Source organism: Hermetia illucens, chromosome 2 (genome assembly GCF_905115235.1).
Source record: "Hermetia illucens chromosome 2, iHerIll2.2.curated.20191125, whole genome shotgun sequence".
NCBI lineage: Eukaryota > Metazoa > Arthropoda > Insecta > Diptera > Stratiomyidae > Hermetia > Hermetia illucens.
Genome location: NC_051850.1, coordinates 104,936,994 through 105,225,351, shown reverse-complemented (window position 1 = coordinate 105,225,351; position 288,358 = coordinate 104,936,994). Strand labels below are relative to the sequence as shown.

Here is a 288,358-nt window from a genome sequence, read left to right as displayed (position 1 = left end):
TTGTTAGGAAACCTGGTGAGAACGTGTGGTCTGTAGATCCCTTTACATACAGCAGTGGCGCCATTTTCTGTTTAAGGGAAGGGCTCCCCGTACATGCGAAAGGGTTCAAAATTGTTTTCTACAGATTATAGTCGGCCGTGGTATATCAAATGAAAAGACTCAATTAGTACTTTTTGAAACCGGCTTCAAATTTGATCTCAAGTCAAACATAGGGAAGTGAGGACTCAAAATATGACCATCAAAAAGTGTAAAAGGTCTCGTTTTCAGAACTTATCCAACCGAAAAACCTGAGATAAATCACAGTGGTGTATCCAAACGAAATCTACGCCTCAAAATACATTCTGTTCCGAAGTCTGCACAAGTAAAGTTAATAATAGTATATTAACATATTTTCGAAATTTAGCCAGAAATCCCCCTTAGCTTCATACTAGAAGCTCAAAGTTTGACAGTGGTATGAGGGATAACATAAGGTATAACTTTGGAAAGTTCGAATTATGCAGGGTGCGGCAGCATAACTTCCTTTTTTAAAATGCGCGCCACTCAGTTAGTTGATGTCATAGCGGAGCGCTAGTGGTCTCGTTCAAGAGGGGATACTGTAAAGTTTTGTCCCGACGAGGAGCGTGCCTTTGACGTTGAGGCTTACTTTTCAAGCGTATGTTCGGTTATTGTAACACAGCGTGCATTTCAGAATCGCTTTAATTTAGCCCCGTTGGCTCCCGTCCCAGACCGCAAATCAATTGTTACATGGGTCACTACATTCAGACAAACTGCAAGTGCGACAAAAGAAAGAACTGGAGTCCCTCGGCCCGTTAGATCACCTGAGAACATTGAAGCAGTGAGAGCGTCAATGTTGCGATCGCCACGGCGTTCTGCGCGCAAACACGCATCTGCCCTTGGACTATCCGATCGTTCTGTGAGAAGAATTCTTCGTGATGATCTTCATTTTCATCACTATAAGATGGCGATAGTGCAGAAACTTTCAGAAGGTGACTTCAATTCTCGGATGAACGCGTGTGAGCTTCTCCTTGATGTCGTTCCCGAGGGTGCTATTGTTTTTTTTAGCGATGAAGCCCATTTTCATTTATGTGGGTCGGTTAACAAGCAAAACATGCGCTACTGGGCTGACACCAACCCTCGAGAATTGCATCAAAAGCCTTTGCATTCACCCAAAGTCACAGTATGGTATGCAATTTCCTCAGCTGAGGAAAATGAGGTTACAGTGACCGTGAATTCGGACCGGTATGTAAACATGCTACAGAATTTTTTTCCCACAGCTAGAAAATGTGGATTTGGAGGGCACTTGGTTCCAACAAGACGGTGCAACAGCACACACTTCAAGAGCATCGATGGCTGTTTTGAGGGAACACTTTCCAGAGCGCCTTATCTCAATTAGAGGCGATTTGGAATGGCCGGCACGCTCTCCCGATCTGTCCTCTTGTGGTTTTTTTCTATGGGGTTTTTTGAAATCCCGTGTTTATGTGAACCATCCAAGAACCCTACAAGATTTGAAGACCAACATCCAAGAAGAAATTGCCAACATAACATCTGCTATGCTAACAAGAGTCATGACAAACGCCAGAAATCGGTTTACGCAATGTATGGAGAATGGGGGACGTCTCCTAACAGATTTGATCTTCAAAACAATGTAAATAAAAACTTTAGACATGTACCTACATTATAAAAAATAAATAAATATTTTCCGATGCATACAATAGTTTTTATTGAGTTTTGAAAAAAAGGAAGTTATGCTGCCGCACCCTGTAGTTATAGAATGTGACACTTTTACATTTTATGTAAATTTCATGCATTCTAAAACGCCAATCTTCTTCCTTTTCTTCAGCCTTTGTCCTGTTCACAAGCGGGGTCGTCTCGCCGTGATCGGTTTCGCCATTTGGCTCTATCAAATGACTGATCTGGATGAAATCTCGAGGCTTTTATATCCCCGTCCAGCGTATCAAGCCACCGTTGTTTCGGCCTGCCTTTTGGTCGTTTACCATCGACTTCAATGTTCAGACCAATCTTGGCAAGTGAATTCTCGTTAGCGCGAATTACGTGACCATACCATCGAAAACGCCTCTCTCGCAATTTTTGCAGGATCGGTGCAACCCCATAACGATTGCGGATATCCTCATTTCGGATATGATCAAAACGTGTCACGCCACTAGTCCAACGCAACATCTTCGTCTCCATTACCACAACACGCTGATCATTGTGTTTTATAGTCGGTCAACCTTCAGAACCATAGAAACCGGGAGGACGGACGATATTGCGATAAATTTTAGATTTGAGACGTTCTCAACGAACGTCATCACAAAGAACACCAGTTGTGGAACGCCACTTCATCCAGGTTGAGTTAATGCGTGAAGAAATTTCATAACACAGTTCTCCATTGGCTGATAGCGTTGACCCGAGGTAGTAACAGTGATGGTGCCTGTTTCAAGGGGATCGGTCGTCAAAAATTCAGTTTTGTTTAGATTCAATCTGAGACCGTGTTGCATGAGGCGATCATTTCATGTTTAGACATGTTGTTCGAGGTCATTTTTGCTATTAGATGCTAGGAAAACATCTGGATAAAGCAGTGTATAGGACGCTGGACGTTGGATGCCGCGTGTGGCGGTGTTCAGAACAAGAACAAAGAAGATTGGTGAGAGGGCGCTTTCTTGACGAAAACCAACAGAGACACAAAGTGGTTTTGATACACTCGCCATACGTCGAACTCTTCTTTTCGGATCGTGGTAGATCAATTGAACCAAGCGCACTAGTTCTTCGGCCACTAAGGGTTGTCGCGAAGCATACCAGTTGAGTTCATGTGGCACTCGGTCAAACGCTTTCTTTAGATCCAAAAATGCAATGTAAAGAGGGCGATGCTTCTCACGGTATTTCTCCATGAGTAACAGTTCAGCGTGTATTGCGTCAGTACTTCCGCATATTTGACAAATCCGGCTTGATTCACAGGTATTTCAACCATTTCGCGAATACGGTTGTCAAGAATGCGTTCAAAAATCTTCATGGTATGGGATCGTAACCGGATCGGACGGTAATTTGAAAATTCTGCTGGACTACCTTTCTTTTTCCGTATTGGAACAGTGGTACTGTCTTGCCAGTCAGATGGTGTTCTTCCTTCCTGAATAACCCGATTAAAGAATTCACTGATCCACAGTTTTGGGTTCCAGCTCTTCACTTTCCAGAGCTCGGATGCGATGTTGTCAGGGCCTGTGGCTTTCCCCGATTTCATTCGTCTTATTGCCTCCTCGACTTCAGTTGCGGTGGAACTGCTCCAAATGTCGGCAATGATTGTGTAAGTGGAGGATGAGCAACTTCTTCAATTGAAATTTGCTAGAAGTATTCTGACGATCTATCCGCTGTGACTCGACGGTTGGTAAGCAAAGCACTGTTCTTATCATTAAGGCAACAGAAGTGCTCGATATCCTGTGTGCGTTCGTTACGATTTTTGGCAAGTCGAAACAGACCTCTCTCGCCATCGGGAGTGTCCAGGTTATCGTAAAGTTTTTTGAAATGGTCCGCGATTACTTTCTTTGCTTCCCGGTTGGCATTCTTATATATTTGCCAATTGGTGTTTTGTTGTCGAGAAATTTGTGGTAGAAGCGTTTCTTTTCATGGACCTTCATTTCAACATCGTCATCCCAAAGCTAGGTTTCGCGGTTGATGTACCGCTTACCCAGCTTGGTGACCCCGAGGATTGCAGAGGCCGCTTTGTGGATCATGTCTTTCATTTGGTTCCACGATTCTTCCACATTCGTAATGGTTGGTAATCGCGTAAGTGAGATCATTTCTTCTTTCTTCTCACGAAATTGCCTCCGTTTAATGCGCGGCGAGCCAGTGCATTCCTCACGCTATTTTATTGGTGGCCTAATTCGCAGGACGGCAATCAACGGCATTTTTCGGATGCTTATGGCTCAATCCGATCATCTTGTTTGTAACGCAGGACCTGTCACCAAGAGTGTTCAGATAGAAGAAGTTTCAGAAGAAACCCTTGAAGCCTATCGTAAGTACGATATCAAAATCATACTTAGCGATTTTAACAGCAAAGTACGGACGGGGCCCGTATTCTGGCAATATGTTGGCTCCCATGGCCTATATAGGGATACCAATTATAACGCAATACAGATTATTCAGTTAGCAGTGTCACACGAAATGATTATTGGAAGCACCTTGTTTGACCGTGTGTTAACTGAACGCCGCCACCTTTCAGTTTTGATGAATGTCAGATCATATAGGGGACCATTATTCTCATTATTCCTTTGCATGGTGCTCAGAGGTCGAATAACAATACCGCCTAGAATACCCACTGACAATTAGTTGAGAGTTAATACTGAATCCAGTCAGCAGAGATGCTGAAGATAAAGCACCGAAAGATGATCTTCACAACCATCAGGTGAGGTGATGCCGCAATAACCGCAATAAGCAAAGAAGAAACAGTCCGTGCAATTCATCAGCTTAAAAATCGTAAGTCGCCAGGTGCCGGTGGAATAACAGCCGAGTTGGTTAAATATGGAGGTGACCAATTACACCAAGTGGTTCATCAACTAATGTGGGACAGCGAATCAATGCTTGACGACTGGCAACGAGATATTATCTGTTCCATACATAAAAAGGGAGATATCACGCAGTGCAGAAATTGTAGAGGAATCACGTTGCTGAGTACCATCTATAAGATATTCTCCGCTATCTTGCTAGGCCGGATAGACATACGCCCACAACATCATTGACCCATTCCGAAGAGGCCATATATGTTAAGTAGCTCGATTATAATTAGTACTTACCGTTTTTGAAAGATTTCGCATCACTAAAAAATCTCAAACATAGTATTTTAAGGTGCTATTCAATGCAATGTTTATTAGATTGAAATTTTCTCTGGTTATTTTTATAGGAAGCTGTTTAAGCCAAATAAAACCTAAAATAACAAAGGATAGGAGCGCTCCGAAGAAGGAGCAACCTAAAAAACTACTGTGCTACTGCTAAAGCAAGGGGTTCTTCACAGTGAATTATCCTTCAAGTTCGGAATATCTCTTAAGTTATTTGATTTTTCGAAAATTTATATCCAGACCAATTTGCAGTAAAATTAAGCATCAGCATGAACGCAAGTGGTGTCCGTGACTGGTAGCTTGAAATCTTTGTTGGAAGTTTCTTTAAAACATGTGGATTTACTTCCCTTAGTTCGCCTCCGCTGATGATTCTAGTCGTCGAAATTTTTATAAAAGTGACTAATCCTTGCAAGGGAAAAATATTATAAATATAGATTTAATCAATATTACTTAGTCATCTACGCTTACCTTTTTTGTGGGATCACGTATCGCTCCTAGGAAAATTAAGCGATGTTTTGTTGAAACCAAAGCAAATAAAAATGGATGGGAAACATTAATCGTTGGCGCCGGATCCATTGATCGAAATGGTATCATCTGTACGCCTGAAATATAGTTGTTTTCTTTAACTAACACACAATAACTTTTAAAGTTGAAGGTCATTAAAAATGTGTTGAATTTGACCCCGCTTTAAATCATTTCTGACTGAGTTCTGACAGGGCACTTTTTTGATAAAATTTTCAAATTGTCAAACAAAGATAGTTGGCCCTTTACGCATCCAATGTGCAAGCCTTTGAAAGTTTCGACCCTCAACAAAACTGTGGGCCATCCCTATGCGATGAAAGATATCCACAGGTAAATAATAACTTGGTGATATAAACCACTCAACTTCGGGCGAAAATTTTGCGTAACATATTTTCAAAATAGGATAGGATAGAGATACCACCCACATCACTTTTTAAAAAAACTGAAAAGTATGTGATGTATTACAGAACTACTCGGTAATATTTGATGGTCTTTTGTGTTTGATGATGATAATAATAATAATAATAATATTAATCGTTGCGCAACAATCCATATTGGATCAGGGCCTTGAAGTGTGTTAGAGCACTTCATTCAAGACCGTAACGGTACACTAGGAGGCAATGTGGTCAGCATTGCGCTCGCCCAAGATTATTACCCTGATTTGACTCAGGTACTCATTCACAGCTGAGTCGACTGGTATCCGACGTCAAATCACGATGCAAATTCCACTCCCACCAGTGAGATTTGAAGCGCGACCTTCCGTTTAATGATGATGCCATGAAAATTTCTTTGCCGGCATTGTGTGTAAGCAAAGAATCCCCATCCCCAAGAAGAACTCTGTGATATATCGAACGCTATATGCGAGTATTAACCGATGACATTTTGTGATGTGATATCCTGTCGGTACAGATACTACAAAATGTGACCTCGCCGATGCAGTGAAATTGAGTGATGTTGCGATGTTTTGTGATGTTGGAGTCGCGCTAGGTGATAGCAATATGATATCACGCTATAGAATGATACCACTTTTTTGATACATCACCGATCCACCCCTAGATCTAATTATATTACCTGCCGACATGGAATCAAATATAGAAGTTTACGCCACGATTTGTAAAAACAGAAGCACTGATTCTTCAAGATATGCTAAACACAGATAATGACCCGCATGCTGCCTGCGGTCGCAAAGCTAGTAAGATAATTTGCCAATCAGTGGCTGAACATCTAATCTCGGAATACAGTAAAATAAGGTTTGGAGTTTTAAGTCTTATTTAACGTGTTATTCATGGAGTTTATTATTGAACACAATAAAGTGAAAATTCATTGCAGTCATCTGAACAACATTTGATGCGCCAAAATCACAATCTTCTCCCTGTGGTGACTCCCGTTAACAACGGTAGTGAGTGTGAGAGGCAAATCTTTTTGGCATTGTCTTGTTTGCACGAAACCCGAAGATAAACTTCAGAGCGGATTAGGCCAACAGAAGCGACCACATGAAAGGGATATTAGATTATTCTCCTATATTCTGAAATATGCAGATAAGCGACGTAGTATAAATTGAATATAGTAGCCATCTAAAAAACTAAATTATTAGACACCGAAGAAATAAGAGAAGTTGAAGTGGCATTTATTCTTGCTGAAATCCACTTGCCATAGACTCGTCAACGTGCTTGTTTTCATCGAAGAATGAAATGAGGTAATTAAACAGTCACACACTAGTCTGGAATGATGCTAAAATATTGTTTTGGGATTTTAACGTCCATAACGTCCAATGGGAACGTGTACTGTGGAACAACGCAGGCTTCACTAGACCAATAACAGCAATGGACTTTGCTTCTAGTAGAGATATAATAGTCAGCTTACTAGTGTGTTCCTAACATAGGGGCATTACACAGCTCGGCGATTCAGGTGTGAAAGGTTCTGTTGATTTTTATGTAAGAATATTTGGGTGGACGATGGTTCCATTTATATATAGCTTGCAGTGTATATAATTGGAATATACTAGATATTCAATTCGACTTGGAACTGATATTTTATCTCCTAGGGAATAGTGGCAATTTTCACCTACTGTAACTTTGTTAATAATAATGGGATTCCCAGCAAACTCTCCAGCATAAAAATATAAAATACAGTAACATACTATTCCCAACTTTATTTGGACAGGTATTGTAGCGGAAGGACGGATCACCACAATTGTATGCAGAGTTTGTTGGGTAGGTTCTGAGAACAGGTCCTTGAAGTAATTAGCTGAGACTCCCTCACTCCTCCAATTTGCAGACCAATGTCAAAAGCAGTAGTACTACTTCCGAAAGTACTAAACGCGACCTTTTAGTCGATACCCACATGGCTATATTCGGTGAAACAACATTTTGGACACCTCTTTCCCCTGCCTTAAGTCCAACGTGCAGCAATTTAATTCACCGTCTATGTGAGTATTCCCACCTCCTACTTTCCGATCAAAGTTCGTGTGGATCGGTACTGACCGTAAATCGATTTTAATATGTGATTATCTAGATTTATTTTTTCTTAAGGGAAAGATTACGAGGTCATAAAAGGATAAACGGCAGCTAGAGACGATGCAAATGTTTACCGTGCGTTATTTTCATCGATTCGCTTTTGATCTGACTCCACTCCACTCAACGGATTGAAAAATCGATCCTTAAGTTAAGTGGAATCAGCCCGCAATCTGACCTACATCCAGCCGCATGCAAGGGACTCGCCTGCTCTTTGCTGTTGACTTGGCGTGTGATATTGTGTCGCCAGTAAAGGGATAGCGAACAGATTCAGTATGCTTATCTTATTCTTCCCCGAGACATGCGATTGCACCACCATCTTCACATGTGTCCAATCCGGATTCCATTCGAATATGACGGCTAAACATCTCTACTATTCACAACTGACTCCTTAGGTAATAATTAGTACCAGCGACTTGATGTCATCTAAGTACTATACATCAAATGTGCTAGTCCGCTCTTAGCACGTAGGCCATATTTGAATTCAAAACCATGACGTTTAGCGCTTAGTGAATTCCAGGTAAGTATTAACCCTTCCAACAATAACGAACATTATGAACTTGTAGAGGGGTGGTAAGCAAGCATTCGGGCCTTGCGACTGCGGAGCCCTGCACCCTTTCTACCAGAAATTCTGCAACCGATTAAGATCAGGACCCGTCCAGTTCTTCGAGCTGTTTATGGCTCATCAAACCTCCTCTACGGCTACATACACAAAATTGATGGCCGGCGTAGTGGCGTGGAGAATGCCTTCGACATTGATCTACTCAGCATGCCCAAGATGCTGGGCGTGTAACCCCGAAATTCCACGCCAATAGTCTCTTGCGGCCATTACCGAAAATTGTACTATCTGGCCGCTCTGTTGGGATTCGTTGATTGATGTGAAAAAAACTCCGCTGGTTCCTCGCGTACGTTGCATTCTGAACGTGTCGGAAGTGACTTTTGCCATGCCGTCGTAACCGCCTATATAGTTTTCACGATGACGGCCGTCATCGGTACCATGTTTCCTGTTGACGGCCAGGATTGTGTCACAGCGAGTAATAAAGTGGAACCCTGTCTGCGACCTGCTGCACAGTCACGTGCGCATATGGCGGGAAATGCTGCACTAATCTTTGGTGTAACAACGGGCGTTAAGATGTTTTACGTGCTCCCGCCATTGTGACTTCTTAGTTGAAGCGGGTGATAAATAAGTTCAGCTTTTCAGTTCAATTCATCCACTTCTACGCAAGCCAAAACGTCGAACCACGATTAGCGGTTTCAATGCCGTACTGTCCGTAAGTCAGCCAACAAATTATACAACTCCCGCCGTTTATCCGTACCGGACCTCAAGCTTTTCCTTCTCCTCATTAAATGGATTTGCAGTGAGTAATCTGCAAGACTACAAACTTTCTACCATTTCCTGACCTACCCCTGATATATTGCGGTGACCAGTTGCCATTCAAACTTAAGCTATCCAAATGTGTTTAAATTTTACCCTGATCCAGTCTTAAAAATATAGAACTTTTTTGGATACCTGTAGCAGCTGCTGCTTCCACTCCACCGGTATTAACATCGATGAAAGTTTTATGAACTACTTTGCTGATGTGCACGCCAAAGGAATCTTCAACAAGTTCCGAAAAATCTGCTTTGCCCTGATTGAACGCTGTTGGCATTCCGATCTGAAAGTATTCCAAATTGACAATAATATAATATTTCGGAATGCTGCACTTCTACGCTTCTAGCGAAGATGAGAGCTGATCAAATCTGCTCAATTGAATAAAATAAATAATAATTATTGATATTCATTTCAATAAATTATATGCAGCTTCTATTGTGTTCCATATTGGCAATGTTCTGTAAGAAATATAACTGTTCTTTATGTATAAAGATAGAAACTCGACTCTGAACTATACTCCAAATCCATATGCACCTTTAGTTTGCTCTGGAGAGTGCTGAATTAAGAAAAGTCTGTTAAATGCTTGTGAGTTGGGGCTTGCCGTAAGAATTGACTAAAAGGGGTGAAAATTTGTGGTCTAGCAATCTGCAAATTTTGAAACCTTACTGTTACCGAAACGTCAACAATGTCTCGGATGGGGACTGACCTCACGACCTCACACTTTTGACTATCGAAAATAGACTACGATTGGTTTTTAAGATGTGTGCACGCTCCTCGACATAAGATTAGCTGGGTTTTAACTGACCGACACCGTAAAAGCGTAATAAGTGCTGGTCAGGAAAGTGAAATATGCCACAGAATGCAATGATTTCAGAAGTTTATACCACCTCGCGAAGAACCTTCATTTGGTCGCAATTCTTTGGATAGTCCTGTAAAGGACATTCCTCATCCAAAATGATAAGCAGTTGATGCGGTAGAAAGAACCCTTCACCACGATTATTAACCGTATCACATCCGGTGAAGTGCCTTCTCTTGTGCATGAATTGTAACATGAAGGTATGGAATTTGCTTTCAAACTGAAGAGAAATCATTTCGGCCATCAGTGAACTCTGGAGGAATAAAGCTGCTGGGGGTGATCGGGGATGAAGGGGAACTGTTTTTAGTGTGACAATTGGAGCGGTATGTGCATGCTCCCTGTCGTCGTAAAGGTAATAGTTAAAATAACCTACGAATATATCAAGGAACATCTCGAAAGCTTGATTGACAGAGAGCAGACATCAACCCCCTACGGATCATTTTAGAACTGCGCGAGAATTTTAAATCTTCGCTTCATTTGCTCTGCATCGACCTCAGCAAAGCTTTCGATAGTGTGAACAGGGAGTGTATCTGGCGTGCTCCATGCAAGAAGAGCATTCCGGACAAATTAATAATTATTATCAGAGCAGCATCCGATGGCGCAAATGCTACGGGTCGCATCGAGGTAAAATCTCGGACGATTGTGAGGTCCAAAACGGAGTCCGAGAGATTATCATCTTGTCACCGATATTATTTCATGCTGCCCTGTTTGAAGGACGTGGAGGGCTTCAAACACCTCAACTACACTCTTTCAGGGCGTCATGGACCTTACCCAAATGCCCATGGATTTGGAAAGACAGGCAAGTAAAGTTGGACTGAAGATAAAAAATAGCAACACCAAGGTTCTCTATTAGAAGGGTTATTGAACTCTCCCTTACTGCATTAGTTCGTAGAGCATCGAAGGCGTTTATCAATACGCAAGATCCACTTTCGCTGCCCTGTCTAAAATCTGAAAATGCAGTTATCTCAATACCAAGAGCAGTGAAAACCAACCTCCCGAGATGGCCGATGAATGGGCCCTCCCATAAGTAATTGGGGAGGAGGGAGGAGTGTGGGTACCTATGGAAGTTCTAGAAGGGGGTAGGGGGGTTGAAGCCCATTCAGGAAACCGCGAGGGATGGCGGGTGTATACACCCCATCAAGAGGTAAATAGCAACCGTATAAAAGTTGTTATCCCCTAGCTTAACTGTTTTTAGCTGACCGGTAAAATATTATGCTGTTACTGGTTTTGTTTTTAGTAGTGCCATTGCTGCCATGAATTTCGTCATGTTCGCCACTTGCTCGATGTGGATGAAGGCAGTTTGTACATACATTTCAGTTTGCTTTTCTCATTATATCATTATAGCCAGCATAAACCAGCAGTCGAGTAGATATTGCGTCTGATATTTACATCAGTTTGAAAAAGTTCCGCGGTAAGTTGTTGATGGTGAAAGGTTTTGGTAGGGATCATACTACTTTTATTTTACCTTGTTCATTGATCACAGTCAGCCTAGCCAATCCCAATAATTTCGTCGAGATATCGAATTCTCTAGTGACGTTGCATAGTTTTATCGTGACTATGCTAGTTGAAGTTGCTGTCAAAGTGTGCTGACAACGGTCTTAATACACATATTATACGGACATTTTATTGATGTCGTAGGATGCAGAAAATGCCCACAGGAGGTTCAAGTGTACCGTGTTTCAATCTATCTTGGCAACCTACGAAAAGTGAAACTTATTTCCGAAATTGCTTATCAATAACGTTCATTTGATACTGCACACATGGCTATATTTGAAGAAAAAAATATACACTTTGAATTCATCAGAAACTAACCTCCTTGAACTCAACTCAATAGCATGTCATTCGCTGCTAGCATGGATCTTCATAGTTTGTATGTGTTCAAGAGCCTAATACCAACAGGAACTGGTATTTATACACATATGGTTGCCTCCTTTAAAAGGGGCACAATGTGTGAACCATATATACGAGCTGGAACTGCGGGTTGGATCAAACCTGTTCTTCATTCCAGACTGTGGCGGCAGAACGTTGTTGATGATGTAAAGGAGGCAAGTGTTAATCAATGCTTTCAGTTTTAAAGTAACAGTTACCACGTCCATTACTACAAACAGCGCTTCTATTATAGACAAATCGATCGATTTATTGAGTGCTTTGAACATTGATGCAAAAAGGAAGGTCTGACTGAGAACCTTAGTTTTGTTGGTGTTTATTATTACTCCGAGTGTCTTGCCTTCCTCTCCGTATCTAAACCCATTTGGCCAAGGTCTATATTTTGCTGAGAGAGCAAGTAGATGCCATTCACATATCATAAAACATTCCAAATACACTCGCTATCTTGTGTGGAGTTGACATAGGTCTAACGAGATGCGGGTGGAAAAGACGGGCTTCCCGGAATATAAGGGGGCTCGTATTATTTTAACTCAAGTTAAGTATAATTTTCACCCCAGGCTCCGTTTTTTCGCATAATTTTCACCATGGGCCCGAATTTTCTCCTTACGACTTTGCATGAGCATGCTTATTGTGGGAACAAAACGTGGCGTTAAATTGGGAACCATATGGAAATAACGGTAGTGCGAGAATACTGTACACAGGAGGAGCAAATCCAGTGACAAAGAGGCGCTGAATATCATCATATTTGTTTGGCCGTAAACAGCTGCGTAACGCTACATGCCCGCAGCCATAAGGTCGCAACCACAGTTAGATACTAGACAGCTACCATACTCCCCCTTGTCCCTCAAGGGGGGAAATCACTGCGAGTACACACGATTTCAAATTGTTTTGCCCTTGAGCATAAGCGAGATGTAACGAAAATCCGATCAGCTGTGTTTGACATACCGCCCGGACTTGCCAATGTATTGGTGAGATTGGCAAGTTTTTGCTTATGTATCATATAAGTGAATACGTGAAACAACTTTTTGCTATATGGGTGCACGCCGTAGTAGCAGAATGGCAAAAGCTCACCGATCTCTCTCTTACCAACACGTTTTGACAAAGATTATGCCTTTTCCTTGTTTAGCGTCTCTGATGTGTACAGATAAGCTTCTGCAAGCACATTCGCAAGTGGGGTCATTTTAGTAAGGGTACTGCCTATAGTAGATCTACCGTGGTCGCAACACACACACCAAAACCGCATTTACCGACAACGGTGGAATATGCGCAATGACTTTAGTTATTTACTGGTGGATTTAACCCAAGGTATAAACGAAATCCTTAGATTTCGGACCGATATTTTTAAAAAAAGTTTCCTTACATGCTATTGTTCACCAGACGGTATAAGGAATAATCATGGTGTCGAAAGTGAGACGATTAAAGGACAACAAGCATATATTGTGCGTTCTCAAGAATGCTAAATCCTGTTTAAGAAATGCAAAAATCAAGACGGCTCATCCAGAAGTGATAAAAGCGATATGTGAAATAACACTAAACACCCTCAATGGTAACCACCTTCCAAGCAGAAAAGTATTTAACCAACTCTGCAAGTATAAAAAGAATATGCGAAAGTTGGCTGATGCAAAACGCTCTGTTCGAAAACAACGGAAAGTGCTTATACAACGGGGTGGCTTTGTTCCCATATTATTAGATAGTCTACTTTCAAGTCCTATAGGAGCAGTTATTTAAAAGCAAATATGCAGAGAAACAATGTTCTTAACAAAATGCTTCTATTATCACCCGAGTTATACGAAAACCTCAAAGACGTTATTGAAGAATCGAACAATCAGACTTTGTTTGATAAGGCGATGAGTAAAATACTGAAGAATAAAAACCTTCCTGATATGAATAACTGGTATAGCTATAGAAATGAGCTAATAAAATTTATAAACACCAAACGACGAGGTAGACATGTTCCAGAGCTAAAAGGCGATTTTCCAGTAGCTAGTAGAGGTTTGAGCAAAAAAGAAAGTCTTCGAGACAATCAGACGCAGACAAGATTGAGTTTTAAAGAAGATTTATCAACCCAGACATCACCAGAAAGGGAACCGTTCTTGACGGGAGAGAAATACTTTGCGGCAAAGGCTGAAGAAATAACGCCATCCAGAAAATCCCTTTCACCTGCAGCTAAACGACGTTTATCAGCAAGTAGTATTGCCAAAAATCTTCAGCAACCGAAAATACAGAAAACTAGTACAAGTAGATCAGGCACGGATGATTATAGGATAATAACAGCTGATGATGGTATAACTCAATACACAGTTCCTATAGACATGAGTCCCGGTGAACTTGCCAAAGCTAAAGATGATGTGTTACTTGTGAACAAGAAAAATACCCATGCATATGCCTTGATTTATCCGGTGCAGTTTTATGATACGTATAAATAGTGCAAATTTCAAGTGGAAAATCCACAGAAATTTTGAAACGATCAGGAAGGAAGGTAGCATTGGGGTAAGAGTCTTTTGTAAATTTTTTTTCAACAATTATTAAGGTGCCTCTCGGAGAGGTGCAGAAAATTTCTAATTAATTTGTATTAATGTGCAAATTTCCTTTATTAACTCGTTCACTATCTCGGTACCTCTGTCTGATCTCAACGTTTTGAACAGCCTGTCTGTAACGCCACAAGGTGGATATGTGGAAAACACTCCATACGACAAATAATAATGTTTCCGTGAGTCGGTTTTGTTAGCAACTATGTTCCTTCTACTGCCGCAATGGAACAATATGAAGAAATATGCAATTTTGTATAGAGCGCTAGAGATCATAGCCTTAGAGTGATTACCAGCTTAGCAGTGGGGAAGCCAAGTAACGTGCACCATGGGCCATACCCCTATTGCAACTCCTATGGAACTAGACATCATACTAGCCAAAGTAGGACATGCCTCAGTTTCTTGCTGGCGGGAGGGTTAGTCTGGTCAATGGGTGACCACTAGCTCATCTATTTGGACAGTGAAGGCGGAGGCACGGTTAATTGACGAGGTGTCTTTCAACTTTTCTGAATATCCGGCTGCACCCAAGGATTTGGAGGACATTATGTTCCATAGGCCGAGATTCTCGAAAAAGCGAAGCCGGAAAACCATAAACTGCATGCAAATGCATATTTTCCCGCAGATACTACCTGTAAATTTCATATACATATATGTATGTATGCCTCGAGAGCTCAGTTTCAGTTTCATAGTATACAAATCCGAAACCGAAAGTTTGGCGATTCAGATATGATAGGTTTTGTTGATTTTTATGTAAAAATATTTCGGTGGACTATGGTTCTATTTATATATAGCTCGTAGTGAATGTTCTTTGAATATACAAGATACTCAATTCGACGAGGTACTGAATTTTATCTCCAAGGGAGTAGTAATTTGATGCGAAAAGGGCAATTTCGACCTACTATGACTTTGTTTAGTAACAATTTGATTTTCACCAAACTTTCCAGTATACTGCTTCATATTAAAACCTATATTATGATATTTTATTAACCTATGACGAACTTAAAAGGAGTTCACACCAAATTTTTGCAAATAAACTAACGTATTATTATTAACTTCATTTGATCAACTAACCTTCTTCCGAAAGTTTTAATCGAGACGGCGATGGCTATATTCTGTGAAACAAAATTTTGGATCCTTCCCGCATGTGTGGGGATTAACAATTCGTACCCCCCATGAAATTTCGTATGAATCGGTACTGAGGAAAGTGGGAGTGAGATAGAAAGAAGGCAGACAGACCCATTTGGCTCTCCATATATGCGGGCACATTATATCATATCAGTTTTGAATAATAATAGTACGCACTGTTGCTCCGAATTTAATGAGGCCTTCTCGAAAACAGATATTTATTAGAGACTTTTAGATAATAATAATAATAATAATCCTTGGTGCAACAATCCAATTGGATCAGGGCCTTGAAGTGTATTAGAGCACTTCATTCAAGACCGCAACGCTACACTACAGTATACTGCAGGAGGCAATGTGGTCAGCATTGCGCTCATCCGATATTATTACCCTGATTTGACTCAGGTACTCATTCACAGCTGAGTCGACTGACATCCGATGTCAAATCAGGATACAAATCCCACTGCCACCAATGAGATGTGAACCACTCAACTATCCGGACACACACAGACCTTTAGATAGTTTCATTATTAATATTCTTGAAGATTCCTTCTATGTAGAAAGAGGTTTCAAGGGAGGCCCTGAGAGTGAACGCAAAAAAGCTGAAAATAGCGGCAGTGTATAATCTTAGTGTTGATTCAATGCAGAGAATTGGGGACGGAGAACACATTACCCGTATATGGAGGCCCTAAACGCATGTTGCACGAAGAGAAGAAGGGGTTACTTAGTAGCCCGTCGTTAGCCTGAGCGACAAATAATATTATAGGTTTAAAGTTAAACGGAAAAGGAAAATTAGTTCGACCTATACTTTAGAGAGTACCAAACTGAACCATATGTTCAAGAATCTTTGCCACAGATTATACTGGTGAAACCGCTATATGGTGATCCGAACCATATGGTATTAGATGAAGCAGTTTTGTGTTAAATGTAAATTGCGACTTGTTTATGTACAGTTGCCACGCTTATCTAAACCTTTTTTTGGCAGAGTTCGAAGATATGCTTTAGCAATCTGAAGAAAACTTAAATGTAATTCCTGTGCCTTTTTCGCACTTGACCAAATCTTAATGTTTAATGGGGATAATCCTCAAAATTAAGCGATTGATTGCAACTAACGAGAGGGTCCCTGAAGGAAATGCACTAGTGTAAGGATATAAAAGAAGGAATGCTCTATACTCCACATAGGAGTGAACAGCAGGCATATGTATATTCCTACAAAACCAAATGCAATTCGATATCCCAGACACACTTTCCACCAAAAAATCATACTGAACAGGTGAAATAGTGATCTATCCGCCACTCGCTTAGGTCCCTTTTGAGTTGCCGAACGAACGATACATAAGACCACCAGGCATATAAAGAAGTCTAAAGATATCTGGATTTCGTGGTGTAAGGTCGTATGGGAAACACTTGACGAACTCTCTCTCTCTCTCTCTCTTCTCTAGGGGCCTACGATCGTCTCACTGCTACAAGGAAGATCACTTGCATTCATTTCATCGTCATTCAAGGATTATTCCTTTAGCAAGGTGGGAATCGAACGACTAGGCTAATAATATTCGCGGTGAATACGCCGAGATATGCGGAGCACTTTAGATGTAATTATCAGAGTAGGAGAAGCTTGCGCTGCTACCCAATCTGACTTGCTTCCATGCGAGTCTTTTACACCTTTTAAGCCGAATCGCGAAAGTATTGAATTGAGTAATAACGGTATATTTGTAGGAATTTCATGCCAGAGGCGAGGGACCAATTTCCTTCAGTCCCTTTCTAGGAGGCTCGAAATAGGCTAACGAAATGGCCAAATTTAAAGGTAAAATAAAGCAACCCGCATAACGGTAACCTTGGGTCCGGATTTTCATCCACGGCCCTGTGCTTGTTTGGTGGCGGAAAAAAGCATACAATCAAGAGGTGGCGGGAGCTACTTGATACTCGTAAGGGGATTGGTCGCCCAGGATGACCCAGAACATCCAGCTCTGCATAATTTAAAAGCATGGAGATGTTGCATGTCATCTGTTCATGCTGAACGTCCAAGAATAGAGAGCTACAGCATACGTCTTTTTTGGAAATTTATTAAGGAGAGCGACAACTTTAGCTGTTGTAAAGAACATTTATTTACGTGGAAATACTTATTTCATAGATATTAGAGCTTTAAAAGGAATAAGAAGCGGTAAAATGCAATATACAAAAAACGCGCTTAAAATGTCTACATAGATCTAAAACAGTAAACAAGGGTGAATAATCCACGAAATATCGATATACATATACATTTAATTAATTTTTTTTAGGGATTGGGGAGCCCTAAGTCTGCATCGAATTGTGCCGGACCGAACCAAATGGAGAGCAACTTGCTTCCACTCTTGATCGCCCACGGACTCCTCTTTTTAGGTTTGATACCCAAGTTTTCAAAATTAAAAGAAAGATGAAGATGGTTACGGTTTTTTACCAGGGTAGAGACTGCATCTGAAGAGTTGCTTCTGCCCTGGTAAGAAACCGTAGCCGTCTTCGTCCCTCTTTTAATTTTTAACATTTAAATAGATTAGCGAATACCAAAAAACCCCATATCACTATATATCTTGTTTAATTGCTGGAAATGCCACGAAAGTACATTAAGTTTTGAATGTAATAAGAAAATGAAAGAAAATCAGCTCGCTTCCGCAAACTATCTATGAAAGGCTTTCAAAATGGCCACACGGCTGCAGACAAGGGATCAAAGATCTTAATGGTAGGGTAACAAACAGGAACTTGCGAAAAGCAACTTGCGGTGGAATTCACGGAAATCAGAAAGTAGATGGCTTTCGCATTTACAACTGTTGTGCCCCCACAAGTGCGACAACGATATGATATAAGTAGGTACTACGCATCTTACGTGAAAAGTCAATATAATAAAAGCATAAGCAATGATTGACTCGTGGAATGAGGACATTCCCAACGGCATTCTCTCTATCTAAATATTCAGATAGATAGATAGATAGATCTTCAAGATGGCCAGGAGTGTCAGGGAGGCGGAGAGCTGCTTAAATTGAAGGAAGATTGATATTCTTTCTAGGCGGTATTCTGAATTATTGACACCAAGGGATGACATGAATACGAGGTTTTACTTCGATAAAAATGTTGAATCACATTGGAGTAACAGGGACAGCGTAACTATGATAAACGGCTTAAACAAGCAATTGATCCTGACGTATCCGTCACAGTAGAAGGAGCGAGCGCCGGGGTCATTAGTCCAAGGAAAATGCGCTTGGAACTTGTGGGAAAGCACACTAGCATATTCCAGGCAGATGTGCCTTCTTTTGCCTCCAAAGGAACTACTGAGGGAAAATATTAAAATTCTGACCGACGGCCAAGTGGCGATCAAGGCCATCGGTCCAACCAGGGGAACTTTAAACTGGTATGGGAATGCCTTGAGCGACTGAATATCTCGGCTCGTACAACAAGGTCTGGATACTCCGAGTTCCAGGCCATGTTGGGTTGGAAGGCAATGAAACAGCCGACAGACAGCAGAGAAGAGAGCAGGGACGAGCTAGAACCACTCTGTGGAATCGGAAACGGATTCATGGCTTGAATGAATGAATGAATGAAAAGGAACGCCTGACGGAACTATACTAGCCGAGCCTCCAGGAATGGGGGGTTAAGCGCCCAAGCGCACAAAGGACGGTTTAAACCGCTCCAAAAACAGCAATCGGATTATAGTGGGAAAACTAACCCCTAGGGGAGCTAAGGATATCTACGCCTATTGCCTGCAGCTACTGTACGGAGTGTGTCGAAATCTCGATGCACATTCTATGACAGTGCCTAGTACTTGTGTAAAGTACGTAAAGGCACCTTGGGGAATACTTATTACCAGATTCCAAGTTGAAATACTATATTAAAATTCCCGACGGTTATAAGCTTGCTTCATATACTATACTTAATAAGTACACTACAACCAGCAAGGGGGCATAGTAGTGCTTTAAGGAGGCAATGCAACTGACATTAACTGAATAATAAGATGGGTCGTGGAACGGTGCAGCTGTTTAATACTTTTGCAGAGCTAGATTGATATTTAATTAGAATGTATTTACGCCTGAAAATTGTTAATCTCGATAACTCATTGTCCGTTTACCTTTTCCAAAGCTCCTTTGAGGTCGGCTTGATAGGAAACTAGAAATTGCGGCATGTTCAACATAACATTTTTTGCCTTCAAACGGTGTCGATATGAAGGCAAATCTAACCCGGTTAACTTTGACTCCAGACTCTGAAGCCCATTTTTCGAATTAGGAAGTAATATTAACATGGAAAAATCCTCATCCTCAAATGACTTTTCAATAGCAATGCAGTCCAAGTCTTCCAATTCAGCATATTTCAGATTTTCCCGAACACCTTGCATCATGTCTACCTTCACAGAGTTTGCCTCATTCAACCAGAAATCATCCTTGACTAAATCACTCTGAAATGGCTGTTGCCATTTGCACTTAAAATAAAGTGCATTAATTACAATTACGACTGTATCCGGGTCGAGAGAATGCGGGTCGACAATGTCTTTGATTTTGTCTCCGGTTTGGCCTTCCACCCATTTATTGATAGTGACAGCTGCAGCGGCTGGTTCAGTGAAATCGATATTTTCCACTTTCGAGCTGAACAGCTTTTCCGCTGCCTTTATCATTCCAGGTTTGATTTTTCTGCCTTCATTCACATATATCTTGTTAGCGATCCGGATATTCTCGTTCTTGGCATATTTGCAAGTGAGATGAAAGAATGCCTTTCCTGACTCGATTTTGTCATCGTAAATACGCAGAGCATTTCGCATCTCTGCTTCAGTTTGTCCAGCAGCTCCCATATATGCCATCCCGAGAGCCAAACGAACAGACAGTGGTGAAACAATTATATTTGATGAAGGCTGCAAGGCGTGGTACATGTCCAAACCGAAAGCCATTCCTTTTTTCTTGAAATCAGTTTTCTGTGATATGGCTGCCATAGTTAAATATTAGTGGGTTGTTTTTAACTTACTAACCAAAAGATTGATCAATTTCTGACACTCTACTTTAGTAAATTATAAATAAAACATGAGAATTTGGAAATCGTATTTTAAAGAGCCCGGACAGAGTATGACAGAAGTGGGTATGGTGCCTGCTAGGTTTCTATCGTTTTCACGAAAATTACTTGTCTTAAAAACACTTAAATTATAGTCTTGAGGCTAGGACTGAATGCTCAATGGAATAATACCAACGAATCTGCTACCGAATCCTACTTCACCTCCCAAGGGTGGTAAACTAGTGAGCGTATTTGCATCCTAATGAGATCGCACGTCAGATTTTTCATAGAACCAGTAATGGAACTTCAGATTGAGCTGGAACAGCAGAAGCAGCGAGAGCAGCCAACATCTAATTTATTTTGCATGTAACAATAATATCTAGTTATAAGCCCGACTTGCATCCTACATTGACCCTCTCCATAAAAAAGCTAAGATATCACCAGATGGCGGTGCCTTTAATTAAACTGATCATGTGCTCATTCAATGATGCGGATACGGACTTTCCCACCAAGCGGCCATTAATGTACTCAAACGCTGTAAAGTCTTGGAATTTGACGGTCCGTCAGAGTTACTTAACGCCACATCTGCAGTTACTGGAGATTTATTACTTCCACTCGTATGGAAATCTTGGGAATGCAAGACCTTTTCCAGAGAGTGGAAGAAGGGGATGATCGAAAGACTCCAAAGAAGATCCGTTCTGAATATGATAATTGGAGGGCTATTTATGCGCTTCCTGTAGTCGCCAAGATAGTAACTAAAATAATCCTGGATCGCATCAGAGAACATATCGAAAGCTCGATCGACGGAGAATAGGCTGGATTCCGCTCCGGATCTTCCTGCATTGACCACACCAAGATCCTACGGAGCGTGTACCCTGCCCAATTCTGGAAATTAAAAAGGAGACAAGCAGAGTTGAACATGAACACTAACAAAATCAAAAATCCAAGTTTGACGGATCATCGCACTCTTCCTATCTCCACTAATAGGCAGAGCATAGAAGGCGTCCATCAATTATATTCTAGGAAGCGTGATTTCTGCCGACGGTAGCACCGAACTGGATGTCGTCCGACGCATTAGCACAGCTAGATTCCCTTTTGCTGTCTTATGTAAAATCTGGAAATTCAGTTATCTCAACACCAAAATCAGGTTGAAACGGTTATGCGCTAGTGTTCTTTCCGTGTTCCTATGTGAGAGTAGCAAAAAGAAAGTAAGCCCCACTGGCACTCAAATACTTCGTTCTACTATCCCGTTACGCTGACCTGATGCTATTTCAAAAGAAGAACTTGGTTGAAGTGCAGACCTGTGGCCTGTTCGTAGTGTCATTGGAAAGCGGATGTGGCAATCGATAGGCCACACATTAAGGAGAGGCGACAATTGCATTGCTGCCTACATCATATAGTGTGATTCATTCTCCCGAGATAGCCGACGAGTGCGTCACTCAAAGAGCACTTGGCGTAGAAGAGTAGGGGAGAGGTATACATCTCAGGACGTCCTAACGGAGGAGAGGAGGGGAGCTGAGGTGCATTTCAACGATTCTCGGACGATGACGAATAGGTGTGGTTGACGTGCTACACCCCACGAATGGCTAAATGGCAACCATTTGTATCATCCAGAGAAGATACAAAATAGCTCTGAATGGCGTCTATGGTAATTGGTTTTATCAGGGCCCTTGATGAGTCAACCAAATGGACAAAAAGGAAGAAAGTGGTTTAATGAAGAGACTTAGCTTATGGTAAAAAATTAGGGTGAGATGCAACTTCAAGTGGTCAGGCTTTTACTAGACTTATTGCACTACGGCCTTGTGGTACGGCCACTCGCAGACTTTCTTCATTCGGAGAACATCTTCCAGAGATAGAACGTAGATAAATTTCTCGCGGAAAAAAATGTTTCCGAACTATTCGGCCGGCTACTTTTCTTCCTCACAATGGCTACATATCGCTGAGACCGCCACCCCAATTTTATCAATGTAGTAGTCCCGTCAAAAGTCCGCTTTTCTTAAGGAATAATAAAAATACCTTTCTACCTTCTTCAGAGTAGATCTGGCAGCCTAATGTCAAATTCTGATCAGTGGTAAGCCTTTTTCTTTCTTATACGCCGGTTTCCGCGGTTTGGGAATAAATATCACCATTACATCACCACAGGTAATTGGAATATAAGCTTATGCCAACTATAGGTGGTATACATTCACAATATGTGGACACAGAGTAATTATGTTTTCTATTACTAATGCAGAAATGACATTTGGGTTAGCGTTTTTCCATTTATAGAACGAGGCTAGTATAGGCCCTAGTGGGAGACGTAAATTGGTGTCCATGAAGGCCACGCCTGTTGAACTAACACCAGCGGCTCTACTACAAAACCCTATTTCCACGCCCACATGATGATCGCTGAGAGTACTTTCTTAATGAAAACCTGCAGATGGAGGAGGCTGAAAGGGAGTCTTCCACGCTTGAAAGCGAGACAAATTCTACCAACTGGTTCTCCTGATTGAGGGTTGGATATGGCTGAGAACTCAATTCGGGAAACCGAAATTACGAAAGGTGCTTCGCAATGGACGGATTTCACAAAGACGATACCAATATTATAGTGACCTGCTGATATCGGCTTTAAAAACATAAGTGAATGGCTATGCACTCTACATTTGCGAGTCAAACTTTGAAATAAAAGCCTCGTTAATGGTGCCAATGAATGAAAGCTAGCGCGGTCACGGGCAGACTTATCACGAATTTCGTCGAGTAGAGAGGCCAGCCTGGGAGAACCAGCAAGTCTCTGAACTTCAAATATGCAGAGAGCATCCGTACCAGGCGTGGAAGTTTTACTAATAAGTCAGCATTATGAAGTCTTACATATCACCATGCTCACCTGCCTAGACAAAGAAGAAAATCTGATGAGTTCAGTATTTTGAAAAACTGCTTAACAACCAAAACAACGGCGATTTTGAGGAACGACTAACTGAACACGATGAACAAATGCTGCCGCTACAGTCCCTGCAATCTATTACAAATCGTCAGGAGTTGATGGAATTACAGCTGTACTGGCTAAATACGGAGATCAACTATATCAATCGGTTCATCAACTGATGCTCCAGGTGTGAAAGAGCGAATCATTGCATGACGATTGGCAGCCATGCATTATTCGCCGCATAAAAATAAAGGCACATATCATGTCCCATACATAAAAAGGGCGATATCAGACAGTGCAGCAATTATAGAGGTATCACGCTACTGATTAGCATCTATATTATAAAATGTTCTGCGCTATCTTGCTAGACCACATAGCCCCATATACCCAGAACATCATTGGCATACAGCAGAGAGGCTTCGCTGCAGGGAAACCTGCAATATATCATATTTCCTTTGTACGGTAAGCGAAGCAATACTGTTGGAATTTAGCCGTTCGATGCACCATTATCATTAACCGCGCAACAACAGGTACCCGGTCTAGGCCTGCCTTACTAAAGAACATCCCAAACGTCGTTATGCAGGTTACAGAATCGTCCATCCTCATGTAGGGAGCTAAAAATTCTTCGGAGGATTCTTCTCTCGAACGCGGCAAGAGTTCGAAATTCTTCTTGCTAAGAACCCAAGTCTCCGAGGAATACATGAGGACTGGCAAGATCATTGTCTTGTACAGTAAGAGCTTTAACCATATGGTGAGACGTTTCAAGCGCAACAGTTTTTGTAAGCTGAAATAGGTTCTGTTGGCTGACAACAACCGTGCGCGAACTTCACCATCGTAGCTGTTATCAGTTGTGATTTTCGACCCTAAATAGGAGAAATTATCAACGGTCTCAAAGTTGTAATCTCCCATTTTTATTCTTCCCGTTTGGTCAGTGCGATTTGATGTTCTTGGTTGGTTGGGTTTCGGTCCTGACATTGCCACCATATATTTTGTCTTGCCTTCATTGGTGTGCAGGCCACGATCTCGCGCCGCCTGCTCGATCTGGACGAAGGCACTTTGTACGTCTCGGGTCATTCTTCCCATGATGTTGATATCGTCAGCATAGGCTGTTTTAGTTGTTCAGTAGCTCATCATAGTACTTAACCCATCGCTCCAATATACCCAATCTGTCGAAAATCAGATTTCCCTCTTTGCCTCGGCAGGATGAGCATGGAGGTGTATAAGGCTTCATCATGCTAACTTGTTGGTAAAACTTCCGCGCCTGGTGCGGTTGCTCCCTATACTTTTCCAGTTCACGGACTTGGTAGTTCTCCCAGGCTTCATTTTTCCGTCTGTGAAGTCGCTTCTCCACTTGACGGAGTTCGTGATAAGTCTATGCTAGTGCCCGCGTTCTTTGAGAATGCAACTCGGTATGCAGCATTCTTCCGTTCCGTAGCTAGCTTACATTCATCGTCAAACCAGCCGTTCCGACTCCTTTTGCGGCTGGGGCCAAGTATGTCATGGTAATGATAACGTTCTTCAGGTGGTTGTGAAGATCATTTATTAATGCTCCATCTCCAGGATCTCTGTTGACTGCGGTTACTGTGGCATCCATTTCCCTCTTATAGGTGTCGCGGAGGGCTATGCTGTGGATGGCTTCAGTGGTAACTCTCACCTGATTGTCAGAGGAGATTGTAGGTGGTGTCGTAATTCGAGTTCGGAGCACTATGCCAACGAGATAGTGGTCCGAGTCTATATTGGCCACCCTATATGTTCTTCTATTCATCAAGGCTGAGAATTGGCGGCGTTCAATTAGCTCGTGGTGGAGAGGCCCACATATGTTTGTGGACCGCGTTCCGTGCAAACCAGGTACTTCCTACAACCATTTCGTGCAATACTGCTAACTGAATAATGCCCTGTTCGTTATCACTGATATCCCTGTGCATGCTATGGGAACCGACGTATCGCCTGAATACGGGCTTGAGTGTTGAAATCTCCAAGTATGATTTTAACATCATACTTGGGACAGGCTTCGAGGGTCCGCTCAACTGTCTCGTAGAAGTTATTCTTCTCCGATTTTGCAGGAGCGTGAACGTTTATGAGGCTTATATTTCTAAAGTTGCCTCGCAAACGCAGAGTGCATAGCCTTTCGCTTATATTTTCAAAGCCGATAACAGCAAGTTTCATTTTTGGTTGACTAAGAAACCTACTCCGAGCACATGGTTTACTAGATGACCGCTATAATATATGGTGTAACAGCTCTTCTTCACGAAACCGGTCCCTGTCCATCGCATCTATTGTAACGCTGTTACGCCAGCCTTATATTGGGACAGGGTATCGGCTAGCTGCTCAGCAGCATTCGGTCTCTACAGGGAGCGCACGTTCCATGAGAAAATGGGCAAAACATTAATCCGTTGTCGTTGCCGGGTTCGTCGTTGTAAAATCCATCCTGCCCGAGGCTCCTTTCGTGGCTTCGTAACATCGGTTTTCCGTGTAAGGTTGTCAGCCCTACCCAACCCCCAACCTGGAGGAGCAGTTGGTACATTTTGTCCCGTTTTTAGACGCGGGAGACTCGCCTTCATCCTTCTTCGGCTACAGTTTTTCATAAAGAAAGAACTCCCAGCGATCACCACGTGGAGATGGAGATAGGGTTTGGTAGTAGAGCTGTTGGTGTTGGTCCAGCAGGCGTTTCCCAGGTTTTTTGCTCCATCGTGGGTACCAATCCACGTTTCGCCCTGGGGCCTATATTACCCTTTGACCTATCATAGCCAGGGTAAAGCTATGCACGGTCAAGTGAGAATTTAGTCTCGTGATTAAATTGCTAAGTTGGCTTGGCTGACCTTAACCAATGTGGGGGGGGGGGCAAGATAAAAGCAGCTAGATCACTCTCGAGATAATTTAACACCAACAACGCTATAAGACAAGACTTGTAAAAACTAATCTGCGATGCTGATGTTGATGCAAGAAGCACCATCCTTTTCAAAGTCCACCCAACTACCCGACTACTGGCGAATGTTGTCGATATTGATGTTATAAGGAGAACTACCAGAGATGCACAGTCTACCTTTGTTCAAATCGGGCTGGCGGCGCAAGATCATGGGCAGGACATCAATAAAAGCAAGACGAAATGCATTGTGGCAACTTTAGCCCTAAAACCAAAGAAGCAACTGCATCAAATGGCGCTGGCCAATGAACTTGAAGATAGCAGACAACAATTTCGGCACCCTTGAGACGACGATGAAATCTGCGCATGATTGTTGGTGGCCAACACATCAACCAACCAGCCATTCCGACTTTTTTTGCGAAGATGTTTAGGCTGTACTAATGATAATGCTTCATCTCCGTTAGCTGCGTGCGGTATTGTGGTATCTATTCCCCTATAGAGGGGCCTCAGTGTTCACTCACCCCTGGATACGAAGTGGTGTTGTTATTCGACATTTGTTTACCATGTCAACGGGGTAGTGATCCGAATCTACATACTCTCCCCCTTAATTCTCCGACTTTTATTACATCTGGTAAAAAGCGACGTTCGGTTTGGTTGAAAGTGGTCTTGTCTGGGGGGACTCACATTTTTTGGGGATGATTTTTCAGGCATACTTGGTTCTTCCACTAACCATTTCGTCCAACACAGCCAGTAGTCCGTTATCATTGGTAATTTTATGCAAAGTATGGAAGTCGGTGTATCGTCTGAGCACGAGCTCTTTTCTGCTTGGCTGTTAAAATCTCCAAGTGTAATTTTCATACCATATTTGGGGCAGACTTCGAGGGTTGCTTCCACTGGTTCGCAAAAGGCCTCCTTCCATTATTCTATTAAGTTTCATTAAAAAAGAGCTGGTAGCGATCAGAATCAGGTAGGAAGTGGAGATGGGTTCGCTAGTAGCGCGATTGGTTTAGGTTTAACAGGTTTTATGATCTATCGTGGGTACCAACCCACGTTTTCGCCCTGTAGGCTATATAACTAAGAAATTTATGGGCGATATAGCGACCCTTTGATCATGGATAAAATGCTTCAGAATAGGCTGCGGTGGTTGGGTCTTCTAACCTGTTGGGGCTAAATCTACTTGAGTCCTGACCTTTGCCACACATCTACCATCATCATTTTATTCGTTGGAATCAAATTAATTAACAAATTAATTATCTTTTTGGGTATATTCATATGCGAAATCAGTATAAAACGTTAAAAAGGTATTTATTTTGGAATGAAAGAAATTTTGAAATACAAGCATAATTGGTAAAATATTAATATAAAATAAAATATTATTGATTGAACTGATCTGAAACATGGTATTCAATATGACGTTAGCGCTTTAAAATCTTTCGTATCGGTTCATAGTTTAATCTTGCAATCTACCCTGCAAAAGTAGTAGTTGATGTCGCAAATTAGAAATCCCTTGACCTGAGGAATCTCCTTTCCATTTACATTTATGGCCTTAATAAGATTCATTTGCAATTGTGGTTTAACTCCTCGAACTAAAGAAAAAAGAATGTTACCCAACCATGAACTGTTGATTGAATGCTACATCTGAAAAAAAATTCAACAAGATCGAAGGATTAGATAGACGATGTAATCAGCATTGAATATTAAAATATTCTCCTGTCTTGAATAGAATAGATTAATATTTTATTGCATTTACCTTATCTTGAGGGTTTCGTATGCTTCCAACGAAGAAAAGCCGATGTTTCTTTGAAAATAAAGCAAAGAGGAATGGATGGTCTACCAATATATCTTTTGGTAATTCAGGAGACGCTCTGGGGATTATTTCCACGGCTGAAACATTTTTTTTTTTGTGTTATTATTCTGTCGAACTTTATGTAGAAAAATCAGCTTCACTTATAATTGGTGATGAAAACTCAAGGTCAGATGTTAATACAAAAGGCACCATCCTATTTAGGTCCATCCAAATGCTGGCTTATGCTGACGACATTGACATTATGGAAAGGGCAACCCGAGATGTACAAACTGCCTTCATCCAGGATCGAGCAGACGGCGCGAGATCTACGGCTCCACATTAATGAAGGCAAGATTAGATGCATGGTGGCGGCGTCAGAACCAAACCACCGTTGATAATTTATTTTATCTAGGGTCTAAAATCACAACCGATAACCGTTATGACAACGAAATCCGCACACGGGGGACTACCAACTGAGTATACTTCAAGTTACAAAAATTTTCGGCTCGGAATGTCTCACCATAGTGGTCTCAGCAAGGAAAACTTTTGGCGGCGTTCGAAAGATGAATCCAGCGAAGATTTGTTGGCCCCGTACTTGAGGATGGACGATTCTGTAGCCTACATAACGACAAACTTAACGAGCGATACCACGACCACCTGGTTGTGGACAAAATCCGTCTGAATAGGCTGCGGTGAGCAGCAATATCTCCGGTAGAAAAAGAAGGCGTTGCAGACCCTGACTCAAATGAAGCGATGGCGTAGACCATGTACCGTATGTTATGTCGTTATTCATTATAAAGTTTCATCTCCTCAGCGTGCTTCACAACCCCTACACAGCCAGGTAATCTGCAAAACCAAACAATTTTGCTTCCTCGTTCATGCGAAGGACAAATACTCCACCTAACATTATATTCTACAGTAGGAGCCTTGGAGAGCACTTACTGTAATTACAGAAACTTTCTACCTATCATCCGGCAGGTAACCAAAGAGTCTCTCTGAGAGGTAACTCTCAATTATCGGAGCTAAGTGCCCAGTTTAGCCAGGGTGCGGTCTAACCCCAGTTGTCCAAGCGAAAGGCATTCTTGACATTCAGCGTCCCACGACCCATGCTCATTATATCCTGCTAGACCATCCCTCTCGTCAAGAAGGTACAGAGGCAAGTCAAATCTACGATCGAGCCTAACCCTCTGCCACGGAAAGTGGGCACGCATCCCACGTTGGCTACTACTTTGCCCGGCTCTGCGAAGGCTTCGTAGCGGCTGTAGATATAAAATGAAACCTGCTGTTATCCGCCTTGAAAATATTAGCGGAAGGCTATGCAAATTTACAAATGAAATCCTCATAAACGTTCACGCCTCTAGAGAGGAGACTGCAGATTCGGAGAAGAATACATTCTACGAGAAAGTTGACCGGACCCTCGAAGCCTGTCCCAAGTATGATATCAAGATCATACTTGGAGATTTCAACAGTCAAGTAGTGAGGGAGCCCGTATTCAGGCGATACGTCGGCTCCCATAGCTTACATATGGATATCAATGATAACGGACTGCGCATTATTCAGTTAGCAGTATCGCACGAAATAATTGTTCGAAGAACCTGGTTTGCGCAGAAAGCGGTCCACAAACATATGTGGGCCTCTCCAGACCGGACCTCTCAGCCTTGATGAAGGTCAGAACATATAGGGGGCCCAATATAGACTCGGACCGCTATCTCGTTGTCCTAGTGCTCCGAGCTCGAATTACAATCCCCTCTGACAATTAGGTGAGAGTGAGTACTGAAGCCATTCACAACACAGCCCTCCACAACATCTATAAAGGTGAAATGGGTGCCGCAATAACCGCAACCAACAGAGATCCGGGAGATGAAATATCAACAAATGATCTTCACAACCATCTGAAGAACGTTAACATTGATACGGCCACAAACATACTTGGCCCAGCCGCAAGAAAAGTCGGAACGTCTGGTTTCACGATGAATGTGAGCTAGCTACGAAACGGAAGAATGCCGCATATCGAGTGTTGCATTCTCAAAGAACGCGGACACGCACAGAGACTTGTCACGAACTTAGTCGAGCGGAGAAGCGACTTCACAGACAAAAAAGGAAGCCTGGGAGAATCAACAAGTGTGTGAACTAGAAAAGTACAGGGAGCAACCGCACAAGGCGCGGAAGTTTTACCAACAAGTCAGCAGGATGAAGCATTATACATCTCGATGCTCATCCTGCCGAGACAAAGAGGGAAATCTGATTTCCGACAGAATGGACAGAATGGACCTACTGAACAACCAAAACATCGGCGAGTTGGAGGTCCCGCCAACTGAAGACGACATATAAATACTGCCACCACCAATCATGAAAATCATTAGTCACCCAATTGGTTAAATATGGCGCGACCAAACACCAAGTAGTTCATCAACTTGTGCTCAAAGTGTGGGACAGCGAATCAATGCCTGACGACTGGCAAAGAGGCATTATCTGACGCATACTCTCATAAAAAGGGAGATATCACGCAGTGCAGCAATTATAGAGGTATCACGTTGCTGAGTACCATCTATAAGATATTCTCCGCTATCTTGCTAGGCCGGATAGCCCAATATGTTGAGAACATCATTGGCCCATGCCAAAGAGGCTTCACTACAGGCAAATCAGCAAAAGAATATGGATACCAGTTGCACCATCTATTCATCGACTTTAAAGCCGCCTATGATAGCATAGCCAGGGTAAAACTGTACACGGCCATGAGAGAATTCGGTATCCCGACGAATTAGACTGACTAGGCTGACCCTGATCAATGTGCGAGGCCAGATAAAAGCAGCAGGTTCGCTCTCAAGACTATTCGACATCAACAACGGTCTACGACAACGGGATTCCCTATCATACGTCCTCTTTAACCTGGCCCTGGAGAAAGTGATCCGTGATGCTGAGGTAAATGCGAGGGGTACGATCCTCTTTAAATCCACCCATCTACTGGCCTATGCTGACGATATCGACATCATGGGAAGAATGACCTGCCTTCATCCAGACCGAGCATTCGCGCGAGATCTTGGGCCGCACATCAACGAAGGCAAGACAAACTATGTGGGGGCAACGTGTACCGAGGCAGATGTCACTAAATGCACGAAACTTTTCCTGTTGCAACCAAACGAGCATACTGCAGTTTACCATGTGGAATACTGGGAAGATATGGAGAAGTATTGAATTCTCTAATTGTACAGCGAGAAAACGAGATCCACGAAACACTTTCTATGTGAATGACGCGGCAATGGGCGCATCATACTTTGGACTCTGATGTTGATGATATGCTCTGGTGCTGATGCGGTCCAACTGTAACGGGCAGGATCATATTCACACTATCGGGAATTCGGCAATACATTATTGTAGGAAGGGCGCATCAACTTCAATGGACTACTTCAGTGTGAGTGTTGGCGAGGCTCTCCTGTTCGTCACATACAACACAATGCACATATTGACTCGCTATTGCCAATGGCTTTTTCTGATGTGCCTAAACCCACTGAATCTACTGCTGATTGTGACGTAGTTAATCTAATTGGATGCTCTTCGCTGGTCGGATGGAAAGCATCTGACTGAGAGGGCTATACTTTTTCTATAGCCAAAGTTCATAGCCAATAACTCAGTTCATATTTCAGGTACAATTGGCGTTTTGGTAGCAGAATATATTCTAAACTAGCTGACCCGGCAGACTTCGTACTGCCTTCTGTAATTTTTAAAAATTTGTCGACTAATTATTTCCGATACATACATTTTAGTACATATTGAATATTATAAAAAAATATTCTGGTATATAATACCTTGAAAGTGGTCATGAAATTGTCCTGTATAATATGTGCAGCGCCAAATGATGTCATCTGGAAACAGCTGTTATATTTCTGAATGTTGGCCAAGAAGTGCTTAGAATCATTTCCAATCCCAGAAACTAAAGATCGTAAAGGATCTGGTGGTGGGAGCAATTGTGGCAATTTTACTTTGCCTCCAGCACAACATAATCCAGTAGATTCATGAGTGTATTTTAACGCCTTACAATATTTACAAATTATTTTCATTTCCCCAATTGTTACCGATTTGTCGGCACTATAATCAATTGCCGGATCATAGTGGAATGCAGCTCGTTCAAGAATCACAGGAGCATTCTGCGGATTCGATCAATTTCATTATGTCGAGGTTGCTGTTGTTGCGTTTAATGTGCAGGAACTCGTTGCATTCTAAGCCTATCTACTTGATTATCACTCACTAAATAACGCAATTCTGACATAGCAATACGACGTGAGGAAGCTCTGCGCACATTTGAATGACTGCGACGACCTAAGTCAGGTCGTCTTCTCCTTGGCATCGTAAATTGTAAATAATCAAAGTGAGAAAATTTTTCGCTCACTTAGCAGTAAAGTGTCACAATCGCAAAATATCAAAAAAAAGAGCACATTTCCTGGAATGTCACTATCACAAAGGATCGCCAAAGCAAAGAAAGTTCTCGCGCACTGATAGATATCGTAACACAATATATCGTAATACTTTTTTCCGTGTTCTAAAGTGCAACAGGATGGATTGACATATTAGTTGGTTGTCAAATCTAATATCAAATATTATCGTTGCGTTTAGAAATTTAATTTGTAACAAAACTTAATATCCAGTCTAGGTCTAAGTAGTCTAGTTTGGTCTTGAAATATTTATGGAAATTCAGAGAAGGTTTAAACGGTGAGAAACAAAAATACTAAAAACAGAAATTCTATTTTCCAATACATGTTCTGAGCTGTGAAACATTTGATGTCTTTTGTCTTTTTAGAAAGAAAAGATTGTCACTTGGTTGTAATATGAGGTCCGATGAACACAGTGAGTGATTGAACTTTCTTGAATATCAATAAAGTTCAAATTGACTCTGAATTTTATTTAGAAAAAAACGTTTATATGGGAAGAAGCAAAGTGCTGTTTTTAGGGTTTTAACGGCAATTATTCGAATTTTTCCCACCTTTTAAACCTTCCCTAGACCTCCACGGACATTTCAAAACCAAGATAAGATAAATCCGTCCAGCCGTTCTCGAGTTTTAGCGAGACTAACGAACAGCAATTGATTTTTATATATAAGATTTATGGCTGGCTAGCCCTCCAAATTTGAACTTTTTAAGGTTTTGTTGAAAGTCTGTCCGTCTGTCTGCCTGTCTGTCTGTCATGCACACTTTTCACAAAAATAATTACACCTACTATCATGAAATTCGGTAGAAAGGGTGGAACTGTAAATGTCCCCACATTTACTGGTTTATATTGTTCCACGTTGAGCTCAAGAGAGGGGAGGTTCCCCCATAAAAGCAAAAGATGGGTGCAATGCTTTTTTTCAATGAGTATAGTAATGTGAAGGTATCGATTAGTACTTTTCGAAGAAAATATTAAGTTAATTACTTTAAGGACATGTTTTCGGAAACTACTGAACTGAAAAAGTTGAAAAAAAATCTTGTGGTCCATACCCATGGCATGTAGGCTTCAAAATTTTCCGAATTGTTAGATTTTGAAAATTAACATCGAAGGAAGGGAGGGTTCCTTAAATTCATAATTCGTAAAATTTTGCAATAGTTTAGCTCTTAGTATTAAGTATCATTCTTCAACGCAATATTATTAAAAAAATTACAGTAGATCAAAGGTGTCTCTTTCACACCAAATTACTGCTCTCTAAGAAGTAAATCCCATTCGAATTGTGTATCGGGTACATTCAACGTATAAACCCTACCAACTATATATAAATGGAATCATCGTACACAAAAGATCGACAAAACCTTTCATACCTGAAGCGCCGAGCTTCGTATTCCCGATTTGCTTTCGTGATAAGTTCGGTTGTCGAATAGTCAGATCAAAAAACTATACCGATATTTGAGAAGACATAAGGACGACCAATCCGGAACTGCCCGTGAAAGCCATTTTTCAGAGAAGCGAATTAAGCTAGTGACAAGATAGTATATTGCTTACCGATCGACGACAAAAACGGAGAGGTGGCAGGAATGATTTAGTGGTGGATTGTTGTCGGAAATCCGGCTCAATAGGTTACGGTGGGCGGGTCACTTAATCCGTATGGATGAGGATGATCCAGCCCGGAAAGTCTATAAGGGCAATATCTATGGTACAAAAAGAAGACGAGGCAGACCCTGCCTAAGATGGAGCAATGGCGTAGGTCAGGACGCCAGACAGCTTTTAGGGATATCGAATTGGTGGACCTCGGCGCAAAACCGGGATATCTAGAGTTCCTTATTAAGGCAGGCCTAGACCGGATACCGGTTGTTGCGCCGTTGATAATAATGATGATGAATGTTGTCGGAGCTTTCCTTTGGCGACCTTATCCCTCCTCATCAAGACTTATATCCAGGTTATTTCATATTGTTTAATCATACACTCGTGTAGAGTTACACATCTGAATCACCATGTTGTGCAGCTATCTGTCATAGGACGAATGACGGTTTTTAGAAAAATCCAGGTCTTGAGCCTCCAGGTTTTATGCGCCACAATAACACCCATACATGTATCTAGATTAAATGCTAATGCTGTAAGTTTGGGTAGTGTGAACCATGTGTGGTTACTGTTGCAAGTAACTTTGTAAATTCGGGTAGATAAGGAAAAATGGATTTGTGTATGACGTCAAATTTACAGAAACGGAAGGGAAAGTCTCCGTTACCAATATGAGGAAATAAATTTTGTGAGCAAAAAACTGTGTAGGTTGTACTGGGGATCAGCGGTACTTCTCACTCATTTATGGTGAGAGTACGTTAACGCCGTACTGATCTCATTCGGGACCTTATCTCGTGCCTCTCGAGGGAGATTATGAAGGGTAGCTATCACTCTGTACACGTGCGGTGTGGACACAGCGTTAATTGGTTGAAACGCTGGTAATGGCTGGTAAGAGGTGGATATTGTGGGGAAGTGTGATGTTGATCTTGATCTATGTATGTATTTGGGTAAGTGGTGTTTAAGAAGAGGCGGAATAGGTTGGGGTGCGATATCCAGGGTTTAGAGACAAATTTTCTCTGCTGCCTATATCGTTGTTGATGAACAGGGAGAGGATATATACTCTATGTGGATATTTATGTACGCCATCCAGACAGTTGGAAGAAGTCTAATGTCTAATAGTTATGCATCTCAAATGGAAAATCTATCGCAGCGCTGCCCGCGCTGTCACTTTTCTATGGTTCTTAGTGTTGGCCGAATTTCAAAGACAATGAACGGCACTTCGGGGTAATAGAGGCGAAGATAGCGTTAGAACAGCCGCATAATACGCCATGATCATATCTGAAATGAAGACATCCGCAATTGAGATCAGGTTGTACAGATTTTGGAAAATTATAACTTCGCGCTCATGAGAACTCACTAGCCAAAATTAGATTGATAATGGCAGCTGTTGATAAATGGCCAAAAGGCTCACCGAAACAACGATGATTTGGTACCTTAGATATTGATTTGGGAACCCCTTGACTCTATCCAGATCAGGTTTATGACCGAGCAAAATGTAATAATAGTAATGGATCAAGACAAGCCCCCTTCGCTTCTGAGCCAGTCGTTTGTGTGTATGGTGGGGGAGAAGCTACAGCTTCTGAGCACTCAGGCGTGTTGGCCCATTGTACTCGCCTGAGCCAGTCAGTGGCGAAAAAAAATAAGATTTTTACTGAAAACCGACTACTCGTTTTGGAATTTGCAACATTGCGATATAAAACGTTTGATATAATACACAAAGCAAGTGATTCGTAATTGTCATTGCCACTCGAAGAATTCTATCTATCTATCTAGTTAAATGTATTCAATTTTTTTATGGTATCGAAGTTTCGATATTTATGAATCTCAGAAGCATATGAAGGAACTGTCAGGGCAAATGTTAGGTCGCTGTGGAAAGCCATTTAAATAAAACGAAATAGTTAAATAAGTGCTTTACTTGTGGCTGCTGCTGCTTCCACTCCTCCTGTGTTAACGTCAATGAATGTTTTATGAACAACTTTGCTTACGAAAAAGTTATCACCTCCATCTTCGATAAGTTCGGAGAAGTTGGCATCGTTTGTATTGAACATAGAGGCCAATCCCATCTGAAAAGAAAAATAAATATTATTTCTTTCATAGTTATGGAGTGAAGGATAATAATTTGTGTCCTGGAGGTCGCAGATTTGGCACTGCAGCTCGCGATAAAACTAATAAACTATATTCCCTCTTTAAATTTAACACCCCGCTCCGCTTTCGCTTGTTTGTACGAACGTCATTCGCAGATTTCTTTGCAATTCAGAGCCTTCTGCTACAGCTTCTAAGCTCAGCCCAGTCACAAGCAGGTTCCTGTTGTGAGTGCGATATTTGACCTTAATGGTTGTTATTGAACCGTGTCTGGAAATGAAGTGCTAAACACGCTCCAAAAATTAGGGTCAAACTGGAGCGCTGGCCCATCTGCCATAATTGTTATTACTAAGCAGGGGCTGATTAATACAGATTCTAACACCCCTATTATTTCCAGAATGAAATTTTCTGTGTTCATCTGAATGGTTTAGTGGTTGGGGCACTAGGCTGTCACACGAAAAGTTGTGGCTCAAACTTCACTACTGGTGGGGGGATTTGTATCGTAATTGGATGTCAGGTATCAGTCGACTCGGCTATGAATGAGTGTTTAAGTCAAAATCTGGGCAATAATTCCGGGTGAGCTGGCGACATTGCCTCCTACAACTGGGTAGTCGTACAGTATACCGTTACGATCTTAAATAAAGTACTCTGATACGTTTCAAGGTTAAGTTCTAACTGAATTGTTAAGCCAACGGTTCTTATTATTAACAGATAAAATCAATCTGTCAGAGGACTTCTTGCCACCTTTCATTTCATTGATTGAAAATATTGGGAATATCAACAACCAGGATCAGTTGATAATATGTTGTTACCTATGGTTGCCAGTCTTTCGTTGTCGATGTCAGTATTGTTGAAAAGCTCTTCATGCGGGGATGAAACCGACGCTAATATTGATAGTCGATGACAATAGAACCGACGTTTGTCAATCATCTTATGATGCCTTAATCTGCTTCTTTTTCTTCTTCAACTTGTGCTCCGTTCGGAAGCGGGGTCAGCTCATCTTAATCGGTTGCGCCAGTTTACTCAGTCCGCCCTCAAACCACCATCTAGTGTAATAAGTCATCCGTGTTTCGGCTGAGATTTTGGCCCTTTCCAATTAGATTCGATGTTCAGACTTATCTTGGCAATCTTGACAAGGACGAATCACATACCCAGACCAAGACCGTTCTCTCATAACTTCTCCATAATCGGTGCAATCGCATACCAATCGCAGGTCCGTCCCCCCCCCTGATCCAACACAACACCTTCATCTACATTTCTGCGAGACGCTGTCCACTGCCTTTTATAGTCGTCTGACATTCAGAACAATAGACGGCAATGGGGTGGACTACATTGTAGGAAATTTTTGATTTTGGGCGGACCCCGCACTCCACTCCTTTGTAACCAATGTCAAAGCTGATATCTGCTTCAAAAAGTGCTAATCCTTTCATTTGAAACCCCACATGGGCTTATTCGGTGAAAAAAATTCATTCACCAATCATTTGCGTGTATGAGACTTAACTTCAACGTATAGCATGTATGGGGATTCACAGCTTCCATCTTCCCACCAAATTTTGTGTCAATCGGTACAGTCGCTTCTGCGAAAAGTGCATGTGACACACTTATACACTTATATACACTTTGAGAAGTTGCCAGATCTCTCATCAGGTGTGACCCCAAGGGCGGATAGGGGCATACGTTTTGATATATAAATATGTGTTCATACACTTTTCTTTTCTGACTTTGGATGGGTTAATGTTTGTTCATCTCTGGTGCATGGACCAAAATGGCTATGAAAAAGACTTTGCACTGGCTCAGAACCCCAGTACCGGCGCCATTTGGGAGTGAGCAGTGCCTAAGTGGTGGACAACTTGACCACCGTGATTTACATTTGGAGAAAGAAGTGTTCATGCGAAACAAAACCGTGCAAGAATACCAATAACGAACGAACAAAATGGTGGGCTGAATGGAAATCGCTGGTCTACGAAGGCGGTTTCGACACCCAAGACCACTATTTGACCAAGAAGGGCCACCGCAGAAGACCCTTCAAGATCAAGGGGTTTACCCATTCAGATTTTCTATCAATGCCAAAAAGGCAAAAAGTTTGCAAAGTACATTAAAAGCTGAGGGTGATGGAGTATTTAAAAAGGTGATTCGATCAAGACTCATGAAGAGCAAACCGCCGACATGGAAGAACAATCCCTTATGCAGCTTGGAACAAAAATAGTTGAGCTAGTCGAGTTCATCAAGGACAAGCACAATGTAGAGCAAGCTATTAAAAACATGGTGTGAGTCATTAGAGTCCTCTATACGGATATCAGTCGACTCAGCTGTGAATGAGTACTTGAGTCAAATCAGGGTAATAATCTTTGATAGGCGTAATGCTGATCATATTGCCTCCTACAGTATACCGTAATGTTCCGTTGTGGTCATGAATGAGGTGCTCTAACACACTTGAAGGCCCTGGTCCAATTGAATTGTTGCGTCAACGATTATTATTATTAAAATAATTCGCAGGAGGAGAAAAGGGCGCCCAATAAAAACCTGAAAATTGTTGTTCAGACAGTGTGACAGGTGACGCAAGTAACACCTAACCGTAGTGTCATCGGCTTACAACCAAATAAAGGAGTGCGGGAGAAAGATTGTGATCCTTGAGGAAATCTGCATGTGCTTAAGGGGATGAAAGGCACACTAGTAGTTCCGAAGAGTGGAGCTAAAAGTACGGAAAGGAGGAGTGCGATCATCGGCGACCGAGGCGAAACATAATGGAACCGAAAATAATGGATGGACCAAGGTGACTCATAAAAAGGCGAAGAAAAAATCGAAGGTGTGAATTCCCCCAGAAGTTATGGTTACCTCCAGCAAGCGCAATCTGCCATACGAGGAGATACTAAAAAAGGTCAAAACTGACCCCAACATAAAAGATTTAGGCGGAAATGTCAGCAACATCCGCAGACCTCAGAAAGGCGATCTCATGTTTAAGCTGAAAAAATCTAGCTTGGGCAAAACTGATGGCTTTCGTAGCTAAGTTAGAAACTCACTTGGTGACAGTATCGATCGGTCCGATCGGTGCAGAAGGTGCACAGAGAAAAAATGCAATATGGACGACAAATGCCTATTGTGCGAAGAAAAGACGGGAAAGATAACCCGCATATTGCCGGAGGTACCAAATGAACGGAATTAATGAAGGCGTTGACTTCAATTATAGACCTGACCTTTATTAGCCATACACTGGCGCATGCACAGTGATCACTAGGCAATTATCTTCAAATTAAGGAGATAGCCACACGATAGGTAAATAACATACTCGAAGGCTGGTTCGTAAAAGTACTAGATGAGCAGACCTTTATGGAAGTGTGGCTCGCGGCCCCTCGGAAAAGCTCTGCATGTCACACAATGCTTCTTTATGGTATGTGACACGTCTACGCCTAGGAGATGCACATTCCCAATAGAAGACGAAACTACTCGTGGAATGGTGAGCTGCTGGCCTTTGAGCTGCCTGCCACCGAGCGAGAAGAACGGCCCAGACAGCGGTAGGTAGATCGATCAAGTGCAAAAAAACATGCATACAAGGAAGTCCAGGAAAAGTAATTTTTTAAGGAGTTCTGCTTTGAAGCAGAGGTAAACTCTTGGAAGAGTGCCTATAGCGTCTTGATTAGATGATTCAGAGGCTGGTCCTCTCCACAGATCACGTGTCCTACTCTCGCCTTGAAAATCATCAGAGAACCCTAGATGTGTGAGATCCACAGCAGAATAGATGAAAACAAAGCTCCGGCCCTGGATGGAATACCGAATAAGCCGTTAAGCTCGCCTTGAAATCTAGACCGGACATGTTTACCGAGTTGTTCAAAGCGTGCATGCCCGAGGGGGTATTCTCTACAGCATCGAAGTGGCAGACGTTGTAGTGCTGCCTAAGGCTGGCAAAGCTCTAGGTGAGACATCCTCCTATTGACTCATATCCCTTCTAGGCACTATGGGAGAAATGCTGGAGCGTTTAATCTATAATTGATTGCTCCCGGTCGTTGAGAGCCAACGAGGTCTCTCATATTAACGAACTGTCCCTCATTTTTGTTACTGTTTCACATTAATGTAGTTCAATAACTCTGAAAATCCGCGCCTGGAATCCGGAGTAGCGAGTTCAAGCTCACTCATAATGAGCTGGAAGGTCCACTCTTGAAAATAACCGCAAAAGCAACGGACATGGTAGAAAAGTTCAATTGGCTGGATGAACAAATTTTACCTATGGTTTCGCATATAGCTCGCTGGAAACCAACACCCTAACTTGCAACTACTACAACACATGTTAGAAGGAAGACTTTTAATTTTCTTACCTTTTTTAAAGCGTCGTTTAGGTTTTGTTCAAATTCAACTCGAAATAGCGGCATTGTAATCTTAACAGTCTCCTGCATCATTTGCTTTCTCCGCTGCGGTAAATCGAGGCCAACCAACTTTGCTTCTAGGGCATCCAGTCCAGTTTTGTTATTGGGCAAGAGAATAAGCATTGACAGATCTTCGTCCGCAAAGGGTAATTGCACTGCAATACTATCCAAGTCACCGAATTCTGCGTAACTGGCTTTCATGCTTCTTTGCTTCATCATTGTGACTTTCATAGATTCCCCGTCATTTAACCAGAAATGTCCCTCTTCCGTATTCATATCAAAGGGATGTTTCCAGTTGCACTTAAAGTACAGAGCATTTAATAAAATCAACACTGTATTGGGTTCGAAGGCATCCTGGTTAACTATGTCTGTTATTTTGCCGCCGGTTTTCTCTTTAATCCATTTGTTAACAGTTTCAGCGGCACTAGCCTGTTCGGAAAAGTCGACAGCTTCAATTTCCGATTTGAACCATTTTTTCGCTACCTGATTCATTTCTGCTTTGATCTCAAAGCCTTGCTGCACGTATAACTTGTTAGCAATTACAATATTGGGATTTTTTTGGTATTTGCAAAGAACACCATAAAACGACTTTCCAGTCAATGTTTTGTCATCTTCAAGCCGAAGGACCCGCTTCATCTCTCGCTGAGTTTCTCCGGAAGCACCCATATAGGTCAATCCTAGTGCCAAATGAATGGAAACAGGAGATAGGACAGTATTTGTCGGTTTGGAAATTGCACGAACATTTTTGTAGAGTTCCAAGCCAAAAGCAACTCCCTTTTTATTGAACTCAGATTTTCTGGGTTTCACTGACATTTTAGGAATAGGAATGCGCTATAAATTTTCACTGAGCTTTTGTTTGGAATTTACAACTTTTTTCTGTATTTTAAAATAAAAAACGTCATGTCTTGAATGCTATAAAATTAAAAGTGAGTAATCTTTAAAAAATCTCGTCAGTAATTTTCGCCTACTTCCTATGCTCGCAAAACAAGTAGCTCATGAATGTACAATATCGTAAAGGAATTAAAAGTATGGTTTTCTATTTTTGAATTTTAAAATATGGTATATGAAATCTAGGCCTCAAAATACATTTCATTTCGTGATCAGCAGCATTTCATGTACACTCTAAGACGTGCACGATGCCATCATGATATCAAGTGAACTAATAACACCGTCATCATCAACGGTGCAATAACCGGCATCCGGTCTAGGTCTGCCTTAGTAAGGAACTCCGGACATTCCGATTTTGCGCCGAGGTCCACCAATTCGATATCTCTAAAAGTTGTCTGGCGTCCTGGCCTACCCCATCGTTCCATCTGTGGCAGGGTCTGCCACGCTTGCTTCTTCTTTTCTGCAATAGATATTGGCTTTACAGACTTTCCGAGAATGATCATAATCACCCGTACTATTATAGAATCCATGTCCTCTCTATAGGTGTCATGGAAGGGTGTGTCGCAGTGTTAACTCTCAGTTGGTTGGCAGAGGGAGTGTAGGCGTTGCTGTAATTCGAACCCGCCGGGAAAAGGACCGGAAAGCGAGGCAATCTTCTGAAAAACTTAGCGAAACGTTCACAGCTCCGTTAATATTAAGAATTTCGAGAAAAAGAGTTTAACTCGTTTACCTCAGGGATCGTCAACGATCCTTCATGGGTCGTTTGCGATACGGGGAATGGCGTCCCCGAGGTGCCCGAGCAAGTAGTTCTGACCCCCTAGCTGGCATAATACTTGCGTCCTAGGTAGTAGCCTCGAGAAAGTTTCTCGGTGAAGAGCGAACTGCTAATGACCGATACACGCTGGGACACACTGGGAGCCCCCGGAGCCGTCGACAACTCCCTGTCAACGTCGATGGGGTGATGTGAGCCTAGCTCTGCCAAGGTGGTAGTTGTGGCGTGTATCAGGAGCCAGCCCCTTCGGGACCCTGGTCGGGTAGTGTGCATTGAACCGGTGTTAGTAGACCGCGTTGCCCCGAGCGAGCGATGATCCGTCCGTGAATTCCGGGATCAGCTAAGCGTAGGTTAGGCCTCAGGGAACTGGGGTAGGGGCTGTGCCCCCGAGGGTATACCCGGTCCTGACTATTGCGGCCCGCTCCCTTGCACACGATGCGCTGGTAAACAACTCAAATGGAGAATAAAAACGAACGAAACGAGACGATAGTGGAAATGGAGAGTGAGCTGGCTGCGTTTGTTCGCAGCACGAAAATGTGCCGTTCGCCCCAGCGCCCAGCGAAGGACGCAACAAGGGCTGAAATACCCAACGAGACATCGGGACGCGCAGACGGAGAGAAAGACTCGGAAAGTGATGCGGCACCTGCAACACAGAGAGGACAGACAGACCATACCGCACAGTGCTGTAATTGGGGAAAGAGGCACAGTGGAAACTGCCGAAACTAATAAAATGGTTTCGAATATAAGCCGAGTGGGAGGACTGTCGATTAATCTGGCGCAAGCGGAAGAGGAAAGACTTATTACAAAATGCACGGCAGTTGTGAAGCACATGCGATCTTCGACGTTCCTCCGGAAAAACGTCGGTAAGGGGGTGAAAAACGGGCTAATGGAACTGGAAGAGCTCCTGGACAGGATTTCATACTATAGGCGAACATGGAAAGTAAGACAAAATCCACAGGAAGCAGAAACAACCGCGCTTCCCGAGGAGAACACCACGAGTACCAAACGGATCGCTGACAGCCCATTGCAGAGCGAACTTGGTAAAAAACGAAAGGAGGAAGGGACATCTGAAGGAGACTTCACTCAGGTACTCTCCAGGGCTGAAAAGAAGAAGGCGAAGGGGATCAAAAGACAACAACACGTCGCGCCATCAGAAAAACCTCTGCCTAAAACTAAGGCGGACACGAAGGACGGAGTGCCAAAAGAAAAGGTGGGGAGACGAAGGAGGACTAGACCGCCAACTTTGCTTATTAAGCCGACGAAAGGCAAGACTTTTGCGAAAGTCCTCAGCGAAATCCGTTACAAAATCAAACCCGAAGACAACGAAGCGGAGGTGTCTTCCATACGTAAAACGAAGGGTGGTGGAGTCTTAGTCGAACTAGGCCCGAAGACTTTAAATAAAGTCACGTTCTGTGAAGCAGTCAAGGGGCTTCTAGGAGAAAAAGCTTTGGTTTCTAGCCTGGAACCCACGTGTGCTTTAGAAATCCGAGACCTTGACTGTCTCACGGAAAAGAACGAGGTAGAAGAGGCCATCAAACGCGAATGCCCGGAGGTAACTAATGTCCGGATTGGTATCACCTCCGCAAACTCCCGAGGCCAAAAACTCGCTGTGGTGGAAGTTGCCGAGCAATACGCGAGGAAGCTTCTAAACAGCGGGAAAATAAGAATTGGTTGGGTAGTGTGTAGGATACGAATTCGGGCCGCCCCAACCAAATGTTACAGATGTTTGGATTATGGGCACACATCTGCAAACTGTCGGGGACCTGACAGAAGGGCAACATGTCGTAAATGCGGTCAGGCAGGCCATAAAGCGAACAGCTGCAATGAAAAGGAAAGCTGCGTTCTATGCAGGGACCGTGGCGCGACTGATGAGAACATTGCGCACACTGCGGGATCGGGGCGGTGTCCAGTTTTCAGTGCAGAACTGGAAAGAGCTAGGATACGGTCAACATGATTCGCATCCTACAAATCAATATGCACCGGAGTGCAACCGCTCACGAGTTGCTAGCGCAGTTCGCTGCGGAGACCAATGCTGATTTAGTACTCATCAGTGAGCAGTACCGAAACAAGGGCCCAGTTTCATGGCACCCTCCTGGGGGTTCTTGCCCAAGGCCGAGGGGACGGCTTTGTCTGGATTCGGTGTTCAGGGATAACGTTTTTTAGTGTCTATTTTACGCCGAACGAGACGATGCCGGACTTTCGTCGGAGGCTTGATGCTTTGGAGGACGCTATCTTAAGCACGGATGGGCGGATCCTGGTCGGGGGTGACTTCAATGCCAGGGCACTTGAATGGGGCATGCCTCACACAGATTCCAGAGGGAAACGAATTCCGGAAATGGCGGCAAGAACAGGACTGGTAGTTCTAAATACCGGATCCACCCCAACGTTGCGGCGCCCGGGCTGTGAAGGAAGCATTCCAGACGTAACCTTCGCGTCGGAATCACTGGTGTCGCTGGTGGACGGGTGGCGAGTTCTGGAAGACTTTTCGGCAGGTGACCACCAATACATTGCTTTCGAAGTGGTGGACACAAACTCTCGGTGTGCGCCACCCCAGCGATCTTTCTGTGTATGGAACGTCGCGAAAGTGAACACCGGGAAGTTTGTCGAAACTCTGGGAACAGGTGGGGCCACGCTGAAGGGTACTCCTGGTGGCGGTGGCGCCGCGGCTGACACTGTCGTAAATTCAGTTATGAACCTGATAACGACGGTCTGCGGAGCCTCCATGCCCAGGAAGACATCGAGGCGCGGCAAACCTTCCATGTATTGGTGGACAGTGGAAATTGCAGAGCTCCGGAAGGAGTGTCACAGGCTCCGCCGCTTAACACAACGTCTAGGCGACCGGGAGGAGGCATGTACCATAATGATGGAGTAAAAATCAGCCAAAAGGAGACTCCGCAGCGCAATAAACAAGAGCAAAGTTTGCTGCTGGCAAGATCTGATCGACGAGGTGAATGGGGATCCGTGGGGACTCGGTTACAAACTTGTAACCCGAAAAATCGGGGCCCTGCGAAAACCCTGTTCACTTAAGCCCGAGCAGATGGACCGCATTGTGAGGGCACTCTTCCCTGCACACCCCGTATGGGATGGTGACGTCGGCGCAGAGAGCGCAGAGGACTGTCCACTTTTCTCTATAAAAGAGTTGGAACAGGCAGTCCTCTCTATGAAAAACAAGAAGGCGCCAGGACCCGATGGTATTCCAGCAGAGGTATGCAAACTGGTATTCCAACACCGGCCAGACCTACTGCTCGGCGCATTCAACGCTTGCCTGAAAGAGGGCATTTTCCCTGCACGTTGGAAAGTTGCGAGGCTTGCGCTGATCCCTAAAGGGAAAGGCAATCCCGAATTGCCATCTTTATACCGCCCACTATGTATGCTTGATACTGCTGGAAAAGTGCTCGAAAAGCTCATCAGAAGTAGACTCGCTGAAGCGATGCGCGCTGCCGGAGATTTATCTCCCCGGCAGTTTGGTTTTAGGGCAGGGAGATCGACAATTGATGCTGTCATGCAGGTCGTGGACGCCGTTCGCGAGCTGAACTCGACGGGTGGTGCTCCTCGTAATGCTTGACGTCAGAAACGCCTTCAATTCCGTAAGATGGAAAGACATTCTAGGCACACTAGACAATACCTTCAACGTGCCGAACTATCTCTTACGGATATTGAGAGACTATCTGAGGAACCGCTCCTTGCTCTATGAAACACTAGAGGGTCAAAGGTGGACGGAGGTCACGTCGGGGGTAGCGCAGGGATCCATCCTAGGGCCGGACCTCTAGAACGCTACCTATGACAGTCTGCTTAAACTCGACATGCCAGAAGAATCGCGCCTGGTCGGCAACGCAGATGATGTCGCAGCGCTTGTTGCTAGACGCACTGTCGAACAGGCGCAAAGCAGACTCGGCATATTGATGCGACGGGTAAGCTCATGGTTTCAACCATGCACTGGAAAAAAGCGAAGTAGTCATCCTGACTAAAAAGAGAATTCCAACCCTGCGTCCCATATCGTTCGGCGAGTCGATAATCGAGTCAAAATCAGCGATAAAGTACCTCGGGTTGGCTCTTGACTCAAAGATGAGCTTCTCTGAGCAAATCCAAGCAGCAGCGAACAAGGCTGCTACGGGTGGCGTCTGCGTACCGCACAGTCTCTGAACCGGCCGTGATGGTGATCGCGGGAGTTATCCCCGTTGCCCTTCTTGCTAGGGAGCGTCAGGCCATATACAAGCGCAAGGGAGATGAGCCAAGGGAGGTGTTGCTCGCGAAGAACGGCAACACACTCTAGACGAGTGGCAGCTCTCTTGGCAAAATGAAACTAGAGGCAGATGGACTGCGCGGCTCATCGGCAACTTAGGTACGTGGCTGAATCGGAAGCATGGTGAGACTGACTATTTCCTTACCCAATTTTTAAGTGGGCATGGAAGTTTTCAGTCTTACCCTGCACAAGATTGGAAAGGCACGTTCTCCGGATTGTGTGTTTTGCAATGGAGTTGTGGACGATGCCCACCACACTTTTTTTTCTTGTGGAATGTGGGATGGGGTTCGTCAGCAGCTCTATTTAAACAGCATTGTGGAAGAGATGCTGAGGACTGCTGACAGGTGGAACCGTGTTGCCCATTACATTCGGGCCCTTCTCGTTGCTAAGAGGATAGAACTCGACCAGTGGAGGAGCCGGACGGCAGGGGGCTCCTTGAACTGAAATTCCCTTCCTCCTCTCCCCTCCCGTTGGTGAAAGGAATTCCCTGATTTGAAGGCTTCGCAAGGCGGGAGAGTTCGGGGGCTGGCCCGAAGTAATGTAACAAACGGTTCCAGGCTAGCTCTCTGACGATGGGAAGGTGTTTAGTTGGTAGTCCGACGACGTACCGAATCGGGAGTCCAACACTGTGTGCGTAAATGCATTCACCTACCCTACCGCAAAAAAAAAAATTATAGAATCCATGTCCTCTCTATAGGTGTCATGGAGGGGTGTGTCGCAATGTTAACTCTCACTTGGTTGGCGGAGGGAGTGTAGGCGTTGTTGTAATTCGAACCCGCCGGGAAAAGGACCGGAAAGCGAGGCAATCTTCTGAAAAACTTAGCGAAACGTTCACAGCTCCGTTAATATTAAGAATTTCGAGAAAAAGAGTTTAACTCGTTTACCTCAGGGATCGTCAACGATCCTTCATGGGTCGTTTGCGATACGGGGAATGGCGTCCCCGAGGTGCCCGAGCAAGTAGTTCTGACCCCCTAGCTGGCATAATACTTGCGTCCTAGGTAGTAGCCTCGAGAAAGTTTCTCGGTGAAGAGCGAACTGCTAATGACCGATACACGCTGGGACACACTGGGAGCCCCCGGAGCCGTCGACAACTCCCTGTCAACGTCGATGGGGTGATGTGAGCCTAGCTCTGCCAAGGTGGTAGTTGTGGCGTGTATCAGGAGCCAGCCCCTTCGGGACCCTGGTCGGGTAGTGTGCATTGAACCGGTGTTAGTAGACCGCGTTGCCCCGAGCGAGCGATGATCCGTCCGTGAATTCCGGGATCAGCTAAGCGTAGGTTAGGCCTCAGGGAACTGGGGTAGGGGCTGTGCCCCCGAGGGTATACCCGGTCCTGACTATTGCGGCCCGCTCCCTTGCACACGATGCGCTGGTAAACAACTCAAATGGAGAATAAAAACGAACGAAACGAGACGATAGTGGAAATGGAGAGTGAGCTGGCTGCGTTTGTTCGCAGCACGAAAATGTGCCGTTCGCCCCAGCGCCCAGCGAAGGACGCAACAAGGGCTGAAATACCCAACGAGACATCGGGACGCGCAGACGGAGAGAAAGACTCGGAAAGTGATGCGGCACCTGCAACACAGAGAGGACAGACAGACCATACCGCACAGTGCTGTAATTGGGGAAAGAGGCACAGTGGAAACTGCCGAAACTAATAAAATGGTTTCGAATATAAGCCGAGTGGGAGGACTGTCGATTAATCTGGCGCAAGCGGAAGAGGAAAGACTTATTACAAAATGCACGGCAGTTGTGAAGCACATGCGATCTTCGACGTTCCTCCGGAAAAACGTCGGTAAGGGGGTGAAAAACGGGCTAATGGAACTGGAAGAGCTCCTGGACAGGATTTCATACTATAGGCGAACATGGAAAGTAAGACAAAATCCACAGGAAGCAGAAACAACCGCGCTTCCCGAGGAGAACACCACGAGTACCAAACGGATCGCTGACAGCCCATTGCAGAGCGAACTTGGTAAAAAACGAAAGGAGGAAGGGACATCTGAAGGAGACTTCACTCAGGTACTCTCCAGGGCTGAAAAGAAGAAGGCGAAGGGGATCAAAAGACAACAACACGTCGCGCCATCAGAAAAACCTCTGCCTAAAACTAAGGCGGACACGAAGGACGGAGTGCCAAAAGAAAAGGTGGGGAGACGAAGGAGGACTAGACCGCCAACTTTGCTTATTAAGCCGACGAAAGGCAAGACTTTTGCGAAAGTCCTCAGCGAAATCCGTTACAAAATCAAACCCGAAGACAACGAAGCGGAGGTGTCTTCCATACGTAAAACGAAGGGTGGTGGAGTCTTAGTCGAACTAGGCCCGAAGACTTTAAATAAAGTCACGTTCTGTGAAGCAGTCAAGGGGCTTCTAGGAGAAAAAGCTTTGGTTTCTAGCCTGGAACCCACGTGTGCTTTAGAAATCCGAGACCTTGACTGTCTCACGGAAAAGAACGAGGTAGAAGAGGCCATCAAACGCGAATGCCCGGAGGTAACTAATGTCCGGATTGGTATCACCTCCGCAAACTCCCGAGGCCAAAAACTCGCTGTGGTGGAAGTTGCCGAGCAATACGCGAGGAAGCTTCTAAACAGCGGGAAAATAAGAATTGGTTGGGTAGTGTGTAGGATACGAATTCGGGCCGCCCCAACCAAATGTTACAGATGTTTGGATTATGGGCACACATCTGCAAACTGTCGGGGACCTGACAGAAGGGCAACATGTCGTAAATGCGGTCAGGCAGGCCATAAAGCGAACAGCTGCAATGAAAAGGAAAGCTGCGTTCTATGCAGGGACCGTGGCGCGACTGATGAGAACATTGCGCACACTGCGGGATCGGGGCGGTGTCCAGTTTTCAGTGCAGAACTGGAAAGAGCTAGGATACGGTCAACATGATTCGCATCCTACAAATCAATATGCACCGGAGTGCAACCGCTCACGAGTTGCTAGCGCAGTTCGCTGCGGAGACCAATGCTGATTTAGTACTCATCAGTGAGCAGTACCGAAACAAGGGCCCAGTTTCATGGCACCCTCCTGGGGGTTCTTGCCCAAGGCCGAGGGGACGGCTTTGTCTGGATTCGGTGTTCAGGGATAACGTTTTTTAGTGTCTATTTTACGCCGAACGAGACGATGCCGGACTTTCGTCGGAGGCTTGATGCTTTGGAGGACGCTATCTTAAGCACGGATGGGCGGATCCTGGTCGGGGGTGACTTCAATGCCAGGGCACTTGAATGGGGCATGCCTCACACAGATTCCAGAGGGAAACGAATTCCGGAAATGGCGGCAAGAACAGGACTGGTAGTTCTAAATACCGGATCCACCCCAACGTTGCGGCGCCCGGGCTGTGAAGGAAGCATTCCAGACGTAACCTTCGCGTCGGAATCACTGGTGTCGCTGGTGGACGGGTGGCGAGTTCTGGAAGACTTTTCGGCAGGTGACCACCAATACATTGCTTTCGAAGTGGTGGACACAAACTCTCGGTGTGCGCCACCCCAGCGATCTTTCTGTGTATGGAACGTCGCGAAAGTGAACACCGGGAAGTTTGTCGAAACTCTGGGAACAGGTGGGGCCACGCTGAAGGGTACTCCTGGTGGCGGTGGCGCCGCGGCTGACACTGTCGTAAATTCAGTTATGAACCTGATAACGACGGTCTGCGGAGCCTCCATGCCCAGGAAGACATCGAGGCGCGGCAAACCTTCCATGTATTGGTGGACAGTGGAAATTGCAGAGCTCCGGAAGGAGTGTCACAGGCTCCGCCGCTTAACACAACGTCTAGGCGACCGGGAGGAGGCATGTACCATAATGATGGAGTAAAAATCAGCCAAAAGGAGACTCCGCAGCGCAATAAACAAGAGCAAAGTTTGCTGCTGGCAAGATCTGATCGACGAGGTGAATGGGGATCCGTGGGGACTCGGTTACAAACTTGTAACCCGAAAAATCGGGGCCCTGCGAAAACCCTGTTCACTTAAGCCCGAGCAGATGGACCGCATTGTGAGGGCTCTCTTCCCTGCACACCCCGTATGGGATGGTGACGTCGGCGCAGAGAGCGCAGAGGACTGTCCACTTTTCTCTATAAAAGAGTTGGAACAGGCAGTCCTCTCTATGAAAAACAAGAAGGCGCCAGGACCCGATGGTATTCCAGCAGAGGTATGCAAACTGGTATTCCAACACCGGCCAGACCTACTGCTCGGCGCATTCAACGCTTGCCTGAAAGAGGGCATTTTCCCTGCACGTTGGAAAGTTGCGAGGCTTGCGCTGATCCCTAAAGGGAAAGGCAATCCCGAATTGCCATCTTTATACCGCCCACTATGTATGCTTGATACTGCTGGAAAAGTGCTCGAAAAGCTCATCAGAAGTAGACTCGCTGAAGCGATGCGCGCTGCCGGAGATTTATCTCCCCGGCAGTTTGGTTTTAGGGCAGGGAGATCGACAATTGATGCTGTCATGCAGGTCGTGGACGCCGTTCGCGAGCTGAACTCGACGGGTGGTGCTCCTCGTAATGCTTGACGTCAGAAACGCCTTCAATTCCGTAAGATGGAAAGACATTCTAGGCACACTAGACAATACCTTCAACGTGCCGAACTATCTCTTACGGATATTGAGAGACTATCTGAGGAACCGCTCCTTGCTCTATGAAACACTAGAGGGTCAAAGGTGGACGGAGGTCACGTCGGGGGTAGCGCAGGGATCCATCCTAGGGCCGGACCTCTAGAACGCTACCTATGACAGTCTGCTTAAACTCGACATGCCAGAAGAATCGCGCCTGGTCGGCAACGCAGATGATGTCGCAGCGCTTGTTGCTAGACGCACTGTCGAACAGGCGCAAAGCAGACTCGGCATATTGATGCGACGGGTAAGCTCATGGTTTCAACCATGCACTGGAAAAAAGCGAAGTAGTCATCCTGACTAAAAAGAGAATTCCAACCCTGCGTCCCATATCGTTCGGCGAGTCGATAATCGAGTCAAAATCAGCGATAAAGTACCTCGGGTTGGCTCTTGACTCAAAGATGAGCTTCTCTGAGCAAATCCAAGCAGCAGCGAACAAGGCTGCTACGGGTGGCGTCTGCGTACCGCACAGTCTCTGAACCGGCCGTGATGGTGATCGCGGGAGTTATCCCCGTTGCCCTTCTTGCTAGGGAGCGTCAGGCCATATACAAGCGCAAGGGAGATGAGCCAAGGGAGGTGTTGCTCGCGAAGAACGGCAACACACTCTAGACGAGTGGCAGCTCTCTTGGCAAAATGAAACTAGAGGCAGATGGACTGCGCGGCTCATCGGCAACTTAGGTACGTGGCTGAATCGGAAGCATGGTGAGACTGACTATTTCCTTACCCAATTTTTAAGTGGGCATGGAAGTTTTCAGTCTTACCCTGCACAAGATTGGAAAGGCACGTTCTCCGGATTGTGTGTTTTGCAATGGAGTTGTGGACGATGCCCACCACACTTTTTTTTCTTGTGGAATGTGGGATGGGGTTCGTCAGCAGCTCTATTTAAACAGCATTGTGGAAGAGATGCTGAGGACTGCTGACAGGTGGAACCGTGTTGCCCATTACATTCGGGCCCTTCTCGTTGCTAAGAGGATAGAACTCGACCAGTGGAGGAGCCGGACGGCAGGGGGCTCCTTGAACTGAAATTCCCTTCCTCCTCTCCCCTCCCGTTGGTGAAAGGAATTCCCTGATTTGAAGGCTTCGCAAGGCGGGAGAGTTCGGGGGCTGGCCCGAAGTAATGTAACAAACGGTTCCAGGCTAGCTCTCTGACGATGGGAAGGTGTTTAGTTGGTAGTCCGACGACGTACCGAATCGGGAGTCCAACACTGTGTGCGTAAATGCATTCACCTACCCTACCGCAAAAAAAAAAATTATAGAATCCATGTCCTCTCTATAGGTGTCATGGAGGGGTGTGTCGCAATGTTAACTCTCACTTGGTTGGCGGAGGGAGTGTAGGCGTTGTTGTAATTCGAACCCGCCGGGAAAAGGACCGGAAAGCGAGGCAATCTTCTGAAAAACTTAGCGAAACGTTCACAGCTCCGTTAATATTAAGAATTTCGAGAAAAAGAGTTTAACTCGTTTACCTCAGGGATCGTCAACGATCCTTCATGGGTCGTTTGCGATACGGGGAATGGCGTCCCCGAGGTGCCCGAGCAAGTAGTTCTGACCCCCTAGCTGGCATAATACTTGCGTCCTAGGTAGTAGCCTCGAGAAAGTTTCTCGGTGAAGAGCGAACTGCTAATGACCGATACACGCTGGGACACACTGGGAGCCCCCGGAGCCGTCGACAACTCCCTGTCAACGTCGATGGGGTGATGTGAGCCTAGCTCTGCCAAGGTGGTAGTTGTGGCGTGTATCAGGAGCCAGCCCCTTCGGGACCCTGGTCGGGTAGTGTGCATTGAACCGGTGTTAGTAGACCGCGTTGCCCCGAGCGAGCGATGATCCGTCCGTGAATTCCGGGATCAGCTAAGCGTAGGTTAGGCCGGGAAAAGGACCGGAAAGCGAGGCAATCTTCTGAAAAACTTAGCGAAACGTTCACAGCTCCGTTAATATTAAGAATTTCAAGAAAACGAGTTTAACTCGTGATCACTTCTATAGAGGAGCATTAGAGCTTTCGAATGGCATATAGTTGGGAGGTAGGAAAGTAGGCGAATTTTCTGAAAAACTTTAAAAGCTGCTCTCTCCATTAATATTGAGGATTTCGAGAAACGCAACTGAACTCGTCATCACTTGTACAGAGGAGAATTAGGCCTTCGAAATAGTATATAGGATTGGGGGCCTAGGTACGGGGAAAATGGCCTAGAACCAGGGCAATCTTGTGAAAAGTTTTAAACACTTGTATCTCCGTTAATATTGACAGGTTCAAGAAATCGAGCTTAATTGGTGATCAATTATATAGAGGAGAATTAAACCTTTGGAATGGTTTATAGATTGAAGGTATAGGTGTCGGGAAAATGACCGGAAAGTGCAAGAATCTTTTGCAATATTTTAAGCGTTCGTATCTTCGTTAATATTGAAAATTGCGAGAAAAGGAGCTTAATTCGTGTTCACTTGTATGAAGGAGAATTAGACCTTTGAAGTGGTATATAAGTATGTATGGCTATAAAGTTTGGGGGTTCCCCTGCGTGAAGTTCCCACATCTCCAATTAGGCGCTTCTCTTTGTGCGGATAAGGGAACGCTCGGTGGATGTGCTATGGGCATGCACATGTACGCATCAGGAAATGTGCATGTTTGGGCATGCTTCTGCGCAGGCCGGGTAGTTGGGAAGTAAACGCCCACCCGTGGATAAAAATTCGTCATGGTAAGAACACCCAGAAATCAAATTAAATATGAAAGATGAGAAAGGTAGTTCTTTTACGGTGCAGGACATCAGAAAGCCAGTACCGGCGTTTTTGGGGAGTGGGCAAGCGGGCTCCCGGCCGACGATATCCGGCGACCGCAGTCTCTCAGTAGTAGGAAACTTGGCTACTTTGGCATTTAAGGCTACAAGAGATCCTAGTGAAGTGGAAAAAAAATCTACACAGGATCTACACTTGAGAGGTCACCATTGAGGGCAACATTACCGCTAGGTAGTCGAGATTCGTCTTGGAACTCGGAACGGAATTTGGAAAGTCCCCGAACAATAATTGTCGATCCTATAAAAGACGTGAAAGGCCGCAAACTACTACAGCGTTTATTTTACAGGTGGAACGCATAAATGAACTCTCTGAGTCAATTAGGGAGAGGTAGAAAATCCACCAAAAAGTCAGGGCTTTGATACGTGACATTAAGTTGTCTGGTAGAGGAGAAAAACGCCCCAGTATTATGTGGCAAAGTCACGCGGGAGACGCTGGTGACGGCTCCTCCCACTTTTTGGGCCACACATTTTAAGCCCTCACTCTTCTATTTTTCACCTAATGTCAGAAATTGGGCCAAATAGCGAAACCGATCACGTCGAGTCGACCCCACTTGTGAACGGGACAAAGGCTGAAGAAAAAGAAGAATGTCAGAAATTGAGCTTTTCGTTTGATACCCCACATGACCATATTCTGTGAAAAAAAATTGTGCACCCCCTTTTCACATGTATACGGAGCCCCCTTCAAACTCAATACAAACGGGCGCCACTGGCAGACGGGCAGACGGGCAGACGGACAGACGGACAGACGGACAGACGGACAGACGGACAGACGGACAGACGGACAGACGGACAGACGGACAGACGGACAGACGGACAGACGGACAGACGGACAGACGGACAGACAGACAGACGGACGGACAGACGGACAGACGGACAGACGGACAGACGGACAGACGGACAGACGGACAGACGGACAGACGGACAGACGGACAGACGGACAGACGGACAGACGGACAGACGGACAGACGGACAGACGGACAGACGGACAGACGGACAGACGGACAGACGGACAGACGGACAGACGGACAGACGGACAGACGGACAGACGGACAGACGGACAGACGGACAGACGGACAGACGGACAGACGGACAGACGGACAGACGGACAGACGGACAGACGGACAGACGGATAGATGGACAGACGGACAGACGGACAGACGGACAGACGGACAGACGGACAGACGGACAGACGGACAGACGGACAGACGGACAGACGGACAGACGGACAGACGGACAGACGGGCAGACGGACAGACGGACAGACGGACAGACGGACAGACGGACAGACGGACAGACGGACAGACGGACAGCCGGACAGACGGACAGACGGACAGACGGACAGACGGACAGACGGACAGACGGACAGACGGACAGACGGATAGACGGACAGACGGACAGACGGACCGCCGGACAGACGGATAGATGGACAGACGGACAGACGGACAGACGGACAGACGGACAGACGGACAGACGGACAGACGGACAGACGGACAGACGGACAGACGGACAGACGGACAGACGGACAGACGGACAGACGGACAGACGGACAGACGGACAGACGGACAGACGGACAGACGGACAGACGGACAGACGGACAGACGGACAGACGGACAGACGGACAGACGGACAGACGGACAGACGGACAGACGGACAGACGGACAGACGGACAGACGGACAGACGGACAGACGGACAGACGGACAGACGGACAGACGGACAGACGGACAGACGGACAGACGGACAGCCGGACAGACGGACAGACGGACAGACGGACAGACGGACAGACGGACAGACGGATAGACGGACAGACGGACAGACGGACCGCCGGACAGACGGATAGATGGACAGACGGGACTCACGGGGCTTGGAGGATATCGCCAATACCTGCACAAGTTTAAATTGGACACCTCACCCGACTGTCTAAATTGTAATGAAGTCCCAGAGGACCCAGAGCATATATTCTTCTACTGTCCGAGATTTGTGGAAGAAAGGAGTAATTTAGAGGAGACTCTAGGAAAGGTGCTGGTATCATAAAATCATGAAGAAAATTAGAATGAGGTCAACTCCATGATCGCATCTATCTAAACCAAACTGCGAAAGGCAGAGGAGAGGAGAAAAGCGCGGTCACATGCGCCGCGTATAGAAGAAAGGTGACCAAGCTAGAATGAGCTGACTCCGCCGCTAATGTAATACCTTATGGTGATTCTGCCGTGCAGACAGGTGTTGTGTCTAGATTAGTGTCTTTTGAAGATTTCCACCTCCTGAAAAAAAAAGACGGACAGACGAACAGACAGACATTGATTTTGTTTCACACAAAACCTTAAAAAGGGGGAAGGGCAAACCCGAAGAATGGACAATGTGGCCGGCTGAAAGCGGAAGAAGGACAAAAAAATGATTCGTCCGGATATAATCATTATTTTCAATTTACGTCCTACGCCGCTATCTTTTGGAAAGTAAAGGTCGATCAGGAATTGACAGACTTGGGCGACAATACGAGTCATATCAGGCGTACGCAAAAGGGGGATCTGATGCTGGAGCTAAACAAACCTAGCGAGAAGACAGTGGATAGTTTTCGCGGGCAGGTGGAAAAGGCGCTAGGTGAGCAAGCAGACGTGAAAGCTCGAAAGCAACAGCAATCGAGTGCAAAGACCTAGACGAGGTCACATCACGAGAGGATATCTGTGCTGCGCTAAGAGAACTATTCAAGATGAGCGAAATAGAAACAAGTTGAGGAACCGGAAGCTGGACACTTCCGGTATGAAAGGTTTTATGTAAAGGAGCTTAATTCGTGATCAAATATAGAGGAGGTGTGTGATTCAAACGGTATAAAGATTAGGGGGTCTGGGATGTGGGAAAATGGCCGGAAAGCGTCCGAATTTATGAAAAACTTTAAACGCTCATATCTCCGTTAATATTGAGAATTTCGAGAAACAGACTCAATTCGTGATCATTTGTATAGAAGAGAGTAAGGCCTTTCAAATGGTATATAGGTTGGGGTTGGGGGGTCATGGAGGCCGGAAAATGAGCAGAAAGTGGCGGACAATTTTGAAAAATTTTGAACGCTAATGTCTCCGTTAATATTAGGAATTTCCCAAAAAGGTGCCAAATTCGCAGTCACTTTTATAGAGGAGAGTTAGACCTTTCAAATTGTATATAGGTTGGGGGGTCTGGGCGGCGAGAAAATGGCCGGAGAGAGCCGGAATGGCATGAAAACGTTCATATCACCGTTAATACTGAAAATTTCGCGAAAAGCAACTTAATTCGTGATCACTTGTATAGAGAAAAGCTACACCTTTCAAAAGGTATATAGTGTGAGGCGGTCTCTGGAAGGCGGGACAATTGTCGGAAAGTGACGGAATGTTTTGAAAAACTTTAAACGCTCATATCTTCGTTAATATTGAGAATTTCGCGAAAAGGAGCCTAACTCGTGATCACTTGTTTTGAGGAGAGTTAGACCTTTCCAAGGTTGGGGGTCTGGGAAGCGAGAGAATGGCCGAAGCGCGGCAGAATATTTTGAAAAACTAAGCACTCATATGTCCGTTAATATTGAGAATTTCGTGAAAACGAGCTTACTTCGTGATCACTTGTATAGAGGCGAGTTAGACCGTTCAAAGACCTTTCAAATAGTCCGATCCCTCCAGTGATCGAGTTCAATCTTGTTCGCAATAAGAAGAACCCTAACATAATGCGCAATACGATTCCAGCTTTCAGCGTTCTTCAGTACCTCTCTGACAATGTTGGCCGGAGAGAGCTCCGCTGTGTCTGTAAAGCTGTTGACGAGAGCCGTCCCACCTCCCGCAAGAGAAAAAGGTGTGTTCAGCGTCGTCCGCCACTCCATTGTAGTACACACTATCGGGAGATGGTGCCTTCCCAATCCTGCACAGGTAAGACTGAAACCCTCCATGTCCGCTTAGAAGTTGGGTAAGGAAGTAATTAATTTCACCGTGTGTTCAACCACGGGTCTAAATTTTCGACAATAAAGTTGCTACTCGGTAAGGATGCGTTGACGTTCTTCACGGGCAACCATCTCTCTTAATTTTTTGCCCTTACGACGGTAGATAGCTTCGCGCCCCTTGGCAAGGAGGACAACGTCGATCACTCCCGCGATCACCATTACAGCCGGTTCGGAGACAGTGCGATTAGCAGACGCCACTCGCTTACGATGCACCTCCTTGTCAAGGGCATCAGCCCATACCTCCGCGCCATAGAGCAAAACCGACTGCGTTGCTCCCATAAGGAGACATCTCCTAGTAGATATAGGGCCCCCGGCATTCGCCATTAGCCGACTCAAGGCCGCCGGTCCCTGTCCGCTGCTGCTTTAATTTGCTCGAAGTGGCTCATCTTTGCGTCGAGCATTAAACCAAGGTATTTAACCAGTGGTTTTACTCTATAGTTAACTCACCGATCGATATGGGACACAAGGTCGCGATTCTCCTTCTGGTCAAAATGACCTCTTCGGTTTTTCCCAGCGCAAGGCTGAAACCGTGACCAGTCATCCATCCGCTTACCCGTCGCATCAATATACCAAGTCTGCTTTGCGTCCGGCAACAACTGCCGCAACGTCGTCTGCACAACCGACCAGGCGCGACTCTTCGGCATATCGAGTCTCAGCAGACTATAAGAAGCGTTCCAGAGGTCCGACCCTAGCCCTGTGCTACTCTCGACGTGATTTCCATCCTCCTTTGGCCCTCTAGCGCCTCATAGATCAAGGAGCGGTCTTTCAGATAATCTCTCAATATCCGCCAAAGGTAGCTTGGCAAGTGCAATGAGTTTTCTAATGTGCCTAGGATATCTGTCCATCTTATGGAATTGACGGCATTTCTGACATCAACGTTATGAGGAGAACTATTCGTCGAGCCCGGCGGCTGTGTGCCTCAGCTCGATGAACCACATCTACGACCTCCATAATAGCATCCACTGTGGATCTCCCTGTTCTGAACCCGAACTGCCTTGGGGATAAGTCCTCGACAGCGCGTATCGCTTCAAGGAGTCTACTCCTGATGAGCTTCTCGAGCACTTTTCCAGCCGTGTCAAGCACCCACAGCGGTCAATATGCAGACGGGAGCTCCGGGTCTCTGCCTGTTGACGGAACACCAGTTTTTAAACTTCCGCCGGGATGCCATCAGGACCTGGCGCCTTCTTATTTTTCATAGTGAGAACCGCTTCTTCGAGTTCTCTCATTGTGAAAAGGGGCAATCCTCGACGCTTTCCGTTTGACGCGCCTGGCGCCGGAAGCCTCACACGCCGTCGTTATCAGGTTCATCACTGAATTTACGACGATGTCAGCTGCGACACTACCACCCCCTGGAGCGCCCTCCAGCGCGACCGTGCGTGCTTCAAGAGCTTCGATGAACTTCCCGATGTTCACCCTCGCGACATTCCACAAGCAGGGGGAACGTGGTGGTGATCATTTGCCGAGAAGTCTTCTAGGACTCGCCACCCGTCCACCGATGATACCAGAGATTCCCACGCGAAAGTGATGTCAGGAATGCTTCCTTCTGGGCGCCGAAACGTTGGCGTGGATCCGGTGTTTAAAACTACGAGCCCGGCTCTCGCCGCCATTTCCAAAATTCGCTCACCTCCGGAGTCTGACTGAAGCATGTCCCATTCAAGAGCCCTAGCATTAAAATCACCGCCTTCCAGGATTCCTCCCTCCGTTCTCGAAACAGCGTCCTCCAGAGCATCAATCCGGCGCAGAAAGTTCGGCATTGTCTCGTTCGGCGTCAGGTAAACACTAAAAAACGTTATCCCTAAACACTGCATCCAAACAAACCAGTTCCCTCGGCCTTCGGCAAGAGCACGAAGACGAACGTCGTCCCGAACCCAGATGGCAGCGATGCCCGATAAGCCGAGATGGCATGAGGACGGGTCCCTCTTTCCTGTTCGCTAATTAGCACTAGATCAGCATTTACTTCCGCAGCGAACTGTGCTATCAATTGGTAAGCGGTTGCACTCCGGTGCATGTTAATTTGTAAAATTCCGCCCTGAAGTTTGGAGACTGCCCCGAGCCCGCAAGGTGTGCGACGCTCTCACCAGACGCGCCACAATCCCTGCAGAGAATGCAACTCTCGCTTCCAATGTACGTCAACGCTTGATTGATGACCCATTTGGCCACATCTCCGGCATGCTGTCCTCCTGTCCGGCCCCTTGACGTGTGTCCATAGTCCAGACAGCTATAGCAATTGGTGGGGACTATCCGCATTCGCACCCTGCATACTGCCTATCCAATTTTGATTCTTCCACTGCTAAGGAGTTTTCTCGCATATTGCTCGGGGACTTCCACCACGGCGAGCTTTTTGGCTCTGGACATTTGCGCTTTATCGCCTCCTCTACTTCGACTTTTTCAGTGGGGCAGTCCGGCTGAAAAGAAGAGCCTTCTCCTCCAATAACCCCTTGACCGCTTTGCAGAACGTACCCTTGTTAGTCGTCTTTGGGCCCAGTTCGACGAGAACTCCGTCACTCCTCGTTTTCGGTATGGAAGACACCTCTGCTCCGTTGTCTTCGGGTTTCATCCTGTAGCAGATTTCACTAAGGACTTCCGCAAATGTCCTGCCTTTTGTCGGTTTAATGAGCAGAGCCGACGGTCTAGTCCTTCTTCGTTTCCTCATCTTTTCTGCTCCTGGCTTTTGGTTGGCAGCCTCCTTGCCTTTGGACAGACATGTCTCTGGCAGCGCAGTCAGTTGTTTCCTATTTTCTTTCTTCGCCTTATTTTTTTGGGCCCTGGAAACGATAAAGTGTCCTTTAGGCTTTCCGCTTTTTCCCCAGTTTGCTTTGTAGTGGGCTATCTGCGGTCCGTTTGACGCAAGCAGCGTTCTCAGCAGGGAGTGCGGATGTTTCTGCTCTCCAATCGTCTTCCGCTGCTCCCCACGTTCTCCTGCGGTCCGATAGTTCCTCCAGTTCCATCAGTCCGTTTTCGACGCCTTTGCTGACGTTCCTCTGCAAGAATATTGCCGACCGCATACGCTTCACCACTGCTGCGCATTTCCTTATGAGCCTTTTCTCTTCGGTTCTAGCTAGGACGGTCGACTGCACTTGCACTCGGTTTGTGTCCGAATCCATTTGCTCAGGATTAGCGACCCTGACTGAGCCTTCTTTTGGAAAAGGGGCACTCCAAGGTATTGGAGTTGCCATCTTCGCGCGATCAGTCGCACCACTTGATAAGGCTTCTTCTTTATTTGGGCGCCCCGGTGTCACATCAAGTCAGCCCTCGCTGCCTTTTTTGCTGATCGCTACAGTGAACAACGCATTTTCGTGCTGTACCCAAACGCACTCAGCTGTTCCTCCTTCCCTGTTGTTTCGGCGATTTTTTTTATTAATTTATATTTATTCTCCATGGAAAACTAACCAGTTCATCGTGTGCAAGAGAGCGACCCGCAATAGTCAGGACAGCCCCCATCCCAGTTCCCTGAGCCCTGACCTACGCTTTGCTGATCCCGGAATTCACGGACGAATCAGCGCTCGCTCGGGGCAACGCGGTTTACTAACACCGGTGCAATGCGCACTACCCGACCAGGGTCCCGAAGGGGCTGGCTCGTAATAAACGTCGCAACCACCAACTTTAGCAGAGCTACGCTCACATCACCCCATCGACGTCGACAGAGATTATCACCATTAATATTGAGAATTTCGAGAAAAAGAGTTTAATTCGTGATCAGTTGTGTAAAGGAGAGTTAGACCTTTCGAATGGCATATAATTTGGGGGGGGGGTCTAGTGGCCGGAAAATGGTCGTAAAGAAGGGGAAATCATTTGAAAAACTTTAAACGCTCGAATCTTTCTTAATATTGAAAATTTCAGAAAAGAAGCTTAATTCGTGATAACTTTTGTAGAGGAAAGTTAGACTTTCCAATATAGAATGGAATATAGGTTTTGGGGTCTAGGAGCCGGGGAAATGGTCGGGAAGTGGCAGATTTTTTTGGCTCGTGTCTCCATTGGTATTGAGATTTTTTTGGAAAACTTTTAAGGCTCCTGTCTCCGTTCATATTGAGAATTTCAAGCAAATGGGCTTAATTAGTGATCACTTGTATAGCGGCGAGTTGGTTCTTTGAAATGAGGGCTGGGGACCCCTGTTAAAATTGAGCATTTCGAGAAAACTCATTTGTATGGAGGAGAGCTAGAGCTTTCAAACGGTATATCGGTTGGTGGGTCTAGCAGCCCACAGGGTCGCGGAATCTTTTGAAGAGCTTTAAACGCTCGTTTCGGGGTTAATATTCAAAATTAGGCGAAAATTTACTTAATTCGTGGAAGGTGAAGGAATTTTTTGGAAAACGATAATAATTTCGGGAAAATAGCGTAACTCGCGGTCAGTTGTGTAGAGGAGATAAAGACCTTTGAAATTATATGTTTTTGGGGGTCCAGGAGTCAGGAAAATGGCGAAAGCTTTTAACAAATTTTAAATGCTCGTATCTCCATTAATATTGACAATTTCAGGAAGACGGGTTTGATTCATTATCGCTAGTATAGTGCAGAATTTGACCCGGAAAATGGTATGTAGGTCGAGGTCTTTGGATGCTGGGAAAATGGCCAGAAAGTGGAGGAATGTTTTTAAAAACAGGAGGAAAAGGAACTAAGTTCATGTTCACTAGTATTGATTCCAGTTAACCCGTTGGGGAGTGCCGTCCTCACGTACTCGAGGAGGGCGATCAGACCCGAGTCTGCAAAGGACTCATCTGAAGTGGCTCACCGGAGGTTATTTGGTACCATGGGAACTTCCTCGAGGATGTGTTCTCGGCCCGGTTATTTGTGGTTGTGGAGTTTCATGGTGGTTATGGTTATGCCTACATCGCGGGCAGAGCTCCTCGGAGCTCAAGCGTGGGGTTGTGCTGTACAATTCGGGTGCCGTACCCCTTCGTTGCGGCAGAGGTGTTAGATAGGCCTTACATCCACTGGTATGAATGCTGAGCGTGCACTCAGTATAAACCAGTGTCCGAAGAGGACCGTGGGATTCTGCCCACACGGCAGGTACTCCCTTTAAACCCCCAGGACTTTAATGTTCACTAGTATAGAGGCGAATTAGACCGATCAGTGGTATATAGGTATAAGGGTATGGCGGTTGTGGTTGTCGGGAAAATGGCCGAAAAGTGGAGAAATCTTTTGGAAAACTTTTTGTTTGTATCTACTTTTGTATTAGGATTTTGAAGGAGATGAGCGAAATTCGTGATAACTTAGGAGAGAGGAGAGGGAGAGGAGCATGAAGACATTTTCTGAAACTTCGGAAAGTATCTATGTTGGATCAGCTGCAGTTAGATTGAAACCAACTTTAAGTTCATCCTAGAAACATAAAATTATGTTTGTTGAAAATCCTCCTTTTTCTGATTCAAAATTGCCCTTTTTGATCAAATTTATCGCAACCCAAGACACTGAGTAAATCGTTACACGTTACGTGCCAAGGAATCAGTTCTGCGGTAGCTGCTCAAAAAATTAGGTCGTGAATATTCTCAAATAGTTTTCATTGCAAATTTGCTTTTGGATTTTAGTTTGCTGTAGAATACCTGCAAATGTACGAAATATCCATTTTGTTAGTATCTTCAGAAGATTTCAGCTGGTTTTGCAGACAGGATTTAACATATTTTGCTGCCTTGGTCGGGTTGATTTCATTAACTTATACTGAGTTTGGGCCGTGCTAGCGAACTGTAATTGAGGTGAGAATACAACCTGAAAAGAAAAGGATGAGCCAGAGTTTTTTTCTCCCAACCGAGACTCAATGAGGAGGAGTTATGACATATGGTTCCTATAATTTACAGCAATTCACCCATGCGCAAACTTCAGGTATGTACATTGTTTCCCAGAGGTTTGGGTATCTCTGGCTTTCATGATCGTCACGTGTCAACGCAAGCTCATGGTCGCGTTGCATTCTTCAAGAACTTCGGAGTGCGTAGAGTATCTGAGTAGAAAATTTCCTCTCGACTGGTTCTATGTGCGGTGCGGCCAACACACATGGGAATCAAATGGGTGGCGAGTATGTGCGAGGCATACTGATAGCACCAGCCGACAGTGTTCTCAGTAGAGCTGGAAGCGCACCTACCGGTTTGGTCCCTCTCTTTTCAAACTAAAGTATCTGCATCTGGAGTTACATTGGATCTGGATGACCCTACTCATGTACATACATACACATGTACAAATGTGAGGCGCTCGAGTTTTCCATAAAATGGAGTGGTTGGGTTTATTTTCGTTTTCCACGATAAGCTCGAATAAAGCTCGACGCTGGCCTAGTTGGGATCCAGTATTTCCTACACATTTCTGCAGCTCGGTCGTGGTCTTGCCAGGGGGATTCTGTGTTGCATAGTGAGATATTGGGTGCGCATTCTAGAGTTCATCCGACTTACTTCTAGGAGGTTAGACTAACTCCAAAATTGCAGAATTTTCAAAACTAACGCGTGTGAGTGGTGCTCTTTCGTGCGTAAAGAAGACTGCTAATCTGGTGAAGTGTTTGCAGTGATTTACCGGCGATACTGTGAGAAATTCCATAGTGTGCTCTAAAGTTCTGAGTGTTCCAGTCAAGTGTATGATATCGGTTATCGTGGAATAGGATCTCTGCACAATAGCGGTAAGGAAGTTGGCGTTTCTTTCTTGGGGACATGTTTCTCCTGTTTCTTGATGCTATAATCCGGCGACCAAGTCTATATTTAGTTTTAAGATTCAATGTGCAGCTAGCCCAGCCGAAGTCTATAAATTACTTTTGTTAGTTTCTAGGGTGCTCCCAGGTTAGAAAACCCTTCCCAGCCGCTGATCGGATCGCATTTTTTAATATGGAAATAACTATTTTTTACCTATGCATAAAATAAACCTATTAAGCTGGAGAGATTCGAGCTAGAAAAATTGACCTGTTCGAAATGAATTTACTTTGGAAACAACTCGGGAAACCGGAGGCTGGACGCTTCAGATATGAAAGGTTTTGTTTCCTTGTGTGAGGAACGAGAGAACACGCTATTTTTTAAAGAGCAATTTAGGCAAATAATTTGATCTGGAAAATGCAGTATTGATAATAGTCCACTTCGCTAGGAGCCAGTAGAGAAATCCACCTAAAACAGATACAACAAGTTGGGAACCGGAAGCTCGCGCTTCAGGTATTGTTGTTTTTGATGTTAGTATATTTGACTGTAGAATTATTCTATTTATACGTATATGTTAAACTACTCACTTCAATGAGATATTGATATTTAGTCTTTTGGCTTGCAGAAAATTCACACGGAAAAGACAACTTTGACCTATTGTAACTTTATCAGTAATAGTACAATTCAATTTGGGGATATTATACCTCATACCATAGTCTATATTACTGCAAATTTTTATAACACTAGGATAAAGTTAGGGGGGTTTGTAGTCAATTTCCAAAAAACAGTAACATGACATAATTTGAGTATATACGATATGGAATGTATTTTGAGGCACGGGCACCGTCAGCTTCGGTTTGGTAGTTTCTGAGAATAAGTCCGCTAAAGAAATCATCAGTTTCGACAGCCTGCACTCCCCGGCTTTCCAATAAATATCAAAACTAACAGTGGCTGCGAAAAGTGGTATTCGAGACCTTTGATTTGTTACCCCACATGACTTTATTCGGCGAATACGCATATTCAGTTTCCACCTTCTCACCTAATTTCGTGGCAATCAGGATAGCAATTTCTTAGAAAAACACGTGCGCCAGGCAGACAGACATTGAATCGATTTTAATAAGATTTGCTTTACAAACAAAACCTCAAATATCGACCGAGAAAAGTCGCTTTTTTCATATATGAAAATTTAGATGTTCACCCATCTGCCAACTATTCTCATTAGTTATGACGCCATGGCGTAATACGTAGGAAATTCGTGCAAAATTAGTAAGTTTGAGCTAATATAACTTTGGTACTGATAGTCGTATTTCCACGAAACTTTTCAGTATTTTGCGCGATGTTATTCTCCGTCCTCCCATATTTTCTCCTAAGATGAACTTAAGGGAGGTTCTTCGGTCAACTTCAAAAAGTTAATAATGTACTATTATTTAGTTTATTTGGACAGATATCGGAATTTAATATGGTTTGAGGCATACATTTCATATAAGCGCATCGGGTTGGGTAGTTTCCGAAAATGGGTCCTGTCTCACTTTAAGGTTGTACATTTTGACCTCTCACTCAATCATTTTGCAATTTAAGTAAAATCCAAAATCTGTTTGTGAAAGTACTAATTGAGATCATTCATTTGAAACCGCACCCGAGTACATAAGGTGGAAAAAATCTACATCCTATTATACTTTGCTTGGATGGGAACCGCCCTTTAAACTTCATTTTATGTTATTCACCAAATTTAGTTTAAATCGTTTTTGAGAAAAGTGTGTGTGACATACAGATAGTAAATCGATTTTAATAAGGTTTTGTTTTACACAAAAGCTTAAAAATGAATTTGAAAGAAGCATCTTTAATGCATCCTCAAATGTAGTGTCTTCTTCAAATTGGTCTTGCTGTTGAAATTTACACCAAATTATTTTAAATATTTCAGGCGAAAACTTAAGAGGAAATTTTAGAAGATCTAGAAAAATTTTTATCTTCTATGAAAAAAGTGCCTGGGTGCAAAAAGGAATATTCAAAAACAAACAAACAACAAAAATCATAAAATACATTGTCTCCATTCAGGTCTGAATTTTTTCCCTGACAGCTTTTACGCCGGTAGCAACAAGGGGGCCGACTATTTCTACTAAGACCTTAACATTTTTGAACGCAGATTCAAAGGTTTTCGGGACGAATGTATATTAATGCTATATTTCAAAAGAATCAAATAAAAAACCAAGTCGGGAAGCCGAAAGCTGGACGCTCCAGGTATGGAAGGTGTATTTCGTTTATAAAAACATTTGAGTGGACATTTGTCCCATTAGGACCTAGCACGTAATTATAGTAATATACTGTTATTAAGTTTATTTGAAGAGATATCGGTGTGGAGAATATTTCAGAGCCTAGTGGCAGCAACTTGATTTTTGTTCAGATGTTTTGTTTGGGTAGTTTCTGAGAATGTGTCCGTAAAAGACATGGCCACCTTCGACCCTTTCAAACTCATTCATGGAAAAAAGTTGGCACTTCCCGGTGCCTTCCACGGCGACGTATAGGATGCGCAGGGAATAATACCCGTTCAATATGAGACTTTCGCTGTTCGCCAATACGTAGAAGGTCTGCCACGTCTTGATCTCCTTCTGAGCGAGAAAGCTCAGCAAGCTAACGTTGTCAGGTTCACAACTAGATTCACGGCAGTGTCAGCTGTAGCGTCACCACATCCAAGAATACCCCCAGAGCGCCCCTTGCTCCAAGAGCTTCGACAAATCTCCCGGTGTTCACCTTCGAGACGTTCTGCGCACAGAAAGATCGCCGGGATGACGCACACCGAGATTGGGGAGGATCTGGTGTTTAAAACTTTGAGTCCTGTTCACGACGCCATTTCAAGGACTCGTTTCTCTCTGGAGTCGCAGTGAGACATTCCCTATTCAAGTATCTTGCATTGAAGTCACCCCCGATCAGCATCCGAAAAAGCCATCCCCTCGACTTTGGACAGAAACTTTAAGGTGGGTGACGTCCCGAACCCAAATAGCAACGGTACCTGATATGTCGGGGTGCCATGAAGCAGAGTTCTTGTTGGGTACTGTTCACTGATAAGCACTAGATCAGCTTTTATTTTTTGAACAACTGTGGTAGCAACTCATGCGCGGTTGCACTCCTGTTGATCTATGGAGTACGGGTGGTGTTAACCGCATCATATGATACTTCTGCTCTGAAGACTCCCAGTTCTGCTCTGAAGACTGGATACCGCCATAAATCCGCAGTCTGCGTAACGCTCTCATTCAACGTGCCACGATCCTTGCTTAGAACGGACCTCTCCTTTTCACTACAGGTATTATCTATTCCTGGCCTTATGTGCGGCAAAATGTTCTCTTGTCGGGTCCGCGGCAAGTTGCAGACGTGTACCCATGATCTAAACATTTGTAACATTTGGTGGGGCGGTCAAAATTCGTATCCTACATACTACCCGACCAATTCTACAACAAGTATCCTCCTGTATTATTTAGCAACTTCCACCACGGCGAGCTTTTGGCCTCGAGAGTCCACAGAGGGAATACCGATCCGGCATGGATTACTTCCGGATATTCGGATGATGGCGTCTTCTACTTCGCTCTTTTCTGTGGGTTCTAGGCTAGAAACCAAAGCTTCTTTCCCCAGTATCCCGTTGACCACTTCTACGAATGCACTTTTCGACCTAATTCGACGAGCACCCCACCACTCTTCGCTTTCCGAGTGGAAAACACTTCTGTTTCGCTATCTTCGGGCTTGATCCTATAACGTACAATATTTCACGGAGGACTTCTGTAAAGGTCTTGCCTTCCGTCGACTTGAAAGGCAGACCTGTGAGTCTAGTGCCCGGACGACATGGCGTGTTGTTGCCGCTTGTTCCTGTCCACCTTCTTCTTTTGAGTCCTGGACATTACCTGGTTGAAGTCTCTCTCAGATGCCTATTTCTCCTTTCGTTTGTCCCCAGTTCACTCTTCAATGGGTTATCTGGAATCCATCTGGTGCTTGCAGTGCTGCTCAATTCTGCTCAATTTCAGTGTTTCCCACTATCCCTCTTTACGGAACAACAGTACTGCGTGGTACTCTATGAGTTCCGTCTCGGGTGCCGTATCACTTTGAGGGTTTTCTTCTTTATTTGACAACAAAACATATAGGAAGAAGCATACACTAATTGCATAAACTTGAAAATTATGTGCAATGCCGCGATTTTGTGCGCAGACAATCGACTTGCGTGCATATTTTATGTTATGAAAATCATGCAATTATATACCACTAAGAGTGCACAAATCTCCGGCTTAAATTCAATTTTGGAATCTTCGGGACTAATGCAAGTGACATTAAGAATTAGCACTTGCAACGAAAATAGTGAATTCCCCAATTCTCAAAACGAATTCATTTAAATTAATTGCATTCAAAAGTAACAGCCACAAACGAAACACACCGTCAAATTGCAGATGACGTGAGGTATTAACAAACTTTAATCCCTCAGCCAAGGCAAAAGTTCAACTTTCAACTTTTTTATCTGCCGCATTGCGCAATCGCACTTGCTGTATATTGCTTCATACAAGTCCGGGTAATCAACTTCATTTGACAGCTCTCTTACTGGGCATGTTCGCATTCACTCCGGGTTGTGTTTCCCGCTTTAGTCACACCTTGATAATCTTGTTATATCACATGTTGTACATTTGCTTTTGCTCGGAAAAAAGTCCAGGTATTCTGTCTCAAGAATGCAAGTAGACTAGAGGTCCTCTATCACAATTTTTAACCAAGGTGTTTCCTTGCGGAAGCCAGCCAGATAAGAGGAGGGAGAAAGGTGATCTTCACAGACCCATAAGTTTGTCGGGGGATCGGAAAAGAAATAAGGAGGAAAAGGAATGGTAAGAGATTTCCTCTTATTGGGTTGGATTAGCCCGAGCAAACGATTGAACTCTAGGCTGACTCACCGCGGTTGAGTTATTTTCAATAAATAATTCTTGATAGCTCAAAACATTGTTTGAAAAAGCATTAGTTACCACTTGTCTTCTTCGGGCACCAACCACTAATATCATCCATACATTGTTTAAGGTTTGGTGTGAAACTAAACCTTATCAATTTCGATTTGATGTCTGGTACTCATTCACAGCTGAGTCGACTGGTACCCGACGTCAAATCACGATACAAATCCTACTGCCGCCAGTAATAAAATTAATTGTAATGGGAGAACTACTGGATTTTAACGTTTTCTGTAAAACAAAACATTGGTATGGCAATTTGTATCGCGATTTGACGTCGGATACCAGTCGACTAAGCTGTGAATGAGTACCTAAGTCAAATCGGGGTAATAATCTCGGGCGAGTGCAGTGCTGAACACATTGCCTCCTATAGGGTACTGTAATCCTGTAACGTACTGTTACGGTCCTGACTGAAGTCCTCTAACACAGTTCAAGGCCCTGACCCAATTGAGTTGTTGCGCCAACGATTATTATCAAAGTCTTTACTGTTTGTCTGTCTCGCTATTTGTTCTTCTGTCTCTCTGTCTGTCACACGCACTTTCCTCAGAAACATGAACTTGAAATTTCAGATCGTCATATTGAAAGCAAGAGTGAGCAAAGACAGAGAAGGCAACGTAAGGCGAATATACGAATGAAGAGTGCCTAGGTTAAATGCGAAATAACGTAATACGGGAGAGTCGTAGGTTGCGGAGTACCTTAGTTATTATCAGAGCAATTTAGAAAGGTGCAAAATGTCGTAATTTTGAAGACCAAACCGGAAGTCGATAAGGCTGCATTCTACTACCGATACTGTTTCTTTTGATGAAGTCATTCGTCCCGCTTTGTTCGGAGAAGAGAAACCCTTACCTAGTCACGGTTTTTACCGAATTAGCTCTGGAATAAGAGAAGCAGAAAAACAAAGTCGCGCTGAAGATAATCTTAACAAAACCAAGTTTTCTGCTTGATAGGTCTTTCTATCGCGATTGTGTATGTAAGATGGAATAGAACAAAGCCTCTGAACACTCAAACCTTAGTGATCCATTGTACCCGACTCCCCTGTCTAACGAAATATCCCGGATTCATCTATTTATGGCAGGGTTTACGTTAAGGGGGGAAATCACACTAAAATAATGTGAAGCTACCGGCTGCAGATGGAGCACATCAACACAAAAAATCTGATGCCTGGTATGCCCATAGGCAGGGCGCTCGCCCAAAAAGATATCCGCTTTCTCATTACAGGATGGACTTTTATTTTGGAGAATGCTTATACCTCCATTCCTGGTCGAATTATCGCTGACCCGAACATAGTCATGAGTTGATGAAAGCTAAGAGGTTCCAAGGAACAGAGTTGGTCAGTTCCCATGTGTTACTTCCATACAGCAGCACAAAATGAATATTAGGACGGAACAGTCTCAATTTTATGATTGGTGTTGAAATAATTGCATTTCCAGATTTTGGACAAAGCAGCGAAGACGAATCTGGCGCTGATAATGCGTCGAGCGACATCAAGATCAGTGCCGCCGCCGAAAGAAACAACGCCTTCACTTCTTTGCCCATTAATACAGATAGGTAGAGTGCGATGACCAGTCAAACTAAGAACCTTACTTCTATTTGATCTTAATTTTAAGTCCCATCCTGTCTGTCTTTCAAATCGAAACCCATTTTTCCAAGGCCCACAACTCGGTGAAAAATCAAATAGATGCAGTCAAGGTGATTCACCATCTGAATTCACACACTCTGTTTTAAAATGATTTAAGTTGTTATTTTAAATAATAATCTTCCGCACTACAATCTGTATTGGATCAGGTCCTTGAAGTGTGTTAGAGCGCTTCGTAGGAGGCAACGTATTCAGCATTGCGCTCACCAGAGATTACTACCATGATTTGCGCGCAAGAATAAATTGCCTTTTGTCACGGCGTACACTACGCTCTATTTCTCTAGTTTTGCCACGGTATCGGAATCACGCTCGCCCGTTTTATCGATCCGCTTCCATGATTCCGTAGTAAACCAAATTTGGATCATCCCCATCCATACGGATTAAGTAACCCGCCCATAGCAACCTATTGAAACGGATTTTATGCACAACCAGACAGTCATGGTACCGCTCATATATTTCGTCGTTATGTAGACTACGGAATCGTCCATCCTCATGTAAGGGGCCAAAAATTCTTTGGAGCATTCTTCTCTCGAACGCGGCCAAGAGTTTGCAATTTTTCTTGCTAAAAACCCAAGTTTCCGAGGAATACATGAGGACTGACAAGATCATTGTCTTGTACAGTAAGAGCTTTGACCCTATGGTGAGACATTTCGAGCGAAACAGTTTTTGTAAGTTGAAATAGGTATTGCCTGCCAACAACCGTGCGCGGATTTCATCGTCGTAACTGTTTTCGGTTGTGATTTTCGACCCTAGATAGGAAAAATTATCAACGGTGCAGTTTGATGTTGGTTGGTTGATTTTTGGTGCTGACGTTGCTACCGTATATTTCGTTTTGCCTTCGTTGATGTGCAGCCCAAGATTTCGCGCCGCCTGCTCGATTTGTATCTGTCCGGCCTTTCCTCCCCTAATGTCGATATGGTCAGCATAGGCAAGTAGTTGGGTAGTTGGATAGATGATCGTGCGTCTCGCATTTACTTCACGGAACACTTTTCCAATACCAAGAGGACGCATAATAGGGTATCCCCTTTTCTTAGACCGTTGCGGCGGATCGAAGCCCGCGAACGCTGAAAGAACCGGCGAACGTAACACCAATTAGACGAAACGGCTGTACCTGGAGAAATGAACAAACCCCTCACTATTTAGGTTTAACAAAATGTTGACATTTTTGAGGTGTTAAATTTTCGACTTTTCTATCTAGATATAAACCGATATGAAATCCTTCGATACGATTCTGAAATAATCGCGTTTAAAGTTCCTAGTTTATTCTTGCATCTTAAAACTTAACTTATTTGAACTTACATCGAATCGACAATTCCAGTGCCATAAATGAAGTATTCCTTCTACAGATTCCAGAAAATTGATTTGACGTTGCCTACAAGCCATTCTTCTCTTGGGTGGCTACAACTACAAACAGTATATACGGCAATGAAGGTTCGAAAGTCTATACACAAATACACTGGAGCAGCGAAGCAACGCGTTATAAATAATTATAACTTCGGAGCTAATGCTCCGATTGTTATAAAATTTTGGTAGCATATTCTTAAGATAATGTACCTGTAGAACTTGAAATACTTTTTTTGTCGCTTTCTGTAGTAATCCCAACTGTATATAATCCTTTAAAGATTTGCAGAAAAAATCCGGAAAGCAGGAGTTCGATTTCATTAATAAGTCTCGTGTGAAAAATCTTATCGATTATTTGCTCCGCATCTAACATTTAACTTCTTCGCAATATTTTCTTCCTTCACGATCATTATTTACGAACTTCCTCTATTGCCTTGTGCTGTTTCCCCAATCTGAATTGAAGATGATTGGTATCATATGAAGGCCAAAGAACTTTTCGACCCGGTAAGCTTTCATTTGGTTGGCATCCTGTCCAGGCTTACAATCATTGTCACAATTGCATTGCACTGGTGGCAGAGGGTATCGTGACTGGATATCTGATGCCAGTCGACTCAGTTTTAAATGAGTACCTGAGTTAAATTAGGGTAATAATCTCCGGCGAGCGCAATGCTGCCCTCATTGCCTCCTTCACTGTACTGTACGATCCTGAATGAAGTGCTCTAATACACTTCATGGCCCTGATCCAATCGTTCCTCCATGCTCAACTTTTATCGCACATAGGCTCTAAAATCTTTTTTTTATTTTTCGACGATCTTTTAAAATTTTGCTTAACGAATCGATTTTTTTTGCATCAATTATATCTAGATATAGTGTAGAATATATGGACAAAGTGATTTTTTGATATTCGAAGTCATTCGGAAATTATAGCGCTAAACACGTAATAAGTTACATGCCAGATTTATGTCGATCGCCGTAATAAAGTTCGTATTTATCAGTCCGAATGACGTTCGAATGACTTCGCTAAAAGGACAAGAATTGAAGTTAAGGCTGTACATATAATTCTTCAAGAAACCTAAGGTGTATGGACTAGGTATAGCAGATTAATGGTCAGTTAAAGTTTTATGGCTAAAAATCGCATTCTATTTTTTAAATGCGTTTTTCTCGAAACTGCATGTTGAAAATCGGCTGCCACCATAGCCCAAAATCTATCCAACGAAATCTTTGAAATTTTATTCAGAACATATTTCTACGGTCCGCAAACTAGGATAATTGGGATTCATTCAGTAGTTTTTTTTTATTCATTAAAGAACCCCGAAAAAAACACCAAAATTCACAAAAAAAAGTTTAACACGGCGCCAAAAATTTAGCTTTTAATATTTTTTTAATAATCCTAGTTTGACAGAGAAAAGGATTGTTAACATAATAAGTTTTTTAAATGACGTGTTCTCTGATTCCTCCCTTTAGAGAGCATTTGTGTTGATGTTTGAGCAAAGTCGCTGAATTGACTCCAACTTTCTCCTAATGATATTGGCATCATACAATATGTAATCCAGAATAATAAAAGGGTTTGTAACAAAGTTTCACTATGACGACGGCGATTAGATTTACTGCATCCTGAGACATCAAATGTAGACTGTTAATATTACATAAAAGTGAATAGTGTTAACCATTAAATATATATAACGTACGCTATAAAAGTAAAAATGATAGTACAGAAGTCTTACAAAAGAAAACACGAAACCTTTCATACTTGTAGCCTCCAGCTATCGGTTTCCACCTTCTTTGAGTTTTAGTTCGCGAAACTGAGTTTAGTTTTGGATGCTGTGTGTAAAACATTCCTCCTTGGTTACATATAGAACAGTTCTGTCATACAAATTGCATTTTGCTACATATTCATTGTTTAGTTCTAATGAACATGTGATTTTTATTAAAATTGGTTCAATGTCTGTCCGTCGGTCACATGTACTTTTCTCAGAAACGACTGTATTGTTTGGCACAAAATTTGTTGAGAAGGTGGAAACTGTGAACACCCACGCTTGCGGTAAGTTACGTTTTTCTACTTTGGGTTTAAAGGGAGTCCTCATACATGCAAAAGGGGGGTGTACATTTTTGGTCACCCAATATGGAGGGTATCAAATGGAAGATGCCGATTATAACTTTTCGAGGGCAGTCTTAGTCTTGCCATTTGTTGGGGAATACCGGGGGCCGAAAGTAATGATTTGTTTGACGGACCCATTCTTAGAAACTACTCAACCAAAAAATTTAAAAAACATCATGAAGATATCTCTACACCATGTCCAAGCCTCAAAATACTCTGCATATCGATATCTGTATCTCAGATTAAATTAATAGTATATCTCTATGCTTTTGGGAAATTTATTAGAAATCCCCCTTAAGTTTACCCTATAGTTATAAAAATTTGTGGTAACATATTATAGAATATAGTATGAAGCATGATAGTTTGAACAAAATCGCACTACTACTGATAAAATAACAGTAGTTCACAGTTATCTTTTCCGGGTAAATTTACTGCAACCCACAATTATAAATGTCAATATCACACTAAAATGAGTAGCTGCTATCGTCTAGTGTGAGTATCTTGACAATGTTATTATTTCCAGCTATCGATCACCCTGTTGTTCTCCCATTGCTTGATGAATTTTTGAAATTTGTGGGATCTAATATTTACGGAAGTTTTGACGACCCCTTTTAAGGTTTTGTTTGAAAGAAAACCTTCAAAACCTTATTAAAATCGATTCAATGTCTGCCTGTCTGTCAGTCTGTCACATTGTATTTAAGACGAAACGACTAAACTGATAGCCACGAAATTTGGGTAGAACTTATTGTCTGTGTGCCCCTTTACATGCAGTTTGAAGAGAAAAGAGTTAAAAAGAGTGTGCACATTTTTTTTCTCAGAATATGGTGATGATGGGGTATCAAATGAAAGGGTTCAGCAGGTCTTATTTCTGACATTGGAGGAAACATAGTGGAGATATGACTCAAATGTGCGCCCCAAGAAGCGCAACAGGCCTCGTTCTCTGAACCTATCCAACCGAAAGATCTGAAAAAAAATCTGATGCATCCATATGAAATCTAGGCCTTAAAATACCTCCCGTTCCGATATCTGTACAAATAAAGTTAATAATAGTATATTACCATGTTTTAGAAATTTACCGGAAAACCCCACTCAAGTTCATCCCAGAAGTACATGGGCGATAATATAGGACATAATTCTGCAAAGTTTGAACGCAACCCAACAATTCTTAACGAAGTTATAGAAGGTTGGCTTTTTTTACTTATTTGCATATCGGTGTGAATTACTCAAGGGAGATATGTATGTATATGCACGTGTAATAAAGCTTGTGGATAGTAACCAAGTAGGATGCGTTAGATCAATTTATTAATGCGGTAATAGACAATGTTTGTTTATTTCGAAGGAACACAGTGGAGTTTGGCAAGATATGAAGGAATGTTTTGTATTCTTAGCTATGTACGAATGGAAAATTATACATAGAGTTTGTCACATAAAATGAACACAAAACCTTTATACCCGCAGCGCCCAGCTCCCGGTATCCAAACTTAGTTCCTACTTTAAGCCAATCATCCAAATTTTAATGACTGAAAAATTTATCTTATACATATACATTGTGGGTTTCTCAAGTGCAAACGTCATATAGTATTCTAATTTTCAATATCACTGCTTCTCGAATTTTTTATCGTCAAATATCGCTGCCAGTACAAGCAAGCCCAACAGACTGACTAGCTCAGCTAGTACGATCTATAGAACTTTTTGTACGGTTTGAATAGAATGTTAATTCTGGAAGATGGCATACCTTCATTGAAACGATGACTAGAGGAGGAATACATGGGTTATATCGAAGTGGTGAATCAATGACTTGGAAAAAGATATTAATAGCTGGCTTAGCTACGTACAAATGTATCCACACAGAGCTATACATATGTACGCATAAATCCACTCACAAATGACCGATTACCGTAAATATTTTGGTTATCATATCAGCAAGTTTAGTAGATTTCTATTTAGTTTATGGATCTTGGTGATATACTTTCGTAAAAATTTATTCATTTTCCAGAAAAATAAGTAATGTACGCTGGTGAACATATGTTGTATCTTCCATACCCATTATATGTACATATATCTTTGACCCGTGCTTCGAATTGACCTGGTATTAAGTTCCCATTGCATACGAGCCGTATGCGTCTCAACTCGTATGTTTGAGCGTACATAACAGTGCTCCCATGTAACCATTGGTACCATTCGTAGCGTCTGAGAGCGCTGTACGAAGAATTTCTAATCAAATTGGTGGGAGTCTCCTCTTTAATTACTCCAATTCTCTGGCAAAATTCTTTTAGTTCAAAATCACAAGTAATACAGTTCGGCTGCAAATATATCTCACTGATTTTAAGAGTGTTTATACAAGTATACATTGCATGTATATGAAACAACTCCTACAGTTAGCGGTGAAATTATCCAGAATTTTCAGTTAAACTATGCATTTTATGGCGAAGAACTACACTACATCCTATTTGTATTTTAGCAGTGAGACGAATTTAAAAACATATTTTTGCAAATCAATAATAACCGCTCCTGTGATCATGAAACGTCTTTAGCCTCGCCGCTGCAGAAATATCACAGCTGTCATTCTGATAAAACCCCAATTGCTAATATCGTAATGTAGAATATTTCGGAGCCTAGAAAACATGTACGTGGAAAACCATGATTTATTTCAGATTTTTTGCGAAAACAGGTCGATGATGTAATTTATCCTTTCAGAACCCTCTCACGTCTTGTCTTTGCAATCAATGTCAAAACTAATACCTGCCTCGAAAAGTACTTTTCAGGGCCTTTAATTTTTGATACCCCATAGCTATATTCGTCGAAACAAATTTTGCACCTTACGTTCAGCAATGAATTTTCACCGCATACGTGGGGTTCACAGTTTCAATTTTTCTACCAAATTTCATGTCAATAGGTGTAACTGTTTTTGAGAAAGGTGCATGAGACAGACAGACTGACAGTAAACCGATTTTAATCAGGTTTTTTCAACAAAGCCTTAAAAATGAAATATGGTTTAACTAAGTTCTTGGCTATGTTTACTAAAATATTTCTTAAGGTTTTGTGTGAAACAAAGCCTTACTAAAATTAATTCAGTGTCTGCCTTCAGTCTGTCTGTTTGTCACATCCGATATACTCGGAAACGGCTGAGCCGATTGTCATGAAATGAAATGTGTGGTCTGTGCTTCCCTGTGGCGCTATTTCCTGCTGAATTTCAGGGAGGCTTCCTATACATGCAAAAGGACTTAATTAGTACTTTTCTAAATTGTTTTTGTTACATTGGGTGCCACGAGTGGGGTTTCAAAATATAGGACCCAAAAAGTGCATGTCCGCTCCGATATAATAAATAAAGTATATTACCATATTTTAGAAATTTTTCCAGAAAACTCCCTTTAAATCATCCTAGAAGTACAAAACTATTATTCGCAAAATTATAGTAAGTGTTAGCTTTCCGTTTCATTTCTTTCCGGACATTTATTGCACTCCGACACGTTGGTGACGCCATCATCATGCGCAAATACATGAATACCACAATCAAGTGAGGTCATATGAACGTGGGATTGGATGGGAACATTTTATTTTTGGCTTTTAAGCTGACTGTAGTTTAGTTTCAATTACTCATGACAGACATATGTACGTCCAATCCTACAATCCAATTGCATCAGAGCCTTTAAGTGTGTAAAATCACTTCATTCAAGATCATAACGGTACACTACAGGATTACAGTACCCTATAGGAGGCAATGTGGTCAGCATTGCGATTGCCCGAGATTATTAGCAGAGTCGACTGGTATCCGACGGCAAATCACGATACAAATTTATTTGTATATGAAATTATGAATGCTTATGCTACCACCGGATCACCAAGCCAGTTAAGTGGTTCATCAATCGAGATACTTGATTTTAGAATGACGATGTTCAAATGAAGGTCCGTGAAAAGAAACGCCTCTACCACAAGTATCTCGACGGTAAACCGCTGGCCAATTTACAAGTACTCCAACCGGAATGCAAAGAAAGTCTTCGCTGGTACACAAGTGGTCCATTACAAAGATCTTTATGATAAACTGGACATTAGGAATGGTGAGAGAGATCTGTTTAGACTTATCAAAATCGGATACCAACGCACGAATTATATGAAGGAGCATTCAATATCTGTTGTAATTGTAATAGTGCGATTTTCACCAAATTTAGTAGGATTATGCTCTATGCTGCAGCCTACGCTACTGCAAAATTTCGTGATTCTAGGGTGAACTTAAGGGGGGTTTTCCTGCCGATTACGAAGAACTATAGTAGTGTACTATTATTAACTTTATTTGAACATGTATCGGTATGGAGGGTATTTTTCAGATTTTTCCGTTAAGTAGGTTCTGAGAATCATCATCATCAACGGCGCAACAACCGGTATCCGGTCTAGGCCTGCCTTAATAAGGAACTCCAGATATTTCGGTTTTGCGCCGAGGTCCACCAATTCGATATCCCTAAAAGCTGTCTGGCGTCCTGACCTACGCCCTCGCTCCATCTTAGGCAGGGTCTGCCTCGTCTTCTTTTTCTACCGTAGATATTGGCCTTATAGACTTTCCGGGTGGGATCATCCACATCCATACGGATTAAGTGACCCGCCCACCGTAACCTATTGAGCCGGATTTTATCCACAACCAGACGGTCATTGAATTGCTCATAGATTTCGTCATTGTGTAGGCTACGGAATCGTCCATCCTCACGTAGGGGGCCAAAAATGGTTCGGAGAATTCTTCTCTCGAACGCGGCACAGAGTTCGAAATTTTTCTTGCTATGAACCCAAGTTTCCGAGAATACTTGAGGACTGGCAAGATCATAGTCTTCTACAGTAAGAGCTTTGACCCTATGGTGAGACGTTGAGAGACGAGGTTCTGAGAATGGGATCGTTAAAGAAATGACTTCCCAATTTTCCAACAAATGTCAAAACTAAGAGTGACTTCGAAAAGTACTAGACTACTAGACCTTAAATTTGATACCCAAATTTGGTGTCAATCGCTACAACCGTCTCCGAGAAAAATGGGTGCGACAGACAGACAGACAGTAAACCGATTTTAATAAGGTTTTATGTTTGCAGAAATCCTTAAAAAGGTAGTCCAGCAGATTGTTCAAATTTCCGTCCAATCCGGTTACTTGCCCATTTCCTCTCCTATTCAATTTCGGAGCACCATGCTAATGAGATAGTCATCCGAGTCTATATTGGACCCTCTAAATGTTCTGACATTCATCAACGCTGAGAGGTGGCGGCGTTTGATCAACACGTGTCAGTTTGGTTGAAAATGGTCCCCTCTGGAGAGGCCCACGCAAACTAGGTACTTCCAACAACCATTTCGTGTGACATTGTTAATTGAATAATCCGCAATCCGCTATCATGCGTATTTTGATGAAGCTGTGGGAGCCAACGTATCGAATACGGACTCCGTCCCTACCTGGCTGTTAAAATCCCCAAGTACGATTTTGATATCATACCTGGGACAGGCTTCGGGGGTTCGTTCTACTTCCTTGTAGAAGATATCCTTCTCCGACTCTGCAGTCTCCTCTGTAGGGGCGTGAACGTTAATGGGGCTTATATTTCTAAATTTGCCTCACAAGCGCAGAGTGCATAGTCGTTCGCTCTAGCCACAGGGTATCGGCTAGTTGCTTAACACTTCCATCTCTGTACAGGGAGCGCAAATCGTTATTCTGTTTACGCTGTCGGGTTCGTCGTTGTAACATACAGCCACTCCGAAGCTCATGTTGTGGCTTCGTAACAAGTTGTTTTGCATGTAGGGTTGTCAGCCCTACCCAACCCCCAACCTGGAGGACCAGTTGGCACAATTTGTTCCGTTTTTAGGCGCGGGAGACTCGCCTTCATCCTTTTCCGTTTGCAGCTTTTCGTTAAGAGAGAGCTCACAGCGGTCACCACGTGGAGGTGGAGAAAGGGTTTGGTAGTAGAGCTGTTGGTGTTGGTTCAGCAGGCATTTTCCAGGTTTTATGCTCCATAGTGCGTACCAATCCACGTTTCACCTTGGGACCTATACTACCCTTTGACCACGGTATATAGAATCGAAAAATGCAAGAAGAAAAAAACGACTTCTCAAAAAATGTTCACGGTACCAGTACCTTAATTCGCGACGAGTGATGGCTTGAATTGCACAGCAGCAAGCAATGGTCGATGTTACAGCACGATGGTCTCAGAGGGAAGGGCATTGTAACCAGTCAGGGTAAAAAATGGTGGGGCCTTATGAGGATTTAAGTTACTTGCGTTTGATTGCTCCCACGATAAAATGTTAGAACATTAGACAACCGGTTAATAAACCATGTGTTGACAAGTATGTTGGAAGGTCGATAAAGAAACGAATCACCGGACATCTAAGGTAATTACAATATTACCGCGTTTACAGTCTATGTTACAGCTGTTGTTGCCACAAAATGTAAGTTGTTTGCTTTTATGTGCTTCTTTCGAAGAGCTCTTGTAAGTTCTTCGTTTTACTAGTGAGGGTGCCAATATTTAGCCTACAGCTATGGCGGAGCGAACAACTTGTGTGTCGCATGCAAGTGCGAATTGAGTTGGCCACGACATCGAAAAACAATTTGTGACAGCGAAAATTGTTTTCAATGTCAGCTCGAGGGGAGATTAACACGAGGAGGAGCAATACTCCTCACGGCCAATCATTCTTTAATTCGAGATAAAAATAACATGAATTTAGTAATATTTTAATTTATTATTAATAAATATAAATGCTGAGCGGATCACATTCGAAGGCACCCGCCATGCCATGAATTGTGCGGATGTTACCGAAGCGGAAGTTCGACGAGCCATAAACAGCTCGAAGAACTGAAGGGGCCCATGTCTGGATTGGGTGCAGAACTTCTGGTACAACAAGTTTACCAGTATACATAGTTGGTTGGCACACAGCATAAACCAAGTCATGACTCGGCCGGAGGAATTTCCACCCTTCCTCACTGCCTGGATTACCTACCTTATCCCAAAAAAGGACACGATACATGACCCCGGAGACGCAGGACCGATTACTCGCTTGCAAACTCTCTAGAAGTTCATAATTTAGTGGAAGGGTCAATGCGCACGTCGAGATCAACAACATTCTGACCGAGGAGCAGAAGGGCGGCCGAGTCGGTTCAAGGGGTTGCAAAGAGCAACTCATTCTCGACTCGGTAGTTGTAGGACAAGCAACTAGAGGCCAAAGAAACCTCTTTAGTTGCTATATCGATTATGCCAAGGTTTTCGACAGCGTCCCGCATACCTGGCTAATCGATGTCCCACATCTATATCGTATTGACCGAAACTAATAAAGTTTTTGGCGTCAGTCATGGCAGGGTTGCATACCACCTTATCGGTGCGTACATCTGAGGGTGCTATTACCTCAGAACCCATCCATATACGAAGGGGGGGGGCTAAACGATGTCTTACATCTGTATCGCATTGATCCGAAACTTATGAAGTTTTTGACAACAGTCAAGGAAGGGAAGAATACCACCTTATCAGTGCCTTCATTTGGGGGTGGCAATACCTCAGAGCCTATCCTTATACGGAGAGGCATCTTCCAGGGGGATTCTTTGAGTCCCCTTTGGTTTTGCATGGCACTGAGCCCCTTCCATGGGAACTGAATCATGCTAGGGGCATAGTTTGCAGTAAAACATAGCTTACGTGCATCTCTCGGGGAAGAATAAAATAAGCGCATTGAATGTATTCGCTATCCCTTCACTGGCTTATGCATTCGGAATATTGCCGTGGTCGAAGACCGATCTGGAAAACGTCTAGCGGCGGATACGGACTACTATGTCCAAATTCCGAATGCATCATTAAAACCCCTGGACCTGCCTCGTAACATCCGAGGTAGGGGCGTGGTTGACGTGGCGGCATAATATCATCGGCAAGTTGACTCCTTGCGCTCCTATTTTTACAGCAGACTTCACTTAATTTGAAGGATCGACCTTTCAATCCTTTGAGTGGGGTAAAGTCGGACCAATGCACGGGAAACACGTGAATTGTCTTTGGCAGCCATTTGTTGATTTGTATTTGTCGAACAGATGGCTGGATGCTGGGGAGGTCTTTGTTGAGCCGGAGGAATTTATGTGTGCCATTCAGGACAACGTGTCCGCTACTCGAGCTTATAAAAAGCTCATCATGAAAGAGCAGGTAGAGAACGACCATTGCAGAATGTGTGGTTCGGCGTTCGAGACGTTGGACCATCTCATTTCTGCCTGCACTGTTATGGCACCGGTGCAATACATCACCAGGCATAATGCTATATGTAAGGTGAACCATCAAAACCTTGCATACAAGCCGATATGAGCCGTACTTAATAGTTCTGCTTACAGCATGTATTTTGACCGGCGAGTTCTAACTGATCGGCATATTCCACACAACAAGCCTGACGAGCTATTAGTTGACAAGACGGGTCGTTCGTAAACTATGAGCCACTGGCTCTGGAAATCAAAGAAATTTGTCGTTTCGAGGTATTGTACCTTATTTCCTCGTGGCTTGCCTTGGTGGCCTGGGACTCTCACACAGTCTGGTTCAAACCATGCAAAAATAGACCACTCTGCATACGTGCTCGATGTTGCCGGGAGTTCTCGACGGATTCTTCCATTAACCTACCACTCTAGCCTAAATGCTTGGCATTTCGTACTAGTATTAGGTACGGCGACCAGGAACATTAACAGCGCATTTGGAGTTGATACGGTAAGTGAGCGAACCACACGGCGGTAGTTCGAAAAATGCCGGTCAGGCGACGTAAACCTTCAAAGTGAGCGACATGGACATCCAGGACCATCGATTGACAACGGCGAGCTGCGTTTGCTAGCCGAATCTGACACACGTCAATCTGTGGGAGACATTGTAGAGAAACTGGGCGTACATTATTCGATAGCTTCCCGGCACTTGCGAAAACTTGGAAAAGTGTAAAAGCTCGACAAATGGGTTCCGCATGCCCTTACGGAAAAACGCTTCGAATGGGAATTTGCGGTTCTTTACTTTCCCGCAACAGAAGCGATCTCTTTTTGCACATGCATGTGATAAAAACTGGATATTATACGATAATTGTCGCGGATCAGCACAATGGCTAGATGCTGATGAGCCATCGAAGCATATGCCGAAACCGAGCCTTCATTCGAAGAAAGTAATGGCGACTGTTTGGTAGTCTACAGCTGGAGTTATCCGCTATTCCTTTTTGACACCTGGAGAAACGATAAATGCACAGAAATACTGTGCCCAACTCGAGGATGTGCACCAAAAATTGAGTATTCAACGGCCGAGATTAGTCAGCGGAGATGGTATGATAGTCCTTCTCGACAATGCATGACCTCATGCGTCCAGAACAACGGTTTAAAAGTTGAACGAATTGCAGTATGAGACTCAATCTCCTCCACCATTATCACCGGACCTTTTGCCAACCAGCCAACCACTTTTTAAGGTTTTGTGTGAAACAAAACCTTATTAGAATCGATTCGATGTCTGTCTGTCCGTCTGTCTGTCTGTCTGTCTGTCTGTCTGTCTGTCTGTCTGTCTGTCTGTCTGTCTGTCTGTCCGTCTGTCTGTCTGTCTGTCTGTCACAGCCGATTTATTCGGAAACGGCTGGACCAATTGTCACCAAAATTGGTAAGAGTATGTGATCTGCCGTTCCCTTTACATGCAACAACTGACGCCATTTTGTGTTAAGTTTAAGGGGGGGCTCCCCATACATGTGAATGGAGGGTGCAATTTTTTTTTTCCCAGAATGTAGCCATGTGGGGTATCAAATGAAAGGTCTCAATTAGTACTTTCCGAAACTGGTTCAATATTTGATATTGGGTGAAACATAGGGGAGTGAGGGCTCAAAATATGACCCTCAAAAAGTGTAACAGGTCTCGTTCTCAGAACCTATCCAACCGAAAAATCTGAAAAAAATCACGCTAGTGCATGTCTACGAAATCTAGGCCTCAAAATATATCCGGTTCCGAAATCTGCACAAATAAAGTTAATAATAGTATATTTCCACATTTTAGAAATTTACCCGGTACCCCCCTTATGTTCATCCCAGAAGTACAAAATTTGGCATAATGAAGAACATAATGCACAATTTGGTCAAGTTTGAAGAAAATCCAACTATTATTAACAAAGTTATAGGGGGTGAAACTTTACCATTTTTTGTGAATTTCGTACATTCTAAAACCTGTATGACGTCATCATCGCATTTCTATTCATCAATAGCGTCATCAATAGCGTAACGAAACGAGTTCTTGTGAATGGGGTCACAAAGAATTATTTTGTTTTAGTTTTTTAGTCATTTATATATGAATATCAATGACTTCAAACAGACATGTGTGTATGTAGGTATATAGTATATGCGTACTAATGAACTTTCCGGGTAGTGCCTAATTCAGATAGACATAAGAAGTAAATCGGAAATATAGGTACGATCAATTTATATACGTGCATATAAATGTACAATATTCGGAAATAGGCAGTTTGTTTGTTTAGGGTGAGTGTACCATCTCCGGCTGTAATATGTACGTATGTCTCGTAGTTTTGTAGCTGTATACGGATAGAAAATTGTGCGTTGAAATTTCTTAGATAAGATGAACACAAAACCTTTATACCCGAAGCGCGAGCTTCCGGTATTCCGACTTGTTTAAGCATTTGAATCATTTTTTGGCGGAAAAACACTTTAGGAACGAAGAGGCGGTCAAAATTGCCTTCGACGAATTTATCAATACCCGATAGTTGGACTACTATGAAACTGGCATACATGCTCTTGAAGCTCGCTGGGAGAAGTGTTTTGAATCGACTGACACCTATTTTGATTAAATAAATAAATTTTTGTAAGTCGTGTTGTCGTTTCAAATTTTAGTACCAAAACGGCAATTTCATTTGCAACAACCTAATACTATATGCGCGAAAAACTTCTGATCATTTCTTGACAAGACTGTGTCTTATTCAAGTACATTGTCTCAAACTCGTCTTTTTAAGGTGTTGTGCGAAACCAAACCTTATTAGAATCGAGCCGATGTCTATCTGTCACACCAGATTTATTCGAAAACGGCTGGACCGATTGTCACGAAAATTGGTCAGAGCCTGTGATCTTTTGTTCCCTTCACATACAGCAAGTGGCACCATTTTGTGGTAAGTGGAGGGGGAAGGGGAAGCTCCTCATACATATGAATGTAGGCTGTAAAATTTTTCTGACAGAATGTGGTCATATGGGGTATCAAATTAAAGCGCCCAATTAGTACATAATAATAGCATGTTAGCATATTTTATAAATTTAGCCGAAAACCGTCTTTAAATTCATTCTGCAACTATTTTGGCACTTGCATAAGGAATAACATTGGGCATAACTTTGGGAAGTTTAAAGGAAATCCAACTATTGTTAACAAAGTTATAGAAGGTGAAACTTTTACATTATGTGTGAATTTCGTGCATTCTTAAACGTGTATGACATGATCATAACATATCAATTCGACAATACCATAACAAAGTGTTCTCACGTGAATGGGACTTTCAAGGAAAATATTTCATTTTAATTTTTTAAACATTTATATGTCAATATCAATTACTCGAGCTGGCATATGTATGCGTTTATATGTACATGTAAATGAAGCTTTGCCTAGTTCAGAAATTTGTACATTGAATAATACCGCTTATTAGATGTACTTTATATGTACATATGTATACTATTATGCACGAAGTAAATCGGAAATAGCTGTACGATTAATTTATATTATGCATGTATATAAATTGAATACAGCATTCGAGCATAATATCTACGTTGGTTGTGTGTACGTATTTCTTGTAGTTTGAAAAAATATGAAGGAATATTTTGGGTTTTTAGCCATGTACGAATGAAAAATGGTGCATAAGATGAACACAAAACCTTAATACTCGAAGCGCCAGCTTCCGGTATTCCGACTTGTTTAAAACAAACAAAGCAAACAAAGTTCCGAATTGAGGTTGCAATCAATTTTGTCGTTTTTTACCCGCGTCCGCAACTAGATAGCGATAGTGAAAGAATTTGAATAAATGGTAAAACGCGACTCAGTCCTTTGCCAAGGCGCAGCCTAGCCTCAACTAACTTTTTCAATCGGTTTCATTTTAAGAAGTTAAGTGGGTTTTTTGGCTTTCTTTAGAAATTTTTTGTGAAGAACTGGATAAAGATACAAATACGAATTTTTCAGATTTATTAATGCCTTGAGCGTGGGTAGTATTTTTTTCAGCCGGATAGCATAGTTCTTTATTGAAATACAGAGCAATTTATATACCCATCTCTAAAAAGTCGTGAAAATTTCAAAGAATTTCGTTGGGTAGATTTTGGGCTATGCTGGCAGTCGATTTTCAACATGCGGTTTCGCGAAAAACGCATTTAAAAAGGAGAAAGCGATTTTCAGCCATAAAATCTTAACTGACCATTAATCTACTATGCCTAGTCCATAAACCTTAGGTTTCTTGAAGAAACACATGTACAGCCTTCGCTTCAATTCTTGTCCTCTTAGTGAAGTCATTCGAATGGCATTCGGACCGATAAATACACGCTTTACTACGGCGATCGGCATAAATCTAGCATTGACTTATCACGTGTTTAACACTATAATTGCCGAACGACTCCGAATATCAAAAAATCAGTTTGCCTATATATTCTACACTATATCTACATACAATTGATCCGACACACGGGATGACCCCTTAAGGCAATATATGGTATCTAATGCCATAAATTAAAACTCAAAATCCCGATTCGGTGGCATAAAAGCCCAAAAACTTATTTAAGAAAGGTATTTAGTATACAAACGCAGAATATTCTAGCTGCCTTTATTGTTACAATACATTAGGCTTGTCGAATGTTCTACAGGAAAATATAACGTTATGTGATAAACATGTCTTACATATGTATAATGTCGTCTGTCGCTTTATTTCATTTCCACGCCAATCCGAGGTTGTTAAAAAAAATTTTAGTGGCGATATAGGTGGAACCTCGTCTCTCCTCGATGGAGTCTTTAGTTATGTTTTTTGGCTCTTAGCGCTTCTGCTTCTGCTCTTTTTCACAAATTTAAGTATCTGGTCTTAGGGTCTTTCTAAACGATACCTTTCATTTCTGTGTGAGGAATTTGAATTGGAAGTATGACACAGCCGTGAACCAAGATATTTTGTTTATTGAGATTTCCGATTTTGAAAAAGGCACATTTGCATATTTGCTAGACATAGATAAACAAGTCGGAATACCGGAAGCTCGCACTTCGGGTATAAAGGTTTTGTGTTCATCTTATCTAAGAAATTTCAACGCACATTTTTCTATCCGTATATAGCTACAAATCCAACATAATCTTTCATATTTTTCCAAACTACGAGACATACGTACATATTACAGTCGTAGATATTACGCACACCCTAAACAAACAAACTGCCTATTTCCGAATACTGTACACATATATGCACGTATATCAATTGATCGTACCCATATTTCCGATTTACTTCTTATATCTATTTGAATTAGGCACTACCCGCAAAGTCCATTAGCACGCATATACTATATACCTACATACACACATGTCTCGTTGGAATAATTGATATTCATACACAAATGATTAAAGAACTAAAACAAAATAATTCTTTTCCACCCAATTCATACGAACCTACTTCGTTGTGGTATTGACAAATTGATATGTGATGATGTCGTCATGCAGGTTGTAGAATGCACGAAATTCATAAAAAATTGTAAAGTTTTACCCCCTGTAACTTTGTTAGTAATAGTTGGATTTTCTTCAAACTTGACCAAATTGTGCATTATGTTCTTCACTATACGTATGCCAAATTTTGTACTTCTGGGATGAACATAAGGGGGGTGCCGGGTAAATCTCTAAAATGCGGAAATATACTATTATTAACTTTATTTGTGCAGATATCGGAACCGGATATATTTTGAGGCCTAGATTTCGTAGAGATACACCACTGTGATTTTTTTCAGATTTTTCGGTTGGATAGGTTCTGAGAACGAGACCTGTTACACTTTTTGATGGTCATATTTTGAGCCCTCACTCTCCTATGTTTCACCCAATTTCAAATATTGAACCAGTTTCGAAAAGTACTAATTGAGACCTTTAATTTGATACCCCACATGGCTACATTCTGTAAAAAAAAATTTTGCAGCCTCCTTTCACATGTATGGGGAGCCCCCCCTTAAACTTAACACAAAATGGCGCTAATTGCTGCATGTAAAGGGAACGGCAGATCACATACTCTTACCAATTTCCGTGACAATCGGTCCGGCCCTTTCCGAATAAATCAGCTGTGACAGACAGACAGACAGACAGACAGACAGACGGACAGACAGACAGACAGACAGACAGACAGACAGACAGACAGACAGACGGACAGACAGACATCGAATCGATTCTAATAAGGTTTTGTTTCACACAAAACCTTAAAAACTAGATTCCGTTGCCACTTCTCTTGCTGCTATAGCGAAAGTAGCTATAAACTTGAACAAATAAAATACAGATTGATTAACGGAATATTTTTAATATTGTCACGACCTAACTAATTCTGCTTTTTTATTTCATTTGGATGCACCAAGAAAACTTGGGTTTGTTTCTGCTTGCTTATTGTATCTGCAAATTCTAATCTATCTTTCTAAATGCAAGGCATACTTTGTCTGCATTACAGCGCAGGCAGTATAAGGTCGCATCCATTAATTCGAACAATTTGTTAGCAATGCATTTTCATTTAATGTAATCTTGGATGCATGGTTGTTTGTCCAGTATAGGGGGACTGTGTTCTTCGTAAGAACGTGTAGTTACCAACTTGTCCGGTGCATATAGTGATGACATACATATATGCACGTAGAAGAAAATGTTCTCTAATTCCGGTTGGGTTAGGTGACAATGTGAACTTGAGGTGTTGCCCATGGGGAGTTGGGCGACATTATACATGTGAATATGTGATGAGTACTAAATGCGCGGCAATCAGTTTCTCAATCTTAACCTCTCATTACATGGAAGCATGAGGGGAATATTATTCGGAAGTATTGATTGCAACATCGCCGTACTCGTACACCCTCTACTAGAAATATAATTATTTTTCCTTGTAATTTTACTAATCCATTACCTTCTTAAGCGTTATGACTAAGCTTTTAGCGTAACATTGTTCATAATTAATTTATTAAGAACTGTTCATGTGGTCAGAGTGTTAAATTGAAGTCAGTCTAAAAGACCATTAGCGTTAATTTCGGCTCAATGTGTTTTTATTTTGTATAATAAACCATTGTTCCATTTACTAGTCCGTAAGGGAGTCCATTGTTCTTAATTTACATTTTTTTTTAAATCATTGAACTTTAATAGCGCTAAACAACGAGTTGATGTCTATTTTTATCTTCGATTGCAAATCAGTCTCCCAGTCTAGCCAATTCCATTCTTCCTCGCTCCTTTTAGTGCAAAACGAAGATATAATCAATTGAACTTTTGCATCGTTTTTATTAAAATCGGTTTACTGTCTGTCTGTCTGTCTGTCTGTCCGTCACACACATTTTTGTCGGAGATGGTTGTAGCGATTGGCAAAAAAATTTGGTAGAAAGGTGGGAACTGTGGACGCTCACGCATATAGTGAGTTACATCCTTTTATGTCGAATTTAAGGGATGGTCCCCATACATGCGAAAGGGGGTGTACATTTTTTTTTTCATCAACTATGGTCATGTGGTGTATTAAATGAAAGGTCTCGGTTAGTACTTTTAGAACCCGGTCTTAGTTTTGACATTTATTGGAAAGGTGGGGAGTGTGGCGGGTTGAAAGTGATCATTTTTCTAACCAACCCATTCTCAGAAACTACTCAACTGAAAAATCCGAAAAGGGGCTGCCACTAGATGGTGCCTAGGTTCCGAAATACCCTCCATACCGATACCTGTTCAAATAAAGTTAATAATAGTACATTACTATGATTTTTAGTAATTGACAGGAAAGCCCCCCTTAAGTTCACCCTAGAATCACAAAATGTAGCAATGTAGGCTACAGCATAGAGCATGATCCTGCCAAATTTGGTAAAAATCGCACTATACTAATAAAGTTATACTACGTCAAAACTGTCGCTTCTCTGCAAATTCAAGACTATGAATGTGAATATCACTTCAAAGTGGACATTTTCACATAATATATGCATATTTTACGTGCTACATGCTAATGGGACAAATGCACACTCAAATCTCTTTATAAAACACAAAACCTTTCACACCTGAAGCGTCTAGCTTCCGGTTTCCCGACTTGTTCATAGTTCTCTTCCTCACAATGTTGCCAATAATAGTTTTGGAATCTGGTTATGATTATTATGATTTGCCATCAAAAGTTCGTCAGATATTTAATACGCTTTTTCGCAGAATATTGGACTTCCACATAACCTCTTCTTTTGTATTATACCATTCCCAACAAAAGTGTGTTTCGATTCCATTATCATTACATTCAGGAACTTCCATTGACAGTGGCTTCCTTCTCATTCATCATCATCAACGGTGTAACAACCGGGATCCGGTCTAGGCCTGCCTTAATAAGGAAATCCAGACATCCCGGTTTTGGGCCGAGGTCCACCAATTCGATATCCCTAAAAGCTGTCTGGCGTCCTGACCTACGCCTTCGCTCCATCTTAGGCAGACCTCGTCTTCTTTTTCTACCATAGATATTGCCCCTATAGACTTTCCGGGCTGGATCATCCTCATCCATACGGATTAAGTGACCCGCCCACCGTAACCTATTGAGCTGGATTTTATCCACAACCGGACGGTCATGGTATCGTTGATAGATTTCGTCGTTATGTAGGCTACGGAATCGTCAATCCTCATGGTGGGGGCCAAAAATTCTTCGGAGGATTCTTTTCTCGAACGCGGCCAAGTGTTCGCAATTCTTCTTGCCAAGAACCCAAGTCTCCGGGGAATACATGAAGACTGGCAAGATCATTGTCTTATACAGTAAGAGCTTTGACCCTATGGTGAGACGTTTCGAGCGGAAAAGTTTTTGTAAGCTAAAATAGGCTCTGTTGGCTGACAACAACCGTGCGCGGATTTCATCATCGTAGCTGTTATCAGTTGTGATTTTCGACCCTAGATAGGAGAAATTTTCAACGGTCTCAAAGTTGTATTCTCCTATCTTGATTCTTCCCGTTTGACCAGTGCGGTTTGATATTGTTGATTGGTTGGTTTTCGGTGCTGACGTTGCCACCATATACTTTGGCTTGCCTTCATTGATGTGCAGCCCAAGATCACGCGTTAATCGCCGCCTGCTCAATCTGGATGAAGGCAGTTCGTACGTCTCGGGTGATTTTTCCCACGATATCGATATCGTCAGCATAGGCCAGTAGTTGGGTGAACTTAAAGAGGATCGTACCTCTTGTATTAACCTCAGCATCACGGATTAGTTTCTCGATGGCCAGGTTAAAGAGGACGCATAATAGAGCATCCCCTTGTCGTAGACTGTTGTTGATGTAGAATGGTCTTGAGAGTGATCCTACTGCTTTTATCTGGCCTCGCACATTGGTCAGGATCAGCCTAGTCAGTCTTATCAATTTCGCCGGGATACCGAATGCTCTCATGGCCGTGTACAGTTTTACCCTGGCTATGCTATCATAGGCGGCTTTAAAGTCGATGAACAGATGGTGCAACTGTTGTCCATATTCCAACAGTTTTTCCATCGATTGCCGCAGAGAGAAAATCTGATCTGTTGCTGATTTGCCTGGAGTGAAGCCTCTTTGTTATGGGGCAAGGATGTTCTGAGCGTATGGGGCTATCCGGCCTAGCAAAATAGCGGAGAATATATTATAGATGGTACTCAGCAACGTGAGACCTCTGTAATTGCTGCACTGTGTGATATCTCCCTTTTTATGCATGAGACAGATAATGCCCCGTTGCCAATCGTCAGGCATTGGCTCGCTGTCCCATACCTTGAGCATCAGTTGATGAACCACTTGGTGTAACTGGTCGCCTCCATATTTAACCAATTAATTGTAATTCTATCGGCTCCTGGCGACTGATGATTTTTTTGCCGATGAATTGCACGGACTGTTTTTCCTATACTTGGTGGTGGCAGTATTTGTCCGCTGTCTTCAGTTGGCGGGAACTCCAACTCACCGATGTTCTGGTTGTTGAGTGGCTCACCAAAGTACTCAACCCATCGCTCCAATATGCCCATTCTGTCGGAAATCTAATTTGCCTATTTGTCTAGGCAGAATGGGCATCGAGGTGTATAAGGCTTCATCCTGCTGACTTGTTGGTAAAACTTCCGCGGCTGGTGTGGTTGCTCCCTGTACTTTTATAGTTCACAGACTTGTTAGTTCTCCCAGGCTTCCAATTTCCGTCTGTGAGTCGCTTCTCCGCTCGACGGAGTTCCTGATAACTCTTTGCGCGTTTCTGCGTTCTTTGAGAATGCAACATTACTCGATATGCAGCATTCTTCCGTTCCGTTGCTAGCTTACATTCATCGTCAAACCAGCCGTTCCTACTCCTTTTGCGGCCCTTGTTGATTGCGGTTATTGCGCCATCCATATCCCTCTTATAGATGTTGCGGAGGGCTATGTTGAGGATGGTTTCAGTTTTAACTCTCACCTGATTGTCAGAGGGGATTCTGAGTGGTGTTGTTCGGAGCTCGGAGCACCATGCCAATGAGATAGTGATCCGAGTCTATATTGGCTCCCCTATATGGTCTGACATTCATCAGAGTTGAGAGTTGGCGGCGTTCAATCAACGCGTGGTCAATTTGGTTGAAAGTAGTCCTGTCTGGAGAGGCCCATGTATGTTTGTGGACAGCTCTCCGCGCAAACCAGGTACTTCCAACAACCATTTCGTGTGACCCTGCTAATTGAATAATCCGCAGCCCGTTATCATTTGTGTTTTCGTGCAAGCTACGGGAGCTAGCGTATCGCCGAATAAGAGTTCCGCCCCAACTTGGCTGTTAAAATTCCCAAGTATGATTTTGATATCATATCTGGGACAGGCTTCGTCGTTCGTTCTACTACCTCGTAGAAGGTGTCCTTCTCCGTCTCTGCAGTCTCCTCTGTAGGGGCGTGAAGGTTAATGAGGCTTATATTTCTAAACTTGCCTCGCAAGCGCAGAGTACGTAGCTGCTCGCTTATATTTTCATAGCCGATAACAGCAGGTTTCATTTTTTGGCTTACTAAGAAACCTACTCCGAGCACATGGTTTACTGGATGGCCACTATAATATATGGTGTAGCAGTTCTCCTCCAGGAAACTGCTCCCTGTCCATCGCATCTCCTGTAACGCTGTTACATCAGCCCTATATTGGGACAGGGTATCGGCTAGCTGTTCTATGAGAAAATGCGCAAATTGTTATTCCTTTGTCGTTGCCGGGTTCATCGTTGTGTAATCCGTCGAGTGCGAGGCTCCTGTTGTGACTTCGTAACAAGTTGTTTTCCAGTTGGTACAAATCGTCTCGTTTTTAGGCGCGGGAGACTCGCCTTCATCCTTCTCCGTCTGCAGCTTTTCGTTAAGAAAGAGCTTCCAGCGGTCACCACGTGGAGGTGGAGATAGGGTTTGGTAGTAGAGCTGTTGGTGTTGGTTCAGCAGGCATTTCCCAGGTTTTATGCTCCATCGTGGGTACCAAACCATGTTTCGCCCTGGGACTTATACTACCCTTTGACCACCTTCTTGCGTCTTGCTCATTGGGATAGTTAAAATGAAAATTTAAGCCTATTTTAAAAAGTAATAGCCAACACCGTTCTTTTGGTACCCCAAATACCAATATTCGTAAAAAATATTGCTTCCCGAGGGATAGATCGTGGAAGGCTAAAAAGGCTAAAAAGTCACCATTTAGGTAGGTAAGTGTTCATGGTCGCTCCGAAGAGCTTAATCAGGGTTCTGGTGTTCCGTTTTCATATCAAGACTTCTTAAGAACAAGCCTATTGTGGGTAGGGCAAGAGGAGCAGGCTGTTAAGTAGTGCAAGTAGTTTCCACTCTGGACAGCCGCGGAACCTCACCTGTCGAGTCCGTCCGTTCGCTCATTACCCTTTATCTATAACTGGGGTTCCAGTGTTATTGAAACCCAGACAATTATAGTACTAAAAAATGTGGCAAGAATATACTAAATGGTACTCTCATGTGATCGTACCTAGGCACAGGCAGAAAAGATTTTCACCTCTCCTCTCTGTTATTGCGTTTTGTGTCACACTCATGTATGTGACTATCAATATTTTTGGTACATTGTTTTAGGAGAGAGAAGGTTGAAAAGTATGGGACAATACAATGAAAATTAAAAGCAGTTTGAATTCTTCAATTTTAATATTATGTACGCAAATACAATTGTAGAACAAGAATGCATCAAGTTGGAGAAGTATTGAATCACATCTTCTTAGAGTGCTTCCCTGAAATCATTTTTGGAGATGTGTCCTGTATGAACCTGGGATTCGAGCAAAAGGTATAGATATTCAACCACGTTAAGGTCCACATAACTGAATTGCTAAAACTCAAAATTTTGATAGCACTCTTTTCCACAGGCTGTTTTTCGAGATGAATAGTTTTCCTTTGGCCGGGACACTATGGAACTTCGTCACCCACAATACATTACGTATCCTCTAAATATGAACCTGTTCACCCGTGTTTGTTGCGATATCTTCTAATGTAGCGCTTTTGAACCGACTTTTATGGGAATTGCGAATGACGTCGCGCTGTTTTCAAATTACTAGCTTCCGCAGTGGATCGTTTCCCTTTATATCCAACTTTGTGGATTATTTAACTCCTTTTACGATTTGATGGGCTGCATTCACGAAAACGCTACATTGTTTTTGCGATTTTATGGAAATTTTGACCTAATTCTTTGCCTGAAAGGCTACTAGTTCAAGTTTTTGGTCATTTTGTCAATCAGCAAAGCGCGACACTTACTTAATATATGGTTTCAGTTTCTGCTGAAAAGTACTGCAAAGTATATACTTATATAAAAAAATTCTGAAAACCAAGAAAAAGTAGTGGGGTACTTAGAAGGTACTAAATTTAGTACTTTTGGTACAAAAAGTCAAAACTGGTGACAGACTGTTCAGCGCGTCCATGCATTGCCCCACCATGAGGTGATACAACGCCTTAATGGTCGTCTGGTTCTCGGGTAGAGTTGCTATGTTACGCTCAGGGCCTGGATCATGTCCCAGCTATCGACAAGCTTCTAGTATCGCCAGTGCTTCAGCTTGGGGTACACTGGAAATTTTGAGAGATTGTACGACTCGGCTACACTGGATGTATCGAAAAAATCCATCCTTGATCCGTCGCCAATCCTTCACTAGGCCCAGATTGGAAAGCCCACGGTAAAATTAAATCACAGTTTTCGTGCGGTGCTGTCCTTTAGGAATGTCCAAAGTTCTCGAGATACTTTGTTTATGATGTTACTATGATCATAGGGCTACTATGATTGAGGGCATCTGCCAAGTAGGGTTACAAAGCCCCAGTAGCACCGGAACACATGGTTGTTTGAATCCCATTAAGTTCTATTGTATTTCATGCTCAACATCTACGACGATACGTATATTAGGATGGGACGAGTCGGATTCAGAGAACCACCCTATTTCCTAATAAAGGTCCTCTTCCAGGCGTAGAAGGGTATACAGGCGTCTTAACCCCCCTACGTTCAGTCTACTATTTTATTTTAGAGAAAAGAACCAATCTTTGTTAATTTAACAGCAAGAGGTGGAATTAGGTACCCTTGTCTTCGTGGTGGATAGTTTGGGGAGAATTTGTGTCAAGTCGAGTCGGAACGGAGGAAGCATCCCAGACATTAGTATCACCGGATCGTCAGCATAGGCCCCACTTTCACCAAGCTCCAGTCCAATATGCGTGGAATTTTATCCATCACTATCTGGACAAGTGGATACCTTCTAGATCAGATTGAATTACTCTGGTTTTAGCATAGATACTATCCAATGTGTGTGTGTCCGGATAGCTGAGTGGTTAGAGCGCAAGGCTGTCGTACGGAAGGTCGCGCTTCAAATCTCACTGGTGGCAGTGGAATTTGTATCGTGATTTGACGTCGGATATCAGTCGACTCAGCTGTGAATGAGTACCTGAGTCAAATCAGGGTAATAATCTCGGGCGAGCGCAATGCTGACCACATTGCCTCCTAGTGTACCGTTACGGTCTTGAATGAAGTGCTCTAACACACTTCAAGGCCCTGATCCAACATGGATTGTTGCGCCAACGATTATTATTATTATTACTATCCAATGCGCAAGGCACTCCTTCAATCCTATTTTGGTTAGAGTTTTCTTATTGGCTTTGGTACGTCGTTGAATGTTTCCTCTATATCCAGGAAGGCAGCTATATTGCTTGTAGTGCAGCGACGACTCAACTCTTTTAATTAATTGTTTGGCACCGAATATAGTCATGGGAGTGATCAAATGAAAGATCTCGATTGGCACTTTTTGAAGCAGATATTAGTTGACATTGTTAGAAACCGGAGCAGTGCGGGGATTCGATTAGGGTCAATTATTTCAAGGTCCCGTTCTCGGAAATTTCTAAACCTAAAAATCTAAAAAAGATCTTTCTCATTACGATATTTGCCCCAAAGTTAATAGTAGTATCTTATTTTATTTTGGAAACTTACTGCGAACCCCCTTTCAATTTATCCTCCATCATCATATTGGAAAATTTCTTTGGAATCTTACTATTATTAATAAAGTTACAGTGGGTGAAGGTCCCCCTTTGCGTCAAATTACTACTTCCCAGGAGATAAAATGTCAGTGCCACATCGAATCGAATATTTGGTATATTCAATGTATATACACTACGAGTCATACACTGTATAAGTGCAATCAACAAAACTTTTCCAACCCGAAGCGTCCAGCTTGTTTAAGAAAGGACGATCAAAATCTATCTGAGTTACGGGGATTTGGTGGTGCTTCCAATGTCCAACCAGACCGCTTCCTGGTGGTCTTGATGACATATAGCATAAGTTTAAGACATAGTTAAAAGCTATTTATTAAAACTAATGGTAAATTAAGGTATGGCATTCCAAGAATATTGTATACAATCTTCATGGAGAAATGTTAGAAAATAAGGCAATTGTCCATAACTCGGTGCTGGATCATCTGGAAACAAAAATAAAAGTTCTTTCTTTAAATGATCGCCTTTTGCAGGTATCGCTGGTAGGGTTGTTTGGAAATTTCAATTTTTCTCTTTTCAGGTGGAAGTAAGTGAAAATCAGGATTTTTTTAAAAAAAAAATCCGCTAATTTATTATTTTAAAATCAAAAATATTAGCAAATTAAAAAAAAAAAAAGAAATATCCAGCGTTAATATTCAAAAAGATCCTTGCAGTAATTTTGCAGTTCTCAGAGGCACCGATTTGGAAAACGTGAGTTATGGGGAAAATGGACACTAAAAAATTTGGAATGAAACGTCCATAAGCGAGTTTTATCGGCTTTCCTCCCACTGAATCGCTAATGCCAGGCCCACAAAGGATGTTGCTATCATTCATGATGTCCCAAGCATCTTTTTTGCTCCTGTCTGCTACGAATCCTGCATTCTTCAGTCTGTTTTTCCGATCTCTGCTCCGCTCAGCTTATCGGGCCCATTAATAGCCACGTATAGCCTCGACACATCACTCCAGGAGGGCACCTTTGCTCAGATCTTCATAGATAGGCTAGATGGCATCCAAAACAACCTTGGAAAAAGCGCTATACATGTGTTTGAACGAATCCAATACAGCAGCTTTTTGTCATTCGCATCACGAGTCCGCTCTGAGTCATGTATGAGAAATGGTTGCTTAAACCGCTGCATCTATTCTATTTATTATTTTCATTCATCTCAAATTTTCACGCAATATTCTTGAAAGCTTCTCCGCTCAGAAAATTAAATGAAAGAAAAAATTTAAAAAAAGTTTAAAACGGCTTCCTGCAAAATTGAGTCAATGCAGTACAAGCGTTCTCTTTTGAAAAGAAGGGAGGAAGAAGGAAGTGGAGATGGAATTTTAAAACGAATAGATAGTCTTCCTTGTATGGGAGCAACACACAGGACATTTAACCCCCAACACATTGTTTGAAATTTAATAGAGACGGAAAATACACGTCCGCTCGCAATGGAGGTGGCGCGAGCATAATTCCACGCATAAGGGCTGGAGTTGCTGCGAGCGCTGTCTCGATCTTTCATAACTGTAGACATTGAACAGCTGTTTATGGCTTCATACATTCAAGGAGGGAACCAAAGGAAGAGCTTCTTTAAAGATTCATTTCGGATTAATGGTAATGGATCTTAATGGAATCAGCGAATGAGAAGGTTGGTGTAATCAAACACGCATAACATGTTCGGTAACATATCCATGTTTGCTCTCCTTGGAAGTTAGGAGGAAATAAGTAGATGCATCCAAGATCAACCTTTCTGATGTGTCCGTTTCCTGTTGGTATAGAATGAGAAAACCATCTAGCCGACATCGACACACCAATACCGCTTACCTGCTTCATCCCTACCCGAAAGGTGCACAATGAGAATTTGTGCCTTTTCCCGCTGCAGTTGCTCCTGCTGTGTACGATAATAAATAATTATTTATGCGGACTACAACATATGTTTGGGTATGCAAAAGCTCTGTTCAAAGTGGGTACTGCGCGCAGTGTTTTGAAGCTCTTCCTCCGTAAAAAAGCAGAATTTATGCTTGGATATGTGACGATGGACGAAACATGACTCCATTCTTTCACACCAGAATTAAAGCGGTGGTCCTCTGAGTAGACTACACCTGGTGAACTGACCCCAAAGCGCGGAAAGACGCAACAGTCGGCTGGCATGGCTGTGGCATCAGTATTTTGGGATGCCTATGGTATAATATTCAACGACTATCTTGAGCAGGGAAAAACCATCAACAGCGACTATTGTCTAGAGTTATTGGAGCGTTTGAAGGATGAAATCGCTGAGAAACCATCCCAGTTGAAGGAAAAGGAAGTACTGTTTCATCAAGACAATACATGGCATCATAAATCAATGAAAACGGTGGCAAAATTATACGAATTGGATTTCGAACTGCTTCCGCATCCACCGTATTCTCTACATCTGGCCCCAGCGACTTTTTTCTGTTCTCAGATCTCAAGAGAATGGTCGCTGGAAAGAAATTTAGCGCACATGAACAGGTAATTGCCAAAACTGAGGCCTATGTTGAGTCCAAGGACAAATCATACCAAAAAAATGGTATCGAAAAATTGTATGACCTCTATAATGGTTGCCCCACCTACGAAGGCAGCTATATTGAATAATAAAATCAAATTTGATCAACATTTTTTTTCCTATGGTAGGTTATGAACATTTGAGTCCGCCTGGTGGTTTTATGGAAGTAAATTGAATATAGTTGGTAAAAACGTACATATGGTGCAATCTATCTAAAATTGATAGACAACTAGCTTCCTCCAAAGTACAAATTTTAAGTTTTCAATGTAGATATATATATTGGGAGCCACTTACCCCTGACCAGCACAAAGTTACCACTGATGATGTCTCTATACGATGTCCAGGCCTCCAAATACTCTCCATATCGATATCTGCTAAAATTAAGTTAATAAAAGCATATTACCATATTTTTGGGGAAATTGAGTAAAAACCCCCCTTAAATTTTACCATGTAAACTTACTACAACTAAATATCAATATCCCACCAAAGTGGGTAGTTTGAAATGTTAAATGCATATACAACGGGCTACGTACAAATGGGATAGTCTGCACTCAAATATACTCACAGAAGAAGCAAACAAAACCTTTCATACTTGAAGTGCAGAGCTTCCGGTTTCCCGACTTGTTAATTGTTTATAAAATATATATGTGTGTGCGATGATTATATTAATTATATTTTATAATATCATCGTTTCAACTTCTGATCACCAATTTCATTGCTTGATTTCCCTTAATTTGTTAATTTGAAGCTTCATCTTCAATCGTGCGAGTTGTCGTATTAAAAGTTTCTGATGGTTGTTCTTTTTAGGAATAAGTTAATTTAATTTTATTTTCATAATAAACCATGTAAGCACCAACAAAGGCAACATCAAGGGTGTTGAGGGAAACGCCATCTGCACATTCCCTTTCGAGCATACCTGACCTACAGTTGACCCGTGGTATCGACGCCGGTTTTAATTTTACTATAAAACATAAAAATATGCGGCAATGTCGTCCTTTGAAAAATATACAGTATGCAAAATTCGTATTGGAACACCTATGATTTTACAGAAAAATGGTTTATTCTACGAGAAAATTAAATGATTTTAGTACAATTATATTTCTAATTATTTGCATTTGAGTTAAGACACTTTTAACACATAAAAGTTTTTAAAATAACAAAACCGGTTTTTCATAATGGGCTATAGATCATTATTGCCGAAGCAAAATTCGTATTAGAACACTAATGGTGCGACACTGTACGCTTCCAGGAAATGCACAATTTGCACAGATTGTGATGTTTTAGTTAATGATCGGCTGTGTATCGAGTTAGAGAATAGTTTTAAGTATAAAAATTACATTTATTTTCCATAATTAGTTATACTATTCAAAATTTATCAAAATGGGTCGGAAGTCAACAGAGTTATCAAACGATGTTCGAAAATTAATCGTTAATTTGCATGAAAATGGGAAATCGCTCCGAGAAATAGCAACAATCGTTCAAAGAAGTCATACGACGGTTTACAACATAATCAAAATATACAAATCAAGCGGCAGGATCAATAAGAAATCGCATAATCCGAATCGAATGCTTCTGACTCGCAGACATCAGTCCTTTCTTCTCCGTCAAATTCGAAAGGATAATGCCGTAAGTGCTGTAAAGCTAGCTGCCCTCCTAGAGAAATATTGTGGAGTAAGTGTAACAGCTCAAACGATTCGAAATTACATTCGCCGGCTTCAATTTCGGAGCAACGTAAGTGCAAGAAAACCTTTTATAAATACAGTAAATCGGAAAAAGCGAATTACATTCGCAAAAAGGTATTTAAATAAAAACTTCCGATTTTGGAAAAATGTAATTTTTACCGACGAATGTAAATTTAATGTTAAGTCGTCGGATGGTCGCATACGAATTTGGCGTGAACGAAATACTCGCCTCCATCCGAGAAATCTGAGACCAACCTTTAAACATGGGTACCGCTCATTAATGGTTTGGGGTTGTTTCGCTGCATCCGGCGTTGGAGGGCTCCACTTTATCGAAGGAAATATGAATGCCGCGCAGTATATCGACATTTTAAAAAAAATCTGCATAAAAGTGCGAGAAACTTGGGCATTGAGGACCGCTACATATTTCAGCAAGACAATGACCCCAAGCATACCGCTTTAAATACTCGCTTGTGGTTATTGTACAATTGTAGAAAATATTTAAAAACCCCTCCTCAGAGCCCAGACATTAACCCTATTGAAAATTTGTGGTCAATTTTTAAACAGAGGTTAAGATATCATAGCATAAGAAACATCAGTGACCTGAAAACTGCATTACAGGAAGAATGGAAAAAAATTCCGAGAAACTTGACTGAAAAATTGGTGCAGTCGATGCCAAAACGACTAAGGGCTGTTATAAAGCAAAAAGGCTACCCAACTAAATATTAGATGTGTTTAAGAAAATGAATTTTTGTAATCCATTTTAGTGTTCCAATACGAATTTTGTTTTTGTTAAAGTATGAAATTATTATTTTTTTTTTGTTACCAAAATTTGTTGTTTGTTTGTTATTCCATTGTTCCACATTTTCAAACATTCATCGGAAAGCTACTGTCAATAGGCACAAACGTCAGTATAAATTATTTAATTGAAGTGTAAACAACAATACTTTTTTCATCAACGGAAATGGTCAATTTTGTACCAAATAATGTGTTTTTGCGGGGAGTTTTACTTCATTATTTCAATATGAAGAAAAAAGCATCGCATTTTGGTTGAAGTTTATGGTGACCATGCTCTATCTGAGCGAACGTGTCAGAGGTGGTTTGGACGGTTTAAAAGTGGCAATTTTGACTTGGAAGACAAAGAGCGCGCCGGACGGCCAACAATTTTTGAAGATGAAGAATTAGAGGCATTGCTCGACCAAGATCCATCGCAAATGGAAGAAGAACTTGGGAAAACACTTGGAGTCACTCAGTAAGCCATTTCCCACCGTTTAAAAGCAATGGGAATGATCCGAAAGGTCGGAAATTGGGTTTCGTATGAACTGAAGCCAAGAGACGTCGAACGCCGTTTTTTCACGTGCGAACAACTGCTCCCACGACAAGAAAGGAAGGGTTTTCTGCATCAAATAGTTACTGGCGATGAAAAGAGGGTCCATTACGATAATCTCAAGCGTCGGGCAACGTGGGGATACCCCGGCCATGCCTCATCATCGACGGCCAAAGCGAATATTCATGGTGAGAAGATCATGCTGTGTATATGGTGGGACCAGCTGGGTGTGGTATACTATGAGCTGCTAAAACCAAACGAAACGGTTACGGGCAAACTCTACCGACGTCAAATGATGCGTTTGACCCGCGAACTCAAGAAAAAACGGCCGCAATACCAGCAAAGGCATGATAAAGTTATTTTGCAACATGACAATGCTCGTCCACATGTTGCACAGCCCGTTAAAACATATCTAGAAACGTTGAAATGGGAAGTCCTACCCCACCCGCTGTACTCTCCAGACATTGCTCCTTCTGATTACCATTTGTTCCGGTCGATGCAACATGACTTGGCTGACCAGTACTTCTCCAATTACGACGAACTCAAAAAATGGCTCGATGAGTGGATAGCGGCCAAGCAGGCCAATTTTTGGCGCGATGGTATCTATGAATTGTCTGAAAGATGGAAGAAAGTTGTGGCTAGCGATGGGCAATACTTTGAATAATGAATGTATAACCAATTTTTCACAATAAAGCTTCAAATTTAAAGAAAAAACCGACAGAACTTATTTGTAGGCCTTATCTTATTCAGAGTAAATACCTTCGTGAACCATAATTTAGTCAATGTCTATCTAATATATGAACTTATATGAGCTACAGTATAGTATTACTTATAAAACAGTGCTTGGGTACCCGGGTAATCGGGTGGTAAACAACGTAGATTTTTCTGGATGGCAACACACATGGGAGTTTTCCAGTAAATTTCTAAAATATAGTAATATGGGTGAAATGAAAACATTAACTTTATTTGTGCAGATATGGGAACGGGATGTATTTTGAGATCTATATTTCGTACATGATTTTTTTCAGATTTGCCGGTTGGGTAGGTTTCGTGCTTTTTAAGGTTTTGTTTGCAAAACGAAACATTATTAAAATCGGTTCAATGTCTGTCTGTCTGTCCGCCCGTCTGTCTGTCTTTTTTTTTGGTTTTTTATTTTCCTCGATGGAAGGTGGAAAGCTTCAAAAGCTACCGCAGGCACCTTCCACACGGTTATGTGGGACTCCTACTCACTAAAACCACCTCCTCCTTCCACTCTTCCCGCGGGACTCCCATTTGATGTTATGTCGCGGGACTGGATCAGAATTTATTCTGCGCTCATGTTAATAATCGTGTTCCTCTCGCATTTATTCTTTCGGATGACTTCTTCCTGCCTAAGCTTGTTTCCGATGGTTGCAATCACTTTTTCGACTTCGGTCCATATCGCCTTTGCTTTCACCATAAGTTCCATTATATTTTCGGGTGTAAAGTGCTCCTCGGTTGTAGCTTCTAATGTAGCCCTTTGGGCTGCGTCCTCTGCAATATTTGGGCATTTTGGGCAATATTGCGAATCATCACGCCCAAATCGATACACATATGCTCGATAGTCTCCGTGTCCGTTCAAGAATTGAATTAGGACGAAACCTACTTCGCCGTGGGGTCGCTCGATCCATTTCCGGATATCCCATATGATTTTGTGAGGCCAGCGGCCTTTTTCTGAGTCGTCCCACTTCTCTTGTCATTCCACGACAGTTTCAGTTCGTGCGAACTGTCGCCGACGACCAGGAGACTCCCCGGTGAGGTACGTTCGGTCGTAAATTCCTGCTATCACGCAAGATGCTTCATTAGATATTTTTCTGCAAGCGCAATATGTTCGGAGTACACTTATGCGATATGCAGCTCAAATCTTTCTCTTATTTGCTATATTTTGCAGTGCATCTGTCCATACTGGGGCTGCATACAGTAGGATCGAACTGACCACTTTCGAAATAAGGAGTCGACGACTCGGCCTTGGGCCACCTATATTTGGTAGCATTCTCGCAACCAGCGCTCCGATGTTATATGCATTGCTTGCTGTACCCTCCACAAGCAATCTGAAATTTAACCTCGGGTCACTCATTACACCTAAGAACTTAAATACAGGCTTGGAATGAATTGTTTGCGTTCCAACTTTGATCTTCACGGAAGTGTACTTTCTCCGCTTGCTAAGAAGTACTACTTCCGTGTTATGCTCTGCGAGCTGTAGACCAGCATTCTCTAACCAGGATTTAACCTCATAGACTCCTTCATTTGCATAAAGCTTGACTTCTTCGTCTGCGAAACCAATGGAGGGCACACCAGTAGGAAATTCTAGGGTCAGTACACCATTATACACAATAATCCACAAGAGTGGCCCTAGGACAGACCCTTGTGGAACTCCGCATGTCGTTTGGTATGATTTCATTTCTTCATGTGATTCACAGCACAGAATCCTATCGATTAGGAAGTCGGCAACGATACGCACCAGATACTTCGCCACGCCTAAGTTGACTAGGGACTCAACTATCTTGCTCCATCTAGCGGAATTGAAGGCATTCTTCACATCAAGTGTAATCACGTCACAACGTTTGGCCTCGTCAAATGCGGTCTTAGCTGTGTTAGCTACTAGGACAAGTGCATCCGTTGTATACCTCCCCTTTCGAAAACCGACTGATTCGAATTAACCTCGTTCGAATAGTTTACCAGGATTATTTAGAAGGAATATCGGCCTGTAGGACGAAGCTTCACCCAAAGGTTCGTTTGGCTCGGGGACTAGTATTAATTTCTGCTTCTTCCATTGTGTAGGAAATGCTCATTCTTTAAGGCATGTGGTGTACGCCTCGGAAAACATATTCGGAGCTATTTTGACTGCTGCCTTCGGAATGCTATCCAAGCCTCTCTCTCTCACAAGCACTTTTCTTAGAAACGGCTATACCGATTGACACGAAATTTGGTGAGAAGGTGGGAACTGTGGACCCCCAGACATGCAGTGAGCTATATCTTTCAAGATTTTACATGTAAAAGCAGGGTGTAAAAATTTTTTTCCATATACGTAACGGGCTACGTACAAATGGGATAGTTCTACACTCAAATATACTTACAGAAGAAGCAAACAAAACCTTTCATATCCGAAGGGTCCAGCTTCCGGCTTCCAGACTTGCTTGGGATTATATTTTGAGCCCTTACTCCCTATATTTTACCCAAGATTGCAAATAGGATCAGTTTTCAAAAGTATTAATTCAGCCATTTAATTGGATATTTCATGCCATATCCTCCGAAAAAACTTGTCCATTCCCCTTTCGCATATATGGGGAGCCCCCTCGAAGATAGATATTAAATGGATTTTAAGATTTTATTTCACACAAAATCTTAAAAAGCAAAAAAAATCAACGCTAGTGAAGAAATCTCTGGTAATGGCATGAGATATTATTAATTATTCATTGGATTAAAGAACTAAAAGATATTTCAAGTTTCCCAGGTATGGTTTGAAATTAAATAATAAATATTTACTCAAAAAAGAGAAAAAAAATATTCAGTCCATCTTGGCCTCCGAGGTGATGGTTTAACATGCAAATTTAATTAGAAATGCTACTAAAATCCTTATCCTTAAACCCAACCCCTTTTTTCTTGAGAGGGAATGTCGGAATAAAATCAAAAGTTGCAACTGTTCCTATTTCTGTGACTAGATCACTGCTGAAGAATACTGTATTCATACTTCTAAAAAATCTTTGGCCGTTATTATTGTATCTCAGTGATTACGACGAAATACGTCTTCTAGACACATTTTTGAATTATATCGCCCACAAGCGTCAGAGATTATTGATTTTTGCCAACGGATTTCCTAATAGACACATGGCGGTACGATTTGTCGCCTTTCCGAATCGGATCGTGTCTACTTATCCCTTCACATAAGTCAATCACTGATCAGAACGAGTTGAAGAAAAGTATATCACATGAAACAGTGCGATAGCTGAGTTGGTTTAGCGCTAGTCTCTTGATCTCACTGTCTCAAGTTCGAATCCCACTGTTCTTTGTATTCGTCTTTGTGCTATCTCGCCGTTGTTAGCTTATTGGCGATGATAATGAAACTGAAACACATTGAAAATCAATTAAACAAGGAATGGTATGTATAAAAAATAAACTGTATGAATGCCTTATACTCCAGGAACGATTGAAGAAGGGATATACTTACAAACGAAGTCCATTTCTTCAATTAGAATTTACATGATCACAACATTTTGAGAAGAAGTTTTAGCTCTTTGTAAAGTCCTGTCGAAAATGTGGTTCTCGCGTTAAGTTTAATTTTGGAGCTTTTTGAGCAACCTATATTGAAAAGTTGTCTTCCACTTTCTAGTCTTCAATCGCTAAGCAGATGAAATTGGTCCTTGGTATCGATCCCTACAATTACTTTGGAGTGAAATACCTGTGGCAAGCGTACATCAAGCGCATATCTTAAACCCTAATTTTAAAGAATGTGCAGAAATTACCGGATTGTTTTCACGTGGTGCTCTTACGTAAGGCATTACAATTTTACAAGTCTAAAGTCCATCTTTACAGACTGATAATTTGCCAAAAATCCACTGATTTGGCATAAAGTATCGCTATTTTTGGAATGTTCTAAATTGGTAATTTATTTATAACGGTCGGTAAATAAGCGTCATTTTTCGTCTCTAATGAACAGCATCAGTCGTACGTCGTGTCGCAATCAATTCTTCCATTACTATGCGTATTGTGAGATAAAAGGAACAGTAAACATGATTTGACGGATATCGTGAATATTTTTTTCCACCAATTTAATTTTAAAGTTTAATAACGGATTTGCACCCATAATATTATAACACTTAGCGACAGTTAATTTTAGATCCAGTCGCCCAAGTACTCTACTAGCATCGAGAGTGATACATTCTATTGTCGACTGCAGGGAAGGTGCGTGGCACTGAAGCTCTCCACAGAGTTTGCGATCCCATAATCGATAATTGGAAATTGCGAATGACAACCCTTGGCAGTGGGCTACAAGTGTGGGTGTTTAGTTGATTTCCTTACCTTGTAAGTACAAACAGATTCTTCGCCGAGTGTCGTTAAGTATCAATAGTGTGAAATCGATGGGTTTCCGCGGGTTCTACTATCTTTCGAGTGGTTCAATTACGCTGATAACCATCGACTCAAGTTTCTGCCTTCAATAGCTCCCGTGCGGTATCATCTTCACTTCGTGGAACGATAAATTTAACAAAACATGTCCGCTATGTCTTATCATGCTGTCGGTGTAAGCAATCAAATAAAAAAGTCGATATTCTTTCCAGGTGATTCCGACACATCGTCATAGGAGTGTTGAAGAGCGTGGATATTCTCTTCATTTAGATTAACCATGTCCGACTTCCCTACTATGGAACTCAACTCAGTGGATCGTCCCAACCGCTTCCAGGTGAATCCCGTGGTCCGTAAAAGTGTGGATACAGGCGATCAGCAGCGCTATAACAACAACGTGAATTGTCGTGACGCTGAGTCTGAGGATGATACCTTCAATGAGGATGCCGCGAATATTATTCGGCGGACTTCACGGTGAGTGCTAACATTGTATCTTTTTGATTCGATTTGCGGGGGTTTGCTTCGCGATAGTTAATCACTTTTAGGAGGCTAGCAGAAGCCCCGAAAAGGAAACTTGTATAACATAAAGCTGAACTGGTTATTATTAAGTATTTGTTTACCTTTCTCAAGGCCTTTGCGGCTTTGGTTCTATTTCTCTGGAGCTCTAGCATCAACATTCAAACTTTAAACTCGGTTAAGTAACATAGTATCGCGGCAATATCCAAGTGAAATTTTTCCCTCGATGTCATCACTCTTCTGAGATAGGGATCAAGCTGTATAGATATGGTATCCCGAATGTATAGTTTTTTTTTTAAACTTTGCTCCGAAGACTGATTTGTATGAATTCAAGGATGAATAAGAACAAACAGACATCGCTCATACAATTCCCAGCTATGTATTGTTTCTGAATAGAATGACGTTGATGCAAGATTCCAATTTGGTTCCACCATGCACTATACTACATCTACTCCAAAATTCAAATGTTTTAAAGTGATGTTCTGTATTTATAGTCTTATGAAGGCATATGTTATTAACTCCACGTGCTCCGCAAAAGCGAGATGTCTGGAGTTCCTTATTAAGGCAGACCTAGACGGGATACCGGTTGTTGCGCCGTTGGTGATGATGATGATGTTCCCAGTTTTTTATATCAATCTCTTTCAATGTTAGTGACACTTACACTTGCTGGTTCCGGCCCCGGCGTGAGCGAGTTTGCACCCTCTTCAGCTAAAGCTTCCGACATTTTATTTCCCTGTACACGACAAGGACCAGGAACCCAGAGTGTTCCCACCGTACTGAATCTACCAATTGCATCCAATCGGTTTCTACATTCCTGAGCGATTTTCGAGGTGATCAAAGCACTACTCAACGCCCTTACTGCATCCTGGCTATCGCCGCAGATTACGCCTGTCCTTTAACCGCTCATCAATTCCCCAGACTGTCCTCCTTGGGGTTGCAAACACTACCATTTGGAAAAGCGTTGCATGTTGTCCCAACGGAAAAGCATATTTCTCGTTTTTCTTCGAGAATAAGGCTCCTGCTCCAGAATCTTTTTCTATTTTTGAGCCATCGGTCTAGAAGGCCTTATTATATTTCGCTCATTTGCTTCTAAGGTTTATTTATTTATTTACTTAATGAGGACAATACACAGAAAACAAATTCCTTATTACATAATGTCCTCAGAGGGAGAAGCAAGTGAATGGCTTATTTTACGCTTAAAATCAGAGAAGGAGATAGAGTTAAAGGACCCAAGCTGTAGGGCGTTGTAGGACCGGCATAGCCTCATTATATTTCGCTCATTTACTTCTAAGGTTTACAGAAACTGCCAACTCTTTTCCTCCCACTTCTGTCATATGTTTCCATGATTTGTCTGCTTGCAAGAGAGTCTATGCTAATTAAACGTGAAAGTTCCACCCGGTTTTCTACGACAGTCCTTGAAAGACTCATCCTTTTTAAGGGCTCTGTACAGCCTGGAACTCTCTTTTTCGCCTTCCAATTCCTCACAGTACGTTCTAAAGGAGCCTCATTTCAAGCACCTCCTATGTTCATGTTATGGTTAATGAAAGTTTAAGAGAATCTTCATTTTTATTACTTCTATGAGTACGATTCAAAATTCATTTGGTTGATTTCCTGAATTCCACCGAGGTAATCTTCAAAGGGCTGTAAAAGTGAGCACTTCAGAGTTCCCACTTGATCTTTTGTGGTCAAAGGAGTCCTTAGATGCCTTGAGACTTGCATTTCGGTGCCAACCCTAAGACCCTAATTTTGTAATCATAAGGCCAGTTGAACTGATAAAATCAAACAGCTTCTCTACTCTCCCAACAAATCTGATGAAGGTTCGCATCACAACCTGTTAAGAAGGATTTCTGAAGCTTAGTGTCCCTCGCCGCCATCAGGAGGGGGGAGGCTTTGCAATGCTGCAAGTTAAGTGACCATTCTTTATGTTTTTCAACGTAAGCTCCCATATGTACTTGAAGACAGTTAAATGCATACGCTGTGGTGCTGTATAATTAGGTTTGGCTCATACCGTACAAAGACTCGATCTCCTCATGATCGATTTCTCTAAGAGTTGTCGCATTTGGAGATGCTGCAGTATCGATGTCCTACAGATGTATTAAACGTCTTTTTACAAACTGCCATCAAACCAGTTCCGCTCACGTCTCCAACTTTCCTTTCTTCCGCTTGTTCCGTTAAAGATGTAGGAACAGTTATCTGTAGTCGCTCCGCCAGTGCCAGCCCCCATACGGGGTCTCCACCACTGTATGCACTATCCTCCACCGGCAGTTCCATTGTGGAGAAGCGCACCGAAGTTGTGAGTTGAGCCGAAGATCATCATTGTTCTTCACTCTCAAAATAAAAATGATCTCCTTCAGTTTCCTGATATGATTGGATTTCAATCTTTCCAGGAAAATGTGAAGCATGATAAGGTGATTGCCCTTGAGCACCTTTAGACTCTTTTGATCCAGTTCGAACGCAATTGGGGCATTCATGAATTTTACTTTCAAATATCCGAAATCCCGGCTTCTGTTCAATCAGCATGCGATTGAACTTTTTTCAGAGTCAGGTATCTAGCACCCGACATATTGCGTCCGGCACAGCATGGTATTTACAATAGTAAACTTGGGGCGACTGCATTAAACCTTGGCGTCGTTCCAGGCTCCAGAAGGACGGTAAATTGATCCTCAGACATTTCGCCATCTATCAAGAATCAGGCTGCAGCTTACGCGTAAATCCTCTTCTTTTCCACTTTCACGTTCGTATTTCTATGTTAACGACCAGCTTCGTTGATATTTCTCTCTTGATCATCTCCCATGCTGGGATTGTACTACTGGTTCTAGTTCCTGCGGGAAGCGTAGGGATGTAGGTCCTGGTGCGGGCACAATAAAATATTTGCCCAGCACCGATATGTTGGTCTTGCCCGCATTATTGATGGCTGGGATGGTTTAGTGATTTATTGAGAGACAACATAACCGGTTGGGCCGCGCTACCAAATCCGACAAATACCAGAAAGGAATTGTAAATGTTTGGGGTTTTCTCAGTTATCGAAGTATCACTCCTCTCTTCAGATATGGCGCTTTCCTGTGTTTCGCTCTCCACCCTAAGGTGTAGAAGATTCAGGTGTAGGTCACCCACATACTGGGCAGCAGGTCTACTTCTCTGCTCATTCCTGGTCTTTCTGTGGGCTCCGAGATTTCTTCGGGGAACTCGGTGGGTTTTCCACCCAATGTCTCCTCCAAAATATCGTATTATTGCGAATATGGAGAACTCCACTTATTAAGTGTATTCGTAGCCATCAACGGCGTATAAACGGATACCTTGTGCTACCCCTGCAGCCTAACTTAGCAGCAAGCAACAAACCCCAGCTAGCATTGCTTAAACAGGTACCAACATTCTTTCTATTGTTATCGTTGACCCCACGGAGAATCTCAGGGTCTACCATCTCCAATACCATAACCAATTTTCCGGCGAAGAAATCAGAAAACTCTAATCACCAAAGACTCCAAAAATCTAAAAAGGACTACATCGCAATGAAGAACCTTCGAAATTCTTCATGTATATTTTCCTTCGGAGAATATAACATCATTCGTTACTTGTTATCTGGATCGAACACACTTGCAGGAGATAGCTGAGGATTTGAAAATCAAAGACTGCTGTCATGTGCTGTTCTTCGCCTTTCGTCACTTTGGATCGCTTCGAGTAGATTATCATCGAGTCAGTTATTTGGCTTCGAATTGCCTGCAGTATCGTTGCCTCAAAAGTGCGGGTACCAAGACGCTGGACTAATGTTGCAAGATTATAAACTGTGGGGCAAGCGAGCACCGCGCTAACTATCGCAAGTGACTTAACTTCACAAGAGTGATGGCCATGAAAAATTTTCAAAAAGTGTGGTGATTTCTATCCTACCTTTCATTCGATCATCTTTGTATTTCGCGGAAGTATAACTCACCGATCATTCAAGCTCATCCGGGCCCCACTTGTACCTTCTAATGAAATCATCCCGGACCTTTGTCAGTTCGCCTGCTCTTATGTGAAACTAGGTTGCATAATAGACAGAAATCGACATTTCCAAACTTCAACCTTTTCCGTATAGACAGACACTATCTTAACCAAAGTCCTTCATATCTGGCTGGACTCTCGGCAATACCGTTTACGACAAACTTATCTCAATTCATTCTCTTTCCGCCAATGTCCTTAAATCCCTAGAGGTTACTATAAATGAAATTAATTCTGGTTGCATATACGTTTCCCTGCATTGTCCCAACTGACTTTTTATTCCAAACGACCTATCTATCATTGAATTTTTTTATGCGGACTTTTAATTACAATTATTAAGCCCATAACATCCTACGTCTCTAGCGCTGCGGCTTTGGAAAGAAACATTGGCACCATATATATACCGTCCCAGCACATGTCAACAATTCTACTCCTTTCAAGCGTGATAATTTGGGAACTATGATCCTAAGTCATCCCGCATGCCGGTGAACACAAGCTTCGCACTCCATCCCTTGACAATCGACATAACGAGAAGATCTTCGATAATTTCCTGCTCCTCAAGAGCGAGTATTTGCTTTGAAAATATTTTCAGCAGTATGGTGAGTTGAATTCTCTTGACGAACATAGCTAATGGTGGCCCTCGTGAGTCCTCCTGAAGTACATGGAGTTTCCCAGCTTTTGGGTTCGGGTTTGGGTTTTTGGGAGCATTTCCCTCATTTAGGATAATCTTCGCTGCTCTCCGCTTTCTTAATTCCAATAATGAAGGCTTTGGTTTGTCCTGAGCCTTCTTAAGGTCCTCTTCTAGTTGCAGGCCTTCATTCAGATAACGCAGGTACCAGTGCCATTGAAGCCTGCCTCCTTCCTGACGTCTGATGTACTGACCTGAGACGTCTTTTACTTGCCCCTATTTTTTTTAACAGGAGCCTTTGTTGCTGTGTTTCTCGCAATAGACTAATTTTGACCTTGGTTCCTCTGCTTGATTCCGTAACTTCTCCCTTTTTGGGTGTAATCTCACGGTGCTTCAGTATCACTATCATTACATTTAGCGCTGTGCTAGTGATAAGCTCACAGAAGCGAGACAAACACAAGACGAATTCAGACACCCATGACGACTAGGATTCGAACTCATAACAGCGAGATTGAGAGGCTGACCCTCTATCCCCTCTACCATCGCATCGTCACTTTACTGGACTAAGGACTGAAAAGGAAAACTACCACGATTACCAACTACCCAATGGTCTTGATTGAGGAAGTGATTGGTTCCTGGAGAGCCACATATCATATAAAAAGAGAGATAGATTGGCTCCCAACCCTCAGAGAGAAATAAGCTGTCTCCTGGTTGACCCTTCAAGACATAATAGTCCGTATCTGTCGCTGGGCGTTTTCCACATTAGCTTCCACTCACGGCAATATTACGAACGCATATGTTAGTGAAGGGCTAGCGAACATATTCAGTGCGTTTCATTTATTCTACCCCGAGAGGTGCCATTTCAACGCCAACTTCACACTTCGCGGAAATTTCGACAGCAGAACACCCTGAAACTTACCAACACGAGCATGGGTTACTTGCAGAATTCCTTCTTTGAAATCTTTAAAGCGGAAATCATCATCACCTATGTCTTGGGTAACGGCTGGGACTGTGTCGCTGCGAGTAATAAAGCAATACTGGTCTGCAACCCGCTGCACAGTAATATGCCCTTTGAAACCCTGGCACAACTTATTGTTGTCGTAGGTCTACGCTTACGTTAATTATAATCCCTACATAAGTATTAAAATAAGGTAATATCGGTACTCAGGGCGGTGATGAATCAATTCTTAGTAACTTGATATTGTGAAGCTATTATTGTCAGTAGGAACTTACATGGTGAAAAAAACCATTACCCAAACCAGCTCAATTACCTCTGGTTCAGTGTGGCACGTATGCGCTCACATCTCTCCACGAAGGTCAGTAATAAGCTTTGAAACTACCATTTTTCAATTAATACGTTTAAAGGTCTTAGCACAAATAAATATTTTCATTTTGATCCACATGCATATGCAGTTTGGATCCAGATTGTTTACTGACATATGTGCACGTTGTGTGCTCAACTGCGTATTCGTTCGATGAAACTGAAATATGTACTTCTCTCAAGGGAGTTTCATACACAATGCCACGGTGGAGTTTTAGGTCAATAATCCCTGGTTACTATGTTGGTGCCCTTGCAACTAGTTTCTTCTGGTTCCCTGCAGAGAATGCGAAAATGGAACATGATATCCATTTAGCTCTTTATTTATCTACGTAAACGCATGCTTTTACGATAAACATGTACAATGCACGTATAATACTTCAAGTACCAAAATGTTTATTCTTACTTTTGGTGTTTTAAATTGGATTTTTTATATTTGCTGCTGGATTTAATTTTATCCATTGCTTCACGTGAATAGATACACAAGTGTTATTCGAAGCAGATAGATATGTAGGTGATAAGGTAAACTGTTTCCTATATAGTTGGCCTTGACTCGGGCATGCCAATGATGTTGAATACACTCAAGCGAGTTTGTAGAAGAACGCCAATTATGCAAATATCTTGATGGCATTAGTTGGACATGAGTCGCAGCACATTACAAATCGACCCCTTTGTACTTTTAATTAAATAGTTAATTGTTCTGATCTAAATTTTTCCGCACATTTACAGACATGGGAGCTGTACGCAGTATGTACTTTACCGTGCACAATTTCTGGGGTATTATACGCTTCCATATGTACTGACAAACGAGCATTTTTAATCGGAACTGCAAAGATGTACACATACGGTTTTGGTAATTTGTCTGAAGCCATGATGTACTAAAGTAGAAATTTCCCAATTTGAAGGCCAGTGTCATTAATTACTTTTTCGATGGAAAGTAAGGCTTTCCCATGTCAAAATGTATGCGAGGGATCTAAATTTCAACGAAAGCAACGATATGAAGAAACCCGTAACTCTTGCTCATTAAAGATACGTCAAAACCAGTTGTGCGAACTCATGTTATAACGAACGAGTGAGAAGAACCCTTGAAAACTTGCTCTCCATTCTCCCTTAAAAAATGTTTGGCCCTCTTGCTACCTACCCTAAGGGGAAACATAAATTTTACAAAAAGGCCAACATAAACCGCAAGCGAAGTGGTAAATACTGGAAGCAGGGTAAAGTAAAGGAGAGGTTTTGTTATCGTTAAGTGAGATGAAATGAGGCCATGCGAGCACTCTTCTTTCAGGTTTTTCAGAACAAGCCGAACTTTATTATGATAAAATCGGTTCACTGCCCGCTTCTCTGTCCCACTTTCGGTAACGGCTGTGCCTATTGGGCACAACCAATCTGATGCATGGGTAAAGACATTATTTTGGGTGGAGTTTAAGGGGGTCATCCCGTGTGTCGGATCCGAGGAATCGAATTTTTTTTGACATCAATTGTATCTAGATATAGTGTAGAATAAATCGGCAAAGTAATTTTTTGATATTCGGAGTCGTTCAGAAATTATAGTGTTAAACACGTGGTAAGTCACATGTCAGATTTATGTCGATCGCCGTAATAAATTCCTATTTATCAGTCCGAATGACGTTCGAATGACTACTATGACGCTAAAAGGACAAGAATTGAAGCCAAGAAACCTAAGGTTTATGGACTAGGTATAACAGATGGTGGTCAGTTAAGGTTTTATGGCTAAAAATCGCATTCTACTTTTTAAATGCGTTTTTCTCGAAACTGCATGTTGAAAATCGGCTGCCACCATAGCCCAAAATCTATTCAATGAAATTTCTTGAAATTTGTATGACTTATTCAGAACATATTTCTACGGTCCGCGAACTAGGATAATTGCGATTCATTTAGTAGTTTTTTTTTTTAATGAAGATGCCGTGAAAAAACACCACCATTCACAAAAAAAAGTTTAACACGGCACCACGGGGCGGACAAATTACTATGCACGCTCAAGACATCAATAAATCTATGGTGAATTCGTGTTTGTATCTTTATCCCGTTCTTCACGAAAATTTCTAAAAAAAGGCCAGAAATAACGGCCTTCACACGGGATGACCCCCTTGAGACGAGAACGGTTTAAACATTTTTTTTGTCTGATTATTACTTTATAAAACATTGATTTCACATAATTTGTAAGACAGTCGAATGAGTGGTAAAAATACAAATTGAAGATGCTAGTCTACCCCCATTTTTTTTTCAGCATATTTACTAAATATGATCATGTAACTTTTTCTTATCAACTCCCTATTTATCTAATTCATAGAGAGTGTTGACATCTCAAAAAGTATTTCATCGCATGGTAGACAGTTAATCTAAAACTTGGGAAGTCTACAATAGAAATTCAAAATGGCTTTTAAACTGTTATACGTGATAATTCACCACAGTTAATGGGAAAGTTCAAAAAACAACATAGCGGAACTTTGAAAAAGGAACTAGAAAAATCGATCCTCTTTTCAGTCGTTTTTGCACGCCAAAATTTTCCCGATCTTTTATTCCAGTTGCGGTGAATTGTCCTGAAGAATATGTTAAGGAATAAAACACACTTAGATTTATTAAAGTCGGCTGAGTAGATCCTGAGACTAACTTTCGGCCAGTTGGGAAAAGGTCATTTCGAGAAAAACGCATTTAAAGTTTACGTTTGTCGGAAACAAACCTTATCAAAATCGGTCCATTGTCTGTCTGTCTGTAACACGTACTTTTCAAAGAAACGACTGAACCAGTTGACACAAAATTTGGTGGAAAGGTAGAATTATGAACCTCCACGCATGCAGTGCGTTCGAAACAGATTTCAGAGTTGACGTTAGTTGGAAAGTGGAGGAATGCGTGGTTCCGAAATAGCGTTAAATAAGTACTCGCTAAGAGATGAAATGTCAGTACAACGTCGAATTGAATATCGAATATATTCACCGTATGTACACTAGGAGCTATATATAAGTGCAACCACCGTGTAGCCGAATGTTTTTACATAAAGAATCAAGAGAACGTTTCATACTTGAAGTCCTGAGCTTCCGGTTTCTGACTTGCTTTAATTGTTGAATTTCTTGGAATAGAGTTTTATCACTTACAATTGATTAATTTGCTATAGCCTTATAAATAAGTCAGCTAATAAATATAAGAAATCTGTGTTTCAGAAAGAATGGATACACAATCGAGGCAGTGAGGGTGCGATAGTAAGTGGAAAGGGCAAAACGCGCTTGCACTTACAACCGGTTAACACAGCTTTAAAAATTTTAAAATTTAAAAAAAAAAAATTGAAAAAATCATTTTTGAAGGTGTAAGGAGGAGCAAATCGATTTTTCTTTCCAATTTATAATGTAGACTGGTACTTTAAAGTGAGAAATTTGAGCCTTTGAGCTTGGGTTGAGCCCTCCATCACGGTATCGAGCAGAAGATGCGGGCAGATTAGTTATGGTATCCCCTCTCTCATTTTCTTCATAGTCACCCTGAACAGAGGTTTTCGTCTGCTGCCGCGCAAAGTTCCGTGAAACATTCTCGCTTGCTGGCCCGGATAGCCAGCCTAAATCGGCTTCGAAGGTTCGCATATACTTGCCGTTTCTCGTCGAAGTTTGGTCTTCCTCTAGTTCGTTAACAGATCATTCTAGCTCGAAAAAATGCAACCCGCAACTCCGCGATCTCCTCATTCAACCAATTTTTTAATCACTTTTTTGCGTCGCATGCTCTCATTATGCGTCTCATCATTTGCTCTACTTTTTCTTAAATCGCATCACAGGAATTTTTGCCCAGAAAGCATCGTATTCAAACGTTTTCATAAACCAGCCCTGACTTTCAGCTGCGCGGGGACGCATATCGCCGCAAGGCCCATATTTGATCTGGAAGAAAATTGCCTGGTGGTTACTTTCAGTATAATGCTCACTGACAAACCAGACGATTCTCCTCGATAATGTAGTGCTCGCATATCGCCCTTGGTGGAGCGTAGCAACTGTATATGTCGATGCCAGCTATTTTTGCCCTGACGAAACTCCATCACCTAAACACCAAGCATCTGCTGCTGCCTGCAACGTTCCGACAGTCGACGCCTTTTTCCCCTTACATTAGGATCAGTTTTGCACTCCTTGAACATATGACCTTCATCACATCTTCTGCACCTTTTTGACTTATCGCAGTCATCGGTACATTTCGCCGCTATACAGCACCGCTCAAGCAGCGCTTGAGGGACACCTGTTCTCTGAGTCGGCAAACGATCCAACCTATCAGCTCCGAATCGGGTTTGACCTTCCTGAGGATATCGTATCACTTTTTTGAAGATGGTAACCAATTCGGAGCGTACGTGTCGCACTTTCATTTCCGCTAACCTTGATTCATACTTCCTTGGGTCCTTTTTGGGACTTTACCTCCCTTGGAGCGATTGGAGCCAGCGCCGCTGCTTCCATGATGTTGGTCACTTTATTAGCATTCTCTTTTGCCGGTGAGAGGCCTTTTCGTCGTTTCGCCTTCTGCGAGGATCCGAAAGAATCGTTCATTCCCTCTCTATTCGTCTTTTCTAGCTTACCGCTTTTTGGATTTTAGAGGGCGTCACTTGTGTCGCCTAAGTGACGCTTGCTTTCTTAAAGGTATTTTTTTCGTCTGTGGCGTTATTGTACAGTACACGAATGGCTCGGACCATGTTTTTGATGGTCTGGTGCACACTGTGTTTGCTCTTTATGATTTCGGACAACTCAACTAGTCTCCCCCCGAATAGGGTAAAGGATGATTCGTCCGTATTCTGACACTGCCCCTTTGTATGATTTTCCCATTGTGCACAGGGCCAATAAATACGGGCCTTCCAGGAGCTTCTCCTATGTGGATCAACCACTAGTTCCTGCAACACCCTCAATGAAAGCTGATAAATTACAGGTGTTCTCACAGTGATGTACTCCTTTTAAATCAATCTTTCCCCCGGCTACTTGTAGTATTCGATACAACTGTGGCCAGCTAATCCACCATCGAAGCACAGCATTCGGAGGATATCGACGGTCGAGAGCCGGTATGGGGTTTGCGAACCCCTGTGTTTCTCGACTTTCTTCCTCCATATTGGTTTTTTGTTCTGTTTTTCTTCCATTTATCTCGTTTCCTTTTTCTTGAGCCTTTCTCCCGCTCACAAGCGGAGTCGGCTCGTTGTGATTGGTTTCGCCATTTTGTTTGAGCAAATGCTTGATATCGATTCAATCGCGAGGCTTTTAGATCTCCTTCCAGCGCATCAAGCCACCGTTTCGGCCGGCCTTTTGGTGCTTACCATCGACATCGGTGTTCAGACCAATCTTGGCAAGTGAATTCTCGTTAACGCGAATTACGTAACTATACCATCTAATACGTCTCTCTCGCAGTTTTCCACGATCGGCACACCTCCGAATGCGTACAACTGCACTTTCATACACGCATCTGCCGAACATTCCCTTATCCGCACGAAGGGACTCGCCTGATGGGAGATCTAGCAACTCTTCACACGTCTGTCTCTCTATCACATGCACTTTCCTCAGAAAGGGTTGTTCCGATTAATTGATTGATTGACACCAAATTTGGTGAAATGGTGGGAGCTATGAACGCCAAAATCTTCCACACCAAAATTTGAAAAAAAAACCCGAAGTCACCACTATATGATGCCTAGGCCTACCCTCTCTATCTACATCTATTTAAATCAGGTTAATAATAATAATAATAATGGTTGACGCAACAATCCATATTGGATCAGAGCCTTGAAGTGTGTTAGAGCACTTCATTCAAGATCGAAACGGTACACTACAGTATACTGTAGGAGGCAATGTGGTCAGCATTACACTTGCCCGAGATTATTACCCTGATTTGACTCAGGTACTCATTTCATAGCTAAATCGACTGGTATCCGACGACAAATTACGATACAAATTCCACTGCCACCAGTGAGATTTGAACTGCGACTTTCCGTACGATAGCCTTGTGCTCTAACCACTCAGCTATCCGGACACACAGGTTAATAATCGTATAATATATATGATATAATTATATATTACTATAGCTTTTAACAATTGAATGTAGAACCCTCGTTATATTCACCCTAGAATCCTGGCTATGATATAGAGCATGTTCCTACCAAGTTTGATGGAAATTGCACTATTACTACGAAAGTTATAATAGCTCAAAGCTGTCAGTTCATGCTAAAGTGTATGGGGTAGGTAGGTAGGTGTCAGTGGCCGCTCCGAGGATCTCATTTAGCGCTTTGGTGCACCGTTTTGATGCCACAAACTCCTAAGACCGTGATTGTTGTTATAGGAACAGGGAAGCAGAGTCCAGCCGGCGCGGATCTTCAGAGCCAGCCAGTAGCATTCACGAAGGAAAGCAGCTCTCCGACCCTGCAGCTAGAAATCTCTCTGAGGTCCCCAAAGAATGGTTTACCCAGTGTCCGCAGCTTGACTCGAGCCAGAGCTGGGCAATCGCAGAGAAAGTGCACGAGGGTTTCCCTTCCTTCTCCGCAGCTTCGGCAATGCAAGTTTTAGGGTAAGCCGAGCCTAGCGGCATGGTCCCCTATGGGCCAGTGCCCCATGCAGACCGCCGTAATCTTGAATGCATTTGCACGCGTCTGGCACAGGAGCTCTCGTGATCGGGCTATGGTATAAGCGGGCCAGATTCTCCTTGACTTGGCACAGCTTGTAAGCCTTCGTCATTTCGGCCCCCGACAGGCCTTGATGGCCGCTTGGCTCTCGGTCAGAATGGCTATGTTACGCTTGGGGCTGGAATCACGCTCCAGCCATCGACAGACTTCCAATATCACCAGTACTTCCGCCTGGAATACACTGGTGAAACCTGGGAGACCATACGACTTGGATACACCGTGTGTATTCGAGAAAACCCCCGCGCCGACTCCACAGGCCATCTTTGATCCGTCCGTAAAGAATATCGTGTCATAGTCTTGCAACACGCCGCCGGTCTTCCACTTTGCCCTGGTTGGAAGGTCCACAGCAAAGTTTCTCGTGAAGTTCAGCTTGCGTGTGACATAGTCCGTGGGGGATGCCCAGATTTCTCGAGGTATTTCATCTAGGATGTTGCTATGGCCGTGGGACTTCGCTGCCCAGCATCCGGACTCACGTAGTCTGACGGCACTGCACGCTGCAACATATTTGATGTGGAGGTCTAGGGGGAGGAGATGCAGGAGTACATTGAGAGAATCTGCCGGGCAGGACTGCAGAGCCCCCGTAGCACCTGCACACGCGGTTCTTTCAATCCTATTAAGCTTCGTTCTATTTTATTTCTTCTTCAAAGCCTGCAACCATACAATAGAGCCGTTCGTCAGGATCGGACGCACGACAGCGGTGTACATCCAGAGAACCATCCTCGGCCGGAGACCCCACTTCTTTGCAATGGTTCTCTTACAGGCATAGAAGGCTATACAGGCCTTCTTAACCCTCAGTTCTATGTTCAACCTCCAATTTAGCTTAAGATCCAGGACTACACCCAGATACTTTACATTAGAGGAAAGAACCAATCTTTGTTCATTCAGCCGTGGTAGATGGAATTCAGGTATCCTTGTCTTGCTGGTGAATAGCATCAGTTGCGTTTTGGTTGGGTTTGTGCTGAGTCCGCATCTTGCGGCCCACAGGCACACCTTTCGCAACGCTCCTTCCATGATGTCGCTCATAATGGACAGAAACATCCCTGATACTAATATCACCAAGTCGTCGGCATACGCCACCACGTTCACCCCGCTGCTGTCCAATGTACGTAAAATTTTGTCCATTACTATTAACCAGAGCACCGGTAAGATGGCACTTCCCTGGGGCGTGCGTCTGTTCACAGCTCTAGTCAAGTGGTTGCCTCCCAGATCGGACTGGATTATCGTGGTACTCAGCATGGACATAATCCAATGCGTGAGATACCCCTTCAAACCAATACCGGTCAAGGCTTCCTTGATGGCGTTGGTACTGACGTTGTTGAAAGCTCCTTCTATATCCAAGAAGGCAGCAAGGGTATACTGCTTGTACTGCAGCGACCACTCAACCGTGCCAATTACCTCGTGGAGGGCGGTTTCTGTGGATTTTCCTTTGAGGTAGGCATGCTGGGACTTAGAGAAAGGAGTTCTCTCCATAATCGTCCTTAAGTGAATGTCCAGGACGCGTTGTAGGGTCTTCAGCACGAAAGAGGTCAGGCTGATTGGCCGAAAGTCCTTCGCGGACTCATGACCGCGCCTGCCCGCTTTCGGTATGAAAACCACCCGTGCGCGCCTCCAGGACTGCGGTACGTATCCTAAAGTGATGCAGCTCCGGTAAATCTCAACAAGCCACGGCACAACCCTTTCCTGCTGCTTCTGCAGCATGACTGGCATTATGCCATCTGGGCCTGGAGATTTGTATGCGGCGAAGCTGTTTATAGCCCAGCCGATCCTATCCCCGGTAATTACCGATTTGATAGTCTCGCACAGCTGGGGTTGCCGCAAACCCTCCAAGCGAGGTTCTGACTCGCAGTCCTCCTCGCTGGAGGGAAAGTGCGTTTGCACCAGCAGCTCCAAGGTTTCGCTAGAAGATTCCGCCCAGGAGCCTTCCGACTTTTTAAGGAAGGATGAACTCTTATGTTCCTTGGACAGAATCTTACTGAGCCTCGCGGATTCACTAGTGCTTTCAATGTTCTGACAATAGTCTAGCCAAGACCGCCTCTTGGCGGTCCTGATGGCCGACTTGTACTTCTTTAGACAGTCCTTGTATGGCTGCCAGTATTTTTGCCTGTAGCAGATGTTGAAGATTTCCCTGGTCAGCTTCCTGAGACTAGAGAGATCTTCGTTCCACCACGGTGGCAGGGTCTTTTTGCTGTACTTAGCAGGGCACGAGACTTTGAAGGCGGTATCAGATGTCTTCTCCAGAGCCCCGACCTTTGTCTCCAGTTCGTCTGTCGTGCCAATCCTACCAATTTGCGTACCGGAGAGTTTGTTCTTAATTACCTGACCAAACTTTTTCCAGTCGATCCTCCTGGGCTCCCTAAAGGGCTTGGAGACCTCTGCGGCGAGATCTAGACTGATAGTATCCAACTGTGGTCAGAGAAGGATCTCTGGTCAGACACTCTCTAGTCCTCCACCCTAAGAATCCCGTTGTCGGTTATTAGGGTGATATCAAGGACCTCCTCCCAACCGTCACAGTTCTCCGAGCAGGGGAAATGAAAGGTTGGTGTACTGCCCCTGTTACACACCGATAGATTTGAAGTAATAATAAAATCAAAGAATGACTCACCTCTTTCGTTGATTTCGGAGCTACCCCATAGCGTATGCCTTGCATTTGCGTCGCAGCCTATCAGCAGGTTGGCTTTCTTTGCTGTTATGGTGTTCGTCAGATGTTGTAGTTCTTCTGGTGGAGCTGATCGGTCGTGAGCCATGTACGCCGAGGAAATATACACGTTCTCTGCCCCTCTGGAATCAGAATGGGGAGTGAGTCCCGGGTGTTTGCTTCCGGTCTCCAGGAGATGTTCATAGACCATGCCCGACAGCCTAGCCTCAACACTGATCCACACCTCCAGCGTTAGTTTGCCGCTAGCAGAATTGCCATCCACCAGCGCCACACGTAAGTGACTCCTGGCCACGTCCCTGAAGGGCTTCGCAGTACGTGGCCCGCCGGCTGACGGTTGCTGTACAATTTCCTTCGGATGTTGCTTGGCGTCTGCGCTCTTGCCCACTCTGCTCCGCTTCTTATCTTGTTCGACTTCGTCTTGAGATCGGTTGCGTTTTAGAGCGATGGGCTTCGCCTTCTGCTCGTCTGCCCGGCGTTTCCTGTTGTATTCATTAACAATCATCTGGTATTTAGCGAGGTCTTTTTCATCCCGCTCGTCGACAGTACCGACCTCCTTATTCTTGGCAATCTTGCCGAGAATATTCATGGCCTTCTGGTACTGGCTCTTGAGCATGATGCGCCTGGCATCATCGCCTCCTCTTCTATCGTCGTTTTAGTTTTTTTGTTAATTGAGTCCATGTCTTGGTCCCACGAGTAGTCCGGGAAGAATGTCCACCCTGGCTGGCCGGGCCACCAGGGTAAGGGTCTTATTTGAAACTGAAGGTGCCCAAGGTATTCAGAGTTCGCATACTAAAGACCAAGCTCCCCATTGGCCACGCAGCCCTCGGCGTATGCTGTTCCACCTTGGCTTGGGGTCCTATTAGCACCTTGTCCGGTGCAGGGAAGACGATCCCCGGGCTGTTGCTTCAGTCCATCCCCTCGCCAAATCTACTTGCTCCTAACACATGACCAGCAGACAAGCAGATCCTCGTCACACTCTTGGTCCGCCCGAAGACGGTTTCCAGCAGCCACCACGCGGAGGTCGTGTGAGGACTTGCCGAATTATGCAACTTTAACCTGAAGCATAATCAGACCGGGCCGCCCTAAAGTGGATATTCTGACATAATATATGCATATACATTACGCGCTGAGTACAAATGGAACAAATGTCCTCTCAAATATTTTTATATTAGGAATACATAAACCCTTTCATAACTGAAGCGTCCCACTTCCGGTCTCCCGACTTGTTATGACCAAGACTTTTTAAGGCTTTGTTTGCAAAACAAAACCTTATTAAAATCGGTTCAATGTCTGTCCGTCTGTCTGTCTATCTGTCACACTCACTTTCCTCAGAAATGGCTGTACCGATTGACACGAAATTTGGTGAGAAGGTGGGAAATGTGAATGCTCAGACATGCAGTGAGTGATATCCTTCTACGTTGAGATTAAGGGGGGGAGGGTCCCCATACATGTAAAAGAAGGGTATAAAAATTTGTTTCACAGAATATAGTCATGTGGGGTATGAAATGAAAGGTCTCGATTAGTACTTTTCGAAGCCGGTCCTAGTGTTAAGATTTGTTAGAAAGACTGGGAGTGGGAGGGGTGAAAATTGATGATTTCTTTAACGGACCAATTCTCAGAAACTACCCAATCGAAAAATCTAAAAAAATTCATGAAGGTGCCTCTATATGGTGCCCAGGCCTCAAAATACTCTGCATATCGATATCCGTTCAAATTAAGTTAATAATAGTATATTACCATACTTTTGAGAAAATTGAGTAAAACCCCCCGTAAGTTTATTCCGGAGTTATAAAAATTTATAGTAGTATGGAATATAATTTGAAGCATATTATCCCCAAGTTTGATCAATATCATACTATAATATTAGTAACAAAGTTACAGTAGCTCAAAGTTGACTTTACTGTGTGAATTTCCTGCAACTAAATATCAATATTACACTAAAGTGAGTAGTCAGAGATGCTAAATGCATATACATAACGGGCGACGTACAAATGGGATAGTTGTCCTGTTTAGGGTTTAATTCTTGCTACCAGACCCAGTGAAGCAAATTGAGGTGACCAGCTTGGCAATATATAGCTAATCTGATGAGTAGTTAGGGAGCTGATCCTACTTCAGTTCCTTGTTATCGATTTGAAGAAAGCTTTCAACTTCGTCCATAGAAAGTATTTTTCTCTGCTCTATGGAATAAGGTCATTTCATAGCCTTATTCAGACACATAGTGTAGCCCCCAATGTTAAACGTGTTGAACAAAGTACATATGGATACATTTTTGGAAAGCAAAACCTTTTGTAATTGTGATGTTGATGCTGCTCAGTAATAAACCCTTTAAGTTGAGGGAGATGGCACCACTACTACTTGAAATCTATACACCATTGACACCGCAATCACAAGTAGAGAGCGATATCTAACTGAATATAATAACAATTCTAACACAACGAAAGATCCATCATTCTTCTTCTGGTGGGCTTTCTATAGTTTACGACCCATTATTTCAACCAGGTCCGCGGGCGAAGGTTTGGAAAATAATGCAACATTCTCAAGAAACCATTAAGGTATATTCGAAGAGAAGATGAATAGAGACCAACAGCAACAGCATACAGATATATCTAACCAAATGCACTTCACATACCCTTGCCGGCCGAATCGCCATGAAAGGATTGAGCCGGAGTTATGTGCTGACTGCTTGATGGGAACATTATTTATGTTGTAGATGAAACTTTTGGATAGTCCAGTGGTAGAATTATTCATTAGCAGGATTCATATGGCAACAAGACTCAAAACTCTGATAATCACCGCAATATGTTAAAATCTCGAAGAAGTGTGCTTATCGTCGTTCTTTCTAAGCCAATAAAACTTTACTTCCACATTGATATAATCCCTCAGTTCGTAGTAAGACGGCGCTAGAGTGAAAATATGAGCGTAAGAATAGTTAATTCTATTTGCTATTAATTTCTGCTTAAGTGTCTACGTCTAAGTTGCGTTGCAATTGAAGGTAAACGTGTTATCTATGTAATACTTATCAGGCGTTAAAGATCTACGAGTATTAATTATGAAAAGCAAACAATTAATAAACGTTCGGATTAAGGGTTGACTCAACTTCATCCGATTAGTTCTATCTATTTTTAAAAATATTCTCAATAACCGTCTTTTAGTGTTTTTCTTAAACGATTGAACGTGATGTCCGGGGGAGGAGTTGGGGGTTGTGGAGTGGAGAAGGAATAGGAGAAGATAAAGGAATATGTATATGCGAGGAGTGAAATCTTTATTTGTTTTTGTTTATAAATGCTGTAAACGAACAATATAAAGATCATGTCTCCTGGCCCTGTTATGGGTTCTAATTCAGAGCGGGCTCTAGCGTCATAAATACGAAATCTATTGAATTATTTTTTTTAACCTGTAAATTTTGAAAGTGCCTTATTACAAATGAAGCGTTAACCACGCCTTGAATAAGTTAGTGATCTTCGAGTACCGTGTAAAGGTGTCTTTGATTATGGCATTGGGGTCCCTGAGAATGTCTACCGCTCTGCAGTGAATGTAGTCCAGGGAAGGCTTCTTAAATTTGATATTACAATATTACAATGTGAATTCGCATAGCACCTTGCTTTAATGTGGAATAAGAAAGCATACTCCTGTGGGCGCTAGAGAGCATAGAACTAGCTTTACAGTTAGTTAAATTTCAACTGGTCAGGCGAATACAGGATCAGATTAACAATATTCCGATTACAAGGGGTTTGAAGAGTTTTTTTCTTGATCTACTACTTATGTTTTCACCAGTAGGAACGAATTAATTTTATGAAATTATTTTTTTGACCTTTGTTTCCTGCACCTTCACGTTTACCTCATTAATTTTGGATTTATTTATATTGCGCGAAATTGAAAGACTAGTCAGATATAGTTAGAATACCAGAAAATTACTAGATTTTTCTAGAATGTCGGGAAAGATTTTTTTATTTTTCTTATGCCTATATTTCGGAATGCAGCAGTCCTCTTTCTCAGTGAGTTTTATTCTGACTTGCTGATATTCTCCTTGTTCTTTAAGGGGGTCATTCCGTGTGAAGGCCGCTTTTTTGCCTTTTTGAAAAATTATTTTGGAGGACTGCATAAAGATAGAAACATGATTTTTCACCATATGTTTATTGATATCTCTAGTATATGTGATTTCAGCTTGATATCGTAGCTAGTTTTCGGAATACGGGTCAATTTATGCACCCATCTCCAAAAAAAGGTGTTTTTCTGCTGCCACGCTGGAGGGCGCTGTGTTCATCTGAGGGAAAAAAAACTAAACGGCATTTTATTGTGGACAATATTCCACGGTCCGCAAACCAGGATAATTCGAAAATATTAAAAGGTAAATTTTTGGTTGGCTTTTAAACTTAATTTTTTGGATTTTGGTGTTTTTTTAACGGCTTTTTTTATGAATAAAAAAAAAACGACCCATCCGATAGCAATTATCCTGGTTTGCGGACCGGAGAGATATGTATTATAGAAGTCGTGAAAATTTCAAAGAATTTGGTTGGATAGATTTTGAGCTATGGTGGCAGCCGATTTTCAAGATGCAGTTTCGAGAAAAACGCATTTGAAAATTTAAATGTGATTATCAACACTAAAATTTTAACTCACCATTAATCTGCTATACCTGATCCATAGAGAATACCCTCCATTTCTTCAAAAAAAAGTCTTGTAAAGCCGATTGTTGCTCTCTGGTTTCAATTCTGGCTCTTTTAGCGAGGTCAATCGATCGTCGTTCGGACCGCCAAATTCGCGCTTCATTACGGCGGTCGACATAAACCTGACATATGTGACCAACTTGACATCCCATTGTCACTAGGATTTTCAGAATGCCATTGAATCCTTGATTGAAAATAATTACAGCCAGAAAAGTGGCTATTTCTACGACCTTGGCCGCAGAATGAAGGTGTTTAGGAGCGAAAGTCCAGATCAATGCATTTAACGACTCATTGTTATTTTGAGTCTCTGCTCCTAAACATCTGTTCAAGAGATCATCTCGTGACAAATCATCGTAGATTGGTTTGATGACTGTTTGAACTTCTTCAGTCAAAGGTGCCTTCTCGTGATGGAAACTATCCAGTTCTCCTTTAGCTTCCACTTTGCGGCATTTGCACCAACTATCCTCGCCTGCTGGACAATTTTGATGCTGAGGATTTTCGTCTGTAGAACATTTATGGAAGAAAGTTGCCCAAATTTCTTGTTTCATTCCTTCTATCGAATTTGCGTGTCGGCGAATAGCTAGCCCAAAAAATGTAGTGAGGTCGTTAACAACCTTGTCAGTAAGTTTTCCAGTCCCTTTTCCACCAATGCCTTTGTGATTCTTCTTTGCATTTCTAAGCCGCGTTCCCATTCTTTTCTCGAAATATCCTACGCATTCCTTTTTTACTACTACGGATATTTTATTATTTGCAGATATTTCAAGAAATACCGGAGAAAACTCCAGCAAAATCGAATATACAATATACAACACTTGTCGCAATTGGAACATCCATGTTTATGCTTGCTAAAAGTTTCATTGCTGATGTTGATGCGAAGTCCTTTTTCTTCTTTTCGATTCCCGTGAAATACTCGTTTTTTAGTGTGAGCATGACGTTGAACGTTAAAGCGATCTCCCTTCGTACGATCCATTTAAAAAAATCACTGAACACCCGTCAGCACAATACTTACACCAAAATATAACTGAGTATAGCTTGAACGCCTTTCAGTGCCCACTTTAGACTGGATTATCCTTTTTATTCCAAACAGCAAGTTTAGACAATTGATTGGTTTGCCATCTTTTTAGATTTATATCTGTGTTCGAATTTATAAGGCTCAGGTAAAAATCTAACAGGTACAAAAAGATTCGATGCTCTTTCTCATCGAGTACTCCAGCCGCGGCTGCAAACTCCTTACCTGTTTAACACTGTAATTTCTGAACGACTCAGAATATCGGAAAATCGCTTTGGCAACATATTCTCCACTACATATAGATACTATTCATGCAAAAAAAATCGATTTCTCCAACCCGACACATGGGATGACCCCCTTAAGGGGGTGTTCTTTTTTCTGGCATCAGGAAAAAATGCAAATGTCTTTTTATATGTATTATTGGAGTCTTGAATTGTGATATAAAATTTTTTTTGGTAATCCTTCGTATTTGTTTTTTTGCGATCAAAGTGGATAAAGAAGAGTCCTCTCTAAAAATAAGTCGGTGGCTCGTGTGTAACACCTCTATTTTTAAGGTTTTTTATAAAACAAAACCTATTTAAAATCGGCTTACTGTCTATCCGTCTGTCTGTGGTGGAAATTGTTCACCCATACATACAGTGAGTTACATCGCTCTACGTGGAAATTAAAAAGGGAGGTCTCCATATGTGCAAAAGGGGCTGAAAAATTGTTTTTTCACCGAATTCAGTATGTTGGGCTCAATTAGTACTTTTCAAAGGTGGTCTTAGCTTTTAGATCTAATGCAAAAAGAGGGAGAGCGAGCGTCATTTCTTTCACGGACCTGTTCTCAGAACCTACCCAACCAAGAACTCTGAAAAAAACCCAGAAGCTGCCACGGTACGGTGTTTAGGTTCCGAAATACCCGCCATAAGATATCGGTTCAAATAAAGGTATTAATAGTACTTAGTAATGTAATTTACTGGATAACCACCTTTAAGTTCATAATATAAATATAAATCGCACTTTACTAACAAATTGATAGTAGATCATGAATGTCAGTGCCACGCCAAAACGAATATTCTGATATAATATATATATGCATATACAATCCGTGCTAGGTACTAGCATCCAGTGTCTGGTTTCCCAGCTTGCTAGTAATCTGAAACCAAAGATTTACACGTTGAACGTCCGAACTATTATCATAATTTTACCTTATTAAACATTAAAATGATTATTCGGAAAAATGTCCAAAAATCGTGTCTACTTTTCATTGAAAATCCAAAAGAAAAATAGGAAATTATCAACGGAAATACATAATCGTGGTTCGGACCAGAACTGCGAATGTGTGAAAGTTGCATTTTGATCGATTTAATAGAATTTTAGCTGCGTTTCCCACCAGTTGAAAAAATATAGTTTCGGAAAAACAACGCGTTTAAAATGCTAGTTTTTTATGCACGTTAACCTGGCGCGTAAATTGGTAAACATTTTGAATTTCGCTCTAAAATCTCTACAGTATAGTCCCGGTGTAGTGCTTTCAAAATATATATAAAATAAAAAATCGACTTCTGGACACCATCGCAGAGGAAGATCCCCTAAATACCAAAATTGTTAAGTGTTTAATTATTTAAATACTACTAATACCTGTTGCAGGAAATAAATGCTGGCCTCCCTGAACGGATCGGGGTATCATGCCCAAGTGTAATCATACTATCTTAGAAATAAATCTCCATTTTCTTTTAATTAGTAATAAGTTAACAATGTAATGAAATTCTGGAGTCTTGGCCATTCGCTCTCTCCGGTGCATTGAAAATCGAATGCGGTTGTTACGCAATTTCTTCACTCCGCCACAATATTCCAACCCCAGTTGAAACCAAAGGGGTTCCAGCGAGGAACCAGACACTCGGGTCCCTCAGCTCGGCCGCAAGTTAAAGCGGACACGACGCACGCTGCTCCTTCTGGTCTTCGTAAAATGACTGAAGTGGTCTTTGAAAGGCGGTCGTTCAAATTCACACTCAAATGTCTTTATAAAAGAAATAAACAAAACCTTTCATACCTGAAGCGTCCAGCTTCCGGTTGCCCGACTTGTTTAAGGTTTTATGTAAAACCAAATCTGATTTGGAATTATTAATGTGCCTTTTCTCCTCTTAGGCGCCTGCTGATTTCCCAGAGGATCCACAATTTTTTCCCGCCCTCTTGTTTGGTGGCACCTTGATTGCGATATGATTAGGTGTCACCTGGGTCGCCTGTAACACTGTCGCTTATCCTTGATAAACTCAGACAGCTCAACTATTTTTGCACCAAGATCTGTGAGTTGTGTGCGTCCTTCCGCTTGATCATTCACGATCTGTGGCATTGGCGGATATCTTAGGAATGACGCGCTTCTCTTGAATGGGCTCTTGGTCCTGAACACATGCGGTGGGTGTTGTTACCGTTCTAATTAGGACGTGCGTGCAACAGTCGTGATCTTTGAGCATAACGGCTCGTTTTTAAGGTTAAAATCGGTTTATTGTCTCTTTGTCTGTCTGTCTGTCCATCACGCCTATTTTTCTCGGAAACGGTTGTAGCGATTGGCGCCAAATTTGGTGGAAACTGGGAATTGTGAACGCTCACGCATACAGTGAGTCACACCTTTTTATGTCGAATTTAAGGGTGGGGGTGGGGTCACCATACGTGCAAAAGGATGGTGCTTATTTTTTTGTACCAAATGACTGCATTTGTGTGAGGTATCAAATGAAAGACCTCGATTTGGATTTGTTCGAAAGGTGGGAAGTGCGGGGGGGTCGAAAGTGATCATCTCCTTGAAGGATCCATTCTCAGAAACTAAGCAACCGAAAAATCTGAAAAAAATCTGGGGGCTACCACAATATGGTGCCTAGACTCCGAAATATCTTCCTTACCGATATCTCTTCAACTAAAGTTAATAATGGTTTATTACTATAATTTTTAGTAATTGGCTGCAAAACCCCCTTAAGTTAATTTTAACACCATGCATTAATATAGACTATAACATAGAGCGTGATCATACCAAATTTGGTGAAAATCGCACTCTTACTAATGAAGTTATAATAGGTCAATATTGTGGCTTCTTTGCAAATTCAAGACTATGAATGTCAATATCATCCGAAAGTGGATACTCTCACATAATATATGCATATATTACGTGCTACGTACTAATGGGACAAATGAACACTCATATGTCTTTATATAAGAAATACACAAAACCTTTCACACTTGGAGCATCCAGCTTCCGGTTTCCCGACTTGTTTGCATGGTTGGCGGGTAGTGATTGTTATAGTTTCCGTACTGCATCCTTAAGAGATGGTGAGGATTCTCAGGTAGCGCAGTTCCGCGGCATTTGCAGCAAACTCCTCACGATTGGCTGTAAGAAGGTTAAGTAGGATTAGCTGCAGGTCTTGCGATCAAGGAGGGTGGCCTCGAACGGCTTTCAGCGTCCTGTGCCATCTTTCAGGCATTCCATCGGACTGAAAGTAATACTCGGTTGTCTGGTGGCCTTTGAAGCTGAGGAATTAACCTAAATCCGAGAAAAGCGAGGGCTCGAACTGCATTCTCTGATTGGTGATTATGATTGCCGGCATGCCAAAGCATGGAATCTACTCTCGATGGAGGGTGTTGGCCCAAGATTGTGTAGGAATATCTTTCAGGGGCATCGCCTCAGGCCACTCCGTGAACCTGTCAATGATGGTGAGGCATTACCTGGTAACTCCAACATGTGACAGCGCCGGTAGATAGCTTCAAAGCAAAAGTGAGTGGTTTATCGTCTGCAAATCACCTGCCATCGAAGGAATACCAGTAGTATTTGATTATAAGATTCGCAGCTAATAATTCACGACTGTAGGTGCTGTAATTCCGTTGAGAGAGGTTCAATTTTTTGAAAACAAGCTCAGCCGCTGCCAAATTTGGTTTACCCTTTCTTCTTCTACTTACGGCAATGTCTGGGGCATCGATGAAAGCATCTTGCTGAGGAAATGCCGGAATTGTAGTTTCCACCAGCTTGTGCTTGATGGTCTGAAATGCTTGGACAACCTCTGAAGGCCACACAATCAGGCGGGGGTTTTTAATCCTCACCCCATATTAGGAATCGTGAAGGATCAATTGATGGTGCGCGGCTTTGCCCAAAAACCTTCTTAAATCCTTAACTGTTTTCGGAAGCGGAAATTTCGAAATCGCTTGGTATACAACCGAGTTCGGTTGGATGCCTACAGGGGTAATTAGGTGGCCAAGGAATCTTACCTGCGGCTGTTAGAATTTGCATTGCTCAACGTCTAGTTGAGCAGGCCCCCCTTAAGGGGAGAAACCACATTAGGAGGTTTTCAGAATCGACTCTTTTTTATTGCATGGATCGTAAACTTGGCGATCCAAGAATACGATGTAGAAATTTCAAAGCGAAAGCAACTGTACATATATTTCCCGTTTATTTTCGTCACCACAAAGGGGCTGACTCGCAGTACATTGTATAGTTTGTCGACCAAATGTGTGATCCACGCACTACTGTGACGGTTTCTATATACTTTACTTATGATGCAATTTCCGACTCAGATTTGTAGGTCGTTTGCTAGAGTAAATTCTGAGCGACCCTGCAATGAATAAAGTTTATTTGAATAAACCTCATTTTCTCAGAAGTCAACGTTTTCCTAAAGTCCTAGCATTTAGCACTTTCAGCAATATGCAGGTTGTCTCGTGCTTCGTTCCCTACATAAAATGAACATTTGGGGTCTCTATTGCACTCCCTGGCAATATGGCCTTTTTTCCCATACCTTCAGCATCGATCGAAGCGACCAATGCCTTTGGTACATGCCTTCCCGAAATGACCAAACGCGAGGCACTTGAAGCACCTCTTTAAGTCCATCCTTTTCGAACTTTCCGGACAATAATTTTTGCGCTGACTCTACTGATAGTCGCAATGTGGCCAGTGAGTAGACGTTTTACAAACTCACATTAGACATCTCGGCAAGCTGCTCCAGCTTGAACTGTCCCTTCAAGACAGTGCGAAATGTGCACCTTTCCATGTCACTTCATCGAGATCCTTCCACTGTATGTAGACTTCATGTTTTCGGGACGGTACTGTGAAATTCTCCCCAAGTGAGTTCTTAACTTGGGTTTGGAAGCCATCAGTTTTTCCCAAGATGAATTTTTTCAGCTTTTGAGTTTTTTGAATCCTGTTTTCCACATAGATCTTTTAGGCAGGGGTTAGCTTCAACCTTTCTCAACGTCTTCGAGTGGGACAAATTGCCCTTGTCGGAGATCATAATTGCCTCTGGGCGAATTCGCACTTCTTTTTCGCCTTTTTCTTAACTTCTTTGGTTCATCCACCATTTTCGTTCCCCTTAGATTCTGTCGATTCAATTGACGGTTGGGGGATCGGTTCGCTCATGTGCTTTTCACACCCTTTTTAAGTTTTTGTGTTAGACAAATACAGTGAGTTAGGTCCTTTTACGTCGAATTTAAGGGGGGTGTAAATTTTTTTTTCTCCAAATATAGTCATGTGGGATATCAAATGAAAGGTCTCGGTTAGTACTACCCTTAGCTTTGACATTTGTTGGAAAGGCGGGGAGTTTACGGGGTCGAAAGGGATCATTTATTTAAGTGTGGTTAGAGCACAAGGCTGTCATACGGAAGGTCGCGGTTCAAATCTCGCTAGCGGCATTGGGATTTGTATCGTGATTTGACGCCGGATACCAGTCGACTCAGCTGTGAATGAGTACCTGAGTCAAATCAGGGGAATAATCTCGGGCGAGCGTAATGCTTACCACATTGCCTCCTACAGTGTTCTGTAGTGTACCGTGTGGATTGTTGCGCCAACGATTATTATTATTATTATTCTCAGAAACAGCCCAACCGAAAAATTGAAAAAAAAATCAAGAGGCTGCCACTATATGGTAGCTAGGCTTCGAAATACCTTCCATACCGTTACTATAATTTTCAATAATTGGCTGCAGAACCCCCCTTACGTTCATCCTAGCACCATGAAATTTTGCAACGATGTAGGCTATAATATAGTTTGATCCTATCAAGTTTGGTGGAAATCGCACTATTACTAACAAAGTTACAATAGGTCAAAATTATCACTTCTTTGGAAATTCAGGATTTTGAATGTCAATATCACCTGAAAGTGAATATTCTCACATAATATATGCGTATATCACGTTGATAAACTCAGACAGATCAACTATTTTTGCACCAAGATCTGTGAGTTGTGTGCGTCCTTCCGCTTTATCATTTACGATTTGTGGCATTGGCGGATATCTCAGGATTGACGCGCTTCTTTTGAATGGGCTCTTGGTCCTGAACACATGCGGTGGGTGTTGTTACCGTTTTTGTTGTTCAGCGATCTGCTTTCAACTGGTTTTTAAATGGGTTGCAAAGTGGTGGAGCACAAGAGTCCCAAAATGGTTAATTACTTCAAGGACCCATTCTCAGAAAGCACCCAACCAGAAAATCTGAAGAAAATACGGTGGTCCATGCACATGGTATCTAGGCTCCAAAGTACTCTTGGTTACGATATATGCTTAAATAAAGTTAACTCTAATAAATTATTATTTTTTGAAAATGTACTGCAAATCTTCCTCAAGTTCGTCATAGATCCGCATTCTACACTAATATAGGTTTTAACAGCATATTAGAAACTTTCCTGCTGTTATTAACAAATAATTACCTCTCCCCGCGAGATTATATATCGGCACCACATTAAATTGAATATGGGGTATATTTAACGTATATATACTATAGGCTAAATAGACCTGGAACCATCTTGCACCAAAATATTCCTTATTCTTCCGAGAAAAACATTTAATTGAAAATGCCTTTTTGAAATTTTGGTTTGATTTTCTACAATAGGAATTTATATTATAGTATATTATAATATATATATACATATGTTACAGTCCCGAGTTTGTACACGGACTGTGGGAAGCGGGTGCTCGTCCTTTATATTCGTTTTCTTGATTGGAGATGCTACATGTATCTTAGCTCTTGGCTGGTATGTTCAATCATGATGGCTGCTACTGATAGTCAACCGTATCCCAACGCATTAGCCATCAGTATTCGTCGACAGTTGAAAAAAATGTGTCTGGCTCACCTTTGGTTCTTTTGTGGGACTCTTACTATCTAATCCACAGTGTCATCGACTTATTCGTTTTCACATACGTGTATAAACACCCTACTACCCATATGGCAGAATAGAAGCACCTAATGAAGTATTTATCCACATATCTTAAGGTGTTCGTTACTATATTTAGCACAGGAACAATGGAGGTGCTCACCTTACACCTGGATGAAATTCGACATTAGATAATGGTGTTGAGTATTATTAGTCGATAGAATGCCATCAAACTACTTTGGAATTCACTCGTTTTTCCTTTAGATTAATGCATTGGAGTAAAACTATTTTTTACAATTCCTATCTAATCGTCTTATCATCCACTTCACTAATAATTTCCATTTGTTTTATAATTTTCTATTCGAACAGAATCCAATCAATCAAAAGCAGCTTTCGTGATAAGGATAAGCCGTCGCGTTTCAAAGACTTGCAAACGACAAGGTTTCAAGTTGATGAATCTCAAATGGATGAATCTGATTCAAACGAATCCGACGAGGACAGAGAGAACCTGCTGGAAAACGAGTACGACACTAAATATGGAAAAAGCTTTCGGTATGAATGATTTTTTGCTGAAATCCAACGGAATCGATTATCTGATTTGTATTCCATTCAGGCATTTCACAAGAGAGGCACTCCCCCGCCTCGACAATTACCGCAACATTATGTCGATCCAAGCTGCTTACCGGCCAACTCTTGATGAGTTGCATAACGCAACATTGACCCACAAGGTAAGTGCACTTTTTATTGGCATGCAATAAACTGTTCTGGAAGGCGCTTTACATGGCGCTTGCATATTTGGTGGAGATTTTAAGAAAGAGTTGCTTTCTTAGTATTTCTGTATTCCAGACGAATTTTTCAATTGTGCTAGAATGTAGAAGGGAACCTCCGTTCGCCATCCGTCAATAATTCAATTGCGTCCCAGTCCCAAAATTGGTATTCAGGTTATTCTGCCTGGGGGGAATTTTTCGTTTATTTTATATCGTTTTTCTGCTCCTTAAAGATACTGTCCTGGGCTTTTTGTTATCACCGCTATGCGCTTATTACTGATGGTAATATAATTAGACAGAAACCACATTGAATTGGGTCTTGTTTATACTCAAAATAAATATATTTATTTTTGTGTGTCGAACGTGAGTGAATGAAAAGCATCGGCAATTGACATGGACTAATGCTTGGTGATACAAATTGGCAAAATACGCATAAAGACATTTTCTGGACAAAAGTCACGTTCTTACTAGAATGCTCGATTCATATCAAATACTTAATGCCTACATTTTATTTTCGCTTGAATTCACGAATTGCAAATAGCAAAAGTCGCAATGGCGAAGTGAGTTATAACATTTCTTTGTTTTGTTGGAAGTCAAGGTTGTAAAAGTCTCCACAACTTACGTTACCATTAAAATAAATTTCTATTTACATACTTTCTACTACTTCTTAGACAGAGTCCAATTCCTCTAAAGATTGTAGAGCACGATTTCAGAATGGTCTAACGTTCCATTGTCTGAACCAGACTGAGGATGCCTAGGAAACCCAGACGTCATTTCCCATAATGCTTGCAGTTCTGCTTAGCCAGTGATTTGAAGTTTGATCTCCGTGGTAATTTTACACGTTCATCCTAGTACAAATACATGTTTTTAAAATACTCGTATACACTGAACGACCCGTTTTATCAGTAGCCTTGCCAAATCATCAAGTAGCTATTAAGCTGCAGTTTTAGACGGAATCATTAAGCGTTGATGGTATCCCTTATTAAGGTTTTGTGTGAAATAAAACCTTTTTATAATAGAATTGATTCTGTCTGTCTGTCCGATTGTCTGTTTGTCTCTCTTTGTTTTTTCCGGAGATAGAAGCCTTCTAAAGACACTGCTACACATGTTCCAGCGTGGGGGATTTTGACCCACTAAAACTACCCCCTAACTCCTTTTTCGCGGAACTACAATAAAGTATTTCGCCAGTTGCACATGGCTCTGGCCTCTCCTCAGTTGGGTAAGTTGTCCAGTTTAAACCTATAAAGGTATTTACGGTATCTATCATGTCTCGTGAGAAACTACATCTGATAATTTTAGAATATACACTAAATGTTTCCATTCTTGTTGCCACCAGCTTAACTGATGCTCCCTTTCGACAATTTTAAAGGCCAAAGTGTTGTTCGAAAATATTCCGGTTACCGCGTAAGTCGCTTCGCCTGGGATAGTTCTAAAACTAAAGCACATTATTAAAGAGGTTTTTCTACAAAGCGTGGTCATTTTTGCCCCATTCTAACATTAGGCGCCTTAGTGCAAGGATCCTGCTTGAAATTCAGCCTTACATATATAGTATCATCACTTAACGGAATTTTATTGCTGTTTTTAAGGTTTTGTTTCACACAAATTAGAATCGATTCGATGTCTGTCTGTTTGCAACACCCGATTTATTCGGAAATGGCTGGACCGATTGTCACTAGGGTGGGAGGGTGAGATCGTGTGGTCTGTTGTTGCTTTTACATGCAGCAAATAGTGCCATTTTGTGTTAAGTTTGAAGGGGGGCTCCCCATACTTGTAAATGGAGGGTACAACTTTTTTTTCACAGAATGTACCCATGTGGGTATCAAATGAAAGGGCTCAATTAGTACTTTCCGAAACTGGTCTCATATTTGAGCGGTAGATAGGGCTCAAAATATGACCCTCAAAAAGTGTAACCATAGTTGTGAATCTGAACGAAATCTAGGCCTCAAAATACATCCCGTTCCGTTATCTGCACAAATAAAGCTAGTAATAGTATATTGCCATATCTTAGAAATTTAGCCGGAAACCCCCCTTAAGTTCATGCTAGAAATACAAAACTGGTACTTGCATAAAGGATAACAAAAGGCGTAGGAAGTTTGAAGGAAGTCCAACTATTATTAACAAAGTTATAGAAGGTGAAACTTCTACAAACATTTGGTTTCAGTTTTTTAATCATTTATATATCAGTATTAATTACTCGAGACAGATGTATTTATTTTTCTATGTAGATATGAATAAAGCTTTGGGGTGGTGCCTTATTCAGATAGATATATGTGTACATTAAACAAGCGGTATTCGATATACGTACTTTAGATGTACAAATGTATACTTTTATGAACGAAGTAAATCGAAAATATGTGTACGATCATTTTATATACATTCATATATAAGTATAGTATTCTGTAACAAACAATTTTTTTTTGTTTAGGGTGCGAAGGATATCTACGTCTGTAATATGTAGGTATATCTTCTAGTTCGCAAAAAGTATAAAGGAATATATTGGGTTTTTAACCATATCAGCATCATCATCATCAACGGCGCAACAACCGGTATCCGGTCTAGGCTTGCCTTAATCAGGAACTCCAGACATCCCGGTTTTGCGCCGAGGTCGTACGCCATCGCTCCATTTTAACCAGGGTCTGCCTCGTCTTCTTTTTCTACCATAGATATTGTCCTTATAGAGTTTCCGGGTGGGATCATCCTCATCCATATGGATTAAGTGACCCGCCCACCGTAACCTATTGAGCCGGATTTTATGCACAATCACCTTTTTGACTGCAGTCTATATCCCTTCGACTTCAACAAATAATTCATCGTATTTGCTGGAGTGAAGCGCTCCTCAATTATAACTTCTAGTGGAGGTATTGAAATAAGAGGTGTTCTGCGTCTTGTGTAATGTTCGGACACTTTAATAATATGACGAATCCTCAGGCCCAAATCGATGGAGGTATGCTTAATAACCTCTGTGCCTGTTAAAAACTTGTGTTGCGTCGAAATCTACTTCCTCGTGGAGTTGCTCGACCCATCTCCGAATATCCCATACGATTTTGTAGGTCCACCGTAATTTCTCTGACTCGTTCCACCTCTCCTGCCATTTGGCGATAGTTTTACTCCGTGCGAACTACTGTTGAGATGGTTCCCTGGTGATATATACTCGATCATAAAGGCACTGTCCTTCTCTCACCAGAATATCAATTGGGGTGATCGCTACTACCAAGCAGGCCGCTTTGTTGGATACGGTTCGGTAGGTGCAACATGTTCGGATTGCTGTTCCCATTTTTCTCCGGTTTACTTACTGTTTCAGTGCATCCGCCCTCACTGGGACCGCCTATATTCGGTAGCATTCTTGCCAGCAGTGTTACGTTGTTGTTCTCCCTTCCCTTGACGATAAGCTCTACTTCCGTCTTAGCGATAGGCCTGCATTCACCAGCCAGGACTTAATGTCGTAAGCTTTTTTATTGGCGTAAATTTCGATCTCATCAAGGAGGTGCGCAAAAGTCCAATGCTGTCCGCGAAGCCGATGATGGTCACCCGGGTAGGGAGAGTTAGGGTCTGTACTCCGTCATACATAATTATCCACAAAAGTAGTCCTAGGACGAACCCTTGTGGAACTCTGCATGTTGTTTAGGATAAGTTATGTCCTTAATCTAAATTGTAGTATAGTAGTCTATCGATTTAAAGAATTCTTCATGTCAAATGCTATCACTGCACAGCATTTAATAATAATAATCGTTCGCGTAACAATCCATGTTGGATCAGGGCCTCGAAGTGCGTTAGAGCACTTTATTCCAAACCGTTACGGTACATTACAGTACACTGTAGGAGACAATGTGGGCAGCATTGCGCTCGAGATTATTACCCTGATTTGACTCAGGTATTCATTTACAGATGGGTCGAGTAGAATCCGGCGCCAAATCCCACTCCCACCAGTGAGATATGAACCGCCGTCTTCCGTACGGCCTTTTACTCTAATCACTCAGTTATTCGCACATTGCACAGCAGCAGCATCCTCGTCAAATGCGGCCATAGCCACGTTAGCCACCAGGGTAACCGCATCGTCGCAGATCTTTTCTTTCGAAATCCGAGAGCCAGAGGGATCCCATTCTTTTCGGCAGTCGGAAATGATCTGTTGTAGATTATTCGTTCAAATAATTTTCAGTATTATTTAGAAGGCACATCGGTCTGTAGGATGGAGGTTCACTGAGAGGGTAGTCCGGACTGGAAGTGAGAATTAGCCTATTCTTTTTCCACTCTGTGGGAAATGCTTCTTCCGGTAAATGCCTCAGCAAACATGTGTGGCGCTATATTCTCTGCTGCCTTAAGGGCCTCGTTGGGGATACTATCCAAGCCAAGAGCGTTGTTTTCTGCTATTTTCTTTGCATCTTCCAGGACCACTTCCTCGTTTACCATTGGAATTCCGACTGAATCTACTTAGACAAAGTTAAAAGGCTTTCAGATTTTGAGGGAAAAGATTCGTTACTATCTCATATAGCAGGCTAGGTCAAGTAATCGGTGGCGCCACCCTAAGGGTCCGAATCAGCTTCCTTCCACAGCCTCTTAAATTACCCGTTTTTACTTTTTACTATAGTCACATGCAGATCGGCTTCCGTTCTATTTACTTCGACTTCCGGCCTTGATGCAAGTCTTGCAGAATTCCTCAATTTCATAATTCCGCCAGAAGTTTAGTACGCGTATTTGGTTACTAGTACACCTTGGCATGGTCGTATCGCATGCTTGTCGTAAGTTTTGACCACTTTGGGAAGGGTCATCATTTGCGTTTTCTTCCAGCGTTGTGGTTTGCAGCAAATTTTCTTTGTCAAACTGTCTCTCCAGGAACGATACATTTTTGAAAATTGTTTGATTTGAAAAATTGTGGTCAGACGGTCGCTCTATATGTAACTTTCACTGATGTGCCATTGGAGATGTTTAGCTGAAGTGTCACTAACAAATATGACTTCTATCACCGACCCCATTACCCTTTTTCGAAAAGTGTTAACGCATTCAGTATTTGCTAGAACAAGATTCAGACCAGAGAGAGCTTCTAGTACTACACGTCCTCTTGCATTCGTGTGTTAAAATCGCCAGCTATGGTTTTAGGGTCACGGTCATTTCCCTCCCTCAATAGTCTCTTCACCATTGATTGGAAACTCCTCTCTTGTAAGATAGTGCCGCATCCATGTAGATGGATATACCACCTAGTTTCGCTTGCGTGAAGCCACTTCCGAGCATCTTCATTGTTCTTTCTATGGTTTCATTTTCCGTATGCCCATGTCACAATTTTTCCGTTCTTATCCGCGACTCAAATTTTACTGGTTTGGCCTTCGTATTGTTCGCAGACGCAGGTCCTAAGCGGGACGATCCGGACTTTGCTGGCAATGATAACTCTCTCGTCGCTTCAAGAGGTAAACTTATCGACGCTGTATCGAAATAGTTGTAGAATACCAGTCTCCTGTATAAACTGTCTATTTAGCTGGGACCGTAAAGGTTGGCGAGTTTTCTCCTGCATAGTAATCTCGCCTAAATCCTTTTAATCAATAACTACTTCATTTCTATTCAGTTTGACTGACTTTTCGCCTGATTTAAATTCAACTCTCCGGATAGTTTGGTGGTTAGAGCACTAGAGTGTCGCACTAAAGGTCGCGTTTCAAATCTCACTGATGGCAGAGGGATTTGTTTCCTAGTAGATATCGGTCATTAGGGGACTCAGCTGTAAATGAGTACCGGAATCAAATCTGCGTACTAATTACGGGCGAACGCAATGCTGATCACATTGCCTCCTACAGGGAACTGTTATCCTGTAGTGCACCGCTACTGTCTTGAATGAAGTGCTCCAACACACTTGAAGGCCCTGATGCAATTGGATTTTCGCGCCAACGACTATTATTATTAAATTCAAACAGTAAGTCGCCTTTATGTGTTCGCCTTATACGGTTCACACTTTAATCTAGATCTGTCAACGAGGTGTCGGTCTTGACCTTCGCAAAATGTCGGGGTATGAAAAATTGGCAGAGAGATGTCTGCGTGGTTCCGTCTGAAGTCAAAAATTGTCTCACAGTGCGTAAATGAAAACAGTTGCTACTTGCGAAATATTCATATATAAATATTTAAGTTTCTAAATTGAGAATATTCCAGCTTACACTTCACACATGTACGCATCGTCATTTGCTATTCTCAGCTCTGACTACTCGGCTTTGTAATTAATACTAAAAGTTAAGCCTGTTCTGTAGGGTACCTATACAGCTTTTCCGTTTGATACTCCACGTGACCATATTCTTGAAAAACAACCTCCCTTTCGAATGTAGGATAAGCCCTTCTTTAAACTTAATCGCCAAATCCTCCACGTCCAGTCTTTTCATTGTTATTGTTGCTTGTACTTCAGTTAACTTATCACCACAGTGCAGCTGATAAGCTCACAACAAAAAATACAAAGATAAACATCCATGACCATTGAGGGACAGTTGTTCTATCCCTGAAAATTGTGCTGGTAGTATATAAAGAGGAGAGTCGCGACATACTTCCCAACTTAGTCTTTTTTATGGTTTCTAGCCCCATTCCGAGGAGTAATCTCATAAGCCAAGAATTCAGCCGAATTTTCAAGCTACAATACCCATTATTGCGAATAATTTAAACATCTACTTTTAGCACAATCTTGAAAGTTAGCTTAACTAATTTTAATGTTTCTTGAACACAAATTTATTTGCGATGCTAGTTAATAGTAGGTAGTAAGATTCTCTCACTTAATTTGAATGTAACGGTTTACGGTACATAAATAATGCAATGCTTGAGGCAATATGCCACTAATTTCAGTAAAAATAAAGCTTATAATAATAAAAAGAAAAACTAAGAAAACAATCATAGCAGACCTTCATTGCTATATCTAATCATAATATATGTTGAATTAATCGACACTATCGCGGGTACAATATTTTTTTTATTATGCGGTTATCAACTCTGAATTTCAATAAAGAACGTTACACAGTTTTGGGAGTAGTTAGGGTTGGAAAATGTAATTTAATATCTAATTGAAAAATCATCTTTTGTTATGGCTCGCCAACCTCAAGCGGTATACCTTCTTATTGCTAACAGTTCCTAAAGTAAAGGAGCCGTTAGAAAGTGTTCCAAGTTTTTTAAAGCGACCTTAGCCAATGCAACTGAGATTCCAATTGTCGGTTCCGATTCGAGTGTAGGGAAAATTTAACCCTCTTTTGCTAGGGTATCCAAGGTTTTATTTCCCTCTGCACCACAATAATCAGTTATCCAGAGTAGTTTCACTCTATTGAACCTAGAAATAAAGTTAAATCGATTTCTAAATTCCTGAACGCTTTTCAAAGTTATCAAAGTACTACTCAACGCTCTCAGTGGAGTTTGACTATCGATTCAGACTGCGATGCTTCTGTCCTTTACCCGCTCGTCAAATACCCAGATTGATGCCCTTAGCATCGCATTCACTTCATCCTAAAAGGCCGTTTCATGTTGTCTCAAGGGGAAACTCCACTTTTCGTTACTGTTCGAAAGGTAGACTTCTACTGTTGAGCCTTTTCGTGCTTTTGAGCCACAGATCTATATGGATTTAGCAAAGTAGTGGGAGTTACTCCACTATGCTAAATCCTACCCCATCTCGCTCGGTGACAGAACTCGCGACAAGCTGACGAAGAAAATGCCATCAATGTCGTTAAAACACATAATTATCGTGCTGAATTCAAAGTTCTGTCGAGAAATCAGCAAAGGTTCTTGACGCATGGGCGGAGTCAGGACGAAAGTCAATTAGCTCGAGCGAAACAACGTGCCTGTCGATCCCTATATCGTATGTGCGAGAAGGCAGACGGCGACAAGTGCGATGAGAGAAAAGGGTTCGTAACGGGCAATGAGCGTGGCATACGCTCGCTAATTCAATGTAACGACAATTTGACGGACCTTCATGACCTTGTACTTCTCAATAAATCAAACGATTGCTTCAACGGGAACGGTATATATTTTATTACCGTCACTAACTACAAAGCCGACTAACGACTCTCAACAACGACCGTTGATTGCTGCCTTGCGAATCAAGCCATCAATAAAACAGCGATAGGAACGCACTTGCTGCAGACTAAATGGTGGCGACTTCGTGAGAAAACGAAAGAAATTATTCCATTACGAATGTCGAGGAATCATGGAATCGAGTCAAAAACACGATCCACAAAGCGGCCTAAGCAACCCTCTGGGTCGTCAATCCTGGTAAGCGGTTCACCAATCGAGACACTTAGCTTTGGAATGACGATATTCAAATGAAGGTCGCTGAGATAAAGCGAACACTCAGGACGGTGGGGGAGATCTGTATCGACTAATCAAAAGCCGACACCAACCCATACGATATCGAACACTTCTATTACGTTAATGACAAGAACGATACTTTACTTACCGATCGAAGTATTCGTCCATCCTTCACTTCCACAAGCATTACGGACATGTGGAGCAGTACCACCTGTCAGCGCCTCTGAAATCGTGGGAGCAATCAAACGAATGGAATTAGGGAAGCAGCAGGAACTGATGACATAGCACCTGAGCTCTGGAAAGCGATGAGCTGGGACGCAACATTGTGGCTCAGCGAGTTTTCCAATTGTGGAGGATAACACACTATTTGACTGGTAAGAGAGGCCTACCATTCCAATATGGAAAAAAAAAGGTAGCCCAGCAGAATGTTCAAATTACCATCCAATTCGGTTGCTACCCCATACCATGAAAATTTTTCAACTTATTTTTGATGACCGTATTCTCGTTCAAATAACCGTGAATCAAGTCGGATTTGTCAAGAACTGCGAAATTAGATGCGTTTTCTCATGGAGAAACACCCTGAGAAGCATCGCCTTCTTTTTAATTGCATTTCTGGATCTAGAGAAGCCATTTCACCATGTGCGGCACAAACTCATCTAATATGCTCTGCGGCAACGTCTTGTGCCAGAGGTTCAATTGCTCTATCGCAATGCGAAGGGTGACGGTAAAATCAAAACCGCTTCATGTGTCCATTGGTGCTATTCAAGGAACTCTCTTTTCTCCACTTTGTTCTTGTTGTGGACACCGTTCAGCGCTGTATACACTGCTCTATGCATATGAAGTTTTCCTAGTGTCTCTTAGCAAATGGAGTTATCACCTCATACAACACGGTCTCAGACTGAATCTGAAGAATTATTGACGACGGATCCCAAAGAAATTAGGGCTACCACTGTGAATGGCAGTGATCCGCCCAGAACTGAGCGAATCAAATATTTCGGATGAATGCAGTCGTTTATCACCTGCGTTATGAAATTGCTCCTACGCGTGGCGTCCCGTAGCTGGGATTCTTTGTTATCGATGCATCAGCGAATATCTCAAATCAAAAAATGTGAGATGGCTTCGATGGTATGGCCGGAAAATTCGTGCTAAGGAGGATTCACTTACCAAGATTGGTTTGAACATCGGCCGAACCAATGATGGCTTGCTACTCTGGATTCAGATTAAGTCTTTGGATGAGCAAAATTACGTAACCGATCAAAATGAGCCGACCCCGTTTCTGAACAGTACAAAGGCGAAAAAGTGCGGCTAGTATTTTAGCTTGGTCTTCTTTAAGATTTCGAACTCTTATTCCAAAGAGTGATTTCATAAATGGAGTCTTCAGCCAATTCAATTTACAAAATCCTTTATTGTGAATAATTTATACATCTATTTTTAATACAATCTTGAAAGTAAGCTTGACTAATGTCCATTTTTCCTGAATGAAAATGAATTTACGATGCTAGTTAATAGTATGTAGTAAGATTGTTTCATATAATTTGAATGTAACGGTTTATGGCCCATAAAAAATGTAATGCTTGAGGCAGCAAGTAACTAATTTGACGAAAAATATAGCTTACAATAATAAAAAAAAAGACTAGGAAAACAATCATAACAGACCAAAACGCTACTATATCTAATCATAAAATATGTTGAATAAATCGGCACTATCTCGAGTACTATTTTTTTTACTATGCGGTTAGCAAGTCTCAATTTCAATGAAGAATATTACGCAGTTTTGATAATAGCTGGGGTTGGAAAAATTCAATTCAACGTTTAATTGAAAAATCACCTTTGGGGAAGGATTGCCAGCGTCAACTGGGGTTATAGCTCTCTATTTGAAATAGTTCTCAAGAAAGGAGCCATTAGTAAATATTCCCAGTTTTTGATAAAAGCTTTAACCAATGCTACCGAGACCCCAATTATCGGTTCTGGAGCGGGTATGGGGCATGCTAGGACTTCCAGGATTTCATTTTCCTCTATACGACTGTGACGAGGTCGAGTAGGATCTAGAAACAAAGTTGAATCTACCTAGTTTTCCCCACGATTGAGGGTAACTTCATTCTTTATCAAATAGATGTGTGTGGATCGGAGAGCCAGAGGGCGCAGCAAAAACTGGGTTCAGTTCTAACCTCTCTCTACCCCTCACGCCCGATGTTTCTCCACAGATCTGTCAGCATCACAAAGTTCTTGAAAAGGCGCTCAGTCAAGCGCCGCTTACACCCTTTATCTTTGAAACGACAGAATGAAGATCAGACTCGCAGGACTTTCCACGGTTGCAAGTATGTCGACTTTCATTTAGTGGCTTCGACCTTAGAGACTTCCCACGAATGAGACCCTTAGCCAGTCTCCCAATAACACATTCCAGCAAGAATAATGACAAGCCGATGTATATGAAGTTCCCTGCGATTGAATAGTTATCTTTTTTTCGGATTACCTCAACTTTCTGTTAAGAGATAGATACATAGCCACGTAGACGTAGACGTCCTCGAAAAATACTTTCTAGCCTTCACTCTAAGTGCTCTACACCTTCCTTTGGCATTGCTGGATATATGCCATTCATGCCAAGTGCTTTGCTGTGTTCAAAGGACAGTATTGGAGCTCTAACTTTTTCAGTGGCAACAACCTGCTCTAATTCCCCTTGCAACATTTACATTGCTGAAGCTCTCTTCCTCCCACTTCTGTCACCAGTTCTTCCAGATGGTGTAATTCCAAAACGTCCTGTGCTGCTTCCAGTTCAGAGTTCGTGAAAGAAACATCGGGTTCTCTGAGAGAGTTCAAACTGGCCGATTTATTCCTTTTAGCGACTCTGCCCAGCCTTGAAGTCTCTGTTCCACCTGTCACTTCCTCACAGTACGTCCGAAAAGAATCTCGTTTCGAACACTAAACGAGCCTCTTATATTTCCGCTGTGATTCTCGAAAGTTTACTCAGTCTTCATTCTTATTGCTTTTCCAAACATGATTCAGAGGTTGTCCAGTTGATTTCCTGAGATTTTGGAGTTCCTGTCTGTACCAAAGAACCGTTTTACCGCTTTTGCCTCGGGAACTGGGAGAAACTCCTGCATATCACTCTGCTTGTAATAGTCACACTGAATTCTAGGTATCGGTGATCTGACGGTGAAACTTCGTCTATCAACCGTCTGTAATCAACTCCAGCATTTTGGAAGTCCAGATTGTTAAGTCAATTACTTCACTTTTTCTTGGTCTTACGAACGTAACAGTCATGAGTCCAGCTGAAGTGAGGAAATCGAATAGCTTCTCCCTTTTGGTACTACATTTGGTACTGCGCCAATAAATATGTTTAGCATTTGCGTCCCAACCTACTAACAGTTCAAGACCACTTGATTCTACATACACTACTTGATCACTTAATTCTTACATCGGTGAAGGACACAAAGAAACATAGGGTAAGTAAGCATGACGCTTCTCCTTCTGCCTTTAACCTGGTATTATAATATGACCACAATTCGGTCCTATGCGTAGTATTGTCTCAGCATGGTTGTCTCTAATTTATGTTTTGAATTGTGGAACTTCTAAGTGGGAAAATGCTATCTCCGATGTTTGTCGTCCACGGGCTCCCTGTTTTGAGCTATCACTCAAGCAGGATGTGATTAGTTGGCTCCACAAACAACGAGTCATACATTTTGTGTATTAGGTGCTGGCCCAAAACAAGGAGTGCGTGGACCAGTCCTCTATTAAGTGGATGGCGGACTCGGACTCCCATAATTCCGTGGAGCGATCGAATGCAGTTGTCTTTATATTAACAGTTTGGTTTTCTGAAATTAATAAAGTAAATAAAATCGCAGTTCATCGAGCAAATAAACATAATAGAGTAGTTTTCAAAGCTATGTAATTCATACTATCCAGTAGATAACGTGTCCAGCACCGAACTTTTCTGACACAAAAGCAATGCCCCATACTTTTACTAGGAGAATATTAATATTATGCAGCAGCAGGCGTTCCGTATCTGAACAGATACCGCAGAGCACAGATCAGAATTCTTACAAGGAATATTTTTCTTCGGACAGGAACACGTCGAATTAGGGAAATTGAAAAGCCATTGAAATCGAAGAGGCGTAAGCATGCGCGGGAGCATTTTTAGGAATTGTTCCGTCGGAGACAATCTATAGCAAAATGTACCTTTCGAAAATTCAAGCATAATTTTCACAAATATAAACTGGTTCCATGTATAGAGTGCAATGCAAACTTTTATTTGATTTGTAATTTCGGGAAAGGTATTGCGATAAATTTGTTCCTTTCACAGCTGTGAATTTATCCTTAGATTGGATAAATGAGCGAATGATTACAATGTCGTGCAGAAAAAATGGTAGTTGCATATGTTGATAAAAACCATACTAAGTTAACATGCATTCATTTTTAGTTTTTGTTTAGTTTGCGTTGAAAAAATCGGTGATAGATCATGGATCGTAGATACGCAGAACGGCGTACATGCGCATTAAATTTCTTCAAGCTGGAATCAGCTTTCCCGGCTTCTAGCGATGCCGTGTCTGACACGCCTCGTGCTGGATAAGGAATGCTTTCTGTTGGAAAGTACTAATAGGTATAACCACTGAGTTTTGTCGGGTGAATTTTGAGAGATTCAATCCAGGGACACATCCATTTTTAAGATTTTGTGTCAAACAAAACCTTATTAAAATCGGTTTACTGTCTGTCGGACACACGGATTTTTTCTCGAAAACAGTTATAGCGATTGACATCAAATTTAGTGGAGAGGTGGGAACTGAGAACGCTCACGTATACAGTGAGCTACATCATTCTAGGTAGAACTTAAGAAAAGGCCCCATACATACAAAACGGGGGTGAAAATTTTTTTCCACCAAATATGGTCATGTGGGGTATCACACGAGAGGTCTCGGTTAGTGTTTTCTTGGTTTTCACATTTGTTGAGGAGTGCGGGGGTCGAAAGGGGTCATGTCTTTCGGTGACATTCTTAGACACTACCCAGCCCTCCTAGGTACTAATAGGACGAATATCTACTCGAATGTTTTTATAAAAGAAATACGCCTAGCTACGTTACAAGTTGAGAGAGATCGGAGACATGTTCGCTATCTATAAAATGGCTAATAGGTGCTAAACGTGGGAGGTGAGATTTGGTAATGATTCCTCTGTAATGAAAGGCTTTAGATTGAATCTTTTCGACTTAATATCGAAATGCCGTTAAAAGATAAGTTGGCAAAGGAGAACTTACTAAAATTGTCCTGTAAGCACCCAAGTGTTGTGTGATTGGTTCTTATTTTTGTTCACTTACCAATTCGGGGTCGAAAAGAGGAATACTCACCTGGAGAAAACGTGAAATTCTCGAATGGGATGGTGAAAATATTGGCCTAGGTACAAAAGAATAGAGTTTCTCTATTTATCGGACGATGTGATCGAGAGGAGAGGATCCCGTCATTCTTTCAAAAAGTTAGGTCTTTCTACTTTTAAAACATGTCTAATTTTCCAAAATTTATTCGCAATCATGCAATAACTAGAGAAAATTAATGGGCCACCTATGGATCTTGTTTTCATTATTTGCCTATTTAAAACAAATGGACAAGAGGTTAATTACATACATCATTTTTATATCGATCCCTTGCAGTCAAAAACATATGTGGATATGCACAATTTTAAACCCTTTTCCATAAATTCCTGGCGACAGTAGAACGAATGTCAGTTAAAATTAGAATTTTTCATTTCAGCAATGAATCAAAGAAGAAAATTGATTTAAAAATACACCAATGTAACTCCAAAAATAGACGTTACAAACCTGCCAATTGAAAATGGATTTCCGATGTGTGAATTAGAGAATAGATGCGACTCGAATTTACGCACTCTGGCCACTTAAAACGTGTGAAAATTTACTCACATGGTTGTTAATTTCAGTTTTGTTAGAAAAGCTTCACCGTTCAGAAATTATCAGCGAAAATGCAAATATGCGTGTCTAAGTTATGAGATCAAGTGATTGTTAGAGATTTTTCAGGGTTTTCTTTTCATGGAATGCCGACTATGTTTAGAAATGTTTATAACTCAATGATTGTATAGATATATTGAAGTGCAAATTGCTTCTATGTATTTTATTGAAGCGTGATCAAATAGCGGCTTGTTAGATGATAATCGGGAAGGTCCATACGGTCGCCACGCCAGTTCAAAAATAGGATGCTTTGTAGCAAAGAATAAAAAATAGGGTTTTGTTTTGCGTAAAACTTTAAAAACTAATTTCTGGAGTATGTAAATCTTGGATACAAGCTGTATTTCTACAAATCGGAATTCCCTAACAAACACCATTGATTTCAAATAAAATACCATTTGTTATCATAACTTTTGTTGACAAAAACACTTATTTGTGTATTTTGAAAAGTAAGACAAAAATCAATAGGAAAATATATTATAAATAAATTATAAGAAAAAATGCACCAAATAGATTTATTGAAGCCTAGTTGGATGCAAGGAATCAGTTTTGCACAAGAGTTTGTTGATGTTTGGAGAGATCCTTCAGTCAGCAAACCATAGGCAACGCGCTTAAATAGGAAGTGTTCCATGGACTCTGTTTCTACTTACAAGATGGACACGTATCATCTTCTAATACTCGTCTTTTGAACGTGTGTCCAAATAGTGAGGTAGAGCCAATCAGCATGCCAACAATACTAGTGCAAGTATTCGGGTTTTTCAACAGGATAAATTTTGCAGACTGTTTGGTTTTTGCAGGAAAAGTGATGTATATCGAACGTTATTTAGGCTCTACCAATTAACCTTGCGGGACGCCTGTGCTGAGTTGGTAATAATAAAATTTGACAGTGCTACTGATGTTAACTTGCAGATGCCGATTCAAGCATGGGAGAAACTAAACCCTCTCTTCCTAAGACATACTCTACACCACAGTGACTAGGTACCTAAATTAGGCCCCTACTGATTTAGAATTCTACATTGCTGAACGATTGTTTGGGGGTTGTTTGGTCATCACTTGAGATTGCGATGCTTGTGCTATTACTTGGCAATCACCTAAAGACAACATGTCCTCTCGTTTTATCTGAGAGTTTGACGCCTGATCCCAACACCGTGTCCGGCTTTTAGCTGTCATTGTAGAAAGTTCAATATACCTTGCCACGCATTCTTCTATTCTGTTCTAATTTTCTACGCTTTAGGTTAATTTGATTCACCTAATAAACATATCGTTGTTCCGAACGCGTTACAAGAACGGTATTCACTTCTTCCAATTTGCCTTCCGAGGCTCCGTACCCTTTCTCCTATCCGCTGCTCTGTAGTGCTATGAATATATATATTCAAATGTTTCAAATGAAGTAGTGCATCTAGAGCTGCGCGGTCCAATAATATCCGAACATACGATTCTTTGAAGTAACACTAACTGCATGGACAAATATCGACCTAATGATAGCAGCGTATATTCACATTACCCCGTGAGTTCACATGTCCACGTAAGCTGTGAGAGATCCTTTTATTTTTGTTGCAAAAGGCTTCCTATCTACAATATCTCCCACATTCAGTTCACCAGCAACATTTGTTTGTTGGTTTCAGTTGGCAGGACCTCTAATTCGTCGGTGTGTTGCTGAGCAATTCGTTAAAATATTCTAACATGTACGAGGGGCGTTCAGAAAATAACAAATTTTCATTTTTTTGGCAAATATATTTATTTATTATTAATTTGTTAATGTTGTCGCCTTCAAAATAGTTCCCATTAGATATTATGCAGTTGTACCAGCGTTTCTTTCAATCATCAAAACACTTCTCAAAGTCAATCTTTGGAATAGCCTTTAGCTTTTTCTGCGATGCCCATTTAATGCCGTCAATGCTTCCATAATGACGGCCTTTTAAGATTCTCTTTATTTTCGGATATAGAAAAAAGTCATAACATCATTACATTATTGTGTTTGGTCAAAAATTCACGAATAAACAATGAAGTGTGAGCAGGTGCATTATCATGGTGCATAAGCCATGACCTATTTTGCCACAAATCCCGGCGTTTCTTTCGGATTGCTTCATGGGAACGGTTTTGATTTTTTTTTGACCATTTGACCTCATGGCAAGAATTTATGATGCACTATGCCATTAAAATCGAAAAACACAGTCAGCATCACCTTCACCTTCGACCGTACTTGTCGAGCCTTTTCTTGTCTTGGCGATCCAAAACACCACCACTAGGGCTATTGAACCCTAGTTTTTACGTCATATCCGTAAACCCATGTTACTTGTTATAACACGTTTTAGTAATCCTGGGGCACCGTTGACTTCATTTAGTGAAGCCTGAGCAACTTCCATACGCCGACGCTTTTGATCAAAATTCAACAATTTTGCTCCCACAGGTTTGATACACAAACCACTCGAAAAAAATTTATAACATGGGCCAATCGATAAGCCAACTTCGTCAGCCACCTCCCTGATTGTGATTTGGCAACTGTTCATAATCATTTCTTCCAAGTTTGCACCGGTTGCTGATGCGCCTTCTTGGAACCTTTTATATCACTGGTAAACTTTTGTTTTACTCATAGCAGAGTCACCATAGGCCTTTGTTAACATTTCACACACTTTGCTACATTAATTTCATTGTTTACACAAAGATTTATATAAATCGTCGAGCTCATACAAACACGTCTACTGTAGACAAAGTAAACAATGAATACAGCTGAAAATCCTGTCATACTTCCAGGGCATGTATAAAAATAATAATAATATTAAGCCGGTCCCAAGCCCGGTTGTGAAAGGAGGAGGGATAGCTAGTTTCAGTCTGAATGGCTGTACGCCACCGCAGCGTCTCAGGGGGTAGGTGAGGAAAGTGCAGGAACTTTGCAGTCTTGCAGATTACTCACTGAGGAAGCTATCTCAATACCTGGCAGCTAGGGATAAAATGCACCACCAACAATGAGAAGAAGGAGAAATTTAAGGTCCGGTACGGATAACCGGCGGGAGTCGTCTGACTTGGTGACTGGGTCGGGCTCTCGTAATGGACAGCACGGCGTCGAAACCGCTAGTCGTGGGGCGGTTCGACGTCTAGGCGCCACGACGACCAGGAGCACAGCTCCGCCTGCTGCAGCTGTTTCGCCACAATCTGTGGCGACCACTTCAGCAGGTTCGCGTAGGAAGCGGATGAAATGGACTGAAGAAATGAACCTCTTCATCATCCGCTCCTACTACGAAATAACGGCGGGGGCGGGTACAACATCTTACCGCCCCTTGTTGCACCAGAGATTTGTCGAGCGTTTCCCGCAATTCGCGCACGTGACTGTGCAGCGAGTCGCAGACCAGTACCGATTTATTACTCGCAGCGACACAATCCCAGCCACCATCAGGGAACGTGTTCGACTTGAAGTCATCGGGGAAACTGGTGACCGAGAGTCGATGGGGGCAGAGGCGGCGGCATCAACAACACCACGCCGCACTGCAGGCAACAGGTTCAGTACTCGCCGAAGCACTCTTCTCCACCGTCCAGCTGAGGTTTCCGCTGAGGTTCGGGACGAATTCCAAAGAGCGTGTATGGAATTCTCGGATATGGATCCTTTGCATAGACCAGGTATTCTCAGGCTCTATGCATCTCCAGCAACTCCGGGAATTCTATCTCAAATCAATGATGAGATTGCATCTCGACTGTGTGCTGATATGTCGCTGCTGCAACTACAATCACTTGTGTATTGTGGTGCAGTTGCGGCTATCAGATTGCACGGTCAGAAGATTCGCTTTCGTGTTATTGGTTTGAGTGACAAAAGAGATCCACCATGGAAAATTCGTCTGGAACGTCGGCGGGACTCACTAAGGCAGGACATTGCTAGACTGATTCAGATCAGCACTGGCAATGCCAGCCGACGGGTGAGAAATAAAGTGCAGAGGGTTTACCGGAACTATGCCATCCCCTGTGAGACACCCGTTGTTGAAATTCTGGACACACTAAAACAGAAACTTTCTGTCATATGCAGTCGGTTACGACGGTATGGCGAAAGTTATTCCAGACGTGTCCAGAATGCAACATACGCGAGGAACCAGCGGAGCTTTTTCAGATCACTCAACGAATCCCAACAGAGCGACCAGACAATACAGTTCTCGGTGACGGAAGCGAAAGAGTATTGGGGTGGACTTTGGGGGTTACCTGCCCAGCATGCTGAGTGGATCACCGCCGAAGGCACCCGCCATGCCAATACACCTGGCATGAATTTCGCGGATGTTACCGAAGAGGAAGTTCGACGAGCCATAAACATCTCGAAGAACTGGAGAGGCCCAGGTCTGGATCGGGTGCAGAATTTCTGGTATAAGAAATTTACCAGCGTACACAGTCGGTTGGCACGCAGTATAAATGAGGTCATGAGTCGGCCGGAGGAATTTCCACCTTTCCTCACTGCGGGGATTACCTACCTTATCCCTAAGAAGGACACGGTGCAGGACCCCGCAGAGACAAGACCGATCACTTGCTTACCAACCCTCTACAAATTCATCACGTCCATTATTAGTGGAAGGATCAATGCGCACCTCGAGACCAACAACATTCTGTCCGAGGAGCAGAATGGCTGCCGAGTTGGGTCAAGGGGTTGCAAAGAGCAACTCATTATCGACTCGGTAGTTGTAGGACAAGCAACTAGAGGCCAAAGAAACCTCTTGAGTTGCTATATCGATTATGCCAAGGCTTTTGATAGCGTTCCGCACACCTGGCTAATCGACATCCTAACTCTGTATCACATTGATCCGAAACTAATAAAGTTTTTGGCGACAGTCATGGAAGGGTGGCATACCACCTTATCAGTGCGTACATCTAAGGGTGCTAATACCTCAGAGCCCATCCGTATACGGCGGGGCATCTTCCAGGGGGATTCATTGAGTCCCCTTTGGTTTTGTATGGCACTGAATCCCCTTTCATGGCTACTGAATGATGCTAGAGGGCATGGTTTTGCAATATAATATGGCCTACGTGCTAAGTGCGAACTGACACACTTGATGTACTTAGATGACGTCAAGCTGTATGCTGGTACTGACGACCATCTTAGAATTCTGTTGCGAATAATAGACATGTTCAGCCGTGATATTCGGATGGAGTTTGGATTAGACAAATGTCGAATTCAAGCCATCCGCAAAGGTCATCACGAGCCACATGCCGGACATAGCATTGGTGACCTCCACATCGAAGCTATGGCCGAGACAGACTTCTACAACTACCTACGAATTCTGCAAGGAACCCATGCTCGAGTTGGTGATCTGAAAGAAGCTCTGCTGTCCGAATTCCTGCGACGTGTAAAGCTGGTGCTGAAATCGCATCTCTCGGGGAAGAATAAAATAAGCGCGTTGAATGTATTCGCCATCCCTTCACTGGCTTATGCATTCGGAATATTGCCGCGGACGAAGACCGATCTGGAAAACGTCCAGCGGCGGATACGGACAACTATGTCCAAATTCCGAATGCATCACCCAAAGTCTGCCGTGGAGCGGATGAACCTGCCTCGTGACATCGGAGGTAGAGGCGTGGTTGACGTGGCGGCACAACATCATCGCCAAGTCGACTCGCTGCGCGCTTATTTTTACAGCAAAGAGCAGGCGAGTCCCTTGCATACGGCTGTCTCTAAGGCAGACTGTGGACTGACTCCACTTAACTTGAAGGATCGATCCTTCAATCCTCTGAGTGGGGTGAAGTCGGACCAAGAGCGGATCGATGAATGGAAGTCGAAGGCAATGCACGGTAAACACGTGAATTGTCTTTGGCAGCCATTTGTCGATTTGCATCTGTCGAACAGATGGCTGTGTGCTGGGGAGCTCTTTGCTGAAACGGAGGGGTTCATGTGTGCCATTCAGGATGGCGTGGTCGCCACCCGAGCTTATAAAAAGCTCAACATGAAAGAACGGGTGGAGAACGACCAGTGGAGAATGTGTGGTTCGGCGTTAGAGACGTTGGACCATCTCATTTCTGGCTGTACTGTTATGGCACCGGTGCAATACATCACCAGGCATAATGCTGTATGTAAGGTTATCCATCAAAACCTTGCATATAAGCATGGGCTGATTACGGGAACATGTCCGGTTTACCGATATGAGCCGCAAGCAGTACTTGATAGTTCTGCTTACAGCATGTATTGGGACCGGCAAGTTCTGACTGATCGCCATACCGCACACAATAAGCCTGACGTACTGCTAGTTGACAAGACGGGTCGCTCCGCGTATATTATTGATGTTGCTATCCCCCATAATAGCAACATTGAACGGAAATACGTGGAGAAGAAGGTGAACTATGAGCCATTGGCTCGGCAAATCAAAAAAATTTGGCGTCTCGAGCGGGTGGTTGTAGTTCCCATAATATTGTCAGCTACAGGTATTGTACCTAAATCCCTGACGGCTTCCCTTGATGTCCTGGGATTTTCGCACAGTCTGGTTCAAACCATGCAGAAGTACACCATTCTGCATACGTGCTCGATGTTGCGGGGAGTACTCGACGGATTCTCCCACTGACCTACCACCGGCCACCACCACCAGCGCCCCTTTAGTTTTTAAGTAGGTAGGATCGTCCGAGCCTAAATGCTTGGCACTTAGTGCTAGTATTAGGTAAAATCCGGCATCTGCCGAGATTGTGATAACTCGGAATATAATAATCGCTGGCGCAACAATCCATATTGGATCAGGGCCTTAAAATGTGTTAGAGCACATCATTCAAGACCGTAAAAGTACACTACAGTAGACTGTAGGAGGCAATGTGGTCAGCATTGCGCTCGCCCGAGATTTGACTCAGGTACTCATTCACAGCTAAGTCGACGATACAAATCCCACTGCCACCAGCGAGATTTGAACCGCGACCTTCCGTGCGATAGCCTTGTGCTCTAACCACTCAGCTATTCGGACGCCGACAGGGCATGTATACCAACATAATAAAAAAATAAACTGACAATCAGACCCTCCAAACCGCGAAATTGAATAATTCCCGTTATTTTCCGAACACACCTCGTAGAAACGGTCGAAAATCAGATTTCTCTCTTTCGTTGGTCGAGCCCTGGATTTTTCAAGTTTACAGATGTCGCTGCTCCACTCGGTGGAGTTCGTGGGAAGTTTCTGGACTTGCCCGCGTTTTATGAGACTGTTACATTGTTACAGCATTCTTCCGTTCCGTTGCTAGCTTACGATTGTTCCTAGTAAAGTTCATTTGACAATTCCCCGTTTTAGGAACATCTGCTGAAGCTGCAGTTATTGTGGCATTCCTTTCTCCTTGCCGGGGATGGGGGATCATTCCTCTGCCTCGTAAAAGGCATCCTTTTGCGACTCTGCAGAACGTTAATGGGGCTTATATTATGAAATTTGCCACGTAAGCACAGGGTGCATAGCTGATAACAGAAGGTTTCGTTGTTTTTCTAAGCAGGAAATTTAGTCTAATAATAATAATATTAGATTTTAATCTAATAATATAGGGACTGTATTGTAGAGAGCGCACCTTCCATGAGAAAATGGGCAAATTGTTTGTCCTTTTTTTTTGCCTGGCCTGTCATTATAAATTCATTCCAGTAAGAGGTTTTCTTTCTGACTTCATAAAAATTGTTTCCGATGTAGGGTTTTCAGCCCTACCCAACCCTCAACTTGGATGATTAGTTGGTTGCTGTTTGTTCTGTTTTTAGGCGTAGAACACAATTTTACGGGCAGAGGGAAGCCCCAGATATCACCACGTGTAGGTGAAGATGGTTCGGGATCCAAGTTGTGTGCTCTATCGTGGGGACTAATCCACCCTTTCGTCCTGGGACCTATACTACCCTTTGGCGGCGATTGATTATTTCGAGAGGCAATCCGTTACTTCCATATTCCATATTATGGATACTCTTAGTGTAATACTCAATTACAACAAGCTGCCCTAGCACGTCAATGTAATGTACGAAGAAAGGCCCTCTAGGTGAAATGAGGTAGGAAAGCGATACAGTTTCAACCTGAATCAGATATTGGTGGGGGCCAGAGCCATAAGAAGCTTGGGAATGGTTAATGAACGGTGATGACTTGGCCATGTTTCACGCTCAAAATTTTAAAAACTAGGTTTCAGTACTGTACCGAGAAGTAAATGCTCTGATATTCGAAATTTATATACTATAACTTCATAGAACACAAAACCGTTCAAACTAAAATGTTTTTGCATAAGGAATATACATTCGAAAGGCCGAGCTTCTGGTTTCCAAGGGTTCTTTTCGCTTGGTTCGAGGAATCAAGCAAACCGAGTTATTGAACAAGAATTGAATGAGTATTTGTTGTGGCCTTTCCTCCCCAAATTTTGAGTCTCTTCTGAACAAAAAACTTTTTAAATCAGACCAGTGAGGGAGTTAATCGAACATGATATGCCTTTCCCTCGTAAAGGGAATGAGCCTTCAAAGCTGACATTGTATGCCTTACATGCCCCACCATTTTCAATATGTCTATACTTGTATATATTTTTATTATTTGTATTATATACATGTATATTGCTGTTCTATCTGATCATACACTATCTGACAAAATAAAGTTCAAACACATCCATTCCAAAATCAGCACAGTTTTTAAGAAAGATAACTTATATTTGTCAAGGGCAAGTTGTTCCTTAAAAAAGAGTATTCTGATTAGATATAAAGATAATATCACACGTATTAGATTAACCTCCATAAAATTGCATTCGGGATCGTTGAGGTTTTAGGTTTCCGCAATGAAGTCATTGTCGTAGTTTTTGTTAATTATATACTGTTAAGAAATAAAGAAAAAAAAGATTAATTCTCAAATGGTAGCAAATCTGGCAAGCAATTGTGCTGATAATTCGGACCTTTCATTCATCCTAGAAATCAAAGCCTTTCATGAGTATCTATAACAGCTATTTATTCACTTCAATTTATCTCCCGCAAATTATATAATTGTAAATTGGTAGGAGTTTTCCATTTTTCCCAGCATAAGACCTTACAAAGGACGACTTCAAAAGGCTTTCATTGCGTGAATTTTAACGGCTTTCATAATGTGCTTCTATATTACATTTCCGTTCTTAGAAAAATTCATATTCATATCCTCATTGAGATCAAATTACGAAATTCCTTTCGCCTATGGAACTCCTCAACGCTTCCAATAACTACATGAGTTCCTTCGTACTTAGAATAGAATTTTGGTCCCCGATGAACACTAAAAACACGACACCTAATTCATTGACTACGCTCCCTCTGAAATTGCTCTGGCTTTGCGACCTTTGGTTCATTGGCCATCATTTTCGGGACAGATAGCGCTGGAAAAAGGCACGTTTGAAATAAATCACACATGATAAATTTCATAAACATCTTATGTTCTCGTTGGTCCTAGATAACCACTTCGGTATTCATGCATGTATACACATGTCGACAGCCGGTGTCATGCTCACTTTGTTCATATCAAATTCCCACATGTAGTCTACGGAGAACAAGGCGAGAAAAAAAAAATTTGGAAATCACCATAAGGAAGTATTTGACAGTGCATATCCCTCTGTCGCTTTGCGTGCTTATCATCGTATATCCGATTATGGAAATGTTTCGTTTATGTTCTAAGTACATTTAAGGGAAGAGGTATAACCAGTCCCGAACCTCATGTTCGAGAACTTAGCGAGGCCAGACGTTGTTTCGAATGGATTTGCCCTAGGAATGGTTTAGCACTGTGTATAGTCTTGAAGATGAGGACATTGGATCCTTCCATTTCACTTACAAGGGAATACGTATTGTCAAATCGAGCTGGATAGTTAAGGTTGCAAGAATAGCCTGCAATGTAGTTGCAAGATGATGTTTATCAACTGTTTGTTTACGCAATTAGTATTCTAACCATATTCTTTTTGAAGATGTACAAACATGGTTACCACAAGATCAACTGATTAACCGGAGTTGGCTATTACGAAGAGCGAACTATTCCTCGTATCTAGGCTAGGCCGCAACATAAAGAGAAAAAATTGAAAATATAAGTTTCGATTACGAATGGACCAAACATCTTGCAACCCAATATGAAATCTCACCTTGACCTTAACTGTCAATGTGGTGCAGTCTAGATCAACATCTTATCGTTCCGTAGAACCTACAGATGTAGTAGTACATTTTCGCATGGTTGCCACTCAAATTTTCTCCGTCATACAATGTTATGGACTTTCCACGTGGGGCTGGCTTAGTATTTAGAAAAGTAAGCAGTTCCCAAAAAAAGTCGCGGTCCAATCTCATTGATGTCAGAGGGATTTGCATCCTGATGGGATAATCGGATACCCCTCGACGCAGCTGTGTATGAGTACCCGAGTCAAGTCACCGACAAGTGCAAAGCTGACCACATTGCCTCCTTCAGGATACCGTAGCTTTGTAGCGTACAATTACACTATTAAATGAAGCGCTCTAACACACTTTAACGTCCAGATCCAATCGGATTGTTTTAAGTAACGACTTTGTTATAGACTACCTTGTGAAGTAACATGGATCTCAGACCCTTCTTAGATAGGGACTGAACAAATAAACCTTGATGATCAACAAATTAACATAGAGGAAAAGGATTAGTATGAAAAGAACAGAAAAGTACATCTGAAAGTACATTCGAAAGTCCTTAGTGTATCGAAACCAATCTCCCCATTAATAGATAAGCTCGTATTCCTATTGTCCAAATGCAATATTAAAATTGGATACCGCCGGTAAGGCAGAGGCAGATTGTGTTAGTTAGGCTCTAGAGCCTGAGCAGTTGAACATCAATCAAAACATACCACTTTGACAAGATACGCTCATAGATATGAGCCTACGTTGAAAGTCGGAAAGCTCCGCAATAAATAGAACCACCTCAAGATAACAACTAGTCAAAAATACCCGCGATGGTAGTTTTAATTTTATCAGAAATAGGACAAATTGGAAATTGGAAGCGCGAAAATAGAATACTGGTGAGCAATAGAAAGATCAGGGCCAAAAAAAATATTCCTTGAAACAGTTGTTTCCAAAATGTGCCCTCTATGGATTCTGCTTTGAAACCCTTCATGAGTTGAAAACGGATTCCAGTCAACTTGGTGCATAATTTAAATTGTTAAATTATGTAATCTCGCGTAAAGATAATATCTCTGCGGTAAAAGCGACTCGCAGACGAAAATTTATTTTATAAAAGAGTCAGTACCGTTCACATCTAGGTACAATTGTCATGATTGACCATGATTGAAATTATAGTTCTCAAATATTCATTAGCAATCCTAATGGGTGGAATGTACCGAATATCGAGTCTCCCAGGAGAAAACCAAACTCCTGATGAAACTGAGGAATTGTTGTTGTCACTTCGTCTACGAGGACCTCTCGTGGGGAGTAATAATTTCATGCGAAATGGGCAACTTTGACCTACTGTAACTCTGTTAACAATAGTAGCTTTCCAAAATGATACATCCCGCTGAAGTTAACATATATAGTAATGGGGAGTATTTTGAGGCCTAAATCCCATTTACACGGACCACCATGATTTCTTCAGATTTTTCGGTTCGGAAGTTTCTGAGAACGGATCCTTGTAATAATTAATCCCCTTCGGAGACCCCAATTCCCCCCTTCTTTTCCGTAGCAGGAAGCAGATGAAACCCAACACACCATTATATCGCATCCGAAAACAAGACGGAACGTTAAGTTCTGCGGAACTAATCCCGTCGCTGAAATTACTACTGGGACTACTTCGATCTTTTGTAGTCTCAAAGTCTGCTTCATATCGTCTGCTAAGGGGCCGTAGTTCCGGATTTTTTCGTGCTGTTTTTCAACAGTGTTCCGGTCCAACGATACGGCTACATCGATTATAAAGCACGCTCGTTCTTCCTTCAGAAGCAGAACTAGATCGGGTCTGTTATGATTAACACGGTAGTCAGTGGGTCAGCGGGATTAGTCCCGCGGAACTTACATTAGGCGCTGAAAACGCTCGATCTTAGGGCTGGACTATACATGGAGATGCAAAAACGGTTATTCTTGCAACCTGTGCTATAGTCCGAAGAGTCCTGTCCGGTAACAATCTGACCTAGTGGGCTTCAGTCACTGTCTTCGATACGAGATCCATGTCTCTGTAGTGAAGAACCACCGCGTCATTGCTTGAAGTGTTTGCGACAATCGGGATGTAGAAATACATTTTCGCATGGTCGCACACACTTTGCGTTAAAACGCATCATCGCTGTGATGCGGGCCTTTGGATGTTGCCTTCAGCCCATCCTTAGGTTGGTCGCCCCTCGGTCCGGTTGGGCGGGAAGAGGGTCCGTGGGCTTTTTTAACTATATATATATATATATATACTTAAAATAGCCACCACAAACCAGAGCGAGGGGCGACCAACCTAAGGATGGGCTGAAGGCAACATCCAAAGGCTCGCATCAAAAAGTGTGCGACCATGCGAAAATGTACTCCTACATCCCGATTGACGCAAACACTTCAAGCAATGACGCGGTGGTTCTACACTACAGAGACATGGATCTTAAATCGAAGACAGTACGAATCAAGACTGAAGCCCACTAGGTCAGATTGTTACCGGACAAGAGTCTTCGGACTATAGCACAGGTTGCAAGGATAGTCGCTTTTTGCATCTCCATGTATAGTCCAGCCCTAAGATCGAGCGTTTTCAGCGCTTTATGCAAATTTTGCGGGACTAATCCCGTCGCTGAAATTACCACTGGGATTACTTCGATCTTTCGTAGTCTTCAAGTCTGCTGCATTTCGTCTGCCAAGGGACCGTAGTTCCGGTTTTTTTCGTGCTGTTTTTCAACAGTGTTCCGGTCTAACGGTACGGCTACATCGATTATGAAGCACACTCGTTCTTCCTTGAGAAGCAGAACTAGGTCGGGCCTGTTGTGATTAATACTGTGGTCGGTGGCAATCCCACAGTAGTTTGATCCGATCATTTTCCAAGATTCTCTGAGGAGTATACTTATAATAAGGATGGTAGGTTGCCACTAAGTTATACTTCAACGCAAGGTTTTGATGGAGAATCTTGCAGACGGAGCTATAACGATTGGTGTGCTTGGTGCTGCTCAACATCCTGCGCGCAAGTGTTATGTGCTATATGGTCTCCTCTTCACGGTTGCATAACCTACAGCTGGAGTTGGTTTTTGAGGAGTAATGAAGGATGTACCGTTTGTAATTTTTTGTTGGGAGCGAAGCATCCTGAATTGAAGTTAGGAGAAAGAAAAGTACACCATTAGTCAACCATTTGGCAACAACAAATTTTTGATATGACCTCTGTGAATGGGTTTCTCTTTCCACATGTCGACCTTCTGTTGGACTGAAGTAACATTCGACATAGAATCCCATTCGCTGATTCTCAAGTTCAAAGGAGATAATTTATTATCTGGCATGGCGGTAGCCTGATGTATTTGGCTGGAGGATTGTTTTTCATAGAAAAACTCACGAAGGGAATGCCCTTGATTGTAGTGCAATGTTTTTAAATCAAGTACCTCCCTTCCTCCCTGATGACGTGGGATAGCGATCCTCAATTTTTCGACAGCTCTATTGTGTAAGTTGTTGTTTGTAAGAACTATCCTTACCCGTCTATTGACAGATTCTGAATCCGTAATACTCCACTGTATCACATCGAAAGTATATAGAAGCGCGGGAATGGCGAAGGTGTTGATCGCCTTGATTTTATTTTTCCCGTACAGCTCAGTTTCAAGGACAAGATCCAGACGCTATTCAAATTCCCTCAGCAACATCGATTTAACGGTTTCCAGAGTGGTGTTGTTGCTTGCAATACGCCGAGGTATTTGTAGACGTCGTCCGAATCTTTATCTTTATCTTTTTATGGTATTAAATTATATTTAGCACTTAATTATAACATGAATTAAATTAATATTAATTTCCGCAATAGACAAGCTCGAAGACAGAAGACTCTCTATTCTTTTCTTTGACGTCTTGCCGGCAAGTCATGGCACTCTGCTCTCCACTCCTGTGGCGCCTGAGTGGATAGCGCCGGTGGCGTCATCTGTCCGCTCGCATTCGCAACATTCGAAATAAATTTCGAATGCCGCGAATCCTGCCGCGCCACACCTTCAATCCGGATGTTATTGTGGCTGTATCCTTCGGTGTTGGTGTGTTTCCCCGAACAATTGTTTTTTTGCGATATTTCTCCAAACCCAACAGCATGCCAATATCCCTGCTGAACTGAATATCCAAGAAGGAGCGGAGTTGGTTTTCGTCTTTGGCATACAATTTGATGTCGTCAATATATTCGCTCTAAGTTGTTGACTATGCAGACGAATAACGGTGGCAGCTGCAACGTAGACCAGGCTTTGTCGCAGTAATCTCACTAGCCAAACGATCAGCCAAAATTCTGTCAACGCAACAATGATGTTCACAGTTGCTGAAGTAAACTTTAGTTTTAGGATCTTTGGCCTAGCGTTTGGAAGAATCTCAGCATATTTTGCGAAGGCAACCTGGAATGCGGTCAAAGCGTCATTATAGATTGGGTGGACATCCCCAGTCACTAAGCTTCTCCTGATTACTGGGTTCATGGAATACTTTATAAGTGGAGTACTTGTATTGCTCTTTTGACTAGTCCGTTAATTTGATGACTCCAGACCGAGCTTAAGTGAAACTTCGTTGATAATTTGTTCATCCGATAGGCGCGACGATTTCTTCACCCCGGATTGCTGATTTGTTAAGGAGGTTTACTCCCCCAAAAAGGAAGAATAGGTTAGGGAAGACGAACACAAATGGAAACGTTCTGCTTGTCCGCGGCTACTTATTTATTAGATCATCTTGCGATATTCGTAGCAGACCCGGTGGGTCATGTTATTATTCGCAACCCATGACACGCGCCTGGTCGCATGCAGCGCTGCGTTTGCAACTCAGGTCAGGACTAACCTGGCACGCCTGGTACATATATATGGAAAATTTTTTCTACAAAAATTCTGCACCTGATCCAGAGGCCCCTCCATTCTTCCATCTGTTTATAGCTCGTCGAACCTCCTCTTCGGTATCATTCGCATTCATGCCCGGTATAATCACGTTGTCGGTACTTTGAGCGATAATCCACGCCAGCAGGCTCTTCATTCCATCCCATTATTCTTTATTTATTTTGCTTTGTTTTGCTTTCAGTCTTATCAGTTTCGGCGAGATACCGAATTCTCTCATGGCCATGAATAGTTTTACCCTGTCTATGCTATCATAGGCGGCCTTAAAGTCGATGAAAATATGGTACAACTAATGGCGGGGGATATTCCAATAGTTTTTTATCGCTTGCCGCAATTGCTGATTTGGAGTGAGGCCTTTTGTTACGTACCGATGATGTTCTGGGCGTCCGATCTAGTAAGATGGCGCAAAATATCTTATAGATGGTACTCAGCAACATGATACCTCTATAATTGCTGCACTGCGTGATATCTCCCTTTTTATGTATGGGACAGATAATGCCTCGTTGCCTGTCGTCGAGCATTCATTCGCTGTCTCATACCTTGAGCATCAGTTGATGAACCGCTTGATGTAGATGGTTGCCTCAATATTTAACCAATTCGGCTGTAATTCAATCGGCTCCTGGCGACTTATGATTTTTGAGCCGATCAATTGAGTTGACGGTTTCTTCCATGCTTGGTGATGCTAGTACTTGCCCGTCGTATTTAGTTGGCGGGACCTCAAACCGGCCGATATTCTGGTTGTTGAGCAGTTCATCAACATATTGTACTCAACTAATCGCTTCAATATCCCCATTCCGTCTCAAATCAGATTTCTCTCTTTGTGTCGGCTGGATGAGCATCGAGGTGCATAAGGCTTCATCCTTGACTTTTTGATAAAAATTTCGTCTGAAAAGGCCCATGTATGTTTGCAGACCGCTTGCGGCGCAAACCAGGTACTTCCAACAAACATTTCGTGTGATATTGCTAACTGAATCCGCAGTTATGTAAGCTATGGGAGCCGAACATAGTCACATTCGCATTCAAAGCTGTTAGATGTCTCTTCCGTCTTGAATCTCAAAAAGGACCACTTGTGGTGTACGTACGTTTATATGAATATAAATTTAACACAGTAAACATTTTTTACCCAAGCCTTGGCCTAATAAAATAAAATTGATAATTATTGATTGACTAAAGACTTCAATTTTTCCCAATACATCAATGAAACTAATTTAATACACTCCTTTTCAAAATTATAACCGCACGGCAAAATTCTAAGTTCTATAGTTCTCGATATAGATGCAGCTGTCTCATTTTTTCAGCAGTTAGTGTAATAGTCTGTTGTTCGAAATATATCGACTAACGGTGTTAGTCGCAACCGTTCAGAAATATTTCACAGAAAACCGGTTTTGTGCTATTTCAAAAGTATAACCGCGCGCGACTGATACCGTTTGTAGGCTGCTGAAAAAACATATTTTTGTAAAATTGTTAGTTTCTTTTGATCGATTCTGCTCATTGATTAATTTTTTTTAAATATGCCACGAGGGGTTAAGCTTACCGATTATGAAAAAGGGCAAATTAGTGCCTTATTTAAAGAAGGTATATCAAAACGCGAAATAGCGTCAAGAATAGGCAGATCGGATCGAGTAGTTCGTAATTATTTAAATAATGTGGACAATTACGGTACTAAAAAGCGAAAAGGAAGATCTAGAGTGCTTTCCGATAGAGATCGACGTTCCATAAGCAAAGCGACTTCAAATTCCACGAACAGTTTAAGAGGCATAAGGAACGAATGTAAGCTTTCTGTATCGATTCCGACCATATGGCGGGAAATAAATCGAAATCCTAATCTCGTACGGGAAAAAATGAGGAAAGCACCACGATTACAGCAGCATCATAAGGATGCTCGACTGGAATTCGCCCGAAATAACATGTCACGACATTGGGATCAGGTAGAACCTTTTTGTTGGCGGATGTTTTCAGCAAAATTATCTTTTATTTTTGATTAGGTAATTTTCTCTGATGAGAAAAAATTTAACTTAGATGGTCCGGATGGTTTTGATGGCTACTGGCGAGATTTACGTAAGGAACCACGTTATCTGTCCAGAAGGAATTTCGGAGGTGGAACAGTTATGGTCTGGGGAGCCATTTGTAGTAAAGGTACAGTGCGTCTAGCATTTACATCGGCGAGAATGAATAGCCAGGAGTACCAGAATGTTCTGCAGGATAATCTCCTTCCTTTTATAAACTCTTTTGAGGGCAATGAAGTAATTTTCCAGCAAGATAATGCCAGCGTACACGTAAGTAGGTCCACTAAAGCCTGGTTGGAAGCGAATTCCATAGCCACACTTGAATGGCCAGCCTGCTCACCAGACTTGAATCCTATAAAGAATGTCTGGGGATGGCTAGTCCGACAGATTTACTCCCAGGATAAAGAATATTCTTCCAGAAATGAGCTGAAAGGGGCCATTGAAAGAGCATGGCATGAGTTGACACCACAAATGCTCTCAAAATACATTCATTCGATGCCTAATCGAATCTTCGAAGTGATTAAAAAGGGAGGAAACACTATCGATTATTAAGCCATGAGTTAGGTCTGCCCATTATTGTTTTATTTATTTTTTATGTAACGAGGTAATTAATGCGGTTATAATTATGAAAACGGACAATTTTACTTTTTTTCTCAATTTGTTATGTTTTTACACATTTTTTAAGCTTAATTGGTATTTTTAGGTTTCATTTTTGTTACATTATGTTTGTTTTTATACATTTTCGAATTTAATTTAAGTTTGGTTATTTTCACATCTTTTCATAATAAAAAAATTTACTCAGTAATCATGCGGTTATAATTTTGAAAAGGAGTGTATATTAAGTGTAATATAACACCCCTCATTAGTTTTACGCAAGATGTTCAATCATACAAAGTATCACATGCCGCTCGTCCTAAAAAGCATAAAAGTGCTTCCTAAAAAAGATCATCAACAACATCAGCAGTAGCCCAAAAAGACATCTTATTATTCTTTGGAGGCGATTGGCTATCCTAGACTATGTTCTGGGTATAAATTATTCTCTTAAGGATGTGTATATTTTGTAATTTTTCTTTAAGTGATTTCATTAAAAAGACATTGTCCGGAGAATGTTTACATAAATTTAAATTGGGTATGATCTGCCAATAGAAAGCTGCGACTTGTTCTGTTGTTATTGTTCTCATATATTACGGCCATATTTTACCTACATATGTATATATATTGAATAAACGAAATCTCAGATGACTCTCTGCACAAGAAAAATATCTGAACAGAACTATTTTGTTGAAGGACCCTCATCAACACTCGAAAATGATATTGCTTAGGACAGGATTGCGTACTTCAAGTCTGAAAAAAATCGTTCCCTGACATTCGTATGTACCGCACTATGACTGTTATCCCTAAGAATAGAATGCATATATGTATAGTAATAAAAGCAAAAGTGTTATTACCGTTTATCCTTTGTTATCCAAAATTTCAGTATGTGAACGTTTTCAAATATAAAATTGCGAAGATTCGCATGCAGAATAGTAGCTTCATCAAACGCGTAGGACCCAAAAATATAACCTAATCTTTTATATGATTGAACCTAATAGAATTATTGAATTGCCAATATCCAATATCTGGGGCATAGTCCGGAAGTGAAAAATTGTATTGAAAGAGATTGTCTCATATGAGGGATATCTCATCCGAATTGTCCTGCAGGTTCTCTGCTTCACACTGTCCATGTCCATCAATTCCAATCGTTGGCTCATTTCGCATACTATGTGGTCTGTAAAATGGATGGAGTGTGTAGATGTGGTTCAAATGTGTTCAAACTAAGCCTAACTGCTATAAGTAATATGCAGTACCTGTGCAGAAGCAATCTGGAACCAGAGCAGCAGAAAAGATTTGCAATCTATTTGCACTAATAGCGCATCTAATTACTTCTATTCAGCGAAAGACATTAGCATCCGAACAACACCGGAAAAAGTACAATTCGAACCAAATATCTCATTCTGTTTCTCTGATGATCCCAAAGATAATAACACAGCATCCTCTGCAGAAAAGCCCCTGTTTGTCCACGTCGTTGAGGAATGCCTGAAACGAATGCATTCATTGGAAGAATTGCTCGTCATCTACAAAGACTTAATTGGCGATAAAATTAGACATTTTAAACGCAAAAAGGCTTGACGGGTGTTCTTTATTGGGGTAATTAAATAAACTTCTCTATTGTTGAACAGAATCAAGAAATCATTGGATATGGATGCGTTCGTAGTAATATGCATTCACTGTTCGGACTTTTCGTCGTAGATAATTCACTATGGGTCACAAGTCAGAGTAGAACATGTAACTCGGCCGTTCCGAGGTGATGATCTTTTGATACACGTGATGTAACCTTCATCTAATTAGTTATCTTTTTGATATGAACGCGAACGTACGTTGATTGATGCGTAGGAGCGCGGAAACTACACATATGGATATCAATTTTTCTACATGCTCTTGAGGGCATGTCAAAGGTTCTCTTGCGGGGCTTCAAACAATTCATCTCAATTATGGGTGAATTATCGTATGCAGAAGCTTATTCTCTACGGATGACTGTAAATGTACATTAGTCATGGTCGGATACATATTGTGCAACGATGGGCATAACAATAATATGTTAAATAACTCTTCGTAGCCCATTTATATGGTGGTGCCCTTTTTGGGTATTAATAAACAAAAGACTTATGTGCCATGTTTTGTTGAAAATCTGGCTCCCAATGTGGGCTCGATCTATTTCCTATGAAAAGTAGTAAAAGAAGCCGTCAAACCAGATCAGTGAGTTACCAATTTCACTACGAGCCTGGTGTTGAAGTGATAGTAGTCCATGGGGTTACTTTTTTTTCAAACATGGAAATCTTTAACAGGCATTCGTACATATATAATATAAAACTGTGCAATTTTTCCCCGCTAGAACCACCTCCTAAATCTGCCTCCTTAAGATTCGTCCTCTTCTGCCTGAATTTAGGAAACGTAGGAAAAGAGAATCCCGATTCACCGGAACACCATCGAAACTGGAATAGTTAAGTCAACTGTCCCGTTTAAACCTATACAAGTATTGGCGTATCTGTCATGGGCTGGGAGAAATTGTTGTTGGTCATCCCGTACGACGGCTTCAAGAAATCGATTTTTTAAGGTTTTGTGTAGAACAAACTCCATAAATTTTTTTCATCGAATATAGTCATGTGGGGTATCGAATGAAAGGTTTCAATTAGGACTTTCTGAATCTGATATTAGCTTTGATGTGAAGCCGACTTAGTTTTGACATTTGTTGGAAAGGCGGGGAGTTCGGGGGGTCGAAGGTGATCATTCATTTAACGGGGCCATTCTCAGAAACTGCCCAACCGAAAAATCTGAAAAAAAATCAAAAGGCTGCCACTATATGGTGGCTAGGCTCCGAAATACCTTTCATACCGATATCCCTTCAAATAAAGTTAATAATAGTATATTTCAATAATTTTCAGTAATTGGCTGCAGTTGGCTAAGTTCATCTTAGCACCACGAAATTGCAGCAATGTAGGCTATAATATGGAGCTTGATCCTACCAAGTTTGGTGGAAATCACATTACTATATTACTAACAAAGTTATAATAGTTCAAAGTTGCCATTTCTTTGGAAATTCAAGATTTTGAATGTTAATATCACCCGAAAGTGAATATTCTCACAAAATATATGCGTATATTACGTGTTACATACTAATGGGACAAATTCACACTCAAATATCTTTATAAAAGAAATACACAAAACCGCTCATACCTGAAGCGTCCAGCTTTCGGTTTCCGGACTTATTTTTTGTTCGAATATAAAGCATTCATGGAATATACTGGCAAAGTAATTTTCCGAAAATCGGAGTCTTTAGAAAGTTACAGCAGTGAGAATGTAAGGTCTTTAAGCACGCAGTTGACCGGTCGACGGAGTCCGGGTCACAGTATATAAAATAAGTAGCATCCACAATAAATGAACTGGACTTGCGAATGTATTGGAAAAGTTTGTCCGTACACATCATAGGCAGTAAACGACATGTAGACTCTGTCAGATGTTGAGGGCGTATGATGTGTACGGATAAACTTCTCCAATATATTCGCTAGTCTGATCCATTTAGTGTGGGTACTGCCTATTAGACATACTGTGGTCCGGATCAGCCGTTCCGAGCGGCGCATGAGCAAGTCAGAGAGGAGCAATCCGCCTTACGAAATTTCCAAGAAGAAATGGAAGGGAGACTCTATGCAGCAGGAATAGCAGAAAGGTGGAAACCACAACAACAACAAGTTGCATGTTGTAATTTACGTGTGAACTTTCAAACGCGTTTTCCTCAAAACTGTATTTTTTTAATTGGTGCCCATTATTTATCGAACACGGTTCAGTGAATTTAAATAGAATTTCAATGGAAGATTCACTACAAGGGTGGCTATCGTGGAAACCATAATTTAAAAAAAATATTGAATGGTTTTTTGTGCGCATAAAAAAAATCGAGAAAAATATTATGCGATTTTGAGTTATAATTTTTAAAAATCAGTCAAAACAAAACCTTATTAAAATCAGTTTACTGTCTGTCGGTCTGTCACACGAATTTTTCTCTGAAATGGCACCATATTTAATGGAAAGGTAGGAACTGTGAACGCTCGCGCATACAATGAGTTACATCATTCTACATCGAATTTAAGGGGAGGGGGGGGGGATCCCCATATATGAAAAGACGGGGTGTAAATTTTTTTCTTCACCAAATATAGTCATTTGGGGTATGAAATGAAAGGTCTCGGTTAGTACTTTCCGAAGCTACTTAGTTTTGACATTTGGTGAAAAGCAAGGTAGTGCGGAGGATTGAAAGTGATAATTTCTTTCACGGATTCATTCTCAGAAATTACCCAACCGAAAAATCTGAAAAAAAAAATCAAGAGGGTGCCACAGTATGGTGCGTAGGCTCTGGAATGCCTTCCATATCTGTTCAAATAAAGTTAATATTAGTGTATTACTTTAATTTTTAGCAATTGACGACAAAACCCCCCTTAGGTTCATCCCAGAATCACATAGAGCAGCATCCTGCCAAATTCAGTGCAAATCGTACTGCTACTAACAAAGTTGCAATTTATTATCGTTAACTTTATTTGCGTAAATATCGGTATGGATAGTATTCCGGAGCTTAGGCAGGGTGTAACGGCAGCTTCGTTATTTTTTCCAGATTTTCCGGGGCAGGATTCTGAGAATGGACTAGTGAAAAAATGACCGTCTTCCAACCCCCGCATTCCCCTCTTGGCATTAAATGTCAGAACTGAGATCAGTTTTTAAAAGTTTTAACGTTAGATAGCCCACATGACTATACTTGGAAACAGTGGTCTGCCTGCGATACTTGATAATGGCAGTATACTTCCAATCTCAAAGTATTTCCACCGCCTGCCTGTTACGGTTCGTCGATCACTAAGCACAGTACAGTATAGTTTTTCAATATCCTGTATGCGCTGATGTCGGCTTCGGCCGAGTCGATGGAGATAGGAATCTCTCGCCATCCCGAGGGTCCACTTTCCTGTATTGAATTTCAACCAAGCAATTACCCAGTATAATGATGCCGATGGTTTGTCTGGTTGTACTGGAGTCGATTTGCAGCCTGATAAGCACACAATAGGGCAATTTACTGTAGATTCCCTAATCCAGCGCTTGATCCAGTAGGCTTACAGGTTTGTATAAGAGTGCTTTACCAGGAAGTTTCGAATATAAATCTATATTGCTTCCATACCGAAGAAAACATCTGTCCCAACCCTCCTTCCGGAATTTATGGGGATTTTTAGGGAGCTCTTTCACCCAAATCTGATTATCGTTGAGTTTTCTTTGAGTGATCCCAGCTTTCGAACCTGAGGAACCTCCTGTGGCCCCCTACGGTCAGCTGTCGTTAATGTTAGTAATATGCATCATTCTCCCCTGGGCACAGTCTTCTGTAATTTTACCATGTGTTGTCTAGGGAGCAGCTGAAACACCTCATTTTCTGCTTGTAGCTGGTTGGAATATTAGATGCCGTGGTGGCCAAACTGCCCATCAGGTACTGCAGTCCTGGGATTTTGACGGCTAAAAGTCAACTTATTCACTGTCAAAAGCTGCCAATACTACAGTTTCGATTGAATTTGCGCCTCTGATATTCCTGACAAGCAAAACGTATTGATTTTAAGAGAATGGACTCACCTCTACAGACGAAAGAAAGGTGTGATTTTTAAGACTAAATTCAGGCGAAGTACCAAACGAAAGTCTCAAAAATACTTTTGAAAACTGGCCAAAGTTTCAATATCGGCGAAAATGTCGAGAAATCAGGACTTAAAATGTGTGCATCATGCAGTGAAACACGTCCCTTTTTCAGAAGCTATCCGGCCTAAGAATCACGAAAAACCATTGTCATGATCCATATAAAATAGTAGCCGTATATTACATCCCATTCCCAAATAAAATTAATAATAGGATTTGTGTCTTTCTTTAGATCCTAGAAATACAAAATTTTGAAATAATATAGATCATAATAATCACATTAGAAATGTACCAAACCTTTCACATCTGAATCATCGAACATCCAACATTTTTATTCATAAATAAATATGTGTATACGATTTCCATGAACTCATATGTGAGGTAGGATTTAACCGGACCTAGACGCTATCACTGTCGGTTCTTGGTAATGCACTTCATCCCCGTTTTCCGAGAAATTTGCACTCCTCTCCATAGTTCCATTCGCGGGCAACCCTGGGATAGCGAATGCCATCGTACAACATAGTCAGTCCCACATCCGACATCAAATGAGTATATCCACACGCATCTGACCCGTTTGCCGGCGAAGTTTTCCCAATCAGAATAGTCCGATGTAATGGCATCCATGAGTAGATTAAGGCTTGTAAACTTTTCATTTACTACCCTCATATAGTAAGACAGAAGAAACTTTGGCGGCGAAACTTCCGAGATGTTTTTTGATCATTTCCAAGATGGTATTTTCGCGGCTACAGGACACTGGAAAATACCCTTCCAATTGTCGCCCTTAAGACGAGTGTCTTTCTTCGAAATGCCATGCTTTCACGCATGCGTTTTCACGGTAACTGATTTTCAGCGCGGCGCTAACATAGCAGCTCATAGCCATGATTCTGTCTCTAACTGAGGCGTTTTTGACGTTTCAGTAATAATAGAGTTTGGAAAATCGCAAGTAGTTAGCCCATAAATCTCTAGTCTTTTTAGTCATCTTTTACGACAAAGAGGGAATACTTTGAGTAGAAAAAAAGACATCTATGGTTTCGCCCGGGGCGGAGGCAACTAATCACACGCTGCCTCGCCTCTGCCCTTGGAGCATCCTGACCGAATTGATTATTAGATGTTGTCCGCTCCTTTATATTAATCCACAAACATGTCATGGACGTGAATCACTGCATGTACAGGAAAACCCGTCTACCATTTCTGGCCTTACCCGGCTGGAGTTGAAGTAGTTTTTATTTGGAATTCGGGAAGCCTTGGGTCCGCCATCCACTTGATGGTGGTCTAGACAAATTGGAAAGAAAGTTTCTCGCATCTTTTTAGTCGAGGGGCTTGGGATGTTAACCCAAAAAGAGAAGGAAGAATTATTTAGGAGCTGATTGGATTTGTACCTTGTATCATTGTTGTTTTTAAATATGTAGACGTAGAGCCAGTAATTTTTCTTTCCTTAAGATGCAACATGTCTTTATGTCACGGAGAGTCATCTGCTTAGGCTTTGGCCTTCTGTAGGGAATTTGTTGAATTCAACGGCTTAGTATCTTGATAACTTGAGGGCAGGCTCGGGAATGGCTGCTGTGTAGAAAGAGAAGGAGAATACGGTTTTTTGCAGGAAGAAGATATCTCCTGAAAGACAAAGGGGTGCAGATTGCACACGAGGAGTTGTGTGGCAATGAACTTGTCGAAGCCTAATATTACAATGTCTCCGCTATGCCGTGAGAGCGATGTTAAATTTGGAAGATAAGGTCATATGATGGGAATTTAACCACGTTTCGGACAAGGGCATTATTTGTGCGTTGTGATCACAAAAAAAAAATACAACCAACTAAAAAGTGTATGCTCAATTCGATGACCCAAACGTCAATGAAGGAATAACATCAGTTTGATCATCATGTCAAATATCATCATCAATTGTTGGAATTGCTAAGCAAACTGACGGAAATCTGAGATGGTATGATTAGCCGGTGTTTGAGTCGCTATAGGGCACTTACGGGAGTTGATGGGATAGTGACTTGCTCGCAATTGACGCATTTGGGATGTTCATCCAGCGTTGTCGGGCGCTCATCTGGTCCGTACTTGCTTTCGTATTTGATGTAGCTATACTCGAGATGGAATCCACCTTCTGATACCTCGACTTATTCCGATCTAGGGATAGCCCCTTACGATTTTCACACCTTCCAATGTTTTGTAGTAGGAATGGTTTAATGCTAATCCACTCTTAAGTTGCCGGTATTTTATCACCGTCAATGTCTGCACCTCAACATCGGCTGTCTTGCAAATCAATCCACCGATAAATTGTGAGAACGCACTGGCCTACCGTGAATTAAATGGTGACGATTTCGTGAGAGAAGGAAAGAAGTGATTTCAGTTACCCGATTGTCAACCAATGTCGAAAAGTCGTGGGATCAAGCTAAAAGCACTATCCACAAAGCGGCCTATGCAACCCTAGAGGTCACCAAGCCAGCGCGGTTCATTAACCAAAATACTTGACTTTGGAGTGACGATGTCCAAATAAAGGTCCGTGAGAAGAATCGCCCCTACCTCTTCGATAAAACATTGATCAATTGCAAATTTACAATAATGTCAACCGGGAAGCAAAGGAACCGATCAGTTCATTACAAAGATCTTTACGATAAACTGGACACTCGGGACGGCGAGAGAGATTTGTATCATCTTGTCAAATGCCGACACCAACGTATACAAGGTATCAAATACTTCTGTTGCGTAGATGACAAGAACGGTATTTTCTTTACCGTTTGGCGAGCCTTGTCGGATAGATATTTCGAAAATATTTCAACGCAAGAACTTGTTCATCCTCTACTTCCGCATTCGGGATTTGGATTAAATCGGACTATTGACGGTCACAACTGAGCTATTCAAATATCCCGCCAACCAATGAGTAACTGCGTTATGAATTTGCTTCACAGATCAGAGCAACTTGAATTAAGTGCATTTCCAGCACAGCCGTTCTTTGTGATCGACGTATTAACAAACGGCTCAAATTCAAAATTTACCGCAGTGTCGTTCGCCCTATTACCCTATATGTTCCTGACAGTAGGCCGATTATAAAGGACAATGAACGGCGCCTGGTAGTAATGGAGTGGAAATAATACGATCAATATGAGAGGCGTGTGTTTTATGGTATGGGCATGTAATTCGCCTTGATAAAAATTCACTCGCCAAGATTCCCATGAATTGGTGAGAAATGACCAAAAAGCCAGTCGAAACAACGATGGCCTGTCCCGCTAAGTGGTGATTTACGACCGCGGAAAATAGCACAACCGATCAAAAAGTAAACGCAAGAGGTACCGAAAACCAACCAACCAACAACATCGAACCGCACTGGTCAAACGGGAAGAATAAGGATAGGAGAATACAACTTTGGGACCGTTGATAATTTCTCCTATCTAGGGTCGAAAATCACAACCGATAACAGCTACGATGATGAAATCTGCGCACGGTTGTTGGCAGCCAACAGATCCTATTTCTGTTTACAAAAACTGTTCCTTTCGAAACGTCTCACCATAGGGTCAAAGCTTTTACTGTACAAAACAATGATCTTGCCAGTCCTCTTGTATTTCTCGGAGGCATAGGTTCTTAGCAAGAAGAATTGGTCGCGTTCGAGAGAAGAATCCTTCGAACAATGTTTGGCCCCCTACATGAGGATGGACCATTCCGTACCCTATATAATGACGAAATCTATGAGCGATACCATGACGGTCAGGTTCTGGATAAAATCCGGCTCAATAGGTTACGGTGGGCGGGTCACTTAATCCGTATGGATGAGGATGATCCTACCGGAAAAGTCTATAAGGGCAATATCTATGGTAGGAAAAGAAGACGAGGCAGACCCTGCCTGAGATGGAGCGATGGCGTAGGCCAGGATGCCAGACAGCTTTTAGGGATATCGAATTGGTGGACCTCGGCGCAAAACCGGAATGTCTGGAGTTCCTTATTAAGGCAGGCCTAAACCGGATACCGGTTGTTGCACCGTTGATGATCAAAATGAGCCGACCCCTCTTCTGAATAAGACAGAAGCTGAAATAGAAGAAGAAAAATCCGAATTGCCATCTTGTTCATCTCCAAAGTGAAAGAAGCATTGCTGTGTTGGGTATTGCCATCTTGGCTACGACAGGACCTAAGATGCTTTACGTATACGCCTCCGAATCTCCAAAGGGCTAGAAATGGTTCCACCTTTCATTATTCCAGATGTCTAGGTCTGTGTACCCGTCTGCCTGTCTGTTACACGCATTTTTCGCGGAAACGGTTATAGCGATTGACACCAAATATGGTGGAAAGATGGAAACTGTGAACGCTCATGCATACAGTGAGCTACATCCATCTACGGCAAATTAAAGGGGCATGTACATGCAAAAGGGGTGTGTAAATTTTTTTGGTCACCAAAGCCTTCCATTGTCAGTATCAGCCGAAAGTCGAAATTCTCACATAATACATGCATATATTACGCTCTAATTCCTAACAGGAGAAATGTCCACCCGATGGTCTGCTGTTATTACATTTTCGAGACTGGTTTGCACTTTCCTTCCCTTCTTACTGTTTATTTCACACTTAACCTTCCTGTACTTATGGGTATTACTTTTCATGAAATTCGCATTAGATACAGCAAGAATTCATAAATTTTAACTCTTTCTATATCTGAAAAATATGTTTGTTGGCTCTCATCTCGCTTTAATCATAAATGCATCAATTTGCTGTCATTTCCAAACAGTATCCAAAACATTGAGAGTTGATGTTGGCGGCACATCGAAATTACAACGTGTAACCACTAATTGACCTCTTGGTGAAGTGGAGGCGTCAGAGCTCATTAATGAAAAGTTCATCCATATAATTGTTGATGTTTAATTTATGTGAGGCGTAGTTACGAGTGCGTAGTGGCAGAAAAGTTTGACTGAGTAGTTCATCGTGCGCCTACATATGTACTCACCGCTTTAGTAATGAAATTTCTTCTTATTATACGCTGCTGGTCAGTATTGGAACTACGGAGATTATGAGGTGAGTATCCATCTGCGGGAGCTAATACGATTGATTTGTTATTCAACTGAGAAACGTAAATTTTGCTTGATTTACTCGTTCTTGCTTAAATTTCAAGGAAGTAGAGTGCACCGTAATGAAATGCCACCTGACGAGTGTCACTTATTATGATAATTGGGTTGTCCCACAGGATGAATTGCGGATTATCACAAGCTACTTTTGGGTTTAAATTTTATGCTGGGTCGATATCATATTTTGAATAGGAAGATCGTGGATGTCTGAATCACTTATCCCTCGAAGCTGCTGAAACCTTCCATCGCCACATTCTCCTATTCGCATTCGTTTACGTACTGCCATATATGGATTCTTGGACATCGATTGTGACCATTCCTGGTACCATATCTGAGAGATAAGCATAATGTTATTGGCAGTAATGTTTTCAAGTAACCCTTTTTCGTCACACAATCACCGTAGCGGTTCTAATGTATACCGAAGATAAACCTCAACTTTTTACAATTTCCTTCGAAGTGGTTTCCAGCTCATCTCCTGATGTGAAGTGACAGAGATTCGAAAAGTGATTCTAACCTTCAGGAAGACCCTAAAGTTATTGAATTATCTGGAAAATAACTTTCAAGGTTGAAGCAGTTTCTTCCGTGTAAGTTTGTTTGATACAAAAATGCGCCATGTGTGAAAATAGTTGACATAATATCCGATGCCGTCGACCAGAATTGTGGCAATCATAAAACATTTATTTATGGTTATTGCCATAGAAGGATCCAAGAATAAAAGGATCTAAAAATGAAAGACTTTCAGTGCAGCATGTGTCGCGTTATGTTGAGCAGAATAAAAGTTTGACCAATGGTTCATATTCTCTCCAGTTTGTTGCGCCGTTGAAATTATATTGATTTCCATTCCGGTACAATTAGGTGCTTGTTGATGATGGGAGCGGTTATTACGTTGTTAAAAAGAGTAATCAGTTTTCGGATTATGGTTATTATTATTATTTGCAGGGAGGGCTTATCGGTCACGTCCTTCTGCCTTATCTTATCCAAGGTATTTTCTTATTCAACAAAATCAGTAAAACGAACAAATTATTATACAACCCTATAAAATAAGCTAAATCTTCATCTCGTTTGAAACTTCAACAACAACCTCCTCCGGCTACCAAAGTGTCCTTCTTTTATTTTTAAGGTTTAGTGTAAAACAAAACCTTCTTAAAATCGGTTCACTGTCTGTCTGTCTGTCACACGCGTTTTTCTCGGAAACCGCTATAACCATCCACACGAAATTTAGTGGAAGGGTGGGAACTGTGAATGCTCATGCATATAGTTACATCATTCTACGTTGAATTTAAGGAGGGTCCCCATACATGCAAAACGAGGTGTATATTTTTTTCACTACATATAGTCAAATGGAAAATTTTGGCTAGTGCTTTCCGAAGCCGGTCTTAGTTTTGACACTTGTTGGAAGGCTGAGGAGTGGGGGGATTGAAAGTGAACGTTTCTTTCACGGACGCATTCTCAGAAACTACCCAACCTAAAAATCTGAAAAAAAATCAAGAAGTTGCCACTCAATGGTGGCTAAGCTCCGAAGTAGTTCCATATTGTTTTTTGTTCAAATAAAGTTAATAATAGTAAATTACTATAATTTTTAGTAATTGACGGCGAAACCCTTCTAAAGTTCGTTCTAGAATCATGAAACCGTGCAGCAATGTAGAGTATAATGTAGAGCATTATCACACCAAGTTTGGTGGAACTCGCACTATTACTAACAAAGGTATAATAGGCCAAAGTTATCGCTTCTGTGCAAATTCTAGACTGTAAATGTCAGTATTACCCGCAAGTGGATGTTCTCACATAATATATGCATATATTATGTTCTAGGTATTAATGGGACAAATGTGCACTCAAATATTTTTATAAATGAAATTCACAAAACCTTTAATACCTTGCATGTTTCCCGACGGTTTTGTGTAAAACAAAACCTTATTAGAATCGATTCAATGTTGGCGAGTGTGTAGTGTGTGAATTTCTTTACGTACGGCAAGTGGCGTTATTTTGCGTTGAGGTTGAGCGAAGGGCTCCTCATACATGTGAAAGCGCAATAATACAATATGCAATTTTAAAATGTTTGAAAAAATGCAACTATTATTGACAAAGTTATAGAAGTCATATGAAGTCAGTTGAATATATCAAAAAATATTTTGAATTTTTTGCTATGGACAAACGAGAAAACGTGCTTAGGAAATGTTTGAATACAAAACCTTTATACCCGAGGCGTCCAGCTTCCTTTGTTCCGACCTTATTTTGACAACATTTTCCGTGGTTAGTGTTTCCTGTTCACTCCTTGGTGGTTGTTCATGAAATCAGTAGAGGAAACAGTCTAGATCCGCTGCGAGTTTGGTCACACAATCTGAGTTGGAAGGATGGTTATAAATCATAAATTACCGGAATGATTCGCTGGTGGCAAGTTCAATTCTGCTAGGACAATGTGAGCAAAATATAAGCGTAAATTGGTAATACCTACCTTAGGAGTAAAAGGACGATTGCCAGACTGATTGAAAGTCAACCTATCGGTGGTCCCGATTGTGGATGTTTGTGTTTGTTGTTGTTTTTCTGCATGGATCAGTCGTTAGAGCTCTAAGCTTTCGCAACAAAACTTGCCGTTCCAAACTTCATTGAGGCATTTTCATGGATGCATGATCAATCACCTGTCAATAAGTACTTGATTCAAATAAGCGTTATAATTTCGAACGAACGCAACGTTGACCAATTAGAATTATCAGAACATGTTACTGGCATATGCCCTAAAAACAACTGAACAGGATATAGTGGGTTGGGGAAAAAGTAATGTCACAATACCACAATACCATTCCTATTCACCAATTCTGGCCGCTTCTGGTCAATCGCCTACTTCATACAATCAAGTTGCTCACAGTAGAGGACCGAATTGAGGGTCTGCCTATAGTGGAGCAGCTCATAGTGGATTCCCTTCCAATCCCACCAAACACACAGTAAAACCTTCCTGACCGTCAATCCGGGCTTGGCGATAGGTTGGGCCGGCTCGCCGCGCTTCGACCACGATCTTTTTCGCTTCAGGTTGTCCTACATGATCCCTTTTTCATCACCAGTCACTATCCGCTTCAAAAATGGGTCGTTCGTTCCGTTTTAGCAGTACATTGCAGGTGTTGATTCGATCCAAGAGCTTTTTTTACGTCAACTCGTGTGGCACCCAAACATTTTTGGAATCCAAATCGACAAATGGTTCCAAACGGTTTTATTGTCTATACCCAGTTCCTGGCCAATCGAGCGAATGCTCACATGCCGATCTACTTGGATGATTTCGACGATTTTATCGGTTTCTACGACGATTGGCCTACCAGTACGGGGTGTATTTTCGACATCCACTACACAAGAACGAAATCGATCGAACCAACGCTGTGTTGTGCGAATCGTTACAGTATCGGGCCCATAAACTTCACTAATTTTTTCGGCCGCCTTCGCTGCATTTTTACCTCTCAGGTAGTAAAAACGTAAAATATGACAAATGCGCTATAACTTAAGACTGAAACATACGATCACAACACTCTCAGAGAGACACTTTGAGCACAAATTGTCGTCTTCAAATCGCCGTATAGTATGATCCGATGCGATAAGTACAACACATGATATGTTTAAGTGTCGCCATCTATTGACAAAATATGACATTTCTTTTTCCGCACCCCTATATATAAATGTATACAGCAGGAATAAAAAAAAGGAAACAGCTGACTAATATCAAATCAAATACTTATGAAAGGATAGTATGTGCATTTTTTGTGTTCCATTTTCAAAGTTATGGGTGAAACAAAACCTTATTAGAATCAATTCAATGCCAGTCTATCTGTCACACTCGATTTATTCAGAAACGGCTGAACGGATTGTTACGAAATTTAATGAAAACATGTGATCTGCAAGTTATACAAATAGTGACATTATTTTGCGTGGAGATTAAGGGGGGAGGGGAGTTTTCCATATATGCGAAAGGGAGGTGTATTTTTTTCCCAAAATGTTTTCATATGGAGCATCAAATAAACAAGTCGGAATACCGGAAGCTCGCGCTTCGGGTATAAAGGTTTTGTGTTCATCTTATGTAAGAGACGCACATTTTTCTGTCCGTATATAGTTACAAATCCAACATAATCCTTCATATTTTTCCAAACTACGACACATACGTACATATTAGAGCCATAGATATCACGCTCACCCTAAACAAACAAACTGCCTATTACCTACTGCACACATATATGCACGTATCTAAATTTATCGTACCCATATTTCCGATTTACGTCTTATATCTATCTGAATTAGGCACTACCCGCAAAGTTCATTAGCACGCATATATTATATACCTATATACACACATGTCTGGTTGACAAATAACTAAAAAACTAAAACAAAATAATTGTCTGCGACCCAATTCATAAGAATTCATTTCGTTGTGGTATTGACGAATTGATATGTGATGATGACGTCATGCGGGTTGTAGAGTGCACGAAATTCACAAAAAATTGTAAAGTTTCACCCCCTATAACTTTGTTAATAATAGTTGGATTTTATTCAAACTTGACCAAACTGTGCATTATATTCTTCATTACACACATGCCAAATTTTGTACTTCTGGGATGAACATAAGGGGGGGTGCCGGGTAAATTTCTAAAATGTGGAAATATACTATTATTAACTTTATTTGTGCAGATATCGGAACCGGATATATTTTGAGGCCTAGATTTCGTAGAGATGCACCACTGTGATTTTTTTCAGATTTTTCGGTTGTATAGGTTCTGAGAACGAGACCTGTTACACTTTTTGTGGGTCATATTTTGAACCCTCACTCCCCTATGTTTCATCTAATATCAAATATTGAACTAGATTCGAAAAGTACTAATTGAGACCTTTCATCTGATACCCTACATGGCTACATTCTGTGAAAAAAAAATTTGCACCCTCCATTCACATGTACGGGGAGCCCCCCTTAAACTTAACACAAGATGGCGCCACTTACTGCATGTAAAGGGATCACCAGATTACATACTCTCACCAATTTTCGTGACAATCGGTCTAGTCGTTTCCGAATAAATCGAGTGTGACAGACAGACAGACAGACAGACAGACAGACGGACGGACAGACGGACAGACAGACACCGTCTCGATTCTAATAAGGTTTTGTTTTACACAAAACCTTAAAAAGCTCGATTACTACATTGGGTGAAACACAAGGGAATGAGGACTCAAAATTCATAAAAAAAAATGCTCCACTGTTTTTCTAAACCTAGTCAAAAATCCAGGGGGTCAAAAAATGGAAACAATCCCTATATTTAGTATTTATTGCCTTTATTTTAGGTGTTTGATAACGAAGTGTTCTCAAGTGATTTATCAACCAAAAGTGGATATTCTCACTTAATATATATAACGTGCTTGGTACTAATTGGACAAATTCACACTCAAATGTCTTTATAAAAGAAATATGCAAAACCTTCCATATCTGAAGCGTTCCGCCTCCGGTTTCCCGACTTGTTCTCGTTTGATCAGTGAGATTTGATGTTGTGGGTCGTTTGGTTTTTGGTGCTAACATGGTGGCAACCACCATGTATTTCGTCTTACCTTCATTGACATGCAGCCCAAAATCTCGCGTCGAATGCTCAATCTGGATGGATGCAGTTCGTACATTTCGCGCAGTTTCTCCTATGATGTCAATATGGCCAGCATGTGCCAGCAGTTGGATGGACTTAACGAGGATGGCGCCTCGCATTTACTTCATCATCACGGATCACTTTTCTCAGGACTTCAATCATTAACAGTTCCAAAATGCAAAAAATAAATCAAAAAATTTATTCTATTTAATTATTATCAATGAGTTATTTCCATTTCTTGACACCTATGGTATATTGTTTTGTTTGTATGCGGGGGAGTGAAAATTCGGTCCAGCTCAGGAGCGTGAACGCCGGAGCGAAAGCGACAGCGTATGTAATTTACACCCGGTAAAAATTACTCCGGTCTCTCCAGTTCCTCGCGGCACCACTTTTTAATTATTACACCCTCGTACTATTGACTCGTTAAGCTTTTTTTTCCTCACCTCCTTCAGCAGGCCGTCCTATATTTTCACAATTGCGGTGGCAACCGCAAATCAGCTTCCCTTCAACCGCGTTTCATCAACAATTTCCGTAGTTCTCCTCATCTTTTCCATGACTTGTGCAACAGTTCACGTAACCTCCCCTCCGGCGTCTCCTGTCTTATATTTTGAATAGGAATTTCTTGTGTTGCCTAGTTCACTTTTTTCTCGACACTTTCACGTCTTTTTTGTCTTGGGCCAGCTTCACATGCATTCCTTATTAAACTCTTATTCAGGGCGGTAAATGCAGTTCCCGATAGGTCGTAGCATCAGCCGACGCTTCAGTGGTTAGTCGTCAGAACTCCCTTCTTTTGGTTTCCTATCGCTACACTCTTCTCACTGCGGAAAGCATTTTTTTCCTGAACGGGCTGATGTAATGATGTACCCAAAATTGTGCACTCAGCCTGGGGGTCGCTTTATTTGTCTTCTATTCATTCCTTTGTGGAGAACAGGACATCCACCCAGTCATTGTTATTGTTTTTACCTATGCTTCAGTTTCGTTGTCACCACAGTTAATGCTGGGGAATTGTTTGGCTAACAACAGCGAAGCAAACGCAAGACAACCACAAACATTCATGGGGACGGAGATTCGAACCAAGGACAACGAGGTTGAGAGGCTGGCGCCCAGAATAGTGATCCTCGATTTTCGACAGCTCTGTTATCGATGTTGTTTGCAAGAACTATCCCTAGTGTTACTCGACTATGTCACACCGAAGGTCTTTAGATTGTCATGTACAACTATGTTTTCAGGACAAGATCCATACCCCGCTCAAATGAGCCTAGCAACTTGGATTTAGTGATTACTACCGCAGATGTTGTTGATTACAATATGCCGATATCCCTACTGAATGCCCAGGAAGGATCGAAGTTGTTTTTCGTCTTTAGTATACAATTCGATATCGTCCATATATATTTAATGACAAAATGCGCTCTTCGACAATATGCCATGTTCAATGTTATTTGAAATAGCGGATTTAAAACCAAGCAAAACTAAAAAGGGCTTTGAGTCTCACCTATGATGTCACCATTCACACAGAGAATACAAGAGGCGTCCTCTATTTTTATAGCCTGTCGATGTTGTTGGGAGGGAGGGGGAGGGAATCTCAAATGCCACGTCTCTTAAAAATTTGAGGTAAGGGAAACATCAATTGGATCTCGAGTTTTACAATTCCACGTGCACATTCGCGGCGATATTTTGTTTATTTTCCATTTTTAGTTTCATGAATATTTTTCGATACGTTCCCGCGACATGGTATTTCACGTTCCAATGCGGTCCCAACTCGACTAAAGGGCATGTGAAATTTTTATTAATGACACATGATAGCTAGTTTGTATGCATACAACACAATGTGCTGCCTTAAAGAGGTATAAGTCCAATGAGCCCAGGATGTCGAAAGCCAAGTGTTATTTATCGTAGTCCTACAGCATCAAAACAAACTGCATAACTCCTAAATATTCGAAAAGTTTGATTGGTCAGACTAGCTAAATTTTCTCCTTCGTACTTTTTTGCAGAATATATCATAATTTGCTCAATTTTTTTAGCCTTGTACTCTTATTAAATTTATGGAAGGGCGCGAAAGATTCAAATGCAAATTTAAATACTTTATATGTCTATCCTGCCGATTTGTGTAAAAAGAACTAAACTGAAATCTCTATTTTTTTGCAGGTAACACCATCCATTTGAGTATGCATTTTCATTGTAATCCATTATAGCCTGAAGGTAAGACCGCAATTTTTTCTGCATTGGGATATTAGAAACTGAAATGCTTCAAAGTGAGGAGATGACGCGAAGCATCATTTGCACAACGTCAAAACTAGGCAGCCACCCTGAGCAGCTTTTCTGGAAAAGCTGAATAAATCTTAGTCTGGGGCGAGTAATTAATAGCTAACAATGACATCCCTGTCATTGCATTTTCTTCGGCGATATAGCAGGGATCAACGGAGAATAAAAGATGAGAATAATACGTAGTCAGAACACTTCTTGATTCACGATTATTCTGCTAAATAAATGTTAGCCTCAAGACAGCTTATCGTCCACCACAGAGAAATTTACGAGGCGAAAGTAACTCGACTTTAGCACAATCGATTTATCTCAAGTACATCCGCTCCTTTCGCTGATGAGGATAAGCGCCCTCAACTTTTTTGCAGCCTTAATGTGCACGCATAATCTTTTAGAAGTACACTAATCTGTCTGCTTGCAGATCCCGAATTCATGCCAGTATATATCACATCATTTATTGCTTCGAAGATTAGATCCGAGACCCTATAAATTTCCCACCACGATTCCAACACCTCACCATACAGAATTTTAATATCTTTTTGATGGTATCCATACATAGGTGCTAGTATATTTATTTTTGCTACTTCTGTACTTAACCGAATGTCAATGACGATGGTGACGAAAATATTCAATAATTTGTATATTTTAGTCTATACATATGGAATACTTATATATATAGAAATATAAATAAGTTTAGGTGATGGAAGTTACGGAATAAATTGGCTCCAAAGACCCACTGCCACCTTCATATATGTATTTCACACCTGATGGGTGCTTATTCAGATATTTACCTGAAAGTCGAATTAAGACTTTAAAAGAATGGTGTTTATTGCCAATGTGAGATCAAGTAAAAGTTTCTTGCTTGATTCAAAAAATAACCTGATTTTCTTGCAACCTTTGCGATATTCACTTTCCCGGCATAACAATTTACTAACATCGATTTCTCTATATTTTTATAACATTTACATGTACATAAGGTGGCATTTACCCATTAGTGGAGTATAGCGCGCCAGCCACACCAACGCGCCATCGTTTGCGGGAATGAAATGTGCTTCAGTTCTCTCCACGACTCTCCGAGACGCCCGCACTCCTTCTCTACTGTTCTGCGGCAAGTTCCCTTGGGGCGACCCATTCGTCGGTCATCTTAGGAGAGTGAATTCGACTGCATGGTGTAGCCTGCAATGCATTCAGTTCCCTTTGAATGTGCTATTCTCATATAGCAATACAGAAAGAACGCTAGCATATAACATTCTCAACCTGATCTTGGTGTTGAGATAACTGCATTTCCTGATTTATGACAGGGCAGCGAAAGCAGATCTAGTGCTGTTAATGCGTCGGCCAAAATCCAGCTCGGTCTCAACGCCCACCAACCAGGCTCCCTAGGTATGGGTGCAGTTAGGGGGAGTGCGATGACCCGTCGGATTGAGAACTTTAGTTTTGTTAGTGTTTATTTTCAGTCCAACTCTGGTCAAAGTCCATAACCTGGTATGAGACGCAACGAGTATCATTTGCGCATTCGAGGTATTTGAGTCCTCCGGACAAGGCAGCATGAAGAACGTCATCAGTAACAAGAAGAAATAATATCGGTGAAAAGATGCAACCCTGGCACATTCCGCTTTGGACCTTCAAATCGTCCGCGATTTCACAGCACGTGACTATTTGCTTCCCCGGAATGCAACTACTGCATAGAGCACCCAAAATATACTCCCTGTTCACAGTACCGAAAACTTTTTTGAAATCGATGAAGAGTAGGTGCAATGAAGATCTAAACTCCGCGCACTGTTCCAAGATAACCCATAGTGTTGATGTGGTTTATGCAAGAGGCTTCAGAGCGGAAAGCAGCCTGCTCTCTGTCGATAAAGCTTTGAAAATGATACCCCCCGAATTGTCACTCTCAAAACGAGTCCCCTTCTTTGCGATCTTGACGATCATGGCCTTCTTTCATTGGGAAAGGGAAAGCACACCTGAAGTAACTGCGGGGAGACTGTGAAGCCCAGTGGCTTTACTCCGTTTGATTGAACTGATGGTTGAAATGATTTCTCTTTTTCATGCTATTCTTGTGGTCATATTGACATTATGCTGTCTCGTTCCTTCTAGATAGAAAAACTGTTGTCATTCTCGGTAATTACCGATTTGATTGTCTCACCCGAATTGAGCTGCATACCTTTCAAGCGAGTTTCTGATTCACCGTCCTCCTGGAGCAAGAGCCTTCCGATTTTTTAAGAAGGAATATGGTATTACGTCGCGGGGCTTGATCAGTATTTGTTTGTTATTCGTGGTGATGATCCTCTCCCTCTCTTTCTTCCTTTTAAACTCCTCCTGGCATAGTATTACGCCGATATTCTTTGTTGCTCCACCACTTCCTATACCGCAATCAAACTCAACATATTCAATCGCCAAGATATTGATAGGCATCGTCCAAGCTATTATACCTGCTGCGTCGTCGGACACTAAGTTAATAAGCCGCTGCTATTTTTCTTCTGTTGTTGATGTTGCCTAGTGCGGTTGCGCACGCGGGTGCTGCATACAATGACACCGAAGTAACCACTCTTGGAAAAAGTTGTAGACTGCTTTGTCTTGGCCCCCTATATTCGGTAACATTCTAGCGATCAACGTTTTTATATCAGACAGTTTTGTAGCTGCATATTTCAGATATTGCTGCCTATTTCAAGATATTTGAGAGCAAACTGGGAATGTATAATTTGGTTTCCGACTTTACTCTTTATAGACGTATTGTTCCTGTGCTTATCAGCGCTAATTCTATTTGTCCTTGGCGAGTGGCAGCCGGGAGCCTCATTGACTTTCATATTCTTGGCCGCTTCCAATACCTCTTCGTCGCTTACCCCTGGTATTTCATCGGATTTGTATGCTCGGACTGTTGCAATTTTTCGCAGTGTGTCCGAAATCTAGACAATCCAAACCTAAAGAGGTACCGGCAACATCCGCATGCTCTACGATAAACTGGTTAAAATTGTTTTGTTTCTCCAATTATTCCTTGATAGTAGGAATCAGCTCTCTTGCCATCTATTTACATATCTCTTTCTTCCGAAGTTTTTGATCTACGATAAAGTTGAAATTGACTTCACCTTGTACATATATGCTGGTAATCTTCTGTGCCAAAATGTCAATCGGCTTCATTTTTTAAATGGTAAATGTTTCCCCCGGCAGAATACAGTCTTAGGGCTGCCTTCCTGACGTTACACCCACGAGATAAGAGTCCTTAAATTTACAGATAACTGGAATTCTTTATCATAACAATCTTTTATAGCACAGCTTACCTGTTTCGTCGTTCTTTATCATTAAAATACACCTCCAGCATTAAGCTGGTTGAATGGCCGCCATCAAAATAATTTGAACTCTCATAACGAATACAATTTAAAAAATAAATATTAGGGAAAAATTCATAGCTGGCAACAAAACGTTCAGCGTCGAAACATCGACGTTGAAACGTCGTGCGTCGAGGCCTTATGCAACCCTTCCAAATAGTTGTCGATAACAGTAAGGAAATAGTTGGGAATACAAATCGTCCCCGCATTAGGTTCCAATTGGCGAATCGTACGCATTTCTCTCTCTCTCTCTTCAAAATATGCTGTTATTATCCTTTCTGTGATGTCACATTTGGAGATCTCCGAAAAGTGTCAGTGCCCCTTTTTTCTAGCGAATCATCATCATCAATGGGGTAACTACCGATATCCGATCTAGGCCTCCTTCAGTAGGGAACTCCAGCCTATGTCATCGCTTCATCTCAGACAGGGTTTACCACGTCTTTTTCTACTTTCCTGCCTTTACAGACTTTCCGGACTAGATCACCCTCACCCCTTCGGATTAAATGACCAACCCACTGCAACCTATGGTCGTGGTATCGCTCGAAAATTTCATCGTTATATAGCCTCCGGAATCGGTAACAACGCAAGTCTCTAAAGATTGGCAAGATCATTGTCTACAGTAAAGTAAAAGCTTTGATCTTATGGTGGCACATTTTGAGCAGAACGGTTTTTGTAAGCTGAAATTGACTCTGTTGACTGCCATTAACAGTCCGAAGATCATCATCATCAACGGCGCAAAAACCGGTATTAGGTCTACGGCTGCCTTAATAAGGAACTCCAAACATTCCGGTTTTGCGCCGAGGTCCACCAATTCGATGTCCCTAAAAGGCGTCCTGACCTACGCCATCGCTCCATTTTAGGCAGGGTCTGCCTCGTCTTCTTTTTCTACCATAGGTATTGCCCGTATAGACTTTTCGGGTAGGATCATCCTCATCAATACAAATTAAGTGACCCGCCCACCGCAACCTATTGAGCCGGATTTTATCCATTACCATGGTCGTAGTATGACTCATAGATTTCGTCGTTATGTAGCATACGAAATCGTCCATCCTCATATAGGGGGCCAAAAATTCTTCGGAGGATTATTCTTTCGAACGCGGCCAAGAGTTCGCAATTTTTCTTGCTATGGACCCAAGTCTCCGAGGAATACAAGAGGACTGGGAAGATCATTGTCTTATACAATAAGAGCTTTGACCCTATGGTGAGACGTTTCGAGCGAAACAGTTTTTGGAAGCTGAAATAGGCTCTGTTGGCTGACAACAACCGTGTGCGGATTTCATCATCGTAGCTGCTATCGGCTGTGATTTTCGACCCTAGATAGGAGACATTATCAACGATCTCAAAGTTATAGTCTCCTATCTTTATTCTTCCTGTTTGATCAGGCCGGTTTAATGTCCGCGGATAGACGAAAGAAATCATCATAGTTTCAAAGCTGTATTCTCCTATCTTTACATTCGTCAGTTGACCAGACTTATTGGATATCTTTTGTTTTCATTGTACTTCGTCCTGCCTTTGTTTCTGTGCAGTCGAAGATCTCTGGGTGAAATCGGATTGTATCTGTTCTTCCCATGATGTCGATTTCATCAGCAACGGCCAGTATTTGGCTGTATTTGAAGAGGATGATGCCTTTCGCATTTAATGTCTTAGACCGTTGTTGATGTTGAATGGCCTTGAGAGAGATCCTGCCGCTTTTATCTGGGCTCTCACATTGGTCAGGGTCAGCCTAGTCAGTCTTATAAATTTCATCGGGATACCGAATTTGCTCATGACCGCGTACAATTTTACCGTGGCTATGTTATCATAGGCGGCCTTGAAGCCCATAAAAGGATGACGTAATTGACAGCTGTATAGCAACCATTTTGTCCATTCCTAGCGACAGAAAGGAAATCTGATCTGTTGCTGATTTGCCTGGAGTGAAGCCCCTTTGATATGGGTCTATTATGTCCTGGGCGTATGGAGCTATTCGACTTAGCAAGATAACGGAGTATGCTTATAGATGGTACTCAACAACGTGATACGTCTATAATTGCTACACTGCGTTATATATCACTTTTTATGTATGGGACAAATAATGCCTCGCTGCTAGCCATCAACCATTAATTCGCTGCCCCACACCTCGAGCATAAGTGGGTGAACCGCTTTTTGGTTGCCTCCATATTTAACCAATTCCGCTGTTATTCTATCATATTTGGATCTGGGGACTTATGATTCTAAAGGGGGCTTTACACGCAACGATACATTGTAGCAATTTATCGTAACGATCAGATTGTTACAATTTATCGTTGTGTGTAAACGGGAGATTGTAGCGATTTATTGGGATTGGAGTTGGAGTGGATGGTTGATGCCGGCCGGCATCAATTTCTGGGAATCGTAACGATTCTTCACCTTTCTCACCAAACAACCGATGTACAGCGACAGCAACACTACTTCCTCCATGGTTAAAGCTTTTATAAAGACTGGGGGGTCGATGTAGGGTGACATTTGACAAGAAATCGTTACAATTTAGCGTAGTGTGTAAACAGTGCTCTACTCTTTCGATTTGTTGGAGCGATAAATCGTTCAATGAATTGTTACGAGTTATCGTTGCGTGTAAAGCCCCCTTAAAGTCTGTGTACTGTTTCTGCCATGCTTGGTGGTGGTTGAATTTGTACGTGGTCTTGAATTAGCGCAACCACCAACTCGCTTTCCTTATAGATGTTATGGAAACTAAGTACTCCCAACAACCATTTCGTGTGATACTGCCAGTTCAATAATCCGCTCTCTGTTGTCATGGTTATTTTTATGTAAGCTTTGGGGAAGTACCGCCTGAATACGGGCTGCATCCCTACTTAGTTGTTAAAACTCCAAGTGTGATTTTGATATCATACCTGGGGCGAATTTTGAGGGGGTGTTCTACTCCCTCGTAGAAGGTATCCTTCTGCCACTTTGCATTCTCCTCTGTAGGGGTGTGAACGTATAGCCGTTTGCGTATGTTTTCAAAGCCGATAACAGTAGGCTTTAGTTTTTTGTTGACTGTGAAAGCTACTCCTGTATAGTGTAGTGGCTCTTCTCCAGAAAATTGGTACAAGCGCACCGTGTATCTTGTAGCGCTGCAACCTCAGCCTTTTATTGGGACAGGGGACAGGCTAGCTATTTAGCAGCGAGCGCATGTTTCATGAGAAAGTGCGCAAATCGTTAATTCGCTTTCGTTGGGAGGTCCGTCGTGATAAGGTCCATCCCGTCCGAAACTAGTTTCGTGGTTTCATAATAATTGTTTTCCGTGTAAGATGACCATCCAACCCAGCCCCCAATCTGGAAGGCCAGTTGGTACGAATATTCTTATAAAAAAAAGTCTACAAAGCCTTTCATAGTTTGTACTCTAGTCCAGCAAGTATCTTCTGGGCGATTAGCGGCCTTTTTCGGATAATCAGCGAAGTTTGCATCTATTGGTTTTCTAATTTTTCTTTTCCCGCTTTGCCGCTCGGTGATCAGATTGAACGTGCTCCTCGAAACGAGCAACGTCGAAACGTTATGTAACCTGATGCACATTGCTAGGGCGTCTTTATTACCTGGAACTGCATGATTGTGTTTACTCCCTACTAAGGAGCTTCTGGCGAATGCGTGATTCATGATGAGCGCCAGCTGACGAGCGAATCATATTTCGTCACAATTAGACACTGCTAAATTACATAATTAAAATAAAAGTAAATAATTCTCACCGTTTCAAACGGTTTTCCTACTAAATTCCGGATAAATGTTGGAGAAGCTTACTTGTTAGGATGAATTTCAGAATAACTCATTGAATTCTATTGCCTGTACATTTGAGGTCCTTTTGGAGAAAAGTTCTTTGTTTCGTATTGCATGGGGTGGTCAAACAATTTCCAGCTGGTCCATATTTAAATTTTCTAATAACAATTATATTAATAGCGACCATCTTTGAAAACCTCATTTCTACTTTCCGGCCCTCTTCCTGTTCCTTGTGCTTTTGAAGATGTTGTGTGAAACGAAACCTTGTTAAGATCGATTCAATGTCTATCTGTCTATCTGTTTGTCTGTCACATATGATTTACTCCGAAACGGCTGAGACTGTTGCCACGAAATTTTGTTGAGACCGTGTGCTCTGTAAATCCCTTTGCATATACTAGCCCTAGATGTGGGCTTTTCCTTTGGGACAATATGCAACGGTTTTTCAAGCCGAAGTTTATGCGATCCTAAGGGCGGCAAACTGGGTGATTGACGAGTGGTTGAAGGGCTGCATTGAGGGCGTTGAGTAGTCCTTTGATCACCTCGAAAATCGTTCAAGAATGCAAAAACCTCTAGATTCAATACTGTGGAATTGCTCTGGGTACCTGGTCATTGTGGCGTAGAGGGAAATGAAATCTTGGATGCTTAAGCGAAAGAGGGGTCAATCTCCCCTATGCCGGGACCGGAACCAGCAACTGGAGTATCAGTAGCATTGACTAAGTCTGTTTTCAAAAACTGGGCACAAGTTCCCCACAATGACAGGTGGCAGAGCCTAAGTGCTGCTCGACACACCAAACTATTTCTGCCAGAACCGAACATGCGAGTGTTTATTGAGTTTAAAGGGGGCACCCCATACATGCGAAGAGGGTGCAAAATTTTTTTCATTGAATATGACTGTGTGACATATCAAATGAAGGGGCTTTCCAGACTGGTTATTGGGCAGAACATAGGTGAGTGTGGGCTCAAAATGTGAGCCCCAAAAAAACTGATCTCTTTATCCGAGCCTATCCAACTGAAAAATTTGAAAAAAAAAATGATAAAGATGCCCCTATAGGAAATCTAGAAATACATCCCACTCCAATATCCGCTCCAATAAAGTAGCACATTACCATGTTTTAGAAATTTGCTGAAAAACCTGCTCAAGTCTGTTTTGGAAGTACAAAATTTGGCATCATTTTCATTTGATAATGCTTATAATTGATACCGACTTAAAAGGGGTTTGTACTGGATAATCGATAAGGTTTTATTATTGGATATATGTATCCGGAAGTTGGTAATGAGAGTCCTCAGAATATGACGGAATATGTACACATTTTGGTTATTGGTTTGCTGTCGATGAAATATCGAAAACAATTCTGTCTCGTATGTGTCGTTCGCAACATTTGAAGAAGTGGAGAAACTCACTTGAAGGTTCAATAAATTGCCGTAGACAGTAATTTTCTGTTTTCCAATCCTGAACTTCAAAGAGAATTGTGAAGGTGGATCTTAGACGTAATAACACAGTTTGACATGCAGAGAATAAAATATGAAACTTAGTTAGGAATTAAATGAGTTACTGTACTTGAAGCTGACAATAAAAAACGGTTACTGATTTCAATACTCGTATATAATATAAATGTAATAGCCTGAGACAATCCTGCTACTGCATTTCCACTTAATGGAATTGCGCTTCAAACATATAATATATTTTCTGTTTTCAATTACAAAAGCAATTTTATTCGTTCTGCGGGACGGGGTAAGTTATTACTGCACTTAGCTCAGATCGTGAAAGCGTGATTACTCAAATTATGTCCCTTTAATCAATAATGAGAAGGTGCAAATTAATTTCTAGTTGGGTGAGCTTGCCAGCTTGACATATTTAAAACGTGTAAAATTGTATTTGCGGTGCTTCAAATACAGAGTAAAGATGTGCACTGTTATATCTTCCATCACATCTTGGATTCAGAAAGTGCGTTAAGTACGAGGCAGACATTCTCACCATTCGATTACAAGAATGAAATAAGATTCATTCTTTCTGTGCCTCCCTTTGTGATGAGATTGAGCTCTAAAGTCACCTAACAATCAGTCACCAAATCAGATTTACATATATTAAACATGGGAATAGCAATAATCCTCGATGGGGTTGCTTGGTCATTGTGAAAGGGGTGAAGAGGAGGCAAAGGGGCTAGTAGGTTGCATTTCTCCAATGCTCAACCCTGTTTCGTCTATTTAACGCCAAGCAAATATTCACCCATTTGACCCGCTTCTATGTAGATGCAGTTCACATCGTCTTGTATTAGGTATCAGTCCAATGATCCTTATAGAAGGTTTTTTATTAAAAAAATATAACCGTCAAATGTCAAGGCGAAAGTGTTTGTTATATTATAAATGTGATCAGTTATTCCTTGCCTTCAGCATCGTAAAAATTTGTCCCAATCAACTATTCAAACTAAAATTTTCTGAAAACGAAAAAGTTTGAAAGAAAAGTTTTTGGTTTTTGAAAATATACCCAACGTAACAATGCTCTTTCTTCCAGGTGTTGCCAAGAATTTGTCTGCGTTATCCCTACCTCTACTCATTGAGTTGGGTATAAGAATTCACTCAAAGTATTTTCTTTTTCTTGTAAAAGGCGACTAAAAGGTATGGAAATTTGCGGACTAGCACCGTCTTAATTTCAAATCTATCTTGTTACCATACTCGACCCTTCACGATCACTATTCGATTTCGCAACTGTCTCTTGAATGTGTATATACAACAAACAAGCTTCTGACATTGATCTCGAAAAGGACCTCATTTGAAGGTTGCTTATTATCGCTTACGTGTCACCATTGTGTCTGTTTCCAGCAAAACGGATCGTCGACTTTTCAAATCCAATATGGTCCTTTTCACTGATCCGGTCGTTGTCGCAGTGGAAACTTTGCTGAGTTGAATTCAGAAACCTTGAACAACCGTCCGGGAATCTTGAGGAAGGTAGCCATTAAAAATGGCTTTACCTGTGAAGCGCTTACAGTAGCCGAACGTATACTGTATTTATACAGAATGCTATTTCGTCTTATTCATAAGATGTAGAAATCTGAAATCTTTTCAAAGAAATAGCAGAAGTGGATGGTCCTCGAAATTGATGGGGCGGAAATCGCCCTTGAGCGAGTCGAAATAATTTCGGAAAGTATCAAGGAATGGCTTGGTGGCTTGACCGGCAAAAAGCGGAATAGTTCCCTTCCATCGACAGGCGATGGCACTTCCACATTATGCAGAAGAAAAAATGGTGCTTAAATGCAGTCAGTCAAACGACCGTGATGTGGGCGGGTAAGACTGAAAATAGGCATATCAGCTGAGTAGTTGGGTTAGGTAATAGCCAACTCCACCGTGGTTTCAATTGAACCACGATCGCATGTCTTTGATGAAATGTGCGGTCCATCTACGCTTCGATTCTCTTCCCCACGAAAGTGCGGAGTCTCTCTACACAAGTGACGGCTTCCTTATTTCCCTCACCTATTCTGAGATATAGAAACCTTCGTTCAGCAACATGATGAGCGATCAGAATAATTCCTACTACCACCATTACACCTCGGAAGATCCCTCGTCCCTCGTCGGGTAGGAGACCCGCGACAGCCGACAAATCCCAAACTGTCCAACTCCAGCCTTGTCTGCGAGGTTGGAAAACTGCTCGAAGAATAGAAATAAAAGGACATTTTTTTATATTTTTTAAACGTCGAATAATGAGTTTTTACGGCTCATATACTGATATTTTAGGGACCAGTTGTACTCAGTGAGTTCTTATCTACAATTCACTGAGGAAGAAAATAACTCGTCCGCGAAATACCAAGCTCGAAAATAAAATTAAAAAAATATTTGTCTTTTTATTTCCATAATAAGATAAGTCGAAAAACGACATTCATAACTGAAGAAATAACATTGCTAGAAGAAGCTTATCTTTGTGTCCTGGCGCTGAATTAGTGAATTGGGGAAATATTTTCCTTGGCCAGGGTAACCACTTCCATTTTATCCAGGCCAGAGAATCCATGCACCGCCACTGACTTGCTGACTCACCGCATTACCATTTCCAGTGTGCGCTGAGCTTGTTCAACCGCCTGTTGTGGCACATCATGAGCGTATCTAATTCATCAAGAATGAGGGTGTGGTCCTTTGAATAGTTTCTGAATATTCTCAAAAAGTAGCTTGAAACATGGAAACTATTTTCCAGTGCCTCTAGCATTTTCCATTTTCATCTTTTGGACCAGTTCCTCAAACGCATAGATCGCCACGCTCTAAAACCGTATTGTTTTGGTGAGTAGTGTACCAGAGCGCGCATTGCATCAGTCAGCCTTGACTTGATGAACTTTTCATTATTTCTAAAATACTAAGAGGACGGTATTCTGACGAAACTTCGGATCGCCTTTGCCTTTCCTTATCAACACGAGCCTCGCAGCGCCGCAGCGGGAGGCAAAAATACCCGCTATCAAGCAAGCGTTGAATGCACTGAGTAGTAATTCCGGCTGATACTTGGATATAAGTTTCAGCACTTCACTGGCAATAACATCCGTAACTGATGCTTTTTGGTGCGTCATGGAAAGGACTGCCTCTTCCAATTCCTTCACAGTAAAGATACTCTCCCTCTCATCGATAGCGTCAGCTTGGATGGGATAGGAAAAAGTACCTACTTGATTTCTTCCATTTTCAGGGTACAGGGTCGCCGATGGGCATCGAGTTTCTTGGTAAGCAGCTTATGTCTGAGGCCTAATGGCTCTCACATTTTATTTATGCTGACCTCTGCTTTCATTTCTTCGACTCGCAAGTTTTCGCTTCTGTCCTGCCCTCTGCAAACCCCTGTCCTGTAGCCAGGATCTGAAGCAGCGAGTTGCAACTCCTGCCTTATCCTGTAAATGATGTACCCGATCTTTATTTTGTTGTAATCAAGAGTTTGGTTCGGTGTCTTCTCAGTGACATATAACTCGCACCTCGGGCTTGCTCACATCTGGGTGATCCCCTTGTCCGCCTCTTTCGTTTTTGCGAAACTATCCAGATACCTTAGTTCGAGGTTCACATGGGTTCTAGGCTGGAAACCGCTGCTTTCGCGCCTAGGATGTCCTGAACTGTTTTACAAAAAGGACTTTTTCAGGCTCCTACCCACTTTCGACAAGCATATGTCTAACTCAGGTCTTGTGGTTCGACGTTGTTCCGGACTTCTCTATGGACTTCCACAAAAGATCTCCTATCGTTCGGCTTGATAAGAATGGCCTCTAAACGTGGTTTGCCCCTTCTCTTTCTTTTGGCGCTGATATTATCATCGTAGTTGACGTCGACTTGGCTACAGTGGAATTTCTTCCGTTGCTATTCAGATTATATTATCGTTGTTGAATTTTCAGCTTTTTTTGACGCTGCTTGGTCCGGCTGCGTTCTTGGCGGTATGTCTACACTGTTTTACCCTCGTCTTCCTTCATCAATAGTTTGTTTCCCTTCTGGCCGACTGAGCCCAGCTACGGGCTTCCCTTTCGATGTGTTTCTTCCTCAGCTCGTCTTCGGCTTCCGGTCTTCGCTGGTATGTAATAAGAATCAAGGATTTCTCCATCTTCATTACGCCATTTTTGATATCTATGGGATTGTTTCGCTAGACGATGATAGCAGCCTTTATTTTCCGTTAGAAGACTCTGATTTCTTGAGTACTCTTGTCTCTCGGATGTGGTCCATCCCCTCCCTTGAAATGATTTGCTTTTCCGCCTGGGAGGTGAGCTCGCCGATCCTTTTCCCGAAAATTAAGTGTCACGCATTTCGGAGCTTGCAATTTTTTCCTCGGTGTCACCCGCTTTTTCACTAGTAGTCGCCTTCTCCGCTGGAATAGTGGGCCTTTCTACTTTATTAATGATGTTTTAGCTTGGCGTTTCTTCTAAGGGGATTTATAGTAGAATATCTCCTTTTTTCTGCCAGAAGCGATGAGTGTGGGGCATTGCCAGTTCTTCTAAAAATATCGACCATTACTTCACACAGCCGTAATTATTATTGATGTTGTCATTGCATTTTGGACTCGAACTGCAACTCGCTATTTCCGCTAGACAGTGTACTCCCCTTAAATTATGCGCGTCATTGTCTACACGAGCAGGAGGGGTCACTTGTGGGATGACACAAATCCTTGTGACAATTTGAATTCAGCGCCGGGATCAGGCGCTAATCAGGAGTTCATCTCAGCTGAGCCTTCCTTGTCATCTCAATATTGTCATAAGATTACTAGCAGGCCTGAGGCAGCTGTAACATTAACCTGAAAACAGTTTCCACGAGATGTTACTCTGGTGTAGTAAAGTAACAGAATGCCAAAACCAAATAATAAGTCCATACCATAATGGGTAAACTACATCATCGCTGCTTACATTAGTTCACCAAGCTAACTGGTGGTTATCCGAAACTACCAATTGAGGGTGTGTGTCAACTTGATTCGAAAATAACAAAACCCGTTGCCATCTAGTAACTTTGTCCTCTCTGTTCAGCCCATTTGGCCCCTGTGTTTGAATTTCCTTGCTCTTCAATTTTCAGAAACGTTTCAACAATATCGCCACCGAATATATCTAAAATAAGTTCGAAGTGCTTCCCGGAAAATTGATAGTTACCATGAAAATAATATATGAATGCAAAAAATGCCTTGTGTGCGCAATAAATTCTGAGAAAATCTACCATACTATCCAGTAAACAAACGATGTGTTACGAGGATGGCATAGTGCGTTTTTTGTATGGGTAGTAGCGCTAATGACCAGAAAAATTAGAAGAAGTTTGTCGCGGTCATACAGAACGACAACTCAACACGGTGCAAAAATTGTTAAGAACCACGATGGGATGGCTTAACGAAAAACTAATAGACACATGAACTAAATCCAATGTTCGTTATGGGGTGGGTTGGTGGGTTAAACGTCACCACAGAGACTGTAGCTAGCCATTATAATCTGGACAATTCGATATTGCCAGGCCAGGATGAAGATGTAGACCAAGCAATGGTCTTTTCGAGTTGCATCACAGCGTGAACGAACAATATCCGGAACATGTGCCTCCTGGTGAAGTCATGCAACGATCAAAGGAAAGATGGCAGAAAGTGATGGAATTTATAAGAAACATCCAGAAAGTGCTCTGTATGACGGAAAGGGTAAGACGAGCGATAGTCGTACAGGAATATCCAGCTCCGCGAAGTAATACCTAACGGCAGTTCTGCGGAGTGAAAGATTGAAAAGCGCACGGTTCTGTTGAACTATTGAAAAAGTTGCTCAATAATCGGCTGCAAGAAAGTGAAATGGTCATGCTAAATCACTTATGACTGGTAACGTTGGGTGACCTTATGCCATGCAAGTGGTGTGGTGGGTGCAGAGACTTCCGGAATGCACACAGGCAACTCTGCTATGTGTGATTTCGAGGTTTCTGTACACTTTGCTCCCATCATCGATAAGATACGTGGGAATCACGCTGGGCCGTGACACATCAGATCAGGTGCCCCAGTATCCAACGGTGGTAGCGCTAACAATTACCATTTCTAAGTTAGCGAAGACGGTTGTTGCTTTGCCTCCACCGACAGTTCGCGGAAAAGTCCACTAAATACTATATCCCAGCCCCTGTACCTTTTCGCCAAGAGCTCTGGCGAAATAGAGCACCATGTTGCCTAAGAATTTATGATCCTTTAAGCCGACGCCACCACCTAATCGATATAGATGCAGAAGTTTCAGTTCTCCCCGCATTTCTAACAGGACAATCTTTAAAACTCAGCAAATTCATCGTTGATCCATCTTAAGCGCAGACTTCCTGTGCCTCTATGGATTGGGAGTGGTTCTGTACACCAGATTTCTGTAGTTGCATGCGGTAATCGCGGCGTAATGCAGTAGTTTCATTATTCCATTCTCCCCAAGATTTGTTGTTTATTTAGTTCAGTAGTTACTTTTCTCGAGAAAAATCTGCATTCCACTTCATCCTGAATCAGTTTTGTAAATGGAGCATTTAATAAGTATTTACAGGGACAGTAGCTGGTACTACTTGCTTAAGTCGGCCATTCGCGGTCATGTAGGATGTCTCAGTCACGCCTGGTAAGTCCGCAGTCCATCCGGGCGCTTGTTGTCAAAACACCATCCACGTATCGGCAAACCGGACGACATATGTGTTCATTTCTGGCCGTAAAAAGCGTTGAGGCGCAAATCAGAGATACTTTTTGTGTTTGAGCATTTATTAACGCTGTTTATGTACCGTCGATGAAGATGCGCATAAAATTCTCGTTCACAGTCTAAACACTCATGAAATTATGGAACACACCCTAAACAGCCTGTGTTCAACGACCGTTGACATGGAGTATCAGCGTACATACGTAACGGTTCGCTTTACTTCCTTTCCTTCCGGTTGGATGGCCGAATGGTTTTTTGTTTTCCATTCGATCGCCTGTACAATCCAAACTGACAGGTCAGCCACCGCCGCCTAAATTCGTAACTAATATGACAAGTGGCAGTAGTTGGACTTAACTGAACTTAAACTGGACCATCATCAAATAACACTATACTTATCAACACAGATCAAATATGCTATCCCCATCACAGTACCAATATTGAAATCAAAAGACAAAAAGTCCTTCACCAATCTTGGTAATTATTGCCTTAAAAATGAAATTTTTTTCAAAGATATCCATTTTGAACTTGGATCCTTTCATCTCATATACATATTTCCGCATAACAGAATTTCGACCTTTCTACCGCCTGATTTGCTCTTGTGATACCTTTCGCAAATCCAGGTGATTATCCCTCTTTCAGATAACAATTTTTCAATAGACTTTTTATGGCCTTATTTGTTGCTTTTCCCGTGAATGATTGAAAAGATTTGAGGATTGTAACTTTTTTATTGGGGTTAAATTTTCCAGGCTTCACAAACTTTGTTATTGCCTTGAATGTCCTTGGTGCGGAATAAATCGGTCCCATTGGAAAGAGTTAAAATGTAATGAGTACAGAAAACTGTGTACATGAAGGTCTCATTAAAACACGTTTTTAATTAAATTCAAGGAACTTCAAAATTACTAAACCTGAATGTGAAAATGTAACACAGCAAATTAGGTAAGAAATTTATTCAAGAAAATTTTTTCGTACATACTTATGTACGTATGACCCTGACAATGCGCGACTTTAGTAAGAGTAGAGTAAGCCCAGTTGTCATTATCATTAGCAATTACTAGGAATTTGTGAGGGGTACTTTCTACCAAACTTTGTCCGTATTCGAAGCGATGCGCGTTCCAAATGCACTGAATTCCTCAGAGGGGTTGTTGAAAGTGAATATGCGCTTCTCTCTGGACTTACACTTGATATATGTCTATCAGGCATTGTGAAAGCGAACGGTACACCGGAAAAACTGGTTTGCAAAGGATAAACAAGTCCGTCGTTGTGTGGAAAAATTTCCTCGTAAAAAATATGTTACCCTATTGAAGGGGCTTTTCACAGTTAGCATTTTTCGCAAACATTTTTTATTTACAAATTCAATGGAATACAGTCTCAAGTATTATCCCTCAAAATTTCAAGTCGAAACTCGACTTTTTTTTTTTTTTTAAATTTTTATTGAGAGGCTGCCACTATATGCCTAGGTTCCGAAAATCAAATAAAGTTAATAATAGTATATTACTGCAATTTTTAGTAATTGACTGAAAACCCCCCTTGAGTTTTATCCTAGAATATATTGCAGCAATATAGGTTATAATACAGAGCAGGATCCTACTAAGTTCGGTGGAAATTGCACCAGCACGAACAAAGTTATAATAAAGCAAAGTTTTCGTTTCCCTGCAAATTTAAGACACAACCGGTATCCGGTCTAGGCCTGCCTTAATAAGGAACTCCAGACATCCCGGTTTTGCGCCGAGGTCCACCAATTCGATAAACCTAAAAGCTATCTGCCGTCCTGGCCTACGCCATTGCTCCATCTTTGTCTTGCCTTTATTGATGTGCACCCCAAGATGTCGCGCCTCCTGCTCGATCTGGATGAAGGCAGTTTGTACGTCTGGGGTGGTTCTTTCCATGATGTCGATATCGTCAGCATAGGCCAGTAGTTAGATGGACTTAAAGAGGATCGCACCTCTTGCATTTACATCAGCATCACGGATCACTTTCTCGAGGGCCAGGTTAAATAGGACGCATGATGGGGCATCCCCTTGTCGTAGACCGTTGTTGATGTCGAATGGTCTTGAGAGTGATCCTGCTGCTTTTATCTGGCCTCGCACATTGATCAGGGTCAGCCTAGTCAGTTTTATTAGTTTCGTCGGGATACCGAATTCTCTCATGGCCATGTACAGTTTACCCTGGCTTTAAAGTCGATGAATAGATGGTGCAACTGTTGTCCATATTACAACAGTTTTTCCATCGCTTGCCGCACAGGGAAAATCTGATCTGTTGCTGATTTGCCTGGAGTGAAGCCTCTTTGGTATGGGCCAATGATGTTCTGGGCGTATGGGGCTATCCGGCCTAGCAAGTTAGAGGAGAATATTTTATAGATGGTACTCAGCAACGTCCGTCACACGCATTTTTCTCGGAGACGGTTATAGTGATTGGCACGAAATTTGGTAGAAAGGTGGGAACTGTGAACGCTCACGCATATAGTGAGTTACATCCTTTTAAGTTGAATTTACGGGGGGGGGAGGCCCCAAACAAGCAAAAGGGGGGGGTGTAAATTTTTTTTTCATCAAATATAGTCATGTGGGGTATCAAATTAAAGGTTAGTACTTTTCGAAGCCGGTCTTAGTTTTGACATTTGTTGAAAAGGTGGGGAGTGCGGCGGGTTGAAACTGGTCATTTTTTTAACGAACCCATTCTCAGAAACTACACAACCGAAAAATCTGAAAAAAATCAGGGGGCTGCCACTATATCGTGCCTACGCTCCGAAATACCCTCCATACCGATACCTGTCAAAATAAAGTTAATAATGATACATTACTAGAATTTTTAGTAATTAACAGGGAAACCCCCCTTAAGTTCAATCTAGAATCACAAAATTGCAGCAATGTAGGCTACAGCATAGAGCATGATTCTGCCAAATTTGGTGAAAATCACACTATTACTAACAAAGTAATACTAGGTCAAAACTGTCGCTTCTCTGCAAATGCAAGACTATGAATGTATGATAAATATTACTTGAAAGTGTAAATTTTCACATAATATATGCATATTTTACGTGCTACATGCTAATGAGACAAATGCACACTCAAATCTCTTTATAAAGGAAATACACAAAACCTTTCATACCTGGAGCGCTGAGCTTCCGGTTTCCCGACTTGTTTCTGTATGAGACAGATAATTCCTCGTTGCCAATCGTCAGGCATTGATTCGCTGTCCCATACTTTGAGCACAAGCTGATGAACCACTTGGTGTAACTGGTCGCCTCCATATTTAACCAATTCGGCTGTAACTCCATCGGCTCCTGGCGACTTATGATTTTTTAGCCGATGAATTGCACGGACTGTTTCTCCTAAACTTGGTGGTGGCAGTATTTGTCCGTCGTCTCCAGTTGACGGGACCTCCAACTCACCGATGTTCTGGTTGTTCAGTAGCTCATCAAAGTACTCAAGCCATCGCTCCAATATACCCATTCTGTCGAAAATCAGATTTCCCTCTTTGTCTCGGCAGGATGAGCATCGAAGTGTATAAGGCTTCATCCTGCTGACTTGTTGGTAAAACTTGCGCGCCTGGTGCGGTTACTCCCTGTACTTTTCTAGTTCACAGACTTGTTGGTTCTCCCAGGCTTCCTTTTTCCGTCTGTGAAGTCGCTTCTCCGCTCGACGGAGTTCGTGATAAGTCTCGGCGCGTGCCCGCGTTCTTTGAGAATGCAACATTACTCGGTATGCGGCATTCTCCCGTTCCGTTGCCAGCTTACATTCTTCGTCAAACCAGCCGTTCCAATTGCGGCTGGGGCAAAATATGTTGGTGGCCGTATCTATAACGTTCTTCAGGTGGTTGTGAAGATCATTTGTTGATTCTTCCTCTCTAGGTCCTCTGTTGACTGCAGTTATTGCGGCATCCATTTCCCTCTTATAGGTGTCGCGGAGGGCTGTGTTGTGGATGGCTTCAGTGTTAACTCTCACCTGATTGTCAGAGTGGATTCTAGGTGGTATTGTTATTCGAGCTCGGAGCACCATGCCAACGAGATAGTGATCCGAGTCTATATTGGCCCTCCTATATGTTCTGACATTCATGAAGGCTGAGAGGTGGCGGCGTTCGATCAACACGTGGTCAATTTGGTTGAAAGTGGTCCCGTCTGGAGGGGCCCACGTATGTTTGTAGACCGCTTTCCGCGCAAACCAGGTACTTCCAACAACCATTTCGTGTGACCCTGCTAATTGAATAATCCGCAGTCCGTTGTCGTTTGTATTTTCGTGTAAGCTATGGGAGTCAACGTATCGCATCGCTCCTTCCCTACTTGCCTGTTACAATCCCGAAGTACGATTTTGATATCATATCTGGGATAGGCTTCGTGGGTTCGTTCTACTGCCTGGTAGAAGGTATCCTTCTCCGACTCTGCAGTCTCCTCTGTAGGGGCGTGAATGTTAATGAAGCTTATATTTCTAAAATTGCCTCGCAAGCGCAAGAGTGCATAGCCGTTCTCTTATGTTTTCAAAGCCGATAACAACAGGTTTCATTTTTTGGCTGATTAAGAAACCTACTCCGAGCACATGGTTTACTGGATGGCCACTATAATATATGGTGTAGTGGCTCTTCTCCAGGAAACCGGTCCCTGTCCAACGCATCTCCTGTAACGCTGTTACATCAGCCCTATATTGGGACAGGGTATCGGCTAGCTGCTTATTTGCTTCATCTCTGTACAGGGAGCGGACGAACCTTTCTCACGGTTCGTCCGCGCAAATCGTTATTCCGTTGTCGTTGCCGGGTTCGTCGTTGTATAATCCGTCCAGTCCGAGGCTCCTGTTGTGGCTTCGTAACAAGTTGTTTTCCGTGTAGGGTTGTTAGTCCTCCCCAACCCCCAACCTGGAGGACCAGTTGGTACCATTTCTCCCGTTTTCAGGCGCGGGAGGCTCGCCTTCATCCTTCTCCGTCTGCAGCTTTTCGTTACAACAGAGCTCCCAGCGGTCACCACGTGGCGGTGGAGATAGGGTGTGGTAGTAGAGTTGTTGGTGTTGGTTCGGCAGGCATTTCCCAGGTTTTATGCTCCATCGTGAGTACCAATCCACGTTTCGCCCTGGGACCTATACTACCCTTTGATCAACACCACCACTCAAATGCTTTTACAAAAGAAGTACACAAGACCTTTCCTACCTGAAGCTTGTAGCTTCTCGTATCTCTACTTATTTAAGGTTTTGTATGAAACAAAATCTGTCCCTGTCACACTCGATTTACTTCAAAAAAGCTAAACCGATTGTCGCGAAATTTGATGAGATCATATGGTCTGTGTGTCCAGTTACAGGGGAGAGAGGGCAACATTTTTTTCACAGAATAGGCCATGTAAGGTATCAAATGAAAGGGCTCAATTAGCACTTCTCTTATTTCTGACATTGGGTGAAACGCAGTCGAGTGAGAACTGTAAATATGTGCGCTAGAAAGTGAAACAGGCCCCGCTCTCAGAACCTATCCAATCGAACAATCTGAACAAACCATCGTGATACAACTATACAAATTCTGGGCCTCAAAGCGCATCCCATTCCGATATCTGTTCAACCACTCTTAAGTTCATTCTAGAAGTACGAAATTTGACATCAGCATAAAAGATTTAAGACACACTTTTGGAAAGTTTTGAAGCCAATCCTACTAGTGCTAACAAAGTTACGGAAGGTGGAAGTTGTGTATTCTACGTGAATTCATTCTACTTCGATATGTGTGACGTCGTCATCATTTAAACTGAACTCACATCACACGGTATCTGCTGAATGGCGGTCGCACTAATTTGAATAGCAACTCCTTCTGCTTTTCAGTAGTCGGCGTGAGCTCAAACCAGTCTAGGTACAAACCTGGGCTTTGGAACAATAATTCATATCCTTGCCCTTGAGTTTTGAAATAAAAAAAGTAGAGCAAATGCCATCTGCAGCGGGTTTCGGTCATAGTGTTCCTCAAGGTGGAAGCGCGCGCCTCTAGCTAGGATCGAAACCGACCAGCCACAAAAATTTTTTGCGGGTAGTGTTCCATCCAAACGGATGTATAGTTACGTTAGTACCAGGGGTATCTAACTTTTATACCATATGTTTATTAATGTCTTGAACATGCGTAGTAGTTTTTCGATGCCAATATCATAGTTCATTATTGAAATACAGAGCAACCAACACACCCATCTGCTGTGATCATCTTAAAGACAAAATGTAGCCGGCATTTCAACGTGCGGACTTTACCACAGTCTGTAAACTAGGATTATTACAAAATATTGAAAGCTACATTTTTGGTGTCTTGCTAAACTTTCTCTTGTAAATTTTGGTGTTCTTTCACAGCTTATTTAATGAATAAATAAAAACTACCGAATGAATCACAATTATCCTGGTTTATGGACCGTAGAAATATGTTTTGAATAAGTCGTGGAAATTTCAAAAGAATTTCGTTGAATAGATTTTGGGCTATGGTGGCAGCAGATTTTCAATATGCAGTTTCAAGAAAAGAGTATTTAAAGATTAGAATGTGATTTTTAGCCATGGAATCCTAACTGACCATTAATCTGTTATACCTAGTCCATAAACCTTAGGTTTCTTGAAGAAACACTTGCAAAGACTTGGCTTCAATTCTTATGATTTTAGCGAAGTCATTCGAACGTCATTCGGAACTATAAATACGCGCTTTATTACGGCTTTGTTTCACACAAAACTTTTAAAAGGACGACAAAAGACATTGCTTGAATTGTATTCCAACAAAATCAAGTTGTACCTCCTTTAGCCGTAATCACAGCTGCCAATCGCTTTGGCATCGATTCGTAAAGCGAATTTAGGATATCAGGGGAAAAGTCGCAATTCTGCAAGACTTGTTGGCTTTTTCTCCTGCGATTTCGAGGAGATTATTTTCCATACGTTCTCAATCAGATTGAAGCCTGGACTGTTCGCGGGCCAGAGTAGAGACTATACACCCAAATTTTCTTTAAAATTCACTACTTGTGGAAATCAGATTAGTGGGCTATTGTTAATCAATGAAGAAAATATTTGAAATAATCGTTAATGCTACTTACAGATTGGGTGCGATGTGCAGGGGTGAATCGTCCTGGAAAATGACATTATCGATCTTTTCATTTAACACTTCAATTGTGGAAATCAAACCATCTTGCAGATTTTTTTTTATATTTGGACGCCCAGCGTCTGTGCCCTGTTATGCGCCCCCAGACCATGACATACAGATTATATTTTACAGTTCATAATATGCATTCATCGCTATACCGCTCTTTCTTTCTCCGGCGAACTAGGTAAAATTTGGTCCAATCAAATTATATTTGGACTTATCAGAAAAAATGACTCTTTTCAGTCATCCATGATCCAGTTTCACCTCTCGTTCGTACGGCCGAGTCACCTTTTCCTCATGACTTTTACCAGAAGAGGCTTTTTAGCAGGCTTTCGGGAAAAAAGTCCAAGCTCATTCAGGCGTTCGCAGGTTTATCTTGCATGTGGTCGATTCCTCTAACTCTCTTTCAATTTGTGGTACCCAGTTTAAGGAAAGATCGCACAGTCGACTCATTTCTCTTTAATCTGCGAGCTATCCCTCGCACACGTGAAATTCCCCCTTCCAATCTACAGGGTGCGGCAGCATAACTTCCTTTTTTAAAATGCGCGCCACTCAGTTAGTTGATGTCATAACGGAGCGCTAGTGGTCTCGTTCAAGAGGGGATAATGTAAAGTTTTGTCCCGACACGGTTCAGTCGCCATCATGCGTTGGAATAGTGAGGAGCGCGCCTTTGCCGTTGAGGTGTACTTTTCAAGCGGATGTTCGGTTATTGCAACACAGCGTGTATTTCGGAATCGCTTTAATTTAGCCCCGTTGGCTCCCGTCCCAGACCGCAAATCAATTGTCACATGGGTCACTACATTCAGACAAACTGCAAGTGCGACAAAAGGAAGAACTGGAGTCCCTCGGCCCGTTAGATCACCTGAGAACATTGAAGCAGTGAGACCGTCAATGTTGCGATCGCCACGGCGTTCTGCGCGCAAACACGCATCTGCCCTTGGACTATCCGATCGTTCTGTGAGAAGAATTCTTCGTGATGATCTTCATTTTCATCCCTATAAGATGGCGATAGTGCAGGAACTTTCAGAACGTGACTTCAATTCTCGGATGAACGCGTGTGAGCTTCTTCTTGATGTCGTTCCCGAGGGTGCTATTGTTTTTTTTTTGGATGAAGCCCATTTTCATTTGTGTGGGTCGGTTAACAAAACATGCGCTACTGGGTTGACACCAACCCTCGAGAATTGCATCAAAAGCCTTTGCATTCAGCCAAAGTCACAGTGTGGTGTGCAATTTCCTCAGCTGGAATTATAGGTCCCTGGTTTTTTGAGGAAAATGAGGTTACAGTGACAGTGAATTCGGACCGGTATGTAAACATGCTACAGAATTTTTTTTTTCCCACGGCTAGAAAATTTGGATTTGGGGGGACACTTGGTTCCAACAAGACTGTTTTGAGGAAACACTTTCCAGAGCGCCTTATCTCAATTAGAGGCGATTTGGAATGGCCGGCACGCTCTCCGAAATTTTTTTCTGAGTATACATCAAATGTGAAAAGAAAACGTGCCTAGAAAGTTCCTCAAATAGGATGAACACAAAACCTTTATACCTGAAACGCCCAGCTTCCCGTATTCCGACTTGTTGTCTTATTCTCTAGGCATAAGAATATAAGAATAAGTCTGCATTTAAAGTTAACAAGTTTTTACATTCCATATGGTCGCAAACATCTTCTGAAGCTTTGAACGCGTTTATCTCAAAAACGTGTTTTTCAAAACTTCTCCGTTTTACCAGGAACTACTGGACTCGCTTTTATGGCTCGAATTATAAGTTCCAAAATTAGTTGACATTAAGTCCCATTTTTAAGGTTTTGTGTTAACACAAAGCCTTACTAAAATCGGTGTACTGTCTGTCTGTCCGTCACCCGCATTTTTCTTAGAGACGGTTATAGCGGTTGACACCAAATTTAGTAGAAAGGTGGGAACTTGAACGCTCACGCATGCAGTGAGTTACATCCTTTTACGTTGAATTTAAGGGGGGTCCCCATACATGCAAAAGGATTAGGAGGAGGTTAGTACTTTTCGAAACCGGTCTTAGTTTTGACATTTGTTGGGAAGGTGAGGAGTGCGGGGAGTTGAAAGTGATCATTTTTTAAGGGGGCTATTCTCAGAAACTACCCAACCGAAAAATCTGAAAAAAATCAGGGAGCTGCCACTATATGGTGCCTGGGCTCTGAAATACCTTGCATACTGATATCTGTACAAATAAAGTTAATAATAGTGCGTTACTATCATTTTTAGTAAAACCCCCCTTAGGTTCATCCTAGCACCACGAAATTTTGCTGTGTTGTAGCCTATAATGTGGAGCATGATCTTACCAAATTTGGTGAAATCGCCCTATTACTAACAAAGTTATAATACGTCAAAGCTGTAGCTTCTTGGAAAATTGAAGACTATGAATGTCAATATCACCGGAAAGTGGATACTCTCACATAATATTTGGATATATTACGTGGTACGAAATACACAAAACCTTTCGTACCTGAAGCTTCCGGTTTCCCGACTTGTTTTATGTTTAAGTTAAGAATACTTAGTGTGTGGATGTTGTGCGAAAATAAGCAGAATCTTGTGATTATCTACAAGGATTCCAACTTATCCAGTCATTGAGTGGTATCGGGGCAGGTAAGGGAACTTTACTTATTTTCCAGATCTGTGAAGAATACACAGATAGGATAATGAACACATATTCCGTTATACTACAGCCAAAAGTATCAGATACCGTTGGAGAATACAAACACAAGGCCATATTGTCCGTACATTAATTGGTCGAGGACACAGACGGGACGTACTGCTTGTTTCAATAACGAGGCTCTCTACGACATCTGCTTCAGGACACGGGATTTGAGGTTAGTGCGTCGTGGGGAGTGGTAGATTGGCAAAGGACAAAAAGAAATTCGTAGAACGGGGGTTTGTGCTATATAAATGAACAATAATTCTCAGTTCGTTAAGTTTCATTTCGGTTTCATTTGATTGCCTATGATTCGTGAACATCAAATGAGATCCAAGAGAGGCATGCAACAGTGTGGCTAGTGGAGTTGTTTCGCGTCCGCCAAGATCCGGGATTACACCCTTTTTCCGATCAAATACTGAAAATTGGGTTTTGACCGTTTTTCGTGCTGAATTCACATTTTGAAGGAATTCCATAAGAAAGTGCCAACGATTATATCCAGGTTGGAGAATAAAAAATCTTTAACTGTTTTTATGTGATATTTATAACAGCCAACATAGAGAATCAAAAGTAACCGTCATGGTTAGCTCTAATTATCAAAAGAGTTCAGTGCCTATGTAGACCTAAACAAAGCAATCGGAATTGCGCACAACTAACTCTATTTCAAAGAGATATACAACTACGGATATGTGCATACTTATGTCTTGCACTATCAGTCCTATGAACTCTATATCTACGCGCGGATGCCGGTCATGTTTGAAGTATAAAATTAAAGTCAGCATTGGCCATGGTGTTTAGGCTATGAAATTAGCAAATATCTCAAAGAGGTTAGAGTGAGGTCTTTATTTTTATAATTTTAGTCGAACTGATTTCGTCTATTTTTTTTAGTTATTTATTTTTCTTTCCTTTCCTTTAACCATTATTTCATTTTTTTCCGAGTGGTCACCATCTCGGCAGATGCCGGATTTCACCTAATATTAACACGAAGCGCCAAGCATTTAGACTCGGATGATCCTACTTACTTAAAAGTTAAAGGAAAGCTGGCTTTGGTGGCCGGTGGTAGTGGTTAGTGGGAGAAACCGTCGAGAACTCCCAGCAGCATCGTGCACATATGCAGAATGGTGTGCATGGGTTGAACCCGACTGTGTCTCAGGACATCAAGGGAAGCCGTGGGAGATATAGGTGCAATACCTGAAGTTGACAATATTATGGGAACTACAAGCACCCTCTCGCCTCTCGCCAAAGGCTGATAGTTCACCTTCTTCTCCACGTATTTCCGTTGCTATTATGGGGGATAGCAACATCAATAATATATACTTGTCAACTAACAGCCCGTCCGGCTCGTTACGTGGTAGGTGGCAATCAGTTAGAACTTGCCGGTCCCAATACATGCTGTGAGCCAAACTATCAAGTACTGCTTGCGGCTCATATCAGTAAACTAGACGTGTTCCCGTGATCAGCTTGTGTGCTTGTATGCAAGGTTTTGATGAATCACCTTACACACAGCATTATGTCCGGTGGTGTATTGCACCGGTACCATAACAATGCAGCCAGAAGTGAGATGGTCCAACGTCTCTAACGCTTAACCACACATTATGTACTGGTCTTTCTCCACCCGTTCTTTCAAGATGATCTTTTTATAAGCTCGGGTGGCGACTACGCTGTCCCAAATGGCACACATGAATCCCTCCTCAGCAAAGAGCTTCCCAACACACAGCCATATGGTCGATAAATGGCTGCCAAAGATAATTTACGTGTTTATTGTGCATTGCCATCGACTTCCATTCATCGATCCACTCTTGAACCGACTTTACCCCACTCAGAGAATTGAAAGATCGATAATAATAATCGTTGGCGCAACAATCCAATTGGATCAGGGCCTTGAAGTGTATTATAGCACTTCATTCAAGGCCGTAACAGTACACCACAGTACACTGTAGGAGGCAATGTGGTCAGCATTGCGCTCACCCCAGATTTATTACCCTGATTTGACTTAGGTACTCATTCACAGCTGAGTCGACTGGTATCCGACGTCAAATCACGATGCAAATTCCACTGCCACTAGTGAGATTTGAACCGCGACCTTCTGTATGATACCCTTGTGCTCTAATCACTCGGCTATTCGGGGAAGATCGATCCTTCAAGTTAAGTGGAGTCAGCCCACAGTCCGCCTTACAGACAGCTGTATGCAAGGGACTTGTCTGCTCTTTGCTGGAAAACTAAGCGAGCAGCGATTCGGCTTGGCGGTGATGTTGTGCCGCCATGCCAACCACTCCTCTACCTCTGATGACACGAGGCAGGTTCATCGACACTTGTCTAATTCAAATTCCATCCGAATATCACGACTGAACATGTCTACTGTTCGTAACAGACTTCTAAGTTGGTCATCAGCACCAACAGACAGCTTGATGTCATCTAAGTACTTTAAGTTCAGTAACCATGAAAAGGGGTTCGGTGCCATGCATGCGGTTTTTTATCTCAATTTCAGGTTTAGCTCACGATTAATATTCAATATTTGCGGGCAGACCTTCGTCATCAATTTCGCCAACTTTTTAGGTTGTTGGGATAGACCTCCCCTGTTGGTCGTCTCCGGACACTCGGGATAAATTTTCGAGCATCGAAAATTCTGTTTTGTCATTACAAAGGTCTTGTGTTCATCCCCTGTGATAAATTCCTTTTGCACGTTTTTCCAGATGCTCAGAGGTGGCGGTGAGGAAGACGGGGCGGCAACCCTGTCGGCCAAACCATAACCAAGTGGCCGAGGAGAACCTACATAGTGGTGGCACCGGGAGACGCTGTATTCACTTTGGTTTGCCGGCCTTGATGCAGTAGGCGAATGCTCCAAAGGCCTAATTAGGGCCATCAGACCCGAGTCTGCACGAGGACTCATCTGAAGTGGCAAATTGGTCACGAAACCTTACCAGGGGTATACTGGTATCATGGGAACTGAGAAAGCCCCTGGACTCTCATAATTCGGGTGAACTCCCGTTGTATGTGAGTACAGCTCGGTTATTTGCGGTTGGCCCCCCTAGTGGGAGTTTCATGGGGGTTGTGGTTGTGCTCAAGCGAGAAGAAACCTTCGGGCCTCGGCGTGGTGTTGCGCTTCAACACGGGTGCCGTACTCCATAGTTCGGTAGAGATTTAGGTAATTCTTGCATCCACCAGTATGAATGCTAAGTCATGCACTTGGTATAGACTGGTACCGTTGTTGCTTGTCTCAGCGGGGCTCTGATTGTGGTTACAAAATCAATCCGTGTCTGAAGAGGACCGTAGGATTAAGTCTCCACGACAGGTATCTACGTTAAACACCATGGGCTTAACTGCACGTTTTTCCATTCGTACGTAGCTAAAAATTCACAATATTCCTTGATATACCCAACTCTGTCGTTCATATAAATTTACTGTATATGACGATGACGGCATATACGTTTAAATATGAAATTTTGACCTTCAACTTTATTAATAATAATTTCGTATTATACTAATAATAATAATAATAATTGTTGGTGCAACAATCCATATTGTATCAAGTCATTGAAGTGTGTTAGAGCACTTCATTCAAGACCGTAATGGTATATAACAGTATACTGTAGGAGGCAATGTGGTCAGCATTGCGCTCACCCCAGATTTATTACCCTGATTTGACTCAGGTACTCATTCACAGCTGAGTCGACTGGTATCCGACGTCAAATCACGTTACAAATTCCACTGCCACCAGTGAGATTTGAACCGTGACCTTTCATACGACAGCCTTGTATTATATTGTTACTTATAATACTACCATTTTGTACTTACCGAATGAACTTAAGGGAGTTCTCGGGTAAATTTCTAAAATAGTATTATGCTGGTATTAATTTGAACTGAGGAAGTATGGAAAAGCGATGTATTTTGAGAGATTTTGTATAGACCCATCGTGCAGTTTCTTAAATTTTTCCGGTTGAATAGGTTCTGAGAACGAGACCTGTTACATTTTTCGGGGCATTCCTTTTGAGCCGTTATTCCCCTATGATGTTTCACACGAAACCCTAAAAATGAGGCTGGTTTCGAAATTTAATTTTTTTAAAGTCACCAAAAGTCTACTTTGTAACGGATCCTGTTGGTTCTACTTGGGCCATAACTCCATGTGTTCCTAACAAAACTGCATTTACACTTTCTACTTTCTATTTGTTTTGATCAAAGCAGGAGGAAAAGCTGAATCAAGTCTTAGAAAAGAGCAATTTCAACATCAAATACAACCCTGTGTAGACCACCAACCGGACACATTTTTAAGTCAAAAAAACCTTATTAAAATCTGTTTACTGTCTGTCACATGCGATTTTCTCGAAGACGGTTACAGCGATTGACACCAACCTCAGTGAAAAGGTGGAAATTGTGAACGCTCACGCATACAGCGAGTTACATCCTTCTATGTCAAATTTAAGGGTGGTCCCCATATATGAAAAAGGGTGGTGTAATTTTTTTTCACTGAATATAGTCATGTGGGGTATCAAATGAAAGGTCGAGTGTGGGGGTCGAAAGTGATCAACTGAAAAATCTGAAAAAAATCATGACGCGCCCATTATAGAGTGCTTAGGCTCCGAAATACCCTCTATATCTGTTCAAATAATAGATTACTGTAATTTTTATATATAACAAATATAACAAATTTCATTGTCCACCGGCAAAATAATTCCAGCCGCACCTGCCGTGACTCCCAATTTCCATGAGTTGTACTCCTATTCTGAGACATGAAGACACCATTTTAAACGGATTTTTTCACACAATACGAACACGCAGATGGGTTCCCGCCCCGATTATTTCCCCGGATGTCCGTTACCCCTTTTTCTTGCAAGGGGGTTCGTGATACGAAACCGGACTGCGAGATGCTGAGTTCCTTAACAAATACTCTCTGACTAGAGTTTTTTTGTATCACTTTAACAATAAGGGGCTTCAGCTTCTCACGGAATTGTTTTCAAACATCACAATAAATCAACATTAAACTAAGAAATTTTCTTTTCCTTTTTTTCAATAAATAAATCATAAATTGACAAGATAAATTGCACAAGTTTTTTTTTCGCCTAAAAAATTTATGGGAATGTATTATAATAATGAAAGCAGTTACTTTGTGATAACTTCTTTCAAAAATTGAAATAACACATCTAACTTTATATAACATATGCTACCAAATCATATATAATATACTCGTATAACATAAAGATTAAAAATACATTCGTTTTTTAACGGAAAACTTCTTCAAAAACATTGGGCATTTTTTTTCCGCCACTGTGTATCAAATTCTTAAAAATACTTTAAATATGCCAATGTAAACCACTTTAACAAGTTGGTTTGGCTCTACTAATCGGCTGTTATTACGTATTTTATCATTTTCAATCAATCCATAGCTAAGAATAAAATAAATTACTAAATCAACTAATAATTGGATGAATCCATTAGTTCGAATTCGATTTAAAAGTAGAACCCAGGTTAATTAGCCGTAAATATATATAATATGATAATTAAAGCTAAATTGTAGGATAAATTTATTATTAATGAATTAGATATTCCTAACTAGTTTCTGCAATTATTTTCCAGTTATCTAAATACATATACAGCAAATGCAGACACAACTTTAGTTTCACTGTAAGAGAGTCAATTTTATCGTTCAGCTTATTCAGCCACGCATTGATTCGTAATAGCAAAATCTTGGTGATATAATATCTGGAGAATAAAATTGATTTTGTAAAAATGGAAAATGTCTCATCGCGTTTTGCTGTTGCATCTAGCTTAGCCTTGTCTAAACCCAAGTTTTTGATTCTTCCCTTCCCTCTAATTTCACGTTTGAATTAAATAGCAGCATTGAGCTTTGGAAATTGGTGATTGAAATTGCTTTGTAATGGTAATTCCGTCTGGTCCGCCATCGCTGTCGATTCCTAGCAATATCCTTCAACTCCTTCCATGGAGAGAAGCTTGCAGTCTTGCTCCATTGCTCTATGACACATAGTTACAGGGCGACCTATTTGTCGGCCATCTTGGGATATTCGGTTCAATTACGTGGCATAAAATGGCCTGTGAGTTGGGACTTAAGAATGCACCCAAAGTATTCCGTGTTTGTCGTAAAAGGCGAAATTCGAGGGCTAACAACCTGGAAATATGACCTTTGGCTATCGAAAGCAAACTATGATTGGTTTCTGGAACGTGCGTACGCTCTTCGACAATGGTAGAGAGTTGGGACTACTCCTATCCCTCTTGCCATACTAATGACAATACGCTTTTGTACTCTGTATCGAGTTGCTTTTGACTTCTACCGCAAGGTGCGATCTCTCGACTTGAGAACCAGTTTCTGACTGATTTCTAACTGCGAGATTCCGATCTAGGTTAAAAAGGAATATGATGGAGAAGGATGTTTTCTATGAGCAATTAAATGCTATGAGCAGTTAAGGCTGCCTAGAGATGACATTGTGATCTTGATGGGTGATCTGAATGCCAGCGTGGTATCTGACAACATCTTGATCAGATATGTGATGGGGAAACACGATCTTGGTGACCGCAACGGTAATGGTGGGAGGTTCGTGGATTTCTGAAAATTCCATTGTCTCGTCATTGGCGGCACATTGTTCAAGAAAGAGCCTGCCATAAGGTCCGCTAGGTTTCTACCGACTGATGCTGCACGAGCAATCAGATCGACCACTTCGCGATCAGCAGTGGATTTAGGAGTTGTCTACTGGATGTGCGTAAAAAGGAAGGTGCTGATACCGACCTCGAAAGAGATGACCATCTGATGGTCGCTTATATTTGCTTGCATGTTACGTTAGCCACTTCTCGCAGGGTTGGAAAGCTGCGATCTCCTAAGTTCAACATCGATCGCTAGTACAACCCAGTCGTCGCGCGACAGTGGGAGAGCTGTTTTGCTAATAAAACTGCAGATATAACATACTGAGTAACCCGCCTAGGAATATCGATGAGCATTGGTCTGCCATCAAAAATGTTTTTTTCTCGGGTGCTACACAGGTTGTTGGCCACTTCCGGAAGGGACGTCATAAGATCTGCTTGACTGCGGAATCGTGGAAGTGGATCGATGACCGCTGCGGGTGTTGGCGGACGTAACGTAGTCGACTCCCATACCGAGCGAATTCCTGAGAAGTTCAGCGTAGTGTACGCCAATAGAGATAATAGAGAATTTGCCCTGGTCAGGGAAGCGCACCTCGATTCTTAACCGTATCGCATTTGATGAGATTCCTTCTTTTGTGGATGAAATGGCTAGTCACCGTAACAGGCGGATTCGCACTCTTCCTCCAAGCAGAAGAGAAATCATTTCCATTACTACACTCATAAACCGGTGGGTTTTACGATCTCCCGCCAGACTTATTTACCGCTGCACCTGCAGTTACGTCAGACCTGCTGCTTCCACTCCGACGGAAATCTTGGGAATTCCAGACCTTTTCTAGGGAGTGGGGACCCGTGACAGCTGGGGGAGTATCTGCGTGTTCCCAGCCGTTATAAAGATAATAGCTACAATAATCCTGGAACGCATCAAAGAACATCTCGAAAGCTTCCTCACCAGAGAGCATTGGCCACTTCAACGCCCTACGGATCATTTGTGAACAGTGTGGGGACTTTAGATCTTCGCTTCACCTGCTCTTCATCGATTTCGAGAAAGCTTTCGTTAGGGTGAACAAGGAGTGTATCTGGAGTGCTCTACCCACGAGAGGGGGACTCTCCAGAGAAACTAATAGCTATTATCAGTGAGACATATAATGAAGAAGAAGAAAGAAAATATCACGTACTATACCAAGGTCAAATCTCAGGAGATTCTTAAGTTGAAAGTTGATTGACGGCGGTTGAAGGTTGAAGGAGTAGAACGTCAGTTTCTCAATTTCGTTGCTTTGGGTTTGAATCTCAGTCGTCATGGGTTTCTGTGTTTGTCTCACTTGTGAGCTTATCACTTGCACAGCGTTAAGTGTGATGATAGTGAAACTGAATCACAATCGGTGTGGATGCCCTGTACTCCACCAAATGCTGAACAGGAGCCCCCCCAGGCGTATTCCGTCAGGGTGCATCTTGTCACCGTGAGTATTTTTTTGTTATTATCGGTGCCGTTCCTCATGGTGCCTTGCCCGGAGGACGTGGAGGAACTACGCTGCTGACATCTGTTTGCTCTCTCACCGGGTCATGGACCTTGGTCAAATGGTTCCGGATTTAGAAAAGGAAGCAGGTAGATCTGGACTGAAGATAAACACCAACAAAACCACAGTTCTCATTCTAACGGGTCATCGCACTCCCCCTATCTACATAAATCGACAGAGCATCGACTTTTCTTGCTTCTCCGGAAGATGGTGATTATCATTGGGTATTTGGTTAGATGCCCTACCTGATCGATCCTATTAGGAAGACTGAATTTTCACGGTGCGCACTTGTAAAAATTATACCATTATATTAAATAAATTATAGTTGGAAATGCCGTGCATGGCATTCGACCGTCGGATCTTCCAATATTGCACTCGCATATTTTACTATTAACAAAAAAAATCCGGGCAGAATGCATTGCAGAGGTGCATACCATATGCTGAGAGCTTCAACTTATGATCATATACCAACAATTTTTCCATTTCTTGCCGAAAATCTGATCTGTTGCTGATTTGCTTCAAGTGAAGCTTCATTGGTATAAGCCGATGATGTCCCGGCCTAGCAAGATATTGTATTAAGTATTCTCACCCACCAAAGCCACTCCCAATTTATCCTTCTTCCTTCCCCGTGGAATCACCGCAAAGCGGAAAAGACTGCACTTTAAGCGACCAAACCATCGATTCTTCGCGTCCTGCTTGCGCGCTCTGCTTTTCCAAGTTCCTCTTTGTTTACTTTTGATGGCGGAGTTCATCATACACCACTGATTTCAGCATTTTCCCAACGGTGTTCTGCGGACTTATGCTGACCTTTCAGAGATTCTTCTTCTCTGTGTAAAATCATGGACAGTAAAACATTGCATGCCACCACCACATTCAGGACAATAGGGAGAATCATCCAACCTGAAATGATTGTCTGTCTGCCACACCCAATTTTCTCGGAAATAGCCGAAGCCATTGTTACGAAATTTGGTGAGAATGTGCATTCTATGGATACCTTTACATATAGCTGGTGGCGCCATTTTGTGTTGAGTTTAAGGGGAGTTTACCATACATGCGAAAGAGGGGTGTAGATTTTTTTACAGAATCTGGTCATGTGGGATGTCAAATGAATAGGCTGGATTAGTACTTTTCGAAACTCATCTTATTTTTGCTATTGCAAGAAACGTAGGGGAGTGGGGGATCCAAATGTGAGCCCCAAAAAGAGGTACCAGGTCTCGTTCTCGGACCCTATCCAACCGGAAAATTTGAAAAACTTCACAATGAAATTTAGACCTCAAAATATATCTCATTTCCATATCTGCTCACATCAAGTTAATAAATGAAAAATTTACCCCCCTTAAATTCATCCTAAAAATACAAGTACAGTTATACAGTACACAATATTGAAAAGTTTGATGGAAATCGAACTATTACTAACAAATTTATAGAAGGGGCAAGGGCAGGGGTTTCACATAAATTTATTTGAAGTCTAAGGAACTAATATAAATGGCGGAGTTGGATATATCAAGAAATATTAGAATTTTTAGCTATGTATGAATGGAAAAACGTGCACAGGAAATTTTTCACACAAGATGAACACAAAACCTTTATGCTTGAAGCGTTCAGCTTCCGGTATTCCGACTTGTTGTTTTGGGCATTGATTCAGTGCTACAAACTTTGATGATAAGTTGATGATGGTGTAGTTAACCACATACATATTTAACCAATTCGGCTGCAATTCCATCGGTAAAAACAAGAAAACAAAACGGATTATTAAACTAAATACTATAATCTAGTCTTTATAATAGCTGACTTAAAATGGAAGAGAGGAATTTTCCGGAAGCCTATTATATCCTGGATTTATACTCTTCTAGAAGCGAATGAAGGTCTCCCTTACACATCGAAGCTTGAATCAGGCACACAGGTACTCGTTTCACCATATAAAAGCCGTGAATTAGCCACAGAAAAGGTAAGTGGTGAGTAAGAAGTCGTTCAAGCTAACCAAAGCGTTGAAATATTCGCTGCCCAAATGGTGTAGTGGCTCTTCGATGGTATCTTTAATCGGCCATCTTAGAAAATTCTTAATTGGTGTGGAATGCGATTTCATTACTGTGCCAATCATAGTGTAATATTTCACCCCCAGTGACACTTTCATTTTCGTGAGTTCCGAAATTTACTTGCAAGCAGCATTGCGCTTCGTTTCCGCACGTTATCGGACAAACTTTCCTGCTAAGAAATTCGTGAATGAGACCCCTGCGTTTGACGTATCGAATCCTATATAGCTTGTATACTCGCAGGGTTCGGAAACCATTTTATATTTATTTTACTTGAAACTATAGAAAGTTAAGTCACATGAAAACGACGCTACGTTGGGAAATTGTCAATCATTTTCTATTAATAGAAACAATTGTATTTCAAGGAGATCGCACAATAAACATCATTTATTTTGCTCCAATAATGCTCCTCCTGCCTGGGGATGATATGGATAACGTACATATTTGATTGGAATCTGCTGCAAGCAATATATTTTCGCACATAGCCTTGACCTTTTCATTTCTACTCAATTGTTCTTTCTTCCAGATCTTGCGTAAATCGTTGTGATTATCCTTCGGTTCCGGCAGGAAACTCCCTATAGTTCCCTATGACCCCCATGACTGTCGGATTTCTTTTGTGAATGATTTTATGATTCTGATGGGATTAGAGCTTTTGTGTCGTTTTGCTAAGCTCTCACGATGTCAAACGGTAACTTTTGTGCCTATTGTTGCTAATGCGATTTTGTATTGTACCACAGTACATTGTGTGCAAGTACCAAGGACATGAACGCCAGTTAAGAAAATCCTGGTTGTTCTGCTAAACGACAACAATGAAAAGGAATTCCTATGGATTTTCTTCGTATTAAAAAAGCCAGCCCATTCGTATCTACGTCTTAATATGCCGACACGTGAACATTAAAAATGACAAAATTGGTTGACGAAGGAAAACCGTCAGTTTTGAGGAAAAGAATGAAGTAGGCAATGGAATTTCAGCAGAAAATAGCGTCAAAGTAGGAGTTCAAATTTCCTTAACACAACGTCAAACAAAAGCGAAGCGTGGGCGTCGTAGATGTTCAATTATTTACAAAATATCATGTACGTAATTTAATCAATCATTGATCGAAGAACCGTAGGCAGCTTGAAGTGTAGGAAATAGAACATGACTTAGCTCAAGCTTAAAGGGTTCAGTGACATTTAGAAACAATTTTGGCAACGATTTCAACTGTTTTCGATTACATCACTGTATGGTTGGGTACCTTTGAATTCACTGAAATTTTTAGCAGTATTAACCCACTCTCCAAGCAATCGTGATTGCCTTTGAGCTTGAATAACGATGACAAATACTGCTACTGCTACTAATTAAGATCCTTTGGTTCTGCACATACCAAGTGTAGTTAGCTGCCATCAAATGAACACGAGCACTTAGTTTAGTAGAATGGAGTAATTATAAAACACTCAGCTGGTTCAATGGTGACTAATATGTCAAATGAAACATACATACAGTTGCAATTTATTTGTAAATTGGCCATAGTTCATCAACCATGCCTACATGCCAACGCTACCAGGTTGCTAGAATTCCATCCATTCCATCTCACTTCTGACGTTTGTGTTGAGATGCATTCCTGATATCGAGTTCGCTGTTGGCTATTGGTAGTAACCAAGCTTCCTAAACCTAGAAATTGGTCAACGCCTTCGATGCTCTGCCCATTGTTTGTATGTTTGTGAGGTAGGAGAGGAGCCCCCGAGTTCTCAAACACTAGCAGTCCTTTATATTTGATTCTCCCCTCTCACGGGATATCCCGGATTGGTTTATGTACCGCAGGTTTTCGCTAGTGTTTGTGAGGCTACCCAATGCAATTAGAGCACATCAGCACCAAAAATTTGGTGTCTGATGCGCCCATAGGCGGAGCCCTCACACAGAAAATGTAGATTCCGCTTCCTCATTACAGAACGGACACGTATGAATGAACTGTGGCCAGTCAGATTGCCTACAATATTCCTGAAAGTTTGCCTGCTTTAGGATAGGATAAACTTGGCAGTATGTTTGATTGGTTCTGACAGGAAAAGTTTGGCGTATTTAGCAGCACTAAAGCTATGCCACCTGCCATTGTGGGAAGCTTACCAGTTTTTGATAGCACCATTAGTCAATGTCCGGGTAGCTGAGTGGTTAGAGCACTAGGCTACCGTACGGAAGGTCGCGGTTCAAATCTCACTGGTGACAGTGGAATTTGTATCGTGATTTGACGTCGGATACCAGTCGACTCAGCTGTGAATGAGTACCTGAGTCAAATCAGGGTAATAATCTCGGGCGAGCGCAATGCTGACCACATTGCCTCCTACAGTCTACTGTAGTGTACCGTTACGGTCTTGAATGAAGTGCTCTAACACACTTCAAGGCCTAGATCCAATATGGATTGTTGCGCCAACGATTATTATTATATTAGTCAATGCCACTGACATTCTAATTGCTAGTTCTAGTCCAGGCATGGAGAAAATTTCCGAGATTTCATCTTCTTCTGCACCACAGTGACCGAGTATCCACAGTGATTTCACCGTATTTAATTTAGAAACAGAGTTCAAACGGTTCAAGCGCTGCGCAACCCCCCTGTATTCAGTTTTCCCAATAACTTTTCTAATGCTTTCCACTATCAGATAGCGAATACATCTACTTAAGAAATCTCTGCGTTAGCATAATATAGATCCTCTTAATGAAAATTTCATCAACCGCAGGCTTTCTGCCGGCGGACAGCCAAATGCCTCGTCAATGTCCACGAACAAAAGAATGGAGAACAGACTTCCACGACTTTTCACGCTGGTTGGCGTGAGTGCAACCTTAGCGCCTCCTAATGAATATGGTGGTTAACCAGTTCGTCGAAACATTGCAGCAAAAATGATGTTACGCTGATTTTTCTGAAGTCCTTTGGATTTGAATAGCCATCTTTCCCAGGCTTAGGTGTAAAGACTACCTTAACCTTCTATCAAGAGCAAGACATCCTCGAAACATATTTCTTAGGAGCTGCTCTAAGTGCTCAATGTCCTTTTTTGGCATCGGTTGAGAGAGACAGAGGCTATTCGCGCCAGGTGTTTTAATTTTTAAAGAATAGCACCGCAGGTTTCACGTTTTCATTGGTAACAACCGCTCGCAGTGTTTTAATTCCCCCTGCAATACTTTCATGTTGAAGGTTTCGCAGAACCTGCAATTTTTTCCCTTCTATTACCTCTTCTTCCAAATGGTGTACTTCCAAGAGAGTCTGTATAGGCTCAACTTTGGAGTCTGTGTCCCATCCGGTTTTCTAAGAGAATCCAACTGGGCCGAATCATTCCTTTTATGAATCATACACAGCCTTGAAGCCTGCCTTTCTTTTCCTCGCAGTATGTTCTAATCGAGTCTCGTCCCTTATATTCACGCTGTAAGTTCCAGAAGCTTAACCAGTCCTCATTCTTATTGATTTTACAAGCATGATTCAGAAGTCATTTGGTTGATCTACTGAGTCTTTGCAGTTTTCGGTTCTGCCATGGAACTGTTTTACCGCTTTTGTCACGGGAAACTGGACAACCCGCTTCAAAGCACTCAACAGGTGTACGATGGAGAGTTTCCAATACATCTCCTATCGCCAAAGAAGTCTTTAGTTGTTTAGGGAGGGTTACTCAGGGTATCTGCCTTCCAATCAGCAATATTGCTGATCGTTCTCCCGCTGTCGAGTGACAGCTTGAACATATAGTCGGTCTTTGATGAACTTACGGATCAGCTTTCCAATCCTTCAAGAAGTAACGATGGCAACGCACAAGCGAAGGATGGTGATCCCTTTCGAGACCTCTCTGGTTACGCACATCCAGAAGGCGGAAAGTCATCAATCGTATGGTATCCGTTAGTTGGCACTCTATTAACTTTCCGGCACCCTCTATGTTGAAACAATATGCCAATGAAGAGGTGGTGGAAAAGGGTGGAAACTCACAAAGCTCCGACTGTTACCGATACGGTCGCTAAGATCATGCTTCCACATCATATATCCGAGCAAGGCGTGTGCACAGCTCACCTCGGAATTCAGATAACCAATCACGATTACAGTGTACGTTTTGAGAAGCCTCTCCTAAACTGCATACAATCGCTCACAGAAGGCGCCCTTCTCCACTATATCTGAAATGTGCAGTGGTGTGTAGTACTCTGCAACTGTGAGCTCCTTAACCTAGACTGGAATCTCGCAGTCAGAATCCTGTTAGAGCCCGTCTCTCAGGTCGAAAGAGTGCGCCCGACACCAAAATCATGTCTGCTAACACTTAGCTTTCCAGAGTACAAAAGCACATTGTCGCAAAAGAAAGAGTGGTACCCTACAGATTCCCATCACTTTACTTCGCTCAGGCTCAGTATGTCCAACATATATCGTTGGAATTTCCGCTCATGTTGGAGAAAGCAAGCATTCTGGTGACCCTCGGTACCGTTGCCGAGAAATTCACACATTACAGAAACTGATCATAGTCCGTTTTCGATAGCTAAAGTTTGTAACCGTGAGGGCAACCTCTATCTGAAGCGTTGTTCATGGTCTTGTATCAGCAAAGTTGGTAAATTTGCAGTTCAGTACCTCACAAATGTCTATCCCTTTTAGTCGCCTTTTACGACTAATAGTGAAGACTTTGAGTGTATTCTTAAGCCGCAGCATTCAGGTCTTCTTATCCCTCTTGCCTTCTTAACAAACATTTCTTTTCTTTACTTTTCAGCTCAGTAGCACTCTCCGACGAAGCATTGATCCAGAAGCTGCCATACCCAGTGGATTTGTGAAGTTCGGATGGATCAAGGGAGTTCTAGTACGATGTTTACTGAATATTTGGGGTGTTATGCTCTTTCTGCGCTTGAGTTGGGTGGTCGGACAAGCAGGAATCCTACAAGGTTCCATTCTTATCTTAACAACAACAGCAGTAACGTCTATAACAGCACTGTCCATGTCGGCAATCAGTACAAATGGAGATATAAAAGGCGGTAAGTGAAACAATTTTCAACTAGCTTAGCATACAAAGACACAGGTGATTTGGAGATCATATGATAGGAACCTCTAATCCGGGAGACATTATAGCACCCTTATATATAACAAAATGTTGAAACATGTCCGCTTTTATATTATGTTTCTCCATGTTTTGGGGAGTCCGAGCTTATATAAAACTTTCTTCACCTGCCTTACTGTCGCGGTAAAAGTGTTGTGCTGCAAACCTATGACTATCAAACGAATGGTAAGCCTCACTTAGTAGAGAACTAAGTACCTATCTGCGGCTTAGGCAATCTTCATACCCTTGTTATAAACTTGTTGTTTACTTGGCATAAATTGAAGGGAGTTCTTCAGTAGATTTTGAAAATGCAATAATGCAAGTGAAGTGCCAATAAAGTTTTTATTTTTTATATCACTTTTTTTTTCAAACTCGCAGTTGGTTCGTTTCTGTGAATGAGTTCTGTCTCATTTTCAGTCTACTTTTTGGGCCCCTGGCTACAATTTTTGGCAATTCAGGTGAAAAATTTAAATCTGGTCCACTAAATACTTATTAAGGCTTTCCATTTTTTGTTCCATACAGTCATATTTGGAGAAAAAAGGTTACAACTTGCGAACTACCATCTTTAAATGTAGCAGACTTCATAAAGTCTACTACATTCTTTTCTCTACATTCTCTAAGTGAATCATAGTCTATAAATTGGATATGTGCAGTATCATTTCCGGTTTACGGCAATATCATCATCATGAACGGTACAACAACCAGTATCCTATCTAAAGCTCCCTTAATAAGGAACTCTAGATATCCTGTTTTTGCACCGAGGTTCGCCCATTCGACATGCGTAAAAACTTTCCGGTGTTCAGGCCTACGTCATCGCTCCATTTAAAGCAGGATCTACCTCGTCTTGCATTTCTATCATTCATATTGCCTCTGTAGGCTTTCGAGGCTGGATCATCCTCATCCATACGGATAAAGTAATCCCCACATTTTTATTGAGCTCAATTTTATTCACAACCAGACAATGACGGTATCACTTATAAATTCCGTCGTTATATAGGCTATGGAACCGTCCATTCTCATGTAGGGGCCCAAAAAGTCTTCTTACTAAGAACCCAGGTCTCCGAGGAATACATGAGGGCTGGCAAGATCACTCCTGTTGTATAGTAAGAGCTTTGACCCTATAGTGAGACGTTTCGTACGGAACAGTTTTTGTAAACTAAAATAGGCTCTATTGGCTGCCAACAACGTTCCACGGATTTCATTGTAGTACTTGTTATCGGTTGTGATTTTTGGTCCTAAATAAACTATATTGTAATCTCCATTCTTTATGGTTCTTATTTGACCAATACTATTTGATATTGTCCAGCATGATACTTCCTATTAAAATCTATTTTACTGCAAAGCTTTACGAGGATCACAGTCGCCACCTTCCTACCAAAAATCGTATCAAAACCGGCAACTGTTTTTGGGGAAAGGGGTGTAATAGACAGGCGGACAGACAGTAAACCGATTTTAACAAATGTCAAATAGATTATTGAGCCCGATCAAGTTCCACGAAAAGTGGATATATTTCCGATATTCCGCGAAAGTCTCGAAGAAAATACGGCCCCTGTTGTTCGTAGTTTAACTTCCCCAATCCAGAGCCAACCCGTTGAAATTATCCGTTATGATTTCGAGGTTTCGACTGCTTGCATTCGAGACGAACATACCTACCTCTTCCTCGAATTCTGTTAGCGTGGCAATTGATAAAGCATAACAACTATATATCTAGATGTCAGCTATTTTTGCCTAACTCTATCGTTTCTTGGATGGCTTGATTTCCACACGACGATATTGTCGCCCTAGCACAACTCTTATTGCTGCGATAAGGCCCGCTGATTATATAATAATCGTTGGCGCAACAATCCATGTTGGATCAGGGCTGTGTGTGTTAGAGCACTTCATTCAAGACCGTAACGGTACACTAGGAGGCAATGTGGTCAGCATTGCGCTCGCCCGAGATTATTACCCTGATTTGACTCAGGTACTCATTCACAGCTGAGTCGACTAGTATCCGACGTCAAATCACGATACAAATTCCACTGCCACCAGTGAGATTTGAACCGCGACCTTCCGTACGACAGCCTTGCGCTCTAACCACTCAGCTCGCTGATTATGACCGCTTCAATTTCCGTCTCATAGATAGTGTGTGAGAATAGGATTTGCGCTGCCTCGGGTGAAATAGATTTGATCAACCTGTTTTCTGCGTTGCATTTAAGACTAAGGCAGCTGCCCCTGCCTACGACATGCCGACAGTCGACGCCCATTTCTACCCTACATTTTTCGCGTTTTGGATTTCGAAGGGCACTTGTGTTGCCCGAGTGCCGTTTGCTTTTTCACGCATTTTTTTGTCGTGGGCACTGCTGTACAGTACACGAATGTGTTTGGCACACATTGTGTTTGACCTTTATGAATTTGGATAACTCAATTATTTCCCCTATAGAGCGAACGATGATTCGCGTGTATTCCGACACTGCTCCTCTGCATGGTTTTCCCACAGTGCACTTCTGAATTTATTAGCTTTTAGGGGGTTTCCCTGATTTCCTTCCATATGATGGCGCGAAATGTCACATAACGTATCATTGTAAAATCTCGGAGAAATCTGTAGCTCATTAAAGGCATGAATCAATTTATATGTCCAAAGGAAGCATTACTTCTGCTGATGATGGCACCGGTATTGATGCCACAGGGCCCATTAGCAGCGATGGCGTATGCCAGGATGTGAATAATTTGTTGGAAGCAATGAACTAGCCTTATCGTCTGGGACTTTTGAGTTCGACGGACCCAGACTGGACACCCGTTTTCGTACCGTTTGTTTTAATGACAAAAACCTTTTGGTTTTGTTTGTTGTTTTGATGCAAGCGTAATGTTAGATATGCCACAAATAGAAAATATGCTACTTTGGGTGCGGGTTTTTCCTTACAAACTGCCCACAAGTCTTCATCATCGTATATTGTTTTCCTTTCGAGAATTCCTGCTGTTTTAATTGCATTTCTCTGTTGTCAGCCAAGATGCACCGGTTTGCGCAAATCTGATCTCATATACTGGCGTCATGCCCGTTCCACTCTCATCATCAACTCTGCTTTTTTCGATTCTTTGAAGGCTTTACAGAAGGTTGTACCAAGTTTGATTTAGCCGGAAGCCTCTCTATCTATGCTAGCACTCGTTTAGGGGTTCTTCGATGCATACACTATTTTCTGCGCCGTGTCTTCCTTCAGTGGAAATTTAACATCTAGCATATTTTGCCCTGCACAGCTCAATTTTGCACTATGGCGAGCTTAGGCCGACTATCAAAACTTCCGCTTTTCTATTGAAATCACCTGAAGGCAACATTATGAGTGCCCCTGAAAGGGAGAACCCCATTATGAAAACCTTAATTATTCAACCTTGTGTTTAGTGTGGCTCTCATTTATTCATACAGTCGCTTGAGTAGGGTCTAAATTTTTTTTCATCGTCGTAGGTGTACAAGAAGTATTCTTTCCGTCTTTGTGTTAGTTTTCTTATGAGTGAGACCAGTTCATTGTGATCTATTTCGCTGTCGAACAAAGTAGCTCCTGGTCGGGGACATTTAACTCTCGTCTTGGGTAAGACATTTTACACTCTTTCTCAGTGGATTTCTCTGGCCTTGACAAGGGGTCCTCCCAACTTCACAGTGTCCGATCCGTATGAATTTGTTTTTTCTATACCACTAGAAAAGCAGGTGTCTCCGCATCATCAATTTTTACACTTGTCAAATATGTAGAGGCAAAGAAAAATACCGACAAGGAAGATCTAATCTACAGTCTCCTTCTTGTCTCTTGTTCAGTCTTTGAAAGTGTTATAGTAATGGCGCCACCAAGTTGCAACTTCTCCTTTCTGGTTTACTGAGTCGTGAGATTAAATACAGGTTTGCCTGAAATTTCTTCGTGAAATGGTCACTCATGAACTGAATTCGGTGAAGCCTCCAGTCATTATCCTATCGAACCAACGTATTGTCAATTCAGGCAGTTTCATACGCTAGGCTCAAGTATTCTTTTGGGTTTTGTTGATGTCAATCGGCAACATTCCGTCCGTTATTTCAGGACGCCACATCATCTGAGGCGGTTCGGAAGCCATAACACACCCTTCTGTAGACCGCACTCAGTTTATATGTGCTAGATAAGATGTGCAGCGCTGATCCTCAAATTGGGACTTCATAGAGTAAGATGGAACTCACTACCCTGGCTACAAGCAGCCTGCAAGTATGCCGCGGACGTCTTATATTCAAAATCATTCTTGCCAGAGCCATATGGGGGCTGAATGCTTTTTCGCAAATATACTCCGTGTACTGCTTAAAACTGAGCTTTGCATCTATCATAACAAGTACTTGAATGCAGACTTCGAAGTGATGATATGACTCCCAATTCTGATGCGAGAGAAATTTCTCTTCTGGTGCTTGGTGATGAGGATGGCTTCAGTCTTTGCCTCCACGAGTGTTAGCCCAGCGCCAGCCAACCAAACCTTAACAGCATTGATTGCTTCGAATGAGTACAATTCAGCATCTTCGAGATACTTTACATCCACTCTGTATACAGCCGGTAGGAACACTACCACGCAATATTTTCTGGTACTACCTTTTCCATGAATTGCATTTGGTTGATCTGGCTTTACGGAACTCGTTCTGTCGACCTGAGAGGCCTATCAATCTATTATAGATTACCCACTCGAGAATTTTTCCTATACAGTCTACGAAATATAGGAGGATAGCTCAGCTGGAGGTTTTCCTTAGGCAACAGTATCAACTTCTGGGGAATATCCCCTCGGACGTTTCCGGCAACTTAGCGAACATGTCCGGCTTAGATTTCACGGTGAGCTTAAGGGCAATATTCGATATTCCGTCCGGAGCCGAAGCTTTGTTTTCACCTATTCTGCTGCAAATCCCTAAAAGCTTATCTCTCTATAGGCGCTCCCCCACGAGTTTACATCCGCCTTAGAGCAGAGCTTGAGATTTTTGCAGGCTTTGTATGCATCTTCTTTTTGCACCTGATCGCTCCTACCTCTCGTTCTCTGGGCCGTTCGTCTGGCTCAATGGGAGGCTGATCGATGACCGTCCAGTTAAGTTCCATCAGTAGTTTTGTCTTGTATTCGGGAATGTACTCTTAGGCATGGAAACGTTGCATGCTTTAGAGGTTCATTGTATGACATGATTGTAGGGTGTGTGTATGTAGGGTGGCCCCACCACATTTCTATGAAGGTTGGCCCATCCTGTACTTTTGCAGACCAGTATATCATCCCTTTTTGCTTTGGGAATGTTATTGGCCTACCGTGTGGCAGTCTCCTTAATTCGAAGATAAATGCCTGAGGACCGCTGTGGGTGTAGTCTTCGCTAACGTGCCAGGCCATATAACGTGTCGGTGCAGGGCTAACAAAGGTCAAATCTACGACTGAACCAGACCCTCCTTTCCGAAACGTACTTACCTTACCTTCACTGGCCAGAACAATATCTAGTAGGGTAAAACCATCTTTCCGTTGTTCCCTTTGCTTCCCCATTCTAGGATCACACATTAAAATCACAACCAATCATCTTTGGACTTCGTCCCCTTGCCCAGCATATATTCAAACTCAGACAATGTGAAACTGGGTGGGGCATAATAACTGTATACATACAAGCCGCTTGTTTTTGCTCACACAAAGACACTGGCCGACTGGCTCATGATACATTTTATAGCTTGCCTACCGCAAGTCCACATCGCATAAGTCTGTGAACGATACGCCCCTGTTCGGTTACCTTACGATGGCGACTTCCATTTCAGACTCGTGAGTGGAAGATCGTCGAATTGAAGAACTTCTATTGAATGGGCCAATACCTTGATCTTGAGTATCTCCTGCGGTCGTCCTTTTTAGACAGATATGATTGGTGTAGAGATCGCCTTCATTATTAGTGTTTTTGCAAGGTCTTGCTTCTCTTGAGCACCTCTTTCTCCAAATCTGAATCACTTGTCACATTTGATGCCACGGTGGTTAAGTTGTCCACCAGCGAGGCACTGCAGTGGAAGGATATCGATAGCCGGAAACCCGATTGTTCACTCTCAAAGGTTGCCTATGCTGGAGTTCCGAGCACATGGATTCTAAGTCTACCGCTGAACCTTCCCACTTCTTCCATGGTGGTTTTATTTTCTGGGTATCCGATTGCCATTGTGGTCCACGCAGCAGAGATAAGCTCATGCGCAGTGAGAAAATAAAAGTATATGAACACATATTTACACATCAATAGGTATGCCTCTATCCACCACCGGGGGTCACGTCGATTTAGCAACTCCTCACAAGACTGCCTGTCTGTCTGTCACACGCACTTTTCTCAAAAACGGTTATACCTATCGACACCCCCACATATGCGGTGAATTACATTATGCTCTGTTAATAGTAGTATATTATTATATTTTCAAGAATGTAAAAGGCAATGAACGGCGTCTTGCGGTGATAAGGACGAAGACGTTGCATTGGACTAGTGGCGTGATACGTTTTGATCACATCCGGAATGAGGATATCCGCGATCGATATGGGGTTGCACCGAACGTGGAAAAACTGTGAGGGAGGCGTCTTCGATGGTATGGTCACGCAATTCGCACCAACGAGAATTCAGTTGCCAAGATTAGTCTGAACATCGAAGCCTCGCGATTGCACCCAGATCAGGGATTTAAAGGGTTTTAAGAAGTAGCATGATTTCCTACCAGAATCCTTCTATTATTGACAAAGTTATAGTAGGTCAAATCTGACCCCTTTTGGAGTCAAATTACCACTCCTTAAGGAATAAAATGTCAGTATCACATCGAATTGAATGCCAGGTATATTTCACGTATATACAGTGCAAGCTATATATAAATGGAACCATTGCGTATTCAAGTATTCTTGCGCAAAAGTTCAACAAAACCTTTCATACTTGAAGCGGTGTTTCCGACTTGTTTTAAACTTTGCTGATTGGATTATTAGGCCTACTTGGGCCGAGTAAGAAAACCTGAATGCAACCAAGTAAGGCTCCGTTAAGAGTGGAGTGAATGAATGAAGTGAAACTGAACTCAGATTTGCTCCAGATTAATTGTTGTTTATTTTTTTATTTATGTTGTTATTTATTTATTTATGTGGATACTAATTGTTTATTTAATAAATTCATTCCTACTTTAAGGAGGGACGTACTATATGATATCGCGGTCATTAGGTCCGGAATTCGGTGGGTCCATAGGGTTGATCTTCTCGCTGGCAAACGCGGTGGCTTGCGCCATGTACGTGGTGGGCTTTTGTGAGTCAGTTCGTGATCTACTTCGTTCGTTCGACGCAAAAATTATTGACGATGGAGTCCAGGATGTTCGAATAATAGGAAGTATTACGCTTGTAATTTTAACGCTTATTGTCGTAATTGGAATGGAATGGGAAGCTAAGGTAGGATGTTTCTGCATTCATGTCAAGTTTCTTTTTCAATCTTTTTACCTAGGCTCAAATTGGTCTCCTGGTTATTCTGCTGGTGGCGATCTTAGACTTTCTGATTGGTTCAATAATCGGTCCAAAATCTGACCTGGAGGTCGCTAAAGGCTTTCTGGGCTACAACTGTGAGTTTGTTTGTGAATTTGAATGAATTTGTTTATAGTATTTTGAGTTTTTAATGAAATAATTCATAGCTACATTATTTGCTTCCAATTTCTTCTCCGATTATAGAGAAGAGGGTGGTGTTCAACATAACTTCTTCTCGGTCTTTGCAATATTTTTCCCGGCAGCAACGGGAATATTGGCTGGTGCCAATATTTCCGGGGATCTAAAGGTAAGTACCAGGTGTGATTTAAGTTACACTAGTTGGCTTAGTTCTGTTGTCTTCTAGGATCCGCAAAAATCCATTCCAAAAGGCACTCTCCTTGCTATTCTAATAACAACAGTGACGTACTTGGTGATGCTTTTCATTGCTGGGGCGACTGTTGCACGAGACGCAACTGGAAATGTAAATGATACATTGAACGGTTCTTATGCATTTCTCGATTGTTCTCACGGTAAGAATGACTACCAAACCCGCAATTCAGTTTCAAGCAAATACAATTTAATTTACGGAAAGTGAATTTTGTGGGCGAAGTTAGTTCGTGATTCACAGAAGGATTCAATCCGTTCTCGAAATGTTGTTCTCCTGTGAATCCCTACTAAACCATTTTTTTATTACTTGACCGTTTCTGAACTTTTGCCATTATTTAAGCTGTTTGCAAGTACGGACTACAGAATTCATTTCAAGTTATCGAACTTGTCTCTGGATTCGGACCTATAATTTATGCAGGCTGCTTTGCGGCCACTCTCTCTTCGGCGCTTGCAAGTTTGGTGTCGGCCCCGAAAGTATTCCAGGTAAATTTTTCACTTGACTGAACTTTTTAGGGGTTTTTAAGTGTCTATTAAATAACAATTTTATTGAAATTAGGCTCTATGCAAGGACCAACTATATCCCAAGATTGAATGGTTCGCCAAGGGCTACGGAAAAAATAATGAACCAATACGGGGCTACGTGCTTACGTTCTTCATTGCCGTTGGGTAAGTAATAAGTGCCAAGATGGCAGAATCAATATTATTTCCAGAGCATTTAATGAACATCCTTAATCATTTTCGTTCCTTTGTCTTTATAGGTTTATCCTTATTGGCGAGCTCAACTTGATTGCCCCATTAATTTCGAATTTCTTTTTGGCCGCTTATATGTTGATTAATTTCAGTACATTCCACGCTAGTTTAGCCAAGCCTGTCGGGTGGAGACCAACTTTTAAGGTATTTTGCTCGACCGCTTTCTGGGGGAAACGAGAAACGTTGGCTGTGGGGTGTCAATCTGAAAGTCTTACTCACATATATCGATTCATAAAGTAGATTAATTCGCTGACACATTTCACTTGTTTCGTCTTATTTTACGACGACGGATCAATGATAAATGATATCGAGAGATTATTCCATTCAAATCAATATGTGTCTCGGTTACGGGGGTGCGAATATAAATAAATAAATAAATAAATGAGATATAAACGTAATACGAGGGAAAGTTCGTCCCTAAATGATCAACTCAGAAAAACAAAAATAAAAGGCGTCGAATTGTAATTGATTTTATGGGAACTACAGTAGGAAAACTACCCACGCTTTTTTGATATCGCAAGATTAATGATGATGTTCTTCTCCATTTCAGTACTACAATATGTGGCTGAGTTTGGTGGGAGCCATTTTATGTGTAGCTGTGATGTTCCTCACTTCCAAGGCCACGGCTCTCATCACTTTCGCAGTTGTGCTTGCATTGTACTTAATTGTGGCTTATAGAAAACCAGGTAAGAAACGTCTTGGCATTAGCAAGATGTGTATGGTGATTAGCGAGGGAACTCTACGCCTTTTTCTTTTCCCAAAGATGTTAACTGGGGATCAACAACACAAGCCCAGACCTACAAGAAAGCTCTTTTGTCTGTACAGCACTTGAACAACGTAGAAGAACATGTGAAAAATTACAGGCCACAGGTGAGTCCTGATAGAGTTTTACATGCAAGATACACGTTATGTGAGTATGGAAACAAGCCATTCCCCAAAGTACTCTCATTAATAATATCTTTTTTCTGCCATCATACTTTGTTAAGTTTTTCCTCACTTTTGATTATTTTAAACGCAGTCAACGTTCACGCAACAAATTTTATTCAATTTTTTTATTTCTGCTCCGTAAAAATATTCATACAATTGCCGGTAATGAAAGCAAAGTCTAATGAATGAGCTCTAAGTACTCGTAAAGGACGCATTTTCAGTTCTATGAAATGAAAACTCAAGGAGGAATTCGGGCGTCTTTCGATCGGACACAAAAGCTGCTTAGCGTCCATTGTTATGTTGTCAGTAAAAAGTTAATTTCTTGGGCATATGTCACAAAGTCCTAGGGAAATTCAAGAGGAGCTTGGCATAAAGTGAATAACGTGATTTCACGCTATTTTATTTGCATAAATTTCGGAGAAGTATGACTCTTAGGCAGCCAGTCAACGTCCGTACGGTATTGAAATGAAGCGAGCGAATAATTTATGGAGGACATAAAATACAGCTTTGTCCTTTCTAATATTCTTCGTTTATAGACGCATAAATTTGGTAGCCAATTGAATGAATGACAGAAGCAACATCTGTCCCCAGGATCATGGCAAGGTTCATAGCTTCAACACGCCTTCCGAAACCGGGACTCTAAGGAGACAATGAATTCTTTTCATTTTGTACATTAAGCACGATAATTGCATGCAGGTTCACATTTTTAGTACAAAGGAAAAGTTTGGAAAAACTGTAGGCTTTATACATACATACATGATTAAGAATATTGTTTACTTGCTTTATAAATTCTTCTTTACGTTTCAGATTTTGGTGCTTTCCGGTCTACCAAATTCACGGCCGGTTCTAGTGGACTTTGCCTACTTATTAACGAAAAATCTTTCACTTTTGGTTTGTGGACACGTTCTACGGCAAAGCAGCCAAAAATATCGCAACTATCTTCAAGACAGAGCTAACTCATGGTTCAAACGACACCGGGTCAAGGGATTCTACTCTTTAGTAGATGATGAAGACTTTGACGCTGGGTGCAGGGCCTTAATGCAGGTAAGGATTTGTTTTATTATAATTCGCTTTATTTTAACAAAATAGGAAAAAAGGACAACTTACATATATAGAATCAACAACAATGCAAAATTTTGTAAATTTTTTGAAAACATCTTTGGAACTGCTTGAATTCTTCACTGTTGTTCACGGGCCAGTGCCACCTGATTAGTTCCATGTGAGGGGAACCTCTTTGAGGCTGAGAAGATCTTATTTAACCTTGGGAGGTGTTTGAATAAGTAGTTTCTAGTAATTCAGCAGCCTGAAAAACTTCTGCCTAATTTGCTTCAACAATTTTATTAAGTATCCAACATAATGTCTTTTTTAAGGTTTTGTTTACAGAGTTTATCTCAGAGTTATAAGTTGGTAGTAGTATAAAATATAATATGAAGCATATTATCTCCAAGTTTGATCAAAATCATACTATTAGTAACAAAGTTACAGTAGCTCAAAGTTGTCTTTACCCTGTAAATTTACAACCCGAAGTACTAAATCTGACATGTTAAATGCATATTCTTAACGGGCTACGTACAAATTGGATAGCTCTGCACTCAAATATACTCACACAAGACGCAAACAAAACCTTTGATACCCGAAGCGCCCAGCTGCCGGTTTCCCGACATGTTTAAGGTTTTGTGTAAAACAAAACCTGGTGCTGTCCTGGCTACCACTTTCAGGGCGATATTCGGGATTTCATCTGGCCCTGGGATCTTATTTGCAGCGAATTTCCTTGTTGCATCAAAAATTTCCTCTTCTACCACTACAGGAATTTCGTCGGAGTTTACATGGGCCTTAGGCAAATTTGTGTAGTTGACGTCTGGAAAGAGAGTGTCCATTACGTTTTGTAGTAATTTATGACAGGTAATCGGTGAGGGGCGCTTGCCTTTCAGTGATGACGTTACAGACCTGTAGGTGCCACTCTATAGATCAGAGTTAGCTTCAGTACACATCCGCTTGAAATGTTCGGATTTGCTTTTCGTGATAGCTACTTGCAATTTTTTCCTCGCGTTCTTGTATTGCATGTGTAGCTCAACGAATTCAGGTTGATTTCTTCTGCGCTGGAAGCATCTCCTAGTTTTGAGGCAGTTCTTCCGACATTTCTCAATTTCTGAATTCTATCAGAATGGGGATTTCGTCTTCGGAAAGCGCTATGCCGTGGCATAGAGACATCGCATGCCCGCTGCGATTTTTCCGCGACCTGTAAAGCTTTTTCTTGTGCGGTTCCCGATAATAATGTGTCATAAAGAAGTACCTCCTTGAACATTTCTTCATCGAATTTGTTAGTTACCCAGCTCATCGTTATTCCTTTTGGGGGCTTCATATAATTCCTTCGGGAGGTTTGGAAGACAACAGCCCTGTGTGAGCTGTGTGTGTACTCTTCGTTGACATGCCAATGCAAGTCTTTGATGAGGGTATCACTGACGAAAGTGAGCTCTACTACTGATTGTAATTTCCCCTCCGGGATATGTTGGCTCCCCCAGAGCTCGTAAGTAGGACATTTAAACGCGAGAATGTCTCTAGCAGTATTTGTCCCATTGGATTTGTTTTTCTGCTTCCCCATTCTTCTGCCCATGAGTTAAAATCGCCGGCAATTATTTTGGGATTGTAGCGCCTGGCATCTGTCTGTTTGTCTCTCCGTCTGCCTGTCCGTCACACGCATTTTTTCTCGGACACTGTAACATCGATTGACACCAAATTTGGTGGAAAGGTCGGAACTGTGAACGCTCACGCATACAGTCTCTTACGTCGAATTTAAAGGGAGGTCCCCATATATGTAAAAGGGGCGTGTACATTTTTTTTTACCAAATATATTCATATGGAGTATCAAATGAAAGGTTAGTACTTCTCTTAGCTTTGACATTTGTTGAAAAGGCGGAGAGTTCGGGGGGTCGAAAGTAATCATTTATTTAACGGGGCCATTCTCAGAAACTGCCCAACCGAAAAATCAGAAAAAAATCAAGAGGATACCACTATATGGTGGCTAGGTTCCAAAATACCCTCCATCCCGATATCCCTTCAAATAAAGTTAATAATAGTATATTACTATCATTTTCAGTAATTAGTTGCAGAACTCCAGGAAATTTTCAGCAATATAGGCGTTAATATAGAGCTTGACCCTACCAAGTTTGGTGAAAATCGCACAAAGTTAAAATAGGTCAAAGTTGCCACTTCTTTGGAAATTCTAGATTTTGAATGTCAATATCACTCGAAAGTGGATATTCTCACATAATATATGCGTATATTACGTGTTACGTCTTAATGGGACAAATTCATACGCAAATGTCTTTACGAAAGAAATACACAAAACCTTTCATACCTGAAGCGTCCAGCTTTCGGTTTTCCGACTTGTTTTAAACAAAGCATACTGTCAAGATGGGTTATCGATTCCCGGTTTTCAGTGAGTTATCCGGAGAATATTCTCAAAAACACTTACGTTTCTCTAATTAAGAGTTTGCTTAGATTACTTTGAGGTAGGTGGCAGACATTGTGAGTGTTGCAAACCACCATCACCAACAGCGCAACAAGCAGTGTCCGATCTAGCCCGGCCCTAATAAGGAACTCTAAACAAACAACTTTTCCGCCGAGGTCCACCAATTCTAGCCAGTTGTCTAGCCGATGCCATCGCTTCATCTGATGCAGGGTCTGCCACGGTTTCTCTTTTCATCAATAATCATATTGCTACTACAGATTTTCTGGGCGGGATCATCCTTACCCACATATCACAGCCTGTTGAATCGGATTTTATCCACGGATTGCAATTTTTTCTTGCTAAGAACACAAACCGTGGAGTACATGTGGACTACCAAGCCATTTGTCTTGTACGATACGAAGCTTTCATTTCATTTCATTTTACGACACAACATTTGAAGCGGAACAATTATTGAAACTGTAAAACAAAACCTTATTCAAATCGGTTCGTTGTCTCCCTGCCTGTCCTTCTGTTTGTCTGTCTGTTTATTTTTTAACCAAGTGAAAAGCTTTAAGAGACATTGACCTGAAGACGGCAGTGTGTGGGTTTTTTACCCCTCCTTCGGGACCCCATCGCAGTTTACGTAATCAGGAGAGGTGTCCAATTGAAACCCACACAGATACTGGCGATGTCCTCCATGGCCAAATCGGTGAGATTATAATTGATCTCCCAATGTTCCAACCACTACCTGATGGCAGGAATCAAACTATGTGTCGAACGATCCGTTTTTATTGGCGTCTGTTATATATATCTCCCTTTCAGTCTTTTTTATGTTGGATAAAGGAGAGATGCGCAAAAGTCCCCCGGCAAATATCGAAGGTCCATCGAAAAACAAGCAAACGTTGGACATCGTGCGTACATACCTGAATATAACACCAGTCTGGTAAGTAGAGAATTAAAAGAAGGATAATGGGAGGCGTTGAAGGGAGTTAAATAGGAGAATAAGAAATATACTGGTTACAACGAAATGAATTTCGCGTTTGTTCGTCGTAGGTCAAAAAAGAAATGATGGGGATATAAGAAGCCACGGCCACACTAGAGATAGACTTGATGGTATTTACAGTATATGCACTGAAGAAAAAGAAGAAGAAAGTTGTTCCCGAAATATCGATATATGCTGAATAAAATAATCACTACTAGCGGCGGTGTTACGTTTTAATTCCTAGATGGTATATTTTTCGTCCATCTCAATTGCAAAGAAGTCAACCAGCATGGTTTTCGAAAAGACCCATACTTTATCATTAGAAATGGTCCTCAAGACAGAATATATATATATAATTTAATATAATATAATTTTATGTGCATACAGCAAAATGGAACTCAGCACTCTGGCTATACGCAACCGAATCGTACTCGTGGTATACTCTATGTGCTGGTTAAAGTTGAGTTTCGCGTCTATCATCACTCTGAAGTATCTAATATCCTGTTTGGAAGTGGTAATAGGACTCTCAATACGAACGTAATTTCTTCTATGGTTCTTCTGTTTCTATTTTCTCCCGCAAGTGTTCAGTTAACATTACTGATTATTTCGCATGAATAAATCTTCGAGATGCTAGTACTATATCGTCGGCATTATACATTATGTTTTACAGCAGTAGACGCAGTACGAAGCCTTGTGGGACACCCGCAAATGCAACGTACTCCTTCGGTCTATCATCGGTATCATATCAGAGACTCCGTGCTTGCAAGTTTGTTAGCTATCGTCAAGAGCAGCGAGTTAGATGGGAAAAAATTTCCGTTTAAGGCTTCAACGTTACTACCGCACATTATTTGTCAGTACTACCCATTTCCGTGAATGACATTTTCAGCCAAGGCAATAACCAATGCTATCTACAGAAACTATTCTGTTGTTCTGAAAGGCCTACTTGGCTTCAACAACTAGGAGGAATCTGTTATAGTCGCCCAACATTTTCCCATAGTGTTAGAAGCCACTGGCTTCATCTGGAGGTTTACCAGTCTTATGCACACAGTTTCTGCCACTTCTATAATGCAGAAAGTATCCCCTCTGATGTGCACACTTCGAACAACTCATTGAACATGTTCGGTCAGGATTTCCAGGCGAGGTTTAAGGCCTTATTCTGTATGCCATTAAAAGCGGGATTCATTGCTTCCTATTCTGCTGCATATATCTATCAACTCTGGTAACCGTCACATGCAAAGATCACTAGTCAGTGCTCCTGTCTTGCTAGGGGAATAGCCCGTTGATTTCTTCTTGCTCCGGTGGATGGGGTTGAGCTTGACGCTCTCTTCATGTTCTGTTGCCCCTGATCGATCCTATCTTCTGCTCTTTAAGCCGTTCGCTTGCCTCGGTGGCAAGTTGATTGAAGGCTGCCTAGTTTACTGTTCCACCAGTTGTAAGGTCTTCTACTGGGAAAAGTACAGCTCCTGAACATGGACGCGTAACATGTTTTGGTGATGCTCCTCTCTAGCTAGTCTAACATAACCTCAATTAACGTTTGCTTATTCTTTGCTTTTGGTTTTAGTGTTCCCCTGCTGGTCGTGCACGCGAAGCCTTTGCTGATATATTACGCGCCAGCGTGAGGTCAAAAAAGTCAGATCTATAATTATATCGGATCTCTCTTCCCGAAAGATGTTTACATCACCTAATTTGGCCAATATCGGGCATATGCTTGTAATTAACTGCGCCAGATTTGCGTAAGTCTGATTTATCACTTCCCGCAATATGCCGGTGATTCGATCCCTCCTTTCCTTCATATACAATGTATTTGAGGGTCCACTCCTTGGCATCATGTGTTTTCTTCGACACCTTCTGCATCGATCGGATCGGCCAATGCCGCTGGTGCATCCCTTAGCGAGGTGTCCGAAAATGAGTTCTATTCTTAGATAGCAAATCACCCATCCAATTCTAACTTTTCCTACTGCTAAAAATTGCTGCTTTTTGTAATGCTTGAGTACCTTCATAGGCTTTTCTCAGACTCGGGATGCATTCTTCTCCAAAATTTAAATTGTGGTTTGAAGGCAGTGTAAATTTCTTCTCTGGATGTCACCTCATCGAGATCCTTACAGATAGATCAATATAGATTTCATGTTTTGTTGGAGTGTGCCACGACATTCTCCCCAAACTACTTTAAAACTTGGTTATGAACACCACCATTTTTCCCAGGTTGATTTTTTTTTTAGATCAGATATAAGATACGTCTGTTTAGGCTGCTGGAGATGACAGTTGCTTCTGGATGAATTCACACCTTTGGTTTCTTCGCCCTTTTTTCACGATATGAGTCCAACCCTCGAACTTTCCCCTCGTTTTTTTCGCACACTTTTATTTAACCGATGGCTGTAAGATTTTGTGGCACTCGGATTCTCTGGGCCATCGTAAGGACAGCAGGTTTCGTCTTTTCCTTGTACCTGTTCGAAATCGCCTTTGTCGGACAGCGATTACCTTTCAGCCCGTCAATCTTCTCCTCTATTATTGTTCTATTTAGCAGAGTTATGGTTCGTTTGAACACTTCATTTCTCGAGTCTAAATCATTTTTAGCACTAGAGGCCACGCTAGTCAAGTTGTTCATCACAGATGCACTGCACAGCTCACTCCCAAAAGCCGACAGTACTAGGGTTGTGAGTACCGCGTCTTAATGTTTCTCCTTTTCTCATCTTTGGTTTTTTTCTGGGTATCCTATATATCGGCATTTCAGTTTACGTACTCAGCCTGAAGGAATGTGCGTGACCAAATATTCACGTGTCAGTATTATGCCCCTATTTGCTACCTGAGGCTGCGACTGATGCGAGATCTGGCAGCTACTCATACGCTGTCTTTTCGTCTGTCACATTCAATTTTCTCGGAAGCGGCTAACTATATTATCATGAAATTTGGTGGGAACCTGTAATCTGTGAATGCATGATGTGATTTTGTCTTGAGTTTGAGGGGAGCCTCTCAATATATGTGAAGAAGGGTGTGATTTCTTTTATCAAAGTAATTTTATGCGGGGTATCAAATAAAAGGAATCAATTAGTACTTCTCAGAATCGGATCAACTTCCCATATCAGGTGAAAGGTAAGGGAGATTAGGAATCGAAAAGTAAGCACCGTAAAGACCTATAGGCCTCGGAACCCGCCCAACCGAAAGTTTCGGAAAAAAAAAACAAAGATAATGCACCACTATGAAGTATGTTACTATATTTTAGAGATTTATCGCAAACTCCCTTTAAATTCATTCCGGAAGTAGCATGCCCTAGAAATATACACGATTATAAAGGATAATACGGGGTTGCGCCCTAGACGCCTAATGGAAAATTTGATGTAATTCCTGCTATAAACAAGAAAGTTACAGTAGGTCAAAGTTTTCTATTTATTGCCTTCTAACAAACACCATACATAGAACATATATTAAATAGCTTACTTTCGTTATTTAATTATTTGCATATAAGAATTAGTTCCTTCTGACTTATATATGAATACGAAGTATACGGCTAGTGTCCAATTCTGACAATATCGGCTTTTGCGTACAAATTAAAAGGAAATATTCAGATGCTTATGACTTTAGATGGGTACACATACATGTATATATGCACACATTCAGGCATGAATGCACACTTTTGGTATGAGCATAATAACATATACATATGTATATCTTCGAGCTTTGTAATACATGAAGGAGTATTTTGAATTTTTTTCTAGGAATGGAAAAACATACATTCATGTAAGTGTAATCTTGTAAATACCGATATTTCGGGAACCATTTGTTCCCTTCATCAGCGCTAACAAGGACTTGTTAGTGGCTCCCGTAATATCGGTATTTGGAAGACCAATAAATATCACTGGCGAATAGGAAAAAGCAAGTCTTAGTTGTTTAACATTCATTAACCATTCTTCATATAAGAAAAACACAAAATGATTCATATCCAAAGCTTCCAGCTTTTGCTTTTCCTAACAGTTCTTTATGGAGCTGACAAACACAGTTCGTTTGGCATACAGAATTGTTCCCATCAGACGCATCCCAATAACAGGTACTTCCTGAATGCGTATTAATACACATGTTTACTTCTGGAAATGTCTGCGTATAGGCATGTTGGACTTGGTTTGCTGAAATGTGTTTCGATTCCCTCGTTGGCCACTTTGGGATGGCATAACCCCTTCGTTAATATATGATCTATCCACTGCCGTTTGCGCCTTCCAGCCGACACATCCACTGGCATCCGCCCTATGGACTGACGCAGTTCTTTGTTCGAGATTCTGTCCGTCCAGAGTACCCCAGTGACATAGCAGAGATAGGTCTTAATGAGGACTTGGAGCTTTCAAAAAATAATGATCACCACTTTCCATGTGGTGTCCTACATACCTAGCAGCACAGAGAGGGCGTTGGTGCAGAACAACCCTAATTTGAAAATGGTGTTGAGGTAACTGAATTTTGCGAAAAAATGAGGCTTTCTCCTTAACCACCAGTTCGAAAGCGCAGTTAGGCTGTTGTAATTACTAATGTTATTAATTTGTGTCGTTTCCCTTTCTCTTCGTATATGTTGGTCCTTGTGGCTGATTCAGGACTTAAGCGCCCCTCACTGAGCAGTTTTCATTCTATAGTCATCTGAAACTAGACCAATATTAGCACAATGAGAGCACGTTTATGCACTCACTTAAGGTATCAGCAAAGCTTCGTTCGAATGCTGAGTGCGACAAAGACAAACTATCCACCGGAGTGGAGAGTTATATACTAGTCTCGGAAGAGGTATCTTTCGCCTCAGTTTATCCTAGAATTCACTGCTCGACCTCAATAAACAATACGTGTAAAAAAAACTTTGAATGAGAGATGCGTCCTGGTTTTGCTTTTATTTGGTACCGTAACAAGACACTGTTTAAAGATGCACCTGCTTAATCCTGATTATAACTCCAAAGCGGATATGGATGGTATTGCATGATCGGCATCAAATTGGCAGCCATGAATCTTAGTCTACTTGTCGTTCACTTGCAGCTTATCAATACTGATAGTTGATTTCCCTCTAAGACTCTGAATACTTCTAGACGGGGAAGTCGGAGCAACCAGGATAAACAAATACAAATAAATTCAAACCTGATTTTCTTTGAACGTTATTTTTCTTTCCTAATTTATGTGAAATGGCGAGGACTGAAATAAATAAAAATATATTCTTTTTTTGTAAATGCGCCTGCCTCCACGTTATCATAAATTCAATGAGACGAAACTTTGACTTAGGCCGGAGGGATATTCTTTTGTGTAACTGTTTTAGAAGTCGGACAGTTTCTTGATGCATTAGTACAGTCCGATGCACTCATACCTATTGTAATATTCCCAGAAATATATCCATTATAACTCAAATCTACCTGCAGCTAATTTATATTGCTTTTCTGCCATGAAAGAGGGATTATTCAGTTATATATATTAAGCTGAAATTCTCATTACATATTTGATACAAGAAAGAAATCTATTACGCAACCACGAAGCAGCTCTAGTCTGGCCTGTGTTCGAGATATTGGGTCGTAATACATTTCAGAATTTTGTTTATTATCTTTTCATGGCATGAATTTCAACATATCATTAAAAATGCAAAAAATGAAAATGATGTAAATCCACTCACGTAAGCAATGAATAGCCATAGAGTCAAATTTTTATTCGCCCAGGTAATATTCATTTGGTTGCCCTTTATGCTTAGGATCCTTTGCAGAATTTGATTACCATATTACAACGGAAAATCCATTAAAAATTCAAATTGGAAAGTGCGTCACGTCTACAGGTTACTGCAATTTTAGAGCCAAAGGATGTGGAAAAAATATATTTGTTGCTGTTTAAGGGCATTTGAGATAATTTGTTGATTTTGCTTGTGGGTTGGGCCCAACGATTTGAATCATAGCTTTAAAGAACTTCAAGTTTCCGAGAATGAGGATTAATGATTGCGAATTTTCACGAGAAGACGTTGGAGGAATTGACGGTTTATGCGTTTTTTCGTTGCGCTTTTTACTTGATCATACATACTCGTGTGGTAGCCATAAAGCAAGTGGGGACATTCCAGCTGCTTATTGAAAAGAGGAGAGCTCAATCATGATGGCTGCTTCCATACAGAGAGAAATGAAGGCTACTAGTCTCTCGGGGTAGATGCAAAAAATGCAAGAAATCTTACACAATATAAACTAACGCACTGTCATTTTTCAGTTAGATATAATGTGAACTACCAGCAGGTCGTGTGCCTCCCCAATTGCCGGGAAGTGAGGCGATGTGATCATCTTCAAGGGAAAAATGTAAACGGCATTTTAACGTGCGGACTTAATCGCAGTCCGCAAACTAGATTTATTAAAATATATTAAATCTCAATTTTTGGTGCCTTGTTAAATTTTTTCAACTTGCATTTTCGAGAAAAACACATTTAAAAAGTAGAATGCGATTTTTAACCATAACAGGTTAATTGACCATTAATCTGCCATATCTAGTCCATAAATCTTAGGTTTCTCGAAAAAATACAAGGCTTCAATTCTTATGATTTTAACGAAGTCATTCGACCGTTATTCGGACCGATAAATGCGTGTTTTATTACGCCGATCGACATAAATCTGATATGCGACATTTTACCAGTTTAACACTGTAATTTCCGAACGACTCCGAATATCAAAAAACCACTTTGCCCATATATTCTACACTATATCTACATGCAATTGATACAAAAAAAATCGATCCCGCGGATCCAACACACGGGATGACCCCCTTAAGTGAACCTTTGTACTTTCTTTGGTTGTATTCAGTAATATTTAGATGGGATTGACGTACGCTGCTCGTATATGTATATGTAGATTAGTTTTAGTGCAAAACTCACTGAGGAAAAAGACAGCTCTTCGAAATATCGGTATATGACAAATAAAAACTCTTATTTGCACTTGAGGAAAATTTGTTTTTTTTTTCCTTATTAAAAACAAGTCGGAAAAAATGTCATGCACAACAACAGAATTAGCCCTAGAACACAGGGATTAGTGTAAGCCCAACGAGTTAAACCAAAATGCGAGTTAAAACCTGGAAATAACAATAAACAAGGTTTTGTCTTCATCTTATGTAAGAAACTTCAACGCACATTTTTCTATCCGTATATAGCTACAAATTCAACATATTCCTTTATATTTTTCCAACTACGTTGGAATATTACAGCCATAGATATTATCCTCATCTTAAACAAACAAACTGCCTATTTCCGAATATTCTACATATATGTTATGTATATGCACGTATGTAAATTGATCGCGCCCATATTTCCGACTTACTTCGCGCACAAAAGCATACATATGTGCATATATAGTATGTATATCAAATACGGCTGGTTTAATGTACAAATATATCTAGCTAATTAGACACTACCCGCAAACTTCATTAGCACGCATATACTATATACCTACATACACACAAGTCTTTTTGCAGTAATTGGTTTTGATATACAAATACAAAAAAATAAAATAAAACAAAATAATTCTTTCCGAACCCATTCATATGAACTCACTTCGTTGTGTGGTATTGACGAAATGATATATGACGATGACGTCATACACGTTGTAGAATGCACGAAATTCACGGAAACGGCAGTTTCATCCCCTATAACTTTGTTAGCCGGATTTTCTTCAAACTTGACGAAACTGTGCACTATATTATACGTTACACCCCTGCCAAATTTTGTACTTCTGCAATGGATATAAGGGGCGTTGCCGGGTAAATTTCTAAAATTTCTAATATACTATTATTAACTTTATTTGTGCAGATATCGGAACTGGATGTCTTTTGAGGCCTAGATTTCGTAGAGATGATTTTTTTTCAGATTTTTCGGTTGGATAGGTTCTGAGAACGGGACCTGTTACACTCTTTGATGGTCATATTCTGAGCGCTCACTCCCCTAAGTTCTACCCGATATAACATATGGAACCAGTTTCGAAAAGTACTAATTGAGCCCTTTCATATGATACCCCACATGACCACATTTTATGAAAGAAAATTTCGCATCCTCCATTCACATGTATGGGGAGCCACCACTTAAACTTAACACAAATTACACAGATTACACGTTCTCACCAATTTTCGTGAAAACGGTTTAGCCGTTTCCGAATAAATCGGGTGTGACAGACAAGCGGACATCGATTCGATTCTAGTAAGGTTCTGTGTCACAAAAACCCTTAAAGAAACGACGGCTCGACCGCACGCATGGAACCGTAAATTCTCCTGACCCGAGTGCTGCGGTCAAGAGGGACAACCCACGACGGACCAGTCTTGATTCTTTGCTTCTCCAAACCTGGTACCGTATAGAAGCAGCTTCTAAGAATGGGTCCTTTAAGAAATTAAGACTTTCGACTCCTCCCACTCTCCGTCTTTCCAGTAAATGTCAAACACCAGCCTGGCATCGAAAAGCACTAATCAAGACCTTTTATTTGATACCCAGCATAACTATGATATATTCGGTGAAAACACCTCCCTTTTGGATGTATGAAGGCTCTTCGTGAGGTGAGAATGTTGACTTCACGTAAATGTTGCTTTGGATTTAAAATTATTTTTATCTCAAAAACATGAAATATAAAAAAATATACATATTGACAAAATATACCGGAATAAATTGTTCGGGTGATTTACTTCAGTTTATTCATTTCATCGAATGGAATCTGGGTCTTATTTGCAAGATGCTATTCTTGGAAGCCTTACGTTTGCAGTGACTCGTCGTATGCTCACCTTGGCCACCATTGCAAGTGCCTTGATTTAGCACCGGATACGAAGGTGTCCCTTTTACTTAAAGTGAATGTGATGTGTGAAACTCTTATAATTCCCACTTTTCATACAAATAAAAGCAATTCTTTCGGTATTGGGAATAGTTGAGTTCTGTTCTTTGCTGTGGATTATTAACCGGAATGTATGTACGTCGAATTCTTTCTAGTCAGATTATCTCGTCAGGAGTTCTTTAAGAAAGGTCGATTAATCGAATCTTCTGGATGTGTAAATTGGAGATTAGTAACATAACCAGTTCCGTTGTTACTGCTACTGTTATCATCCAAAGAGTATAGCTTTTCATGCGAACGATTAGTGTATTGATACCAAACAGTAATTGGAGGATAGGTGATAGGTTCTTAACAGAAGAAACACACCTTCTAGCCTTGGCCACGACTAATTTTACACTCCTTCTCACTCACGACTCCTTAGATACACTCACAGATACTCGAAAGCACTGCTATGATAGTTGCTTATGACATGTTTTTCGAATTTTACCATGTTCAATACACAATTTCAAGAAGTTCGAGATTTTCAAAATTAATGTAATTTTCCTCTTGTTACCGATTTCTTTCCTGCACTCCGTTTTCATAGTTTTCCTTCCCGTTGTTGAGTCTCACTCCACAATCTTCAGAAAAAACCTAGTGTTAATGTCTAGAAGCAGAATAGACATCACCTCTGGATTTCTCAAAGCGAAAAGCTCATGGTGGTGGAACAATAGTCAATAGTTAGAGTTGGCTGGGTAATATCTGGGAGACGAGTCCGAACGACACCCATAAAGTATTGCAGGTGTTAGGACTATAAATATATATTTACAACCGAGTCTTACAAGAGGACTTGCAATGAAAAAGAAGGGAACATTCACTGCGGGAATCCTGGCGCGACTGGTGGGAGCAATACGCATGTTGCCGGTTCAAGGCAGTGGTGTCCAGTTCTCAAGATGAAGCTAGAAAAGACTGGGCAACAGCTGATATATGATCCGTTACTAGTTCGTGGTTGGTCATCAAGAGTAGATTCGCCGAAGCAGGGAAGCGCAATGATAAATCACCATTATCAACGGCGCAACAACCGGTATCCGATCTAGGCCTGCCCTAATCAGGAACTCCAGACATCCAGGTTTTGCGCCGAGGTCCACCAATTCGCTATCCCTAAAAGCTGTCTGGCGTCCTGACCTACGCCATCTCTCCATCTCAGGTAGGATCTGCCTCGTCTTCTTTTTCTACCATACATATTGCCCTTATAGACTTCGGGCTAGATCATCCCCATCCATACGGATTAAGTGACCCGCCCACCGTAACCTATTTAGCCGGATTTAATCCACAACTTGACGGTCATGGTATCGCTCATAGATTTCGTCGTTATGTAGGCTACGAAATCGTCCATCCTCATGTAAGGGGCTAAAAATTCATCGAAGGATTCTTCTCTCGAACGCGGCCAAGAGTTTTTCTTGCTAAGAACCCAAGTTTCCGAGGAATACATGAGGACTGGCAAGATCATTTTCTTGTACAGTAAGAGCTTTGACTCTATAGTGAGACATTTCGAGCGGAACAGTTTTTGTAATCTGAAATGGGCTCTGTTGGCTGACAACAACCATTTCATCATCGTGACTGTTATCGGTTGTGATTTTCGACCCTAGATAGGAGAAATTATCAACGGTCTCAAAGTTATAGTCCCCTATCTTTATTCTTCCCGTTTGACCAGTGCGCTTGATGCTGCTGGTTGGGTGGTTTCTGGTGTTGACGTTACCACCATGTATTTCGTCTTGCCTTCGTTGGTGTTCAGCCCAAGATCTCGGGCCGCCTGCTCGATCTGGATGAAGGCAGTTTGTACGTCTCGGGTGGTTCTTCCCATGATGTCAATATCGTCAGCATAAGCCAGTAGTTGGGTGGACTTAACGGGGATCGTACCTCTTGCATTTACCTCAGTATCACGGATCACTTTCTCCAGGGCCAGGTTAAAGAGGACGCATGATATGGCATTCCCTTGTCGTAGACCGTTGTTGATGTTGAATGGTTTCGAGAGTGATCCTGCCGCTTTTATCAGGCCTCGCACATTGGTCAGGGTCAGCCTAATCAGTCTTATCAATTTCGTCGGGATACCGAATTTTCTCATGCCGTGTATAATTTTACCCTGGCTATGCTATCATATGCGGCTTTAAAGTCGGTGAAGAAATGGTACAACTGATGTTCATATTCCAACACTTGGTGCAATTGGTCGCCTCCATATTTAACCAATTCGGTTGTAATTCCGTCGGCTCCTGGTCACTTATGATTTTTAAGCCGATGGCCGTATTTGTCCGTCGTCTTCAGTTGGCGGGATCTCCAACTCACCGATGTTCTGGTTGTTCAGCAGTTAATCAAAGTACCCAACCCATCGCTTGAATGTGCCCATTCTGTCGGAAATCAGATTTCCCTCTTTGTCTCGGCAAGATGAGCATCGATGTGTGAAAGGCTTCTTCCTGCAGACTTGTTGGTAAAACTTCCACGCCTGGTGCGGTTTCTCCCTGTACTTTTCGAGTTCACAGACCTGTTGGTTCTTCCAGGCTTCATTTTTGCCGTCTGTGGAGTTGCTTCTCCGCTCCACGGAGTTCGTGATAAGTCTCTGCGCGTGCCCGCGTTCTTTGAGAATGCAGCATTACTCGGTATGCAGCATTCTTCCGTTCCGTTTGGAGACGGGTGAGAATTAAACTGAAAAAGGTTTACAGGAACTTTACGTGAAACGCGGGTAGTTGAAATTCTGGACACACTAAAGCAGAAACTTACTCTCATATGTAGTCGGTTACGACGGTACGGCGAAAGTCACTCAAGACGTGTCCAGAATGCAACGTACCTCAGGAGCTAGCGGAGTCTTTTCAGAACACTCAACGAATCCCAACATGTCACTACGCATGCCATAAATTCTGCAGATGTTACCGAAGAGGAAGTCCGATGAGTCGTAAACACCTAGAAGATTCTGATCATGCGGTTGTGAACAACAACTCGTTACCTACACGGTAGTTGTAGGACAAGCAACTAGAGGCCAAAGAATCCTCTTTTGTTGTTGTTGTATCGATTATACCAAGGCCTTCGACAGCGTCCTGCATACATGGCTAGTCGATGTCCTACATCTGTATTGCATTGATCCGAAACTAATAAAGTTTAAAGGGTGGCATACCACCTTATCAGCGCGATCATCTGAGGGTGCCAATACTTCATAGCCTATCCACATACGTGGAGGCATCTTCCAGGGGGATTCGTTGAGTCTCCTTTGGTTTTGTATGGCACTGAACTCCCTTTCATGGCTACTGAATGATGCTAGGGAGCATAGCTTTGCAGTAAAATATGGCTTACGTGCTAAGTGCGGACTGGCACACTTGATGTACTTAGATGATATCAAGTTCTATGCTAGTACTGACGATCACCTCAGAAGTCTTCTGTGAGTAGTAGATATGTTCAGCCGTGATATTCGATTGGAATTTGGATTAGACAAGTGTTGAATTCAAGCCATTCGCAAACGTCATCACAAGTCACATGCCAGACATAGCATTGGTGACCTCCACATCTATGCTTCTACAAATACTGGGAATTCTGCAAGGAAAACATGCTCGAGTTGGTGATCTGAAGGATGCTCTGCTGTCCGAATTCCTGCAACGTGTAAAGTTCGTACTGAAATTCCATCTCTCGGGAAAGAACAAAATAAGAGCATTGAATGTATTCACTATCCCTTCACTGGCTTATGCATTCGGAATGTTGCCGTGGACGATTTCGAAAACGTCCAGCGGCGGATACGGACTACTATGTCCAAATTCCGAATGCATCATCCAAACTCTGCCGCAGATTGTGGGCTGACTCCACTTAACTTGAAGGATCGATCTTTCAATTCGCTGAGTGGGGTGAAATCGGGTTAAGAACGGATCGATGAATGGAAGCCGAAAGCAATGCACGGTAAACACGTGAATTGTCTTTGGCAGCCCTTTGTTGATTTGCATTTGTCGAGCAGATGGTTGTGTGCTGGAGAGCTCTTTGCTAAGACGGAGGGATCCATGTATGCCATTCAGGATAGCGTGATCACCACCCAAACTTATAAAAAGTCAATAGTGAAAGAGCAGGTGGAGAACGACCAGTGCAGAATGTGTGGTTCGATGTTGAACCATTTGATTTCTGGCCGCACTGTAATGGCACCGGTGCAATACACGAACAGACATAATGCTGTATGTAAGGTGATTCATCAAAACCTTGCATACAAGCCTGAGCTAATCACGGGAACATGCCCGGTTTAGCGATATGAGCCCCAATCAATACTTGATACTGATACTGTTTGCAGCATGTATTTGGACCGGCAAGTTCCAACTAATCGCGACATTCTACACAACAGGCATGTCGTGCTGTTAATTAGCAACAATGAACCACTGTCTCGGGAAATCAAAGAAATTTGTTGACCCGAGAAAGTGGTTGTAGTTCCCATAATATTGTCAGCTACGATGTTGTACCTAAATCCCTCACGGCTTCTCTTGATGTCCTGGGACTCTCACACAGTCTGGTTCAAACCATGCAGAAATATATCATTCCGTACAGGTGCTCGATGTTGCGGGGAGTTCTCGACGAATTCTCCAATTAACCTGCCACCGGTCATCATCAAGAGGGTCGCTTTATTTTTTAAGTAGGTAGGATCGTCGGAGCCTAAATGCTTGGCATTTAATGTTAGTATTAAGTAAAATCAGGCATCTGCCGAAATTATGACAATTCGAAAAATAAATATAAAAAAAGAATTAAATAATGGGTTAAAGGAAAGAAAAGACAAATAAATAAAATAGATGGAATCACTCCCAATAAAGTTAAAACAAAAAAAATAGAGCTGTGGAAATTCTCGTTTCCCCATAGATAGTGGATGATTGCAATTACAAACAACGTATGGAAATTGGCAACATTCATATTTTCTGTCCTTATTTTGAAAAAAAAAGGTAATCTAAAAACCGTCTAAACTGCTTATTTTCTTTTTACAACTCAATAATATTAATAATAAAAAAAATATAAAGTCCTTAAGAAAAAAAATAACGTTAATTCAATTTCTCTTTATAATTTCGTACTCCACGTTTTATTTGTTTTTTTATACACAGCTCGGTAGTTCCGACACTTTACTTCTGCAGCTAAATATTAACTTTATTAATTTGATATTTCAAGCATCTATCTTTTCAATAGTTTTTCTCCTTTCTGCTTTAAATAACTGTGCATTTATCATAGCATGTTGTTAGATTTATTGGTCGAATTCCTTTTATTTTGCTCGCGGAAATTTGAACTGATTCTGAGATTGAGACTTGAACAACTAAAAGCTCTTAAGAAAAATTTATAGAAAAAAAATATTTAAATATAAAAAATGTCTTTAAATAGTTCTTTTTGGTGACCAAACGACCATTCATTTACCTTCGGATTAACGATGCTCCTTTTGTTCTCGAAGACTCATGACACGACAAACACCTCACTTGGCAAATTTTTCGGAGTCCTCGCGTTGCACCAACATCTGAATTACTTGCAGTTAGATCGCCATGACTCGTCTCAAGTAAACTGAGCGGCCTCCGGCAGATAAATTCCAAAAGCGCCAACTTGCCTCTAATTGCACAGAGTTGCATTCCAAATTATCGCTGTCACCTCAAGTTCACGTCTACCATGGAGTCGCCGTCTCCGCCCGCCCGTTTCACCACACAACACTTTCACCTCCACGCGTCTGCTGTTCATTGCTTCATTTTCCAGCCGAAATTCAACTCCTCATTCGACCTCTGCAATTTCTGATTTCCCAGCTACCAAAACCTCTCACTCCCTTCAAGACGCACAACTCCGCGAGACCAATCTCCTCCTACGGAAAAAACGTTCTCCGAAATTCTGTTGGGAGTAGCCGCAGTCTTTTAGCCCCAAAGAGTAACGAATTCGATTAACCGAAATCGGAAATTGTTATTGAAATTTTATCCTTGGTCCAGTTGAATTCGCTGAAATAAATTTCTGAAATACGCAAGTGCTTTCATTTTCGCTCTGATCACTCCAATTAATTTGATTAAAGTCCAGTATCCACATCAATTTAGCTCCACTTAACTGGCTACTCATATTCAATGAAACAACTTCCTGTTTCAAAGCTAGGGCACAGCTGCATATAGTTAATGCAGTTCCTTTTTCAATTTCTGCGCATATTCACTGGATCCGCTTTGGTACGCCTTGAACTTCTAAGTTCATGCTAGCTCAGCGACAATAACAACACCTCTTACCCCGTTGAGAAGCAAACGAACGGCTAGACCATGCACTCAACAACACGCTGATCCCCTCGATATGTAGGAACGTTGTGTTGCAAAAACACAGCACAAATTGGGAAAGCTAAGGAGTGCTGGCACGGGAGAAAACAAAGGAATATTGCATATTATTAAATGCATTCTCGCATCAGATTGTCCCTGGACAAGGCAAAGAAAATATTGTCAATGTTGCAAAGCCGGGGCCACTACAGACTGTAGTGCTGAATGCGTTTATTACATTTTATCCCCCAACTAAGTTTGCATCCTTTCCCAAATTCAGAGTCGTCTGATCAAGTTCCATAACTTGGTGGAAGAATAAGCAGATGTCAACAGCGTAGTTGAGGTGTTTGAAGAAAGATGACATTGTCCAGGAAGGACGTCATGGATAACGCGGAGAATATATCAGTGACAAAATGCAATCTCGGTGGACTCCACTGTCATATCTCGCCCTGATTATTGCTACAACTTCCCCCCCCCCCCCTCAACTGATTCATGAGGTTCGGCCTTTTAGGCTCTCACGCTGCCTCGGCGACCTAAGGCAATAAAAATTGAGGATTGCCCTTTGTTAATGTGAGCTTCACGGGCAGTTAGGGAGGAGGAGGACATGGGGCAGTCATCAAATTAAAGATGTCTGCCGAATTCGTGTCACTATAATCTATAAGAAGTACCGGGAGCTGGACGCTTCAGGTATGAAAGGTTTTGTGTATTTCTTTTATAAAAACATTTGAGTTCACATTTATCCCATTAGTAGCTGACACGTAATATATGCGTATATTATGTAAGAAAATCCATTTTCGCGTGATACTAATATCCAAAGCCTTGACTTATTATAACTTTATTAGTAATAATGCGATTTTCATCAAACTTGGTAGGATCATGCTCTACATCGTAGCCTACATTGCTGCAATCCTTGACTCTGGTGGTGGCAGCCTCTTGATTTTTTAAAGATTTTTCGTTGGGGTAGTCTCTGATAATGTGTGTGCGATCGAAATGATCACTTACGACCCCCCGCACTCCGCACCTTTCCAACAAATGTCAAAACTAAGACCGGTTTCGAAAAATACTAACCGAGACATTTGATACCTCACATGACTCTATTTGGTGAAAAAAGAAATCATACCCTCCTTTTGCATGTATGGGGACCTTTAAATTGGACGTAAAATGATTGTATGTATGAGCGTTCGCGGTTCCCACTTTTCCACCGAATTGATGTCAACCGCTATATCCGTTTCCGAGCAAAATGCGCGCGATTAACCGACATTGACAGACAGATGGTAAACCGATTTTAATAAGGTTTTTTTTACACAAAACCTTAAAAATGGCTAACCTTTCGTCCAGGGTTGAGGCATCTCATCAGACGCTGCCTCACGTCTTCCCACTTGGGTAAATATTATCCGGCATCTCTTTAGGATTAAAGGAATTAACCCTGATAATATCCAATATTCAGCGTTCACGCATATAACTTGTGAAAAACTTAACTTCGCCATTCATTATCTGTGCAATAAATCAAAACTGCTTACATGGAATCCAAAACAACTCCTTAAAATGTCGAGGAGATTTTGAAACTATCTCAGTTTGAGTTGAGAGCAAAGTTCAGACAGAAACTACTTCATCTACCTTAGTTTAAAATTTAAACAAGTCGGAAAACCAGAAGCTGGACGCTTCAGGTGTGAAAGGTTTTGTGTTTTGCTTTTATAAAGACATTTGAGTGTGAATTTGTCCCATTAGTACGTAACACGTAATATACACATATATTATGTGAGAATATCCCTTTTCGGATGATATTGACATTGAAAATTTTGAATTTCCAAAGAAGTGACAACTTTGACATATTATAACTTTGTTAGTAATAGTGCGATTTCCACAGAACTTGGTAGGATCAAGCTCTATATTAGAGCCTACATTGCTGCGGGGCACTAGGATGAACTTAAGGGGGGTCTGCAGCCAATTATTGAAAATGTTAGTAATATACTATTATTAACTTTATTTGAAGGGATATCGGTATGGAGACTATTTCGGATTTGTTTTTTTTCAGATGTTTCGATTGGGCAGTTTCTGAGAATACCCCCTTTAAATAAATGATCACTTTCGACCCCACGAACTCCCCGCCTTTCTAACAAATGTCAAAACTAAGACCAGTATTAACCGAGGCTTTTCATTTAATACCCCACATGACTATATTTGGTGAAAAAAAAAATGTACACTCCCCTTTTGCATGTATGGGGACCTCCCCTTAAATTTGACTTAGTAGGATGTAACCCACTGTATGCATGAGCGTTCACAATTCCTACCTTTTCACCAAATTTGGTGTCAATCGCTGCTACAGTCTCCGAGAAAAATGCAAGTGACGGACAGACAGACATCGGTGATATAGCACAGGTTGTGGTCGCAAAGCATCTCGAGGATGCTGAGTTGTACTCAAGCGAAGCAATCAGTGTTGTTAAAGCCTGGTTAGAGAGTGTTGGACTGGCACTCGAGGAAGAAAAGGCGGAAGCGGTCCTCATCACTAAGCGCCTCAAAAGAAATTACGCCTGCGTTAGAATCGGGAATCGTATCATCACTTCCAAGCCGCACATAAAATATTTGGGGGTGATGATAGACGGAAAAGTCAATTTTAAGTTGCACATAGAGCATACTTGCGAAAAAGCATCCACCACTAGTATGGCCCTGGCAAGGATGATGGCGAACGTAGATGGATCGCGGCATACTTGCAGGCTGCTCATAGCCAGGGTGGTGAGTTCTGTCATGCTGTATGCAGTCCCAGTTTGGGGAAACGCGCTGCAGGTCTTAGGCAATACAAGTAAACTGAGTAAGGTTTACAGAAGAACAGCCTTAAGTCGTTGGACTTACTGGTTGATCCCTTCCATCAGGGATCAATTATAACCTTACCCAGTTTCTCACTGATCATGGAGGATACCGTCAACACCTGTACAAATTTAAATTGGGCACCTCATCTAATTGTCCAAACTGCGACGAGATCCCAGAGGACCCGGCGTACGTATTCTTTCAATGTCCTAGGTTCGTGGAAGAAAGGAGGCGTGCCCAGGCCACAGTGTTTTCAAGATTTCCACGTCCTGAAAAAAAAAGACAGACAGACAGACAGTAAACTGATTTTAATAAGGTTTTGTTTTACACAAAACCTTAAACAACTGAGAAATTACAGACTGCAGCAAGAGATCCGAAGGAATTTTTCCCATCGGCTGACTTACGAGTCCACTCTTGCCCACACATTGCACCCAGAATTTATCATCAACAGGGACAATAACAAAGGCTACTTTGAACTTTTCTATGTTATATATCCCGGCGACACCTAAGCTTTATCAGTTAGTTTACTTGCGACATTCAACACGTATGTGGAAAACGTAAGGTATTTGCAGACGCCTGCCTTAGTAACGAACTCCAGACACCCCCCATCTCTGGCAGGATCTCCCTCGTCTTCTTTTTCTACCATAAATATTGCAATTATAGACTTTTCGGGCTTAATTATCCTCACCGATGCGGTTTAAACGACTCGTCCAATGCAATCTATTGAGCCCGATTTTATCCATCCCGCATACATTTCGTCGTTATGTAGGCTACGGGATCGTCCATCTTCATGTAGGCGGCCAAAATTCTTCGGAGGATTCTTCTCCCGAACGTGGCTAAAAGTTCACAATTTTCCTTGCTAAGAGCCCAAGTCTCCGAGGAATACATAAGGACTTTTACAATAAAAGATTTCACGCTATGGTGAGACGTTTTGAGCGAAACAGTTTTTGTAAGGGGAAGGGGATGTTTTTCCTATAAAATCAATATTGTCGGAATATGCAGTAGTTGGGTGGACTTGAAGAAGAAGGTGGTGTGCATTAACATCTGCATAACGGATCATCTTTTCCAGGGTCATTCCCTTGTCTTAGACCCTTTGTGGATGTTGAATGGTTTCGAGAGTGATCCTGCATTTACCTAGCTTCGCGCATTGGTCAAGGTCAGCCTAGTCAGTCTTATCAATTTCATTGGGATACCGAATTCTCTCATGGCGTGTATAGTTTTACTCTGTCTATGCTATCATATGGGACCTTGAAGTCGATAAGAAGATGGTGTAACTGATGTCCATATTTCAAAAGCTTTTTAATCACCTGCCGCAGAGAGGAAATTTGATTTGTTCGTGATTAACCTGGAGTGAAGTCTCTTTAATACGAGCCTATGATGTTCTGGGCGTATAGGACTATCCGGCGTAGCAACATAGCGAATACATGGTACTCAGCAAAGCGATATCTCTATAATTGCTGAACTGTGCAATAAATCCCTTTTGATGTATGGGATCTCCTCTGTAGTGGCGTGAATGTAAATGAAGCTTATATTTCGCAATTCGCTTTCCACTTATGTTTTCAAAACTGATAACAGTAGGATCCATTTTTTGACTGACAAGGAAACCTACTCCGAGCACATGGTCTACCGGATGCTGACTATATTATATGATGTAGTGGCTCCTCTCCAGGAAACTGATCCCTCTCCAGCGCATCTCGTGCAACGTTGTAACATCAGCCCTATATTGGGACAGGGTACTGGCTAGCTTTCCAGATCCTTTTTCGCAGAGAGAACGCACGTTCTTTGGAAAAATGCGCAAATCGGTCGTCCATTTTCGTTGCCGGGTTCGTTGTTGTGCTGTCAATCCAGGTCGAGGCTTTCTTACACCCAATTTCCAAACTAGAGCACAAGTTGGTGCGATTTGTCCTGTTTTCAGGCGCGGGACACGCCACTTCATCCTTCTCCGTCCATAGCTTTTCATTAAGAAAACAGTCCCAGCGATCACTACGTGGAGGTGAAGTTAGGGTTTGGTAGTAGAGCTGTTGGTGTTGGTTCAGCAAGCGTTGCTCAGATTTTATGCTCCATCGTGTGTTCCAGTCCACTTTCCACCCTGGGACTACCCTTTGGCCGCCAAACATCGTGAACCCAAATATTCCCTTATAATAAATCCACAAAGTACTGAATATCCAGTTTTCAACTTTTTTGGAGAAGGTAGGTTGAGATTCGTCAGCAACGTTGTGGAACGAAGTATATCATTCTCCTTTTGTATTCTACCAAAAGTTTAAATTTATCTCGGGTTCATGTTCTATAAGTAAAAATTTTATGGAATTCCACAGCGCTTTCCACAGAGTATTTTGGGACTTAAGTCTTTTTTCGGCGTGTGGCGCAAATATTTCATTGTCACGCACTGTATGATGCCCAATTCTCATCATAAGTAATCACTTTTCGTCTTTCTCCGCTTTAATTCAGTTAAGAAATCGTAGAAGTTCATCAAAACAGGCCAGTTTTCTTCGAAATGGGCCCAATTAACCTGCAAAAACGATAGCACGGGAAATTATGATCTACCGACGGTAACACCTCTACGTCGTTTGAAATTACTGTGGAATGATTACGATATTTGCAGGTTGTCTGAACACGCTTTTCGTGAAGATTACTTGGTATCTGAATTTCTGAAATCCGAAATTGTTCGCGAAAATCTTCTCATATATATGCGAGAAATGTCCTTACATAGCAATTTATTCCGTTATGATTCTAAACGACAATTTATTTCTCAGGCAACCGGTATCGGTAAATTGAAGCCCAACATAGTCCTGCTCGGTTACAAGGCAGACTGGAAGGTGTGCGATAAGAAGGAGTTAAATCAGTATTTCAATGTCATGCACAAAGTAAGGAAATTATCATTTAAATTTGTCAATTTTACTATAATCAGTTCGAGTCTCACAAGATTTCGTTTATTTCTTAGGCTTTAGATATGTATTTAGCAGTAGCAATATTAAGGGTAGAGAAGGGATTAGACTACGCGCAAATCCTAGGCGAGGACTCGCCCCGGAACTTAGTTGATATTCCTCGAACGCTTCAGCCGAATGATAGCTCCGCGGATCTACTGGCAACCGAAAAGAATGCTCAGGTTCATGGCAGTCTGGATAGTCTGAGCAGAAACGTGTCCCAAGGTAAGTTTAGATTTAGTCTTCCGGTTTCCGTTATTTCTCGTGGTGTTGGGTGTAGTTCACAGGATTGACGTTGTATTCGGTGTGGAGGATTAAAGATAATCGTAAAAACTAACAAGACAAAGAGCAGATCTTTATCAAGTACGTCATATGTAGTCGTAAGAATTGCATCCCGGAATGGATTTTTCTCATCTATTTTCTATGCAAGAGTGAATTAAGTATCATTGGCAACCAAGGCAGCTTAACTCCTACACCCACTGAATATGTTACTTTGTAAATCGCTGACTGGGAGTTGCTATGATTGACTCGAACTCAATCGATCCTTTTCTAATCTGGGAAACATTTTCTGCGTCCTTAGATATGCAAAGCGTTCTCTGCTTGTGAAACCCTCTTCAAAAGGCTGACAGCTATTTCTATTTTACAAGCTTTGCTTTTCACGCATTGCTGAAATTGAATGTGCATTAACCCTGAGAGACCACTGACTACAAAAGAATGAGCTGAAATCAAAAGAAGCCGAAACAGGAGCAATGTGTGAACAGCTGAAGCACACATGGGCAGACCCGGACGATAAGCAGCTTGTTAGGAACAAACGAATCTTTGTTACTATTCACTTTTACATATATACATCCAACTTTCAAGGGAAAAGGACATGATATATGGGAAAACAAGCTCCGAACTATTAATTCCTTTCAAGTATCCCTTGAGTCAACTTTTATCAGATTAGAAACGTTTTTTCTTGGACAAGAACACAATCGAGAAAAATATTATTCCTGCTTCCGGTATCAATAATCTGTCATGGAAGTCTTCCACACGTTCTCATACGTGCCCACTTAACGAGCATTATGGAGGACATACACAAACGCCCATAAAAGGAAATCAATAATTTACTTTAACCAAAGCCTTGCACGCATTTCCCTTACTCGGGGTAAGTATTGTTGTCCTACTGGCGAACAATGTTGATAACAACTATCCTAATCGACCGGACACTTTCCCCACTCACCTCCATATGAGAGATGTGGTTCTATGGTAAATGGCAAGTACGCGTAGGCTCTTGACACGCCCTTTCGAGGATAAATGTGAGCCCTTCATAAAATGTTGTTGTAAATAATTCTATTACAAGTATTCAGGAGCTTAGATGGAAATTGTTTCGGAGCTACGACTGCTGAGGTATGAATTGTGAAACACCCACTAGTTTTTGTCTACACAGTACTTGGTTAGAGCCTGGGCAAACTAGGTGTTAATTAGCATGTCATCGAAAGGTCACATATCAAACTAGACATGCAAGCAAGACTTATGTGTTAGCTAAATAAAAATAGTTGGCAATTTTTCCCGATGTTTCTACTAGTGTTGAAATTAGAGTGTATTATTTATAGAAATAGAGCTACCTCGAAGGCACTCTTTGTTAAAATATGTGCATTGGCTTTCTAGGTAATTTCCCTTTCATTTTTGGGGATCTCTCGGTGAGTTGAGGAAACAATCCCCTAAGGAATAAAATTTATTCTTTCGCTCCGTTCTTAATTCTTCCGAGAATTTCTTCTGCGTGGAGAGGCTGTTAGACCCTGCGTCCTGTAAGGTAAGTCTGTAACCATCGGTACAGACCATTATTGGTGCAGGATTCATTAGAACCGTAATTATCTATTGTCTTCATTTGATGGTAATAACGTTAATTTCCAATCCGGAAAAGGGGTACCTTCTTTTAACAAGTCGGCAGAAGTTAATTATTTAGAGAGAACAGAAACCAATTAGTAGGAGTGTCCTGATGGGTAAATTCAAAAAGAGGACATCTTTCAAGTTTGAACCAAAGAGGTGAAAGAAAGATAACTGTGATCCATCTCAAGCCAAATGATATTTCTGACAACGATAAATTGCATATGTTCAAGTGGGAAATTTAATGGCTTCGGTAAGGATGTTGTCAATATACATATAGCTCCCGAATGCCTCAAGGATGAAATTACTCCAACCAAGACTTCTCATTTGTTCTAAAGATAATGAGACTAAACCAAATTCCCATCAATAATGAAGCACGTGCGGAAAAGGCACGAGTATGTTGAAGTCCTGGACACAAGGCAAGTTATTAAGAGAAGCTGCTATGAAGAACTGTACAAAAAGTACAAAAAGAAGTGTAATGTATTTTTTATATTATGGCAAAGTACCATTTTGAAAGTAAAAGCAATGGACCAGTTAATTAGACGGTAGGACCGTCGTGGTAACAAGCAGGATAATAGTATCAAGAAAAATCGCATAGCTTCCTGAGGAACTATTATGCCTTTTTTGTCTGTTACTTGTAGTCTAGGCGACTTACCCCCTTCATCAGAGCAGTTTTGTACAGATAAATGGGGTAAGTCGCACCCGAAATATATATTTACATTTAAAACTAAAAATTGTAGTTTTGAGGAAGCTACCCTTTGTCTATCTATCTGCCGCGGCTCCGAGGAGCCCAAATGGCACTGAGGTGCATCGTTTTGTTGCCAAAAATTGGGCAGGGCAGAGTCCAGCCGACTCAGATCTTCATAGCCAGCCCGTAGCATTCACAAAGTAAAACAGCTCTTTCTCCCTGAAGCTAGAGATCTTTTTAAGGTCCTCAAAGAGTGGCTTCCCTCGTATCCGTAGTCTGGCTCAAGTTGAAGCTGAACAATCACAATCGCTTCGCAGCTTCGGCAATGCGAATTGTAGGCCTAGCCTATAGGCCAGAATTCTCGCGAACGTTTGTTGTTATTGATCCGCTACTAAGTATTGTACGTAGATTCCATCCTTAACAGTCGCCATCGGGACACAGACTGTGCCCACCGAAGGACTGCCAAGAGCAGAGCCCCGCCTGGACCGTTCGACAGTCCGCTCATTCGCCTCCGTGTTCTTATGACCAAACCGAGGCAGTTCAGCATGTTTTTGCACTACTTCACCAGTCTAGAGGATGTCAAGGCCCTAATCGCCGCTTGGTTGTCGGTCAGAATGACTATGCTACGCTTGGGGCTCGGATCATGCACCAGCCATGATAGCCTTCTATTATCGCTTTTATTTCCACTTGGAATAGACTGGCGAAATTCGGGAAACCGTACGACTCAGTATGTATCCAAGAAAACTCCCATAGTGAACATCTTTGATCCATTGTTGAAGCATACTGTGTCATAGTCTTGCAACACTTCGCCAGTCTCCCACTGGTTGGAAAGACCACAGGAACGTTTCTCGTCAAGTTCGACTTGCGTGTGCGTTGTCCGTGGGGAATGCCCAGAGTTCCCGAGGTACTTCGTCTATGATGTTATTATGGCTGTAGGGCTTCACATCCGGACTGTATTCTAACATCACTGCACGCTGCAGTGTATTTAATGTGGAGGTCTAAGGGGAAGAGATATAGTAGTACATTGAGAGCATCTGGGGAGCAGGTCTGCTGAACCCCAGTAGCTCCTCCACACGTGGTTTTTTAAACCCCCTATCAGCTCGCTTTTAGTTCTGGCTCACAACCATACCTTTCCAACACTCTTTTCATTATGTCACTCATATTTAAGCGAAACATCCTTCACACCAATAACGCCAATTCGTTGGCATACGCTACCACCTGTACCTCACTCTTGTCCAATTTGCGAAGAATGCCGTCACCCTGGGGTGTGCCGCTGCTCACAGCTCTGGTCAAGTGGCTAGTTCCCAGATCAGAGTGGACTATCCTAGTTCTTAGCACGGATATTATCCGATGCCTAAGATATCGCTCCAATCCAATACTGGTCAAAGCTTCCTTGATTGCATTGGTACTAAGGTTGTTGAATGCTCCCTCTATACTCAGAAAGGCCGCTGTAGTATATTGCTTGTACTTGTTGCTCAACCGTGCTAATTACCTTGCGGAGGGCGGTTTCTGTGGGTTTGCCTTTGGCTTACTGGGACCTGCAGAAAGACGTTCTCTCCATAATCGTCCTTAAGTGGATGTCCAGGAAGCAATTTAGAGTCTTCAACTCGAACATGGTAAGGCAGTTTGGCCGTCCTTCGCGGACTCACTTTCGGTATGAAATCCATGCGAGCGTCTGCAAGAGTGGTATAACCTCGACAAGGTAGGGCGCAACCATTTCTTACTGCTTCTGTACCATGACTAGCATTATGCCACCTGGACCCAAAGATTTATATGCGGAAAAGCTGTTTATAGCTCCACCGCCTCCAATGCCTTTTCTGGAGCCAATTTGTACACTAGAAAGTGTTTTTGAATGCTTGATCAAACTTCCTTCCGTCGACCCTGCTGGGGTTTCTGAAAAAGCAAGAGATCTGTACAGAAGATCTCTGGCCAGACATTTTCAAGTTCTCCATCCTAAGGATCCCACTATTGGTTTGAAGGGCGATATCAAGGACCTTCTTCCAATGTCATAGCTCTTCGAACTGGGAAAAAGGTAGGTTGGTGAACTGCCCCTGTTACACACCGGTTAAAAATCGTTGGCGCAACAATCCATATTGAATCAGGGCCCTGAAATGTGTTAGACTACTTCATTCAAGATCGTAACGGTACACTACAGGATTACAGTACCCTGTAGGAGGCAATGTGGTCAGCATTGCGTTTGCACACCTATTGGTCTATGTTGATATTCAAATCAAAGTATGGTTCACCTTTTTCGTGGATTTCTGAGCTGCTGCAACCTGCCGCAACCTGCGATGGTGAACGTCAAATGTTGGTTATAAGCCATGTAAACTCAGGAAATATACACGTTTTCCACTCTCGCCTGCTCCAGTTTGACCACGGCCAGGTAGTTGGACCTCAAGTCAGGTGTCTCTTGTGCTGTGGCATAATTTATAATATGTGTTTGTGAAGCAGAAAAAGCCTGTTTGCCTGACGTTCCTCCTCCGTGCTAACTACCCAGTCGTCCGTGGGAATCCTCTATTTTTGGAAGCGTAGGGATTGAATGAGCTTGTCCCACAACCAGATCGGAGTGCGTAGTTTCCTGGGGATGTCGTGAACTTTACACCCACTCAGCAACACACGAATTAAGATAGTCCGTGGAGAATTGGTCCTCGCTTTGCTATAACGTGGAACTCACGGATCACCTAAGAGGAATGGAAGCTGGAGTTGAGTCTCCCCTCTTCGCCTTTGTTGTTCAGGAGACTCTCGATTAATAGCACTATTGCTGGTACTCGCTACAGCCAGCTCGACGGCAGTGCTTACCAAGCTGAAAACTACTAGTCCGTCTACTATCTCAGCAATGTAATGCTATTGTTGGCATCTTGTATATAGCCCTCGATTGCTAATATCTCGTGGCTGGATTTTAGTAGCTCGTGGATGATTCATCTGTTATCGCCACCTCTCCTTCTATCGTCCCTTTTTAATCTTATTAAAATGGATTCACTGTCTGCCTGTCTGTTCTACGCACTCACTTTTTCAAAAACCGTTAATCCTATTGACACCGCATTTGGTACAAAGGTTGCCACTGGGAACCCCCATACGTGTGTGTGACTTACACTGATGTACGTTGAATATAAGGGAGGTCCCCAAACGTAAAATAGTGGCAATTTTTTTCCCACCATGTGGGTTGTCGATTGGTACAAAGCAGGTATTAGTTTGACATTGGTTGCAAAGTGGAGTAATAAGAGGGGCCGAAAAGTGTCAATTGCCTTAAGGACTCCTAATCAGAAATTTGAAAAAAGATTATCGCAGTCCATACACATGGTATTTCAAAACACTCGCTGCTGCGATACCTGTTCAAATAAATGTAATAATAGTGCATTATTATTACTGCGGACCCCTTAATTTCATCCTAGATCAATAAATATGCAGTAATATAGGTTTCGATATGAAGCATCATGCTGGAAAATTTGCTGGAAATCCTAGTATTATTAACAAAGTTGTAGTAGGTCCAAGTTGCCTGTTTCGCGTCAAATTGTGTCGCATTGAACTGAATATCCAGGATATTGAACTTATATACATAACGAGTTATATATAAAAGAAACCATCGTATACCAAAATATTCTTACCTTAAAAAATCAACAAAACCTTCCTTACCTGAAGGGCCGAACTTTCGATTTCCGACTTGTTTATTTTGATTTGTTGAGTCCATGTTTTGGTCCCACGAATAGTCCGGTAAAAATGTCCATCCCGGTAGCCGGCCCAAGGTGACTTCGCATACTGAAGACCAAGCTCTCCATTAGTCAATCACAACCCCTTGGTTTCGTCCAAAGAAGGAGCATTAGACGCTGCCTCACATTTATCCTAGAAAGAGCGTGGCCGAAGTGGTTCTTGGAAATTGATCGCTCCTTAATATATATTCGCAAAATTTACATAAGTGCAAATTATAATGACAGCGAAAACCAGGGCAGAGGTGAGACACCGTCTGATGAATCTCCGCCCCCGAAGCAGACATCTTTCTATTTTAAGAAACTTGGGTGTAGTGGACTATGTGGATGCTCCGAAAGTAAATTATCTAGTAGATATAATTGAGAATCACCGAGGTTTTTATCGCAATTTTGAAATAAGCAACAATTCAATTGACAATAATGAGACAATTTTTTTCTACTCGCTAGCGATTTTATTTTTGTTCCCATATACCGTAGGAAACAAACGCTACATATTTAGCACGGAAGAAGACAACAAGTAATTTGTCAGATCTTCAAACTATACATATATAGTCGTCGATAATTCCCATATGCGACACAGCCTATTGGTGCCATCATTGCTCATTTCTAGCGAAATCCTTCAGTTCCTTTTTAAACTTCGCGAAAAGTCTGTTCAGCTATCTTGCGGCTGTGGATCCTGTTGATGGGCAGTAATGCAGTTGATCACACTATTATCAGTTCCAAATTTTTGTTACAACATTTTGAAATTGGCAAATATCCCATTGAATATCGCCCTTTCTGAACATGAGGAAGTACTACGCAGAAGCAGTCTGTTGTATATCACTTTTCCAACAACTTTATCATAGTGCCAAAACAATAGATAGGACGATGTGAAGAGGGTTCGCTAGGTAGTTAGTTAGGTAGCAGCAGAAACAATGTCTAGTTTCTGCCAAGCATAATTCAAATTTGCTTATGAACCATGTGCGCTTGATTCTAAAAGTCAAATTGTTCGGAATCCTGTCTAATTCCGGAACCTTATTATCCGCAATTCTTCCACAGGTCTCTCGTTTTTCCTTGGTAACGTCGGGGATCGAGAAGACATCCTGTTGAACCGTTGGCTAAAATTCACTTTCTTTGCGTTTTGTGAACATGACAACATGTATCGTGAATCTCCAGTGTTGCCGGAAGTGGAAAATTATCATCATCATCATCATCATCATCATCGCCGCAACAACCGGTATCCGGTCTAGGCCTGCCTTAATAAGGAACTCCAGACATCCCGGTTTTGCGCCGAGGTCCACCAAGTCGATATCCCTAAAAGCTCTCTGGCGTCCTGACCTACGCCATCGCTCCATCTTAGGCAGGGTCTGGCTCTTCTTCTTTTTCTACAATAGATATTGCCCTTATAGACTTTCCGGGCTGGATTATCCTCATCCATATGGATTAAGTGACCCGCCCACCGTAACCTATTGAGCCGGATTTTATCCACAACCGGACGGTCATGGTATCGCTCATTGATTTCGTCGTTATCTAAGCTACGGAATCGTCCATTCTCATATAGGGGGCCAAAAATTCTTCCGAGGATTATTCTTTCGAACGCGGCCAAGAGTTCGCAATTTTTCTTGCTATGAACCCAAGTCTCCGAGGAATACAAGAGGACTGGGAAGATCATTGTCTTATACAATAAGAGCTTTGACCCTATGGTGAGACGTTTCGAGCGAAACAGTTTTTGGAAGCTGAAATAGGCTCTGTTGGCTGACAACAACCGTGCGCGGATTTCATCATCGTAGCTGTTATCGGTTGTGTTTTTCGATCCTAGATAGGAGAAATTATCAACGGTCTCAAAGTTGTATTCTCCCATCTTTATACTTCTCGTTTGACCAGTGCGGTTCGATGTTGTTGATTGGTTGGTTTTGTGAGAAATTGTGGTATTAAAAAATGTTACAAAATAGTTTTGTTATATAAGCATACATAGGTTCAAGCAAAAAGGAAAGATTTTCACTCCTGTTGCTGATGTATTTTGTGTCATCTCTATGTATATCGTGTACTGTCAGTACGAATATTGTTTGTACACTGCGAAAAATTCTTTTCTTTTTTCAATCAGGTTAAGATTTACCGATTGGAGAGGCATGAAGAATTGGCATGAACATTATACAATAACCATTCTTTTAACGAAAAGGAAGCCTACTTTTGCTCGTTATCCTGCTGACGCACAAACGGTTGTTATACGCCTAAGGTCGCAAATGAAGGTACAACATATTATACTTCCTTCTCAGGTTCTTGTCAATGAATACCAAACTACGCACTCCAGGTGCTTTGAAGCCCCAAGTAACTGATTCCCGCCATTATGCTTGACAGTTATATGTATGCCTGCAATTTGAAACTCCGTATTGGGCCTATAAATATACCTTCAAACAGGTCTTATTTACTTTCGCCAGGCCGCCGAACTGAATACCAAAAGTTTAAGATTTTTATATCATGCTATTTCACAAAGGCAGGCTATTTCTTTCATTTCCTGTCACGAAGTGACGACAGGCAGCGTAGCATTACCGGTTAAATTTTTCGGTCATATTATCATTCACAAAACGTGATGTTGTCAAATATTAGCTTCGTTTCAGCGTCTGTTTGAAAAGTACTGAAGAGTACCTTTGCAACTAAAAAAGCCCTGAAAAATGAGAAAAAGTACTGAGGTACTGATAAATTTCAAAAAGTACTAAATTTAGTACTTTTCAGATGAACCTCTTCTCAATATTTCATACATCTTATCGATCTATCATAGTATGTTCACTAGTGCATGCTACTGCAAAACGATGATGATGAATGAGACATTTGCATCATCTCTTAAAGGATACTTTCTTTTTTATCTTACCTTATCCACGGGAATCAGTTTAACCTCTGGTTCTACCGGCAATGTAGCACGTTTTCCGCCAGGCTACAAAAATCATCCGCCGAGTTCTTGTTGAATTTATTTAGCTCCAACATCACGTCGCCTTTCTGTGTTGGCCTGATACGGCTCACACTACCGTCCAAGTCTCTCATTCCTCAATCTGCTCTCACTTTCCGAAGGAAATTGACATTGCAGGCATCTACTTCGGATGGATCTTCTTTTCGTACCTTTGCTACTTTCTGCTGCCCACCTTTGTCCATTAATACCGGTTCTATCCCATTTTCTCGCATTCTCACCTATCTTATGTTGAGAAGATGTTATCTGCGGATCTTGCTTGATTTGGTCATATGGCGCTTGGGCGATTGTCCCCTCTAGGGACCTTATATAGAAAAACTTAATGCTCGAATCAGAGGGTTGATATTTTATTCAATATTCCATCTCTCACTCATGACTTCACAGAATTCAATTATGTGTTCTCCTAGCGAAAGAAATATTGTTCCAGTTTGGTGATTGGAGTCGCGCGACAAAGCACGACTACTGAGAGACAACGTTGCGTTCTGTGGTGGCCTTTCAAGCATCAAGCTCTTACGGAAAGGATCTGTTGGGGGTCCTATTTCCACTTCACTATTATCTCTTGTATGCCACAATAGCCAAGTTTTCCATTATTAAGACACCGCAGTCACTGCATATCGATGGCCAGAGGCCCCTTAATAATAATAATAATCGTTGGCGCAACAATCCATATTGGATCAGGGCCGGTACTAGGTTTCTCAAAACCTGCACCGTGCATAATTGCTTTGATTTCTAGTTATCCGTCCCACAGCCAATTTTTTCATAGCCATGTGCGTCTGATAAAACATTTTGCAACACCGTTAAGCTTATTCTAGCAGTACGCAACATGGAGCGCCATATTAGGAAGTTTGGTGAAAATTCTAATATTATTAATGTACTCTGAAACATAAGTACCTCGAATGTCAGTATCACATTCAAGTAAATAGTTTGAATTAAGTAGTGAATATACACTACAAGCTTCGTACTAATGGAGCCATGGTGCGACCAACTATCCATACATAAAAAATCCACACCTGAAGAGCCAAGTTTCCACTTTCTCGACTTCGTTCTGTATCTGTAAGTGTGTCTAAAATACTTTCGGATACACCCGTTGCTTGCCACATCAACTCATGAAGTTTACAAATAATACCATGCTTACAAGAATTCGGGTGACATATGCTACGTGAAAATTCAATCAAGAACTAAGTGATTAATAAGGTAAGGGCTTTACACTCACCTTTGCATGGTACTAAATTCATCATAAAAGTCTTGCTTACAACTGTCGTGCACTAAGTAAACTTGAAAATTCTTATGATGGAAGCATGAAAATTCAAAGTTTCAATTAAATTTATGATAACCGAATTTAAATCACCAAATCCATTTCTTCATTTGCACAAATAGACATAGATACAACCAATTAATTTCACATATTTACTATTTCCATTGCATGGTATTTAGCTGAGGAACCGGAGACGCCACGACGGAAAAACATGACCAAATGTAAGTAAAGTACGAGCGCATAGTTCAATCTTTAGTTGTTTCCAGTTCAAATTTCGTTTATGTTTTCATTTAAATTTGCACATGTGGATATACATATTTACATTTCAATTTGAACATCGTCCGAGGAAGCTGATTTATTCATTCTTTCATTGCATTCAAGCATTTTGTAGCTCATGAAAATTACATATCTTCTTTAAAAGCTCCATTAAAGATTCATATATTCAGATATATTCCTTCAATAATCAGTCAATGATTAGGAGCTATTCTAAGAAGCAAATTGAGAAGTTTATTTCCTATATTATCCAGCTTGTTAGCTGGATTCGTTAACAGGTGCTAATACGATCAATAGGAAGCGGGCGATTGAGGAACTTAGTTTCAACTGTGCACTTGCTAGAGCTATGATAATGTACATATCTATCGGATAGAATGAAAATCCTCCATTTCTCCAATTTCCCAGTATGGGTTAGTAGCTAGTTGAAATGTTACTAAACTGATATTTTTACAATTTCTTAACAAATCTGATGACAGATTGCATTCTCGACCTCATTTCGCTCCAACCCTGAGCTGTCAAGCAAGCGTAACATGGGTGGTTCGAAATCATCCTTGGCATTTCTGGGGCAGCACAGGCGAAGTTTCGAGGGCGTCGGTTTTTTATTCGTCAACTCTGCCATCCTGAAGATCCTTTCTCTAGCCGCTTGAAACTATTTCAATCTCTCGTGTGACTACCGCAGAACTCAAAGGATCTCCTGAAATGGTAGGTGGGTGTGTTAAATATGGGCTGGTCAAAGTCGCAGAAGTTAAGTTGCTGACGGCTGAGACAATGCAGGGGTGGTACTACCCGATTCGGGGCCTTCGATTGGCAAAGTATTGATAATAGAAGATGCTCCTCTCCTTTATGCACTCCCGGTAATCATGCCCTACTTGGTTGTATTCCAACAGCGGAGCGCATGAAAAGTTTCCAATCCTTTCAAGGCATCATACTCTGCCTGTTCCATTCTAAAATCATGTCATTAAGTTCCGAAACATGCCGATTTGTATAATAATTCACAACTACTTTACGTGCATCGCGGTCGTGTAAACTTTCGTATTTTTTTTATCCAGCTACGTATACCTCTTGCAGATGAAACAACGCCTTCATTGGATCAGAACATAAGCCACGAATTAACGTTTCCACCAATTCCACTTCTCTAGGTGGATGCTAGAATTTGAATACCAGTGGTACCACGGTAGCACTTCCCAAATGCCTCTTCATCGTTTTAGCTCCTACAGATTCACTCTCGAAAATTGATATCTGACAGCTGACCGCGAAATACTTCTCTGAAGGCATTCCGAAAATCTATCAAATGTTTCCTCCGTAGAATCGATGGAATTTTTAAGATCAATAAAATACATCCCTAGCGAACAACATGTGGTGATGTTCGCCTAGGATAACATATAAGCAAAGGTCTCTGGTGGTGCTAATTATTTCCATACATTCACCGGGAATTAAAAGGTCGGAAACAGCCTGAAGATACAACCCCAAAATTTCGTTTAAAATAGTGGAGCAAACTTTGTGAGACATAACATAAACGATCAAAAACAGCAATATTTGCAAAGTATATTAGTGCTACCGCCGCATGTCACCGAAGTTCGTGACATAAATACAGAGTCGATGACAGATTAATTAGTAAAGCGGTTGTTGGCAGCCAGAAGGAAAAAAGGAAGCAACGCATGGAGAGTCCTTCCATAGATGACGAGAAACCCTCCCCCCTGTCTTAGCGACATTGCAAATCCATGCGAACTCTATGGTTAAGACGCCCGCAGTCGGCTTAGTTGATTAGGTCTACGGCGCGCAACATCAGATATAACAAGATGCTCGCCTTCAGCAGCGGAAACCAGTTTATCAAGCCAACTTGCAGAGCTGCGCGGTCAGACAGGTATCTCACTCCGTGAGTTCTTCTGGACGTAAAGGTCGACGCTCTTATTCCCGAAAGGCTTCGTTCTCAAGGTATATGCTGGTATAGCTTGAGATTGAATGTCAAATTAGGGAACCGCCGTCGTCCGCCAACGTCCCCCTTGCTTCGTCATCTGTTTACATTTGACTAAAATCTGAAAACACTGTTCTTTTAGACACGAGTGCTGATGTATTGATATATACATTTACACACGCTCGAAATTTTAACGGGACACCAATTGCCACATATGGAATCGTTAACCTCGTAGGTAACCTCGACCTTTAACGTTTCTGAATGCCTACTTCCAGCATTAGGTTCTCTTTACAAGTCTTTGGACCCAGGACCACCAGTTGTTCCAAAACCCAGACGATTACTTAGGGACAAGTAGGACACCGTGGAAAAGGAATTTAATACCATGTTCCAGCTATGATTGCCATGTCCATCAAACAACCTTTGCGCTGCATTGCGCTGATTGTCGTGCACTCAACAGCCTCCAAGGAAATGGCATGACCATTGCCAACCAAAGTCAAAACGATCCAGTCATACCTGCAACCAACCAACATAAAGTTAAATGTTTTACAGAAGGTTCATATCCAGAGCAGCAGCAATATAGGCACCACTAAACGAGATTCTTTGCGGTAAAACGAAAGAAATCGCAATTGTCGAAACTTCTAAAAATGTACTGGAACAGATAATGCTGCTTTCACATGCAAAATCTGACGCGCTTTGTCCATTTTCTGCGATTAGTGCGGTCCTCCAAAAACGGAGTAACTGTAGTTGACAGTCATTTTTTTTCTTCTCAAGAAAGTTAATACGGGCGTACGATCAGAAATTTCTGGCTATGCACCCAGCGATAAAACATTTTCATCATATGGTTGAAGCAAGAAAATTCATTATCTTGGCCGCTCACAAGCCGGTTATCTTCGTTTTTTCTAACAAGAATAAGTGCTCAACACGTCAATTTCGTCTCATCTGGATTATAACAGGCATCAGATATCAGCACGCACGATACATTATCGCGCGTTGGGGAGTGCTAGTCAATTATCGATTATGCAAAGCTTGAAACAAAATTCCAGGCTCCGGGAGCCAACTGGAAGCTATTGTGTGGTGTGTCTACTGCTACCATTTGACCTTACATTTTTCACCCATTCCGGAAAACTGTTTTCAACAGCTTACACTACCTATCTCATCCAGGAACAAACGCTACCGCGAAACTGGTTATGCAGAGCTATTTTGACCATCTAACAAAACCGATTATGCCTGATTTTGGTGGAGAAACGCTACTGCCTGACTATGGTATACCGTTTCTCACGTGGCTAGAATCCCCAGGCAACAAACCATGACAGTTACCAGAGCGTTTCTTACCTAATGGATCCCCAGGTTTGGCATAGCACTTCAGTCACCTCAAAACAAGGAAGACAGTTTGAGTCGTTCGAAAAACTCAGCACCCTGACCGGCGCAAATCACATCAGAACTACAGCATACCATCCGGCAGCTAATGGCATAGTCGAACGTTTTCATAAACAGTAACAAGGTATTACAATAGCTGCTGGACGGCTATTGTGCTACTAGGCCTTCGCACAGCTTGGATGAAAGACTTCAGCGCAACTGCAGGGGATATGGTGCATGATCACATATTTGGCCTCCGAGGCGAATTTTTTGACTCACAGCCCAAAAGTGAACAACTGTACACTTCGTCAACGAATTAAGATAGCGTTTCCAAATATTACGTACAGGCAGTGGAAGTTGACACAACAGCAGAAGACTTTCCAACTCAACAACTACTCAAACTTTGTTACTCGATGGCTGGATGTCGAAGAGAACTCGATTTCAGGACAACTACGAAATATGTTAGGCTGGTTAGATTTCCTAACCCTTAACACATAGGCCTTCCAAATAGTTCAACCATAACAACACCACGAATTCATGACTGACATCACGACATGGCCAGTTGAATCATCGTAATGCACTCAATCACTGGCAAAAGAGTGTTATGGCGGCGCTAATTACTTCCTTACACATACCCGGAATTAGAAAGTTGGGAGCAACTTGTTTGATTACCCATTTTTTCCAGGCGGTGATCTTCTCCCCAAAAGTTACCTAATTGCTAAAGGGTTAACTAGAGTAGCCACTCGGTAGAAGAGTGAGTCTACTCACACCTCTTACATTGTTATCACTACAATAAGAAGTAGACCCCATGTGGCATTCAAATAAATACATTAAATTTATAAACAAGTCAGTAAACCAGAAGCTGGACGCTTCAAGTACGAAAGGTTTTGTGTACTTCTAATATAAAATTATATAAATCGACATTTGTCCCATTTGCACTTAGCTGGTAATGCATATACATTTATTACGTTAAACTATTCACTTTAACGTGATACTGACATACAAAGCCCTAGATTGCAGCAAATGTGCACAGAACCGACAACTTTCACCTATTATAACTTTGCTAGCAATAGTGCGATTTCCACCAAACTTGGTGGGATTATGATTAGCTTCTGCAATATTTCATGATCCTAGGATGAACTGAAGTGGGGTTTACAGCTTTGGAAGGTAGTAATCGATGTCTTCCATTTGATACCTCACATGACTATATTTGGTGGAAAAAATGTAAACCCTCATTGCATGGGGGCTTTTTAGATTCACGACGAAGTCACTCACTGCATGCGTGCGGATTTACACAGACATCCACCTGGTAATTCCCAAAAGTCAATGGGCAACGATATTTCTGTGCCGGTGCCGGTGAATTTCAAACTTTAAGATTTTATTGCTTGGGTCAGCCGTTAGCATAAATCGCAAGTCGTTCGTAGAATGATATGAGAGAGCTGCAGTAGTGATTGGTGATGTGGGAAGGGCTCAACTAGACCTACGAGTGACCGTGGGATGAGTAGGTAAAATAGAAGAGCGCCTTTACTCCTCCTAATGTTCCCTAATTCGTGCAACGAAACCACAGATGGCCGTTAGTATTTAGCTTACAGCCGAAAAAGACCTGTAAATCTAGAGACTTCTGGATGGCATCTCGTTCGTGACTGTAGGTCTCAAGATGGACACAGAAATGACGAAACTCACGGAATGAAAGGCCTACTGGAACGGAAGGAAAACTCTAAAAGGTGGAACAGGAGCGAAGCTTAGAAATACTTACTTAATGGAGAAAAGGCATGTAATTCTTCTAGGTAGGAACAAGTGCCTGTGAAAGCTAGCCGAGAACGAAGGTATGCATGTCTATCCGACATACCAGTACGAAATTCAAAGCCGGAATAGGTTATCGATCATTTCATATTTGTTTTCGACCATATTAAATTGTGATGATTTAAAAACTACAGTAAAATGGTTTGACAAGAAGATTCCATCACAATCTAGTTCATCACAGCAAGATGGAACAACTAGTCATACATCAAGAATAACCATGGCTTTTTAAGGCTACATTTTCCTAGTCGTTTGATTTCTTTGCGTGGGGATGTCGAAAGACTTCCACGTTCACGCAATCTGTAGCACTCTGTAACTATTTTATATTGGACTGCCTAGGGGCTTAAATGTGCCTTATGATTTTCCTCAGATCTTGCCGATGTATTTACTCCTATTTAAGCCCGATGCTGAATTTCTCTTATGAGTTCAGAGTGTTTTTGCCTTTTATCTTTGTTTTGTTCTTTTCGAGTTTCACCATACCAATTGCGATCATCCGAATTGTTTTTTCAATTTTCGCAATTAGTGCGATGCATTTTCCGGGAATCGTAACTTGTACACATCATGCCTGTATTTTTGGCATATTGGATAGTTCTTATGAATATTCCACATGCACTTTTCTCGGAAATGGCCAAAACCTATTGAGATGAACTTTGGTAATTATATGTAGGCTATGAAATCTATAAACGACCAGACTTGTTCGAGAGGTCTGGCCCTGGGATGGATCCCTGTACTCTTCTGAGCATTATGAGGAACACTATTCATCGAAAACGGCTGTCGTGGATCTTCCTGCCCTGAAGCCGAACTGTCTTGGGGATAGACCCCCGGGAGCACGGATCGTTTCAGGGAGTCTACTCCTCGAAGTGCCCTTAAGCACAACTCTCCCTGATTTGAGAGCTTCGACAAATCACCCGATACTTAGTCTCACGACGTTTCGTACGCAAGGAGAGCGCTGAGTTAACGCACGCCGACAAGCAGCGTCAGCCAATTTGAATGCGATTTACCGATGGTCAGTGCCGAGCAATCTTCTAGAACTCACCGCTCATCGACGGTGCCAGATATTCCGAGGTGAAATTTATGTCAGGGATACTTCCCTCGCGGGCTGAACGCCAGAATGTTGGCTTGGATCCGGTGTTTAAAACTACAAGCCCGAATTTTAAAGACATTTTCAGGATCCGTTGCTCTCTGGAGCCTGGGTGAGGCATGCCCCATTCAAGGGCCCTAGCATTAAAGTCACCTCCTACCAGCATTCGCCCTCCATGCTGTAGTTGCAGGTCTTCGCTTAGTGACCTTCCTGACCGTATTTACGACTGTCGGCTCCCTGGCAAGTTGTAGACGTTTGTCCATAGTCCGGATGCTAGAAACACTTGGTGGGCGCAATTTTGATTTTCCTGCTGTAAAGGAGTTTCCTCGCATATTAGTCGGCGACTTCCACCACAGAGAGTTAGTTTTTGGTCTCGAAAATTCACAGAAGTGATATCTATCCGGGTATTGGTTACCGTTGAACATTTACGCTGGACGGCTTCCTACACTTCGACCTTTTCTTCGAGCTAGTCAATATTTCGGATTTCTCGAGATGATACAGGGTTTAGACTAGAAACGACACCCTTCTCTGCCCGTAGCCCCTTCACAGCCTCGCAGAACGTATTGTTGCTAGTTGTCTTCGGGGCTAACTCCTTCCGTACGCAAGACACTTTTGTTCCGCTGTCTTCAAACTTCGTCTTATGGCGGATTTCACCGAGAACATCTACAAATATTTTACCTTCCATCCGTTTATTGAGCAGAGCCGACAGTCTAGTCCTTCTCCGTTTCCTCGTCTTTTCCGTTGGTGATTTACCGGTTTTCTGGTGACGTAGCAAGTTGTTTCTTTTTGTGCTTCTTTCCTTTCCTTTGTGAGCCTACACTTGGGTGAAGTTTCCTTCAGATGCGTCTTTCTCTTTCCGCTTTTTCTCCCAATTCGCTTTGCAGTGGGCTGCCTGTGATCCATTTGCAGCTTGCAGTGTTCTCAGGTGGAAGTGCGGCTGTTTCTGCTTTTCGCGCGTCTTCCGCCACTGTCCATGTTTGCATCTAGAAAGAGTGGATGCATTTCTTCTTTCAGTTTCGTCGCCTTTGTTGGCGTGCTCCTGAGGAAGCGTTGCCGATCACTGTCGGACATTTTCTGATAAGTCTTTCCACTTCGGCATTAACAAGACTGTGCCTGTTTAGTTCTAGCGATTTTATTTTGGCCTTTTCTCGGAACAGGAACACTGCAGGGTATTGGAGTTGCCCTCCCCTCCTTATTTGGGTATCCCGGTGTTTCATCGGATGTTTCGGAGTTTCCTGCCTATTTCGCTGGGCGCTGCGTCAAATCTTTCCCTTCCCTGCAATTTTGGTTTTCTGAATTTCATTAATTTTGTTCTTCATGGAAATTTTTGACGTTTCTTGTGCAAAGGGTCGCAATTGTCAGAAACGCATGTAAACGCGGGTGTTCGGGGACAAGTTCTCTACCACAGTTCCCTGAGGCCTAACCTATGCTTAACTGATCTCAGAACTCGCCGAGCGATCAGCGCTCGCTCGAATCGACGTAGTCTACTTATACCGATTCAATGTACGCTACCCAACCAGAGTCCCGAAGGTGCTGACTCTTGATTCACGTCAGAACTACCGTCTTGGCAAATTTATGCGCATATCCCCTCATCGATGTAGGCAGAAACCTGTTGACGGCTCCGAGGAGTCTCAATGAATCCTGAACGGTCAATCACGTTTCGCTCTTTGGGGCGTCACTCCTTGTATCGTGAACAACTCGAAAATCGCAAACGACCCTTAAGCCAAACATTCAACGGTATACATCTACCGAGTCAAAGCAAAGCTTGGTGCCAATAATGCGGTCCTTGCAGCTAGGATGAGGTTTTTCCTAAGCTACTCGCACCGTCTGCTATCGATATCTGATGTGTTGGTGTTGTTGTCATTCTAGACTCATCCATCGGCATCCACGGCGTTAGCTGCAAATCAAGATTTACTCGTTACTAGCTGGACAATTACCATTTGAGTTAATGAGTCTGGGTCTTCACAGAACTGCTGTTATTTCGGATTGCCCTTTACCGCAGATTTCCCGAATGATCCTTTTCCTTGAATCTTAGTACTAGATGCGGGCTGTGGTTTTCCCAAAGCAGTTTTTTGCCCGGAGACAAATGCTCTCCTTTGAGCTCAGGAGGTGATGTCGTTTAGAGCCCAGCAACAGAGGTTCCAACAGAAAAGGCTTAGTTTGACTCGTCTGTTAAGGATTTGGTCTCAACTGAATAAAATTCAAGTCTACATTCAGGATTAAGCTCTACGTTGCGTCCTCATTCAAGGTTAGATCATCACGATCGAAGTTTCATTCATGTTTTGATTTCTGTTTTTATCTTGGCCTTTACTTGAGAAAGTAGACGGATTTCATCGGAGTCCCTTTTTGCCGAGGTGCTAGTTACAATTGTTACTCGCCTGGTGTACAAAGTGCACTGTTCACGGCTATATCTTAGCCCTTATGACCGCTTAGTTTCAAGTTTCCTTCAGACTCCAGAAGATTTTTCTTGTTGAGCTGCCTCAAGTAATCGTTGACTGAGTTTTCATAATCTAAAAGTGTTACCACCTTTAAATCGGACTCGCTTATATTGTATCTAAATGGATTGTAAATATATCATTAACTACAAAACCAAACTCTAGATCTTTGTCCGCATACGTCTGACACCCATATTGACCTAGAATCCTTTTCCTTTTAAGTTCTTCTCCCCTTTTGTTTCCGTTCCAATTCTCCTACTTTGGTGCTTAGGAGGGTTTCTTGGTTGTATGCATATTTGTATATGGAAATTAGAACGGGAGCATGTGCTCATATTTCTCCTCAGCACTGTAGAGGTGATACAGGAATACTTGTGTTAAATTCCTGTACTGCTTCTGGCGAACAATTAATTCTGCTCATTTCTAAAAGGTAAATTTTCAGCGCAGCAATTAACCGGTAAATTATTGCGAATACTTCCACTTCCCTCCTTCCAATAACGCATAAATAAGTCAATTTCGCGATTTAGCTAATTCGGGGAAATTCTCATCCACAGCGAGCAGCACGAGCGACCTATCATTCACAGCCGGCTCCCAAATTAAGGCGCAGGAGGTCTCCATATTACCGGACCCACTAGACTTTAAATCAACTTATTTAAATGTAAGAAGTGTTGCTTTATGACCTCCATTTCCTCATTAAATTGTCCAATAATAATTTTCACTTTATTACCTGACAGTCGAGTCTATCAAGAAAATCTAAGAAATCCCCAGACGACAAATCAGCTCTCTACAATGGACCCGGCGGTGCTGAGCTGCCGAAAGAAGTTCTAAATGAATTAACGCAATTTACGAGGAAGAGGAGTCACGCTGTTATAGACGTTTGGTGGCTTTACGACGACGGCGGCCTGACGCTGCTCCTGCCCTACATTATAAGCACGCGGAGGACCTGGCATTCGTGCAAGCTGAGGTGAGATATAATGCGGGATGTTTGTTCGTGTTCACAAGACGTTTATGCGAATTAAGTATTATTTATTCCTGAAGTTCCGAAGGAACTTTAAATGAGATTATCCAGTATGCATGCCGCTGAGGAGCAGGGCATAACTTTTGGAATGCATCCCAAGTCCTCTCGACATCCATGAGGGTTGCCACTGGACGCAAACGGCGCCAAAATGACTTTCTTATTTATTTTCCGATCGATTCCTACAATTACGGCCATTCGGCTCTCAGGACAGATTTGTGTTATTCGATTAATTGACCTTAACTTACAGCTTTTCGTAGACTCCTAGGAACCGCCGTCCGAGTCCATTTGCACAAAGAAAAGAGCGCTCCAATATAAAATGTACACAGGAAATAGGACATTTACAAGTTAATCTACCCAGAAGTTTGATGAAAGCCACGATTTATAGGATCTTATTATCGCCTTTCCCCAAAACAACTGGGCTGGAAAGTAGAATGGGAAATTGATGATTTGCTCTGCTTTCAGGGTTTTCGCGTTGGCTAATAAGAAAGCGGAGCTGGAGTACGAGCAACGGTCAATGGCTAGCCTCCTGGCCAAGTTCCGCATTGACTATTCCGACCTACAGCTGATCCCTGACATAACAAAGAAAGCCCAAGAAAGTACGGTTCAGTTCTTTAATGAGCTTATCAAGGATTTCGTGGAATCAGAGACCACGGCAACGGCGAACGACGAAGCAGAATCAGGTAAGCGCACACTTCCTTGTACTATGTCCTTGAGGTTGTTTTCATTAACGCCCCCTTCCTGTTTGCACCATTTCAGGACTTATCACGGAAAGTGATCTTTTGGCTGTACAAGATAAGACCAACAGATACCTGCGGCTGAGAGAATATTTACACGAGAATTCAATGAAATCGGATTTGGTTGTGATGACGTTGCCTATGCCAAGGAAGAATATTGTGTCGGCCCCGCTGTACATGGCGTGGTTGGAGTGCCTGAGCAATGGAATGCCCCCGTTCCTGTTCGTTCGAGGCAATCAAACAAGTGTTCTAACGTTCTACTCATAAGGACGTGGCGCTGTTTGCTTTCATTCTTGTTATGATGCATGCAAATTTACGTTTTATTTACGTCGTTGACAATCGTTCCATCTACATACGAGTAGTAACGCACTTTGATAGAGATGTGTCTTCGTCACAAGATTACTGACATTTACTTCTGAATTTTATTTATATTTTATGTAGCTTAGACAACTTGACGTACAATAAATATTTGCTTAAGAACTAGATGGTTTCCCATGAAATTTAGGAGAAGCAATTGAAGGCAGTATAAATTGCCGAGAGACTTTTTATGTGCGTCGAACCGCCCGTTATGTGAGCTTAAAATAAATTGAAATACGCGTTTATGTATGTAAATATACAATAATGGACATTATTGCACAACTACAGATGCTTTATGTACTTCTATCATATTTAAGGATTCCGTAACCCATATAACGACGATACCACAACCGCCCGACTGTGGACAAAATCCGGCCCAATAGGTTACGGTGGGCGGGTCATTTAATCTATATGGGTGAGGACGGTCCAGCCGGGAAAGTCTATATCATCATCATCAACGGCGCAACAACCGGTATCCGGTCTAGGTCTGCCTTAATAAGGAACTCCAGACATCCCGGTTTTGCGCCGAGGTCCACCAATTCGATATCCCTAAAAGCTGTCTGGCGTCCTGGCCCACGCCATCGCTCCATCTTAGGCAGGGTCTGCCTCGTCTTCTTTTCCTACCATAGATATTGCCCCTACAGACTTTCCGGGTGGGATCATCTTCATCCATACGGATTAAGTGACCCGCCCACCGTAACCTATTGAGCCGGATTTTATCCACAACCGGACGGTCATGGTATCGCTCATAGATTTCGTCATTGTGTAGGCTACGGAATCGTCCATCCTCATGTAGGGGGCCAAAAATTCTTCGGAGGATTCTTCTCTCGAACGCGGCCAAGAGTTCGCAATTTTTCTTGCTAAGAATCCAAGTTTCCGAGGAATACATGAGGACTGGCAAGATCATAGTCTTGTACAGTAAGAGCTTTGACCCTATGGTGAGACGTTTCGAGCGGAACAGTCTTTGTAAGTTGAAATAGGCTCTGTTGGCTGACAACAACCGTGCGCGGATTTCATCATCGTAGTTGTTATCGGTTGTCATTTTCGACCCTAGATAGGAGAAATTGTCAACGGTCTCAAAGTTGTATTCTCCTATCCTTATTCTTGTTCGTGTTTGTGTTTGACCAGTGCGGTTTGATGTTGTTGGTTGATTCGTCTTCGGTGCTGACGTTGCCACCATATATTTTGTCTTGCCTTCATTGATGTGCAGCCCAAGATCTCGCGCCGCCTCTCGATCTGGATGAAGGCAGTTTGTACGTCTCGGGTGGTTCTTCCCATGATGTCGATATCGTCAGCATAGGCTAGTAGTTGGGTGGACTTGAAGAGGATCGTACCTCTTGCATTCACCTCAGCATCACGGATCACTTTCTCGAGGGCCAGGTTAAAGAGGACGCATGATAGGGCATCCCCTTGTCGTAGACCGTTGTTGATGTCGAATGATCTTGAGAGTGATCCTGCTGCTTTTATCTGGCCTCGCACATTGGTCAGGGTCAGCCTAGTCAGTCTTATTAATTTCGTCGGGATACCGAATTCTCTCATGGCCGTGTATAGTTTTACCCTGGCTATGCTATCATAGGCGGCTTTAAAGTCGATGAGCAGATGGTGCAACTGTTGTCCATATTCCAACAGTTTTTCCATCGCCTGCCGCTGAGAGAAAATCTGATCTGTTGCTGATTTGCCTGGAGTGAAGCCTCTTTGGTATGGGCCAATGATGTTCTGGGCGTATGGGGCTATCCGGCCTAGCAAGATAGCGGATAATATCTTATAGATGGTACTCAGCAACGTGATACCTCTATAATTGCTGCACTGTGTGATATCTACCTTTTTATGTATGAGACAGATTATGCCCCGTTGCCAATCGTCAGGCATTGATTCGCTGTCCCATACCTTGAGTACTAGTTGATGAACCACTTGGTGTAACTGGTCGCCTCCATATTTAACCAATTCGGCTGTAATTCCATCGGCTCCTGGCGACTTATGATTTTTTAGTCGATGAATTGCACGGAATGTTTCTCCTAAACTTGGTGGTGGCAGTATTTGTCCGTCGTTTTCAGTTGGCGGGACCTCCAACTCGCCGATGTTCTGGTTGTTCAGTAGCTCATCAAAGTACTCAACCCATCGCTCTAATATGCCCATTCTGTCGGAAATCAGATTTCCCTCTTTGTCTCGGCAGGATGAGCATCGAGGTGTATAAGGCTTCATCCTGCTGACTTGTTGGTAAAACTTCCGCGCCTGGTGCGGTTGCTCCCTGTACTTTTCTAGTTCACAGACTTGTTGGTTCTCCCAGGCTTCCTTTTTCCGTCTGTGAAGTCGGTTCTCCGCTCGACGGAGCCAAAAAATGAAACCTGCTATTATCGACTTTGAAAACATAAGCAAGCGGCTATGTACTCTGTGCTTCCGAGGCAAATTTAGAAATATAAGCCCCATTAACGTTCACGCAGCTACAGAGAACACTGCAGAGTCAGAGAAGGATACCATCTACGAGGCAGTAGAGTGTGTGTGTGTGTGTGTGTGTGGTGGGGAGAAGCTACAGCTTCTGAGCACTCAGGCCGTGTTGGCCCATTGTACTCGCGTCCCCCGTCTAACGGAATATTCCGGACTCGTTAACGTATCGCAGGATTTCCGTTAGTGGATGTGATGCTACCCGTCGTAATTGGAGAACATCGGCACCAAAGATTTGATGCCTGATGCGTCCATAGGCGGGGCATTCACATAGGAAATGCTCCGTGGATTCCGCTTCCTCATTACAGGAGGGACACGTATCATCTTCGGTAATTCCTATTCTGAACATATGCCCAGCTAGTGAATTATGGCCTGTCAGAATGCCCACAATACACCTGCAAGTCCTCCTGCTTTTCGACAGGATAAACTTTGCGGTACGTATGTTGGGTTCTGGCAGGAAAAGTTTAGTGTGTCGAGCAGCATTAAGGCTCTGCCACCTGTCATTATGGGAAACTTGTTCCCAGTTTTTGAAAACAGATTTAGCCAATGCTACTGATACCCCAATTGCTGGCTCCGGTCCCGGCATAGGGGAGATTGACCCCTCTTTCGCTAAAGCGTCCGAGATTTCATTTCCTTCTATGCCACAGTGACCAGGTACCCAGAGTAGTTCCTCCGTATTGAATCTAGACATAGGGTTCAAACGGTTTCTGCATTCCTGAACGATTTTCGAGGTGATCAAAGGACTGCTCAATGCCCTCAGTGCAGCTTGACTGTCACTGCAGATTGCGATGCGCCTGCCCTTCAACCGCTCGTCAATCACCCAGTTTGCCACCCTTAGGATCGCATAAACTTCGGCTTGAAAAACCGTTGCATATTGTCCCAAAGGAAAAGCCCACTTCTCGTTTTTATTCGAGAGGTAGACTCCGGCTCCAGAACCCTCTTCTGTTTTTGAGCCATCGGTGTAGAAGACTTCCGTATATCCCTCCACGCATTCCTCTGGGTCTTCCCAGTCCTCTCTACGCTTCAGGATAACTACATATCTTCTACCAAACAGATGTATGGGGACACGAGAATCGGAAGGCATTGTAAGAACTGGATTCAGTCCTCCCAGTAACTCTTCCAATGCTCTGTGCCCCCCACATCCGTTGTTTTCCCATAGATCTAATCGAATTAGCCTATGAGCTGCTCTCATTGCAATGCTTTGAATAAATATATCCAGGGGCTGCAAATTGAGTAGTGCATTCAGAGCTGCGCCGGATGTCGTGCTCATGGCACCAGTGATACCCAGACAAAGAGTTCTTTGCAGTGCAGCTAGTTTACGGTGAAAACCTTTTTGTCTCACTTTAACCCACCACACTACGGATGCATATACGAACATCGGCCTAATGATGGCAACGTATATCCACATTACCACATGAGGTCTGAGTCCCCATGTCGAGGCAAAGGTCCGTCTGCACAGCCCATAAGCTGTGAGAGCTCGTTTCATCTTTACCTCTACATGTTTGTTCCAAAGAAGTTTTTTATCTAGAGTAACCCCCAGGTATTTCACTTCTTCGGAGAGTTGAAGGGTAGTACCCCTCATCTCAGGGAGGCAAAGCCCATCCAGTTTTCTCCTTTTTGTGAATAAAACCATTGTGGTTTTATTTGGATTAACTGACAAACCATGTCTAAGGCACCAGCTGTCTATCAAATCAACGGCACGCTGTATATTCCTACACACCGTTCCAAGATCCCGATCAACAGCAAGTACAGCCACGTCATCAGCATAAGCTTGAGCGTGTATTGGCAAATTTTGCAGTTCACATAGCAGTGAGTCGATCAGCATACTCCACAGAAGCGGCGAAAGCACACCTCCTTGGGGGCAGCCCTTCGTTGCCTCCGTAGTCAGGTAGCGATCGACCCCTACCTCAGCGCACAGCAATCTTTGCATTAGCATAGCATGGATCCACTTAATTAAAGCATCATCAACACCATGCGCTCTGGCGGCATCACAAAGTTTTTGAAAAGGCGCACAGTCAAAAGCCCCTTCAATGTCCACAAACACCCCCATCGCGTACTCACCATTCAAAGTTGCATCCTCTATCTTTGTGACCAAAGAATGAAGAGCAGACTCACAGGACTTTCCACGTTGGTAAGCATGTTGGTTTTCACTAAGTGGGTGTGACCTAAGTGCCTTTCCACGAATGTGACGCTCCACCAGTCTCTCCAAACCTTTCAGCAAGAATGAAGTCAAGCTTATCTGTCTGAAGTTCTTTGGATTAGAATAGTCATCTTTCCCAGGTTTCGGTATGAAAACTACTTTAACCTGTTGCCAAGAAGAAGGCACGTAGCCCAGAGCAAGACATCCTCGAAAAATATTTGTTAGAGGTCGCTCTATATGCTCCATACCCTCCTTTAGCATTGCCGGATAGATGCCATCCATGCCAGATGCTTTGAAATGTTCAAAGGACAGTATCGCAGCTCTCACCTTTTCAAGGGTAACAACCGCTTTCGCAGTGTTCCAGTTCCTCTTGCAACACTTGCGTGTTGAAGGGGTTGCAAGAACCGTCAACTCTCCCCCTACCACTTCTCTCACCCGTTCCCCCGGGTGGTGTACTTCCAGGAGGGTCTGTACTGAGTC

General features: G+C 42.1%; 3 protein-coding genes across 6 annotated transcripts; 1 reads left to right on the top strand and 2 right to left on the bottom strand.

Annotated features, from left to right (window-relative positions):
• Positions 1 to 4,829: 4,829 nt before the first annotated feature.
• On the bottom strand, positions 4,830 to 20,727 carry LOC119648727 (alaserpin-like). The gene is made up of 4 exons (XM_038050542.1): positions 19,723 to 20,727; positions 9,372 to 9,516; positions 5,295 to 5,428; positions 4,830 to 5,231 (listed from the first exon to the last, which is right to left on the bottom strand). Exons 1-4 carry the CDS (start codon positions 20,572 to 20,574, stop codon positions 5,226 to 5,228), a joined length of 1,137 nt encoding a protein of 378 aa, XP_037906470.1. The 5' UTR covers positions 20,575 to 20,727; the 3' UTR covers positions 4,830 to 5,225.
• A 6,954-nt stretch (positions 20,728 to 27,681) lies between these two features.
• Positions 27,682 to 41,557, bottom strand: LOC119648742 (serine protease inhibitor 42Dd-like). The gene is made up of 4 exons (XM_038050561.1): positions 40,574 to 41,557; positions 36,097 to 36,244; positions 28,146 to 28,279; positions 27,682 to 28,033 (listed from the first exon to the last, which is right to left on the bottom strand). Exons 1-4 carry the CDS (start codon positions 41,432 to 41,434, stop codon positions 28,028 to 28,030), a joined length of 1,149 nt encoding a protein of 382 aa, XP_037906489.1. The 5' UTR covers positions 41,435 to 41,557; the 3' UTR covers positions 27,682 to 28,027.
• A 22,502-nt stretch (positions 41,558 to 64,059) lies between these two features.
• On the top strand, positions 64,060 to 283,419 carry LOC119648291 (bumetanide-sensitive sodium-(potassium)-chloride cotransporter). 4 transcript variants are annotated; one of them, XM_038049948.1, is made up of 23 exons: positions 64,060 to 64,432; positions 107,865 to 108,123; positions 136,518 to 136,700; positions 136,762 to 136,876; positions 179,234 to 179,257; positions 226,865 to 227,123; positions 234,306 to 234,559; positions 234,612 to 234,726; positions 234,796 to 234,935; positions 234,993 to 235,158; positions 235,356 to 235,498; positions 235,572 to 235,681; positions 235,774 to 235,909; positions 236,316 to 236,451; positions 236,529 to 236,635; positions 237,500 to 237,736; positions 261,703 to 261,813; positions 261,891 to 262,098; positions 272,510 to 272,551; positions 281,742 to 281,845; positions 281,922 to 282,151; positions 282,668 to 282,885; positions 282,962 to 283,419. In XM_038049948.1, the coding sequence occupies exons 2-23, from the start codon at positions 107,930 to 107,932 to the stop codon at positions 283,204 to 283,206; spliced, it is 3,477 nt and encodes a 1,158-aa protein (XP_037905876.1). In that variant the 5' UTR covers positions 64,060 to 64,432; positions 107,865 to 107,929; the 3' UTR covers positions 283,207 to 283,419. The 4 variants fall into 4 exon arrangements, with proteins under 4 accessions (XP_037905876.1, XP_037905878.1, XP_037905879.1 ...); XM_038049949.1 differs by lacking the exon at positions 64,060 to 64,432 and adding an exon at positions 107,646 to 107,799; XM_038049950.1 differs by lacking the exon at positions 179,234 to 179,257 and having other exon boundaries at positions 64,061 to 64,432.
• Positions 283,420 to 288,358: the final 4,939 nt, after the last annotated feature.

Bases quoted from the DNA above. Each gene is read 5' to 3' on its own strand.
- LOC119648291 (XM_038049948.1), top strand. From the start codon at position 107,930: ATGTCCGACTTCCCTACTATGGAACTCAACTCAGTGGATCGTCCCAAC. The intron at 235,682-235,773 runs GTAAGTAATAAG...TTGTCTTTATAG, and splicing joins ACGTTCTTCATTGCCGTTGG to GTTTATCCTTATTGGCGAGC. The intron at 236,636-237,499 runs GTGAGTCCTGAT...TTTACGTTTCAG, and splicing joins TGAAAAATTACAGGCCACAG to ATTTTGGTGCTTTCCGGTCT.
- LOC119648727 (XM_038050542.1), bottom strand. From the start codon at position 20,574: ATGGCAGCCATATCACAGAAAACTGATTTCAAGAAAAAAGGAATGGCT. The intron at 9,517-19,722 runs GTAAACGGACAA...GAATACTTTCAG, and splicing joins TCAAAGGAGCTTTGGAAAAG to ATCGGAATGCCAACAGCGTT. The intron at 5,429-9,371 runs GTATCCAAAAAA...ACTATATTTCAG, and splicing joins GGAAGCAGCAGCTGCTACAG to GCGTACAGATGATACCATTT.
- LOC119648742 (XM_038050561.1), bottom strand. From the start codon at position 41,434: ATGTCAGTGAAACCCAGAAAATCTGAGTTCAATAAAAAGGGAGTTGCT. The intron at 36,245-40,573 runs GTAAGAAAATTA...TTTTCTTTTCAG, and splicing joins TAAACGACGCTTTAAAAAAG to ATGGGATTGGCCTCTATGTT. The intron at 28,280-36,096 runs GTAAAGCACTTA...AAAATGTTTCAG, and splicing joins GGAAGCAGCAGCAGCCACAA to CCGTGGAAATAATCCCCAGA.